At 35.0% G+C, this 268,081-nt stretch overlaps 2 protein-coding genes and 3 long non-coding RNA genes across 7 annotated transcripts; 3 read left to right on the top strand and 2 right to left on the bottom strand.

Moving 5' to 3' along the window:
• Window positions 1-13,465: 13,465 nt before the first annotated feature.
• LOC127864347 (heat shock 70 kDa protein 12B-like) lies at window positions 13,466-25,342 on the top strand. 3 transcript variants are annotated; one of them, XM_052403990.1, is made up of 8 exons: window positions 13,466-13,576; window positions 16,177-17,097; window positions 17,579-17,698; window positions 18,991-19,139; window positions 19,638-19,856; window positions 20,540-20,672; window positions 20,791-20,925; window positions 21,390-25,342. In XM_052403990.1, the coding sequence occupies exons 1-8, from the start codon at window positions 13,570-13,572 to the stop codon at window positions 21,872-21,874; spliced, it is 2,169 nt and encodes a 722-aa protein (XP_052259950.1). In that variant the 5' UTR covers window positions 13,466-13,569; the 3' UTR covers window positions 21,875-25,342. The 3 variants fall into 3 exon arrangements, with proteins under 3 accessions (XP_052259950.1, XP_052259952.1, XP_052259951.1); XM_052403991.1 differs by lacking the exon at window positions 16,177-17,097 and having other exon boundaries at window positions 13,483-13,576; XM_052403992.1 differs by lacking the exons at window positions 16,177-17,097; window positions 17,579-17,698 and having other exon boundaries at window positions 13,482-13,576.
• An 18,414-nt stretch (window positions 25,343-43,756) lies between these two features.
• LOC127864326 (gem-associated protein 5-like) lies at window positions 43,757-260,456 on the top strand. Its single transcript, XM_052403980.1, has 24 exons — window positions 43,757-44,132; window positions 49,882-50,063; window positions 51,337-51,518; window positions 55,958-56,231; window positions 58,760-58,907; window positions 59,411-59,507; window positions 61,024-61,139; window positions 63,441-63,526; window positions 66,570-66,646; window positions 69,883-70,019; window positions 70,748-70,827; window positions 73,874-74,067; window positions 76,713-76,846; window positions 78,413-78,584; window positions 79,140-79,349; window positions 79,715-79,816; window positions 80,604-80,717; window positions 92,885-92,977; window positions 183,339-183,476; window positions 200,384-200,531; window positions 225,947-226,066; window positions 233,918-234,128; window positions 245,410-245,539; window positions 259,967-260,456. The coding sequence occupies exons 1-24, from the start codon at window positions 43,836-43,838 to the stop codon at window positions 260,239-260,241; spliced, it is 3,717 nt and encodes a 1,238-aa protein (XP_052259940.1). The 5' UTR covers window positions 43,757-43,835; the 3' UTR covers window positions 260,242-260,456.
• On the bottom strand, window positions 150,068-153,709 carry LOC127864343 (uncharacterized). Its single transcript, XR_008041793.1, has 2 exons — window positions 153,549-153,709; window positions 150,068-151,635 (listed from the first exon to the last, which is right to left on the bottom strand). It is a non-coding gene; the product is annotated as an uncharacterized LOC127864343 (long non-coding RNA).
• LOC127864339 (uncharacterized) lies at window positions 153,834-163,854 on the top strand. The gene is made up of 4 exons (XR_008041789.1): window positions 153,834-154,007; window positions 154,472-154,553; window positions 155,014-155,136; window positions 155,519-163,854. It is a non-coding gene; the product is annotated as an uncharacterized LOC127864339 (long non-coding RNA).
• On the bottom strand, window positions 202,336-205,077 carry LOC127864346 (uncharacterized). Its single transcript, XR_008041797.1, has 3 exons — window positions 204,987-205,077; window positions 204,651-204,758; window positions 202,336-202,476 (listed from the first exon to the last, which is right to left on the bottom strand). It is a non-coding gene; the product is annotated as an uncharacterized LOC127864346 (long non-coding RNA).
• Window positions 260,457-268,081: the final 7,625 nt, after the last annotated feature.

Below are 268,081 nucleotides of genomic sequence, written 5' to 3'. Positions count from 1 at the left end.
GGCTTCTCCACGGACACATAATTAGCTATGAGCGGGAATAAAAACGAAACATTTGCCGAAGTATCGGCTTGAATCGCCAACTTGTTTCGATATACTTATAACATACTGAACAATATTAAACTCCCCAGTGTGTTAGCATACAATGTCCGCTACCCAGTTCCACATGCCTGTTATGGTATTAGTTATTCTTTTATGTTATGTTAAAAGATTTTACTATAGAGCAATGCAAGAATATTACCTAACATTATTACGCATTGGGTCCAAGCATGGGCTATTTAATACCTAAATCTACCTATATGTACACTATGTACAATACTGCACTAAAACCTAACTTGTATCATATTTAGGAGTCTCCTGAAACTATGCCCTCTTATTTGTCTCACTTGAATATTATGAATATGATATATAAAAATCAGGTTTAGAAAACTCACAACAAAAATGTAAAAAAATTGTCTAATAGTGTCTTCCTAGGAAAAAATAATATTTTGTAGTAATTTAATCCGATAAAAAAATACGAACACCTTTACTTACATTTGTACAATCGTTATAAAGAAGAGATAATGCACACGTGTTTAAAAAAAAAACCCATCATTTTAAACAGATAAGGATACACACAATGTAAGTAAAATGTAGTATTTTCATTATTTTTCTCCCTCGTATCATCTAAAATAAGTCTCGTCACCCTTGTCCTATTGGACTTAAGATTGACACTGTGTAACAAACCACTAAATTTTGTATTACGCATTCTTCTATCAGTGACGTTTGAAGTATAATGCATCAATATTTGTCATCGAGTAGTTGATGAAATAATCGCCAAGATCAAATGCCTTTTAGCTATGTTTATTGATATTCCGAATGCGAACAGGGCACACTAGAGATTCCAAAGCGTGCCGTCCACAAAGCGCACCTATAGAGAAGCCCATGAAACCACTAATCACATCCTCCAGTAATGAAGGAATTATCAACAATTGAAGGCCAATGTATCGGCTGACCATGCGATCATGCAAGGGACGCTGTATGGGCAGGTGAAGGCTCTTCATAACACCACCCGTTTCATTCGTGCCTACTGACTCCAAGGCTAGCGATGATCGTGAAGAAGAGAGTTTAAATTACGTCTGTGACCATAGCAATCACAATTATTATCTTACGAATAACTTGCCTATTCCCCATATGCAGTGGTTTACATCAGCTATCAAAATATGCATTAATTAATTAGAGACAAAAGTGACTGATTAATAGATAATCACGACGAAATTTTGTTTTTTAGGTTTAAGTATGAATATTTATTGTTAAGGTATGAATAATGCTTTTAGTTGTACCACGTATAATGTGCGGTTATTTACTGTGTTGTTATTCTAATACAAATTGATGAAAATACATTCTTTATGTTGTTAAAACAAAAGACAGGTTTAATGTGTGTATAACTACGAATAAACATATACGGTTGTGTGAATTTTTATATTTGCAGCTTGTCTGAAAAAAACATCCTCTTGACGTGGTAGTGACTTTTTAGTTATAGGAGTTATTATTTGTTATGCCTCTGTTTATATGTAAACAAATAATTCTTAAACATGTAAAATTAAAACGCACTGCAAATATTAAGCGATTTATAATGCGGCGAAATGTGCACATGAGAAAGCAAGATGAAGTCAACGTGGATCGATGAATAGTAATCATTGCAAAATCTTGATTAATAACGTATTAACATTCTATAAATGGACAAACAGAATATTACTTGTTGTGTGATTAAACATAACGTTACATAAATTACGTCACTAAATAAATTAACTATTGCAGGATGCAAGCTGCCGTCTATATGAACGTTACGTTGGAAAACTGTAAAATAAAAACACTACGCAAACACAAAATATGCAATATGTTGCATCCTACCTTATCACAACCAGTGGATTTCTTAGCAAATTACAAAATCGAATAATGCATTTAATATTTAAATACTGACGTTTATTCTTTAGAAAGTATGGGTGTTACACAGATGGGTGAGCTAGTGGTCAAACGTTGCATTTTTAATTTTTGTCAGGTTTGTGATGTGGATTTACGTGAATTTTAGGGGACAAACACGAAATTGAATAAAATTTTATTATACGTTTTAACACTAGTATTATCTTGCGTAACAATGACGAAATTGATCAGTGGCATGACGTGTAGATGTATTGCGAACATTGTGGGAAATCAAGGGCTGCAAGCAACGTCGTAAACATAATTAAGTAGTACAATGATTTGTGTTATTCTGTTGCAAACACAATTAAAATGAGAGGTCAACTTATTGACATTTATTAAAAATAGTGGATAAGTTTAGATAATTTTAGATTTTAAGGTAAGATATAAAAGAATGCATCTAAAGATGCACGTTATGGTTAACCTTTAACTGACAAGACGGCAATAGTTAAAATCATCCCTCATTCATATACGATTTTTAAACCTCTTGCCCAGATCAATTCTTGTCATACAAGAAATAGTTCCAAAAGGGCATTTCTTACAAAAAATATCAAATTTCAGAGAAGCGTAATCTCAAATGTAGGCGGGCATAAATTGTGTTATCGGTGGGAGCATACTCATTTTGGAAACAGGCGTAGTTAATAAGTGGTATATGTCAGAGGTATAATAACGCTTGAAATATTGGGTCAGCGTCTCCAATGACAGTGTACACTAGTGATAAAATAAAATCCTATATTCCTCTCAAATGAAACCCATAGACTAATAAATAAATCATAATGACGATATCAATTATATGATGCTGAGTAATTCCTATGAATAACTATGTACAATCAGGGACCTATACTTACAACCCAGGTACAATATATATTTATCTATAGCTTACACGACTTAATAAGTGGTTATCACGAGTTATATATCTCGTTCAACTAAAATTATTTAATAGTTTACAAGAGTAAGTTTTTTCGTTCAAATTTCTTTAACAGCACGGTGTATTACTTTCATGCGTGATAATAGAAAACCGCGCGACGATTTTTAAATGTCGAATTAAGGAAATTATTTACAGAAGTTTGGGCGATTGTTGTTTCAATTTCACGTTATAAATGTATGTTTTAAAAAATATAGCATATGTGAGCAGTTTTTATGTAACACTACACGTTTATTTTGAACTTTTTTTTGCCGTAGAGGACGTTTTAATGGTTACAGTTTGTAAAGATGCATTAAGTTAAAATAAATAATTGAATCATTGTTATGCAATGCTGACGTCGATTGTGAGCGATTGTGTTTAAATGTAAGCTTGAAAGAAAAGCGTGATGCTCGTTTAGATCACTAATGCGCAATAAACAATATTTTAAATAAAAACGTTGATGTACCGCCCAACCACCTACGTAGATTCATTTCCACATAAACTTTACTTTAAGGATGCCATTATAACAGATTTTAAGTGGCATTTTCTTACCTAACGGAGAAAAAAAACTACTCATAAGTTATGCCATAAACCAGTGGCCCCACTCTTTTTATCGTTTAACATGTTATCAAAGCATCAACGGAAACGGGAACGCACACTTTAGTTAAATTTTCAAAGATTAAATTTGTAATATTACGATTTAAAAAAATATAAATAGGAACGCAGTTTTAAAGTAATAATCAGAAAAAAGCTATCGAGAAATGTTTGGTCTTCGATATTATTTTTTTCTTGTTTGGGTTAGAAGAAAATTGGAATATAAACTAGTATGTGTTGATTTTCGTGTTCCATTTGTCGAATGGAACACAAAACCGTAAAAACGGTATCTACACGGACCTTCATTGGAATCAAAATAAATGAAAATAAATATAAAATAAATTATTGATGTGTATACATACCTTGGTTCCCAACTACGAATCGCAAAAGTAAAAAAGAGGAACATAGCTACACAAATGCACACTTTTCTTAAATAATTTGTGCGAACAACTTTATTAAACATTCCCATAACTGACCAGATATTTAATCCAGCACTTTTGCCATAATACAATATTTTCAATTTCTGTAACAGTATTCAGACGGTTTTCAAATATCCGATTTCAATATTTCCGTAACTTATACGAAAAACACTCCTCCAGTACCCGATCATAAATGATCTTTACATGTCATAAATTTCTGCTATCTCCTTCGGTCATTGATTTTCACTCAATTGATACAGTGAGCGAAAACCGGTCTGCACCGGAACACGCGACCGTGCATTCTCTCATTTTAGTGCACTTGCCTGCTGGACCCATCAATATTGAGCTCGATAAAAAAAATGTGGAATAGGAACGTTGTTCACATTTTTTATCAGACAAAAATTGTGCTTGCTATGGTTACAGAAGTAATCGAAAACTTCTACGCGATCCCCATTACCCTTGAAGTCGGGAGGCAAAAATGAAACGGATGGTATTATGAAGAGACATAACCTCCCCGTACAGCGTCTCTTGCAGATCAAATGTTCGGTTACTACATAACTCCACATTGGTTGATGATTCCTTCATCACGCTTTGGAATCTCTAGTGCATGTGGTGGATGTGTTCATTCGTATGGTGCGCTTCTCCATGGACAGTTAAAAAGCTGTAAGCGGAAATAAACAAATAGGAACAGTCGCCTTAGTATCGACTTGAATCACCAACTTGTTTAGACTTAATAATAACAGTCTAAACAAATTGTAATCTCCCTTATTTGTCAGAATACAGTGTCTGCTACTCAGTTCCTCGTGCCATTTATGACATCAGTTTTTCTTATATGCTATGTTATAAAATTTGACTTTAGAACAAGGCAAGACTATAAGCTAGCTTAAGTGAGTTCGCCGTGGCGTAGTGGATATGGTGTCCGCCTAGCTATCGGGAGATCAAGGGTTCGATCCCCGCTGTGGGAGCGTTCTTTAGATCTCCCCTAGACACCAGGGAAACGGAATCGAGAGCGTTTCATATGAGCCTTAGGCTTGTTATGCAATCGAGCTTTAATAAATAGGTTTAAAAAAAGAAGCTTACTTTATTACGCATTGAGTCCAAGCAAAGGCTATTTGATTCGCTAAAAGCGATCTACGTGTACAACACTGCAGCAAATCTTGTTGCATATTTAAGAGGCTCCTTAAAGTATGCCCTCTTATTTTTCTCACTTTAACCATGTAACTTATTACAATATTAACCTGCTGTAATATGATATATAAACATTCACGTCTAGAAAACTCACAAAAAATCTGTTAAGAATATGTCTAATTGTTACTTCCTATGAAGATAGTATTTTGCAGTAATTCAATCTTATAACAAGAGCACCGCCTTCCGGGTGCAGACCGCTCATCTATTTTTCTTTTAAAGGTGAAGGGACCCATCTCAATACTTCAATCACAAAGGAGGGAGGGGTGGGGTGGAGAGGGCTGTAAAGTGTGGGTGTGTGGTAATTTATTTCATTATATTATGTTCCAAAAATAAGGAAATAATGCAAAATATCAATCAAATATAATCATAAATAAGGAAGTTATGGCAATTTTATCAAAATTTAATAACTTGACCTTGATAGTCAATGTCATTCAAAGGTCAAGGTTAAATTCAACTTGGCAGGTGCAGTACCCTCATGATAGCAAGAAAGTATTTGAAGTTTGAAAGCAACAGCCTTAATACTTTAGAAGTAAAGTGGATCGAAACACAAAATTTAACCATATATTCAAAGTTAAAAAGGGCCATAATTCCATCAAAATGACAACCAGAGTTATGCAACTTATCCTGTACTGTCCCCTTATGATAGTTTAAGAGTGTTGCGAGTATGAAAGCAATATCTATGATACTTTAGGAGTAAAGTGGACCAAAACACAAAACTTAATCAAATTTTCAATTTCTAAGTATTATAAAGGGCACATGATTCTGTCAAAATGCCAGTCAGAGTTACATAACTTTGCCTGCACAGTCCCCTTAAGATAGTTAGAAAGTACTGCAAGTATGAAAGCAATAGCGTTGATACTTACGGAATAAAATGGACCTAAACACAAAACTTCACGAAATTTTCAATTTTCTAAGTATAAAAAGGGCACATAATTCAGTCAAAATGCACGCCAGAGTTATCTAACTTTGCCTGCCAAGTCCCCTCATAGTAGTTAGTAAGTGTACCAAGTTTGAATGCAATAGCATTGATACTTTCTGAGAAAAGTGGACCTAAACACAAAACTTAACCGGACGCCGACGCCAAGGTGATGACAATAGCTCATAATATTTAGTTTTTTTTAAATAGATGAGCTACAAATACAAACACCTTTACATTTGTACAATGTTATAAAAGAAGACACACGTGTTTTAAATATAACAAGAAATATCTTTAAAAAAGATATACGGCGTAAATAGTTTAATGAATGAGATCAAGGATAGCGAATGTCTTTTTCTGTGCAGTTCTTAGCTGCATCACACGCAGTACGGGATGTTACGGGGAGTTTTCGCGGCTTATTTTACATTATAACATATTGCTGGTCATAAACCTATAGATACAAAACAGAAAACCAAAAGAAGAATGGAAGTGAAATTTAAACATATGAGTCAACCGGCCACACGAGAACAAACCTGTTTTAGTGGTCTGTCGGGCATTGCTATTTGATTCGATTATTAACAGTATCGAGAATCATCGTGCTCATGCTTAAAGTGATATTATGGGCATTTTGCACTGTTGAATTGAGCTGAAAAGAATTAACAGGTCAAAATAGTTAGTTAAAATGTGGTTACTGATCAATTATCTGCAACTCACCTTGCTACCAGTTGTTTATAAAAATATATTTTATATTCGATATTCTTACGTGACCCACCCAGTCCTGTAAGCCGAAATGATCCGTAAAACAATATTGTGTCTTTGTGTCGTATGAACAAATCTGCACTAAAACTAAATTTAGGTTCAACTCGTAAACGCATGATCAGTTGTCAAACGAAAGTACGGTTAATATTCAAATGCATTATTTTTCTCTTTCTAGTATATTGTTTTAGTATGTTGATGCTGCATTAATTACTATAAGTGTATATGAAGTAGAAACATCAAAAATAATCAACGGTTGCGATAGACACCTATAAACTGTTACATGCTCATAATATCACTTTAGTACATTAGGCAATATGGTGGAATAATTATTGTTAAATTTATTAAAAATAATATTTATCATTGTATTGTTGAAAACACATTAAGAATCTATTATTGACATACCATAATTATATTGCTGAATATCTTCTTTTAACATATTTCTGGTCTAAAGAAAATTCCAGGTAACCTAGTTCACGGATAGCGTCTTTATTATATAACGATTATTTTACTGACCGCGAACTCCGGTGATGACCTGTATATAAACTCTGAATGTCCGCGACTTGACCCGAAACCTCGCGGGTTGAAATGCAATTCTTTAAAGTGAGGCCTCGCTTCCACTGCTTTTTATACTTTTACATGTTAACATGTTGACAGGAATATGGAAGTAAGTACTAAATATGAGAACATAGCCTTTTAAGTATAAACGCTTTTGCGCTGGTAATACTCTGAAAATAAAAGGTGTACGCACAAACTGTATTGATGTCGAGAATTGAGTGTAAAACTGTTCTATCTATTAAGCCTTTTCATTAGAGATAAAATTGTTTCATACAGTAAAACAGTGGTACAAAGACGCGGATATGTTTCCAATGTTCTGGTGGTATACTCAAATCAGCCAATGGAATAAATGAAGTGTATTCATTCGTACCTAGCCGCGGGAAATTTTATTTGAATGTTATTGGACATTTACAAAGGTCAAGTCAGGGTGAAAAGCTGGCTTATGCAGCTTACGCCGAAAAAAAGGATACACACAATGTAAGTAAAATGTAGTGTTAACAATAATTTTTTCTCCCTCTTATCATATAAACAAGTATCGTCATCTTGGTCCTTTTGGACTGAAAATAGACACTGTGTAACAAACCAATAAATAATGTTTATTACGCATTCTTCTATCAGTTACGTTTGAAGTTTTATGGATCAATATTTGTCATCGAGTATTTGATGAAATAATCGCCAAGATCAAATGCCTTTTAGCTATGTTTATTGATAGTTAGTATTGACATGTCTTTCAGTTTCCGCAAATGCATTGCTATTAAATGTTTAATATATAAAGGATTGACCTTTGTAAAACTATTCAGAAGATACATTAAGGCATCGCAATTTAATTTAATTCAGGTTTATGTGATAATTTCAATTGAAATGTTAAAATATTTAAATGTTTATTCTTATACTGATCACTACGGAATTGTTATTGTGTTTATTTTGTTAGTTGAAGTACATACTAAATACATTTTAAATTTACTTATTTTAGGAATGTTTTTTTAAAGAGAAGAAATCCTAAAAAATAGTTTCTTTTAAATGCATAATTATGTTTTTAATGCATATAACTGTTGTTTTTTATGATTACGTTTTTATGTTATGCAAACCAGTTTCGGATATGAGAGTGTAACGTCGTTTTGCATGAAAACCATATACACCACATATCTGCTGGACAAACATGATCTGCCTATTGCGATCTATATCGTAGATAGTTGCCATGTGGTTGGTATATTGGCAATTCAATACTTGAAGCGACCTTAGACCGTAAGTTTTTTTTTTATTTAATCTAGAATTGCGGGCTCGTTATAAAGCTTCCCATGCAGGTTTGAGTCTGGCTGGCGGAACCGTCCTTAGGAGCTGCTGCGTACGCCCGAATGGTTGACAACAATGACGGAACCTACCGAGTTGAATTTGTGGCCTTCAAGGAAGGAAGTAAGTAAATTAGGAACGCCATACAAATGATCAGGGAGGCAGTTTCTACAGCGCACAAATTCAGTAAAGCTTTTTTAATTGATATTGTGAATAGAAATTTTGTTCAGCGGTACATACATGTTTTGCAAAATATGTATGCTCACGACATGGTCATGAACATTTCATGCGATATAATATGTCGTTGTTAGATGTAATGACAGTGTCCGAAAAAAATCTTATTTTTCAGGTAGCCCACTGGGCTACCAATAAAAATATTTGGTAGCCCATAAAATTTACCTACAAAATGATAATAATCTTTATTTTATTTTTTCATTTACATATACATAATATGTATACATACATATACATAATACAGCAAGTATTCTGATGTACACAGTCAATATCATAAATTAATGTTTCAGTACAGCCACCGTGTACAAAAACGCCTGTCCGCGGTGTTCATTTTTTCACGATGGGTAACATTTCGCGGGAGGGAGGGGGGGGGCGGACACGCTACTGACGGCGGTGTTCGGCGAACACCCGAAATCGCCGCGATTGCACGCTATCGTTCACCGCGATGCTGCGCAGCCACTGTAAACACCTGTCTGCTTGAGTCATTCACGCGTTTTAAATGTAAATGTACAAAAGAAAATCATATACTAAATGTACCGTAATTACTCTATGTTTTCGGACACCCCTTTTATTAGCAAAAATAATTATTTTTCGTGACTCTTAATTTTTGGACACACGAGTTTTCGTCCATAATTAATGTCTCAAAGTTTTCGGACAGTATATTTTACAGCGCTATTTTACAAAATGTCGGTCCTATTTTCGATATCTAATGACACTTCGATCATGGGGTTTTACAACCAGATTAACATCATAAAACATGGCAGGTGCCTGAGGGCAACAGACCATTACATTTGCGTTATTGGGTAAATAATCTTGTAAACCGGTATTAAACAATGGTTTCGCCCGATAGCATAAGCGTTATGACAATTACCAGGGGTAGTGCCAATTAACAGTTTAATTATCTACCGCAATGGTACTACCCCTTCTCAGTAAAATAACTGTGACAAATACTAAACGCTTCAAAGTGTGATGCACCCTATTGCAAGTTTTACGATCAATGGAAGGTGTTATACAACAACTATCGGAAATAAACAATTAAAGAATTCATAGTTTGCTTTTTATTGCGTTAATTACAGGTTCATACTAGCGAGTATCGGTACATCACATGCTCATCTTTGAACTCGTTGGTCAAAGTACAAGCTTGTAGTACTTTTCTGTCAAATAAATTAGATATTTAAAATTATCTAAAATGCAATGCAAACATATATAACTGTAATTTATACTATACGGCATAGTATTTTACAAGCGCGTGCTATTACCGGTAGTCGTTGATACAATTGACGCTATTTTCGGACACTTCAATTTTCGACTCTAAGTTTTCGGACACCTGTATTTAGTGAATATAAATATATTAGATATGTTTTGTATCTGTGATAATCTTACATTGCTGTTATGTTTGATACATTTATTGTATATATTATACTTGAACTGTTACTGTTTCATGCTGTTGACGAAACATTATTTCTATGCGAAGAATACTTTTTTTTAATGTGTTGTCGTAATGAACTAACTACAAACAATTAAGATATAATAATTATCAATATTATCCATAGTTCGCAAGATCTGATTCTATGCTGTAGGATGTATGAAAAAGATGAACATCTCTTTACCGAATGCCGAACAAAACCCCTCCCGGATAAAAACCCTCCCGTAAGTTTTATAGGGGCCGGACGAAAACCCTCCCATGAATAAACGGGTACGGACAAAAACCCTCCCATGAAAAAAACGGGGGAGGTCCCGTTTTTTCATGGGAGGGTTTTTCCCTCCCATGAAAAAACGGGACCGGACAAAAACCCTCCCGTGAAATCTGAGCCACGAATTCCAAGTATCAACGATTATTTATGAATTTTTAATCCGAAATCGGTCATTTCCGAATGTCATTTCCGACATTTGTATTTTGTTGCCGTCAGCCATCAATTCACCGGGAGAAACGCCAGACCATCCAGCATCCCGCAGAAGCAAATACATTTGTCGGCGTTTAATGGCTTTTAATTGATTCTGTGATTGAAATAATTAAAAACTAAAAGCAGTTGCAGATTCACAGTTTGCTATTTTGAGTAAATTTTGCGGATTAATGAATGCAACAATGTGTGAAGCAATTACATTTGTCGGTGTTTAATTGCTTTCACGGGAGGGTTTTTGTCCGCAGTTGCAGATTCACAGTTTGCTATTTTGATATATATTATTGTATGCCATTAACTAGTTAATTGTTACGATTAGCTGATAAGTGGGCCTAAATAACCGAATCATTGACATATTTGACAATACAGTATGCTTTATATATTGTCTGCAAAAATGCAATTGAAAACGGTACAGTCAAAGATAAATTAAATAAGTGATTAAGACAAATTAGTTACATGCTAACGAATTATTAGTTGTAACAGAATTTTACTTTCATTTTCACAAAGTTTTCAGAAACTTTCCGGAAAGCACGTTTTTTGCATGAATGAGCGTATGACGTGATTAAACGTTGCACTGTATCGTATTGCATTCATTCTAAATTTAAATTCACTTGTTAATAAATGGCCTCATTTTATGTTTTAATTGATGTTGTTATTATATTGGATTATCGGATATATATGCACATTAGAAAGCGTATGTTTACAGTTAATAAATACACATTTTCTTTCAATTTCACAACCCTGAAAACACAATACACAATACACACAATGGGTAATTTGGTCGGATTAATGAATGCAACACTAAGTGTAAAATTTCTTTTACGGGAGGGTTTTTGTCCGCCTCCGTTTTTTCATGGGAGGGTTTTTGTCCTCCCCCGTTTTTTCAATGGGAGGGTTTTTGTCCGCCCATGTTTATTCATGGGAGGGTTTTCGAAAGCGGTATGTTTACATTTCATGGATACACATTTTCTTTCAATTTCACACCCCTGAAAACGCAATACACACAATGGGTAATTTTGTCGGATTAATGAATGCAACACTAAGTGTTAAATTTCTTTTACGGGAGGGTTTTTGTCCGCCTCCGTTTTTTCATGGGAGGGTTTTTGTCCTCCCCCGTTTTTTTTCAATGGGAGGGTTTTTGTCCGCCCATGTTTATTCATGGGAGGGTTTTCGTCTGCTCCCTATGAAAATGACGGGAGGGTTTGTATCCGGGAGGGGTTTTGTCCGTATTCCCTCTTTACCACAGTTCCGCTGAAAACGGGCATCTTTGGGCAGTAGATAAAATGGTGCCTTCCAAACAGAAGACATAATCTTCATGTTGCCTGTATGTGAACCATGTAATGTTAAATGAAAAAAACAAACAATTTATCATTTTCACATATTATTTTTTAACTTTCATAAGACCTTTGAAAACATTTTTACAAATTATTACGATAATTTAGAATACAATTGTCAACAATATTTTACGTAATTATTTTTTTAGAAAAAATCACTTAACATTTGACATTTGTGAAAATTAAGAGTCATGAATGATCCTTCTGTCACTTTTAAGGTATTCTAATTATTGTGATCAATTAACCTCTTAGTTACTGAGAGTAATGGATCACTGGACTGGTACATTAGACTGAGGAGGTGTAATTTATAATATATACTGATTTCATGAAGGCGTTCGACAATGTTTCACACACACGCTTAATATATAAATTTGAGAAAATATGGTATTAGCCCGCAAACGTGCAACACGTCACCAGTGGCATTCCCCAGGGCTCTAAGACCTATCCCATGTGTCGTGTTTATTAATGATGTGTGGACTTAAACGTCTCATGTTCGCACGATACAATAATATACAGTGAGATATTTACCTATGCTGACTTGTAAATGATACAAGATGATATACAAAAGTAAACTTTGTGGGTATAGTCGTCTATGGCTTTCATTGTTTCAGCCTCCAGCCTCACATACTTTGCCTTATATATTCATGTTCATACAACAACAACATGCCGGCAGGGACCGGTGTGATTATTTCTAAAGTAAATATATTTAGTAACGGCGCATAGAATTATTAAAGATAATGTTAATGGCCGGTTGTTGTTTTTTCTCATCATATAAAGTTATAAATTTTACTGCAGCTAAATCATTGTCAAATTTGACATATAAAACATGCATATTTTACACTGAACATGTGAGTAGCCTTTATGAATATTAACGCCCTATACACAATTAAAGGAGCATCCACTATAATTAATACACATAATTCGGTGGGTATTTGCATGTATACATGCTTTTATCGATGTAATATGTGAATAAACTGAGAACCTAAGCAGAATGACGACACAATCTCTTTTAACCATTAATTGGTATAGAAATATCTAAAATTATACCCACTCATTAGTACGTTAAGTTTATTAGTGTTATGTTTAATGAGGTAGTAATGTGTTAATACTCGATACAGAAACAAAAACATATGTGATTTATATATGTATCCTTAGTTTTCGAACGGATGCAACATGCACAACCATAGTCTTTATGTATAATGATGTACTATAAACATGAGCATAATACTTTAAGTCCCTTTTAAAACACTTTATTAAGGCAGTGATGCTGTAAATAACAATTGTTAAAATGACAACAAGCTTTATCATGAAATGAATAGCTTATACATGTATAAACAACTATCATTGATTTGTTTTACCAAGTTTTTTGTCGTGTTAACTCACCCCGTTATCAGCCCGTATTTGACATACTAATACTTTTGGATTGTTTGCTGGGAACCAAATACATCAACTCTTTCAGCGCTTGTGTATTTCGGCCATTTATTGTGTTTTTAATGTATAATTTGTGAATACCGGTGAAATGTCAGGTAATAATTCATTTTTCATCTTCCTTCATATCAGGTGAACGAGTGTAAAGTGAAGGGTAAATTGCTCGATTGCCTAAATGAACTTAGTTGAAAACGAAACTACACACAAAACGTAGAGGACTATAAGGACTTTTCCCGTAGTCAAACCGGTCCCAGATTAAATTGGCTAAAATGATAAAACAGTCAATAATGAGTAAAGTTTTAATCATCCGCAACACTTTAAATACAGTTTCATTCTCATTAATTAAATTAAGTACAAATTTAATGAAAACGCATTTTTGTTATGCTGTACAAAATGTATATCTCATTTTAAAAATGACCATAATTAAAAAGAAATTTATTTTATCTATGCCACTTAGAATATTTATGGTGGTTACAAGGTAGAAATCTGTCTTTTTGCGCTTTAAAACTTAAAAATAATCGCGTTTGTCGAAATGGACGTATAAGTATAGAAATCCTACTTTCGGTTTTAAAAGCGGTACCGTTTGAAAAATAATTAATTACTTGCTAACTAGGTTATAGATTTAATTTTATCTTTGCCAATTAGAATATATCTGGTGGTTACAAAGTAGAAACGCGTCTTATTTGCGCTTTAAAACTTAAAAAGAATCGCGTTTGTCGAAATGGACGTATACGAATAGAAATCCTACTTTCGGTTTTAAAAGCGGTACCGTTTGAAAAATAATAAATTACTTGCTAACTAGGCTATAGATTTTATGACAATTTAGTACACTTTCAAATTGCATCTATATGTATTGATTAACATGTATTTCATTTCAAGGTGTGTGGTTTTAAATCGTGACATGCAACTATTTTTCTAAAGATGGACACAAATATTTTGTAATAGTATTGGGGATTTAAAGAAAATATTATGAGAAATTAACATATAAACCACATATCAATCTAGAAAAATGTTGACTTACAAATGTTTATTTCCTCATTAAGCGCATTGAAAACTGATGGTACTACATTTTATATAATTATTTTAGTTCACAAAACGTTTTTTTTTCGTTTTTTAGTAGTAGGAGTAGTAGATAATTGATAATTTCCTTTGTTTTAATGACAATATGACTTCTCATATGGCATTTATATTTAAACCAGATAGACATTGTATGCAAAAAAGTTGAAAAAAGCAAACAATGAAACTCCAGAGACTATAACAGTAGAGAAATCCGTGTGCTTATCCACTACTTGTATAACAGAACACAAACTATAAACAGAACATGAGATGATCGCCTTGTAACGGTCAATACAAAGACGGTTTGAGGGCTCGTTGAAACTCAGAATAAATCGCAAACGAAATGCGCGTTTAACCAACTTTACATAGTCCGATTGAAAATAAAATCATGAATTCCACGTGAATCGAATATTATTTATTTTAGTGTCGAAGTGTCGTAATTATCGGAAATCTATTAAAACTATAAGAGTGCGTTTTTTTATAATAATTGTATTTAATTACAACGGAATATGGTCCATCTGTAAAAACTATGTAATTATCAAGCTAGCTATACCGAATTTGTCAAACAATCTAGGTCTTAGAAAGATCGTTAATATATGTTCCATTTAAGTAACAAAATAACTGCTGTTAACATTTTCAAAAAATGTCAATATGTACTTTGATGAAGGTAAAATACAAAACATTCGTTCCAACATACCGGGGTAAGACAAACGATTTTTACACAATACGTATTTTGATGACTATAAACATGAACGATTAAAAAAACAACAACAACAACAACTTACTCGTGTTTTCATTTTATTAAAACAGAAGTAGATAAAAGAATGTATACCTTAAGTGAGTTTTGCCTTAAGCAGTACGTGGGTTATAATATAAACGATAACTAACCATGTGACAATACCACATCTAGCCTTGAACATTTGGCTATTGCTATAAGAACACTCATTTTTTTATCGGTTAACTTTATTTTACGAAATATTTTGCGAAATATTCGTTGATTTTGATTTAATACATGCAACACCACATTAAAGGTTAAGACAAGATTAAGTTGAATTTTTGTCTTTAAACTGCGCAGCACACTTCCAAATGCATTCTTAAGAATCACCACAGTGGAGCAGTGCTTTTGTTTTTTGCTTACTCAAAACCTTATTTAACAATTTTGACGGTTAAGATTTGTTGTCTCGATAATGATTCATTAGTTTTATTCTTTTCTTTTTTAACACCGAAAATGCCTTTTTGTATATAAACACAGATTTTATGTATCCCGCCGTTATGTGTACTATAAAACAATTATTGGTTACGAAGTAACGAAATAAACCTCACATATATAGAACATTCGGGCTTGCTTTTATTTCGAAAACGTGTATTTATTTTTTTCACACTGTTTTTCAAGTTCAATTAAACATTTGCCTTATTGTGCTTATTAATTTATTCTTTTTCATGCATATATCAATATTTTGTTTTTTATTTCTTTCATTCAATATATCGTACAGTGTACATCCAGTTGTTCGAAACAAGCAATTTATGAAATGTTGAACAAGTTTAAGAGAATTGGGGATATCACTTTTAAGGGATATTAAGCAAGCATACTTTGTTGTTAGTCTTTAACATTATGTTTTCTTTATTGTTTATCAAAATCAAGACACTACCGAAGTGACGGAGGTATCGATGGATGCTGTGCAGAATGCGTCTGATGATGTCGATATATACTGCGAACCGTGTTCTACGGATAGAAAAAGCACTCTAGCTAAAGGGTTTTGCGTACAGTGTGAGGAATATATTTGCGATACATGTATTAAACATCATAGAAAGTTTTCGATGTCTCGTTTGCACACAGTTCTTGATCAATCCCAAATGCCGACGAACTACAAGAAACAAGAACCACAAGCTGCGGAATGCATTGAGCCTTGTATCAAACATCAGAAGGAAATCATCAAGTTTTTTTGTAAACATCATAAAGTTCTTGGCTGTTCTGTTTGTATAATGCTTGAACATCGAACATGTGATGTCGAATATATTCCAGAAGTATCTATAAACTTCCGTAACGCCAACGAGTATATCGCAACAAAGAAAAGGTTAACAGATTTGATCAGGCATGTTGAAGCGATGGTCCAGGAATCGTGCAGTAAGCTGGATTATGTTCACGAAATGTTTTCGTTAGAAATCGAAGAAATAAAATCTTTTCGTTTGGAAGTAATTTTATTTTTAGAAACCAAAGAAAGAGAATTATTGGACAACATCCATTCACTTAGACAAAAGAACATGAACATAATTAACAAGGTTAAATCAGAGGCAGAACAAATCGGAGAACGCCTGCTTGAAATGAATGGGTCACTGGATGATGAAGATGCTAACGATGTTCAGCTGTACATGGCGGCAAAAGATATTAAATCACAGTTTGATGATCTGAAAAACCTAGTTTATAATGTCGGAAGCAAGGCAAGCTTCAGTGAATTTTGTTTCAAGAAGGACGCAGCAACGGCATCTATTTTACAGTCAACAGTTGCCTTTGGAAGAATTGAGGCTAATGACCTGAGTATTTGGCATCAGTTCCGTCCGAAAGGTACGTTCTAAAAAGCTTTACCATGTATTACGTTCAAACATGTTTAACAAGCACCCGATTGATTTGTTAATGCCTTAATTGGAAGAAAACTTATAAAGAATACAGAAACCTTCAAAACTGCCGCCTTTTTACTATTGCAAAATTCGTTGTAAAAAGTATTACATGCACCAACGTTTTACATTTCAATTTGGAGGTATAAAACTTCGTGTAATAGTATGGTTAATTTTCCTCTATCATTCAGTTCATAGCATTACGACTTTCCATTTTTGCATGTATGACTTTGTAAAAGAACCTACACATCTATGTATTATACCGTTTGATTATAAGGAAAATTATAACAACGACGAATAAATTATATGCTTTCTGATATAATCTAAAGTCTTGGCTATAATTTTTATATAACTTTAAAGTTAGTATGATTAGTATTGTTAAATTTATGATTATCATTTTTATCGTAATTTATGTTTGTTCTTGTTGTCAGAGTGTCTACTCACTGCTAGTATAAACCTGGGAACTACATACACTGGCATGGTCTATATGTTGCCGGCGACATCTTTTGTTGGTACTCTGGTTTTCCACCAAAAAGGGCTTGTTGAAAACGGTATTTTTTATCTCGTATTTAATACTTCGAACTGCATATACGACGCTCAAATATTTGCAATATTCAAATTTTAAATATTACACATACTTATTGTAAAATCGACTTTAAACATTAGTTAAAGCGATATAACAATGAAACTGCTTCTGACATTATCCAAGTGTGGGATTTTTATGACCCCGAAGGAGGGCATATAGTGTTCGCACTGTCTCTCTGTCCGTCCGTCCGTCTGTCTGTCCGTCACACTGCGATAAAGTTTGGACAAATGCTCATAATTTCTATGTCGCTTCAGATGTAACCTTCATATTTGGTATGCATGTGTATATGGACAAGGCCTTTCCATACGCTATCACATTTTAACCCCTTTGACCTTGACTTTGAAATATAGGGTCCGCGTTTAGGTGTCGAAATCTGCGTTTATGTTTCGAAAAATGCTCATAACTTCTATGTCCCTTAAGATAGTATATGGACAAGGCCTTTACATACGCACACACATATTGACCACATTGACCTTGAACTTAGGGTCCGCGTTTAGGTTTCGAAATCTGCGTTTAGGTTTCGAAAAATTCTCATAACTTCTATCAAAGCATTTTTCGGGGGCATATGTCATCATATGGAGACAGCTCTTGTTATTCATGTAAATGTTGCGTAGAACTGTACATATTTGCTAGAAACGGAATTAAGCAAGTTCCACAATACACACAGAGTGTGGCTCTTGAGTAGTAATAAGTTATAAAAATACTATTGATGATAAAATACTAATTTTAACATAAGCTATATTTCTACCCCAAACCATTTAGACTAATAGAAATGTATGAAGTGAATAAAATCGCTTATGTATACACTTTATTAAATTGCACGACCATAAGTTAATAAAATGACTAAAAATTGCTTTATGCAAAGTATTATTGTGTTTGGTATGAGGTCAGGGCCCTCGAGTGGCCGTTTTTGGGGCCGAAATTCGGCCCCATTCCCCCCTCCAAATAGTATACTTTCCCCCCTAATTCAGCTAAAAATTCCCCCCTCCAAAAAAAACATTTTTTTATACTTTTATACCTATGTTGCCAGCTGGTATCGTGCTACAAACCTTTAATTAAATGTTTATTTATGTAAATTACATTAAAATAGAGCAAAATTAAGTGTTGAATGATTGGTGAAAAGATCTTTTAAAATTCCCCTTTTCGCCCAAAAGGATGTGAAATCCCCCCCCCCTCTAAGGGCCCCGGCCCCAATCCCCCAAAGTATAGCAAGGCGCCTGGAGGTATTGATGAGCCGATTGTTAACTGTTGTTACAGTTCCAGCAAGTTTACTGCTTCAGCCTGATGAACAAACAGTTGAAGCGTTTGGGTTTAATGCTGAAGATAAATACTCAGAATTGTCGGAGGAAAACAAGTGTAAATGGTATTACTTTAAACGGTTTTGGATACAGATTAATGAAAACAAGGTATTATTTCGTTTTAAATTTCGTGTACATTAACTGCTTATTTTAAAGAGACTTATTTACATATGTTGAAGGTGTGTTTGGTGTGCCATTAAACGCTTTTATTTACAATTTTAAACATAAAATAAAAATGTTAAATGTAAAAACATGTTAATGGAATACAGAGGTCAACAGAAAGACACAATTTAACCTTCCGTACGGATTTTAATTTAAAAAAGATGCATTCATCAGTTACAATATCTACATTTTAACCTGTAAGTTTATTGAAGTAATGCATTACCTTTATAGAAAATAACAGGCATATCCCACTTGCATTTGCATTATACAAATACTCGATTTTATCCACATCGACATGCATCAATTCGTCCGTATTGTTTTCGTTATATCTACTGTTAACCTTCTACTGTCATATTGATTTTTATTGTGAAATAATCAATAGCAACCAAATAAATTGCATTTCATTACGAGAAAGCAAGAATAACAGTATGCATTGATTTGCAGTGTCTATCTTTAGACACAATGATAAGAGATGAGAGAGAGAAGGGACTGAAAGCTTCGGCTGTGATTTCATCACTTCTAAAAAAAGTTCTTGAGGAATTCTTTTTATCGCCTGCGATAAGCAAAGCAGATTTGACGCCGACGGATATGCACTTGATTTTAACAGTGCCTGGTACTTGGAATAACGATGCAAAAACGCTGATGAAACGTGCAGTCCGACAGGTAAATATGTTGTTTAAAGGGGCTGTCCAACAGATAAAGCGTCGTATCGACGCGATTCGATATTTTGGGAAAATGCGAGGATTGCTTATATAGCTAAACAATACATCTACTCTGAATATGAGCGTGGATGGTCGAGTGGTCTAGGCGGGAGGCTTTTTACTCCAGGAATCCAGGGGTCAGTGGTTCGAGCCCTGTTTAGGGTTACTTTTTTCCTTTTTTTAAAATTGTATTCTTGTTTTGTTTTACTGGAGATTTTTAGTTCAAATGTTTAAATTTATCAATATAAAGCATTTAAAGCATTTAATTACAAGCTTCAATACATGCAAAAATCTGTTGGACGGCCCCTTTAAAGATGTGTTTTCCTTTTAAAAACCTACCTTTACATAAACATGCTTTTATTTTTGCGTTTAGTCCAACGAATTACATTTTACTTAAGAATGTGTTTAATACCACTCATAAACAAGTCATCCAATGAACTTATATTGTCTTTAAAATAAACGTGTTTATCCACTCAGAACTATATGCATGACATATTTTCGCCAGACATAATTTAAATTTAATGAAGAAATATATTCATGAACAGTGTATTTCATTAATATTATATTTTATAACAATATGAAATCCCTTTATAGTGTGTTGTAAGTTTTCTAGAGTCTCAAACTTTTGTTATGTTTTCGTTAAAGACTGGTGTAAACCTGGGAAACTTGAGCGTAGTTAGCGAAACCGATGCGGCATCCGTCTTTTGTTTACGTGGTGACATTTTCCAAGAGGATATTCCCAAGCCCAACACACGTTATATTCTTTGTGATTTAAAAGGTAAGAGTTAAGTTTCAGTGAAAATAATGAAAAATCGATACATGACTCCAGTTTCATTCGTTTCAAGAGTATACTTTTACTATGAAGTAAATTATATACGTTTTATTTCGTTCTCTAGACGAAAGATTGGACCTTACTTTGCACGAGGTGGACACCGAGAGGAAAACCAAGCATTTGGTTACTGAGCATGATTGTTCACTTGGCCTATCTATTGTTAATGATGCTATCGAAAAATTTATCAATTCCCTGGCTGGTACGTGAATTTATATTTTCTAATATGTTTGTTTAACTATAAAAACGGTTTGCCAGTTTATAGTCTATTTGAATTTCTTTAAATTTTCGCCAGCCTATCATGTGGTTACTAAGCTCCGCCGATATTTATACATCTATTGATTCTTTACCTTAATTAGCCTTCAATAATTAAATACTTAACGGGAACTTGTCACACTGCAGACATGTTCCTTTTATTCCTACAAAAAGAGCATTCAAAAAGTAATGAGTGGAAATACATTACATAAACATTCTGTCTTTTCGTCGGTAAGATATTGCAATGAAGACATCCTCATAATACGTAATTATTGCAAATTATGTGTTAAGGACCCGTCTTTTAATCGGTTGACCACTTTTGTTTCTGTTGAGTCAAACCGTTCTCAGCCTAATAACACCCACACTGCATGTGATTTTTTTTAACCTGTTTATATGGAAATTCTGTTTTAGGTTGTGATGTTATGACATGCCTAAGAATGGAGCATTCCGAAGATTATCGGAGTTTAATGGAAGATTTTGTGGAGACTCTTAGGCATGTTAATCTTGCATCGAGTAAATTATCGATCCGCATATCAGAATCGTTACTCAGAACCGTCGAAAAAATGACATCAAGATCTTTTCAGGATCAAATTAAATTGTCCTTGATCAATAAGGGGGTGAAACTGTTAAGCTGCTACAAATTACGGATCGACAAACTTGTGTACGATTCACTTTTTGATGCATTTATAAAAGGTACAGCTGCTCGGATACGGACATTTATAACAAAGCATGATCATAGGATTAATCAAATACTGGTGGTAAGTCAATTCGTTATACCTGAACCACTACAAGAAGGGGTTAGAACAGCTTTGTCAGACCTGAAAGTTGTAATCCCAACCGAGCATTCACATGCAGTTCTCCATGGTGCCACCATGTGGGGTCAACAGGCGCTTTGATTCGCAATATAATTTGGTGTTAAGTTTTTGGAGTATATGGTAACACTGTCGTGAACATTAACGCATGATGTATTTTTGGTTATTTTCTTGTTATGTAGGGGTAGGATGAAGTACTAATTAACAACAAAATAAAAAACAGCTTTCTAGTATGTTGTCTTAAGTACGATTGTTTGATCCGAGTTTGAATATACCTGTACTATTATATTGTTATCAGAAAAATGTACCTGTCTTAAATTTGTTTATGAATATCTGAAGTTTATAAAAGAAAATTTACATAATTTTTTTTTACATTAAGCGAATTTTTTTTTCATTTTTTCTCATTTATTGATGCAGTCTTATGAAGTCATCAATCACACAAAGTAGAAATGTAAAAACATGAGTGGTTTTACATTTTCATAAAGTACCAACTCTCTTAACCTCACACATGCACACACATATTAAAAAACACATACATAAACTTGCACACATATACAGACAAGAAAAAAATAACATATGGCAGTAAATAACACAATTCAAAAAGATAATAACATAGAAGTAGAATTTAACATTTCTCTTGTGATAAGTATACTTCCTTCCTCACATATGTTCATAATGCACACCCAATTACACACACATACACACGCACACACACCTCGCACACTCTCACACACTCAACATGTATTCTATGACATGTTTAACAGTTTGTATTATGGATAAATATAAGAGTAGTAATTTCTTTCATGCTGTGTTTCTGTAATTTACAATTAAAAATACAGTTGATAAAGAACAACACGAAAAGGCGAACAAATAAGACAACGATATTTTAGTAATTTTTTTGGGCATTGTTATATAAAAACTGTATATGAATACTAAGTTCTATTTAAAAAATATTGATTGATGTGGATCCATTTTTGTTTGTGTGTTTCAATTTTGTTTTTAAAAAGCGCAATTTCTTCTTCTGTCTGTATCCTTAACTTCAAATAATTTAAGAATATGTTAAATTTTGGAATACATTTCTTTTTTTTCATATTGAATATGAATACTTTCATCAAAATGATAATAAAATTGAGAACTTCACTATGTAATTGTATTTCTGTATTTCCAAGGAAAGCAGATATTTTATTTATTTGAACATTTATTTATATATTTATATGAACATTCCCAAAACAAATGATCGATTGTTTCAACGCTTTCTTGACAAAAATCACACAGGCTGCTATTTTTTAGTTTACATTTCATAAGAAACTTATTTGTTGGAATGATTCTTTATAAGAATTTGAATTGAAAGTTACGTAAGTAAGTATGTATTGTTGACTTAAATGGAAGTTTATATATTGTTCTCGAGTTGAGGTTTTCATTTAAATTAAGGCATGAATTCCATTTCCTTTCTATACTGTTGTCGATATTACTTTGTTTTGTATATTGTAGAGAGTTTTGTTTACCTGTTTTGAGTTTTTAATTATATCAACAAAAGTTGTCTCTGATATAGTTAATGCATTAGTTCCTTGCGTATACAATATTGATTTATATTCTTTTGGTATAGCAGAAGTTTAAAAATTCATGAGAGTCAATGTTGTATAAATATTTTTATTCATCAAATGTATAATAATGTATAATAAGTATGTTTTCGATAGTTGTACACTGACCGATAGTTTTTATACCATTGTTATACCAGTTTGTAAAAAAGAAAGAATTGTTATTTACCTTTATGCATTTATTATTCCATATTACATTTTGAAACCTTATATTGGTTCTTAACACTTTGCCAGGATGTAAGTACATCTTTTAAGAACACATTATTTTTACTTACATTTTGTATTATAGAATAATCTCGATTGCTTTCAAATATAAGACAGTTACGAATTTGTTTAGTTTTTTTTCCAATAGAGTTTTCCATTTACCTTTATTATTTTTATCCAGATATCGTTTAACCCAGCTCGCTTTAATGGCATTTAGAAAACAATCAATATCCGTAAGTTTAATGCCATCATTTTTATAATTTTGTGTTAGACTTTCTTTTTAATTTTGTCTGGCTTATTGTCCAATATGAATTCAAATATTCCTGTTTTTAATCCTTCTATTACTTTTTTTGTTGGGTTAGAAAGAACAGCTAAGGGATGAATTAATTTTGGTAGCGCAAACGTTTTTATTACTGTGACCTTCCCCATTGGAGTGAGTTTCCTATGTTGCCATTGTTTTAAACAGCATTCAAATTCTTGAATTTTTGGCATTAAATTGTTGTCTATGTTTTATTTATGTTGATTATAAAAATGTATACCTAACGTTTTTGCCTCATCAGATGTCCAAATAAATTTATTTTCTGTGCTGTATTTGATGTTTGAGTTTTTTAGTGATCCGATTCTCATGACTGTAGATTTTGATGCGTTGAGGTTTAGTCCGGATATTTTTCTGAAATTTTTAAGAGTTTGAACTAATATTTTAAATGAATTAGGCGAACCATCATTAAAAAAGTTGCATCATCTGCAAAGAAGGTCTGTTTTATTTCTGCCCCATGTATCTTTATCCCTTTAAAATTATTGTTTTTATTTATGTAGTTTGACAGTAATTCTAAACATATAATAAAGAGCGACGAAGACAGAGGACAACCTTGACGAACACCTTTTTCTATTTTAAAATTCCTAGAAAGATGGTCATTATTAATAATGACACTATTTATATCATTATAAAATACCTTAATCCACTGAATTATGTGTGGCCCGACATTTAGGTGATTAAGACATTTTATTTTAAAAAGATGGTTCAAACTATCGAATGCCTTCTCAAAGTCTGCAAAAAATAGAAGTCCATGTTTATTATAAATCTCTAGATATTCAATAACATCGAACATTAACCTAACGTTTTCACCAATAAATCTGTTTTTCATGAAACCTGTTTGATCAAACCTTATTATAAGTGGTAGAACCTTTTTTATACGGTTTGCAATTGCTTTGGTTGCGATTTTGTAATCTATATTCAACAAACTTTTTGGTCGCCAATTTGAAATATTATCAAGGTTTTTATCTTATTTAGGAATAAGAGTTATAATACATTGTTTTTGTAAGGCAGTAAGTTCACCATGTTCAAAAGAGTAATTTATTGATTTAATGTAGTGTTCTTTCAAGGTGGACTAAAATATTTTATAGACTTCAACGGTCAGTCCGTCAGAGCCTGGACTTTTATTGTTAGCCATTTCTAATAAAGCACATCCACACTCATAATCATATAATTTTCCTTCACATTGAGATTTATGTTCTTCACTGAGTTAAGTTATTGGCACCTGAAAGAAATCAGAATGGTCGTCTCGTTCATTTTATTTTTTTTGTTAAGTAATTCATAATAAGCTGTTTCTGCTACTAGTATTTCATCTTTTTCTGTTAATATTTTTCATTAACAATTAATTTATGAATCGTTTTTTTTTCTCAGCCTTCCTTTTTTCTAAGTTGGCAAAATATTTAGAATTCTTTTCATTTCCTTCTATTTTTATAGCTTTCGATCTTAAAATATATCCATTAACTTTTTTTTCATAAAGTTGTTCAGTTCTTTTATTTTTGTTTTGATTTTTTGTGTTATTTCATCAGTCAAGTCAGAAGAGTTAGTTTTCATTTAATCCTCTAAATGTTTGATTTCTGAAATTAATATTTCTTCGTTCTTTTTGTTGTTTTATTTTTTGATGAACAATAGCTTATTGTTTCATTGCGAATATTACTTTTTATAAGCTCCCACATTGTTTTTGGATTACAATTTTCGTTTAAGGATGTTATGTATCTATACATTTTTTTATTCTGTTTTGATATTCAGTGTCTAAAAGGATTGAATTGTTAATTTTGAAATAACCAGAACATTTTCCTAATATTAAGTTGTCTACACTAAATTGTACTAGAGAATGATCTGTTTTAAACGAAGGTTTAATATTACATTTTGATATTATGTTACATAGATTTTTAGATATTAAGAAAAAGTAAAATCTACACAAAATGCGTGATTTACAATTAGAGTGCCAAGTGACCTGTCTTTTTTCTGGATGCTTAATTCTCCAGATGTCACATAGATCATATGTGTAAATCAAATCGTTTAGATATTTCCTGCATTGTAAATGTGTTCTAAAATTACCATTCTTTTTTTCCAGTTCTGCATCTAAAACAGTGTTGAAATCTCCGCCTATGATACAGTTTTTATCGCTGTTCGATAACAAGTATTCGTTTAATTTTTTTAAATGTATAAATCATCTTTATTTGGCCCGTATATATTTATAAGGGTGATTGTTATGTTTAGAGTTTTGATATCGTCCGATTATGATTTATTTGAAATTTGATAGTTCTAGATCACTATTTGGGTGTATAAATATTCCTACACCCTTCGCTGTTGGTTTTGCTGCCACTATAAACAAATCGACCAGGCCATTCATGCATCCAAGGCTCAATATTTTGTTCTGTTAAATATGTCTCTTGTAACATAAAAATCGAGTAATTTAGACCTCGAAGCCATTCAAATACTTGGTTTCTTTCCTCTTTATTTCCTAAACCTCTAGCATTTAATGTTAATATTGCCGTTTCCATTTGCTCCTTAAAAAGCCCATTTTAGTTTATAGTTTCATTTGATTTTGTTCGTGAGTCGTTATTTACTGCAATGCTACGCAGAATCTTAACAATGTAGGTAATGTCATATATATGTTTTTATAGTGTTATTTAGTTTGTATTTGAAAACAATGCATGATTTCTTTTTATATGTTGTTTAAAATTTGTAGTTTTTTGTCCAGGGCGAAAAGAAATGACGAAATTTAGACAAAAAAATCTACATGGTAATGCATCAACAAGAATGTTGTATGTTTGAATACAGTTTTCCTCTTTCAATCTGTTTTATGTTTAAAATATACCAAAATATTGAAAACTGATTATAGAAGAAGGATTTGTATCGATTTTACACGCAGTTTTCTAAGAGTTTTATATTTGCCCTGGTGAATGTGTATTTTGTTTTGTTTTGTTAACCAGTATATAATGTAATATAATTTTTTTTAGAACATTAGTGATATAAACTTTATGTATCGAGAAAATTGAAAATCGACAATACTCCGACTTTCTATTTGTTAAACAAACAAAAAAAGTGTTTATTGTAGTATGTTAAAGATATTTGCTTTAGATAAAGTTACAAAAATATATTTCAATTTGATTAGTGATTGATTTACACTAAACAAAAGTCCCTATTTATTATTATCATTGAAGATTTTGATATGGTATGATTTGAAATAAAAAGTAATACAGAGGTAACCACAAAAGTATACAATAAGGCATGCACTTATTTCGCATATAAATACATTTTCTAAACGCATTATTTTTTAAATGCCTTAAATACATGAACCTGTTTCGCAAGTGAAACAAAGCATACAAAGGCATGCACTTATTTCGCATATGAAATAAGGGCTAAATAGTAATCATATATACATATATACATATCTATATTTATATAAATATAGTTTGTTTTAATGATGCCTATAAAAGCAGATAACAGCACTGACAATGAGTATATATATTTAATGTGTACTGTTGTATGCATGAGTAAACATTTACATATGAATATTGTCGTCAATGCAAAGATATTTAAAAGTTTTTTTTGTTCTGGATTTATAGTATCAAAATTAACACATAATATAAACATGTGTTTAACATTAAAACATGTATTTAACTATAAATGTAAAAGGAAGTATATGCACATAAACATATTTCGGGTTTTCTTATGGACTCATAAAGTATCCAAATAGCATAATATAAACATGCATTTAACTATTAAACATGTATTAAACTATAAATATAAAAGGACGTATAAACCTGTTCAGGTTTTCCCCTATGAACTCATACATACAACAAGTATTACTACTTTTATTACTATCGAATTCTAAGTTTATTATACAAAAAATAATTTTAAGCAAATTAATACATACATATATACATGTTTCATTTAATTTATCTAAATATATGCATATTTCATTAATATACACATGTTTTAAACTGTAACTGTATAAGGACGTATATGCACATAAACGTGTTTCAGGTTTTCCTTGTGGACTCATACAGTCACTAAATTAACACAAACTGTAAACATGCATTTAACTATAACTATAAGATTACGTGTATGCACATGTTTTTAACTATAACTATAAAAAGGACGTATATGCTTCTAAACATGTTTCAGTTTTTCCTTATGGACTCGTATATACATCAATGTTTACTACTTTTACAATACTATTATAATATAGGTATGATTATATTATTCAAAACGCGATTGTGAACAAAATGTAAACATACGTCTAAACATGTTTCATTTAACTTATCTAAGTATATGCATTTTTTGTTAAAGGAGTAGCCATTTTGATACCCGAATATATAAAACAAGGGCACGCATACATATACATAAACAACTATACATACATATACACATACATATGTATATAACCATACACATACATACATATGCAAGTTCATATATACACATACACATATATATACACGTCAATACTTACTCATTCACATATACGTATTTGCACATTATTAACACGCATGCACCTACATACATATGCACACATATACAAGTACATATATACACATACTCACATACATATATACATGTATATATACACGCCAATACTTACTCATTCACATATACGTATTTGCACATTATTAACACGCATGCACCTATATACACATCAATATTTCACCGAAAAAAACACACACAAAACAATGGACAAAAAGTATATGCTATGCTCTGATGTGTTTAAAGTAGTTTCCCATCTTAGGCAAGTTTATAAAAAGTAAAGGTCAAATTTTAGTTCGCTTGTACTTCATGTATGTAGATAGACACGCATCTGTGTGCGATTGAGTGGAGTTTATATTGATAATCAAAGTACTGAAAGTACTGGTTTGAAGATGCTTTTGAAGAGGATGGATATATAGAGGATATTTGTTGGATTCGTATGAATATCAATTTTCCCAGAAAACAGCAACAAATATCGATATTTTCACTGTTATTTTTCACTGTTTAAAACAGTGAAATACCAGTTTATTTCACTGATATTTCTGTATAAATCACCGGAAAACATATAATAAATAAGCATCCATTTAAGTTAATACACATCAATGGTGTAATTTTTATTGCTTGTCATTTATCCGCAGGTCAATAGTTAATGGTTGTGGTGCAATCGTTTTCGTTCTTGGACACTGCACTCCCTTCAATGAGATTTATTTACCTAAATATTTCATATTCGAACTTACAATTCTTTTGGGAGTAATGGTACCGGCAACTGGATAAAACAGCAACAATATGCAAACCCATTATTTTTCGAGGAACATAATTGAGAATTCCTTAGCTAGCCCCCAATCACAGTATATTGGGGTATAATAGTCAAATTTTGTTTTTCTTCTCAAAAGATTGTCGTAGATTATAAGTTGAGGAATATATCATCCAAGACTACAACTTTTAGAAAGTCATTTTTTTTCATTTATTTCTATTGATAAACAAGGTTTTGTAACAATCTATACTATACATAGATAGCTTTAACAGCACAATGTGGCTCACTTGAAACTGATTGTTTCCTAGTGGTGTTAACTAATTTTTCATGAAGATCTAAAAAAAGGCATTGTGACTATGAACAAACTATTTGCGTCTATCCGATCTAGTTGAGCCTTGTTACCGAGTTCCTTCTTTTATTTATTTGAATATTCTGATCAACTGCCATGAAGATCAGGTAAAAAATGTAAGTGTTAACATAGATTTTAATGATATTAGTTATTGATAAAAAGCTTGGAAGCACATGACCCACTTTGGAACGTGACCTGTTAATCACTGAGACTAGACCTTGTGGCCTAAATGTTGAATATGCTACTTCCAAGCTTGACTTTGAAATCATTTTAAATAATTTTCTAACAGATTTACAAGTGGATCAGAGAGAGAATGTGACCACTAAAGTATTAACAGACCTTTTCTTACATTTGACCTAGTGCCCTAATTTTTGAAAGAATATGAAACCCAAAATGACATAGAGGTGACTAGTTTCATAAGAATCTGTCAAAGAGGTGACACCCTAATTTAAAAAATTGTAAAATGATATCTTATGTGTTCAGAATAAACATTGGATACAATACAACAAACAAAGAGTGATAACAAAAGCTCACCTTGTCACATGATAACAAGTGAGCAAAATAACCAAAACTATGGCATCATATAATTGTTCAGTTACTTCCAATAACAATAAAATATGACTTTTGAAACAAATACAATACCTTTCCTTTCTTACTACAGGCTGTTCTAAAACAAGATAGCCCTGTATCGCTCACCCAAAACTCCTTCTATAGTGTCAATAACTTGTGTATTATTTGACTAAGTTGTAACCTAGCTTTAGCCTGCACATTACCAACTGGAAAATTCAGCTTTTGATTTGATTAAGATGGACATTGTAAGCAATTGTCATGAAAATCAGGAAGATAATGTGACCTTTAAAAAGGTAAAGGAAGTTTTCTATATTTTGACCTAATGACCTAGTTTTTGACAAACTACCAACTTTCAAACCGAAACATTATTTTATCGAAATGACATTCTGTCCAATTTTCATGAAGATCTGGAAGAAACTGTGACCTCTGGAGTGTTCACTAACCTTTTCTGTGATTTGGTTTGTTGACCTAGTTTGGACCACATATGACCTACTTTCAAACTTAACCTAGAATTGACCGAGATGAACATTTACCAACATAAGACAAACAAGGGCTGTTTGTAACCCACATATGGGCTGTCAGTTGTAGTGGTAGCCATTGTGTGAATACATTTTTTGTCACTGTGACCTTGACCTTTGACCTAGTGACCTGAAAATCAATAGGGATCATCTGCCAGTCATGATCAATTTACCTATGAAGTTTTCTTGATCCTAGGCCTTACTATTCTTGAGTTATCATCAGGAAACCTTTTTACTGTTATGAGTCACTGTTACCTTGACCTTTGACCAAGTGACCTGAAAATCAATATGGGTTATATACCAGTCATGGTCAATGTACCTATGAAGTTTAATGGTTCTGGGCGTAAGCATTTTTGAATTATCATCCGGATACTATTTTACTGTTATGAGTCACTTTGACCTTGACCTTTGACCTTGTGACCTAAACATCAATAGGGGTAATCTGCAAGTCATGATCAATGTACCTTTGAAGTTTCATGATGCTAGACGTAAGCATTCTTGAGTTATCATCAGGAAACCATTAAACTGTTTTGACTCACTGTGACCTTGACCTTTGACCTAATGACCCGAACATCAATAGGGGTCATATGCCAGGCATGATCAATGTACCTATGTAGTTTCATGATCCTAGGCCAAAGCATTCTAGTCACTGTGACCTTACCCTTTTATCTAGTTACCTGAAAATCAATAGGGTTCATTTGCCAGTCATGATCAATGTACCTATGAAGTTTCATTATCCTAGGCCTAAGCGTTCTTGAGTTATCATCCGACGAACCGACCGACATGTGCTAAACAATATGCCCCGAACAATCCACATAAGAAATGCAGCATAACACATTCTAAAAGTAAAAGACACATGTGCAATGAAATCTTTCTTCAATGGTAAGATGAACAAACAAGAGGACCTGAAAGGCCCAAAGTCGTTCACCTGAGATAACAAGATATTATTTGGACAAATATTGTGACCAAAATTCACAAAGATCGGAGAATAAATGTGACCTCTCGAGTGTTAACAATGTTTTACTATAGCAATATAAGGAAAAATGCCCCACTCCCTGGCAGCCATGTTTTTCAACCAATTGTAACCATTTTCGAACTGATCCAAGATATCATTGAGACTTATATTCTGGTCAAATTGTTTGAAGATTGGATTATAAACGTGGCATCCACAGAGTTAACAAGGCAAATTTTGACGGCTCACGACGGCCATAAAGCGATCACAAAAGCTCACCATGAGGACGTTGTGTGATTACACTCAATGCGTTCAAATTTTTCTCACAGGCTTTGCCATTGACCTTTATAGTATGGATGGCTTTGTTATTATGTATTGCTATCATGTACCTGCAATAGTGTGTGTATGTTTACAATACACAAAGCATATGACATAAATAGACTTATTGAGCTTATAATAATCTGATTACTATAGCCAGGTCAATTAAGGACTTAAAAAACATTTGTGTTGTCCTGATTTCATGAAGACTTGAGATATTTGTGCACATAGAGTTTCAAGATATGGGATTATCCACAAATAAAAAGTATTTTTGATCTGTGTTGTGCAGGCTCTTTTTCCATGACTGTCAAAGTGAAATTTCCATGTGAAAAGGATGTCAATTTTTGTATTCAACCATTTTGTATAAAGAACGGTTCTGCATATAATTTGCCATTTTGATAGGAGATAACCAGGGTGACAGAGAAAAGGGATATTCATCTGAGATCTGGTCAGGACTCCATATATAAGTGGTTATATTTAAAAATGTTTAATTACCACATGACCGTGGACTCTAGATCTCCGTGACATGACTAAGGTTCTAAATTAATCTAGTATGAACATTTGAAATATATTTTTTTAAACAATTAAAAAATAATATTTGATGTACAAATTTACCCTACCAATGTGTACAGATACTACTTAACATATATCTGATAAAACTTGCATTATTTATTTTTATATTTAAACTTCCATTTCATAAATGTTTTTTTTATAAACGTCGTCAATTATTAATTGTATATAGATTTCTCTATAGTTTGAAAAACATTTAGGCAAATATTTCTCATGTAAGATAAAATGCAAATAATTAATAAAATATTCACTTTTAATCAGTATGTTGGTTTATCGGTCAATAACAATATCACTTTGAACATTGAATTATTTAAAAGTTAAAACAAACATTAAATGTTCTCCGAACAAATGATTCATAACACATATAACAGATTGATAGGAAGATATGAACAAATCAAGGTTGCTAGGTTGCCCGCCTAGAATGGTCCTGTTATTATGGAAGTACTTGATATATAAATTTATTAGCCTGTCGGTGTTGTAAAGACATAAAATATTTTATGAATGTCTCAAAGTGTAGAATTATTTTGCATTTAGTAAAAAAAAGGCAACATATAACCCTTAAGTGGCTGACAAGAACTTGTGGTTGAATACAACTAAAAAGAGGCATAATGCTTCTTGAAAATAAAAGTTAACATCATTATATATGAATTTTCTGATCAAAAGTGTTATTTTTAGTGAATAAGGGAAATACATTTTCAAGAATAAACAATATAATTATAAATGTTTTGGCGAAGTGCATCATAGTATTATCATAGTACCAGTTTTGGTCTAAAAATCCAGAAACATTTTTTAAATTTCATAACCCCTTGTTGCAAAAAAAATCATGAAAAAAAGAATTTTCAGAGTAACCTATTAAAATAAAATAAAAAATGCTTTATTAGACCCTAGATATCATTTTTGAAATCATTTTTCATCAATTACAAATGTTTAAAAAAAATTATTGTTTCATGCTACTCATGGTACCAGTTTTTTGTCAGAAAATTAATTACATTGCCAAAAAATTCATAAAAAATATAATTTTTTCAAAGATATCCTTTAAAACAAAAAGAAAATGCCTTTTTAAACCTTAAATATTATTCCCTCAAGCATTTTACATCAATTATTTATGTTTGAAAAAATCATTGGTTCATGCTAAATACTGTTTGATATACTGTAAATAATGTAACTACACAAGTAGTGATCAAACTATTGCAACCAAAACACCTTGTTTGCCAAGGCACCAGCCGAAGTCAAATGCCTTCTGACTTAGTGCATTTTACTATTTATATTTGTATGAATTTGTATGTGTTTGAAAAAATGTATAATCTTAAATGACATCTTCTGACCATGCACGTCCTAGATTTCAAAATCCAGGCCCTGGTCTGACACATTGGTAACATAAACGTTAAACTGTTGCCTGGCTTCTGAATGTCATAAGCCAGGTCACGGGAAAAGGGCAGTCTAATCAGTATCCAATTAAACTATTTGTCATTGCCAGAAAACCGCTCTTAAGCAAACAGCTTTCAAGCAACTGCAGGCTTAACTGAATCTAAACTGGCCACAATCACCTTAATGTCTCTTTTACTGGGAAACAGTTCATATAATCTTGAAGGGATCTTTTCACGTTTTGGTAAATTGACAAAAATTGAAAAAAGTTGTATCGGATTCGCAAATTTTCGTTTTAGTTATGTTATTTTTAGGAAACAGTATCACTGACATTTACAATGGTCTAATAAAGCCATTATATGCATCTTTTGACAATTTAAAAATTATAAAGCGTTGCAACGCGAAACGATTGAATAATTTGGAGAGTTATGTTGTTGTTGTTTAATTGTGTGAAACTACGAAGATTGCTTATATTAGGTATAAAATACGTCAACCATTTATACTTGGCAGAATAGTCGAGCAGGCTTATGCGTTTTTACTCCAGGACTAAGGGGGTCACTGGTTCGAGCCCTGCTGCGAACTACTTTTTTTTAAAGAATTTTATTCTGGATTTTTAACTGGAGCTTTTAAGATCCAATGTTTACATTTATAAATATAAAGCATGTAATGACTAACTTCAAAACATGTCAAAATCTGTGAAAAGGCCCCTTAACATAATATCTACTCCTATAAATATGAGGTTGATATACATGGACTAAATGGTAAATTACGTCTAATTATTTGAACTATAATGTTATCAACTACTTAAATATAAAGAAGAAAGAATTCATACAAACCAGTAATTTGAGTACAGAGTTTGTAATCAATGTTGTATTTCAGGACAGCTTGGTGATATGCAAATCCCATATGACATGTTGATATCGGGCATCATAGCCATTCAATAAGTCGCAAAATGCTCGAACAAAATTTATAAAGCAAAATGTGACTTAAATTGATAACTAAAAATACCAGTATCATCAGTATGCCAGTTTTGCCTTGTCAAGCTGTCGAGACCCAGAAAGTGCTTCATTCACATTGAATATATCCTTCGAATTCCAATTATTGTTGCATTACTGAATAGCGAAACAAGCCTATTTAAGCTGTAAGAAAGTTTTGACACGAGTGTTATCAAGTCTCTCATGGGCGAAGCCATTGTTGAAGAAAGTGAACCATTCACATCGAATATATCCTTCGAATTCCATCCATTGTCGTCATTAGCAGAGATTTAGTGAATAAACAATTCATATATCATAAATGACAGCTTCTAAATAGCGAAACAAGACAATTTATGCAGTAAGAAAGTTTTGTCTCGAGACTCTCATGGGGGCGGCCATTGTTGAATGTTGAAACACGAACGACACCTCTGCTAGAAGAATGTTATCAATGAAAATCAACGAGGTCGAGGTATTTCGAATATCTCGGTCTTTTACATAGGTCGCCATTGTGAAGAATTTTTTTATGGTTATCATACCTTAGACGATACTGTTCCAGCAGCGTCAAAAAGGATATACTTGTGCGCATGTAGCGCATCTTTTTAAGGGCAAAATGCATGCTGCTGTTTTTTAGCATAACTATATTACAAAATGTTTTAGCATGGATTTATTATCAAGTAAAAGTGTCTAAGATTCACTTGGCTTTAACATTTGCCTATACTTTTATATTTCCTGAGTCATGTTAAAGACATTAAAAGATCGTTGCTTGAACAAACATTCCATATGTATTGGTTGAGTGTCTATATACCTATGATACGCATGATTACAATCAACGAATAAAAGCACGGGAGAATCATGGTCATGTCTTTATGTTAATTCGGTGATGAAAAACAAGAGGATATTGTCGTCATATGTTAATGTTTATTTGGCGTTTAAAAACACGGGGACATCATGGTGCACTGTTTTTTTTAAAGTGTACAATAAAGAAGAGGCGACCTACTTAACGTCGAAAAACCTATTGATAAGTTTAGGCCATTCCTTTCCCATCCACTGTTTGTAGTCTTCGAAATCGATTGGTCGTATTTCGCCTTTTGTTGTTTTGTGATATAATTTGCCGTACCATGACCAGACAGCTTCATTTTCAGACAGTGCCTTTTTAATTGTCATCAACACCTTCTGGTTTATGTTCGTAAGGTCTTCATTTATATGAATGTTTGAGCCCTTAAACACTTTTCTATTGTACATCACATAATAACGCTTCTGTCTCGTGACGAACTTTACGATGATCGGCCTATTATATCCTGCCTTGAACTTACCAAGCCTATGTGAAATGTCAATATCGCTCATCTGCAGATTCAGTACTTATATTTTCTGATTTAATTGCTAAATGACTTTCTGAGTTGTAGGCTCCGCAGTTTCGCCTAATGCTGCCACGTGGTTGTTTTGTGTTGAATTTGAACTTTCTTGTATTCCAAATATGCGGACATTGTTCCTACGGCTATACTGTTCATTAGAGTTGATTTTCCCCGAATGAAAATCTGCTTATTCTTGGATGTTAGCTGAATTGTGTTTGTCTTGTTCTCGATTGCTTTTAATTTGTTTCTTCAGCCTATCAACCTTCTCCTTAAGTTTGTCATTATCCTTTTCTTTCTCGAACAATTTCCCTTCGAGGACTTCAATTTTGTGTTCTACTGACTTTAAGAACTCGTCCTTAGTCTGATTCATAATTTCAACAATCATTTGCTTAAAACTTTTGTCTTGTCCTGAAAAAAGGTTTTCAAGTTTCTTACTAATATTTGCAAGTTCTTGCTTTATATCAGCCATTTCTTCTACAGATGTCTGTCCACTTTCAATTATTTCGCTTATTTTTCTTGTTTTGGGTTAGCTTTATCTTTTTTTTTCTTTTTTTTTACTGGGTCTTTACTTGTACTTGTATTTGTATTTGTAAAATTTGCATCTAATTCACTGCCATTCGAGTCACTGTGTTTTCTTTTCAACGCATCAGACATTGCATTGTAACATCAATAACTTTTTTGATGACTATACTCCCATTTGATAATTGTTGAATTTTAAAGGCTAAGCATGTTTTCGTCGTGCATAGTGTAGTTAGTAACAAGCCAACATGGCTGCCTGTTAGCCCTCTACCTCTGCAGATTCGATTTGATAAAAAGTCAATTAAATCACATGTCCTCACTCACTCATTCAACCGGAAGAGATTGTTTTCCATGGTCATTATATCTAGTGTGAAACAGTGATTTACCTATTCTAAATTATTTATATTTCCTGATTACAATCGGAAAGCATATGATACAAAATAATTGTATTTGCTATAATTTGTATAATCATTTAGTCAAAACCTATTCATTTTAGCTCGATTGCACCGGAAGCCTTAAGCTTATTGAAGCGCGGACACCATAGCTACTCGAACACAGCGGCATGACGTTAAATTTGTAATCCTCTGACATTAGCGATGTATTAGAAAGTAAAAAACATACATTTGCATGCATACATGTATCTTTACATAAAATAATATCCTAGCTTGCGTTATTTTATTACTAAAATAATAAAATCTTTTTACCCGGCAGATGTTAACAAATTTGCAAAGATGTACGAAAACATTAAATTAAGTAACTCGTATATATTGTTTAGCCTCAACCTACGCAATTTTATTTATTGTAGAATAGCAATTATTTTGATATCATGCCACTAGTTTTTAATGTACATTCGTTTGGATGAGGCAAAATGATTTTTCATGACTACATTTTTGTTAAGTTTGATAAGCTGCTAATTTTTTAATTGTAAACATATATTAAAATTAAAACTTTTCATTATCTCAATTTAAGGGGTTCTATCATCATGATCATTTCCAACGTTCGATACATTACTTTCTTTCAATTGATTCTAATAAGTCCTGATAATTTTTTATTGGCAGTAGTGTGTCTATTAAGGTAAAAAATAGTTTGAATTGTTATCTAAGAATATTTATTGCGACATTTCCAAATGTTATTTTTATTTCATTTTCAGTTTGTAATACTCTTTCACGCTGTTCCCCTTCTATAAAATGTGATAGAACGTCAATGCAGAATAAACATGAGTCGTGTTCTAAAAAAAACTGGGCATACTGCATGTGCATAAAGTGCCGTCCCAGATTAGCCTGTGTAGTCCGCACAGGCTAATCAGGGACGACACTTTCCGCTTTTATGACATTTTTCGTCTCTTCTTTTAGCAAAAATCCAATTTAGGCAGAATGAGACGTCCCTGATTAGCTGTGCGGACTGCACAAGCAAATCTGGGACGGCACTTTACGAACATGCATTATGCCCAGTTTTGTCAGAACGCGACTCAAATGAAGATTACCGGCATTCTTGACGACCACTTTGTTGAAATCCGCAAACATTCAGGGCTTATGTATTAATGTATGATTATTATATTATTTTCAAATCTTGAGTCTGATTGTACGCTAGGAATAACTGAGGGAAATAAGTTTTTTTTGCAATAGATGTGGTGAAATTATATAATTTTATTAGTATATAGTAAATATATTAATTGCTAGTTCGAGAGTGATTCAATATTTTTGTTTTCTTAATTATTATTTTTTAGAAAATCCCATATGTGAATGTTTTTGAACGCTTTTCATGTGTTAAGCCCAATTTTGTTTGTTATGTATTTTACAGTGATACGCAGGTGATATGTTTTTAACGTGTTTGCATTTGAAGAAAATTAAAACATGGATTTAATAATAATAATCTTGTGTATATCTTTTAATTGTTATTGGTTGAATTCCTCATATAATTTGTAAAATTGGACGACACATTTACGCGTAGTATTTTATGGCGCTGAGGGAAGACATATAGTAAGCACATCGTCCGTGTGTCCGTTCATCCGTCTGTTTGTCCCGCTTTTTGCACGGAGCAAAACTAAAGGAGAATTATAGTGATTTCATTAATACATAATATTACGATAGTGATGGTTGGGTGAAATCACAGGGTGCAGAGATCATAGCTATTCCTTTGTGTGAAGTACAGTAACATTATTATTGAATGGATTCAAAATAAAACCATATATATAAATAGAGGAAGTTGACATGAAATGAAGAGTACAAGAACCGTCACTCTTGTTAATGTTTTTGGATTTATTTTCCATTGATTTTTTCTTTTGTATAGAATATGGACGAGTTATGACGTCATGTGGCAAAAGGGGTTATTAGCCACTTATTAGACTAAACACTGGTAATTTGAACAGTGACGATGTCGTTCTTTACAAGGAACGAAACGAAACATGTAATTAAGTAGCACAAATAGCAATTATATGTCAGACTTGTCTATGTAGATTTTATAAAATAACATTAAGAAATAACAATACTTACATCAGATGTACATCTCAGCATTCAACTTTGAACAAGATTTACTTCTTTTTACGAAATTATCATCGATCTATATTTTCTGTATTATAGTGAATGATTAAATAAGACCATATAGGGATATTCGTAGCATCTAGTGGGACAGCAAGGTATGTAGTTGATTTTTCGTTCTTATATGATTATTTGTCATTCAAAATGATGTTTTCACTAATTAATATCATAGCCACACGCTAACCACCTGTGATGTATACATAACTTCAAGCCGAGTCAAAATATCGAGTTATTTTCCATGAGGTTATATTGCACTATCATTTTTATCACTCAGTTGTACACCGGAAAGTTACGGAATACCGTAAAGCCATCGTGGTTACACATGAAAATCCAGAGGGCGACAATGCGATAGTGCAATAGTACGATGACGACAGTGCGACAATACGGACGACAGTGCGAGAATACGATGACGACAATGCGATAGTACGATTGCGACAACGCGATAGTACGATGACGACAGTGCGACAATACAATCGCGACAGTGCGATTGTACGATGGCGACAATGCGATAGTCATATTGTGTGGCAGGCTTGATTTTGGAGTTTTATTACTTTGATTGAGTTGTTTCCCTTAGACCATACTTGTGTTTAACCAGGTGTATTACTTGACCTTAGGTCACTTCCTTTTCCCACCAAATGAGAGCCTTTTATTGGTCTAAGGAGCAGTGGAAAAGAAGTCTTGACTTGGTCAACATGTTGAGATGGTTGTTGATATTTTAAACTTAGATGTGTGTTTTTAAATGGATGGAATATTATATTTAGACTACTTGCACTGAGAGATTGGGGGTTTTGACAGAGTGTTGGTGAGCTGATGTTTAGAGTCTGAGTGTATCATTCCAGTCCACATCTGAGTAAGCTATAGCTCTGTATTATGATGTACATGTATATTTGTGTAATCTGTGTATGTGTAAGTTTACATATGTTCTAAGGTACATGTGTCTAAAGTACAGTTTTGTACATGTCTCTAATAACATAAAAGAGCCACTACACACAAGATAATGTTTTAACCTGTACTGTTATTATTATATGTGATATGTAATGTAATGTACTAAATGTTATATATATGATATTATGATATATTTGGATATGTGACTGATATTCATTACATGAGATTTAGTAGTGTTAATATATATTTTCAGAATGAGTATAAATACACTTATGAAAAGATCTTGAGCGGCTCGTTTCTTACACTTACGGTCAAGAAAGAACCTACCCCTTTATTTAACGTTTGCGGATTGCTATCCCTTCAATAATAAGGAACTATAATAGTACACCGAATAAGTAACATTGTACTGTCGCCATCGTATCATCGCATTGTCGCCATTGTACTATCGCGTTATCGTACTGTCGTCATGGTATTATCGCATTGTCGCCATCGTACTATCGCATTGTCGCCATCGTATTGTCGCACTGTCGTCATCGTATCATCGCACTGTCGTCATCGTATTGTCGCACTGTCGCCATCGTATTGTCGCACTGTCGTCATCGTATTGTCGCACTGTCGTCATCGTATTATCGCACTATCGCATTGTCGCCATCGTACTATCGCACTGTCGTCATCGTATTGTCGCACAAACGCCATCGTACTATCGCATTTTCGTCATCGTACTTTCGCATTGCCGCCGTCGTATTGTCGCACTGTCTTCATCGTATTGTCGCACTGTCGTCGTCGTACTATCGCACTATCGCATTGTCGCCCTCTCGATTTTAATCTGTTACCACGATGGCCTAACGGTATTCCGTAGAAAGTAATGCTTATTTTTAAAAGAGCTACTTTCTCTCGTCTTGTTTAAAAATCCATTTAGCTTCTGCACCCATGCTTTGTATGGTTATTTCATTTATCCTATATGTATTTGCAATATTTTGCTTCATATCATTTGGGACTACGTTGAAAAATGAACATTTGTGGTGCGTTTATTGAAGTACCGTGCTTTTGGTCGAAATCACACGGCCGTAACCTAGTTTTTCGAGGATGCTTGAATTCGAGCGTTTTTTACTTTCTTAGAGGTTAAGAGAATGTACATTTTCGTTTGCATTTACTCGAAGAGGACAGGTCCATCTTAATTTGGACTTTATACCAGTGCCCAGTTGCTTAATGCAGCTTAATTTTAGTTAAAATCAATACGGTTTGTTAAATGGTGATGGGCCTGTTAAAATCAACGTTATCGTTAGTTAGTTTAAACTTATTCATTTCACCTCGATTGCTTTAGAAGTAATTACTACCTATGTGAAACGCTCTCGATTCCGTTCCCTTTATCGTCATCGATAAGATGAGGTTGCTCAAAATAATGCTGTTTTTATAACGGGAGTTTCTGCCGTTGACTTTAATTAAGATCTTAACCACAATTAAACCGTTTAAAGTTGTTTCTAAATTGTTGCCACAGCAATTCTGCCATTTCGGAAACAGAATGAATTCTGCTTGGCACATCATGTTGCTTATTTAACTGGCGAAGACTTAATTGCACGTCCATGTTTCCGAAGAATGGAGTCTTTTTCTTAGAAAATCTCCTTAAAAACGTTTTTGAACGCTTAACAAGCAGAAATCATTCACAGAAACAATACAGCAAATCTTTATAACGTTGGGATGTTTTGGTTCAGAAGCGTTCTATTCCATCATTGGTAAAACTCTAGTGTTCCATAAATTCATAGAAAGCAGAGTTGTCAACCATTTTACCGACGCCTTCATTCAACACTTGCATGGGTTAATTGTGTGGCCATCACCAGTGGTAAATAAAAGGGGAAGGCTAAGATTATATACAGCTGTGGCATTCCCGGATGTAAATGGCTGCATAGATGATACACACATCTGCATATAGGGGCCGCACGATGATGATGCTACGTTCGTAATCCGTCAAGATTTTCACACTATATATGTCCAAGCAGTATGTGATAATCAAGGTAAACTGATAATAATAATAATAATTTTATTTGCGCACATAACATAATACTATAACTATAATCTATATGAACAGTTATTAACAATTCAAAAATATCACAGATAGTCACTATCATAGATAATAATACACACATATATATATATATATATATATAGATATATATATATATATATATATATATATATATATATAGATATATATATATATATATATATATATATATATATATATATATATATATATATATATATATATATATATATATACACACACATATATACACACTTATTGGTCAAAATTAAATTATATTGAAATATAGATATAAAAGTGCACTGGATAATCCGTAAAGTTTTTACGAAAGATCGTACAAAACTTATTTCCAACGGGGTCCAAAGCCGTCACATGTAGATCTGAGTGACGTAATATTATATCATAAATTCGTAATATGTGATGGAAAAAAGTGACAACGGTCTCACAATGTCATATTACGGTATTAATAAAATAATTCTTGTTTTTAAATACGAAAACACATCGTATGATGATGAACTTGACAGGATTGCATAAACACAGTTTAAAAATGTATTACAAAATGGTTTACAGTTTAAAAATGTATAGCAATATAGTTTACATTTTAAAAATGTTTTACAATATGGTTTACAGATCTAAAACCAAATGATAAAAAGTTAATAATACAGATACTCTTGTTTCTCAACTTTTTCCATTTCTTCTAATAAATGTTTCTTAACAAGTTTTTTGAACGTATTCATAGACTTTGTGCATCGTATGTTTTTTTGGCAAGTTATTCGAGTCTTTTATTGCATTATGGTAAAAAGATTTGGAAGTAAAAGTATCAACTGGATGTACGTGATAATCACCCTTATCATTAGATCTAGTCCCGTAATGGTGTGTGTATGTGTTTTCGGTGCACATAATGGAATATGTATAGTAGTATCATCCGAAAAATAAGAAATACATTTAGATAATTTGTTGCATCTTTTTATATACTTATATTCGACAAAACTAGCACGAATATTTACTGATTTATATGTTAAATTTCCATTCATTGATAAAGTCTTACATCACTTCAATTTTCCTGAATTATGACCAAATGGATGACTTATGCAGAACATCGACGATTTAAAAAAAGAAGTTTTCCGCTGATGCGTAAGCACACTCCCGGAAGAGCATACACTAAGATAAAGAGTACGAAAGAATTTAATTTTGATAAAACATAGTACATATGTTTAACGTGAAAACGTTAGCATAGCATGAGCATCCGACACTAGAAAAAGAGTTTCAATGTAGCATGCATATGAAATTAAATGTACTAGTGTTGTCATACAGCTCGCATTATACTTCCAAAATACCTAACAATTAAAATAAAAACATTTGTTCATTAATAAATCCGGTGGGTATGCATTTTAAAACTTTAAAGTGACACATGGTTACGTCATCCAATATAGAGTATGGTGATTTTACAAATGTTAAGTGGAGCATTTCATGCAGATGTTGTAAGAAAATGAAAAGATCACTAGATATCTTCCATGTACGACGCGTAAAGCACACATGGTAGTTGAACAACGACTCATTTGGACACAAAAGGGATCATGACGACTGAAGTAAGGAACGACGACTCTGCGTGGCGATTGGTCAAAATAGTGTAATGTATCCATTTGCGTGTTTCACGACGAAATATTTCGTCAAATAGGTAGAAACAAAAACAAACGCACATTTTTTGTTTAATTTAAAATTAAAATATTGTTTTGTTCAATATCCCGCCAAAATGACAAAAACCATTATACCAGCATCACCGAACTGGTATTGTACAAAAGTGACAGACAGTAATAAGCGAAATATACTCGTATTTGCAAGCCGGCATGATATATACATTTTCGGATATGACCAGTATCCGGCTAAGTTTTCGGGAGTGTTTGTAGGTCATAAAGAGAAAGTAACAGCGCTGTCCCTATGTAACCATGACCAATATGTCATGCTATGTTGCAGCGGCTCAGAAGATGGAAGTGTCAAGCTCTGGAACACTGTAGATTGCACAGTGAGTGTGGAGCATATTATACACAAGGTGAGTCATTAAATCACTTGCTAAGTGGTAAAGTATCCTTAGTGAAAAAGTGTGCCAAAAGTAGGAATTGATAGCCTTATCACATCTAAGCACTACCCAGTTCTTCTTGAATGCGTTTAGCTTTTATGAATTTAAACATACAGCTCAATGTTCTTTCTGATAAAGGCTTTTTTCCGGAGCTTTTTTCATGTAAAATATGTCTCACATGTCTATCAATTTGAGCTTAAACAACCTAGTGCATGGTTACAAACACAATACCTATAACCATAAATTTGTGAGGAAATACTCAAAACAAAAAAATATAAAAAACATCAACAAGAATGTGGAAGTTATGAATTGTTGATTTGATCTATTTTACAGAGGTTTCAGAGATAGTTAGGCCAAAAAAAAAAATAGTCTTGGTTCAGGGAACCCGACCGACCCTATTTTTTGCCCCCGACCCTAACGATTTTTTTGGTCCATGGAAAAAAATCTGATGGCGAAAATGCTAAAATCTCGTAAAATTTCATTGAAAACAGCCACCAATTAAACCTGGATTGGCATACATGCCATAATTTTTTAGGTCCAAAGCGGGACATTACATAAAAAATTGTCGGGACATATGACCAAAAAGCGGGACACCTAAAACGATCTATCATTTTACCTTTACTGAAGTCAGTATAGTACTAACAAATACACTTGATACTTTTATTCAAGACATAAAACATCTGATATGAAGCATGGAATCTAAAACATAACAATAGCAGTTTTATAAAATAATACAATAGCAAACAACGAGGATAATATTCATCTTTTTAGAGTACAAAATCGAGAACATTACGACAACAATACTCATTATATTAATTTCAATGGCAAACAATAACGCAGGGGAGGCTATCCAGTACACTGAAAGTACGGGTTACAGTAAACTATCTACCGAACAGTTACATCAGTTACACACGGAATGCGCGGCCGTACACATTTCCGAGGTAGGTTTTTGGTGGAAGCAAACCGTCTTTGTGTTCATTTTAACTCTCAACAACGCCTCAACCGTTTTTACACCAACAAAAACAAAAGGACAATGGCTTTACTCGAATTATTTTTCTCTAATGTTTATAATCATATTTTGTTTTCTTCTTCTATACACAGATTAAACTGAATTGTGAATTGTCAGGCGCTGTATTGGGGTAGTGTCAAACTGTCATGAATACCAACACGTTGTTTTTATTACAATAACACAAGACAAGATGGGTACCACTTTTACTGTTTGTTGCGATGTTTTTTTAAGCATGTATCCATGCGCAGTTTGTTACTTGTCAATTGTTGCAGCTTAATTGGAATAGGGTCAAACTGTCATGCATAGCACCTCGTTGTTTTTAGCCTAATTGGAGTAGGGTCAAACTGTCATGCATAGCACCTCTTTGTTTTTATAACAATTACACCCAATTACACTAGACAGGATGGGTATCACTTATTGAACTGTTTTTTGCGATTTTGGTATATTGCACATTCGGATTATCCCGCTATTTATGAACTAAACATTGAATGTGAAAGACTCATTAATGACGTAGAGTTAATTTTACAAAACAATTGTTTTGTAAACTGTTTCAAACAAATACAAAAATAAACACATTTTCAACACTTATTTCATTATAATACAACTATCGATAGCAATAAGCGACCACTATCTTGAAGACCACCATGGTGTGAATGCCTGATGAAATCAATAATTAGCCGATAAATCGCTGATAAGGTGTCAAAAACAACACTGGTACACACGATAAGTAGAATCGGATTGTTAATTGGGGGCAATAAAGGGATTAGCGGGGGTAAGTGTTAGCGAAACAGAGCTTGAATAGCGAATTTTATTGGGAACCTATAGACCATACATCGTTTTTTACGAATGTCGGGACAAATCGTCTCATATCGGGACGGCGGGACAAAGGGCCCAAAAGCGGGACTGTCCCGCCGAGATCGGGACGTATGGCATGTATGCGGATTGGTTTTCTATATTTTTCTCTTTGTTTCAATGAAAGTGTTCGCAATTTGAACAGTGAACAATAACCGGTCTGCACGTGTATACGAGACATCGCTTGACCTTATTGTTATTGAAGTGCGCATGCTAGCTGGCCAATCAACATTGAGCTCGCTTACACATGAAATGACGTTGTTAAACGAAATGTAAAAATGGGTGGAGCTATGGAATAATATTCGGTCATTCATGCGCAGACACTGTGCACTTTGAATACACAGTTAATATTGTCGTCTGCAAACAAAATAGCGGCCGGTCGCAAATGTCGTATTATTAAAGATTAAAAATGAAAAGAAGCGTGACAATATTTTAATTATTTCCAAGCTGTCTATTGATCTGAATTTAAAAGTGATAATTAAATAATTAGTTCTATGTCGATGATGTTACAACTTTCTGCCAATTTCCGATCGAAATGAAAAGATGATAATTAATTAATTTGTTTGTTTTACTCGCGCACTATGCTAACTGACAGCAGCGTATTTTAATCAAATAAAAATGTGAAAAACACGCGCGGTTTAATTTTAATTAACATTTCAAATTTTTAACACATAGGAAGAGTCATTCATCTACACTACTATAAAAATGGAAGTAACCACTTTGTCTCTAAAGTCGCTAACATGGCGTCTTTAACCTTAAAGCGTTGTTGGACGAAAAAGAGTCATAACAAAAAAAAATAATTAAAACACAAAACACTAGAACATTCAAAGAGTCATGGAAACTTGACAACAATTGGCTTCGCTTTGATAATGAATCAAAATCAATGTACTGTGACGCCCTTAGCCTGTACAAACCAATAGCAACATTCAAATTTATGTACACTGCTCACTTCCTGTGCGATGCGCTCAAACCCATTGCCATTTTATCAAAAAATGTACCAGAAGAAAGACTTGTGCTATTCTGAGGTTACCCTCCTTTTGACAGCCACTATTCAGACTCTTGAGCACCTGTCGGAGACTAGGTCAGGTCTCATGATGAAAAAAATTCTGAAGGTCACACCCCAAACACCAGAGACTGATAAAGATGGCTTGTTCACTTTTGAATATGAAGGTCACACTATCACAGACAGACAAAGAAAAAATGGTTGGCTAAAAGAAATTTTGGGCCAGCGCTAGCCCTGAAGAAGTGCATAAAGAGCTAGGAATATTGAATAATATACAACGACTAAATACCACATGTGCAATATTAATCATTTGGTCAGTGTTTAAACAATCATGGGTGCATTAACTGACCCTTTTTCACCCTGAAATCAGTCGACTGGTAAAAAAAAAAATAAAAAAAAATAATTAAAAAACCTACCTACCCTCCTACATTTTTCTGGCCATGTTCCCTGAACCAAGACTATTTTTTTTTTTGGCCTTAATATATTTCTATTGGTTGATTAGACAGATCTATCTTTCCAGTGGTCCACAATATAGACAATAGCCTATTTTAATTCAGAATACTCTGCCCTGTCCATTGTAAACCCCTCACACATTTTCATAAACCGATGACGTGTTTGGAACTTTTGTATAATCTCATTATTATGCCAGCACATTATATAATGTAAGTTGTTTTACTTTGCCCATTAGCAATATAATAATGACCTGTTTGTGTTTATGTATTCCAGATAATAGGTTATGTTGCTAATAATTAAAAAAGCCTTTATCAGTAGCAATTCACAGTAACCCACAATCTAAATAGCTGGGAGTTGAATTATTGCAACTTTAGCACTACCATATCCGACCCAGCAACATTGCAGAATGGCTTGAATGCAAATTTAAAATTAACACATTCTGTTAAATTCAAATATTGAGTTTATAAAGATGGAGAACCAAGTGTTTAAAAAGGCCAGAATGTTTCTAATCAAAATAATTAAACACATGTCTTTAGGTAAAAAACATGCAATCGTAAACTTAAATTAAGTGAGCCAGAACAAAAAAGTGCATGATTGCAGGAACTGGATACGACCCACAACAGCCAGAATACAACCATTTCAGCAACCTGGTTCTTATGTACTCAATCATCTCAATTCTGAGACTCTTCTTCCATTACCTTTAAAACATATTTTGGGAACTACAGCTATTAATGCCTGACAAATTAAGTAAACCCAGGAAGAAAAGTGTGCCTGGTTATACCCTTGAATTTAAATTTGCAAGAACACAAGCACAGCACTTCATAGCATAAACTAACCACTGATACTTACCCAAGAAAACTACACTATATACCTATGACAGCATCAGTGTTCTTGCAATTGCAACTTCAATGCATATTGTTTGCAATACAATGTAGTTGTTAAAAATGTGTATAGTAGCCAGGGGTTTTTTTTACTAAGAAAGTGACGCCGATAATCGGCGTCTTCCCCTACCAGAATTTTTCCCCTAAAACTACCATTTCCCCTCCAAAAATATACTTTTTCACCAAAATGTAATATTTTACCCTCAAAGAAATGTTTTTTTCTTTCTTTTGGGAAGTCGACACTTATCCTATTTGTAACATGTACAACGATCTCGCTCTCTCTCTCTCTCCCGACGAACACTCAAATCTGGGAATCCCAGTGATTCTATATATAGCTCTTAAATTACGTCATGGAAATCGGGCAACTAATCGTATTAATCATGTGACTATTTTACTGGATTCCGGTCTTGCGCGAGAAGGGTGATTCGTCAATTAATTACCGGAAACCAGTCCAGTTTTCATCCGGGTTATGTGAAAGCCAAGATGGGTATAAACGTTAAAACAGAAAAAAGTCTCACAATTGGCGTTCATACACGAACAAAATAAAACGTTCGGACTCGGAAAATAATAATTGCGTTGACGCATTTTTTAAGAATGAATCATCAAAAACCGTTGAAACCCAGCAGGATTCGGAGGTACATGTAATCAACATCGATTAATACTGTCGGATTATTGTGAAAGTGAAAGTAGACAATCGGCAGCGGGTGTCAGACAATTCACCCCCAAGACAATTCACCCCCTGGACAACTCACCCCCAGAATTTGCACCTTTCCCTTCCAATACTGTAGCAGATCTAGATCGTCAACCCATTCATCATGAAATTGAAATCACAATATTGAAATCGTTCCCCTGCCCCAGTTGAAAACATTTCCCATTATTAGATCTACCCCTGCAACTTTATTTAGGACTTTGACTTTAATATCATACTTGTTCATGTGTTTAAGAACAAAAAGGTCAGAGACATGTCTCTTTTTCTAAAAAAAAACCTGAAGTCTGTAGGCGAGTTATAGACATTGAAATGAACAGTTTTTGTTTTTTCCCCAAATATGTCTTTTTCGCGCTCAATTTTCCCATTTTACCCAGCGTCCAGCGTCTTCCCCTTTTTCTAGAAAAAAACCCTGGTAGCTCTTAAAGTTGCACACACAAATTTGTAACACAAATCTTCCAAAATTCAAAACAATCAATAGACAAATGTCAAATTTCTATGAGAGACAGATTACCAATATCTTCGCAAGATTACTACAACTATTCCATGCTGTTTCCTCAAACTAAATTGGGATAAACCGATATGGTTATTAAAGACCCTATTAGTAAATATTCTGGTAAACTATCTTTACAAATGTGAAAGCATCCCTACTTTTATGTATTAAAACATTATCATGGATGAATATTGTGTATTTGTCAATAAATAAAACTTACAGTTACTTGTTCAACAAAAAAATATATGGTACACGATTAAGTTCCATGGTCTTTGCTACAAACAACAGGTTCATTTTATAATACCTATATTTTACTTGTATTAAGCACAGAGTAACTGCGATAAGCTGGTCTGAAATCCAGCCAGACTTGATTGTGTCTGGGGATGACAACGGGCTGCTGGGGGTGTGGCAGGTGGAGGACAATCGGCAGGCTGCCCACAGGCTTGACAAGACTGGAATCACAGCGTTAGCAATGGCGCCCTTCAGTGCTGGACTTACTGCAGTAGGGTAAGATTAAGTCGTTTGATCATGAAATGATGCAAGGTATTGACAGATTCAAAGGACAATGTTGATAATTATTTATTTTTGTCCTCTTTTGGACGCATGGAGCTTTTCCTTTAACTTAAAAAAAAACATGCTGACGATCTGGCAATTGCAAATAGTAAATCAAGAGTGAGCATTTCAGATATCCCGCTCTCCATGTTGTGTTAAGTTTCGGGCCTTTGACTTTTTTTTTTAAATACACTTTTTCAGATTTTTTTCGGCAATGCTTTCAGTTACTGACCTGATTTTTAGTGAGTTATTCTACCTGCATGATTTACAGATTAGAATTATTTTATCGTGTTTTTCAATTTGTATTTTACAGAAAAAAAAATTAAGTTAAAAAGCAATCATTAAGAAAACAAAAATGAAAATTGAAAAATGAATTGAAATCAATTCTTATGTGTTTTTGTTTCCCTCTGTACTGAATTAGTATACTGTGACCTTAATTGTGGCCGTTAAATTTGCAGTAAGTTTACATAAACACCAAATTTACTTCTGTTGTTAAAGTTTTGAAAAAATATCGGCTGCTAAATATGAAGCAGGTAGGAAACTTCCAATTGACCACTCGCCAGCTGTCAATCAAACTCACGTAATAATCAATCAGATTTCGTTTATTGCGGACACTTGGACCGACAAACAAAGACACTCTGAGTAATGGATAAAGCGATTTATGAAAACACAACTTAGTGGGCGGAGTGATTGCGTATTTGGGGACTGGTCAATTACAGCGTGTGCGCCAAATGTTCAAAAATTTTACAAATCTTGGAAAAAGCAATGTGAAGAATATACTCTCAGATAAAAATATGTAGGTGTTGACAGCTTCTGAAATATTTGGAGGAAAACACCTTGTTAATTCCATGTCATAAAAACATATTATAGTCTGAAAAAAAAATCAACTGGCTTGTCGTTGTTTGGGAGCATTTTGTCGAATTTAACACCCCTGTATAGTTAAAGTGTGTTTGCCTTTCATTGCTTAAGAATATGTTATGTTATAAAATATATAATTAAATATGAAATTATCATTAATCTAGTTTTAGTTCAAATCGTTTAATTTCTTTCTCATATTCTCATAATTATTCATGCAATAATCTTTGTAATTAAGGATATTTTATGTGATAAAATGTAAAATAATGAAATTATCATAAATCTAGTTTTAGTTCAAATCGTTTAATGTCTTTCTCATATTCTCATAATCATTCCTGCAATAATCTTTCTAATTATTCCTGAACCTTTACAGATTCAAGTCTGGTCTAATACTCCTGCTGGATGTAAAGAAAGGCTCCCAGGTGGTGTGTAGCCTCAAAGGTCATGATGAGGAGCTTCATGCCCTGGCCTGGAGCCCTGTGCCCGGGGAGAACTTCAAGCCTGCCCCGCCCGCAGAAGCCCCAGATATTACTGACCTGGAGACATTCGGTGTTGGTAAGTGATAGCAGGAATAAGGGGAAACATATGTATTTGTATTAACTGTCAGAACTAAAAGTGAAATTTAAATGACCCATGGCTTAATTATATATATATTTTTTGTCCCCATTTCTGCAGTATTTCATATTGAAGTCTAAATAAAAAGTTTAATATTCAAAATCATGATTGCACAGAAGGTAAAGTTAAGAAAGTATATACAATGTTCATGGTCAGTTGTGTTAATTTATTTTGTTGTAAGTTTAATACTTTGCAGTTAATCACTGGCATTATTTCTTTTTGGAGATGCATAAATAAACAAACCAATACTTCCAAGGTTGCCCTAAGGACCAGAAGTTTTAAAAAAACAATCAAGAAATGTAGAGAATTGGTAGGTTTTATATGTTTTTAACCAGGTTTTTAACCAGGTTTTCCGAAGGAAAAAACTGGTTATTAGATTGGCGAATGCGGGCGGGCTGGCTGGCTGGCGGGCTGGCTGGCGGGCGGAACAAGCTTGTCCGGGCCATAACTATGTCGTTCATTGTCAGATTTTAAAATCATTTGGCACATTTGTTCACCATCATTGGATGGTGTGTCGCGCGAAATAATTACGTCTATATCTCCAAGGTCAAGGTCACACTTTGAGTTCAAAGGTCAAAAATGGCCATAAATGAGCTTGTCCTGGCCATAACTATGTCATTCATTGTGAGATTTTAAAATCATTTGGCACATTTGTTCACCATCATGGGACGGTGTGTCGCACGAAAGAATCACGTCAATATCTCCAATGTCAAGGTCGCCACGACTAAAAATAGATTATTTTTAAAAACAAACTTACAAAGGGGGTTAATTTTGTTTGTTCATTTCAAAAGTTCAGTTTGAGTTTTCTCCCTTTATCAGATTTTTTTTTCACAATGAAAACCTGGTTTTGTGACAATTTTGTCCCTTGTTTATAAATATAGTTTCCTGTAGTTTAAAAATCAGGCAATATATGTGCAATTCAGCTAAGACTATTTTATCTTCAACAGAAACATACAGTCACAACCCATTTTGCGTGTTTATTAATGCACCTCAAAACAGAGGTGGTGCCAGTGATTGAAGGCCGTGTAAGAACATTGTTAAAAGACAATATTTGTAAAAATCAAAATTATTATATATTTATAATTATGAAATTTGTTTCTATTGAAAAGAGAAGGTAAAACATTGTTTATGCAGATAAGTTTTGGTCAGAAATAGAAAAACATGAATGCATGCATCTAAAAGGCAGGATTCAACATCAATTGAAAGCTGTGGATCCCTGTTGAAAAAAATATAGATAACAAAATGTCTCATATTTATTTTACTTAAACAGAATATGATTTGAAATTTTAAATTAAAAAGAAAAATAAGTTAAAAAAAAATGAAATCCAATAAATTGAACAAATACATTTTGTATATATAATTTTGTAAATATAAATATAGCAATCAATGATGGCCAAGTATCAAGGTTTTTAACCCTTTGCATGCTGGGAAATTTGTCGTCCGCCAAAATGTTGTCTGCTGAATTTCTAAAATTAGCATTTTCTTCGATTTTTTTTAAAGAATACTATCAGAATAGCAAAAAGTTTGGATCCTGATGAGACACCACATTCTGTGGCATCTCATCTGGATCCAAACTGTTTGCAAAGATCTTCAAAATTCGGTTCCAGCACTGAAAGGGTAAAAGTTGTGTATTAAGTTAGACATAGGAGTGTTGATGACTATTAGGCCAAAAAAAAAATAGTCTTGGTTCAGGGAACCCGACCGACCCTATTTTTTGCCCCCGACCCTAACGATTTTTTGGTCCATGGAAAAAAATCTGATGGCGAAAATGCTAAAATCTCGTAAAATTTCATTGAAAACAGCCACCATTTAAACCTGGATTGGTTTTCTATATTTTTCTCTTTGTTTCAATGAAAGTGTTCGCAATTTGAACAGTGAACAAAAACCGGTCTGCACCTGTATACGAGACATTGCTTGACCTTATTGTTATTGAAGTGCGCATGCTAGCTGGCCAATCAACATTGAGCTCGCTTACACATGAAATAACGTTGTTGAATGAAATGTAAAAATGGGTGGAGCTATGGAGTAATATTCGGTAATTCATGCGCAGACACTGTGCACTTTGAATACACAGTTAAAATTGTCGTCTGCAAACAAAATAGCGGCCGGTCGCAAATGTCGTATTATTAAAGATTAAAAATGAAAAGAAGCGTGACAATAATTTAATTATTTCCAAGCTGTCTATTGATCTGAATTTAAAAGTGATAATTAAATAATTAGTTCTATGTCGATGATGTTACAACTTTCTGTCAATTTCCGATCAAATGAAAAGATGATAATTAATTAATTTGTTTGTTTTACTCGCACACTATGCTAACTGACAGCAGCGTATTTTAATCAAATGAAAATGTGAAAAACACGCGCGGTTTAATTGTAATTAAAGTGTCGTATTTTTAACACATAGGAAGAGTCATTCATCTAGTCTTCTATAAAAATGGAATTAACCACTTTGTCTCTACAGTCGCTAACATGGCGTCTTTAACCTTAAAGCGTCGTTGGACGAAATAGAGACATAAAAAAAATAAATTAAAACACAAAACACTAGAGCATTCCAAGAGTCATGGAAACTTGACAACAATTGGCTTCGCTTTGATAATGAATCAAAATCAATGTACTGTGACGCCCTTAGCCTGTACAAACCAATAGCAACATTCAAATTTATGTACACTGCTCACTTCCTGTGCGATGCGCTCAAACCCATTGCCATTTTATAAAAAAATGTACCAGAAGAAAGACTTGTGCTATTCTGAGGTTACCCTCCTTTTGACAGCCACTATTCAGACTCTTGAGCACCTGTCGGAGACTAGGTCAGGTCTCATGATGAAAAAAATTCTGAAGGTCACACCCCAAACACCAGAGACTGATAAAGATGGCTTGTTCACTTTTGAATATGAAGGTCACACTATTACAGACAGACAAACAAAAAATGGTTGGCTCAAAGAAATTTTGGGCCAGCGCTAGCCCTGAAGAAGTGCATAAAGAGCTAGGAATATTGAATAATATACAACGACTAAATACCACATGTGCAATGTTAATCATTTGGTCAGTGTTTAAACAATCATGGGTGCATTAACTGACCCTTTTTCACCCTGAAATCAGTCGACTGGTAAAAAAAAAAAAGAAAAAAAAAAAAAAAGAAAAACCTACCTACCCTCCTACATTTTTCTGGCCATGTTCCCTGAACCAAGACTATTTTTTTATTTGGCCTTATTAACCTTTATTAACCTGTTTATTTCCACCTTGGCATCATATTTGGGAGACCATTTCAATTATTCCACGTATGTAAGTTAAAATTCCTAAATCAGTTGTATTTATTTCTTAGACACAAAATTAGATGTGTCATGCCAAATTGGGTCTTATGCCAAATGCGGCCAGCGTAGCCATAGACCAACATGCATTCGTCCAAACTGGCCATGAGCTACTTTTTAACCAGGTTTTCCGAAGGAAAAAACTGGTTATTAGATTGGCGAATGCGGGCGGGCTGGCGGGCTGGCTGGCGGGCTGGCGGAATAAGCTTGTCCGGGCCATAACTATGTCGTTCATTGTCAGATTTTAAAATCATTTGGCACATTTGTTCACCATCATTGGACGGTGTGTCGCGCGAAATAATTACGTCGATATCTCCAAGGTCAAGGTCACACTTTGAGTTCAAAGGTCAAAAATGGCCATAAATGAGCTTGTCCGAGCCATAACTATGTCGTTCATCGTCAGATTTTAAAATCATTTGGCACATTTGTTCACCATCATTGGACGGTGTGTCGCGCGAAATAATTACGTCGATATCTCCAAGGTCAAGGTCACACTTTGAGTTCAAATGTCAAAAATGGCCATAAATGACCTTGTCCTGGCCATAACTATGTCATTCATTGTGAGATTTTAAAATCATTTGGCACATTTGTTCACCATCATGGGACGGTGTGTCCCACGAAAGAATCATGTCAATATCTCCAATGTCAAGGTCGCCACGACTAAAAATAGATTTAAAAAAAAAAAAAAAAACTTACAAAGGGGGTTAATTTTGTTTGTTCATTTCAAAAGTTCAGTTTGAGTTTTCTCCCTTTATCAGATTTTTTTTTCACGATGAAAACCTGGTTTTGTGACAATTTTGTCCCTTGTTCCAGTATAAAGCAACGCAAGTTTTTTTTATTTAATTAGGGGACTGGACAGCTTTTGACCAGCCTGCATGAATGTGAAAGCTGTTATGTGGCTAGGCTGTCTACATATGGCATTTTGCGGATCATAATACTTAAGTTGCAATATTCCTCAATAAATAAAGCAACAAGATTATATGTGTTGATATAAGTTGCATTGTTTTAAGTCTTTCTTTGTAAAACTGCTAATTTCTATGATGACTTATCTATGATGTAATTTCTTTTCAGACGATTCCTGGCGCAAGAAGCCTAAGGAACCATTGGTCAGCACGGAGTCTGAGGGATTCGGTGAGGATGGATGGCTGCTGGCCTCGGGCTGTCGAGACAAGACCATCCGACTGTGGAGCACCAGCAAAGGGAGACAACTGGGGATGTACAAGCTGCCAAACCCTGGGAGGCGGGACCCGAAGGCGAAGGAGGAGCGAGGGGGGCGGAGTCAGCCCTGGATCACCATCCATTGGCTAACACAGGCGCCCAATCACATCATATCTAGCTCACTGAGGTAAACCAATATTCAGGGCTGAAAAGTTTCTGTTTTCAGATGGAATTACATTTTTGAGGTAACCTAAAATTATTTTGCATTTTTGGGGGGCATGATGGGTGGGCAGTTAAGGGGTTTCCTATTTTACAAAAGCCATGTTTAAAACAATATGATTTGAAAAACAATAAGAAGACACACTTTGAAATTTGCTAAAATGCTGATATTTATTGAATGTTTTCATGGTACACAATGATTTTGAGATAAAGCTTTGCTGAAGGTGATCCTTGGATTTAGTTAAGGATGTCTGTCTGTGGTATCGGCCCTCTTAATGAATACATACTTATTTTGGAAGTGGGAAAAAAAACACGAATGTTTTATATGTCAATCTATTGTTAAATTTGTATTCTTGGACATAACAACGAAAACTGCATTTAAATCGACATTGTTTTGACAAACTACTGACCAGACTTAGCTCCCTGTAGTAATCTGTATCATGTACATTGTTCTCATAATATTGGCCCTTCTGATTGTTTGCTAAGGTTTTTAAAAATAGTATTGTAGTGGAAAAAGGAAACTCTTGCTCATGTTGTTCTTTTAATATTTTTACATTTTAAATAAGAAATAATATTTTTCGGTCATGGTTTGTTGTCGAATAACCCACAGTAAGGAGTATAGATGCGTAGGAATTAAATTGCACGAGTGATTTGATGATATGCATCTATACAACTTACTGTGTGTTATTCGAAAACTAACAATCATAGAAAAATATTATTTCGATTCTTACACGATTCTAATTGATTTGGTTCAAGTTTTAGGACGTGAACTATATTTTTCAATACTCCGCCCTTCTTAGTACAAAGTTCACTGTTTAGGGACGTCATTGAATTGTACAAACATATGACGTCGTTTTCATTTACAAATATTTTGCAAATGACGTCACTTTCATTGAAAACAACAATCGTAGATACTTAATGACGTCACGTTTATTGATGCTACTGAAAAGCTGACATGCTATAAATGTTTTCTGAATTACCTTTCCTAACAAATAACATTCTTTGTAGGCGTGGTTATGCCAATAATCACCAAATATACAATTAGTTGTTTCATTACACTTATATACATGCTATATTTATTACATTTCTTTTAGAGCGGGTTTTAGCACGTGCATTTTACTGCAATATTTTCTTTATTTATTTGGAACTATTTTCTAAACATTAAGCTCCACCCATAAGTTATTGCAGAATAACCCACGCTTGATTTCCTTCTTTGTCTATAGAAAACAAGTCACGTGCCGTGGTAGAATAAAAAATAAGCAGCATAAAAAACATTTGATAAAGCTACTATTCATCCATAAACAAACAAACATAGTTGTGTGTTGTGTAATTTAAAAATCATAGCATCATTCTGGAATAAACATGACCTATGTTCCAATGAACACTGGAAATCATAAGAATGATCATGCATGTACGATGTGAACCTAAATTTAGTTTTATAACATGACCTATGATCCAGGAGTGAAATAACGTAATGCTTAATTTTGTTTATTACACGGGTGTTATTACACTAGTTATATAACTGTGAAATGACGTCATTTTTGTGACGAAATGACGTCATTATCCCAGCAAATTTCTTCAGTTAAACTCTTTTACAATGTGAATAAAAAGGTGAAAAGAGCATAAAATTAAGAGAAAATGTGTTGGCCATGTTATAAATAGAATCTTAGATTCGTGGTCATTTTGTATTGAATTTATTAAACTCGTCATCTAAATAAAGATAAAAACTCGGCAAGCCTCGTTTTTATCTTTATTTAGATGACTCGTTTAATAAATTCAATACAAAACGACCACTCATGCAAGATCCTATATTTAGTGCAGATTCATTCATACGACAGAAAGACACACATTTGTTTTATGGATAATTTCGGCTTAGAGGACTGGGTGGGTCACGTAAGAATATTGAATATAAAATATATTTTTATTAACAACTGGTAGCAAGATGAGTTGCCGATAATTGGTCAGTAACCACATTTAAACTAACTCTGTTGACCTGTAAATTCTTTTCAGCTCAATTCAACAGTGCCAAATGCCCATAATATCACTTTAACAACCGGCTTATCGTTTATGTCTATGACCTAAGTTTTAGTTTGATCTGTGATTTTGAAATAGATGAAACATACAACTATAAGCGGATGTACACATGCGTTTTGTTAAAGCTTGATGTACACTGTTACAATAAATACAATTTGAAAATGTATGATCATTACATCTCAGTATAGTACAGGTGTTTTTTATGCTCCCATATATATATATTCATGTGATATAACTGATAGGGGACGGACATTTCTAGGTTAAAGTTACATTTCCAGAGAAAACTCCACATGCATTTAAACAAAATTTCTTTATAATTTGTGTCTTTCTTTGGCTACAGCTATAGAATGAAAAAAGCACAGATAAACTGCTTCAAAGCAAAACCCATTTCAATATATATTTTAGGCATAAATTTAGATTGCAAGTCAAGCAATCTGAAGTATATAAAATACTTTTTTACAGTGGAGATTTGCTGTTGTGGGACATCACAAAATCGGGAAAAGAGAAGAATAGCTTCTTCCACAAGAGTGGCAGAGGACATTTGCGTTCTGTGTTCAACATTTGCCCAGTGGGAGAGGACACTCTATGTACAATCTCCATGGATAGACAGGTATGTTGACCTGGTTTGCTGATGAGACATGGTCAGTGACTTAACACAGTCTTAGGCTCATACTTTATTCTGAACTCAAAATATTGACCAATGAGAATGCTTTGCCACAAATGAGCATCTGTTCCAATTGGTTAAATGTATGAGATTAGATCTCAGAACTTACCAATTAATGATTGTAGTTGTGGGTAAAAGTAAAAAGGTAAAATGAGTATAAACTGTAACATGCCTTGGTTTGTGCTCTTAGGCACATCCATTCAGTTGATTAAGTTAGTAAAAAAACAATTGATATAATAGTAATAAAACTGTTGCCCTACCCTGGTAAGACTTACTTTCTGTTTTGTATAAAAAAAAGTATCTTCCATCTGTTTTGGGTGTCATGAACAACTGTGTTGTTACTTGAAGCACTATAATTCTAATGTTTTATTAAGCAAAGATTATGTGTGTGCATGGTTGTATATGTGTTCTATGCCACTATTTTGGCCACTGTGGTCTGTTTACTGCAGATAATGTTCTGGGACATCAAGCTCAGATGTCAGCAAGCTATAATGCCTTCCCTTGGTGGATATGTGTATGCCATGAAAGTGTCACCATTTGATCCAGGTAGATACTGCACTGTTTCAGTTAGTTTTGTCCTCATTTGATTTTTGTGTCAGAATTGTTTCATGCTTCCATTTGTTCTTGTCTTAAACGTTACTATTTGTTATTGCAGTGCTATTGCAAGAAATGTTATGCCTGACCCTCGTTATACCCCCATTTCCATTGGTAATGGGGGCTATATAGGAGTCGCTTTGTCTGGCGGTCTGTCAGTCTGTCAGACCCAAAATTTTCATCCGATCTTCACCAAACTTGGTCAGAAGTTGTATCTAGATGATGTCTAGGTCAAGTTTGAATATGGGTCATGCTGGGTCAAAAACTAGGTCACAGGGTCACATAGAACAATTTAAACCGAAAGTTTGTCCGGACCATAACTATGTAATTTATCCCTAGATTTAAAAATGACTTGGTACATTTTTTCACCATCATAGGACGGTGTGTCATGCGAAAGAAGTACGTCGATATCTCCAAAGTCAAGGTCACACTTGGAGTTGCACATAAATGAGCTTGTCGGGGCGATAACTTTGTCATTTATTGTGAGACTTTAACATCATTTAGTACATTTGTTCACCATCATTGGACGGTGTGTCATGCGAAAAAATTATGTTGATATCTGCAATGTCAAGGTCACTCTTTGAGTTCAAAGGTAAAAAATGGCCATGAATGAGTTTGTCCAGGCCATTACTTTGTCATTTATTGTGAAACTTTAAAATCATTTGGCACATTTGTTCACCATCATTGTATGGTGTGTCATGCGAAAGAATTACGTTGATATCTCCAAGGTTAAGGTCACACTTGGAGTTCAAAGGTAAAAAATGGCCATAAATAAGCTTGTCCGGGCCATAACTATGTTGTTCATTGTGAGATTTTGTAAAAATCATTTAGCACATTTGTTCATCGTCATTGAACAGTGTGTCATGTGAAAGAATTACATCGATATCTGCTACGTCAAGGACACACTTTGAGTTCAAAGGTCAAAAATGGCCATAAATGATCTTGTCTGCGCCACAACTATGTCATTAATTGTGAGATTTTAAAATTACTCGGTACATTTGTTCACAATCTTTGGATGGTGTGTCATCCGAAAGAATTACATTTATGTTGAAATCTCCAAGGTCAAGGTCACACTTTGAGTTCAAAATCAAAACCATAAATGAGCTTGTCCGGGCCATGACTATGTCGTTTATATGAGAATTTAAAATGACTCTGCTCATAAATTTTGTTCACAGTCATTGTCATGCAAAAGAATTCAAGAGTTGAAAGGTCAAAATGGCCATAAATGATAATGGCATAATAATTCTTAAAAATCACCATAAATTATCTTCTCTTGTGTTGTGAAGACAGCATGCAAAATATTCTGTGTCAATGCAGCATGTGGGGGTATACGTTAAGTCTGCGACAAAGCTCTAGTTAAATTTGTTGTGTTGTTTTCACCTGGTTATTCTGTTTAGTGTTTACGCTGTATTATGATGTCCATTAAATGTACCTATAATCAATATTGCCATGATGCTGTATTCCTCAGGGAGACTGAGTCTAGGTGTTGGGGATGGCATGATCCGAGTATGGAACTTGAACTCACCGCCAGGGGTCAGCGCTATGACTCAGTACTGGCAGGGTATTAAGTCAAAGGTCACTGCAGTAAGTAGGGAGAATATTGAACATTCACGATAACTGTTCAATTGTGAAAAAGTTATTGTATTGGCCAAATGGGTTGTGTTATAAAGCATGCTGTTATGAATTCTGGTAAGGTTTTAGTGTGTAACTTTTGTATGGGATGTAGAGCTGAAACGATTCAATCCCATGCATCGAAAATTGGTTCGAAATGCGTTGGTTCGATTACAATACCAAACCTAATAAAACGATTTGATTCTTTAACATATAGACATATATGTACATAGATATGTAAAGCTCGCTGTATTCTGACTATTTGATACGGAAAGGTGTAGGTTTTATCTTAACCTGTAATTATGACGTGCGCGAATGGCTGCTTATTGCTTTAGTCATCCAATCAATAAGCGCGTTACGGTCTACTTTTGGAAGCGTCAAAATGGCTGAACAAGTTGTGGCCGACAAATTAAAATTATCAGATGCGCCTAAGAAGCTAAAATAAAAAAAGTGGCAGTATTTTGTGTTTCCGGATGTGAGCCTTCCCGATAAAGCAGTGTAAACTGTGCTTCAAGGATGCAAGCATAACGTTGATTTAGCAAGACTAAGAGGTAGCACAAGTGCAACTACTCAAGTCGCCAGCCAGAAAAGTAGTTATGTTTCTGTTGGGAATTTGTTAAGTTTATTAGAGAATGTGCTTTGTCCTACAGGTAACAGGTGATGCTGTCATGGCGCAATGGTAGACATGCTTGTAGCGGTTTTGATATAAGTATTATAGTGATAGTACTATCACTCCACTGATTCCAGATGTTCTTATGATTATTTATTTAATTTTATATTATTGTGTATTCAACACAATCTTCTAGTCAGAAGTTTTTTATATTAAAATTGAGTCCTAATTTGCTATTCTTTTTTATGTGTTTTATTGAAATATTGACATAGTTTGATAGACAATTGGCAGTTTCTTGCAAAATATTTCCTACAAATGTTAATTAAACACACTTTCAACAGTTTTTAAAACACTGTTTAACCAACCAAACTATATCAAACAAACACACAATTTGACAAATGCCCAAGATATCTAGTTATGCAACACTTTTGAACAGAAATGTTTATTTTGAGGCAGAAGAGTGAATATATGATAAAACTAGGTTTGAAGATGAATCGAATTGAAAAAATCGGTATTGGAGTGTCTGAAATCGAAATTGAATCGAGCTGTTGGTGAATCGTTGCAGCTCTAATGGGATGTAAATATGTTAAAGGGATAAATCAGTTTTGCACTCAACTTCTTGACTGTGTACAATCAATTAGTGACCATAGTTTGTTTTTTTATAGTATGACGATCCAGTCCATTATTTAGTTATTTATTGTCTGGTCAAAGCTTCAATAATAGAATTGTCCTTTGCGCTTCTTTTATCCTAAAAAATTATGCATACTTTTACGGTTGTCTAAAACGGACTTTATCTTGGTGATATTTTGTTGTCAATAGTTGGACTTAACATTAAAATTATATGTTTAGAATTTCCATTTGAGCTTATCAAAACTGGCACAATTCTAAGGAAATGAATACTCAAAGTTATCACTAAACATAATAAGAGCAGGGTCATGTGAAAACAGATCTTATGTCATATGCAGCTCCAGACTAGCTGTTTAGGGTCATGTGAAAACAGATCTTATGCCATATGCAGCTCCAGACTAGCTGTTTAGGGTCATGTGAAAACAGATCTTATGCCATATGCAGCTCCAGACTAGCTGTTTATTCATAGTCTCACAGACTGCTGCAGATGCGCAGGCTAGTCTAGGCAGGCAGGCAGACTAGAGATAAACTAACCCATATGGTATAATACTCATTTTCGCATGACATGGCTCATAATAAACTTGAGCTTGTGTGTTTGTTAGAAAATTATATCTAACTCGAGTTATCACATAGTTCATTTCCATCAAAGTGTGTTTGCCTTGTACTGTAAAAGGGATAGTCTTCACAAGTTAACTCGTAATATTAGAATAGATGCAATTACTTAAACATTATTGCACGAACATAAATGGTAATAGTCTTGATATCGAAGCATTAATGTTTAGTAGTATTCATGTACATCTCACAACACTATCTAGACTTTTACAGAGATTTATAATTATGTTTTACTGCTATACATAGCCGTATACATAGCCGTTGACATTATTTGTCAGTACATTTGAGATATTGCCATACACAGATCACTGTAATGGTTTATCATAATTTATGAATGGATGAGTAGCAAAAATAGTTTGTCTTATTGGGCAATATAATGCAAAACTTTGCATCCCTGCTATGGACATTGATTTTGTTTGTTCCAGTTGAGTTGGCACCCAGCCAAGGAGGGCTTGCTGGCATATGGGACAGAGGATGGACGAGTGGGAATATACAACACCCTGTCCAACAAGTACGTGTGCGGTCTTCAGGGCCTGGCTAAGAGTTTGTTTATTATTGGAGCGTTGCTCTGGCAATTTTGAGCCTAATGCATGTGCTTTAAGTGTCATCGCAGATAAACCAGTGCAGTCAGCACAGGCTAATCAGGGACAACACTTCCCACTTTTATGGATTTGTTTATTTAATGATAGTCTTTTTTTTAAACATATCAGTCTAGATGGAGAGTTTTGTCCCTGATTATTCTGTGCAGTCTGAGAAACCAGCTTAGCTGAGGAATGTATGTGTGGGTGCACTGAATTCTGTTATCATGACTGAAATACTGTTGAAAACGAAATGTCTCAGTAAGAAGACTCCTTACTTAAGGGCATATTTAGTATCCATTTCAACACTAGTAGTGGGCACTTTCAGAGTGGGAAGAATCTATGGCAATGAGTTAGACCAAAGTTTTAAGGTGTGTTGCAATGTTCATTTAGTCACATCGCTATAACAATTATCATGTCCCCATTCGAAGAAGAGGGGGTATATTGTTTTGCTGGATGTAGGTTGATCTGTTGGTAGTGCAGTTAGTTTCCAATCAATAACTCGTCAACAGCTTGATACTTCACTTGTGCATTGGCCTTAGATAGAAGATGACCCCTATTGAAATTAGGGTCACTATGTCAAAGGTCAAGGTCATTGTCACAATAAGTGGGAAAATCGTGTCTGATCAATAGCTCATCAACAAATTTACCAATTGGCTTGATACTTAACATGTGCATTGGCCTTGGACAGAAGATGACCCCTGAAATAAGGGTCTCTATGTCAAAGGTCAAGGTCATTGTCACAATATGTGGGAAAATCGTTTCTGATCAATAACTCAACAACAAATTTACGGATTGGCTTGATACTTCACATGTGCATTGGCCTTGGACAGTAGATTACCCCTTTTGAAATTGTGTCACTTGGTCAAAGGTCAAGGTCACTGTCACAATAATTGTGAAAATTGTTTCCAATCATTAACTCATCAATGAATTGACCGATTGGCTTGATACTTCACATGTGCATTGGCCTTGGACATCAGATGACCTTTATTGAAATTGGGGTAACATGTTCAAAGCTCAAGCTTGGTGCCATATGTCACGGAAGGCTGAACTCTTGCTTAACAATTGTTCCTACCAGTTTTTAATTAGTGTTACCCGCCCTTAAAACAACACAGCTATTTCTTTATGAACATTAATGATTTCGTTCACACAGGTTGGCAAAAAATAACATAATCAGAGTTTTTCACGGAGAGCATGTCTTCCAGGATGTTCATAAAGAGATTATTGCATTGAATATCTCAATCAATTCCTGTACTGATGATAGACAGTAGATGACCTCTATTGAAATTTGGGTCACTAGGTCAAAGGTCAAGGACACTGTCACAATAAGTGTGAAAATCATTTCAGATAAATGACTTGTAAACAAATTGACCGATGGACTTAATACTTATATTTGCATTGGACAGTAGATGACCCCAATTGAAATTGGGGTCACTAGGTCAAAGGTTGTGGTCACTGTCACAATAAGTGTGAAAATTGTTTCTGATCAATAACTGGTCAATGAATTGACTGATTGGCATGCTACTTCCCATGTGCATTTGCCTTGGACAGTAGATGACCCCTTTTGAAATTTTGGTCATGACTAGGTGAAAGGTCAAGGTCACTGTCACAATAAGTGTGAAAATTGTTGCAGATCAATAACTCGTCAAAGAATCAACTGATTGGCTTGATACTTCACATTTGCATTTGCCTTGGACAGTAGATGACCCCTATTGAAATTGGGGTTACTTTTTCATCGCCCTGTTTAAGGGGGCATATGTCCCGACCGTGGAACTCTTGTTAAATATTATTTAAATGAAGACAGTATGAGACTAATAATTTTTATGCTCCCCCAAAAAAATTTGGGGGGAGCATATAGTCGCCGCTTCGTCTGTCCGTCCTTCCTTCTGTCCTTCCGTCCGTCCGTGCACAATTTTTGTCGGAATTCAATTAAACTTTATGGGAAGCTTCACCTCCAAAAGGAGGTGTGCATATTGTCAGCAAGTTGTGGTCGGATGATTTTTCACAGAGTTATGGCCCTTTGAAATTTTCCATTAACTGTACGTGTAGTGCAATTCTTGTCCGGGCTATTTATCAGCAACTAATGACCGGAATTCAATGAAACTTTATGGGAAGCTTCACTACCAAGAGGAGATGTGCATATTGTCAGCGGGTTCATGTCAGATGATTTTTCACAGAGTTATGGCCCTTTGAAATTTTCCATTAACTGTACATATAGTGCAATTCTTGTCCGGGCTATTTCTCAGCAACTAATGACCGGAATTCAATAAAACTTTATGGGAAGCTTCACTATCAAGAGGAAATGTGCATATTATCAGCGGGTTCTGGTCGGATGATTTTACAGAGTTATGGCCCTTTGAAATTTTCCATTTACTGTACATATAGTGCAATTCTTGTCCTGGCTATTTCTCCCCAACTAATGACTGGAATTCAATGAAACTTTATGGGAAACTTCACTTCAAAGAGGAGATGTGCATATTATCAGCGGGTTCTGGTCGGATGATTTTTCACAGAGTTATGGCCCTTTGAAATTTTATATAAAAAAATTATTGTCCCCCCAACTACTGTGCCCTCAAGACGTTTCCTTATATCTGAATATATAGTGCAATATTGTGACAAAAAATACTTTTTGGGAGCATCACCCGTCTCCGACGGTTTCTTGTTACATGTTGAACTGAGCCTGTTTAACAGTTCTGGCCTGATATTATAAGTATTGATTTGTTGTTAGTTTTTATTGACTGTATGTAAATGTAAAGTAAGCTCTGTATTAACTTTACACAAATTGGACCTGACCTAATGTTTGTTTTTAAAGAAAATTCATTTTTTGAGTTATTGTTATTCAGCAATTAAAATTCCATTAATAAAAAGATGAATGAATAAATAAAAAAACATATAGTCTGTGTATTATTAAGAGAGTACATTGTACCTATATTATTGTTTCACTATGTTTGACTTCATATGTAGGCACTCTTTCAGGCCTCCCCAGATATCAACCACATATCATCGTCGCACGGTGTATGTTGTAGCTTGGGCACCCGCCTCCACTTCTACCAGTAAGTCATAATAATGGTAAAATAGACTTCTTCATGCTTTGGAAATGGCCAATTGAAAATCTGTCATACATCCCAAACTGAATGTAAATGTTTTAATCAGCTAGAAAAATCAGACTCCTGGTTAAGGTAAATATTTAAAATGTGTTTATGGCTAATCATCCATCAAAATCAGTAGAAGTATAAATTATTTATCATCTTTTCATCAATAATATCTTTAAGTGTATTTCCTTTCTGCTTATTTGCGTTTAAATATGATACAAGTTATTAAAAGTCTTAGCAGTCCAGTGGTTGCATTTTAGATTTTCTGTCTAAACGTCATTGGATTAAAGCCAGTGGAAGGCACTCATTTTTATACGCCCGTTTTAAAAAAACGGGACGTATTATAGTTTCACCTTGGCGGTGTGCGGGCCGGTGGGCTGGCGTTCGGTGTCCACAGCAGTTTCCACTCTCTAATTCAAATAGTTTTCATCCGATCTTCACCAAACTTGGTCAGAAGTTTTATCTAGAAAATATCTAGGTCAAGTTTGAATATGGGTTATGCCGGGTCAAAAACTAGGTCACCGGGTCTCTTAGTGCATTTTAAGCATTAAGCATGGTTTCCGCTCTCTTATTGAAGTAGTTTTTATCCGATCTTCACCAAACTTGGTCAGAAGTTGTATCCGGACAATATCTAAGTCAAAATCGAATATGGGTCATGCCGGGTCAAAAACTAGGTCACGGGGTCACTAAGTGCATTTCAAGCATTTAGCATGGTGTCCGCTCTGTAATAGAAATAGTTTTCATCCGATTATCACCATACTTGGTCAGAAGTTGTATCTAGACAATATCAAGGTCAAGTTCGAATATGGGTCATGCAGGGTCAAAAACTAGGTCACTTAGTGCATTTCAAGCATTTAGCATGGTGTCCGCTCTGTAATTAAAGTAGTATTCATCCGATCTTCACCATACTTGGTCAGAAGTTGTATCTAGACAATATCTAGGTCAAGTTCAAATATGGGTCATGCCGGGTCAAAAACTAGATCACGAGTTTACTTAGTGCATTTCAAGCATTTAGCATGCTGTCCGCTCTCTACTTGAAGTAGTTTTCATCTGATCTTCACCAAATTTGGTCAGAAGTTGTGTCTAGATGATATGTAGGTCAAGTTAAAATACAGGTCATGGTAAAGTTATCAAGTTGTCCAAAACCTTCAAACAGGCGTATCTTGTGACAGTTTGGCACTCTTGTTATTTGTTAGTTTTTTTATACTCCTCCAAAAAAAATTGGGGGGGAGCATATAGTCGCCACTTCGTCTGTCTGTGCGTGTGTCCGTCCGTCTGTCCGTGCACAATTTTTGTCCGGGCTATTTCTCAGCAAATAATGACTGGAATTCAAATGAACTTATGGAAAGCTTCACTACCAAGAGGAGATGTGCATATTTTCAGCCAGTTCTGGTTGGATGATTTTTATGCTCACTTAAATTTATTTTGGGGGGAGCATATAGTCGCAGCTTCGTCTGTCAGTGTGTGCATCTGTCTGTCTGTCCGTTCGTGCACAATTTTTGTCCCGGCTATTTCTCAGCAACTAATGACTGGAATTCAATGAAACTTTATGGGAAGCTTCACTACCAAGAGGAGATGTGCATATTATCAGCCGGTTCTTCTAGGATGATTTTTCACAGAGTTATGGCCCTTTGAAATTTTCCATTGTACATAAAATGCAATTCTTGTCCGAGCTATTTCTCAGCAACTTATTACGGGAATTCAATGAAACTTTATGGGAAGCTTCACTTCCAACAGGAGATGTGCATGTTATCAGCCGGTTATGGTCTGATGATTTTTCACAGAGTTATGGCCCTTTGAAATTTTCTATTAACTGTACATATAGTGCAATTCTTGTCCGGGCTATTTCTCCCCAACTACTGACTGGAATTCAATGAAGCTATTTGCAGCTTAACTACCTTCATGAGATGCGCATGTTATTTGTGGGTTCTGGTTAGATGATTTATTTAGAGAGTTATCGCCCTTTGACATTTTTAAGTTGCTAAACCATCCATCGTATTATTTTGTCCAAAGTTATGCCCCTCAAGACGTTTCCTTTTATCTGAATATATAGTGCAATATTGTGACAAAATAAACCTTTGGGGAGCATCACCCGTCTCCGACGGTTTCTTGTTTCCTATGGCAATCACGTTAGAATATTTCAAAAGTTATGTATCAGTTATAATACAAATTTCATAACACAATTTGTATTTTAATACAAAAATCTCTGAACAAGTCCATTTAATTCAATGTGATGTACAAATGTGTTATACCATATTTTTTTCTTAAATCACATCTCTCTTGTTATGAGGAGTTCCTAAAGGTCTGTAGATTTGATATACTTTTGTTGATAATTTATAATATCTTACAAACAAACAAAATCTGACACTTTGTAATATGTATTTGAGATAAGTTAATCAATCAATTAAAGTATCTAGGTATTTTAAGGCATACTCTTATACTTAGTCTTGCTCATTTTAATCAGTTGGATAAATACAGTATCTTTTATACAAAATTATGATACATGTGAAACATGTAAACAAGTGTAACTTATTTATAAAAAAGATATATTCATTGTAGAAAAATAGATTCTTGATGACGTAATATACTGATAGGATATAGTTCACAAACAGCTCTTGCCTTTAAGTGGATACACCACGAATTTTGTCTGAAATTGTGTTAACTTTGTAACAAAATATGATCTCCTTTCATTATGAAAATTATGATAGATATGGTCTGAATGACTTCCAGATGACCTGTTTATGCCATTCTCAGAGCCTAGATCCTCATGCATGGATAGTTTAAGATTTTAATTATTGGAGTTTGTGTGTGTATTTTTATTTTCTTAAGGTTCTTCCATGCCGAAGGCTGCATTATGTAAGGACTCAGAGTGTTTCCCACCACTCCCGCTTAATAAACTTGCGCAACTCACAAAATGTGGGACAAACTATAGTTGAAATTTTGTGGCTGTATGATTGTTTTACTAAAAGATGTTGAGTTTTGGTGCGGCGTTGGGCTTAGGGAGAAAACCACACCTGTCCAGTATGGTGACCGTCCAGTATGGTGTCCACCAACAAAACTGACATGCACCCTGAGTAAGGATTGAGTTGGGCACCTAGTTGAGACGCAAGTTTGCCAAGCATTGCACTAAACTAACAGTTCATTGTAGTAGTAAATCTAACCTGCATTTGTACAGATGTTTGGTTCCCCTTTTTCAGGTGATACTGGTTCCCCAGTCATGTACAATGTGTACAGCTGTGGGGATGGGAATGTTCTAGAACATCAGACCCAGTGTCTGGACAGGGAGGCAGTCAATATAGGGCAGCTCATACAGGCAAACAACCCCCAGTACAGGGTAGGTATAGTTAAATGTAAATTGAAACTGACTGAGTTGAAATTGACTTGAATATGAACCAATTTAATCAAGAATTGATTTTAGACAATCATTGTCTGTTTCATTTTGTGAACAGCATATTACTTTTGTATGCATTACTGAAAATGTACCAGTTCACATCTTGGTTATTTAACATATTGTCAGGTAAACAAAATAAGTATGTGATGTGTCATATGAAAATGGGTATTATGCCTTGTGCAGTCAGCGTAGATCTGGACAACCTGCTCATTCCTGCAGTCTGGTCAGGAGCTACCTTGTCAGCTTTAAACCTTTGCATGCTGGGTAATTTGTCGTCTGCTAAAATGTTGTCTGCTAAATTTCTAAAATTAGCATTTTCTTCGATTTTTTTTTCAAAGAATACTATCAGAATAGCAAACAGTTTGGATCCTGATGAGACGCCATGTTCTGTGGCATCTCATCTGGATCCAAACTGTTTGCACAGGCCTTCAAAATTCAGTTCCTGTTTATGTCACACAAGGTTTCATGGCCTCCTTAGCCAAAATCATGACTTTTCATCAGATTATACATATGCAGAGGCACAACTTGAGCAACACTGTTTGGATGTGTCTTAATCCACATTTTTGCATGCAGGAGCTTATGTAATGTTAAGATTGTAATAAAGAGAAGAAGAATACTTACACCACTTTATTGCACAAGTCATGGTTATTGCTGGTGTTAATTTTTTTCAGGCCACTGGTAAGATGCCAACAAGAAGTGAGATTAGTTGGAATGCAGACTTAACAGTGGTTGCCATTGGAAATGATGATGGGTAGGTATTCTTACCTAGCCGATAGAAAAGTATATTAAAGCACTTATATTACTCTATGTGCCATAAAAAACGAATGCGGAAACGTCATATAAAGTAATTGTAAGCTGAACAGACCTTTTTTAATGAGGTAAATGCTTGGCCCTTTTGTGCATGTTTGAGAGTTTTAATTAAATTGTAGAAAAATCATAAAAACAATGCTTTTTTAAAATTGATTTTAGAATTTCATGTATAAAATGGTTCTTTAGTTGTTCGAACAGCTAATGTTGGTACTGAAAATTTCAAGTCAGTTCGGCTTATCTACGAAAAGCCTACTACATGCCACACCTGCCATATTCGCGCGAGAAAGAGTTTTATAATTTATGCAAGAGGTTTGAGTATTCCAACTATATTCATTCACAAATGGAAACATTATGTGAATATCGTGTTAAATGGAATATTTTTTAACGGAGCTTATATAGAAAAGAATCAATAAACAATGTTTGTATTATACATGTAGCGGAAGAAGTTATTTATGAATGATTAAAATAGTCCACTATCTGCTGCGTCCAAATGACGTAGTACAGGTCATTCATAATCTGAGGTTATTAATAGATTCGGAAAAACAACACAATAGTATTAGGTTACGCTTGTTTATATTCTCAATTTATAAAACGTTGAACATGAGTTCAACAATAACTTCAGGGATACGATAGACAACAACAAAAATGCTTCATAATCGCTTAAATTGAATATAAAAAACAATTAAATATAACAAGAATTATCTGTTTCGTAATCTCGTTCATGTTTCTACAGCGGGGTTAAATTTGATATTTCTGGGAAACGTTCTTTTGTTCTCAACAGAAAGCGGCAATCTTTTGTATTTACGGGTGCTTATAAAGCACTAATAGAAGGTTAAGCTTGTTTATATTCACAGTTCTCAAATTAAAAACGTTGAACATGAGTTCACCAATCACTACAGGTATACTATAGAAAACCTCAAAAATGCTTTATAATCGCTTAAACCGTATATTAAAAAAGCAATTAAATATAACAAGAAATATCTTTTAAAAAGGTAGTCAGCGTAAATGCTGTCTTGTAAATAAAGTTTGGGATTTAGGTTTCTAAATAAATAAACTGAAAACAAAAGTTTAACTATTGTTTTTGTTTTTTACTTGTAAGTCGCATATTCACCGCATAAAATGTGTGTTATCATTGTCAAACCACAAATTATTGTAGGTAGATAAAAATGATACTTCGGAAGTGCACATCATTTGTGTCCTCACATGCCTTATTATGAGTATATTTCTTCACTATCGAAATGTATCGTATGTTAATATTTTATTTAAACACAGTTTTCTTTTGACACATTTAAATCACACTTTCATAGCCGTGTCATGCGAAAATGGGTCTTATGCGTTTCGGTCAGCGTATCTTAAACCCAACATGTGCATTTGCGCAGTCTGGTCAGAGGCGATGCTGTTCGCTATAAAATTACTCAATGTGTTATGGTCTCATTATGTATCTCCTGACCAGACTGAGAGATGCGCAGGCTGAATGGGCTATATATATATATATGGGCGCATATGGAATAAGACCAATTTTCGCATGATGAGGGATTAAAAATCTCATTGCGAATTGTAAATGGCACATTTAAGAACAATGCTTTTCGATACAAAATTGAATTTAAAATAGCAAACTTGTAAATAAGGGCAGCCTATCAAGGCATTCAAGAACGATTTCCAGATGTGCTGACCAATTACGGCAAACATTGTAGTTGGATAATTAAACGATTTTCATCTTATCATGACACTATAATATTTGGGAAATTTTTGTTTTCTCATCTTGAAAGCAAAACTGTGTTTATCGATAGCATCAATTATATATTCCCCGGACAATTTAGTGAACGAGTACTGACCCTGAAATTCTGCGAGATGGATTTTTACGGGTAATTGTAACTGGGCCACAATTCGTGTCGTTTGAACATACTGAGAGTAGTCCAGAATTCCTTACACTGAACAGTGCTATATCCTTTGCGCTGAGCACAGACACGGTGATGTAGCCAAAGTTTAGAGGTTTTATCTCGAATCAGCCTATGAAATATTCGAAAATATTCACGCGTGTCTGCTGGCATATGTATAAATCATTTAAGGTGAAAAGCTGGGTAAAACAGCTACGCCGAAAAAGCGCATTAGAGCTCTATACCTATGTTTAGGTCAGAGTTGCTAACACCGTGTGAACTGCTAGGGTAACAAGTAATGCATAAACAACAAAGTACGGGTCAACAGGGCTGTCTTTATGACTACCTAATTCGTGAGTAAAAAGTATTGCTAGCAGATTTATTTTTATTTATTTTCATCAATTATCTTATTGTATATTTTGAATTTGTATATGGTGTCAAAAATCAAAAGTTTTGTACAGTGAATTTTCATCATAAAATTATATTCTTAGTGAGATAGGTTTTAGATATTCCAACAATATTCATTTAATATGATGGTGATTGCAAATTGTCTTTATATTAAGTTCTCATTTCCATTTTCATCATACTTTCTATGCTTTCAGAACTTCCAAAAAGGGCCATGTTGTTGTTATTTTGTCTAAGTTATCTCTATAAAATAAATAGGATGATAAAAAGTGCACACAAATCTTGACCCGTGCGTAATGACACACTCTTTATAAATTTGAATGGCGTGTGTTCATTTCAAACTTGCAATTAATTTTGAAAAATGAGTTGCGTCTTAAATTATGCAATTGAGAACAACTTCAGTGCCTTCAGCGCTTTGATTATTAGAATTTCATGTAAAACTAATCTTAGTCTTATTTGAATTTGATTTCTTGAAAACAAGTAAACTTAGCAACAAGACTACCAGGCAGTGATTAAAATGCATGAATGTGATAAAAAATATGTTTCTAAGTAAATTTTCCTTTCTTTATTGGCAATGCCTTTATAAAACTAATGAAAAAGTCCATAAACATTACAAGGAGAATATTTTGTGTAAACATCAGCAAATCTGTGATTTAAATAATAAATAAAATTGAAATAATTGAGCTAATGCCCTCTCTGTTTCAGCTCTGTTGAGATATTCTCCAGTCCAGGGTTCCTGTTGCTAGGCATAGTTCAGACTCATCACAAGCTGGTGAACGTAATTGCCTGGCACCCAACCATTACCATGGAAACCACAACTGGGTCTGCTTACAGAAACTTCATGGCCATTGCCTCTAATGAGTTTCATATTTCGGTTGTAGACCTGAATAATCTGTTAGGTAAGTGTTATTGTTAACAGGGATCATATTTTTTTCGGTTTTGTCGGTCCTAGACCGATTGGGGCCATGATGGACCGATTGAAAAATTGAAAATCCCAAACAGTCGGTCCAATTCTGTTTGCTATTAAAATTCCCATGTCATGAAATTGGTTACACAGTGTACATGCTAACACACCCTAATTGCATTCTTATCTCGATTAGGTGTGATAAACCATTCCCTGCAGTCTCTAAACTGGTCAGGACCGGTTTATTGCACGTCAGACCAAGAATCAAAAACTTGTGAACAGCGGATTAAAGACGCATCCGAAAAGACGCGTCTGAATGCACGTGCTGTAACTAAACAAAACATGCCGATACATTTTCCACCAGCGTAATAATCCGTTAATATAATTATGAATGAAAGTCGCGGATCTGATCGACAGAACAGCCGAAAGTTATTTTTATGGGCGGAACTTCACATAAAATAGTACACAAGAAAAATAATATACATTGAATAAATCTTTATTAAAACCGTGTTAGAATCGAAATAATTTGTGTACTTTATACTTTGTTGTTGAATAACTCACGACCGGAAAATTAGATGCGTGGTTTCAAATGCTTCGCTCTCGTGATTAATCCCTACGCATCTAAACTATCGGCCGTGGGTTATTTGACAACAAATTATTTCTTAATTATTTGGTTTGTTGTTGTCAGTAGCCAACCTACGCACAGACATTTGTTTGGTTCAGTGCATGTTTGTAAGCTATTATCGAGTCGACAACAATTTAAAACATCGGTATAGACTTACACAGATTAATAATATTGACAACGATGAAAAAAGTCTGATAAAACAGCACACGAAACAACAATGAAATACCAAATGATAAAACCAGTTGAGAAAACTCGTTCCGTTTATAAAAATGCCTAAGGGAATTTTACTTGTACATGTATTATACCACCTTGAATGGCAAAACCAATGGTATACATTTTAACGTAATTTGTCATGATTTCGGATATACATTTTCGGATACTTTTCCCCATTTATATCCGGACCGATTGATGTTGCGGGAAAATAAGATCCCTGATTGTTAAGTAGTGTATGCTTATTGTCCCCTACCGGTGGTTTGGGCTCCGTGTGTCAGTCTGTCCGTCACAATTTTCTGGATCCTGCTATAAATTTAAAAGTTCCATATTTTTTTCATGAAACTTGAAACATGGATAGATGGCAATATGGAGAGTATGCACGTCATTTCATTTCGTTCCTACGTCAAGAATTTTGGTTGCTATGGCAACAATTTTTTTTTTTTTTTTTACTGACAATGGTGGAGTTTCAACTGTAGGGGACAATATTGCTTGGCAATCTCTTGTTTTAACTTATTTAAAGATTTTTGTTTGAAGATATGTTGGTTAAGTTGAATTTTCAATCTTTGGTATATGTGATGGTGTCTTCTTACTATGCCCCCCTTCGAAGAAGAGGGGGTATATTGTTTTGCACATGTCGGTCGGTCCGTCGGGCCGTCAACCAGATGGTTTCTGGATGATTACTCAAGAATGCTTAGGCCTAGGATCATTAAACTTCATAGGTACATTGATCATGACTGGCAGATGACCCCTATTGATTTTCAGGTCACTAGGTCAAAGGTCAAGGTCACAGTGACTCAAAATAGTAAAATTGTTTTCGGATGATAACTCAAAAATGCTTACACCTAGAATCATGAAACTTCATAGGTACATTGATCATGACTGGCAGATGACCCCTATTGATTTTCAGGTCACTAGGTCAAAGGTCAAGGTCACAGTGACTCGAAACAGTAAAATGGTTTCCGGATAATAACTCAAGAATGCTTACGCCTAGGATCATGAAACTTCATAGGAACATTGATCATGACTGGCAGATGACCCCTATCGATTTTCAGGTCACTAGGTCAAAGGTCAAGGTCACAGTGACTCGAAACAGTAAAATGGTTTCAGGATGATTACTCAAGAATGCTTACGCCTAGGTTTATGAAACTTCGTACATCGATAATGACTGGCAGATGACCCCTATTGATTTTTAGGTCACTAGGTCAAAGGTCAAGGTCACAGTGACTCGAAATAGTAAAATAGTTTCCTGATGATAACTCAAGAATGCTTAGGCCTAGTAGGATCATGAAATTTCATAGGTACATTGATCATGACTGGCAGATGACCCCTATTCATTTTCAGGTCACTAGGTCAAATGTCAAGTTCACAGTGACTGGTAACGGTAAAATGGTTTCCTGATGATAACTCAAGAATAATTAGGCCTAGGATCATGAAACATCATAGGTACATTGATCATGACTGGCAGATGACCCCTATTGATTTTCAGGTCGCTAGTTTAAATATTCAGCTGAACAAGACAATTAAGATTGTTGGTTCCTCAAAAGAATTCTAAATCTTTTGGACAATTCAGACAAAGTTCAATAATATTTGCATGACTTGGAGCAAACTGAAAAGTGTTTTATTTTGGTTATAAAAAATGTCACCTAAGTTCACTAACTTTAATAAAAGTAGTATTAGCCCAAGTGGACATAAATGTCTTTAAAAGTATTATAATATCCATTATTGCACTTCAGGAGAATATTTCAAACTAATCATAAATGGATAAAAAAATAAGCAGACATGCATTATTTGTCCCCATGCAGACCATAGTGACTCCCTGCAAGTGACGGAGACGTGGCGCCGTCTGGAGGGACATAGTAACAGAGTTACAGGCCTTGCTTGGAGTCCACACTCAGACATGCACCTTGTGTCAGTCTCCTATGATAAGAAGGCATTGGTTTGTACACATTTTTTTCTGCTTAGCAATAGAAATTTTGTATGCCCCTAAAGGGAATTTGATAGTTTATCTGTCAATCCATAAGTCGGTCAGTCATCTCGCAATTATTGGTTTCCACTCGTTAACTCTACCAGTTTTCTTTGGATTGTCTGTCTTTCTGTCCGCTTTCAAATATTTACCTCATTTTTGGTGTCTTAGTCGACCTGCATGACATACAGATTGAGTTTGAGTATTATCCCTGTCAATTGATTTTTGTGTGAAGAAAGCACCTTGAATTTAAATGTTTTCTCAAGATTAACAGTTTTCTGGACCTTTTCCTAAACGCTTGCAGATATTTACCTGTTTTTGGTGTGTGAGTCTACCTAAATGACTTGCACATAAAGTTACAGGTTTTTTTCCGGTCCACAGATTTTGTTACAAAGTAACTGGCCTTGGAATAACACTTTCCTGAATTTCTTTCCACAACATTTTCAGATACTGACCTGCTTTTTGTTTAGTGAGTCGACCTGAATGACTTAAAAGATCCAGTTCGAGTTTCCTTTCGGCTATTGATTTTGACGAAGTAACAGGTCTCTGGCTTAGAAATTACCCAAAATAAAAGTTTTTGTTTGTTTTTTAGCGAGGCTGTTTTTGGAGAAAACCCGAGGTATTGTCATAGCCTGCTCGACGTCCGCCGTCCGCCGGCTTCGTGCTAAAACCTTTACATTGGCTCTAAAATCTAAGTGCTTCCACCTACAACTTTGAAACTTCATATGTAGATGCACCTTGATGAGTTTTACACGCCACAACCATTTTGGGTCACTAGGTCAAAGGTCAAGGTCACTGTGACCTCGTTAAAAAAAAAAAAATTCTGACAAGCTTTCGCAGCCGAGCGTGGCACCCGTTATGCGGTGCTCTTGTTAACTATATGCTTGCAAATATTGAACTGATTTTTGGTGCTGGAGGAATCATAATATAAGGCCACACTTTTTTGTCACTATGAAAGTTGCTCAAACATTTGCACAGTTGATATGCATTTAGAACTTCGTTACACAGTATTAAAAACTAAGTCATTTAGTCAAATTAACTTATAAGCTTGTGAACACTCTAGGGGCCAGAATATTTTTGTAATTATATCTTTACTGAGTTTTTAAATGGTTATTGAAACAAAGCTAATAAACAAAGTTCAGTTCCTTTTTGTATCAGGTGAGCTACCAAAGGCCTGTCTTCTGCTTGTTTTTGACGTTACTTCGATATTGAGATCTTACAACTGTTTCTATTTTCCACATAATTTTATTACACTAAAATATAAAAATGTGCAAGTAAGCTCACAATATGCTTACTGACAAAATGCCTATACGTGTTTAATAAAATATAGTCTTTAATTACCTTGAGTTGAGGAATGTTTTACAATGTTTGTTTAATTATGGTTTATTGGTTAATTGACAAATCCTTGTCATTTGGGTAGCTTTTAAACCAATAGGGCTAATATCCTTGTGGTTGAATATCTTCAAATCAAAATAATTATTTATTTGCTGATAAATGCCAGTTGTTTTGAAACCATTTTTAAAGTACATGTCAATACAGGTATGGAATGTAGAGAAGGGCACAGTGCTGGCCTGTTATGAAGGTCACATAGGTCGCCTGCTATGCTGCCAGTGGAACGGCCTTGACCCGTCGGAGGTCATCACTGGGGGAGATGATTACAGCATCCATGTCTGGGCAGTAGGGGATCATCCCCTGGTACAGGGGCAACTGGGTAGGTGATAGGAGAGATAACTCAGCAATACATACACTCTAAACACTATAAACTTGAGTATTTTAGTGCTTTTATACATCACTATATAGCAGAGCTATTTAGATAAAAGTGAAAGGTGGAGATAGCCTGGGGACCGTTTCAAAAACGTTGTAGTACACATTTATGATACAATACATTTTTCAAAGATGCATAATTGCTCAAGTCCATATAATATGATTATAAATTTTCAGTACTCTATTAATTTCATTGGCATCTCTAACGACGTATACATTTGATGGGCATGGCGAGTTAGTTCTTCAACTAAATTATTTCGATTGCAAAATTCTCTCGTAAGTTAAAATTGTTGTACAATCGTTTATGAAACGGCCCCCAGGTCTTTAATTTATTATGGATATTCTATATTGATGTTTACTTATTCATTAGTGCCCTTGATATTTATAATTTAACCTTTTATGTAATGATATGTATACCCATATGTTTATTGGGACACTTGCCCAGATCGCGCAAATAACTGTTATTTATAAACGTTTTTGTATGTGTCATTTCCTATTTCAGATGCAAAGAAAAAGAAGAAGAAAAAGAACAAGTCAAAGACTGTGAGTGAAGAATCAGCAACCTCCATTCCCATAGAAGCAACCTTCATTCCCATAGAAACCAGTGTCCCTGACCCAGATGAACAAGATGACCTTGATGACCTTGAGAAATTGCTGGAAGAGAAAAGGCGAGAACTTCTTGGTGAAGGTCAAAGTAAAACAGCAGATAAAGGTAGCGCTATAAGCATTTATAATTGGTTCTATTACTGTTGACTCCATTATGACAATTATTTTTTATTAAGTTTTCAGCTTATTCAAAACAAGCACACCATAATTTTAGAAATGTTAAAAGTCTAAAAAAAAGGATGTTTAACCTTGCAACATGAAATTTGTAGTAAGTCAATTATGTAATTTTGAACAATTGATATTAATGGAAATGGTGTGGAATTGTGTGAAAAAAATTCCAATGAAACCTTACAATAACACCTGTGAACAATTGTTACAATAACACCTGTGAACAATTGTATTCTTTCACTTATGGAAAACAATTAATCTTTATTGATATTGAATGTTAAAAAAGAAAGTATTTTTGTTTAGTGTCTACACCATTAGCCTCTGATACTGCTGATGAGATGAGTGTGTCTCTAGTTGCTGTACAACAGACCACAATCATGAAACAGAAGAGAACTGACAAATCAGGTAGATTGAATTGATACATGCAACAAGATCAATTAGCGATTAACTTGCTTGCACATGTTGCACTGGGTATTATTTCATCCGTAGGCTCTTGCAATCAAACTTAACAGAAAGATCATATCTGATCATAGAAAATGTTGGAAATCTATAGTTTGTTTGGTTTTCCTTTGGAAACTTAATTATAATATTTTTATGTCGAACAAGTTCCACTCTTTTCTGATGTATTTCGCCTAAATAGGCTTTTTCAAAGTTTGTTTTAACAAATTAACTACATTTTCTTTCTATTTCTCAACACAATACAATATTTTGTTTGTGTTGAGAAATAGAAAGAAAATGTAGTTAATTTTTTAAAACAACTTTGAAAAAGCCTATTTAGGCGAAATATATCAGAAAAGAGTGGAACTTGTTCTGTGTAAATTTATATTTATCCCTACTGGATACAAAACTGAGTAATATTTTTATAAGTTTATATGATTAATTGTTGTTGTTTTAAAAAAAATGAGAAGAAAGGTTAGTTGGTCTGCAAATCATCACCAAACTTAAAAGGACATGATTATGTTGAAGTGAGCAAGTAACTAGTAAGTTTTGCCCTTGAATTACACATATCTATTATTTGCCTCTATCATTTTTAGCCCAATACTTTAAATGAGATCATTACCAAACATGATGCAAATGTTTACGGGCCGAATTTGTCGGCAAAGATGAAAAGTTTTCTTATGAGCATTAAAATAAAATTTCTTAAAAACATGAAGGATTAAAATAATGTCATCTTTTGATTATTAATTTGTAGATTCGAGAAAGAAGTTGAAGTCAAAGTCGATGTTCCCTGTCATGAGCAAGAGGGACAACTCTGGCAGACAGACACTTCTGGAGGATGTTATTTCCCTTGCCAAGCTGATTTATGGTGAGATTTATGGTGTCTATTTATTGGTGTTGCTAAACAAACTCTTTGTGATTCAATTAATAACTGGCAGATTCACAAGAAAGGCAGATTCACAAGAAAATGCTGTTGGGGTGGCATATAGCATTCGGACTGTCAGTCTGTCTGGCATTTTGTTTTCTGGAGTTTTGTTTACACAATGCTTGAATCTAATTGCATGACCTCCAGATGAAGTGTGAGTTTTGTTCCAGTCCATTGATTTTTGGCCAAGTAACACATGCCTTGTTTTTAAATAGAATTACTTTTTGTAAATTAATGATATCTTGTTTATTAAACAACATACATATCCTATTGTTTATTATGCCCCCCTTTGAAGAAGAGGGGGAATATTGTTTTGCACATGTCGGTCGGTCGGTCCGTCCGTCGGTCCGTCCACCAAATGGTTTCCGGATGATAACTCAAGAACGCTTAGGCCTAGGATCATGAAACTTCATAGGTACATTTATCATGACTGGCAGATGACCCTATTGATTTTCAGGTCACTAGGTCAAAGGTCAAGGTCACAGTGACTCCAACTAGTAAAATGGTTTCCGGATGATAACTCAAGAATGCTTACGCCTAGGATCATGAAACTTCATAGGTACATTGATCATGACTGGCAGATGACCCCTATCGATTTTCAGGTCACTAGGTCAAAGGTCAAGGTCACAGTGACTCGAAATAGTAAAATGGTTTCCAAATGATAACTCAAGAATGCTTACCCCTAGGATCATGAAATTCATAGGTACATTGATCAAGACTGGCAGATATGACCCCTATTAATTTTCAGGTCACTAGGTGAAAGGTCAAGGTCACAGTGACTCGAAACAGTTAAATGGTTTCCTGATAATAACTCAAGAATAATTAGGCCTAGGATCATGAAACTTAAGAGGTACTTTGATCATGACTGGCAGATGACGCCTATTGATTTTCAGGTCACTAGGTCAAAGGTCAAGGTCACAGTGACAAAAAACGTATTCACACAATGGCTGCCACTACAACTGACAGCCCATATGGGGGGCATGCATGTTTTACAAACAGCCCTTGTTCTGCGTATGCTTTTAGCAATGACTACCTTATTGATAACTAGTTCTTATGATTTCCCATGCACAAAGTTTATGTTTTAGTTTAGAAATGTTTAATAACTGTCACTTTTTGTTCCATTTAGTTAGTTTCCATGTAGTGAATATGTCATTGATTTTGTTAACAATAGGTTCAAACACATAATCTTTTAGGAATATATATATAGTATGTATGTGTCTGATCTCAAATCATGTCCATACTGACAGAATTTCAATAAGGGTAAGAGAAAGGATGCAGGCCTCAAACAATCTAATAAGAAATGCTGTATTAAATACACATAACCTAACTGTATTTAAATCTCAAATGAGTGTTTGAATGATATTGATGTTTCTGTATATAAGATAGGTTCAGCTGCGGTGAATAAGTCTTTCCTTGACATGTTGTTGACACCATTAATAGCCTTACTGCTATAATGTCTGCTTAAGGTTTAATGATATCCTGTGTGTTAGAAGCCATATACGTAAAATACAAAGCTGGAGTGTTAAATTGCTGTATTGGTTGGTATTTGATATATCAGTTACAGTAATATGCGTTTTGTACTCTCTAGTTTTGAAATATTGTATTATCTCCAGATAAATGCCTATCATTATGGATCATAATGGAATCTTGGAGGCTTATAATTAGGTTAGTGCAGAAATGTGACAACTCATATTGTGAGTGACATATAAGCACTTATATCTTGCTGGTTTTTGTCATTTGCATTACTTATGCTGTTTTCATATCAGAAGATGTGTGGACGGAAATTATGGTGTTAAACCTTAGGTCAAGTGAAGTACCAGTATCGAAATCCGTGTTAAACTTTGGTTATTATTCATTCAGCCATGTCATGCCAAAATAGGTCTTATGCCATATTCTGCCAGCATAGCTCCAAACCAGCATGCCCACATGGGATTCTTGTCTGGAGATTTTTTGTTCTCTTTGAAGCTGTAAAGCAAGGTTTTGCGTCTTGTAATCAGGAAGAGTATTTCCTCACAAGACTGCGCAGGCTGATCTTGTGCTGGCCACATATGGCATCAGAGCCTTTTTTGCATGATGCACCTTAATTATAAAGTTTGTGTTCATGCAAAACCTGATTATGTCGGTGAGGTGAATTGAGTATGTAGAGAATAATAGGTTGAAGGCGAACCCGATATGATCCTCCGACGAGCCAGATAACCATTCTCCATCTACGTCACCAACCTATTATTCTATTTATCCTGTCACGTTTACAACATTTGTTGAAATGTTTCTAAAATATCTAGTTTTCGAGTATTTTGTGTTTAAATATGTAATATGGTAAACATCATGCGCAAAAAAAACAACATTGTGACGTCACGTCAGGCAAAGCGCTTAGGCTAGCTTCCATCTTGTTAAAACACACAGAAATCGAGTAACTCATAATTAATTTAATACACAGAGACGAAATTATGCTGTTTAAATAATAATGTTTTTTACATGCATTTGGTATTTTATTAATAGAAAAAAGTATATTTTATTAATAGAAGATAGTAAATGCATGCGCATGTGCGGATAGCAACTGACGGATATTCGAGTTCACGTGGTCATCTAGCCTAATATCTTTTGGGATATGAGGTTACCTGGTTATATGGGCTGATTTAAAGGCATGTGACAGGATAAGTAAAAAACTATCATCACAATAAGCGTTGCTGGTATATATTTCATTTGCACCAAGTGCTTTCTAACACTTACATTTTTTGATGCAGTTCCTGGAAATAAAATAGTTTTTATGCCCCCGGTAGGGTGGCATATAGCAGTTGAACTGTCCGTCAGTCAGTATGTGTGTATGTCAGTATGTGTGTATGTCAGTATGTGTGTGTGTAAGTCTGTCCGTCCGTCCGGAAAAAAACTTAACGTTGGCCATAACTTTTGCATTATTGAAAATAGAAACTTGATATTTGGCATGCATGTGCATCTCACGGAGCTGCACATTTTGAGTGGTGAAAGGTCAAGGTCATCCTTAAGGCTGCAACAATACGCCAAAAAGCGTATTGCGATATATTGTCAGTTCAAAAACCTGTATTGCAATATATCGCAATATATTGCTTACTTGTACCAGAATTATAATTCGCCAATTACCCGATAATCCTGTATATTCCAGTTTTAAAGCAAATTCTGGTAAATGTTTTCTATAAAAATGCTCAAGAATAACACAAAACACAAACATTCACCACTTTTCTTAAATATCAAATACATTTTGGCATTTGTTACTATTTAAAGATGTGATGAAATAACTTCCAATCGGGCGTGTTTTTATTTCCCACTGAACACGCGTAAATCGCCTGACGTGATGTTCCCGTTTTATACAACACAAATACACCCACGCTTTGCACGCGATGTTCTACATGTCTGTATAATTTTCGGGCGCTTTTTATTGAGAAAAAGAATAAAGAACTTTTTTTATTGTCGCGTTAGCATTACATTTCGGAAGCGTAGTTTCCGAAATTCGGATTACAAATTTAATAATGCTCATTTCAGAATCGAACGAAACATTTAGTTGTGCGTAATTAATTCAACGATAATTCGTTTAAAAGCATAGAATGAATGCTCCCATAGTAACAACCCTACTCTGTATAATATACTTTTTAGAATGCCATTTTTACGTAACAATTTATTTTTACAAAATACCGCTTTGTTTTGTTTACCTTGATATCATTATTTTGGATGGCTTTTCTGAACGAAATGTAGATGCTGTTTTGTAAAATTTTCGTACCGGTATGACGAAAATCGTATCGCAATACAATATGCGGATTGCGTATTGCGATATATACCGATATACCGGTATATTGTTGCAGCACTAGTCATCCTTCAAGATCAAATGTCTAATATATGGTGTCTGTCCGTCCGTCCAAAAACTTTAACATTGGCCATACAATTTTCACTATTGAAGATAGCAACTTGATATTTGGCATGCATGTGTATCTCATGGAGCTGAACATTTTGAGTGGTGAAAGGTGAAGGTCAAGGTCATCCTTCAAGGTCAAATGTCAAATATATAGCGTCTGTCTGTCCGAAAACTTTTACATTCGTCCATAACTTGTTCAATATTGAAGATAGAAACTTGATATTTGGCATGCATGTGCATCTCACGGAGCTGCTCATTTTGAGTGGTGAAAGGTGAAGGTCAAGGTAATCCTTCAAGGTCAAATGTCTAATATATGGCTTCTGTCCGTCTGTCCAAAAACTTTAACATTTGCCATAACTTTTTCACTATTGAAGATAGCAACTTGATATTTGGCATGCATGTGTATCTCATGGAGCTTAACATTTTGAGTGGGGAAAGGTGAAGGTCAAGGTCATCATTCAAGGTAAAATGTCAAATATATGGCGTTTGTCCGTCCGAATACTTTAACATTGGCCATAACTTTTTCAATATTGAAGATAGCAACTTGATATTTGGCATGCATGTGTATCTCATTAAGCTGCACATTTTGAGTGGTGGAAGTTCAATTCAAGGTCATCCTTCAAGGTAAAAAAAAAATATATAAAAATTTCAAAGCGGAATTTTCATGAAACTGCACATTTTGAGTAGTGGAAGTTCAAGGTCAAGGTCATCCTTCAAGGTCAAAGGTCAATTTTTATTATTTCAAAGCGGCGCAATAGGGGGCATTGTGTTTCTGACGAACAAATCTCTTGTTTATTATATATTACAATTTTTATTACTTTTATTGTACCTCTTGTGATACAAAGTGAAAAGGGGATGAGGTATATTGTTATCAGATAAATGTCTGTCTGTCTGTCTGTCTGTTTGTGTTTTTGTCTGAACATAATATTTAGCAAACTTTTGCTGTATTATTAAGAGCTGGAGCACATATTGTCAAGGTCTTGCAATTGAGTTCTTATACTCCCATGAATGTAAAGCATTAAGCATTGCACTTGTCTGTCCATTCATCCAGACTTCCATTATTTCCCATAACTTCCATTATTTCCCATAAGCTTTAGTTTTAAACTCTTCTTTAACTACTTGGTGGGTCTTGCTGAGACTTTCACAGTTGAATAACCTATATGTATAGATGATCTTAAAGTGAGGAATGTTTGCAGCACTATAAAAGTAATGTTCCCAAAATGTTGTGTTTTGCATTTTCTTTTACTGAATGGTAGATCTCGTTGGTAATTTTGCAGTTGAATAATCTAACTGTGAAGATGAAAGGACTTTGGACTGCAATGAGTTTTGGTAGTATAATGGCCCTTTTTTCCACTTTATAATAATTAGTTCAAAATTTTTGTGTTTTCCACTTCTCTTAAGCTACTGGATTTTCATCAAACTTTCCAAGTTGAATGACTTTAATGGTGATTGTAAAGCTCAGAATTTTTGCTGCGACAAATTTTGCTAGAATTATGGCCCTTTGTTTTTTGGCCATTATAGAATAAATATTCCCACAAATATTTGTTTTCAACTTCTCTTTTTATGCTCCCGGTAGGGTGGCATATAGCAGTTGAACTGTCCGTCAGTCCGTCTGTCAGTCTGTGCGTCCGTCCGAAAACTTTAACATTGGCCATAACTTTTGCAATATTGAAGATAGTAACTTTATATTTGGCATGCATGTGTATCTCATGAAGCTGCACATTTTGAGTGGTGAAAGGTCAAGGTCATCCTGCAAGGTCAAAAGTCATAAAATACAATCCAAGGGAAGTAATTAGCTTTACAAGAGAGATAATTTCTAAACCTGCTAAATGATATATTGAAATTTTATTTCAAAGCAGCGCAATAGGGGGCATTGTGTTTCTGACAAACACATCTTTTGTTCTATTTTCTGATCGTACTCAAACTTTCCCAGCTGAATGATTGTTAAGAAAGGAATTCTGTCTGCCACAGGTTTCGTCACAACTATGAAACTTTATCATTTTGTCGTCTGTAGAATGTATAAAAATGAATCCAGGTAAGATGATATTGCTTGAATATTGTGTGAAAATGGGAACAAAACATACAAAAAATCAAATAAACAACACAAGATTCACACATGCTTAATAAAGGGTTGCTCTGACATTTCTGCATAAAATGTCATATTTGTCAAAGCCTCCACTTTATATAAAGAAACTTCAAGTTTCATGTCACCCTTGCTCCCTTGCAGTTCACGTTTCTGACATTTCTGACAGCAGCGGACCAATATCACCTGTTTTTGTCTCACTTAAATGATAATATGTGTTACCTAATTTTAGGGCAAATATTATTTGATAACCATGCATGGTAATACATCAATAAATATCAGGTCATTATTAGGAACAAGAACGTTATAATGCTTACAATAACAAATTAATTCAGCCAACTAATTGAATCTTATTCATTTTTTGATGAAGCAAAATGCTGTGTCATATCTTCCCATATTTTAGATGTAATAACATAAAATAGTGTGCTTTTGTGGTATTTTTAGTTAAGCCTCAGGAATTGAAAGTTGGCTAAGTCACTGTGGCTTAATGGATAATTATGATGTCTGCCTAGAGACTTTGAGGTGTCGTGTTCAATCCTCAAAGTGGGAGCGTACTTCAAGTTACCCTAAACACACCAAGAACTGGTCCTAGAAAAGGAACATGAGTAATGCAATCAAGCTTAAGTTGTTATCAACAAAAGCTTGCTTAAGCTGTTGACTATAGAATCTACTGATTTAAAATAATCAAAATAATTTTATGTGTCAAATCACTATTGATTGCAATGATTATCTATAATTTTTTTGAAGTACAACATACTTGTTTGTAATTGAAATATTTCATTCAAACAGGTATCTCACAGGGTATTAACTTTCTTTTGCCACCTATTTTTGTTAAAAATTCTGTTGCCTATCAAACACTTAGCGAATTTGTATCCACAAACACAATTCTTTTGTTACTGAAAAAGAACAATTTTGTAGCAATTCATCAATCACAATCAGCACTGCATGCACCAAGTATGAAGCTGTTTTATAGTAACCAATTGAATTGAAAAAAAGTAATGTAATATCATCAATATTTATCCCACTTTTACAGCAAATTCGTTTGATTAAAGCCCCGTTAATTAAATTTCTGCTTTAAACCCCGGCACAAAGTGACGTTATTTTTTCGACATAATGACGTCATAAATCCAGCGAAATTATCGAGTTAAATAAAAAGGTTTACTGAATAAAAAGTGGGATATGGAGCACGAAAACGAAAAAGCAATCGCCAAGGCTTATGCTTTTTGTTGCTAAGCCTTGCATGATAAACCTGATCTATAATAAAAACTTACCTATTATTCTCTATTTCTATCTTTATAAATTCCAATTACATATGAAAAAACATAAATTTATTGGTGATACAATAATAATTGTAAATATGTTTACATAATTTCAAGTACTTAACTATTTAAAAACAAAGGGGTGATGCACCATAGCCGTTCTGTTGCTGTGGTGTGCACATTCAATTGCATTTATTAAAACATCTACAATTAGCTTTTCTGAAATGATTAAGAATAAAATATAACCAGTTTATGTCAACATATTCTAAGAATAATTATTGCTTAAAAACGGAAGACCCGCTTGTTTGTTTTAACACACAATAGAGAAAGTAAACAGTCCTTTTTTTTTTGAAAAAAAACTATGAGCTATTGTCATCACCTTGGCGTCAACGTCCGGTTAAGTTTTGCGTTTAGGTCCACTTTTATCATAAAGTATCAATGCTCTTGCATTCAAACTTGGTACACTTACTTACTATCTTGAGTGGACTGGGCAGGCAAAGTTAGATAACTCTGGCTTGCATTTTGACAGAATTATGTTCCCTTTTTATACTTAAAAAATTGAAAATTTTGGTTAAGTTTTGTGTTAAATAGGTCCATTTTATTCCTTAAGTATCAAAGCTATTGCTTTCATACTTGCAACACAAACTATCATAAGGGGACTGTGCAGGCAAAGTTATGTAACTCTGACTGGCATTTTGACAGAATGATGTGCCCTTTTTATACTTAGAAAATTGAAAATTTGGTTAGGTTTTGTGTTTAGGTCCACTTTTTACCTAAAGTATCAAAGCTATTGCTTTCATACTTGCAACACTTACTAACTATAGTAAGGGGACTGTGCAGGCAAAGTTATGTAACTCTAACTGGCATTTTGATGGAATGATGGGCCCTTTATACTTGAAAATTTGGTTAAGTTTTGTGTTTTGGTCCACTTTACCCACTTTACCAATATCATAGATATTGCTTTCATACTTGGAACACTCGCAAACTATCATAAGGGGACAGTAAAGGACAAGTTGCATAACTCTGGTTGTCATTTTTACGGAATTATGGCCCTTTTTTGACTAAGAAGCTTTGAATATATGGTTACATTTTGCATTTAGATACACTTTACTTCTAAAGTATCAAGGCTATTGCTTTCAAACTTCAAATACTTTCATGCTATCATGAGGGTACTGTACCTGGCAAGTTGAATTTTACCTTGACCTTTGAATGACCTTGACTCTCAAGGTCAAATTATTAAATTTTGCTAAAATTGCCATAACTTCTTTATTTATGATAAGATTTGATTGATACTTTGACAAAACAACTCTTACCTGACCATCCCCCACGCCCCCCCCCTCGAATCCCCCCTCAGTCCCCCCCATTTTTTTTTAAGTTCACCTAATAAATGACCACCACACCCTCACACTAAAACCCCCCTTCCCCCCCCCCCCCCCCAAAAAAAAAAATGATTTTATTCCCCCGGTAGGGTGGCATATAGCAGTTGAACTGTACATCAGTATGTCAGTGTGTCAGTATGTCAATCAGTCTGTCCCAAAAAAACTTTAACGTTGGCCATAATTTTTTCACTATTGAAAATAGCAACTTGATGTTTGGCATGCATGTGTATCTCATGGAGCTGCACATTTTGAGTGGTGAAAGGTCAAGGTCAAGGTCATCCTTCAAGGTCAAATGTCAAATTTATGGCGTCTGTCTGTCCGAAAACTTTAACATTGGCCATAACTTTTTCAATATTGAAGATAGCAACTTGATATTTGGCATGCATGTGTATCTCATGGAGCTGAACATTTTGAGTTGTGAAAGGTGAAGGTCAAGGTCATCCTTCAAGGTCAAATGTCAAATATATGGCGTCTGTCCGTCCGAAAACTTTAACATTGGCCATAACTTTTTTAATATTGAAGATAGCAACTTGATATTGGCATGCATGTGTATCTCATGAAGCTGCACATTTTGAGTGGTGGAAGTTCAATTCAAGGTCATCCTTCAAGGTAAAAAAATATATATATAAATTTCAAAGCAGCATTCTCATGAGTGGTGGAAGTTCAAGGTCAAGGTCATCCTTCAAAGTCAAAGTTAAAAAAAATTTAATCAAAGCGGAGTTCTCATTAAGCTGCACATTTTGAGTGGTGGAAGTTCAAGGTTAAGGTCATTCTTCAAGGTCATGGTCATCCTTCAAGGTCAAAGGTCAAACAAAATAATTTCAAAGCGGCGTTATCATGAAGCTGCACATTTTGAGTGGTGGAAGTTCAAGGTCAAGGTCATCTTTCAAGGTAAAAACAAACAAAAATAATTTCAAAGTGGCGTTTTCATGAAGCTGCACATTTTGAGTGGTGGAAGTTCAAGGACAAGGTCATTCTTCAAGGTCATCCTTCAAGGTCAAAGTTACAAAATAAATAAATTCAAAGCCGTGTTATCATGAAGCTGCACATTTTGAGTGGTGGAAGTTCAAGGTCAAGGTCATCCTTCAAGGTCAAGGTCATCCTTTAAGGTCAAAGGTAAAAAAATAAATAATTCAAAGCGGCGTTCTCATAAAGCTGCGCATTTTGAGTGGTGGAAGTTCAAGGTCATGGTCATCCTTCAAGGTCAAAGGTAAAAAAAATATATAAAAAAATTCAAAGTGGCGCAATAGGGGGCATTGTGTTTCTGACGAACACGTCTCTTGTTTTTTTCAAATATGGTTAAAAAACACAAATATTAATTTTATTATTTTATTTTTGAAATACTGTCCAACCATCCCACCCTAGAATCCCCTCCCCCCCCCCCCCAAAAAAAAAAATAAAAATATTTTTTTGCATTTTTTTTTGCATTTTTGGAAGATAATGTAATAAATGACCACACCCCCACACTATACACCCCTCTCCACTCCACCCTCCCTCCTTTGTGATTGAAATTGAGATAGGTCCTTACACCTTTAAAAAGACAAATAGATGAGCGGTCTGCACCCGCAAGGCGGTGCTCTTGTTATGAACCATGCAGTCTACCACTGTTATTATAAATATTGCAATTATCAGTTTGAGCCCTGCTTGCATTAGAAAACAACATTAACAAGCTTACAATGGAGTGCTAACAATATCACTTATATTTAGTTTAATTAGCAATTTAAGGGGATCAGTACCAAATTGGACCAGTTGCAATCTTTAATATTCTTGGCGATCATACAAATTCAAGAAGAACCATCTTTTTTATATTTTCAGTTTCATCATTACAATAACAATATATTGTAAGAAAACATTGCTTAGATCTAACATTAACTTATTTGATTATAGTATTTTTGTTTGCCTTTTGATTGAAATGGGCCATGCTCTGTGAAAAAAGGGTTAAATGCATGTGTGTTAAGTATCATCCCAGATAAGCCTGTGAAGTATGCACAGGCTAATCAGGGACGACACTTTCCGTTGTTAGGATATTTTTCGTTTCAAGAAAGTCTCTTCTTCGCAAAATTAAGTTTAGGCAGAAAGTGTCGTCCCTAATTAGCCTGTTCAGACTGCACAGGCTTATCTGGGACGACACTTATCGCACATGCATTAAAACCCCTATTCACAGAGTCCGGCTCAAATAGATAAATCTACAAAGTAATGAATAAAGAAGTGAGATTATTAGTGCCAAAGCACCCTGTAAAGTGACCTATTTGTCTGATAACCAGTCCTTGCTGCTGCACATGTAGTGTCATATTTTAGAAATCCTATTCTTCTGTCTGGTGGAGTCTTATCGTTATATTATCATTTGTCTTAAAGGTTAGTCTTGTCTGCAGAGATCTGCAAACATTTAATGTGAAAGATGTCTTGGTGATCTTTTGTAACAAAAGCTTCAGTTATTTTGAAGAAAAAAAATCAGCAAATTGATGCCAGCATAAAAACATATTTTTTCATGAAAACATGTACCTTGCAGAAAAACAGCAACACAAGTATGGTTGGGAGGTTTGTTATTTGCTTCATTCTTTTACCCAATTTCAGTTAACCTTGCCCCTCAACTAATTGATTAAATCTGTGTTAACTTAGATCTCATCTTACTGACACCCTGAAGAATGAGGGCAATCCCAAAAGTGGATTGTGTTCTGGTAAACAAGATGACATGGCAGCCAATGTGGCGTGTGTTTGGTATTGATGTTAGACGTTTGATCTTGTTACTGAAGATTCACCCTCTTAATCATGCTTGAAGTTCATGAAATTTAGCCATGTGTTATTTGAATGGACAGAAAAAAAATACTGGCAGATGATTAAGATGAAATATATAAACAATTATGTATTTTGTGATGAATCTAGCCGTGATTATAAGGTTTGAAAATCTGTAATGTTACTTTGTGATTGTAATGTATGAACTAATATTTCTTGCCAGATATGTGATGTTGTTAAGACAAATCAAGACAGAAGCAGGTTCCAGCCCCATTAAAATATTTGTGTTTGATTCTATTGAATGTGTTTCTGTTTCCAGCTCACAGTGATCAATATAAGTGGGTCAACATAGATTATTTGTGTCTATTACAGATGTGCTTTTCATGCCTGTAAAAGAACTTAAACCTTATTTCCTTTCACCGGTGGCATGAAAAAGGGGTCTTAAGTCATATATTGCAGTGAGCATAAATCCAATAGTGCAGTCTAGTTGGGAGCTTCCGCTATTATGTTAGGCAATATTTTGGGGGTCACATTGGTGGATAGGATAGCTGTAGAATGTTCATTTCCCAGACTGGTCTGGAGCTTCACTGGGAGCATATGGTATAAGACCCATTTTTGCATTACACTGGTTATATTTCACTCTCATTCCCTTTGAATCTAATGTAAGAACTCCAATTAACAGGTGACAGTGAAGCAGACAAGATAGGATGGGTCAAGACGTGGTAACCTTCCCATTTACCCCATGTTTTTAATGTATGCACTTCTATTTTCAGGTGACGGTGAAGCAGTGAAGGCCAGTGCGGATGTGACACACCTTGGTCTGTTCCTAGACAGGAGGGCAGCATATGCTTGCTTAGATGTCGAAGGTACAAGTTCATAGGACATTTAGATCATTAAACATAAAAAAATATAAATGCATATTTATAAGCTTGTTGGTGTTGAAAGTCAGAGACTTTTTTGGTGGTCACTATATTTGCCATTTAGTCGAGCAAAGTCGGGTAATTTCGACACCTTAAGAGTAAAATTTGATTTAGTCCTGATGTGTCGAAATTACCCTTCAAGTGACCAAACTTAATGAAAAACACGGTTTTGACTTGTTGATATTTGCTAACAAACGTTATTATCGTTGCCGGCATAACTCAAAAGTTCAAGCGATTTAACTAAATGCGGCGGAGTGTAATTTCGACAGTAAGAGGCTAATTTCAACAGTTAGCAGCTAATTTCGACAGTTGTCTTTGTATTAATTTTCAACAACTGTTTTTATCAGTTATTTACATTGTATCTCTCAATAAATAGAATTTCACGATCTCTTTAATGTCTAGTGTTAATTAGGTTGCGGTAGTTTAGTGGATGCGGTGTCCGCCTAGCGATCAGGAGAGTGTCTCAATAAGTCGTAGGCTTTCCATGCAATGGAGCTTAAATAAAAAGGATTATACTAAACTAGTGTTAATTGCAAATCAGAGAATTATAAATTAATTGCATTTTAAGTTCGTATTTTGCTCCCACTTGACTCAATATACAGTGCAGACACTGTGTACTTAAACAAACGCCACTCGCCGCGGTGTTCATCTTACTGTTAGCTTACCAATATGAACCCCGCGATGGGTGTTTAGATCAAATGTCCCGGGGGCTGTTTGCCATAGACGAACGCTAAAAATAATTGAACATAAACGTATTGAATTGATCCCTTTCATTTAAAAGTGATAATGAATAAATAAAGTCTATTTTTATGTACATGGTGGTCGAACGGATGTGATAAATATTTAAAATATATTGGCGACAATAAAACGCTTTCGATACATATGTGTCAACTATATCTATCGCATACATGCTACTTCTCCCATCTTTATCCATTACTCGATAACCCCATATATGCCCGATTTCCATTTTTAAAGCAAATTATGTGAGGGTAAAAGAGACGATAAGAGTGCTAAAGAATGTCATAAACATAAACGTTTGCAATTTTTTGAAAGTATCAAATGAATTTCGGCATATGATTCTATTTAAAGATTTGATGAAATAAGCGCCCAAACAAGACAGTTGTATTCCAACATTCGAAAGTCACCTTACACGTTTGCACGCGCCGGGTACATCTATTTTCGGTAAGCAACTTCTAGATGAAATAAATGAATTTCTTTGTCCTGATAAAAAGCGCGCGAAAATTGGCATGGGTGTATTTATTTGTAAATAAAAATTTCGTAGCGGGTACAACATTGAGATCATTTGATTTCCATTAAAAGTTTCGTTGTGAATTTCAACTAAAGTTGAAATATCTCGCGAAGCATCCGCGGTGATCACAGGTGATCCAATTAACGATATAGTTAAGTAAAAAAAATACAATGTCATTAATCAATAACCTTCACAATCTTTAAATAGCTCTAATTTGATATAATCTGCTTGACAAAATATAGAGAGAGCTAAATATAATATTCAATAAGCTGCGTCAACCATTTAAAGAGTACAGTAATTATATTTAACGAATCTATCTTCCATATGCGCTGGGAATGCTTTAAAACATTTGGAGTGTCGGAATTACCCACCATCGTATAAAATCTGAGGATAATTTCGACACCCCACAAATCATAGTTTAAAAAACGCTTGGCGCAATTCAAACACAAATACAATGCCAAGTGAAACAAATTTTATACTAGAACTTGTACAAATACCAGAAATACAGCGAAATCATGAAGGGTCGTAATTGACAATAAGCTCATAATGCTATAAAGATTCGCTTAGTAATACAATGTACGTATTTTTAATGACTCGCTTACATGCAAACAGCGAGACGTTTGATATAGAGAGATGTAATATCTGTTGATGTCACAACACCAACTACGTCACATTTTATAAGGAAATCATGCAGGATGATGATGATTAAAGACAAGTCTGATAAATATTGTGAAAAGTGTCGAAATTAGATGACTGTCGGAATTACCCGACATTGCGCTAGTGCAATAAAATGCTTTAATAGCTGTATTCAAACTTTGAAACTGAAGACCAAATAACATAAATGTAGCAAAGTTCTGGTATCAATTTTAACTTTTATGCCAATATGAGAAACCTCTGTTAATGTGTTTTTAGAAAAGAATCTTGCATAAGGACATCTGTTGTTGTTTACTTTCATGTTCACATTATCCCATCTCTTGCCCTGACATTTAATAAGTGCAAATATGCATGAACCTGTCAAAAGACTTTTAGTAAGCATTAATATGTATTCTTCTCATGAGCCGTATTTAGATATTAGCACAAGTTTCAGAAACTAAAACCAGAAACACAATTTTCAGAAAAATATTAACAGGAAAGTCATGTTAAATGCAGCAAGATTTTCTGGATTATTAATTTTGTCTGAGCTAGTTTTAGAATACAATTACCTGCCATGTCGGCATGAATACTTACTACTAAGAAGAGACATTGAGTTTTTGTTTCTGGTTGATAACTTTAATAACGTTTGTCTTGTATTGTGCTCAAATATTTTTAGCCCGGCTGTTTTCGGAGAAAACCTGAGCTATTGTCATAGCCAGCTCGCCATCGGCCGTAGGCGTCGTGCTGAAACCTTAACATTGGCCATAACTTTTTAAATATTGAAGAAAGCAACTTGATATTTGGCATGCATGTGTATCTTATGGAGCTGCACATTTTGAGTGGTAAAATTTCAAGGTGAACATCATCCTTCAAGGTCTAGGGTCGAAAGAAACATCAAGGGAAGTAATAAGCTTTAAATGGACATAGTTATCTGACCTGCCCACGTATATATTTTTGTTAAATAAATCAAAGCGGCACAGTTATTATAGGCCGCATTGTGTTTCTGACAAACACATTGTGGTAAAAGGTCAACGGCAAGGTCATTTTATTTTTTTTTGCATTTTTTTTCCGCATTTTTGGAAGATAATGTAATAAATGTCCACTCCCCCACACTATACACCCCTCTTCACTCCACCCCTCCCCCCTTTGTGATTGAAAATGAGAGTCCCTTCACCTTTTAAAAGAAAATAGATGAGCGGTCTGCACCCGCAAGGCGGTGCTCTTGTTTTAAATGATATACTTATCATTTCTTTCATGTACTTAGTTGTCAATAGTATTGTTCATTACATACCTGTGGACTTATGTCCATAGATACATGATGAACTCTGGCTATGATCTCTTTGATAAACCACAGGCCTTGGTTGTCAGTGATGTCTGACTTGGTCAAATGATAAATAGACGAACACATCTATTGTTGGGTCACTAGGTCAAAGGTCACTGTGACCTCTAAACAAAACACACACAAAATTCTGACAAGCTTTCGCAGCCGAGCGTGGCATCCGTTATGCGGTGCTCTTGTTGCCTTTGCGTGTTTATATTTAAATCAATTCTTAATATATGTGTATGTTTATTAATGAATATATAGTTACATATTTCACCATTTAATCCGTATGTTATTGTACACTTGATGAGCGTGTCCTGTAGGTTATCTATGTATGTTAGGTGAAGAAATGCATTAAGATCAGGATATATGCTAGCATTTTCAGTATCATCCCGGATTATGCTGTGCGGTTCACAAATGCTTAGACAGGAATGCCTTTATGGAATTAATCCTTGGAAGGAATTATACTAATCTGAAAAAAAATTCTGTACACGGACAGAAAGTGTTGTCCCAGATGAGCTTGTGTTGACTGCATAGACTAATCTGGAACAACATGTTACAGACATGCAATAAGCCGGCTTTCTTTTAAGATCTTTCTTTAGGACTTGCATGGCTTTCATCATGTATAGATAACAAGCAAAAACTATCGAATGATCAGGGGGGGGGGGGTATATTGATTTTGGCCTGTCTGTCTGTTATTTTATGTGTGTGTTATTAGCTCACCTGATTGCTCAGGTGAGCTTTTCTGACCGGTCTTTGTCCGTCGTCTGTCCATCTAGAGGCCACATTTATTGTCCGATCTTCATGAAACATGGTCAGAAGCTTTGTCCCAATGAAATCTTGGTTGAGTTCGAAACTGGGTTGTGCCGGGTGAAAAAACTAGGTCGCTAGGTCAAAAAAAAGAAAAAACTTTTTAACACTGTAGAAGTCACATTTCATGCCTAATCTTCATGTAACTTTGTCAAAATGTTTGTCTTAATGATATGTTGGTTTAGTTCAAAAGTGGTTCCGGTCCGTTGAAAAACATGGCCGCCAGTGGTTGGGGCATATTTCCTTTTTTCGCTATAGAGAAACCTTGTAAACACACTAGAAGTCACAATTTTTGCCCAATCATCATGAAAGTTGGTCAAAACATTGATTTTATTGATATCTTGGATGAGCTCGAAAATGGTCCAAATCTATGAAAAAAACATGGCCGCCAATGGGCGGGGCATTTTTCTCTATATGTATATAGTGAAAACATGTGAACACTCTAGAATTCATATTTTTGGCCCAATTTTCATGAAATTTGGTCAGAACATTTGTTTTCTTGATATGAGAGTTGAGTTTGAAAATGGTTCCGGTCAGTTGAATAACATGGCTGCCGGGGGGGGGGGGGCAGTTTTCCTTATTTGGCTAAAGAGAAACCTTGTAAACACTCTAGAAGTCACAATTTTTGCCCAATCATCATAAAAGTTGGTCAAAACATTGGTTTTATTGATATCCGAGACGAGTTTGAAAATGGTTCAGATCCATGAAAAATCATGGTCGCCAGTGGGCGGGGCATTTTTCTCTATACAGTCAATCTTGTGGATGCGACCACTTGTATTAAGCGACCTTTGTCTTATGCGACCATTTTGAAATCCCACGGAGCTTTTTCGCTATATAATGATATTGTATTAAGCGACTTTTGTCTTACGCGACCAGCGACCGCTGATTTGTGTGTATTTTGATGTCCGAATCTTGTATTAAGCGACCACTAGGAGGTAAAAGTGGTTAATCTATCGATCTTTCAGGGACAAATCCGTGTTAATTGTTTATCTAAGCCGATAAGATGTACTGTTACACCTCTGCTTTGTTTTCACAACCATTATGATTATGCTTTGTCTCGTTGACCGGTTCTGACCGGTATTGTTGTAGACTGCGTATTAATTTATTGAGTTGAATAATAGGGGAACGTATTGCGCACAGTCTACAGCTTAAATAGTTTACTATGTGGATCGTTAAGAGACAATGCCGATTTTTCTCGAGTATATATAACAGGTGCAGAAACAATGCACTGTACGCGACAAACATTTCCTGAGAAGTGCGGAAAATAAACTATTAATCGGCAACATCTGTCGAAATCCGTACATTACCAATTTGTAATAATGCTAATTAGTAGATATTTGTAAGCCAATTACATTGTTATTTACTTAATAAATTTTCCAGCCAGGTCTGATTGTTTGTTTTCAATTGACGTGTTTTAATTTTTTCAGCTCATTATGTATCATAATCGAGTTAGATTTCCTTAAGCGTACATGCAGAAATTAAAATGTCAAAACAAAAAGTGTTAACGTTGAACGAGAAAATTCGGGTTTTGGAATTGTCAAAGAGTATAAGTGCACGTAAAATCGCAGACGAGATTGGAGTCGGAAAAACCCAAATTCAGAACATTCTTAAGCGTAAAGCCGAGGTGCTTGAAGACGTGGACAATAATGTGTCAGGTGAAAAAAAACGCGCAATATAGAAACGGAAAGAGAAATACATGTGATAATATATCATAGCTTTTGGCTTCTGACATTTATTTCTAGTTTTAGCTGTACACATGTATATGTAGACTGTTACACATTTTTAGCAAAATTCTTTGTTCTTAGGAAAAATATTTCCTTGTCTATGTTGTTTTTGCAAATAAATATGTACACACAATTGATTTATAATAAATTATAATTTATAATAAGTGAAAAATAAAACACATTATAAGTAAAATATTGTTTATGTATTGTGTTTATATTCATTTTATTATAAAAGTTAAAATCATTGTGGATAAAAGAGATAATCCTTCATATAGATTAAAATTGAGGGTAAGCATTCTTCCAGAATGGCCTTTTGTATTCAAAGACCGTTTTATTAAGAGACCACTTTTGATTACTCCCTTGAGTGGTCTCTTAATACAAGATTGACTGTATGTATATAGTGAAAACATGTGAACACTCTATCTAGAAGTCACATTTTTTATGAGAGTTCAGTTTGAAAATGGTTCCAGTCAGATGATAACATGGCTGCCGGGGGGGCAGTTTTCTCATATTTATATAGTAAAAAAAGCTTGTGAACACTCTAGAAGTCACATTTTTTGCCAATCATCATGAAACTTGGTGAAAAGATTGGTTTTATATGTATCACATAATTAATGCCATAATTATTGCCCTTAGATTGTCCAAATTTTCATTATATTATACAAAATCCTTGTAAACACTAAAGGTCACAATTATGTTTCAGAGCTCTTGTTTATGTAGTTTGGTAGGTTTACGTAGAGTTCTCTTCATCTGGAGGGCATATTTTAGACTGGTTATAACCCAGTGCCCGGTTTCTGTGGTGACAAGTATTTTAGACTGGTTATAACCTAGTGGGTTTCTGTCGTGATAAGTATTTTCGCATGTTTATGGCTATGTGGAAAACTATTGAGCAAAGACCAACAAGTCTCAAACTGTTAACATCTTAACACCAATTTAATCATTCATGTGGGAACTTTAGTGTATTCATTGATCACTGGTGTCAAAGATATTTATACATTAAGAAATCTGTAGAAGGATCATTTGGCCTTCAAAATACAGTTGAACCTGCCCAAATGACCACCTTTTAATAGCGGTCCCTGTCCATAATGAAACGACCACATTGATTTCCTCCTGAATGATTTCACTTTATATTTTAACAGCAAATAACACCCACACGCAAAACAGTGACGGCTATGTAACATTCTTCAAGGTCAATTGTGATAGCTATCAACAACCACTTCAATCATAACAATCAAAGATTTCATTACTGTCAATAAAACAATTGCTGCCATGATGTTGTGAAAGTCACGAGATAAACATCTTACCAGTGCAAGCGTCAGTTGCTATGGAGATATTGGCAAGTGGCAGTTGAACTACTGAACTAGATAGCAGTTTTTTTTTAATTTAACACACATGGCTAATTGGTAGCTGCTTGCTTTTTTTATGCATTTAACAGTTTTTGGAAAGTGTATTAAGTTGCCTATTATATCAGTGGCTCGCTATTAATGTACTAATTACTGAAATTATCATAGGAAACTTTGGGGCTTACATCAACTCATCAAGGAAATTTACAGTTTTACCATGCCCATTTATATTCTCTCCTTTCATAAATTTCTACGTGATAAGACGCGCATAGATTATAGATAAGTATATTGTCAGTTAAAGTTAATGTAATATTGTAAATTCTTGACATTGAGAGAATGTAATAAGTTGATAAGTATATGAGGCAAAGGACACAGTTGTCAAAGAGTGGAAAGTGACATTATACATGCGTCACATCTGGGTCTGCGCTGTTTGCCAAGGCCTTTTTTCTAGACGCTAGGCATAAATGGATTCAATTAATTTTGTTACTGACACCTTAGTCATATTCAACTGACACTGTTGTACTTGATACTGGGGTGCTGCAATTTGACTCTGGTACTTTGCTGTCATTCTATCCAAGCCATCAGGGACCACCCTTGTGCAGTTGATTATTTCTTTTGATATAAGTCTACAGTTGAGCTTGCTGTATCTGCTATCAAAATGTAATGAGGATACACTAGCATGCAGTGATACATCAGCCATCGTCATCAGAAATGTGCACCATTTAGTGGAAACTAAAGCCAGCTAAAACAAGGGCCATATTTTGTAATGTAACTAAGGCAATACTGGTAAAGCATCATTATTACCTTCTGCAAAGCCAATGTGTCTCCATCAGCATTGATTTGGCTTCATATTGAAGTAATTTGCTGTACAAGTTTACTTTGTTTGACTAAAGTTGTTATGTTGAAGTGCTGTGCCACTAAGGTAATCAATTAAGGTTGTGTAATATTACACATCCTAGACATTGATTGTTGTTTCTTAATACAAAGTTTAGGCTCCAAGTTATTGATTTTAGGGCAAATTGTTATTTAAGATATTTGTTGTCTGTATATAGTTCAGTGTGAATGGGTGGAAGATATATGATCTAAGTGTTGTTTACTCACTGCAAGAGATCACTGAGGGTCATGTTTTAACTCTTTGCATGCTGGGAAATTTGTCGTCTGCTAAAATGTTGTCTGCTGAATTTCTAAAATAAGCATTTTCTTCTATTTTTTTCAAAGAATACAATTAGAATAGCAAACAGTTAGGATCCTGATAAGACGCCACGTTCTGTGGCATCTCATCTGGATCCAAACTGTTTGCAAAGGCCTTCAAAATTTCGGTTCCATGGCACTGAAAGAGTTAACAAGATATAATTGGTCTCACCTCCATGAAATCTACAATTGTACATGATTTTTCTGGACAAGTAAATTCTGATGAGATCATATGGTAGAGATTACTTATTTATTAATTAACTCTCCATTTATAAATTGGGCCAGCTTTGTTTCGATGGGTTTATCCAAAATTGTTGAGATCTGGATTCAAATAAATTTCCAGAATAGGCTAGCTTTTGGAAAATCCCATTGACCAGCTGATAGAAAACAAAGCTGACCCATTTATAATCCTATAAATAAATGTAAATTGATATTATTTTGATGAAACTGGCATTGGTTGGTAAAATGAACCAGGGTTGTTTGTACCGAAGAATTTATGTATAGCGTTGTTTTTTCCAAAGTCTTGTGCAATTTTGGATAAATACTGTAAAGGAACTTTATACTTAGATACCATATATAACTAGAAATGACGCGGCAGTGGCCGACGCGTATCCCCACGCCGAATGTTTGACCTAGGTGTGCACCAGGGTTGGTAATGGGGCCATGCATAGCTGAGATTGACCGTATTGTCATAAGAGAAGTTCATCATCAATTAGAAGTGAATTGGTGTAGAAATGAAGAAGTTATAGTAAAAGGCAATTTTGGGTGGGTGCAGTGCCCCAGATAAGCTGCGTATCGGCGTTTTTCACCCTATTAAAATGATCAAAAACGCAAAGAAATTCAATATAATGCGTATTGAAAACGCAATCAATTTGACTTTTACGCTATTTCTTAAGATTTGATGCGTACAAGTCTCGATCGAAAATTCTTTGCTAAATTTTGGTAATTTTTCATTGGAATAATTATCGTACCCCGGCGAAGATTTTATTCATTCAAAAGTTAGCAAGCGCCTGGATGACAGAGAATCAGAGGAGTCGAAGTTATTCAAACACTATACGGACTTAATTTCATAGCAAATTAAGCGTCTGACTAAAATAGTTACAACGTGAATGTATTTGTAAAGCGTCTGTACTTTCAGTTTCTAAAATGGTGCGTAATAAAAATGTCTAAGCGAGGTCGAAAGACGTCCGCGATTGTTAGCTAAATATATGTCGATCGCAAACTTTTTCCAACCAAGTACAAACAACCGAATCATTTGTGTTATCAATTTGTTAGTAACTGTGTATGTAGCAGTTTAAAGTAGCGAGTTGACATCCAAAAACATGACGGAAAGTCCGTGATTAGAACCAAAAAAATGTCAACAGTGGAAAAAAATCATATCCCTGGCCTGGTTAGAAATTGTTGACGTTGATGGGACAGAAAAAAAATTAAAATTTGCATTCTACACATAGTCTGTATAACAGCAGCAATGATTTTGATGTATAAATATTAATAACTTATTTCACCCTATTTAAAAATTTAAATTACCCTATTTTTCAAAATCAATGGGTGAAAACCCTATTACCCAAATAATTATCTGGGGCACTGTGGGTGTGACATATGTGGGCAGGGCGCCCCAGGGTTGGTAATTGTGCCATGCATAGTTGAGATTGACCGTATTGTCATAAGAGAAGTTCAGTATCAATTTGAAGTGAATCGGTGTAGAAATGAAGAAATTATAGTAAAAGGCAATTTTGGGCGGGTGTGGTCTATGTGGGCGGGGCCCCAGGGTTGGTAATGGGGCCATGCATAGTTGAGATTGACCCTAATGTCATAAGAGAAGTTCAGTATCAATTTGAAGTGAATCCGTGCAGAAATGAAAAAATTATAGTAAATGGAATTTTTTGGTGGGTGTGGCCTATGTAGGCGGGCGCCCAAGGGTTGGGATTGGGGCCATGCATAGTTGAGATTGACCCTAATGTCATAACAAAAGTTCAGTATCAATTTGAAGTGAATCCGTGTAGAAATGAAAACATTATAGTAAATGGAAATTTTTGGTGGGTGTGGCCTATGTGGGCGGGGCGCCCCAGGGTTGGGAATGGGGCAATGCATGGTTGAGATTGACCGTATTGTCATAAGAGAGGTCCAGTATCAATTTGAAGTGAATCGGTGTAGAAATAAAGAAGTAAATGTAAAATAACCTAAAAAAATGAGTGATAATTTCTGACGCGGCCCCACCCCAACCGCTATAACTTTTGACCCAGGGGTCAGATCAAAATTCCAAATAGTGCAGGGTCGCACATATGCTCATAGCTACCATGTGTGTAAGTTTCAAGGTTCTAGTGCTTTTAGTGTAGGAGGAGATAGTGGCCAGGACGGACGGACAGACAGACAGACAGACAGAAGGACGGACGGACGGACGGACGGCGGAGATAACCACAATATCCCCATCTTTTTTTCAAAAAGCGTGGGGATAAAGACTTATTTGACTGTATGTAGAGGCGGGGCTCAACGTCAAAGTCACGGTTAAAAATAAAGAGCAAACACTGATACATTTTTTTTCCTAATAACTTTAAAAAAACAACACAATTCAAATAATTTGGTTTCAAAGGAATTTCCTTGTTTTGTGTAAGAAAAATAACTTAGAGCTTGTAAAAGCACAAATAAATGAAATGCTTTTGTGGTAATATTTATATTATTGGATTATTGAAATTTGTTTAGATTATAAGGATATTTGATGTCAGTGTAATACTGTTTTCCAATATCTCATAGGGAAAGTTTCTGTTTGGGGACAGAAATCTAATGCTACATCTTAATGAATAGCCAAACCATATGTTGCTTGATATTTGATCTTTTACTGACAAGTCATGCTCCTCTCAAATGGGTCATGTGATAACAAAGCAAAATGCAAAGGACATTAACGGCAGTTGAATGAATATTACAAAGAAATGCATTTAACCTTTCTCACTCAGAAGCAAAGTGAAAATGGCTATGCTATTTGCAAACAGCATAAAACCAGAATAGCCTGCGAGTAACTGGCAGTCTGTTGTTCAGGTTTTATGTAATGTTTGCTGCTCATCAGTATCTATGGGTTGGAAATGGAGCCTTAAAAACTTGAATGTGGGAAGAAAGGTCTTTAATTAAATTTAACTTTCTAAGAGACTACAAATGTGTCAAAATACGTCTCTTATACCCACGTCACACCGGACTAGCGTCCTTACTGCGTCCAGTGAGGATGCCATAGAAGCCCGAGGGACGCAGTAAGGACGCAGTGAGGATGCCGAAAATTGCTCAGGACAAGAGCCCACTGCGACCACTTTGAACATGGTCGCCGCTCAAACCCACAGAAAATGATCTTGACTGCAATGCGACTGTATGATGACCTTATTGCCACATAAGTACGTCCTTTGTATGTCTATTGCGTCCTCAGAACGACTATGGTCGCAATAAAAATGCAGTAAGAAAGCCAAGGACGCCGCTCAGACGCCGTATGGTTGGCTTTAGTCGATGTAAGGACGCAGTACGAACGCGGTAAGGTTGCGTGGGACGTATGTAGGACGCTGTGAAGAAGCGCAGAACGCCATAAACCAGGACGCTGGTGTGACCTGAAGGCTGAAAACAGCATTTTTACCGAAAAAGTCATTGGCGTTCTTACCACGACAATCAGAAATTTTCAGAAACACAGTCTTAGGTTGCTGTAAGGACGCCAGTCTGGTTTGACGGGGCTATTAAGTAGTAAAGGGTTAATATAGCCTCGATCTGGAAACAACAGGCACAAAGTAAACGTCCCCGTTCAGTTAGGGATGATACTTTATGCTTCTATGAAATGTTTAAAATGAAGTCTCTTGTAAACAGAAATCCAGTCTAGGCTGAACATTCCTGTTCCTGATTATCCTCTGCTGAGAGCACAGGCTGTTCTGGGACGTATACGTACGTATATTAAGACCAGTTTTCCCAGCGCAAGGCATAGAATTCTTTGAATCAGATCAAATGTGTACATAGGTGTTCTCTATTTTAGTTAAATATAGCACTCTAAACTCTGATGTTATAGTCATACATAAAATTTTGAGTTGCTTCCCTTACTTAGTCAATTTAAGCTGTTACTATTACTTCAGATAACTAACTCTATAAAATTTGAGACACTTGGTTCATTTGCAGATTGTGTAGAATGAGCATGTTTGGTTCAATTATTTACATAAACAATCACTGTAATAAAAGTCATATGATGCGATGTTATTTATTCTCCTAAAGAGAACATTTGAAGAAAAACATTTGTTTCTAAAGCAACAAGTATGTCATGTGCACTCTCATTTTATAGCAATTTTAATGTTTATATTAACATTATTTCGCTCATTAAGTCAACATTTGTGATTACCATATTCAAATTATGGTTAATTTCACAAAGTGCCTGGAAAAAAAATGATGTATTATGAAGTAATTGCATGATTGTTTCATTATGAAATATTTTTATGCCCCCGGATTGAAAGATGGGGGGTATATTGTTTTTGGCCTGTCTGTCTGTCTGTCTGTCTGTCTGTCTGTCTGTCTGTCTGTCTGTCTGTCTGTCTGTCTGTCTGTCTGTTCTGTCTGTCTGTCTGTCTGTCTGTCTGTCTGTCTGTCTGTCTGTCTGTCTGTCTGTCTGTCTGTCTGTCTGTCTGTCTGTCTGTCTGTCTGTCTGTCTGTCTGTCTGTCTGTCTGTCTGTCTGTCTGTCTGTCTGTCTGTCTGTCTGTCTGTCTGTCTGTCTGTCACAAAACTTTAACCTTGGTTAAACTTATATAACTTTTGCAATATTGAACATAGCAACTTCATATTTGGCATACATGTGACTCTCATGGAGCTGCACATTTTGAGTGGTGAAAAATAAAGGTCAAGGTCATTCTTCAAGGTCAAAGGTCAAATATCTTCTATTTTTTTCCTAAAACTTTAACCTTCGTTAAAGTTTGGTCATAACTTTTTTAATATTGAACATAGCAACTTGATATTTGGCATGCATGTGTATCTCATAGAGCTGCACATTTTGAGTGGTGAAAGGTCAAGGTCATCCTTCAAGGTCAAAGGTAAAAAAAAAATCAAAGCGGCACAATAGGGGGCATTGTGTTTCTGACAAAGACATCCAGTGCCCCAGATAAGCTGCGTATCTGCGTCTTTCACCCTATTAAAATGTTTAAAAACGCAAAGAAATACAATATCATTCGTATTGAAAACGCACCCGATTTGCCTTTTACGCACATTCGTCTTATTTGATGCGTACGATACAATAGCTTTGATCGAAAATACTTTGCTCATGTTCGGTATTTTTTGTGATTATTTTCGTTACGCGGCGACGCTTTTATTCAGCAAGCGCCTGGATGACAGAGCAATAAAACAGTCAAAGCTATTCAAACGCTCTGTGGACTAGATTTCATAATTACGACAACAAACATGCGTTTTCAATCTGACTTAATCCGTCGTTCATTGTGCATGTATTTGTTAAGTGTCTGTACTTTCAGTTTCTAATACGATGCGTAATAAAAATGTCTAAGAAAAAGACGTCCGCAATTGTTGCGCCAAAATATCAGTCGATCGCTAACTTTTTCGAACCAAGAAAGCAAGAGCCAATAAGTGCCGAATCATTCGTGTTATCGATTTTTTTTTTGTTTAAAGTTTATATCATTGACAGTTTCAAGGATTAAAGATGTTATGAAACATCAGTTTATTAAAGTTAATTATATTAGTTTACAGTTTTATTGAATCAATACAATTGTGTGCAGCTTCAACAGAAGTAAAGCAGTAATGGTTTTACTGTATGCATCTTATAACCCATTTCACCCTATTCCAAGAATGAAATCACCCTATTTTTCAAAATCAGTGGGTGAAAACCCTATTTCCGAAATAATTATCTGGGACACTGGACATCTCTTGTTTTAATTGTGAAGCAAAATCCATTATTAGGCCAAAAATCTTTGTTTAAAAATAGATGCTCTAAAGATCAATGCAATGTTGGCTAAAGCTCATTCACAGACCCCTAATTTGAAATTGAAACGGAAAAAATAATAATGTGTGTTATCATTTTCAATATTATTTTGAATTAAAAAGCACATATATTTTACAGTTTTTTTTATTGGATTGGGATTGTATGTTTGTATTAACTTTTGAAAGAAAAGCAAGAATATTATTTAAGCTGGTAAGTGCCATTTGCCCTTGTAATATCATGTTTATTACATAATAATGTCCATTTGTTGCAGCATGACTAATAATAACTCGCATTGATTATTCTAGCTGATCATAGTGTTAGAAAAACAAAGTTGACATAAAAACAACAGGCATGCTACCTTGATAGTATTTACCTTGATAATATTTACTTCATTGTGCTGGACTGTATAATTGGACTATTATTGGAGTCATTCTACCCACAGTAAGTCTTTTGTCTCCCAATTACTTACGCTGCATGCAGAACCAATGTAATAGTCACTGAACCAAACCTCGGTTCACCTGGCTGAGCGCTCTACTTCTATACTCCTGTTAGCCATGCTGCCCTATTATTGGCCAAGTGGCTGTGCTCTTGTTTGGATTGTAGTTCGGTAGTTTTTGGAGGGAAAACAAATATATACCTTGCAACTATATTTTATTGTATGCTTTATATGTGAACTATTGCCCGCCTAGTCAACAAAGTGTCATTTGACTTAATGATTTATTTTAGTGAAGTTTCATCTTTCTGTTGTAGGTGGCTTGCTTTTTTGGATGTTATGAAACATTAAAATAAATGTAACTGTTAACTGTTATTGATGATCAATTGTGTGGATTTTTAAAAAGTAAAGCTACAGAACTGTCATGTGCTAAGTCGTGTTTGAAAATACAGAATGAGAAAATATACAAGATACTGAAGTGTTATGTAAGAGTTTTTATTGAACATTTTTTGTACTTTGGTAATTAATTTGCAATGAAAGGCTTGTTTTGCATATAAAGGAAGTGATTAGAAAGAAAGTTACATGAAAGACTGTGGAATATGTGATTATACAAGCCGCGTCATGCGAAAATAGGTCTTACACCATTTTCAGGCTAAGGAAGCTCCACAAGAAACTGCAAAATTGCACAGTCTGGTGAGGAGCTACCGTATCCACTTATGAGACAAATAAACTTGTGTGAATTTATAGATGACAACGTACCTCCTGCAGACCGGACTGCATGATTGTGCAGGCTGTTCTGGAGCTATGCTGGCTGCATTAAGACCCATTTTCGTATGAGAAGTCTCATGTTCATTATTAATTGTGTTTATAAAATTTCAATCTTCCTACATTACCTAAGCAAAAGTCTTTCTAATGCTGTCTTTTACAGTTTGACTACAGATTAGATTACATTATTAGGGATATTTAACCCATTTATGCCCAGTGGACTCTCCCATCCTTCTAAATTGGATCAATTTATTTCCAAAAGTAGGGGTGTCTGGTATATTTATTTCTATATTTAGAATATTTCTTACAGAAATTTCTTTAAGCAAACAGCGCAGACCCAGATGAGACGCCGCATTATGCGGCGTCTCATCTGGGTCTACGCTGTTTGCAATGTCCTTTTTTCAGGACGCTAGGCATGAATGGGTTAAATTAGTATACATTTTATACCCAACAAAGAGAACAAAACATTGAAAGCAAATAAGAAGAGTTACACTTAATGAATAAGCTGTGGCCCTGTGCTTGTTTCGTTGATAATAGCTTTATAGTTGTGCGCTGTAGAATTTAAAAAAGGCTTTGAGTGAGTAAGGTGTTCAGTATTGGTATATAATCAGAACATGAGTATTTTTATGATGAACTGTTTATGGTTAAAGTAGAAATTATTGGAAAAGTGCTGACATCATGTAAAATGGTTGGATCTCTATGAAATGGTAAGTTATTTATTATTTCTTTCATAATTGCACATGTCAGCTGGTAAATAATGTTTTGTTGTCTTCTGTGTAATTAATGACTTTGGATTCAGTATCTTGTTATGATTGTGATCATGACCGTTTTTATTCAAATGAAAGAAATCCTGCTGGTATTATGACAGGAATACAAATTTCTGGGATAATGGCATTGCTAAAAGAAAAAAGATCAATTTATGTTTTATAGTTAAAGTGGAGTATTGCCTATTCAGGAATATAAGCTGAGGCCTATTAAGTATTACAAAATCTTAACCGATGTGTATGAACTTTTAAAGAAATGTTTTCTTAAACAAGGCTAGTTTTAAAATTTAATACATGACAAGTTGTAAAATTCAGTAAGGAAACTACGGTCGGATGTCAGTTCACAGCACTAATTCATTCCTACTTATTATGTGTATTATGGTTCATACCTCACAGTTGCCCTCAAGGCTGTATTTGAGAGATTTATGCTACCAGCTTGATACATATACTACAAATCTTGACCATCATATGACTGCAAAAGATGAATATCATTATGTCTTGCAGCAATATACTTGGCATGTTTAGTACCTGGACAGGTTTCTTACTGAAGTCTGGTCATGAGCTGCCCTTTCCACCATCAAGTCCAATTAGGTTTCATTGGCAGACATAATTAATTGCAATACATGTATTCCTGCCACTTTACAGTTGTTATTTTATGCACATCATCACCTTATGCGTTTTTAGCCCCATAAACACTCTAAATGAAAGAATATTGTACAAAATTTTGGCTATTTCTTTAAGGAAAACTGATTTTTCATGTGTTAACTGTATTTTTCAAAATATTTTATGAAATTTTTGTTGATTTTGAGTGTTTATGGGGCCTTTAAGGTTGATTTGTATTTTATGTAGAATCTTGAGAATTTTTAGTAAGCAACATTTTGAATAATTATACACTGTAACTCCAATATAAAGCGCTCCGTTATAACGCTGAATCCAATATAACGCGGAGGGTGCTTGGATCCCATTTTTTCTCCAACCTTCCATTTGATTTCTGATTCAAATCCGTAATTATGCAACTTCATGTATTTTCAGACAATTCAAAGATGGCGGCAATCACAGTCATGTTGATTGCTTTATTCAACCGTCCGTTGAACCGATTATAATCGCCTCGAGGTTAAACAACACCGACAGCTAATTGGTGTTAATCTGTTGTGTAATGTCAATAAAGGTGTGAAAAACTCGCGTGTCAGTGTTTATTACATGTATTCCTCATCAGAGCGGTTCAGTGCGATAATTTCCATAAGTTAAGTGCAAGCGGGATAGGATAGTTATACAATTCAAGTAATTCAAAAACGATTGAAACATTCTTACTTTGATATGGTTGCAGTTTGACTATGTTAAATGAGCGGCTGTGAAATATACTGCCTACTGTATAAAACAACTTTTTCTGTTATTTCATTATCATTCTAGTATTATGTCATTTAATCTTTCAGTTCGTGTATAAGAAATTAAATAATGCAAACGATTTATTTACATGCGAACGCAGTGTACCGGCAATTGTTAACAGAGTTTCACTTTCATTTTCGCGCGGTATCAGAAAGTCCCCGGGAAACACGTTTTTTGCATGCGTATGACGCAATAAAACATTTTTTGTACATGAGTCGTATTGCATTCAATCTAAATTTAAAGTCGCTCGTCCAATGAAATATCTGCACCATAATGCACTGTACTCTTAACACTTCTGAAAATGGCATATAGATCTATGCGTACGGTTGTGTTTACGAATTTCTTAAACATATATCGTCATTAATGTTCAACATTATTATTTTTAAGTGATGTTGCAATTTTATTGGATTATCCGATAAATGTGCACATAAGAAAAGCGGTATGTATACTGTTATCGATACGATTCGGTTTATATGCATGTATTTGTGTCAACACAGCATGGCAATATACATGACCTATATTATAGGCTATTCTATACCTGTTTTTTTTTATAGCGCCCTGCAGTTAATGAGCTAAAAACTATAACGCGGATCCGTTATAACGCTGTTTCGCGGCTTGGACCCCATTGACCGCGCTATATTGGAGTTACAGTGTAGTACGAAAACTTGAGACTTACAATGAATAGTGAAACCAAATAATGGATTGAAAGAAAAACAAAAGTTCAAGGCAGTAAAAAAATGAAAGTGAACATTGTGTCTTGGTTAATTCAAATGATTAATGTAAAAATATACTGATTTTAGACCAAGTTGACTTTTCTAATGATTAATCAGAATGACAAAAGTATGTGTCAGCAGATGTTATGGCATAAAAGTATTTTTATAACCCCAGATCGAAAGATCAGGGGTATATTGTTTTTGGCCTGTCTGTCATTGTGTGATTGTGTCATTGTGTGTGTCCCAAAACTTTAACCTTAGTTAAAGTTTGATAACTTTTTAAATATTGAAGATAGCAACTTGATATTTGGCTTGCATGTGTATCTCATGGAGCTGCACATTTTGCGAGGTGAAAAGTCAAGGTCATCCTTCAAAGTTGAAGGTCAAATATCATTGTATTTTTCTTTCCTAAAACTTTTGCCATTGTTAAAGTTTTGTCATAACCTCTTGAATTTTGAAGATAGCAACTTGATATTTGGCATGCATGTGTATCTCACGGAGCTGCACATTTTGAGTGGTGAAAGGTCAAGGTCATCCGTCAAGGTCAAGGGCATCCTTCAAGGTCAAAGTTGCCATAACTTTTGCAATATTGAAGATAGCAACTTCATATTTGGCATGCATGTGTATCTCGTGGAGCTGCACATTTTGAAAGGTGAAAAGTCAAGGTCATCTGTCAAGGTCAAAGGTCAAATATATAGCTTCAAAGCGGCACAAAAGGTGACATAGTGTTTCTGACAAACACATATCTTGTTTCAGTCTGGGTTGACAACAAAAAATGGAATTTTATCAACAAAAAATGGGGTCTTATTCAGCAAATACATATGCAAATGATGTCTGGAATTTTGAATGTACCTGATTTAGTTTTATGAATAGTTTGGAGTTACTATTGCGTGTAAAACATTATAGTAATATTTTTTTTGGTTATTATGGTGGACGCACCAGTTATCGAACACCTAAGAAATTACTTCAAAATTGAAACACTTAAATTAACAAAAACATTTTGTTTTAACTAATGACTAACAGTTCAATCATTTATTAACTTCTCTGTCAAGTTTGCCAGCAAATATCCTTCAAGAAATCATTACGATGATTCCCTAGTTATTGTCACCTCCAGCAGACAAAACAATATGGCGGCCGATGAAAACATGACTCATTACCAGACAGTGCATAAATACTACTCCAGTATATACAAAGTCACATGACTATCACATGACACGGACTCCGCGAAAAAATCTGCATCTGCTACACTCAAAATTGCAAAGGGAAATATGCTTTTTGGTGTGTAAATGCATGTTTTGATAAAAGCATTCAAAAAGTAATAGCAAAAAACACATAAAAACGTGTAAATAACAATAAATGCATTAATTTAACCTGTATTCTGCGTATTTGTTTCAAGCTAAGTAGGCAAGTAGGTCATGGACTTCATGTATGACCATTTGTTTATCGATGTGACCTCATGTACACTTTTGAGCTTGTGCATACAGAACCAAAACAAAACGTTCGATAATAGGTGCTGTTCGATAACAGGTACTTCGACGAAATGTATGTTTTCATGCTACCAATACACATTTGTTTTTGTCATTTATACAATACAATATAATACAAACCTGTTATTTGGTTATAGTTGTTATGTTGTAAAGCCTTCAGCTTAATTGCCATTATTTGGTTGTCTGCAAACTTATATCACATCATAATTGCTAAATCACTCTTAAATCACACTGAATTGTAAACTTCTTAATTTAAATACATTATTAGTAATACAGATTAAAATCAATGTTTTGCAAAGGTGTTAACCTTCAAATCTTAAGTTTATGATTTATATCCACCATTTGTTATTGGAGCTTTAATAATAACCAGACTATTTTAAACAAAATAGACAAGTATTTAAAAAAAAAAGGTCACAGGATGTTATATTATCATATTTATATTTGATTAAGGCTTTTGTTTTTAGCTCACTAATGAGCACAACGCGCTGATGGTGAGCTTTGTGATCGAATCTTTTAGTTCGTTGTTCATTGTGTTTCGTTTGTGGTGCATCATAAACATTTGCCTAATGTTAACACTCTAGAGGCTACATTTTTTTCAGATCTTCATGACTTTTGGTCAGAAGATTTGTCCTGATGATATCTTGGACCAGTTCGAAAACAGTTCAGGATGGTTGAAAAACATATCCACCAGGGGGCGGGGGAATTTTTCCTTATATGGCTATAGTAAAACCTTGTGAACACTCAAGAATTCACAATGTCAAATCTTCATTAAACTTGGTTAGAACATTTGTTCTTATGATATCTTTGACAAGTTCCAAAATGGTTCTGGTCTGTTTAAAAACATGGTGACCAAGGGGGCAGGGTGTTTTTCCTTATTTGGCTAATTAGTAAACATTGTTAACACTCTAGTGTTCTGTAGTTGTTTATTGCTTTTTCAATAACAAAAGATTAGACAGCAACTTATTAAGGTGAAAGAGGTCATATAAGCATTATGTTTAAAGCCACTTTTCTTTAATCACTATGTGTTAAAACCTGGAAGGTGACCAGGGGTTTAAACCCCTACTGACTGTTTTGCCACATAAACAAGCTGATTGTGATGGAAAACCCCATATGGTTTTGTGGCAGAATGTATATTGAATGTGCATGTCGAATAACAATTAAGTTACATACAGTGTATATTGGCTCAAATTATGTAAATGAGCTGGTTTGTTTAATAACTAAGAGCTATAAATTCAATCAGCTGGTTTATTAGACGTAAAATATGACAGCATATCACTAGAAGTTATCTTTTTGAAATGGTTTTGATGTTGCTTGTTAAAATAAGAGTTATACATTGACATTTTTACATGATCAGTAAATTAAGAAACCTGAGAAAATGTTTCATGAGCATCATTTGTTGATATTTTTCTTCAGTATAACAATTTTTGTTTTTGAAGTCCTTGCATATGTACGCATTTTTATGCTATCAATACTTATATGAATATGCACCTTCCCTGTTTGTTAAAAGAAAATCGAAAATGAAAAAAGAAATAAAAGAAACATTCATCACATTCAAGTAGAAATGTGAATATGAACAACACAGTTATGCTATTTATGACTCTATACATGGCAAATTATACTAAATTGATAGTTTTTACACGGTGCAAATATACAGCACTTAACAGTATGATTTTTTTCTGTAGAATTCAAAATCTTATGGCATTGTTTCGATTATATGTAAATTTTTTGTAAAATTTGAAAGCCAGACTGTGCTATCAGCAAACATTTGCGTGTATCGATAGCCCATTTTGCCTCAAAATTAGTGATTTATTTGCATGACATACTGAGTGATCAGTTACCCACAAAATGCTGCGCTTTCAAGTAAATGTACATATATCACAATTGCGGTGGAATCAATATTTGATAATTGACACTTTATAATATTTGAATGTGTACAAGATATTTGGTTAATGGACATCTGCATGTAAATTACGCCCCAAAACAGCAGTCGTAAATTGGTTTTACAAATGATGGAAATCCTTTTTACCTCATATAATCTGCATGTAGGCAGTTTTCTTATACACAAGAAGTACAAATTACAAATCTAAATCTGGTCATTCACTCCGTTAATTCTTCACACAAGCTACCGTTTGCAGTGAATTGCTCTGCAAGTGGCTTATATGGAATGTTCTATCTCAGAATAAAATCCAGATGTCTGTGTCTTTAATAATTCTTATCCAATCAGCTGTTAATTGGCGTCATTACAAGCATTACTGAAGTGATTTACAATTAACCCTTTGAGCGCTGGAACCGGATTTTGAAGGCCTTTGCAAACAGTTTGGATCCAGATGAGACGCCACAGAACGTGGCGTCTCATCAGGATCCAAACTGTTTGCTATTCTGATAGTATTCTTTGAAAAAAAGTGAAGAAAATGATGATTTTAGAAATTCAGCAGACGACATTTTAGCAGATGACAAATTACCCAGCATGCAAAGAATTAAACATATACGAGTCCTAGGACTGGCTAAACTAAAAATGTGTGAGTACCAAACTGAAAGTGTGCCAGTCTCAAGAATGATCAACTTTCTATAAATGAATTGGCACAAAACCCCCACACAAAAATAACATATGAGAAGCATTAACCAGGTTTTTAATTTGCTGAAACAATGCTTATGGCCAGTAACTTATGGTTGTTGTTTTTAATAATTCTATTTCATCAATTCATATATAGTCTGCTGTATCTTTGCATCCGTGCAAAATGTGCAGTATATACTCTTGGATTCATCGTCAAAGGCCACCCAGGTGACAGTTTCGCCCACTCTTTATTAAAATGTCTAGCTTTTTTTGACGAATGTCATTGTTGGAGTCTTAACTGGTAACGGTGGTTGTTGATGTAGATGCGCTAGAACATGCATTGCTTTGAAAAAAATGGAACAAATTCTTCTGGCCTTCGCTGTTGTTTCCGCTTAAGACCCATTTTTGCAGACAAAGTTTTGCTAACATAAAGAACTGTGTGCTTTTTCTGATGTAAATATTTACTCCTACACCGCTTACCCCTACACAGTTTAATAACTATGAATTTCAAAGTCCAAAGCAATTGATTTTCCGATTATTACAAGTGGTGCAAACTATTTGACAGAACAATGTGTTAACAAACATTTTACCCTGCACAGAAAGTGCAAAAATAACAAATGCGATTTCGACAGGCTTGCTACTTAAAAAAAAACATGCATCCTGTGGATGCACAATTTCTAAAACTTGTGTCAACAGCAATTGCTTTTGCGTCTAGGACACAGTACACAGAGGTAAACAAATTACTGTAATTGTTAAGTAGTTATTAATGACCATCAATTTATAATAGGCTATTTTCAGACATTAATCTTGGAGTCACTTCTCTGATGCATTAAAATCAGAAAAAAACGCATCATACCAAAGTATGAGCATCCTAGAGAATGTATACAAAATCTAGTGACGTTGATGAGTATTTTGCTGTTGTTTTTTTAATTCTCAAATGAGGATTATTTAATTTGTAATCAGAAACACATCTCTGAAAGTGAATGTTAAGGTTTAACGCGACTTGTACAAATACTACCGTATTTTACCATGCATAGCGCGCAGTTTTTTAACTTCAAATTTCAAAATAAAAATTCAGTGCGCGTAATACATTGACACAACGCTTTCCTGGTTGCTCAATTGCAAAAAATCCATTTCGTAATCGTAAATCTTCACAATTGCCGCCATTTTTTTTATTGCAGAAAACTACACCCTATAATGTTATAGACTGAAGGGGCCGTTGTCAAAACAACAAAAAGCGGAAAAGGGTAGGAATGAACGGGGTAGTAACAGTTTTGACAAAAATTAAAAGATGAAAAAATGTCTTTGTTGGTGTTTTCACACTTCTTCATTGATTGTTCATTAAAAAAATTGAGGTATATCGATCCCCGCGTCGTCGCGGTATTGTTTGTTAAAGTTTTTGTTGTCATGAAAACTTGTTGATTTACAACGCAAAACGTCTTATTTGAACTGACGCTAATTATTTCAATTTTATTTCTCAACTTCGCTTTTGCTTTATTTTGATAATTTAATCCAAAGTTTAATGTTAGCAATTCTGCATGTTTGCACTCTATGTAAATTGACAGTTTGACGTCATCAAAGGAAAGCCGCTTCCTGTCTGAAGCAATAAAGCGACAAGTTTCGCGCCGACAAAATTGGCTTCTTTTGTCTAGCAACCAACATGCCGAACCAATAGTGTGTTTGTTCCTCAATGGCAATCGTCCAATTAAATAATAGCACGTGCAAAACTCCGCCTTCGAACCTTTTGCAGAGAACGGAGGTGGAGTTAAACGGTTAATTGAGCAAGTGTTATACGTAAGTTGAGTTCCGATTTGCCGAAATTTCTCGGCCCTAAGCATTGAAACGACGAATACATTTATCAATGATTTTCCGATCTCTGCATTAATATGCTACCGTGCAAGTATACTACGTAGGTTACAAACCAACAATAGAGATATAGACTCGTTTTATTTTCTTTCAATAGAGACAAACAAATGATATTTGTCTAATGGCTTTACGCCGATAACGCCAACTGTATGGAATTGAGCGTTCGGGTGTATTGTTTGTCTCACTATGAATACTGATCAACTAGAGGCAGCGAAGGCGCGAAATACCGGGTCGAACTGGATTTAATGGGGAGCATCTCTTAATGGGGAAATATTTAAGTCGATGAAAAATAAAATGGGATCCACGGACGATTTGCGTTAAATTGGACATTGGGATGTTGCGAGTCTGCAGAAGACTATGTCATACGATGTTGTGAGCGGCAGGTAATGAAAATGTTCACTGTTCAAATGTGAGGAATAGGTAATAGTGGTTCGAATTTAACGTGCAGGGGTCTTGAAAAAACACGCGCAGTGCGTGGCAATAAGGACATATACGGTGTTCTCGAGAGAATAATCTTAAAAATTGTCGAAAATATAGTGCTTTGCAACCCATGCTCCTGATCGTATAAACGCTCCCTACTTTAAAACAAAAAATTAAGCGCCTGAATAACTCAGATTAAATGATTGTGCAATATAAGAATGGCGGCCATTTTCTGCTCAATTTTCAAGTTTTTTGTCTTGAATTCTTTTTTTTCTCCATTTTGGCTTTAAAAATCGCATGCGCGTTATACATGGGAGCGCGCTATTCATGGTAAATTACGGTAATTCAAATATGCAATGCAAATATATTTTGTGTTTCCCTTTAAAAGAGTGCAAAAATTATATTAAACATGTTCAGCGTCACGTCACATTCTAAAGATCATCGAAAGCATGGGCGTATTGATTTTTGTATAAAATCTTTTTAGCGCAGAGAACATTAGGATCTTTTAATTTTGGTTGAAAGTTGTGTAGTTCATTTTGACAAAATTATATCCGAAATGATTTAAGGGCCTAAAATGATAAATGGAAACAAGGATGTTTAATATTTTTAATTGGCTGTTTGTGAGATTAACAGTTTTTTTATTCTCTGAAAATCACTTTCACTTTCGCAAATTTTTTTATACATTTTTACATTTGATCTTAATTTAAATTCATGTGCATGATAAATGTCTGCAGCATATTATTGACAGTTCCTGCTAAAAGGAAATAACTGAATTTTATAAGAAAGTTATATTCCTCTGGGACATCTATTGTGCAAATATCTTGTTTAAATTGCAAATTGTTTCAATTCACTGTACAAAAATGTGAACCTGTAAGTGAAAAGTGTGTCATCAAGAAATCTTATACATTTTTCGCTTAACAGTACTAAATTGTTACTTTAATAATAGAAGCATATTTGGCTTTGTGTGTGCACATATGTTATGAAATACATGAGGAAGCCAAAGTATAAGTTTTCAAAACCCTCACTCCTGTGGCTGTCTGATTGTCCCCTAATCCACCACTTAAAATAATTTTAAGCTAACACCTAACTGAGCACCTTTGTATAGTTTTAACCCCCTTAAACACTAGGCGCGGGCACAAAATCTGATATGTAGAAGAAGTGCTATATCAGAAGAAGAAGAAGAAGAAGAAGAAAAAAAAGAAATGAAAGAACACAATAAGTGAAGGCCAGTGGGCTATTCTTTTGCCTTTTGAAACTTTCAATCAAGTAAAAAACTAATGTATACATCACTTAATATAATGGTTGAAAAAATTCATACATAAAGGTAACAGTGCCAAGTTAATTTTGACAAGCTACCATGTCCTATGATATCAAGAGACAAACGCCTTTATAATTTAATTAATAAATACAACAAATCAGTGTTTTTGCTCTATTTATAATGTTGAGCAATAGTCTTATCGAAAAATGCTCATAACCTCTCTGTCGCTTCAGATATATACTTCATATTTAATTGGTATGCATGTTTATATGAACAAGGCCTTTCAATACTCACACAAATTTTGACCCCTTTGACCTTTACCTTGAACTTATGGTCCGCGTTTAGGTTTCGAAATCTGCGTTGAGGTTTCGAAAAAGTGTTTTTCGGGGGCATATGTCTTCTGATAAAGACAACTCTTGTTCTTTCATGTCCATAAAATGTGCTAGTTAAGCATTTAAATAGCAATAAATGGTATTATTTTTATGTCCCCCACCACTATAGTGGAGGACATATTGTTTTTGCCCTGTCTGTTGGTTCGTTTGTGTGTTTGCATCAAACTTTAACATTTTCCATAACTTTTTTAATATTGAAGATAGCAACTTGATATTTGGCATGCATGTGTATCTCATGGAGCTGCACATTTTGAGTGGTAAAAGGTCAAGGTCATCCTTCAAGGTCAAAGGTCAAATATATAGCTTCACAGCGGCGCAGAAGGGGACATAGTGTTTCTGACAAACACATTTCTTGTTTTCCTTTATATTTTTAAGTAGATGTCTTTAGAGATATATCTGAATTTTCTGAATTAGGGAGAAACAAAATAATCTATTAAGATAATTCAGCCAATAGTCAGACAGATTTGTAAGTGTAAAAAAAGTCTGAAGATTCGTCAGAACGTTTTCAGACAAAATTTGTGTAATGCTCTGAAATGTTTCTAAAAATTTAGCAACATTTTGCTAATGAAAAGTGTACAGTAATTTTATGTAGTCCAGTTTCATTTTTGCTCTTTAGTAAAAATGGCGATTTGTATTACTTAATGAAAATGTGCCGTGCTCGGTGAAAAGGAGGTTTAATGCAGGTGCTTTAAGTGTCGTCCCAGATAAGCCTGTGCAGTCCACAAAGGCTAATCAGGGAGAACACTTTCTGCTTTTATGATTCTTTAATGTAAATAAAGTCTCTTCTTAGCAAAAATGCAGTAAAAGCAGAGTGTCGTCCCTGTTTAGCCTGTGCAGACTTCACAGGCTAATTTGGGACGACACTTTACGCATGTGCATTAAACCCCCTTTAGACAGAGCAAGGCAAAATGTAATCAAGAATAGTTTAAAAATTGAAGTAGTTCAAATTACCCTCCACCCCATGTATACTGCAAATTTCCTGTGCATTATGCACCTCTGTTGTAAGTAATACCACAGTGATAATGATCCTATTCAAGGTCAGCCCACAGTTAACTGTCCCAGGTGACACCCACTATCATATAAATGTAGCTCAATGTGACTTGTAATACTTACTTCCTGTACTCAGACCATTACCTACAAGTTCAAGCCCAGTTTTGGAACTGTTCAATGAACACATGAATTACTGGTTAGCATTTTAATAGAAAACGAAATAGTACTTAATGGATAACTGAATACACTCGTTCACAAGACTCATGAGATTTTCAGAACCTCGCTGTGTAATGTTATCAATTTCACTCGTAGTTGATTTGATATTTGATGGAAAGAATAAACATAAATGGTTCCGTAATCATAGAAGAATAGTATGCGGATAATGTATTCTTGTTATGAAATGTTCGAAAAGGTTTGAATAATGCTAATACATGTACATGTACATTTCGCGGAAACCTGGTGTAAATTATCTAATAAGAAACTTTGTGAAGAATTCATTCGTGTATAATTTGTGATTCACATACTGATGATTGTGCAGGGGATTTAGTACTTAGTGTATTATTTTGTTTATAGAAGACACTTTGCCAGCGAATGATAAATATTTGATTATGACGCTTGACATAAAAAAATATTATTTTATAGCGCAAATATCTTTACTAAAAGATGCTTAAACAAGCCTGTTTTAAAAATTTCGTCGTCTTTGAAGATGAGCAGAAAATTGAGTTTAATAAACAAAACAAAGATGGGGATACTAAATTCCGATTGAATGGTCCTTACATTTTTATTGGAGAAAACAAATCTGGAAAAAGTGCTGTTTTTGAAGGAATTCGTCGATGTCTGAAAAAAGAACTCAACACATCTGTCTCAAAACCATACAATGCAAACGAGCTTTCCTATTTCTTGTGCAAATTTGAAAAAGAAAATACAGATGAAGTAATAACTGGAACAATAAGTATTCCTTCAGAACCGAATACGACATCTGATAAAACAGTTACGGGCACATTATCGGAAAGACTCCCAGGTGACGAGTCTTTGGGTCAAACTTTTGAAACAAATACGGAGCAAGCAACAGAAGAAGAAACGAATAAGAAATTACCATTTTACTCCATTGAATACTACCGCATTGCGATTTTGTTCAAGAACAAGTGTCTTCATGAGTTTGGAATAGACCGAATTTTAATAGATAATGGTAATATCAATTTAAAAGAACTTGAAACGACAGAGGAGTATGAACTTGTTCAATTATATCAACTAATGTCAAAGGAAAACAAGGTTGTCAATATCACTATAGAATCTCTTCTGCGCCAAAATATTACAGGAATGAAGAGCAAAGATAATTCTGAACAATTTACACGTTGTGAACACATTATTGCAGATTTATCTAATGATGTAGTGTTTACATTTCCACTGAGGTCTATAGGACCATTACAGTGGTCAAAGAGCGAAAGAATTGCCCTAGAAAAGAGTCATCAAAATTACATTGAAGCAGAGTCTCGGTGCGAAATACTACGTTATTTTCTTAAAGATGATCATGGCGAATTCGATAAAGAAAAAGAATCGAAAATATTTGAAAGGATAACAAACATGTCTCAAGACTACAGGTTTACATTACAAAACGATTCCATACTTGTTAATGATGATCCTCTCAAATTGCTTAAAACACCAGAAGGTATTTTGGAAGCGAAATATGTCTCTATAATGTTATCCGGATATTTCAAAACCATAGTATTGGAAGAACCCGATAGAGGAATGCACCCGCAGTTTGTTCAACGGATGATACAAGTGATAACAGAGGAGACAAAGACAACAGGAAAAGTCGTTATATTGTCCACGCATCGTTATATTGTCCACGCACAATACGTCATTTCTCACACCTTGGACTCTTTCCAACTGTTTCCGATTTAGAAGACATGGCGACGTATGCCATGTTAAATCGGTTGGTGAAGTGGTTTATTACGATTTAAAGAAATTACGATTGATGACTGGTGATCATCTGGCTGATTTATTCTTTGCAAAACATGTACTTTTCGGCGAAGGAGTCGGCGATTGCTTGTTTTTACAAGAAACAGTAAAATTACTGTTATCAGATGGATCGGATGGCAGTTACAATAACAATGATTTCCTTAGAAAGCATAAAACAAATCTGCATAAAATTCTCCCCAATATTACCATATCAAATTTAAATGGAAAAGAAAACGTAGCTTTTTTTCGCAAAATATGCACGGGATTGGAGCTACCCTGTTTGTTTCTTCTAGATAAAGACGCACAAGAGAAAAACAAAGGTTTTGATGATTGCTTTTTTTGGTCTGAAGGGGCCATTGAAGATGCGGTCAAGACAATGCTGGACAGAGATGAAGATGATGCCCTAAAGAAGAAAATTCAAGGAAAGTTGTTTCTTCATGAAAATGTTAAAGTCCGTGATGTATCTGTTTGTGTAGATACGCTACTTCAGCGGTGCTCGCATGACAATGATTTCGGAAAGCTTTTGCAGAGAATTTTGGAAGCATTTCCTTCATAAGATATCGACTGTATTTACATTTTAAGTGTTTGAATAGACGTGCATTTAATAGCAACGTAGGCGTATTTTATAATAATATTGCATAAACGTTCGATAATAAAGGAGAAAAGTCCTGTAAAGCGGACATAACACATAATTGTTTGAGTCCTCGATGCTTATGGCTAACATTTGGTCCTCGATGTGAATAGTTTCATAATAAAGGTACTTAAATGTTAATTATTTCAAATGTTGTTTTGATTGTTATATTCTTGCATCGGTCTAAAGTTTATCAATGTCTGTTAATATTGACTCAGTCGGTGAAAAAGGCAAACGAAAGGCAAACGAACAATTTCAGTAATATACATTACAATAATGTTGCTAATTTGGCATTGTTTTATGGAACAACATCCAACATGTGTAAATCTGAAAAGGGCGGATGAGATGAACGATGCATGGTTTAGAAACAGAAGAATCATGTTCCAGAGAAGCCTAAAACTTCGCCCACGAATAATATATATTTTGTGAACAGTATAGTTTAGATCACAGTATTTATTCATCGGAGTGTAACCACGAGTTCTTCGAGGAAACGCCACGTAAAGTACTACATCCACCGATCGTCTACAACACACTGTATTGAAGTAAACACTTCTATTTATATCAATAGTACTATTCATATAAGTAGTAAAAGTTTAAATTGAAATAACATAAGTGAACGATTAATATGCGATTAAAAATGTGTGTAGTACACATTGAAAGCTATAGTGTGTGTATGTTAGAGTTTATTTACAGGTCATCGCTGAGTCTTCACGACTACCTTATGTGCTGACCTGAAAGCTAGAGAATGTACACAGTGTTTATACAAGACTTGCACATGTATTAATATAGTAATATATAGCATCCTGTCCCGAACTTTAATGGGTTTTTAGCCGGATTTTTTCGAAAAAATCTCGGCTTATAGATTGATGTTGTCGGGCGGGCGGGGGGCGGGCGGGCGGGCGGGGTGGCGGCGTGCTCGAAAATGTTAAAGTTCTTATTTCATGGTATAACTTTGGTATGCTTGGACCTAGAGTCTTCAAACTTGACATGAAGGTTGGCCAGGATTAACAGATGACCACTGGTCATTTCAAGGTCATTCATTTGAAGGTCAATGTCACTGTGACCTTCAATATAAAAAATGTTAAAGTTCTTATAACTTTGGTATGCTTGGACCTAGAGTCTTGAAACTTGACATGAAGGTTGGCCATAACTAGTTAGTAACCACTGGTCATTTCAAGGTCATTCATTTGAAGGTCAAGGTCACTGTGACCTTGAATGTAAAAATGTTAAAGTTCTTATTTCATGGTATAACTTTGGTATGCTTGGACCTAGAGTCTTCAAACTTGACATGAAGGTTGGCCAGGATTAACAGATGACCACTGGTCATTTCAAGGTCATTCATTTGAAGGTGAAGGTCACTGTGACCTTCAATATAAAAATGTTAAAGTTGTTATAACTTTGGTATGCTTGGACCTAGAGTCTTGAAACTTGACATGAAGGTTGGCCAGAACTAGTAAGTAACCACTGGACATTTCAAGGTCATTCATTTGAAGGTCAAGGTCACTGTGACCTTGAATGTAAAAATGTTAAAGTTGTTATAACTTTGGTATGCTTGGACCTAGAGTCTTGAAACTTGACATGAAGGTTGGCCAGAACTAGTAAGTAACCACTGGACATTTCAAGGTCATTCATTTGAAGGTCAAGGTCACTGTGACCTTGAATGTAAAAATGTTAAAGTTCTTATTTCATGTTATAACTTTGGTATGCTTGTACCTAGAGTCTTCAAACTTGAAATAAAGATTGGCCAGTACTAGAAGATGACCACTGGTCATTTCAATGTCATTCATTTGAAGGTCAAGGTCACTGTGACCTTAAATGTTAAAATGTTAAAATTGTTATAACTTTGGTATGCTTGGACATAGAGTCTTCAAACTTGACATGAAGGTTTGCAAGCACACTTAGATGACCACTGGTCATTTCAAGGTCATTCATTCTAAGGTCAAGGTCACTGTGACCTTGAATGTAAAAATGTTAAAGTTCTTATAACTTTGGTAGGTAAAAATGTTAAAGTTCTTATTCCATGTTATAACTTTGGTATGCTTGTACCTAGAGTCTTCAAACTTGACATAAAGGTTGGCCAGTACTAGAAGATCACCACTGCTCATTTCAATGTTATTCATTTGAAGGTCAAGGTCACTGTGACCTTCAATGTTAAAATGTTAAAATTGTTATAACTTTGGTATGCTTGGACCTAGAATCTCAAACTTGACGTAAAGGTTTGCAAGCACACTTAGATGACCACTGGTCATTTCAAGGTCATTCATTTCAATGTCATTCATTTGAAGGTCAAGGTCACTGTGAACTTAAATGTTAAAATGTTAAAATTGTTGTAACTTTGATATGCTTGGACCTAGAATCTCAAACTTGACGTAAAGGTTTGCAAGCACACTTAGATGACCACTGGTGAACAATATTTCAGTAATTTAAGTATTGCATTGACAAAAACACGAAAGGTACTTTCCTGTCATTTAAATCAAAAATCCGGCTTCAATGCGGTCATCTCCGACCGCGGAACTCTTGTCTTATAAATTGTTGCGAGAAACTATTAAAAGTTTAAATATCCAGTAAAACGAATCATTGATTTTTCCGCTTCAAGCAATTAACACGTAATCAACCTTTTCACGAGTATTTCATATCTATTAACGTTTAACATTTAAATCTGTTTTATACATGAAATGATAGCAAATGAATAAACAGAGTTGATGTAAGATATGAAATGGCTATAAAATGGCTATCATGTAATTATTAATCTCGGTATTACTATTGTGCAGGTTTTCTACTATTTTTCCATATCTAATTATAGAGAATTGAATTATTATAAATACTAAATGCACAATAAACAATGTACATATGGCTGGTTTTGTTTATAAAAATGAAAACAATTAAATACATATGCATAAAAGAGTCTGTGTAACACACTCTTCAATAACCGTTAAGAATACCACATTTACATTGTTTAGCAACATGCTTTTTTCAATGTTACGCTATTTTAACCTATCTTTCTAAAATGTTATAAGGATAAATGAAAAAGGTCTACCCAGATAAGTGGTCTTAATAGCCAACGCAAATCCTTGTATTTTGTTTCGACAAAGAAATGCTACCATAGCATGTGAATTATATAGATATGTATGTATGTCATTTAATGGTACATATGATAGAGTAGTTGTTTAAATAAAGGTGTCTATATCAAATGTACAGCTTTTACTTCACTACGCCATACTTAGTAAAAAAGTATATGTATCCCATGCTTAATATCATCGTTATAGACTTTGTTACTATTAAAATATGTACCAGATAATGATGACGATCGTAATTTGATGTAAGTATTTTGGCTATTGCCCGTGTTACTATGATCATTACATAAGTAATATGTAACAGAACATCAATACTAATACAAAAACCTTAAACATGATCATCTATCCATTATCATGTGCTTCGATTCTGATAAAAAGGAACATATGATTAATTTTCTTTCTGTTACAATTAACGTATTTGTATGACATGTACGAGTATCTTTATAGACGATCTATTTTTAATAAAGATATATGTAGCATAGACCATTGATTTTATAGCAAATAAGAAACATTAATTTCTACTACCCATGACCTGTTCAATAATGTTCGTTCAAATTCGATAAAAAATTGTTTGTACAATAGAGTCTTTATTAGGGTATCTGTATGACATGTACCTTTATTTTTGCTTTTTGTTGTTTTTATTGTCGTATAAATGTTTATTTAACTCATTTTTGATATCATCGTCATAGTCCTTATTGGTAGCATAATAAGTACTATAACATGATAATGATAATATTGATATGTTCATTTTTGTCTGTCCCACTTTTATCATAAACAGTAATATATAGCATCAACAATTAATATTAAAACAGAGGAATGAACATATTAAAATCTAGCAATAATCTCTACGATAATGTGAGATTGTTTATATTTGTGTTAAAATAAAGGTATGGCATGTTTAGGTACCTCTACTCATGATGTATTTCCTATTCAGTAAAAATATTTTATTCTCAATATTGATGAAACATGGTCAGAATGTTTATCTTACCAATATCTAATAGCCGCATTTGAATCTGTGTTATTTAGGTCTGGAAACCTCAGATCAACAGATCAAATGATCTTTAAAGAGCCCTTAAATTGTTCACACTCTAGAGGCCACACATAGGAATATACCATGATTAACCCTTATAGCGCTGGAACCGAATTTTATATGCTAATGCAGACAGTTTGAATCAAGATCAGACGCCACAAAACATGGCGTCTGATCTTGATCCAAACTCTTTGCTATTCTGATAGTGGTCTTTGAAAAAAAAGTGAAGAAAATGATGATTTTAGAAATCCAGCAGACACCAATTTAGCAGAGTCTGACGACAAATATCCCAGCATGCAATGGGTTAAACTTAGTCAGAATGTTCATCTTGTTTGTATTGAGGAAAAGTCATGTTCTTTGGATCTGGGTATTGTGTCCAAAAACAAAGTCAACTGGTCAAATCTTGGAAAAAACCGTGTTAAATCTCTTGAAATGGTATTGATGATTTTAATTTACTGGCACTTTGTTAGAAAGTTTATCTTAACAATATATCAATGCCTTGTTTGAATCTGGCTCAAGTGTGGGCAATCATATTAGATCACTTGGTAAATTTGCACCATACACTCAGGTGAGCGCTAAAGGGCCATCATGACATTCTTATTACAATTCATCTATGACAATTCATCATTTGTTGAGAATGTCTCATGTTCAATTTGAAAAGCGTAATTTTAAAATCCATGTATTGCTTTTTTTCTTTATTTAACCATGAATGTAACATGAACCGGCGTTAAAATAATCTTGTCCTCTAAAACTTAATTCAAATACTGTACCATTGATTCTTAACGATTTTCTATTTGTGCTTGTAAGTTGATCCATTTTATCGACAGCTGTTCATATTGATATAATTTTACTTAAGTATGACATGAATGTTAATCAATTGAGAAATCTTTTGTATATTACCACCGTTCTCAAAGAAGTTTATTATGCCCCCCTTCGAAGAAGAGGGGGTATATTGCTTTGCTCATGTCGGTCGGTCTGTCGGTCTGTCCGTCCACCAGGTGGTTGTCAGACAATAACTCAAGAACGCTTGTGCCTAGGATCATGAAACTTCATAGGTACATTGATCATGACTAGCAGATGACCCCTATTGATTTTGAGGTCACTAGGTCAAAGGTCAAGGTCACAGTGACGCGAAATAGTAAAATGGATTTTTGAATGATAATTTTAGAATGCATACGCGGCCAACAGGGCACACTCTGAACAATACTACTGAAGCAACTGGTCTGTAATCCTAAATCTATAATTATCAGTCCAATGAAACATCATCCTTTTAGTAAAATACAGTGGATCAGTAAAAATATTATCAGAATATGAGATTTTTTGTATATTTTGTATATTAAATATTGTGTTTATGTTTAATTTTGTTGATTAATATAAATATAAGCAGGACAGGGGAGGTAATACACTACAGGGGAAACAAATGCAATAAGTTTAAATTTATTGTTACAGATTTGCCTCCCTTGTAATATATTTAAATTTTACCAAATGTAAGGCTAACTGCATTTTTGTAATGCATACTACTACTACTACTACTACTACTACTACTACTACTACTTCTACTTCTACTACTACTACTACTGCTACTACTGCTGCTGCTGCTGCTGCTGCTGCTGCTGCTGCTGCTACTACGACTACTACTACTACTACTACTTCTACTACTACTACTACTACTACTACTACTACTACTACTACTACTTCTACTACTACTACTACTACTACTACTACTACTAGTACTACTCTACTACTACTACTACTACTACTACTACTACTACTACTACTACTACTACTACTACTACTTCTACTACTGCTCTACTACTACTACTACTACTACTACTACTGCTACTACTACTACTACTACTACTACTACTACTACTACTACTACTACTGCTACTACTACTACTACTACTACTACTACTACTACTACTACTACTACTACTACTATTTCTTTTGCTACCACCACCACAACCTACTACTACTACTACTCTATTACTACTTCTACTACTGCTACTACTACTACTACTACTACTACTACTACTACTACTACTACTACTACTACTACTACTACTACTTCTACTACTACTACTACAACTACTACTACTTCTACTACTACTCTACTACTACTACTACTACTACTACTACTACTACTACTACTACTACTACTACTACTACTACTACTACTCTACTACTACTACTACTACTACTACTACTACTACTACTACTACTACTACTATTTCTTCTGCTACCACCACCACCACCACCATCACCACCACCACCACCACCACCATTCACAGTGACAAAAAACGTATTCAGTGACAAAAAACGTATTCACACAATTGCTGCTTCTACAACTTATAGCCCATATAGGGGGGCATGCATGTTTTACAAACAGCCCTTGTTATATTATATTTTATTAGCTCACCTGAGCACAACGTGCTCATGGTGAGCTTTTGTGATCGCCCTTTGTCCGTCGTCCGTCGTGCAGGTCACATTTTGCCTTGTGAACACTCTAGAGGCCACATTTGTTGTTCGATCTTCATGAAACTTGGTCAGAACATTAATCCCATTGATACCTCGACTGAGTTCGAAACTGGGTCATGCTGGGTCAAAAACTAGGTCACTAGGTAAAAAAAAAGAAAAGCCTTGTGAACACTGTAGCAGTCACATTTGATGCCCAATCTTCATGTCACTTTGTCAAAATGTTTGTCTAAATGATATGTTGGTTGAGTTCAAAAATGGTTCCGGTCTGTTGAAAAACATGGCCAACAGGGGGCGTGGCAGTATTCCTGATATGGCTATAAAGAAACCTTGTGAACACTCTAGAAGTCACAATTTTTGCCCAATCATCATGAAACCTGGTCAAAACATTGGTTTCATTGATATCTCGGACGAGTTTAAAAGTGGTCCAGATCGGTGAAAAAACATGGCCGCCAGGGGACGGGGCAGTTTTCTCAATATTTCCTTTTATGGCTATAGTAAAACCTTGTTAACACTCTACAGGCCACATTTATTTTCCGATCTTCATGAAACTTGCTCAGAAGATTTGTCCCAATGATATCTTGGATTAGTTCAAAAATTGTAACCTTTGCTTGAAAAACATGGCTGCCAAAGGGCGGGGCATTTTTCCTTAAATGATTTTATATGGCTATAGATAAATCTTGTTAACACTCTAGAGGCCACATTTATTGTCAAATCTTCATGAAATTTGGTCAGAAGATTCATCCCAATAATATCTTGGACAAGTTCCAAAATGATGCCGGTTGGTTGAAAAACATGGCCGCCAGAGGGCGGGGCAGTTTTCTCTATATTTCCTTATATGGCTATAGTAAAACCTTGTTAACACTCTAGAGGCCACATTTATTGTCCAACCTTCATGAAATTTTGTCAGAAGATTTGTCTTGATATCTTGGATGAGTTCGAAAATGGTCAGGTTTGCTTGAAAAACATGGCTGCCAAGGGGCAGGGCATTTTTCCTTATATGGCTATATATGGCTATAGTAAAATCTTGTTAACACTCTAGAAGCCACATTTATTGTCCGATCTTCATGAAACTCAGTCAAAAGATTCAGCCCAATAATTTCTTGGAGGAGTTCAAAAATGATGCTGGTTGGTTGAAAAACATGTCCACCACGGGGGCGAGGCATTTTTCCTTATATGGCTATAGTAAAACTCTAGAGGTCACATTTATTTTCCGATCATCATGAAATTTGGTCAGAAATTTTTCCCAATGATATCTTGGATGAGTTGGAAAATGGTTTTGGTTGCTTTTAAAACAGGGCCACCCAGGGGTGGGGCATTTTTCCTTATATGGCTATAGTAAAACCTTGTTAACACTCTAGAGGCCACATTTATTTCCAATCTTCATGAAATTTGGTCAGAAGATTGGTCTCAATGATATCTTGGATGAGAGTGAAAATAATTATGTTTGCTTGAAAAACATGGCTTCCAAGGGGGGGGGGGGGGGGGGCATTTTTCCTTACATGGCTATAATAGTAAAATCTTGTTAACACTCTAGAGGCCACATTTACTGTCCAATCTTCATGAAACTTGGTCAGAAGATTCATCCCGATAATATCTTGGACGAGTTCAAAAATGATGCCGGTTGGTTGAAAAACATGGCTGCCAGGGGGGTGGGGCATTTTCCTTATATGGCTATAGTAAAACCTGGTTAACACTCTAGAGGCCACATTTATTTTCTGATTTTTATGAAACTTGGTCAGAAGATTTGTTCCAATAATATCTTGTTATTTCAGGTGAGCGACTTTGGGCCTTTCATGCCCTCTTGTTTTTCAGTACTTTTTCGCTGTAACCCTGAAACATTAAATATTTTACCATCAGCTTTTGTTCTGCCTTTAACTCTATGAGAGAAGCCATAAATTAAGCAGCTTTATGCAATTATTTCTGGGCATTTCTAAAAACCTTACTATACAGGGGTTAGATTAAAGAATGGAGGAATGCTTATAATTGGCAGGTTTTAGAATGCGAAGGATCATATTACAAGTGTTTGAGTGGTTGGATTTAACAAACACTTACTGAATAGTTAAACAGAGAAGAACAAAATATAAATGATGAGTGTCATTTTGTTCCAGATGACAACAATGTCACCTGTTGTTTGATAACATGACATGTATGACGAAAGCTTCAGGGATCAAGAAGCCATGTTATGCTCATAGTTTAAGACCTCTATTACATGAGTTACTGGACAAGCACAGAGTGTTATCTAAACAAAGAATAAGGATCATATAACAGCAGATGAACAATTTGAAAGGATAGTTCCAAAGTGGTAAAATAATAGTATATTCATTTGATATGTAGAGAATATTGTTCTGTTGTGCTTTCATAAAAATAATTGTCTTTGCATTACAGTTTTATACACTGAAACTCCAATATAGTGCGGTCCGTTATAACGCTGTGTCCAATATAACGCGGGGGGTGCTTGGATCCCGTTTTTTCTCCAACCTTCCATTTCTGATTCAAATCCATGTTATGCAACTACTTGTATTTTCAGAAAATTCAATGAAGCCGGCGATCACAGCTTGATTGCTTTATCTGTTCAATTAACTGATTTTAATCGATTAGAATTTAAACGACACTCGACAGCTAATTGGTGTTAATCTGTTGTGTAATGTCAATAAAGGTGTGAAAACTCGCGAGTCCGTGTTTATTACATGTATTCCCTATCAGAGCGGTTCGTTGGCTAATTTCCATAAGGTAAGTGCAAGCGTAATAATTATCAAATTAAAGGTATTTAAAACGATTACCTGTTTATGTTTTATATTTATCGTGTATTGTATTTCATTGTATAAACTATGGCTGTGTAAGTGTGTTGTCGTTTATTATATGCTATACAAGCTTGATACATAAAAAGATCTTTGTGTATGTTTAATGTTTCACTACGTATACGAAAAGTAAATTAAAAAATCCTGGCGATTTATTTACATGCTAACGCAGTGTAATTGTTAACAGAGATTCACTTAAATTTTTGCCCGTTATCGGAATGTCCACGGAAAGCACGTTTGTTACATGCTGCGTATGACGCAATAAAACATTACTTTGTACATGTATCGTATTGCATTCAATCTAAATTTAAATTCGCTCGTCCAATGAAAACTGTGTCCCATAATACACTGTACTATTTTTCTGAAAAATGGCGTAGGCATATGAATTTGTTTACGTAAACATATTTCTTGTAATAAATGTTTAACATTATTTTTTCTAAATTGATGTTGTAATTATATTGGATTATAGGACAAATATGCACATTAGAAAAGCGGTATATATACTGTTATCGTTCGATTCGATTTATATGCATGTATTTGCGGATGACAACACAGCATGACAATATAAATAAATAAGCTCAAAACTTATAACGCTGTCCGTTTATAGCGCTGTTGCGTGGCATGGACCCCGTCATCCGCGTTATATTGGAGTTACAGTGTACATAAATTCAAACTACATGAACTAGAAGGCCCGGATCCAATTTCAAGATCTTTGTCAAAAGTTGATATTAAAAAATGAGCACATAAAATGTGAATGTTGCAGAAAATCTTAAATGATCCTTATCCCTGATATTTTTGGTGATAATTCTTTTCTCTAATGTTTGTGATGATGATTCTTATCTCTGATATTTGTGATGATGAACCTTATCTCTGATATTTGTGATGATGACTATTATCTCTGATTTTTGTATTGATTATCATTATCTCTGATATTTTTAATGATTAACCTTATCACTGATATTTGTAATGATTAACCTTATCTATGTTGTGTGATGTTTCTTATTTTTGATTTTTATGATGATGATCCTTATCTCTTTATAATATTTTTGATAATGTTTCTTATCTCTGATATTTGTAATGATGGTCCTTTTCTCTGATATTTTAAATGGTGTCCAGCATCTCAGATATTTGTGATGATGATTCTTATCTCTGATATTTGTGATGATAACCATTATATCTGATATTTGTGATGATGAACCTTATCTCTGATATTAAGTTATGATGTTTCTTATCTTTGATATTTGTGATGATAACCATTATATCTGATATTTGTGATGGCAAGAAAATGATTTCTCTGATCACAACATCAAATAAATGATCCTAGAAACTCATTGCTCTGATTTTAATCACATAAAAGGGATAAAAGATAATTTGAGGGTGATAAATGTAACAATATACTATTTCCAATCCATATGACATTTAATATAACGCCCCCTTGGTGCAAAAAGATACCATGTGACATTGAAATTAGAAGGCAAATGGATCCTTTTTGCACCTATTGGGCAATACAACCTTCAACTTAAGTAGATGGGAACTATATAACCATACATTGTCTTAAAGAGCATTCTAAGGTGAATGCATTTAACAAATACCAAAGGTCTGTCTCGTGACATGGAAGAAATAAATGTGTCAGAAACATTTCCTAATTCATTGTTTTCTTGAGGCTACTTTTTAGTTGATTGTTAATGGCCTTGTGCAAGTTTTTCACTGTAGTCTCTTAAAACAAAGCAGTGATTTCTTAGTGAACATCAATGCTTTCCCTGCAGACAGGTTAAGAAAAGAGTGTTACCTGTGCCCTTAACTTAAAACACGTCTTCAGTATATCAAGATTTTTGTTTTAAGGAGTATAACATTGAACTTCTCAATTATTTAGTATACTGTAACCTACCATATTATAATTAGTGTTGTTTTCAATTTGCATCTGTACAAATTGTGCCTCTATATGTATCAATTTAATGATGAATATATCCTCTTTAAAAAGTTGCAATTGAAACTCATGTATAATACACAAAAATATTTCAACAGGACCCAAGTTTACAAAAGTAAGCTTCAATCAAAAGCATATAAATATACAAAAGACATGTTTAAAGCCAGGTTATTCATATCAACATACACTAATTGCATACTTTTCAAGACTGTTAGTTTTGAATTGCATTAATCAATTAAATGCATAAATGGATACAAATTAAGTCTGGAGAGTATTTGATAAATTAATAGACGCAATTAGTTGTTTATGTATAAACAATTATTTACTGATATCTAACCTTGAATCTTCTCAGTTTTGCTTGTGTTGCCTGCCAATCACATGTGCAATAAAGCCAATAACTGACATTTTATGTCATATTAATGGACTATGCCTGTTGTGTTTTGCTTAATGTAAGAAATAACATTTCTTTTGTTGTTAATTTATTTAGGCCTGTTTTGCTGATGTTTTTCTCACGGCTTTCATGCGGCGTCTCATCTGGGTCTACGCTGTTTGCCAAGGCCTTTTTTCTAGACACTAGGCATAAATGGGTTAATGACTTGGTAACACTACATGCTGACAGCAATATGACTGTCATAAATTGTGAACTACCATTCATGTACTAGACTGAATCTTGATTTTGCCAATGATTTACCATATGTTTTCCATGTGTTTGTTTCCCCTTTCCAAACTAATACAGTTTTGGTGCCTGAATATTTAGTGGCAAACAAATAATTGTTTAAAATCTAACTGCAAACATGAATTGTGCACTGTAAAAATCAGCAACACAGCCCACAAAATAATGGATGCCCTATTTAGGTCTTGGATGATGGTTGTTGTTCACTGTTAGTGGTGTGTAAATATTATCAATATATGTTTTTCAGTTTTTTGAAGCCAACTTATTATACTGCTAAACTGTAACTCCAATATAACACTCTCCGTTAAAACGCTGAATCCAATATACCACGGGTGGGTGTTGGCTCCTGGTTTTTTTCCAACCTTCTGTGTTGGTCGAGAGTGTTTTCTTAACATTCAAATATGGCGGCATCCAATGTGCTGATTGTTTAATAGCTCAATTTTAATCGATTAGAGCCTAACCATTACTGGGGACTTTGACAGTTTAACCATTTGCATGCTGGCAGATTTTTTGTCTGCTAAAATGTCGCCTCCTTTATTGCTAAAATTAGCATTTTCTTGGATTTTTTTCAAAGAATACTGTCAGAATAGCAAACAGTTTGGATCCTGATGAGACGCCATGTTCTGTGCAAATTGTTTGCAAAGGCCTTCAGAATTCGGTTCCAGCACTTGACAGTTTAAATGTGATTATCTATTGTTTGGTGCAATGCAGGTGTGAAAATTATAGCTAGTGTTTCATGTGTGTGCTATTGATCTTTTTAATAATTGACAGCTTTGACAAGTTTTACGATACAATGTTATTTGTAGACACTATAAGTCTAAGTATTGTCCGATAAAATGCAATTGAAAACGTAACAGGCAGAGAGAAATTAAATTAGCAATCAAGACGATTAGTTCCATCAAAATGTAGGGTAATTGTTTACAGAAATTCACTTGCATTTTCGCTCGATTTTCAGGAAATCCCTGGGAAACAAGTTTTTTGCATGAATAAGTTTTATAATGATGCAATAGAACATTGCTTTGTATCTTATTTCATTCAATCTTTTTAAACTCACTCATCCATTGGTTGTTACAATTATTATTAAATCTGAACAGTGCCCTATAAAACTGCTGTCCCATATTATGCACTGTTCATTTTACACTTCCAAAAATTAGCGATGTTTGTGTTTATGAAATTCTTCAAAGCATTTATGGTCATAAATGGTCAGAATATTTATTTGTTTATAATTGATGTAGTTATTTTATTGGATAATAGGATATATATGCACATTATAAAATCGGTATGTATACAGTTATTGATACGGTAGGGTTATATGCTTGTATTAGCGGATGAAAACACAACCTTGCCATAATTTATGAATCCTCAGAACTTATAACGCAAATCCATTTATAACACTGTCTTGTGACTCTGTCATTTGTTATATTGGAGTTACAGTGTATTAGGCAGGCACGGTGTAGCAAATTGCAAGACTACATCAAGAAACAAAAGATGACAATACACATTTGGGCAAATCACTCATGAATATCATTTGAAAGTACTGTTAGTGGTCAATGTAATACGCCCCCATTTATAGCACTCAACCCGTTTTTTAAATTCCAAAATGAAAAAAAAGATCACAACCCAAAACACATGCAAATTGGACCTAAAGTGGCCGCAATTATACTATTGTGCAATCAAATGATCCTGGACCTTGGAAAGCTTAATTTTGCATTGAAAGAGGAAGCGTCATTATGATCAGGAGCATAGGTTGCATGGCACTATATCCCATTCATATCTGCTGTTTCCGACTTTTGTTGTTTTGACAACGCCCCTTCAGTCTAAGATTATAAGGTGTATTTTCTGGAATAAAAAAAAGGCGAATATTATGAAATTTTATGATTACGAAATGAGTTTTTCGCGATTTAAGCATCCAGGATAGCTTTGTATTAATATATAACACCCACCAACTTTTAAATTTGATATTTGGAGGTAAGAAAGTGCAAGTTATGCATGACAAGTGACGGTAACCAATTTACATTTTCAGACATTAATATACCAATTTTTTACAAAACTGGGTCATGTGGGATCAAAAACTTGATTAGTAGGTTACATTGAAGAACAAGCTTGTAAACACTCAAGATCTTTTTCATGAAACTATAGCTCATAACATTTTGTTGATATCTTGCCTGAGTGAGATTTTCTGGTCCATTGAAAAATAGGGCCAGCATCAGGAAGCGCAGTTTTCCCAGTGAGTATTAAAGCCATGTTCTGTGAGAAAGGGGTGTAATGCATGTGCTGAAAGTGTCATCCCAGATCAGCCTGTGTAGTCCGCACAGGCTAATCAGGAATGACACTTCCCGCTTTTATGATATTTTTCGTTTACAGAAAGTCTCTTCTTAGCAATAATCCATTTCAGGTGGAAAGCGTCGTCCTGTGTATAGTTTGTGTGGACTGCACAGGCTAATCTGGGACGATACTTTAAGCACATGTATTACACCCCTTTTTCACAGATCACAGCCCATATATTAAAACCATTTGATTTCTCTAATAGACTTTGTAAAAAATAACAGAGCTTTTTTCTCTTTAAACATATCTTGACCCAATTTTCTGAAGATGTCTATGGTGAAACTTTGTGAACACTACTTTCTTAGAACAGTTGTTCCTTGGGGTCTCAGTTGAGTGCCTTTAGCCACCTAGTTTCTTTCTCCATCATCTAGTTATCCTCATGTTCTGTTAGACATCAACAAGGGGATGCATCAGTGACTTTCAGTGATCATTGATCTTACAACTCCATCCTCCCACTCCTCATGTCTCTGCTGTCATGTGGTCATGCTAAATGTCAAACGTCTTTCAGTCAGCTGGATGTGAGATGCTGTATTGCATGTTATTGTTGGAGTTGTTGTGATGGGTCAGTGCTGGAAATAAGGGGTTACAGTTAAATAGGCTGATGTTTGTGCCAATGATTGGTGCTGTTGTTTGTGCACAATATAGGTACTGATGTTGGTGTCAAGGATTAATGATGATGTTGGTTTACATGATTGGTCCTGCTGTTGGTTCAAGTTCAGTAATTTGCAGTCTCTTAGGGCTTGCCCATGGTTGGGGTCATAATTGATATGTTTGCTATGATGGATGTTTGAGGTAAGTTTATTCTTTGTTTTTATGCCCCCAGTAGGAGGGCATATAGTGATCGGACTGTCCGTCCGTCTGTCCGTCCGTCTGTCTGTCTTTCCGTCCCACTTTGTGTTTAGGTTTCGAAAAATGCTCATAACTTCTATGTCCCTTGAGATGTAACCTTCATATTTAGTATGCATGTGTATATGGGCATTATTAAGGCCTTTCCATAGTCATAACAATTTTGACCCCTGTGACCTTGATGTTGAACTTAGGGTCCGCGTTTAGGTTTCGAAATCTGTGTTTAGGTTTCGAAAAATGCTCATAACTTCTATGTCCCTTGCGATATAACCTTCATATTTGGTATGCATGTGTATGTGGACAAGGCCTTTCCAAACGCACAAAAATTTGACCCCTGTGACCTTGACCTTGAACTTAGGGTCTGTGTTTAGGTTTCGAAATCTGCGTTCAGCTTTCGAAAAAAGCTCATAACTTCTATCAAGCGTTTATAGGGGGCATAAATCATCCTATGGTGACAGCATTTGTTTTTAAGTATTTTAATTTTTATTTATCTTTTCTTTTAAAATATAATGTTGATGAGGATTTTGTGTTCTTGATAATTATTGCAACATTTATTTTTATTTTACAATCTATGATATAAAAGATAAATATGACAATTGCTATTTTGTTACATTAGGTTTTTCGGCATAAGCTGTATTAAGCCAGCTTTTCACCCTGACTTGACCTTTGTAAGTGTCCAATAATACTCAAATAAAATTTCCCGCGGCTAGGTACGAATGAATACACTTCATTTATTCCATTGGCTGATTTGAGTATAACACCATAACATTGGAAACATATCCGCGTCTTTGTAACACTGTTTTACTGCATGAAACAATTTTATCTCTAATGAAAAGGCTCAATAGATAGAACAGTTTTACAATCAATTTTCGACATAAATACAGTTTGTGCGTTCACCTTTTATTTTCAGAGAATTACCAGGGCAAAAGCGTTTATACTAGTAGCTATGTTGTCATATTTAGTACTTACTTGCATTGCATTTCAACCCGCGAGGTTTCGGGTCAACTCGCGGCCATTTGTGAAAGTAAGAGTTTATATACAGTTCATCACCGGAGTTCGCAGAAGGGGTTGCGATCATTGTGTTACACCGGTCTTACTGACAATAACGTACTGACTGTAATGCATTGCATTCCAATCCGCAAGGTATCAAGGTCAGTTTGCGGTCAGTTGCAGAAATCTTTATATAAACGCCGTCTCGTAAACTTTGTGCACTTGAAGTCTGTTTTGATCAGAAAGATACTAAATAAAGATATTCGGCGATATTATTGTGGTATGTAAATCATCGATTTTTAATATGGTTTCAACATTTGCATGATAAGGACCAATTTTGATAAAAATTATTAGAAATATTTATCCATTTAGACCAGTTTATTAAGCATGAGCACAATAATTCACTATACTATAATTATGCAATTAAATAAGATTTGAGTATTGCCGGCTGACCTATATGCAATCGTTTATTTTCATGTTTCTTGTGTTTTTCTATTCTGTAAATATAGATATCTGAGTAATAATATCACATATAGCAAAATAAGCCACGAAATCTGGCGCAACACCCCGTAATTGATTTGCTTATGATGTAGCTAAGAACTGCGCAGAAAAAAGGCATCCGCTACTTTTTATCTCATAGAGATAACTTTTGATCGTTCATAAACATCGACCACAATCAACGCCATATATCTTTTTAAAAGATATTTCTTGTTAATATTGACTAAAAAGATCATTTTTATTTGTTTTTAAGTGAAACTCATCATTTTTATGCTCCCCCTAAAAAAATTTTCGGGGGGAGCATATAGTCGCCGCTTTCTCTGTCCGTCCGTCCGTCCATCCGTCAGTGTGTCCGTCTGTGCACAATTTTTGTCCGGGCTATTTCTCAGCAACTAATGACCGGAATGCTTATAAACTTTATGGGAAGCTTCACTACCATGAGGAGATGTGCATATTATCAGCCGGTTCTGGTCCGATGATTTTTCACAGAGTTATGGCCCTTTGAAATTTTCCATTAACTGTACATATAATGCAATTCTTGTCCGGGCTATTTCTCAGCAACTAATGACCGGAATTCAATGAAACTTTATGGGAAGCTTCACTACCAAGAGGAGATTTGCATATTATCAGCGGGTTCTGGTCGGATGATTTTTCACAGAGTTATGGCCCTTTGAGATTTTCGATTAACTGTACATAGTGCAATTCTTGTCCGAGCTATTTCTCAGCATATAGTGGCCGCTTTGTCTGTCCGTGTGTGCGTTTGTCTGTCTGTCCGTCTGTGCACAATTCTTGTCCTGGCTATTTCGGATGATTTTTCACAGAGTTATGGCCCTTTGAAATTTTCCATTGTATATATAGTGCAATTCTTGTCCGAGCTATTTCTCGGCAACTTATCACGGGAATTCAATGAAACTTTATGGGAAGCTTCACTACCAACAGGAGATGTGCATATTATCAGCTGGTTATGGTTGGATGATTTTTCACAGAGTTATGGCCCTTTGAAATTTTCCATTGTACATATAGTGCAATTCTTGTCCGAGCTATTTCTCAGCAACTTATCACGGGAATTCAATGAAACTTTATGGGAAGCTTCACTACCAACAGGAGATGTGCATATTATCAGCCGGTTATGGTTGGATGATTTTTCACAGAGTTATGGCCCTTTGAAATTTTCTATAAACTGTACATATAGTGCAATTTTTGTCCGGGCTATTTCTCCCCAACTACTGACTGTACTTCAATGAAGCTTTATGGGAAGCTTAACTACCTTGAGGAGATGCGCATGTTATTAGTGGGTCCTGGTTAGATGATGTATTTAGAGAGTTATGGCCCTTTGAAATTTTAAAATTGCTAAACCATCCATCGTATTATTTTGTCCAAAGTTAAGCCCCTCAAGACGTTTTCTTTTATCTGAATATATAGTGCAATATTGTGACAAAAAAACACTTTGGGGAGCATCACCCGTCTCCGACGGTTTCTTGTTTATTTCTGACAGAATGATGTCAATTGACAAAACATGATCAAAGTAATAAATCTAAATGTTAGATACTTAAATGGTCCATGTTTAATGATTTTTATGGTAAGTGCAATAATGCTAAGGTCGTAGATGATACAGCATTTCATAAGATCAACACAATATAAAGCACTGTATTGAATTTTTTAATTTATCCCAAGTAAAGTTGATTACAATAAGTCAATAAGTTAATCACTCTGCCTAAAGGTTACATAATATAGGATCCTGGAATCAACACAAAATGTCTTGCATCTGTTTCTGAGTTACAAAATGCCCTCCTAATTAACCAACATTCTGTTTTTAGTCTGATGGATGAATCCTAAGTGTATCTAGTAAAGATGTACGGTAGTTGTACCTGTTAGGGTGGCATATACTAGTTGAACTGTCTGTCAGTCCGTCAGTCTGTCCGTCAGTCCGAAAACTTTAACATTGCCCATAACTTTTGCATTATTGAAGATAGCAACTTGATATTTGGCATGCATGTGTATCTAATGGAGCTGCACATTTTGAGTGGTGAAAGGTCAAGGTCATCATTCAAGGTCAAAGGTCAAATATGTGGCTTCAAAGCCGTGCAATAGGGGGCATTGTGTTTCTGATAAGCACATCTCTTGTTTTAATTTTAAAACATATTTTTTTTATACGCCCATTTTTAAAAATGGGACGTACTATAGTTTCACCCTTAGCGGGCGGTTGGTGGGCAGCGTCCACAGCAGTGTCTGCTCTCTAATTCAAATAGTTTTCATCCGATCTTCACCAAACTTGGTCAGAAGTTGTGTCAAGACAATATCTAGGTCAAGTTCGAATATGGGTCATGCCAGGTCAAAAACTAGGTCACGGGGTCAATTAGTGCATTTCAAGGATTAAGCATGGTGTCCGCTCTCTAATTGAAGTAGTTTTCACCCGATCTTCACCAAATTTGGTCAGAAGTTGTGTCTAGATGATATGTAGATCAAGTTCAAAAATGGTTCATGCAGGGTCAAAAACTAGGTCACTAGGTTACTTAGTGCATTTCAAGCATTCAGCATGGTGTCCGCTCTCTAATTGAAGTAGTTTTCATCTGATCCTCACCTTATTTCATCATTTCAGTACTCCCACAATCTACTAACAGCAACCAGTAGCTGACTAGAACTTAATATTTTCAGACATTTCAATTTAGTGCAATAATAAACAAATAGGTTATATAAGGAAATAACATTCTATTCTGGACCTAGGATCAAGGCGTTTCATGTCAATTTTTTTATAAGCTGCGGAAATAGATTGGAAATCCCCACAAGCTTTCCCAACATCCAGTCAACATGAACTGTGACCACAGTTCTCAGAAATACTTTCATTCCCAGATGACTGACATTCTGGGAAGGAAACAATTAAGTACATTACACCTAGGAGATATTATTTTACATTTAATAGTATAAGTGTTCTTAATCAAGATAGAGGGCATACACAAACACTTAATTTTTGAACAAGTAGTATTTGTATCTATTTTTTTCCATAGATGATATTTTTGATTCAATGAAAAATAAACATGATTTCTTTCAGGTACACAACTTGCTTTTAAGTTTCATTTAACCTAATAAAAGCAGCTAATGAAGGAGTGCAATTATGTGATCATTCAATTTTTTTTTTTGGATAATCAAATATTTGAAACTAAATTTGATTAGTTCTATTAAAAAATTATACCTATTTAATTGCATTTTACAAAATTGCTTTTATACATGAATATATATGGCTATGGAATGGCTCTTTGCAACTTATGTTTGTATAATAAGCTTAATTGTAGTCTATCTGTAAAAAAAAAGTTATGTGACAATAATTGTATGGTTGCTTAATTGCAGAATTGCGTCAGTAATTTTGCCTGAGTAATTCTTCTGCTACATTAGCATTGCATAAAGTGCATTTACAGGTGAGGTCAGCTATGATTACGATTGTGATATATAGGACATTGACAGCAAGGAAATGACTGGTACATGATTTAACCATTTGCATGCTGGGAAATTTGTTGTCTGCTAAAAATGTCGTCTGCTGAATTTCTAAAATTAGCATTTTCTTCGATTTTTTTTCAAAGAATACTATAAAAATAGCAAACAGTTTGGATCCGTGGCGTCTGATCTGGATTCAAACTGTTTGCAAAGGCCTTCAAAATTCGGTTCCAGCACTGAAAAAGTTTATGTTAGATATGTAAATATAGCTATAACATATATGCTTTTCATGATTCTTGTGCATTGGTAAGGTAGGATTTGTTCATTGTTTTTTATGTAAAATAGTAAGGAATGGTGCATGACATAGTTGCTAGGATTAAGTTAATGTTGATTGTGTTCATTATTGGTTTTGTAAATCGTTTATGGATATAAAATGTGACACCGCAACAAATGTTTTGGTTATAAAGGCTCCATTCATTGTATTATGTTATTTGTTTAATTGTTTCATGTGAACATGGGTCTTATGCCATATGCAATAGGCAGTCTGGTAAGGAGCTACACTGTCCTCTAAAAAGTCTGCAAGGTTTCAAGAAGAGATTAGCCTACAGTGTAGCTCCTGCCCAGATTGCAGGAATGCGCAGGCTGGTCTTGAGCTAGGCTGGCCGCCAGTGTAGCTCCTGCCCAGATTGCAGGAATGCGCAGGCTGGTCTTGAGCTAGGCTGGCCGCATATGGCAGTAGACCAATGTTTGCAGCATATAGCAGTAGACCAATGTTTGCAGCATATGGCAGCCCCTGCGAAATGTTGTTCTGCAGTTCACGAATAATTCGTGAACAGTTCATGAACTGTTCGTGAACTGAGTTCATGAACTGTTCATGAATAGTTCGTGAACAGAAAATGAGCCACGTCTGTGAAAAGTTCTTGAAATTTAAGTTCATGAACTGTTCATGAACACTAATGGCATGAAGTGTTCATGAAATATTCTTGAAACCTAATGGCATGAAGTGTTCATGAACTATTCTTGAACCCTTATGGCATGAAGTGTTCATGAACTATTCTTGAACCCGTGTGGCATGAAGTGTTCATGAACTATTCTTGAACCATTATGGCATGAAATGTTCATGAACTATTCATGAACATCAATGGCATGAAGTGTTCTTGAACAGTTCATGAACAACACAATTCTTGAAAAATTCTTCAGGGTGTTGCTGTTCACGAACAGTTCATGAACATTTTCCTTCTATTTTTCAATGGCTCATTTTCTGTTCACGAACTGTAAGTGAATAGTTCATGAACCATAGTTCTTCAAGAGTTCATGAACTGAGGTGGCATAAAGTGTTCATGAACTATTCATGAACAAGAATTTGTCAATTTATGCAAAGGTTATCATAAGTGTTACTAAAGCTCAACAAACAGGTCAGGGTAAGAAGAAACAAGTCTTGTATTAGCACTTAACATATTGAAAGCAACATATAACAATAATTTAAATATAACACTAATAACTGAGATACAAGTGGTTTGATAATACTCTTTAAATTTCATAATACAACTTTGCACTATATGTTCATGAATAATTCATGTATTGAAAAGATTATGAATAGTCTCATTTTCAGTTCAAGAATCATTTACTAATCAATGGTTTCCCTGAAATGGTTACACTTACAGTGCCAAAGAACTTGAAATGGAACCAATGGCTGATCAGTTCAGCCGGTAATTTATTAAAGACTTACATTTTCAAATATAACATAAACCATGTGCCTTCCGTTTCAACTTCCTGTGCACACAATATTCTTTCTTTGTAAAAACAGCAATGCAATGTACATTGAGTTCTTGATATCATCTTAAACTGTTCTTGAAATAAGATGTCCTTAAAACGTTCTTAAACTTGTCTTTTAAGTCTTCCAAGAACAATGACAGATCCTTTTAAGAACATATTGGATTCTTAAAAAGTCCATCATACTTTCAAAAACATTGTGTAGACCTGTTTAAGAACATCAGAAGGAAACATGTTGTTTAAAAAAGTTCTTAAAGTGTTCAAGAATAGTTTAAGAATAATTCAAGAACAGGAAAGGTCCTTAAAAAGTTATTGAAGTGTTCCTGAAGGCAGTTCTTGAACAGTTCTTGTACAAATGTTCTTAAAATTCTCTAGAACAGGTCAAGAACTCTAACTTACAGTGGTGAAAGTACTATGCATATTCATACTAACTTCACAGGTTTCACAAATCTACAAGATTTGTACATTTGTACATGCTAGACATTTCAATATTACTTTCAAAAATATGTATGAAACATCTAGCACAAAGGAATTCATGAATTATTCATGATGGATCCTTAAAGTCTGTCTCAGAAAAGTCATTAGAAATACTTGTGCATGAAATGTTCATCACTAAGTATTTATGGTTAGATGAAGAACTGTTCATGAACTTTGAAATGTTCAACAATAATTCATAAACAGTTCGTGAACATGTCTTAAGAACAGTTCATGTCCAAAAGTTCATGAACCAAGCTCAGGAACTTTTTCAGAACCATTCATGAACAGTCTTTGATTGGCTTGAAGTGTTCATGAAATCATGAACAACATTTCGCTGGGGAGTAGACCAATGTTTGCAGCATATGGCAGTAGACCAATGTTTGCATTGTATTGTAAAATGGACAATTCAATTCTTTTTTTTCATGTGAAGTGTGACACTATGTCACTGAAGTTTGACACTATGTCATATGAAGTATGGCATGATGTCATGTGAAGTATGGGATGATGTCATGTGAAGTATGGCACTATATCATTTGAAGTATGGCATGATGTCATGTGAAGTATGGCTATAACATTTTAAGTATGGAACTATGTCATGTGAAGTATAACAATATGCCATGTGAAGTATGCCACTATGCCATGTGAAACATGGCACTATGTCATGTGAAGCATTGCACCATGTCATGTGAAGTATTACAATATGGCATATGAAGTATGGCACTATGTCATGTAATATGACATAATGTTATGTGAAGTATGGCACTATGCCATGTGAAGAATGGCACTAAGTCATGTGAAGTATGGCACTATGTCATGTAATATGACATAATGTTATGTGAAGTATGGCACTATGTCATGTAATATGACATAATGTTATATGAAGTATGGCACTATGTCATGTAATATGACATAATGTTATGTGAAGTATGGCACTATGCCATGTGAAGAATGACACTATTTCATGTGAAATGTGACGCTTTGTCATGTGAAGTATTGCGCTTAGCCATATCAAGTTTGACACGATGTTATTTGAAGTATGTCACTATGCCATTTGAAGTATGTCACTATGCCATGTGAAGTATGTCACTATGCCATTTGAAGTATGTCACTATGCCATGTGAAGTATGGCATGATGTCATGTGAAGTATGGCACTATGGCATGTGGTACATGTGAATTAAGACACTGTGTCATGTGAGGTATAAAACTTTGTTATGTGAAGTAAGACACAATGTCATGTGAAGTATTACACTGTCTTGTGAAGTAATACACTATGCCATGTGAAGTATGACACGGTCATGAAATTAATGACACTATACCATGTGAAGTATAAAACTATGCCATTTGAAGTATGACACTGTGCAATGTGAAGCATGACATAATGCTATGTGGTGCATGTGAAACATGTAGAAGCAAATGTAACCCATCACACATTGCAGATGTGATCTAACCTCTACAGCTTTCAGTGATAAATACAGCCATCACTGGTAACATCAGCTATATCTTGTAGTAACAACAGCGCCTGTGGTCTGGCACTGCAGTGCACATGATTGCCGAGGTTGACCTTGATAACATGGTAGCTGCTATGAACTCCGGGAACTTCCTGTTTGTTGGTCTTGTTAGCATACAGACCTGAGCAGAGGGCTTGTGTTTTGTACATAGAAAGCGACACAAATGTGTTTGAAGTATAGAGTAAAAACTGACCTAGCCACTGAGAACAACAGTCAACTGCAGACACTGGTCAGTTTGGATCCCTCCTCCCCACTTGAGAATAACGAACTACTGTCCACAATGGTCAACAGCCAGTATATTTCACTACGAACTTCATTTTTGACCTGAGAACAACAGTCTTTTGGCGCAATTTTCTTTGCATGAGAACAATACAGTTATATCGTACTTTCTGTTTATGACATCCGTTTGTTATACTTGTTCTGACTTGATGTCAGTGACACGTTACATTTTCTGTATCTAAAAATATCTCCTAATGACTCTTAAGTTATCGAGTTATCGAATGAACTAAATGCGTGTGTGTCAACAACAATACTATCGTTGATAAAGTCATAAATTTAGTTTAAAACTGGTTATGAAAGTAAATCAATGTATAAGATATTATTCTGTATTATTCAATAGAAATTATTTATGTTTTGATGCTTTTTAAGTTACGACAATGTCAGCCTTTTTTTAACACTGTGTGCAAACGACTGGGTGAACAACATAGCAGTAGCAATACTACCAACTGACCAACCATCAAAAAAGTGGTGATATGAGAATAACGGTCACCTGTCTACAATGGTCACTTTGGCCATTTCCCTTGACTGACCCCTGCTCTCAATTTTGACTGTACTTCTAATTTTCTTTGACCCTTTAAAATTTACAACATTTCAAGATTCACACTGGGAGTAATTGAATCACAATTTAAATCATATTGACAGTTGTTTAGTAATTATTTCTTCTGTGTTAAAAATCTATTGAAGAAGGCATTCCAAGGATGATATTACCTTTGTGATGTAATGAATCAGTTTGGAATTGTAAATAAAAACTTTTAATGATAAACTTGTTATTTTATGAGTAAGTTCCCTAAAAATCATATTTAGATTAAGATCAAAAATAAAAATATATTTCTAAGGGTTATGTCTTTCACCTGAATTGCTTTGGCATTATTGAGAGATGATTGCATTAAAAGTTAAGCCTTTTTGTAAAAAAACAAACCTTTACATTTGTTGCTTAATGTTCTGTTATCCAATAGCACATGTTTGTTCTAGATAAATGTTTTTAGCTCGACTATTATATATGAAATATATTTAGGGGAGCTATCCTACTCACCCCGGCGTCGGCGTGAGCGTGCAAATGTTAAAGTTTGCGTACCACCCCAAATATTTCCTATGTCCCTTGACATATTGCTTTCATATTTTGCATACTTCTTTACCAACATGACCCCAACCTATAAACAAGAGCAGACAACTGTATCAAGCATTTTGTAAGAATTATGGCCCTTTTTCCACTTAGAATATGCATATTATTGATAACTCTATGTTAAAGTTTGCGTACCACCTCAAATATTTTCAATGTCCCTTGACATAATGCTTTTATATTTTGCATACTTCTTTACCAACATGACTCCAACCTATAAACAAGAGCAGACAACTGTATCAAGCATTTTGTAGGAATTATGGTCCTTTTTTGTCTTTGTAACTTTGAATATTTTGTTAAATTTTGTGTTCAGATCCACTTTACTTCTAAAGTATCAAGGCTATTGCTTTCAAACTTCAAACACTTTCTTACTATCATGATGTTACTGTACCTTGCAAGTTGAATTTGACCTTGACGTTTGAATGACCTTGACTCTCAAGGTCAAATTAATAAATTTTGCTTAAATTGCCAAAACATTTTTATTTAACATCAGATTTGATTCATACTTTGACAAAACAACACTTACCTGACATACCACAATGGACTCCAACCAAACTATCCCCCACGCCCCACCCCAGAATCCCCCCCCAAAAAAAATAATCTGTTTTTTCTTTTTTTTTTGAAAGATCACCTAATAAATAACCACACACCCACATTATACCCCCCTCTCCATGATGGCTTATGTTATACTGTCAAGCACTCTAATAGTTGAGCGCGCTGTCCTCTGACAGCTCTTGTTATAAAAAGGTTTCACCATTATAGCATGTCACAAAAACTGTTGGAAAGGAATGCTTGAAATGTTTGTTTCAGAAAGTGCTGGTTGTGAGTTCACCATTGCTGTTTTTTCATGATGTCAAATTTTATCATATAAATTACATTGAAAGTTTAATCCTGTAAACATTTGACCTGAAAAAAAGTGTTAGGTCTACTACAGTTCATCCAAAACAGTTGTTGATCCATGGTTGAGTGTAAGTTTAAGTATGATTTCATGAATCATACTAATATTTTTTAACAGGCTATACTCTTACAACATGACTTCAATTATACATAAAAATAGCTAACATTTAATTTTCCAGATAGCCAGTTTCTGCTTTTGGCCAAAAAAAAACAACATATTGTTTAAATGATGCAAGATTGATGGTTACTTTGAAGTACAACAAGTGTACTTGATTTCCATCCTGTAAAAAATATTCAAGAAGTTCTCCAGCAAACAGATGACATTTTTGTGTTATTTTTCTCCCACCAGCCACTGATAAGCTGTTACCCTTGAACTACTTTTAGTCCCAGTTTCAGGACACATCTATGTACTCAAATAGTTCAATTCCGTTTTGTTTGGACAGGCAGGATTGAGATATGACAGACAGTGTGATATTCCTCAAATACATTTGAACATGTGAACTCATTTCAAATGTGGCAGATGTTAGTGCCTCAAACTGTATTTTATTCACTCCAGCATTGTAGTCCTCAAAAAGTCTGTTTGTTAAAATATAATGCAAAAAATGCCTAAAATGTATGACAGAATGATGTTTGGTATTTCTTATTTTATAAAAAATTGTTTGCCAGAAAATGGTCAAGCTTAAGTGTTAACTGGTTTGATTTTGTCAGTTATGAAATTGCCATGTATGAAATGGTCATTATAAAGTTCAATACTTATTAGTGCATCTTAGTTTTCTTCAAATATTCCTGCAATAGACAGTATAGTAAAATGACTGAAAAACTTCTCAAGATAGAAAAGTTATACATGTAACTTGCAACTGAACTGCTTTAAATTTATCTCAACAAAACTCTCAGATAAAAGGGGCCTTGGTTAAACTCTCTGGTTTACATTGTTCATCTAGGTCACAGTAATTTATCTTCAATGCTGTAAGATTGCTCATGGGTATTGGATAGATGGAGCATGTAATAGTTTGTGCTTCCTGTGCCCAACAAAAAAACTTATTTCTGGGTCATCAGATAAGTCAAGTTAATATTTTTTAACTGGCAAAAAGTTATTGTGCCTTTTCTTAATGGTAAAGAAAAAACAAATGCAGATCAGATGGTGAGTTTCTTACAAAAATAATGCAATTTTAAGAAAACATGTATAGCTTTATGACTGAATGGATCTTTATGGAATTATGCTGATGCAATAGGTATGTATGATTAAATTACTAATCATTTGTTTATGAGAGTTGATACATAAATAACTATAAGACAGTCATAGCTAATGAATCCATAAGTCAAAGTTAATATAAGGTAAATAAGTTATGGTTCAGACAAGTGAAATTTTAGAAATAGAGCCAGAATAATAAGCAGACCATTTTTACAGTTTTATAGTAGTAAGGTAATAAACCTTGAGGCTGATTAATACATAAGGGGGTCATAATTATTTAGGTCATAGTGGCATCGTGGATATGGTATCTGCCCAGTGCCTTTCACCCCTGCGAAGATTTGTTCTAGAAATTGGAACGGTTCTGGAACTGTTCTAGAACATCAAGAACAGTTCTAGAATGTTCCATATTCGCGTTCTAGAACTTATGTTCTGGAATTGTTCCAGAACTGTTTTCTAGAATAATTCCAGACATTTGTGGAACAAGGCTTAGTTCTGAAACTGTTCCAATAATATACAAGAACATTTTTAGAACATTTCTAGAACAAAATAAGTTCAAGAAATTTCTAAAAATGTTCTAAACTGTAGTTCTAGAACACATTTAGAACTCTTTAAGAACCAGTAAGTTCTACAAACATTCTAGTGGGGAATAAGAACACATATAGAACAGGTCTAGAACCAAAGTCTACAATTGTCCTACAATTGCTCTACATATTTAAAATAAACTAGTTCAGACAATGATAATTTGACTTCTTTCAAATTATATTTCAAAACAATTTTCACATTGAAACTTTGCTTGCTGTGGTGTCTGCAAGATATTGCTGTCATATCATGAGATATATATATATATCATACACAAACAGAGGACTAATGTTAAGGAGGAGTGTTTGTTGATAGGTCTGGGATACTTTGTATTATTTCTAATCTTAAAACATTATGTGGGTACTCACTAGAAACAACGTTACGAGGCACTCCTAATGAGTATCCAAACATAAGCTTTTATGGAGAACTGGAGAAAATTATCCCTGAAATACCAAAAAGTACTTCTCCTTTAAGTCCTTACAAAATCTTCTGCTACACACATACATATACATGTATATAACTGACTATAATTTGTCACCAAATTACACATTATTTAATTTTTTTTTTACTGTATCTGTTCGGAATTCTGCATACTTAGTGTCTTCTGAATTTGCATGTAATCTTGCGTCAATTAAAACACTAGGACTTCACAGAGTTCCTCAACATTCACCATCACAAGAATCTCAGAGAACTAAACTGGAATTAGGTGACTAACTACAGGAGCTTCTGGTAACTGTAATGGGTGGATTTCATCCATCTTTTTCATAACATTATTCAGATATTTGTGTAGTTTTCTACATTAAATCTGTCTCCAATAGTGTGTAGAACGTGGCACTGGAAGTGTTTCATCATCAAAATACAGTTTCTTCACACGCTTCAGTGGACCTGGAAAAAAGACATATGAATGTATATTTTGAAACAAATATAAACTCTTTAACTCATTAACAGGTTTATAATTACAGAAACTTAATTCACAAGCAAATGATTGTGGTTTACAAAAATCAACATGTTCAAACAAAATTAAATTCTGTACAGTATCAGGTTGTTTTGCTCCCAAGTAGTTTCCTTTCCCCTAGTTGTTTTGCCTCCCAAGTAGTTACCACGACCATTCTACCTCATGTGTGAGCCACACTACCAAGTGTGTAACTACTTCTGGAAGGCAACATAATTCGGACAAAATAACACTTGTTTTTTTCGTTTTATGTAAACCAAGTGTTTTCTTCTGTAATGATGTTTTAGAAATATGCTTTTCTTAAGTTAAAATTTCAGTAATTAACCTTATTCAGTCAGGCATTCCAGAATACATGGGTATAAAGGTGACCAATATCATTTTACTCTTGCATGTTATTAATGTTAATTTCACAAATTTTTAGATTATTTAATGTTTTGCCAAGTCTCGTCTTCTTGTAGTCATCGATAGATTAAAGTCTCATAATAAACTATTCTCGGGCCTCAAGAAGTTATTTTAGTGAGCATCACAGGTCTATAATCCCAGCCTGAAGTTGCGTGCAATGAGACTTTCAATGTAAACATTGAGCATTGTTTAATACTGAAATCACTTGCCTAACTTGCAGTGTAATCTTCAAAAAAATAAGCATTGGTGTTTATGTGGTTTAAAACAATGATAACCAGTTATAAAACAGAAAAAAAAATGCGTCCATTTGCCTTATACTCGCCCTTCAGCAAATGGACCATTTATGAATTGTAATAACAGCTGTATTAAGAATAGTGTTCGACCCACAATACACGTTGACTTACTTAACCCGTGTTTCGAAGTGTATAGTTAAGTCCGGTAATCTTGCGCGTCCGGTAATCTTGCGCACTTCGCATTTGCGAATCTCGCAGACGACGAATGGTTTTCTTTAGTGATGAAAGATGGAATTTCACATTTTAAAGAATTAACGGATTCAAAAGTTACGTATTCCATGCAAAATTAAATTCGATCATTACATTGAAACACCGGTTGCGTCATCCCTATACATGGTAAACACTGGCCTTCTTACGAAAACTTCAAAATGAATCACAAATTCCCTGCAGTCTTTAGCGTTTTCATACTTTAAATTAAGAATTCATAAATCCAATGTGTAATTAAGCATTCCATTGCACAATATCCGATAAGTTATGGTATTTTTTGCCATGAAAATATATCGCATCAGACGACATAGTCATCATTTCCCGCCATTCTGTCAAACCAATTTGGTATGATCTCCGCATGCGCAATGGCCTAGTTTTGATATTTTCTGTACACTATAGAAGCATGATCGTGGTATCAAACCTGTTATGTTTTTTTTTTCACGCATACCGGTACTTTTTTATTACATTGTTGTAATTGTCCACTATTATTAGTGATTAAATATTTTTTTATTTGTAGTGAACAAAAACTGCACTAGAAATCCACATTTAATTTCAATGGTTTTGCAAACTGATTTTTAAAATATTTTTCTGGAATGTTTTTTGTCAATAATTGGACACCATATGTGTACAATTTTGCCTAAACGAGGTCATTATACAAAGTGCGCAAGATTACCGGACACTGTGATAGTTTGAAAATGAGGTGAGTCATGTTTGTTTTGAAATCAAATCGGACAATTCTTCACTGAATTAATCAGATATTTTTGTGTTAATAAACACATGAACTTATAATTTTCATAATAAATTTAGATATTATGTTGCCAATTTATAAAAGAACATGTTTTTAAAACAATTGACCCTTAACTGCGCAAGATTACCGGCCAGCATCGTAAGAACTCTCTGTCTGGTTGATTATTCTTTATCACATATCAAGCACTGGTACTTACCATTTTCCGATACATGAAGATGGTTTTCCTTTCGATGTGTCGTTTAACTTAACATGAAGATATGAATTTAGTTAGGAGGGATTAATTTTAAGTTGGAAAATTAAATTCCAAAGCTTATTTCAGCACCGCATCATACGGGTCTCTGAAAATCTACCCAGCCTAACCCCAAATGTAAGAGATAATTTCATTGGCCAAAATTCACAAAACAGAGCTGACTGGTTTTTATTTTATTTACGTAGACTGTCAGCGGAGCAGCATTAACGAAAAACAGTCGGGTGCATATAAGCGCGCTTTTTTTAAATGGCAGACGTTATTTTCTTGTTCAATCGCGTATTAGCTTTATCGAACCACAAAATGTAGTCGCACCCAAAATAGATGTTGCTCACTACCAGGAGGGAGATCTCATCAAAGCCACTTACCAAAAACAAACATACGATGCGGTGATCAGTGAAATCCATCGTAAGTAAATTCGTTTGATAGCCAAACTTTTGGTACCAATCTAAAAGGTTCTTGAATGGGGCGAACACTTTTTATGACTGAAAGCGTTAAGCCCGCCTCGTCACTAATGTTAATAAATTCCTGTCGGAGAATACCGCAAAATGATATTTCAGTTCGCTCAACGCGGACCTATTGGACGAGGCGGTGTCTCGGTTAACAATGTCCCCTAAAAATGTTCATATTTCAATCGCCGTAGAGCAAGTATATTTCACTTACTGTTTATAACACTGTGTATTGATAAAAAACACAAAGTATTGAAATAAATCAATATTAAAGTTAAGGGGTCTTCCTGATCATTGTTAAACAATTTGTTGTAAATAGTACAGGTTCGGGCAATCATATTTTCGGATAACGAAAAATAATCTTGTAAATAAATATATTGTCATAATAATAATATTAAAATTTGTATATACTGTTGATTACAGATGACGAGGTTTCTCTTGAAGCAAGCAAAGCGACCGCCTAAGCATGCTTTCAAGGCAACTTAAGATAGGAAAAAAACTCAAGGTAGGTATTATTTTCAAGGCATGTTCACAGTTCAGTGACAGGCAGGCAGTCCAAAATTACAGGCTTTAATATTTATGAATGTGAGTTGGACACTTAAATGAGACTCAAGAAATTCAATTTGCCTCCATTGAATAAGTGTTATTATAAGTATTTTTTTATCAGTTGGTCAACACTGCCTATAGATATATGATTTTTTCCCTGTTATAAATGAAACATGAACACATTGTTCACAGTTATCCAATTTCACACTCACTCACTAGCCAGGGGTGAGTGAATTTATTTGAAGAAAAAAATCTGATTAACAAACGTTCGATAACATTAGCTAATTGTTTGTATGAGTAACTACTCAGTCTAGCCAGAATTTCCAAATGTGAATTTTGATGGTCTAAAACAAAGTATTCATGATCGCATGACACAATGCTCAAGTTTGGTTTTCAACACATTTCATGAATGATTTTAGAGTTCAGTGATCAAACACCAATAGAGCCTCGTGATAAGTTGCCTGTAAAGAGGAGCATGAACCCATCAGATGCCTCCGAAGATATTGACCTGACGAACAATGCTGCAAAGCAAAATCTCAGTAGTATGTTGGTTGTCTAATACTTTTTATTTTAATCCCTTAGAAATATATAAAATCCAGTATTTAATGCGTTCAAATCATAAAAACCTGCAACAGTGTCTTGAATATATTGCGTTCGTATTTAAGTTGGTGCTGAATGTCAAATTGTGTTATCCATCACCAGTTTACTTACAAGGTTTGCTGTATTGAAGCATTCTCAATTTGAAAATACTAATGTTGTGATCAAATGTGTTATTATTTGTTTGAATACTTTGATAATAAGTACACTCAATATTGACTAAATAAAAAGACGTTATGTCTATATTTGTAATACTGTCCAGCTGGATCATTTAGACTTCTTGTTTAGTTTAAGATGTGACTACATTTGTTATCTAAATGATTTCAGAGCAAAGTGCTCAAACACCTACAGAGCCTCGTGACAAGTTTCTGTACACAGAAGAGCCTGATCCCATCAGATGCCTCCGAAGAGATTGAAAAGAACTGTTTACGGACATTTTCAGAACTGTATAAGAACTTTGTTCCAGACTTATTTGAAGCAACCCTTCGAAACTGTTCTAAACATTTCTAGAATTGTACTGGAACACACCGGCTAGAACTGTTCTGTAATCATACTGAAAATGTTCTAGAAATATTCTGGAACAGTTGCTGAACGTTAAATGAGAAAAAAATTCTAGAACAATTCTATAACAGTTCTGGAAATTTATTCAAGAAAAATTCTGGAATAGTTCTAGAACGATAGTTCAAGAATTGTTCTAGAACAGTTGTTGAACGTTAAATGAGAAAAATATCTAGAACAATTCTATAACAGTTCTGGAAATTTATTCAAGAAATATTCTGGAATAGTTCTAGAACGCTTGTTCAAGAATTGTTCTAGAACAAACCTTCAGAACTGTTTCAGAACAAATTGTTCTAGAAATTATTCTCATTTAACGTTCAACAACTGTTCTAAATCGTTCTAGAGCATTTTAAGGATGATTCCAGAACACTTCTAGTCATTAGTTCCAGTACAATTCTAGAAATGTTATAGAACAGTTCTAACAATCTTCGCAGGGGCAGGCCCTCTTGTTTTTGTAACCTCTTGCATCCCTATTTAAAATGCATTACATGTATAAATGCACTAACAAACAAACAAAGGTCATGCATGATTCCTGATGGGTTACATCCATGAGTGCAGGTTGCAAAAGATATTTGAAGATATTGCATAAATTGTCGAATCTTTGGCGTAGAAACAAATTGATTAATTATTGGAAAAGAATAGCAAAAGCGATTGAGAAATGTATTTTTATGTTGTATCATAACTTGACTCAAGACTCATCTTCCTTCCAAATCTGACTGTCTTAACCAAAATTTGCTACACTAAGTTATTTCCTTATGCCTGCCTCTCTGTTATTAAAATTGGCAGGTAATCAAAATAGTTATTTCTTGAATGTATTTTATAGTATTGATCTTAAACACAATTCTAAATGTCAATTAATTTGTCTGAACATAAGCCAATGCCAATAACTGTACAGTGTTATAGATGTGATTTATTTACTTTAGTTCTAGATAATCGATTGTGGATTAACACACACAATCACTGGTAACTTCTTATAGTTGCAATATCACTTAACTACAATATAAACAAGAAATATCTTTAAAAAAAGATATACGGCGTTGATTGTGGTTGGAGTTTATGGAAGATAAAGATTTAAATGAATGAGATCAAGGATAGCTAATATCTTTTTCTGTGCAGTTTTTAGCTGCATCAAACGCAGTACGGGATGTTACGCGGAGTTTTCGCGGCTTATTTTACATTATTACATATTGCTGGTCATAAACCTATAGATACAAAAAAGAAAACCAAAGTCAACCGGCCACACGCGAAGTCTCCGTACATATTTTAGGCCACAATTAAAATATTGTTGGTTTGCCCTTTACCGACCCTAAATTTTACAGATGGGTAGGTAGGTAGGAAAATTATTTTATTTTATTTGAGAAATTATATTTTTTATACACTAATAGTCTATAAATATTTAAAACACTGTTATTAAAGCACTGTTGCAGTGTACGAAGCCCTATGTAGCTTAACATTATCTTGTTTGCTGTTTCTTGCATATATTAATATCAAATGCATGTTTGTGTGTTATGACATTAAATATTTGTTCATCATATGATGTTAATTGCTCAAATGCATTTGTAATTATTTAACAGCCAGACAGCTTTTATTTTTAACTTAAACCTTTCCCTTAAATTGCGCTTAATTAGCATGCAACAAGCATTGAAGGAGTGTAGAAAGACAGCCCTAAGCCTTTAATGGAAAAATTCAGACATGGCGAAAGACCGTCACATTTTACAGGCCAGACTTGCCTACCAGGAGAAACAATTCACAGGCCAGTTGAAATTTGTACAGGCCTCAATTTTAAGTGTTTGACCGGTTAGTGCATAGTCTCGGCATGGCAAAGTAAATTCATAAAAGGGCAAACTGAACATTATTATAAAGCATGATTTCTTCTTGAATGCTCTGAGCTTTTATGAGTACATACGTACAGCTCAGAGGGTCAATAGCTGGGAGTTGTATTATTGCAACTAACATAAGCATGAAAACTTGATCTGGGGAAATAAATTAAGGGTGTTAGATTCAGTTTTTGGATATATTAACGCTTTAAACATATATACTTGAGTGTTGTCGATGTATTTAGCTAAGAGACATTAATATATTAAATAAGTTTACCTTTACATATCCATTTCACTAACATGCCATTACAGTAAACTGTTTAGTGTGGCAAACATAATAAAGCAGAATATGCACATGAATCTGATTAAACACAGATCCACTTGCATATAAATCAAATCATGTTTGTCTTTTATTTTGCATTTTCGAACGATAATCCTGTAACTGTTAAATGTATTTTTCCTTGCGAGTAGACTGCATTCCAATTTTCAAACACTTGTGCTGTGCATTCAGTTCATACATTTCCAAAAAAAAGAGTTTTATTTGTATCTAAAACGTATGCTCCATCGTAGAATGACACGCTCTTTTCATTAATCCATACTAATTATATGATGTCCGTCGTAAATTCAATAGTTATTTGTCCTCGCTGAGCATCGTTATTTCTTTTAATTGTCCGCCGTCTTGGATCACGTTAACAGCATGTGTACAACAAACGTAAACTCGTATATGTCCGACTACTTTCGCGTACACCGCCGATCGCCATGCTGGTTATAGACGCTTGCATTACTGTCTATATTGGGGCGTATGAAATTCCAACCATCGGAGCGACCTTGATCGGTCAGGGGCGATAATAATAGACAGGGATATAAATACGCGCATGAATAAATATTGCTGTCGGCTCTTATATGATCGTCGAAAAAAAACGAAAATAAAAAAAATACGTTTTCAGAAATCGCAATAAAAATTTTTGGGTCGGGGGGTAAAAAGTGGGTCGGTCGGTAAAGGGCAAACAAACTCAATTTTAATTTAGGCCTTAAATATGTATACGCGCGTTCTTCGAACAAACTTGTTTGAGTGGTTTATCGGGAATTGCTATGTGTATTTGATTCGATTATTAACAGTATCGAGAATCATCGCGCTCATACTTAATACATTAGTCAATATGCTGCAATAATACATTAGTAAATATGATGGAATAATTCTTGTTAATTAATTAAAAATAATATTTATCATGGTATTGTTGAAAACACATTAAGAATCTATTATTGACATGCCATAAAATAATATCGCTGGATATCTTCATTTCACATCTTTCTGGTGGTAAAGAAAATTCAGGTTCACCTAGTTCACGCTATAGCGTCTTTATTATATAACTATTATATAACTGACCGCGAACTCCGAACAGCACAGAAGGTCTGACCTGTATATAAACTCTGACATTCAAACACACTAACCGCGAACTGACCCCTTATACCTCGCGGGTTGAAATGCAACACATTAAAGTGAGGCATCGCTTCCACTGCTCTTTATACTTTTACATATAACATGTTGACAGGAATATGGAAGTCAGTACTAAATATGAGAACATGGCCTTTAAGTACACAACGTTCTCGCGCTGAAAATCCTCTGAAAATAAAAGATGTACGCACAAACTATATTGAGGTCGAGATTGAGTGTAAAACTGTTCTATCTATAAAGCCTTTTTATTAGAGATAAAACTGTTTCATGCTGAACACGCAGTAAAACAGTGTTACAAAGACGCGGACATGTTTCCAATGTTCTAGTGGTATTATCAAATCAGCCAATGCAGTCAATGAAGTGTATTCATCTGTACTTGGCCGCGGGAAGTTTTATTTGAATTCTATTGGACGCTAACAAAGGTCAGGCTAAGGTGAAAAGCTGGCGTATTCAGCTGACGCCGAAAAAAACAAAGAAGGAATTGGGATTTTTACAACAAAATGTTTGTTAAAACATTTATATGAGTCGTGCTCTGTGAAAAGTGGGTTTAATGCATGTGCGTAAAGTGTCGTACCAGATTAGCCTGTGCAGTCCGCACAGGCTTATCAGGGACGATACTTTCCGCCTTAACTTGATTTTTGCTAAGAAGAGACTTTCTTGAAACAAAAAATATCATAAAAGCGGAAAGTGTCGTCCCTTCAGATGAGCCTGTGCGGACAGCACATGCACTAAACCCCCTTTACACAGAGCACGGTCTATATAGATGGTGCACACCTAAATATCTGTTTCTAATCTGCCCATGACCTTAACATAGTTACTAAAGAAATAAATTTACTGGGTGCTGATTTATTTATTTAATGAATTATAACCATTTGCATCCATGTAGTGACTAGATGAAGCTGAAATGTGACCCATAAGAGGCAAGGTGGGATTACAGACTTGCATGTCTTAGATTTAATTGATATTGCATCTTTAAGTGTTAAATAACAACAAAATAATTGAATCATTTTTTTGGTAACTTAAGGGCACTGCATGTGCTAAAAGTGATCGATGAATCAGCAATTATACAAATCTGATCAAATGAAAGAATTTAACTTAAAATTTTGCATCATACATGTTGAGTGTTCTTATAATTGTTTGATAATTCTTCTTTTTTTTGTGTGTATGATAACTCAAGAAGATCTTATACAAGTTGTTTTTTAATTATTTATTTTAAACAAGTTCAGAATTTTCTTTAGTTAGCAAATGTTTAGGGAGCATACAAACAAGTAACCTGCTCGTATGTCATATATTAAGATATGAAATTACAACGAGTGTCAGATCTTTTTATCACATGCTTTAAAATTAGTGAAAAAATAATAATTAGGTAAACATTGTGGTAAGTCCAGAAAGTTATTTAGATTAGATGATGTCAGTTTGAGTTGCAACGTCATTTCAGCAAAATAATGTAATGTGGCTGGTAAGGCAAACAAAAAGTAGCTATGAAAATTTTCAAACAATTGTATAAATCATGGATAAGATAAAAAAATGTGTAATTGGATTTACATAGAAAACAAGAAATAGTATGTTCAGATACATTTGATAAGTCAGATTTTGCTGATGACAAGCATTTATTCTACATTTTTTGTTCAAAAGAAGTTGAATAACATAGAATAAATTGTATTTCAAAAATAAAATATAAAACCACAGGGAATAGTCATATTATTAGCTAAACAAAATAATAAACCTTTCAAATGTTGGATTTTATTGCTCTGTCCTTTCGCCTGAATCATATTTTATTTCCATCATTATTAGTGCTAAGGGGGTATATGTATTGTTGTTGCTTTTAATGTAAATTTATTACCCCCTTGAAGAAGCAGCATATTCACTCAATCAAACTCAGTCTCTCTGTTCTCTCTATCAGCCTGTGGGAAGATTCCTACATCAGCCATAAGTTTGCCATATATATGGATTGCAAAATAACTTGCTTCAAATGTCCACTTTCATAAGATGACATGTCATGTGCTAACAACACCTGTTTCCCAATCTCAAAGGTCAAGGTCACACTCAGATGACCATTCAATGTAGTGATGCGTTCATTTTTTGGTTGATAGCTCAAACTGTTCACTTATATTTAATATTTTCTCACTGCATTGCCATTGGTTACAAGAAAATTGGTCTAGGTCTTTATTTATTTTAATAACTGCTCAAAGTTTCGCAATAACTATCAACTAAAATAGTTTAAGTCTTGTACGTAGATTTTATTCTTTACTTATTGCTGATCTAAATTCAAATGAAACTTTTTTATGTCCCCCACTATAGTAGTGGGGGACATATTTTTTTTTGCCCTGTCTGTTGGTGACAGGTCTGTCTGTTGGTCTGTCTGTTTGCGCCAACTTTAACATTTTGCAATAACTTTTGCTATATTGAAGATAGCAACTTCATATTTGGCATGCACGTTTATCTCATGAAGCTGCACATTTTGAGTGGTGAAAGGTCAAAGTCAAGGTCATCCTTCAAGGTCAGAGGTCAAATATATGTGGCCAAAATCCAGGCTTTTTCCGCTCCATTTTGGGAAAACGCCACACTGGAATTTTGGGAATTTCGCGTCGTGAAAACCCCCATTTTGAGAAAAAAATTAATCGCAAAATTGGCTCAATTGGGAAAAATTATCGCATGTAAATAGTGTTTCTTATATTTCAAAGAAGCCGTTAACTGGTAAACAACGACTATTTTGATAACTTATTATTAAAATTTTACAAAATATTATGAACATGTGTGATAAGTGCAGGGTTTTAAATCTGAATTTGGGGAAAAGGCCTGGCCTTTTTTGATGTGAAAAAAATCGCGCGAAGGGCTGGATTTTGAGGAAAATAAGGAATGTCTTAAATAATCATTAACATATTTTACATTTTTTAAAACAAATTCAAGGCAACAGAATATTTAATTATGCAATACTTTCTATTTTCTACACCGGATTAGGTAAACTTATATATTTTAAAGTTAAAAAAAAAAAAAAAAAAATTTTTTGTTTTTGGAATTGGAAATATTTTTTTCAATTGGGAAAAAAACAACCAGATTTGCATTGGGAATGGGGCCGAATTTCGGACCCGTGGCATAGGGCGGAAAAAGCCTGAAATCGCTCATTTTATGAATACTTTTGCAATATTGAAGATAGCAACTTGATATTTGGCATGCATGTGTATCTCATGGAGCTGCACATTTTGAGTGGTGAAAGGTCAAGGTCAAGGTCATCCTTCAAGGTCAGAAGTCAAATATATGTGGCCCAAATTGCTTATTTTATGAATACTTTTGCAATATTGAAGATAGAAACTTGATATTTGGCATGCATGTGTATCTCATGGAGCTGCACATTTTGAGTTGTGAAAGGTCAAGGTCATCCTACACAAGGTCAAGGTCAAACGTCATATAGGGGGATATTGTGTTTCACAAACGCATCTTGTATTTGTCATGTTAAAGCACTGACATTTCAGTTTTTAGTGTCCTTATTACAGAGCCTGACAAAGTAAACATTGAAAACAGGAAAATAAGTTGATAGAACCCATTTGACATTTTAAACACAACACCAGCACGAGCAGAGAGGTAGATTTATAACATTTCTTTCAAGAGATGAAGATGATCAAATTTGGTTATTAAAAAGAAAATTCTTGTTAGCCACTGTTCATGAACAGTTCCTGGACACGTTTATGCATAGTTGTTGAACAAGTTCAAAAATGACATTTTGTTCTTGAAGGGTCATTTATTGTTCATGGACGTTCTTGAACTGGTTTGTGAACTGTTCTTGAAATCTTTCCCAGGGGATTTTAAAATAACTTGGGACTAATGACCTTCATGAGGAGACAGCATTTAACCCATTTATGCCTAGCGTCTAGAAAAATGCCTTGGCAAACAGCGTACCCAGATGAGATGCCGCATAATGCGGCGTCTCATCAGGGCCTGCGCTCTTTGCTTAAAGGAATTTCTGTAAGAAATATTCTAAATGTAGAAATAAATATACTAGGCATCCCTAATTTTGGAAATAAACTGATCCAATTTAGAAGGATGGGAGAGTCTACTCAGCATAAATGGGTTAATATATGAAACCTGTCTCACAGGCTCAGAGATCAAAGTAACACTTAGAGATTTAAGAATTGTCTCAGATTAGTCTGTGATTTCTGCAAAGGTTTGCGGACTTCAGAAGGTAATCTGTCAAATATTTAATGCACATGCATTAAGCCTAATGTTTTACTCAAGGCTTTGTTATTTAACGCCCACCAGGAAATAATTAAGACACGCTATTTTTAGTATGCTTAATTGATTGGGAATGTTGAGATGCCAAATGGAGCCATCATTTACATCCCTGTTTCACAATATATTCAGATGCCTCTCAAAAATATTTTCACAAAAGTCTAAATGATAGAGCCCATGTATGCAATTAAGAATCAAGCAAGCCTGTGGTGGGCTTCACTGTTTGTGATCATTGTGAACACTGCAGCATTGTTATAAACCTTTAGCTGACCCCAATGTCTTGGTGCCCACCACAAACTTAGGGACCATGGGGTTGTGGAATCACTTCCTGGCCAGATGCTAAGGTTCTCAAGAATGTTTCATTGAAACTGTTTTGTTTTCTTATAACATTTATCTAAGTTATGATTGTTTTGCAACATCTGGGAAGTAATTGCTTTATGACACTATGTTACAACACTTCTTCTTTAGTCACATGTGTGATATATCTAATTTATGCAGATCATACAATAGAACAGTGTCATTCAATATTTAATGTTTTCTAGCAAAAAACAAAAGACATTATATGCACATGGAGAAAACCCTTGTTATTAAAGACTAAAAAACAATATTCCTGTCCTTATTTTCAGACAATACATATTTATATGCCTGTTAAAAAAACAACAGGGCGTATAATGGGAACACCATTTGCAGGTGGCAGACACTGGTCATTAATGATCCATCCATGACAACAATATCTGATTAATAATTCAGACAGTTTTTATCATTATGAAATGTTTATGGGCAGTTTGAAAACCAGAAAGATTGCTTCATGGCAATATTATGGCCCTTGAATTATAAACAAGAAATATCTTTTAAAAAGATATACGGCGTTGATAGTTCAATGAATGAGATCAAGGATAGCGAATGTCTTTTTTTCTGTGCAGTTCTTAGCTGCATCACACGCAGTACGGGATGTTACGCGGAGTTTTCGCGGCTTATTTGACATTATTACATATTGCTGGTCATAAACCTATAGATACAAAACAGAAAACCAAAAGAAGAATGGAAGTGAAATTAATACATACGAGTCAACCGGCCACACGAGAAGTATCCGTATTTATAGGCGCGTTCTTCGAACAAACCTATTTTAGTGGTTTGTCGGGCATTGCTATTTGATTCGATTATTAACAGTATCGATAATCATCGCGCTCATGCTTAATACATTGGTCAATATGGTGGAATAATTATTGTTAAATTAATCAAAAATAATATTTATCATTGTATTGTTGAAAACCCATTAAGAATCTACATATTTCTGGTCTAAAGAAAATTCCAGGTCACCTAGTTCACGGATAGCGTATTTATTATATAACTATTATTTTACTGGCCGCGAACTCCGGTGATGACCTGTATATAAACTCTGACATCCATACACTGGCCGCGAATTGACCCGGGTTGAAATGCAATGTATTAAAGTTAGGCCTCGCTTCCACTGCTCTTTATACTTTTACATGTTAACATGTTGACAAGAATATGGAAGTAAGTACTAAATATGAGAACATAGCCTTTAAATATAAAAGCGTTGCGCTGGTAATTCTCTGAAAATAAAAGGTGTACGCACAAACTGTATTGATGTCGAGAATTGAGTGTAAAACTGTTCTATCTATTAAGCCTTTTCATTAGAAATAAAATTGTTTCATGCAGTTAAACAGTGTTACAAAGACGCGGATATGTTTCCAATGTTCTGGTGGAATACTCAAATCAGCCAATGGAATAAATGAAGTGTATTCATTCGTACCTAGCCGCGGGAAATTTTATTTGAATTTTATTGGACACTTACAAAGGTCAGGAGAGGTGAAAAGCTGGCTTAATACAGCTTACGCCGAAAAAATTGGCAAAATTAGAATTGTCTGCTTTTTAACACTCCCCCTGCGAAATGTTGTTCTGCAGTTCACGAATAATTCGTGAACAGTTCATGAACTGTTCGTGAACTGAGTTCATGAACTGTTCACGAATAGTTCGTGAACAGAAAATGAGCCACGTCTGTGAAAAGTTCTTGAAATTTTAGTTCATGAACTGTTCATGAACACTAATGGCATGAAGTGTTCATGAAATATTCTTGAACCCTTATGGCATGAAGTGTTCATGAACTATTCTTGAACCCGTGTGGCATGAAGTGTTCATGAACTATTATTGAACCATTATGGGATGAAATGTTCATGAACTATTCATGAACATCAATGGCATGAAGTGTTCTTGAACAGTTCATGAACAACATAATTCTTGAAAAATTCTTCAGGGTTTTGCTGTTCACGAACAGTTCATGAACATTTTCCTTCTATTTTTCAATGGCTCATTTTCTGTTCACGAACTGTAAGTGAATAGTTCATGAACCATAGTTCTTCAAGAGTTCATGAACTGAGGTGGCATGAAGTGTTCATGAACTATTCATGAACAAGAATTTGTCAATTTTGCAAAGGTTATCATAAGTGTTACTAAAGCTCAACAAACAGGTCAGGGTAAGAAGAAACAAGTCTTGTATTAGCACTTAACATATTGATAGCAACATATAACAATAATTTAAATATAACACTAATAACTGAGATACAAGTGGTTTGATAATACTCTTTAAATTTCATAATACAACTTTGCACTATATGTTCATGAATAATTCATGTATTGAAAAGATTATGAATAGTCTCATTTTCAGTTCAAGAATCATTTACTAATCAATGGTTTCCCTGAAATGGTTACACTTACAGTGCCAAAGAACCAATGGCTGATCAGTTCAGCCGGTAATTTATTAAAGACTTACATTTTCAAATATAACATAAACCATGTGCCTTCCGTTTCAACTTCCTGTGCACACAATATTCTTTCTTTGTAAAAACAGCAATGCAATGTACATTGAGTTCTTGATATCATCTTAAACTGTTCTTGAAATAAGATGTCCTTAAAACGTTCTTAAACTTGTCTTTTAAGTCTTCCAAGAACAATGACAGATCCTTTTAAGAACATATTGGATTCTTAAAAAGTCCATCATACGTTCACAAACATTGTGTAGACCTGTTTAAGAACATCAGAAGGAAACATGTTGTTCAAAAAAGTTCTTAAAGTGTTCAAGAATAGTTTAAGAATAATTCAAGAACAGGAAAGGTCCTTAAAAAGTTATTGAAGTGTTCCTGAAGGCAGTTCTTGAACAGTTCTTGTACAAATGTTCTTAAAATTCTCTAGAACAGGTCAAGAACTCTAACTTACAGTGGTGAAAGTACTATGCATATTCATACTAACTTCACAGGTTTTACAAATCTACAAGATTTGTATGCTAGACATTTCAATATTACTTTCAAAAATATGTATGAAACATCTAGCACAAAGGAATTCATGAATTATTCATGATGGATCCTTAAAGTCTGTCTCAGAAAAGTCATTAGAAATACTTGTGCATGAAATGTTCATCACTAAGTATTTATGGTTAGATGAAGAACTGTTCATGAACTTTGAAATGTTCAACAATAATTCATAAACAGTTCATGAACATGTCTTAAGAACAGTTCATGTCCAAAAGTTCATGAACCAAGCTCAGGAACTTTTTCAGAACCGTTCATGAACAGTTCTTGATTGGCTTGAAGTGTTCATGAAATCATGAACAACATTTCGCCGGGGTCTTTAACACAAACATTTTATATTGGATCAAAATGAAAATTGGTTATAATGTTTTGGGGGATTTATCTCTGCCAAGTTCGATAACCTACCAGATTTCATGATACACTTCTGAATAATTATTTTTTTGTCCCTTGAATTACTAAAAAAAAGTTATAGAAAACTTGTCCAGTCTCCAAATAAAGCAGTTTAAATCAGATCATCATTAAACTTAGTGATAATGTTCGTCATGAGGGCACATTATTTCAGCCAAGTTCAACTCCCAGCCTCTGATCACATGAAGCACTCATAAATTATGACCCTTAAACTATTAAAAAGGGCCTTATTATCCCCTGCCATAGGCCGAGGGATATTGTTTCGGCGTTGCCCGTCCGTCCGTCTTTCCAATTCCGTCTTTCCGTCAGTCCGGCCGGCCGGCCGGCACTTCTGTGTCCAGAGCCATATCTTGGAAGTGCTTTGGCGGATTTCAATGAAACTTGGTATGGTATGAGTATATTATATGGATAAGAGGATGATGCACACCTAATGGCATTGTACACCATCTGTTAATAACAGAGTTATGACCCTTTGTATCTTGGAAAAATGCTTTTTTGTGTCCAGAGCCATATGTTGGAAGTGCTTTGGCAGATTTCATTGAAACTTGGTATGAGTATATATATGGATAAGAGGATGATGCACGCCAAATGGCATTGTACACCATTGGATAATAAAGGAGTTATGGCCCTTTGTATCTTGAAAAAATGCTTTTTTTGAGTGTCAAATATAACACTTTTGTGTCCAGAAGCATATTGGCAGGGGATATCAATTCAATGAATTTGCTTGTTAACCTTGTCATCCCTTCAACTCAACTGTATGGTCAACAAACTTGGTCAAACTTGAGGCCAGAAAAGCAAGACAAGAAATTTCTGCAAATAAGCACATTGGTGCACCTTCTCCAAGCTATTTGGGTAATTCTGAAGATAAAATTATTACGAGGAGAAATTTTCAGTGCCATTTTTTTAAACACAAATGCATCCAAGACCAATAAATCTAACTTTGACCTTTGATTGCGAATATTTATTGTGACCAGTTGGCACTCTTGTTAATCAACACATTGAAGTATGTATTTGTGATGCACATGCATAATTGTTTGTCTTTAATCAAGTAAACTTTTGAATTATTAAAAGAAACATATACAAACCTTTAACTTACTGGTTTTTAATTATTATTATTTTATTAGCATGTTAAACTGTCAAGATTTCAATTGCTGTCTTGAGATGAATGTGTCATTCTGTCAATTTGCTTTGCTGATCATGTTCTTCTAGTTTTTAGTCCAGAATTTACTTACATTGTTACACATATAGACAAGCAGATACTAAGCAATTAATTTGTCATTGGAATAAGCAGGCTATAAATTTGTCATTAAAATTCTGTCTGGCATAAATGATATATGTACTGATCATAGAGAAGTCATATGCACAACGGGAAAATAATAATAAACAATAATATATGCATTTTCATATATAAAGTATTTTTATTTTTTTTTTTTATTTGAGTGTTAGATGACAAAACTTTCCTATGAAATGGCAGAATGATGCAAAGACAAAACTATGTCACAGATGAGCAACAAGTTGTATAATTATTTAGGTACACACACAGGGAGTCACATAAGTGTGTTATGAGTGTTATTGTATTATATATATATGTATATATATTATGTAGTTACTTTTATACATAAAGCCTAACACATTGACCAAATGGCAAAAAGGTAACAGTGATGGCCCTGTAACAATTACTTAAAGTATTGGGACCTTTAAATTTCCAAACCATTGTTTACTGCTATGAGGGCGATCAAATGGTCCCCTCTAAAATTTGGTTATTAGTATGTCAACAACTTAAAAATAACTATCAAAATTGTATAAATCAGGGCTCGGCCGTGAGGGCGACGTGGGCGACATCTTCCCCCGGGACATAACAATGTCGCCCTTAAATTACATGAAGGAGAAGTTGACTTCGCCTTCTTTTTTTACAACATTGAGGTTTTTTTCTCTCAACTTTTTCATCTAAAAATTCTCTATTTTCACATGTCATAAAGTCACCGATGACGCTTGTTATGTTATCAGTTTATTATCACAGCAAAAGATCGACTGCTGTGAAAGCTAATCCAGGCAACTAGCATACATGGGCATTCACTCCAAACAATAACGGTTTAGATCAAAAGATCATACCGAGTGTCATTTCGCCGACAGTTTGGATAGTTCTCTGTTCTGCAAGCCCAATTAGTACACGCCTTGCAGGCGGAGTTAAGCGGTACATTAACATCGATAGTTACCAATGAGAACGCGCGCATTGTATATACATATGCAATAGTTTACCTGAGCGATGAAATGACGTCGTTATAGACATGTATTTACGCTCAAAAAAGTTTACACGCGCAACACATTCCCAACAGTAAATATGAATACGATTTATTCTAGTATGTTCTACTGTTTACTTGTTTCGTGTTTCAAAACTCTTTAACACTAATTATCCAGTCGATGTGCAATTTATTTGGTCAGACATTAATTCATAACCATATAAACGAAAACTAACAACCCACCCGTGCAAATTGTAGTGCTAATTACCATAATTGTATCTACCGTATCCATACGTAAACGACTTTATTTTATATCCCGCAACCTCTTTGCGCGTGCTGTAAGTTGTCTAATGATTACGTGATAATCACGGACTCTAGATTACATTCGATAATTACATGTTTTTGGCAGACGGCATGGTTAAAGAAAGTGGGAAAAATTATTAAAGAAAAACAAAATTGATCAAAGGTCTATTAATTACGTAGATCCACTACTGTAAAAGTCTAACGAGCTTTGTCAGTTTGTTAATCCACCGATAATTACGAGTAACACCCATCTTATATAAACTGGAATCACAGCTCATTTTTATACTAACAAGTCCTAATACTACACAATAGACATTGAGAAAACACATTTCCTCGATTAGATATAAATTATCCGAGTAGAATAAAATTGCTACATCATGACTCACGACCTTCGACATTGCACATGGCAGATGTATTGTAACATTAAACCCGCGTTCAATTCAAAGCTGGCGATTCAAATTACAAGTAGACTAATGGTGATTCAATAATAGAGAAAGCAAAATTGGATTTAACAAACATGTAAGTGTAATAAGGTTTGTTAAACCAGATAACAACAAGGAAAATTTGGATTATTAAATGAAACAGGTAAGGCATTCTCAAGTGTACATATTTCGGATATGTATACAATTCGGATAAACAGTAATAGATATACTATATGTAATCTATAGGTCTTTGGTCCCATGCATTAAGATTGTGTTTTGTTAAGACTCGTTTTGACCACAATTTGGTGATTTCATGAAGCGAAGAATTCCCAATGGCATTGGTACCGGGCCTTTTCCCAAATGGGTGAAAAAAATAACTGACTAATTATCATGTATTGATACATTATGATGTAAATTGGGTTTGGATTGTCATTGCATTATTAAAGTACTGTTTATTTTTATGATGCACATGGAAATCACAAGTTCTATTTGTATGAATTGATTTATGTGACTTAATATGTAAGGATTTATTGACTTTGTCAATAGTATTTGTTTGTCATTGATGATGATACTAATGAGTGTAATGCTTGGTGTAATGAGGGGTATAAAACAAGCACAGATTTTATTAAACGCCAAACAGAAATCACTTCTCCTTCTAGTGGCCTCATTTCTCCCTAAATTCAGCTCAGGGAGAAGTCACTTCTCCCTCAAGTTTGAACCTAGGCTGAGCCCTGATAAATGGTATCAGATTTCATTTGTCTATTACATAGAAAGTAATTATCTGCAGTTTAGATTTAATAGGATCAAAAGACAAGTTGTAGAATAATGTATATAGGAGATTTATGTTGCTGATACAATTGAAGTTTTGTGTGACTGATTACAGAAAAGAGCTATCAGTTTGAACTTAAAACATTAACACAATTGTTAACAATTTGTTATGGTGTGAGGACATGATTTTTTAAAACAATTGTTTTCTATATTTTTCATAGTGTTTTATCAGTGGGTAAAGTAAGTTTTATTAGTCAGTGGTGTAAATCATTCATGCATTTTATTAACATATAAGTAGTTATGTATCAATAAGTATCAAAATCTTATCTAATGAAAAATTTATACATGTTAACAGTATTTTTCTTAAAATCCTACATGATAATAACGCCTCCAAGGTTACTTAACACCAACATGTCATTGATAAGAAATGCAATTAATGTAGATGGAGCATGTTATTGTGCTTCCTGTGCCCAACAAAAAAACTTATTTCTGGGCCATCAGATAAGTCAAGTTAATATTTTTTAACTGGCAAAACGTTCTTGTGCCTTTTCTTAATGGTAAAGAAAAAACAAATGCAGATCAGATGGTGAGTTTCTTACAAAAATAATGCAATTTTAAGAAAACATGTATAGCTTTATGACTGAATGGATCTTTATGGAATAATGCTGATGCAATAGGTATGTATGATTAAATTACTAATAATTTGTTTATGAGAGTTGATACATAAATAACTATAAGACAGTCATAGCTTATGAATCCATAAGTCAAAGTAAATATAAGGTAAATAAGTTATGGTTCAGACAAGTGAAATTTTAGAAACTGAGCCAGAATAATAGCAGACCATTTTTACAGTTTTATAGTAGTAAGGTAATAAACCTTGAGGCTGAGTAATACATCAGGGGATCATATTTAGGTCATAGTGGCATCGTGGATATGGTATCTGCCCAGTGCCTTTCGACAGGCCCCCTTGTTTTTGTAACCTCTTGCATCCCTATTTAAAATGCATTACATGTATAAATGCACTGACAAACAAACAAAGGTCATGCATGATTCCTGATGGGTTACATCCATGAGTGCAGGTTGCAAAAGATTTTTGAAGATATTGCATAAATTGTTGAATCTTTGGCGTAGAAACAAATTGATTTATTATTGGAAAAGACTAGCAAAAGCGATTGAGACATGTATAATTTTATGTTGTATCATAACTTGACTAAAGACTCCTCTACCTTCCAAATCTGACTGTCTTAACCAAAATTTGCTACACTAAGCTATTTCCTTATGCCTGCCTCTCTGTTATTAAAATTGGCAGGTAATCAAAATAGTTATTTCTTGAATGTATTTTATAGTATTGATCTTTAACACAATTCTAAATGTCAATTAATTTGTCTGAACATAAGCCAATGCCAATAACTGAACAGTGTTATAGATGTGATTTATTTACTTAAGTTCTAGATATAGATAGTCGATTAACACGCACAATCACAGGTAACTTCTTAAAGTTGCAATATCAATGACATAACTATAATATAACAAAAACAAAGAAGGAACTGGGAAAGTTAAAATTAAATGATATAAGACTGTCTACCTTTACTTAATTTTTCTTAAAACATTAAGATGAGCCGTGCTGTGTGAAAAGGGGGTTTAATGCATGTGCGTAAAGTGTTGTCCCAGATTAGCCTGTGCAGTCCGCACCGGCTTATCAGGGACGATAGTTTCCGCCTAAACATGATTTTTGCTAAGGAGAGACTTTCTTGAAACGAAAAATATCAGAAAAGCGGAAAGTGACGTTCCTGATTAGCCTGTGCGGACAGCAGTGCACAGTAATCCCCCTTTACACTGAGCACCGTCTATGTAGATGGTGAACACCTAAACATCTGTTTCTAATCTGCACATGACCTTACCAAAGAAATAAATTTACTGGGTGCTTATTTATTTATTTAATGAATTATAACCATTTGCATCCATGTAGTACTAGATGAAGCTGAAATGTGACCCATAAGACAGATGACCAGATGGGATTACAAACTTGCATGTCTAATGCCTCAGTCACAAATAATCCGGTCGCCGGCCGATGTGTCCGATCTCCAGGCATCGGGGAGACTAGACACGTCGGAGCCGTCCGCCGTCCGATGAGTGACAAAGTTTAAAACCTCAGTCACAAATAGACACTGATCACCGTCCGATCAGCGGCCGACGTTTTTTTCCGCTCATCGGGCTGGCGCCGGCCGATGATCGCACGCACATCGGGTCATTTTGTAGCATTGGGCGGCGTCCGGTTTAATTTTTTTATATCACTTGTTTTACCCGACATCGGGCCCGGAAAGGAATGGAGTTGAGATCCAAAAAAAAGATCGGACGATCAACGAACGGTTATCGCCCGGCGTGCGCACGACATAGGATTCATCGTACGTGTATCATAACGAACATCGTCCGGCGTCCGTCGGGCATTGTGCGGAGGCCCTCCGGCAATCAGACGGTCGCCGGCCGATTTATATGCCTCTGGGAAATACCTTTACTTTTGCCGATACACGTTCAATGAATCCGATGTCGGGCGATCGCCGGGCGATACCTGTGCGTTGATCGTCCGATCTTGTTTCGATCTCGTCTCGATTCCTATCCGGGCCCGACGTCGGGTAAAATTTTAAGTGAGACTTAAAATTAATCCGGACGCCGCCCGATGCTACAAATTGGCCCAGTTTCCGTGCGATCATCGGCCGGTCGCCAGCCAGATGAGCGGAAAAATACGTCGGCCGCTGATCGGACGGTGATCGGTGTCTATTTGTGACTGAGGTATTAGATTTAATTGATATTACATTTTTAATTTTTGACACAGTGTAAAACAACAACAAAATAATTGGATCATTATTTTGGTAACTCAAGGGCAATGCATGTGCTAATTATATATAGAGTGATAGATGAATCGGCAATCATTCAAATCTGTTTACATGAAAGCATTGAACTAATAATAAATCATGATACATGGGTAGGGTTCTTATAATTATTTGACAATTTGTTTTGTTTTGTGTAATTACGAGGATCGTACACAAATCATTTTAAACGAGCTCCGGAATTGTGTTAGTAAGCAAACGTTTGGGGAGCTAACTAACAAGTTACGTATTTAATATATTAACATATGAAATTACGAGTGACAGATCTTTTTATCACATGCTTTTAAATTAGTGAAAAAATAATAAGTATGTGAACATTGCGGTAAATCCAGAAAGTTATTTACATTGTGTGATGTCAGTTGGCGTTGCAACATTATTTCAGCAAATTAGCTAAATGAAAAACAGCTAAAGAGTAGTGAATGAAAAGGTTCAAATAGCTATATAACTCAATTTTTACATGTTTATGATAAAAATGATTGTAAAATTGATTTACATAGAAAATAATATATAGTATAATGTGATCTTCTTGATGTCAGATTTTGCTGATGACATGCATTTAATCTCCATTTATTTATTTTTTAAGTTGAGTAACATAGCATAAAATGTAATTCAAAAATAGAAATAGCAGGGAATTAAAGTCATAATATTACCCCAAAAAAAATTAAACTTCTCAAATGTTCAATTTTATTGCTATGACCTTTCATCTGAATAATATTTTATTCCATCATTATTAGTCCTAAGGGGATATGTATTGTTGTTTCTTTTAATGTAAATTTATTACCCCCTTGAAGAAGGCGGCATACAGCATATTCACTCGATCAGACTGTCTTTCTGTTCTCTCATCAGCCTGTGGAAAGATTCCTTTACCAGCCATAAGTTTGCCATATATTGATGGATTGCAAAATAACTTGCTTCAAATGTCCACTTTCATAAGACGACATGTCATGTGTTTGACAGCTGTTTCCCAACCTCAAAGATCAAGGTCACACTCAGATGACCATTCAATGTAGTAATGCGCTCATTTTTAGCTCCATTGGCCAGAGGCCAGCGGTGCTTATGTCATGGTTCTGTGTGCGTCCGTGCTTCCGTGCGTTTACTTTTTCTTTAAACATCTTCTCCTTAAGTACTGGTCCAATTCTGATGATATTTCTCAGGAATGTTCCTTGGGTGAACTCTTTCAAGTTTGTTCAAATTATGCTCCTGGGGTCAAATTTGACCCCGCCATGGGGGTAACAAAATTGGAAATTTGCTTATATAAGGCCTATTTTGTGAAAACTTTCAAAATCTTGTCCATAACCATTGGGCCTAGGGTTATCAAATTGGGTATGTAGAGACATCTAATAGTCCTTTACAAAATTTCTTTAAATTATGCCCCTGGGGTAAAATTTAACCCTGCCCTGGGGGGTCACAAAATTGAACATATGCTTATATAAAGCCTATTTTGTGCAAACTTTAAAAATTCACGTCCATAACCGTAGGGCCTAGAGCTGCCAAATTCGGTATGTAGTTACATCTAATAGTTCTCTACTTAGTTTGTTCAAATTATGCCCCTGGGGTCAAATTTGACCCTGCCTAGGGGGTCACAAAAATCAACATATGCTTAATATATCCGCGGCCCGCGAAATCTCTCCGCATTTTACACTGGTAGATTCTGCCTAAGCATTTTTATGCCCCCCTTCGAAGAAGAGGGGGTATATTGCTTTGCACATGTCGGTCGGTCGGTCTGTCGGTCGGTCAACTTCATAGGAAGATTGATCATGACTCGCAGATGACATCTATTGATTTTAAGGTCACTAGGTCAAAGGTCAAGGTCACGGTGACCCGAAATAGTAAAATGGTTTCCGGATGATAACTCAAGAACGCTTATGCCTAGAATCATGAAACTTTATAGGTAGATTGATAATGACTGGCAGATGACCCCTATTGATTTTCAGGTCACTAGGTCAAAGGTCAAGGTCACGGTGACCCGAAATAGTAAAATGGTTTCCGGATGATAACTCAAGAACGCTTATGCCTAGGATCATGAAACTTGATAGGTAGATTTCGGCACTTCATGAACCTGAAAAACTCGTAACTTTATGTTTCCTCAGGCAAATATCTTCTTTGTAAAATAAACAATTTCTTCACCACGTTAACAATCCTGCTACACTCACTATAATGCCTCAAGAATGAAGTAATGTTCAGGTGATCTACGTCATTAGTTATTTTGCATATGTCATTAACTGTATAAGTAACAGAAACTTTGAAACCTACAAACACTTTTTGGAATTTTGGAAAAAGATTCATGATTGAATGAAGGAACTTTCATTAATCTTGTAGAACATGCGTAGATTTGATCTTCAGCATCTAAAAATATGTGCAATAGAAAGAACGACAATATCTTTTGGAGAGATAAATGTACCTACGTTATAAGCAAAGGACCTGTGCTACAATTCCCAGACTTTTTAGTGTGTTTAGTTAACACCGTAGTAACGTTTTCCCTATATAAAAAATGCTCACCGTTCCAACTTTAAGCGCCCAGTGGGATGAGGCATAGAAAGAGAAAGTCACATGCTTGAGTACATTTCAACCCATGCGCATTGCACGCTTTTTTCGCATAAAAACAGTGGAGCGATACAGGGCCACCATGGCCCTCTTAGTTGTTTGATAGCTCAAACTGTTAACTTATTTTCTCACTGCATTGCCATTGGTTACAAGAAAATTGATCTAGGGCTTTATTGTCCCCTACCAGTTTCACCGGAGATGACCCTGACAGATGACCCCTAATGATTTTCAGGTCACTAGGTCAAAGGTCAAGGTCACGGTGACCCAAAATAGTAAAATGGTTTCCGGATGATAACTCAAGAACGCTTATGCCTAGGATCATGAAACTTAAAAGGTGGATTGATAATGACTGGCAGATGACCCCTATTGATTTTCAGGTCACTAGGTCAAAGGTCAAGGTCATGGTGACCCGAAATAGTAAAATGGTTTCCGGATGATAACTCAAGAACGCTTATGCCTGGGATCATGAAACTTGATAGGTAGATTGATCATGACTCGCAGTTGACCCCTATTGATTTTCAGGTCACTAGGTCAAAGGTCAAGGTCACAGTGACAAAAAACATATTCACACAATGGCTGTCAATACAACGGAGAGCCCATATGGGGGGCATGCATGTTTTACAAACAGCCCTTGTTAAAATTAGCGATATAATTGGCTGTTGTTTCCCAATCTTCCAATTAAAATCGGTTTCATAAAATGTGTTTGGTATTTCTTATGCAAATGGTGCGGTTGTGAAGCGAAAATTAAGATTATTGAAATGACAAATATCAATCGAATTAACGACTGACATCATATGGTTTGATAGGAATAATGAAATGTGTTTGTCAACGAAAAAGACTACATTTAAGATACAAGAAAGACTTATTTTGTTTAGAAATGTGCACAGTGAATTTGTGTCACGGAAACCAGTGTTTCTGTTTACAAATTGGGAGTTCAGTCGACTTGCGAAGTAAAACATTTAGAAGAGGATCTTTCGAACATGGAAATAGACAAACAAGATTTGATTTATATGATAGTGGATCTGTGTATAATCAGATTCATATGCATATTCTGCTTTATTATGTTTGTCACGCTGTTCAGTTACTTGAAATAGCATGGAACTAAAGATGTGAAATGCAAGATATTGAAAGGTAAACAAATTATATATATTAATTTAACTCAGTTTAATACATCATTAACACAAGAAGAACACTCAAGTGACTGTTTGTTTATATTTAGTCCATTAACCTTGTTTGTACATAACATTTTATAAAAAAATTGTATTGTTTTGTTTGTTTTCACCAAATGGTTAGTATTATTCTTTTATGTTAACATTCTCAAAATTCTTGTTTTATTATAGGCCCTATTTATCAAAAAAAAAATGTTTGAATGACATCATTTTATTTTTTATAAACAGATTGCAAAAAATATTTGTTCACGATAAACTTAACAACAAATTGTTACATTGAAATTATGTGATAAGTGATTTTAATATTCAGTAGCAAAAAAGTAAGGAGAATCCAACTTAAGAAAGATGTATCTATTAAAAGAATATTCTACCAATGCCGTGAACAATCCCCTCATGTTTATAACATGACTGCCGCTTAGTCTATTACTAGGCTATATAAGCAACCTATCAGAGAATAGGTCAGATACCTTATTTCAATATATGGCAATCCTAGTATTTTTCAAAAACAAACATGACAGGTAACCAATGTCAGATGGAAAAAGTTAAGGAAAGTTAGGTGAAGCTAATTGTTTGTCATGATATCTCTTTAAACCTCACGCCATATGCAAGTAGTGTTGCCATAATGATCGCAACATCTTGATGAATTATGATTCAATTTTTTGTCTCATAAACATTTACTTTGTTTAACAAACAACCTCTACAAAGTTATCATTCCTACTGCCTTTCGGCACCTCATGAACCTGAAAAACTCGTAACTTTATGTTTCCTCAGGCAAATATCTTCTTTGTAAAATAAACAATTTCTTCACCACGTTAACAATCCTGCTACACTCACTATAATGCCTCAAGAATGAAGTAATGTTCAGGTGATCTACGTCATTAGTTATTTTGCATATGTCATTAACTATATAAGTAACAGAAACTTTGAAACCTACAAACACTTTTTGGAATTTTGGAAAAAGATTCATGATTGAATGAAGGAACTTTCATTAATCTTGTAGAACATGCGTAGATTTGATCTTCAGCATCTAAAAATATGTGCAATAGAAAGAACGACAATATCTTTTGGAGAGATAAATGTACCTACGTTATAAGCAAAGGACCTGTGCTACAATTCCCAGACTTTTTAGTGTGTTTAGTTAACACCGTAGTAACGTTTTCCCTATATAAAAAATGCTCACCCTTCCAACTTTAAGCGCCCAGTGGGATGAGGCATAGAAAGAGAAAGTCACATGCTTGAGTACATTTCAACCCATGCGCATTGCACGTTTTTTTCGCATAAAAACAGTGGAGCGATACAGGGCCACCATGGCCCTCTTAGTTGTTTGATAGCTCAAACTGTTAACTTATTTTCTCACTGCATTGCCATTGGTTACAAGAAAATTGATCTAGGTCTTTATTGTCCCCTACCAGTTTCACCGGAGGGGTCACTTATGGTTTGCGCTCTGTGAGTCTGTCTGTCTGTCACACTTTTCTGGATCCTGCGATAACTTTAAAAGTTCTTCATATTTTTTCATGAAACTTTAAACATGGATAGATGGCAAGTTGGACATTATGCATGTCATTTCATTTTGTTCCTACGTCAAAAATTATGGTTGCTATGGCAACAAACAGACTAGAAATACTGCTGAAAATGGTGGTTTTCTGGATCCTGTGATAACTTAAAAAGTTCTTCATATTTTTTCATGAAACTTGAAACATGGATAGATGGTAATATGGACATTATGCACATCATTTCATGTTGTTCTTACGTAAAAAATTCTGGTTGCTATGGCAACAAATTATTCTGACAATGGTGGAATTTCTGACAATGGTGGAGCTGGTAGGGGACATATATTGCTTGGCAATAGTCTTGTTTATTTTAATAACTGCTCAAAGTTTTGCAATAACTATCAACTAAAATAGTTAAAGTCTTGTACATAGATTTTATTCTTTACTAATTGCTGATCTAAATTCAAATGAAACTTTTTATTTGTCATGTTAACCCATTTATGCCTAACGTCTAGAAAAAAGGCCTTTGCAAGCAGCGTAGGTTAAATATATGGCTATAAAGCGGCGCAATAGGGCCGGGGATTGTGTATCTGACAAACACATTACTTGTTTAATAATATTTATCTTAGTTATGATTGTCTTGCAACATCTGGGAAGTAATTGTTTTATGACACTATGTAACAACTCGTACTCTTTAGTCAGATGTGTGATATATCTAAATTATGCAGATCATACATTAAAACAGTGACAATTTGTCATCAATATTTAATGTTTTCTAGCAAAAAACAATGGACATACCTGTAATTTGCACAGGGGAAAGACCTTGTTATTTAAGGCTAAAAAAACAATATTCCTGTCCTTATTTTCAGACAGTACATATTTATATGCCTGTTAAAAAAAACAACAGGGCATATAATGGGAACACCATTGGCAGGTGGCAGACACTGGTCACTGCTCCATCCATGAGAACAATATCTGATTAATAATTCAGATAGTTTTTTATCATTGTGAAGTGTTTATGGGCATAATATCTCAAACCTGTTTGATAACCAGAAAGATTGCCTCATGCAGTACTAAATTATGGCCCTTGAATTAAAAAAAAATGGCACAATTAGAATTGTCTGCTCTTTAACACAAACATTTTATATTGGATCAAAATGAAAATTGGTTATAATGTTTGTGGGGATTTATCTCTGCCAAGTCTGATAATCTACCAGATTTCATGATGCACTTCTGAATTATGTCCCTTGAATTACAAAAAAAAAGTTATTGAAAACTTGTCCGAACTCCAAATAAAACAGTTTAAATCAGATCATCATTAAACTTGGTGATTATATGTTTGTGGGCACATTATTTCAGCCAAGTGCAACTACCATGACATGAAGCACTCATGAATTATGACCCGTAAATATAAAAAAAGGCCATATTTACCTTGTCATCCCTTAAACTCAACTGTATGGTCAACAAACTTGGTCAAATGTTTGAGGCCAGAGAAGCAAGACGAGAAATTTCTGCGAATAAGCAGATTTCACCTTTTCCAAGCTACTTGGGTTATTCTTAAGATAAAATTATTGCAAGGACAAATTTTCAGTGCCATTATTTATTTTACCACAAATAAATGCATCCAAGGCCGATAAATCTAACTTTGACCTTTGATTGTGAGTATTTTGTGACCAGTTGACACTCATGTTAATCAACACGTTGAAGTATGTATTTGTGATGCACATGCATAATTGTTTGTCTTTAATCAAATATGCTTTTGAATTATTAAAAGAAACATATACAAACCTTTAACTTACTGGTTTTTAATTATTAGCTAGGCGTTTTTGGAGAAAACCCGAGGTATTGTCATAGCCAGCTTGTCGTCCGCTGTCTGACGTCTGCTGTCCGCGTCGTGCTAAAACCTTTATATTGGCTCTAAAATCAAAGTGCTAAATCCACCAACAACTTTGAAACTTCATATGTAGATGCACCTTGATGAGTTCTACACCCCACACCCATTTTGGGGTCACTAGGTCAAAGGTCAAGGTCACTGTGACCTCTAAAAAAAAAAAAAATCTGACAAGCTTTCATTTATTCAAAACTGCACCCGTAGCTTTTTTATTAGCATTTTAAACTGTCCAGATTTCAATTGCTGTCTTGAGATGAATGTGTCATTCTGTCAATTTGCTTTGCTGATCATGTTCTTCTAGTTTTTAGTCCAGAATTAACTTAAATTGTTACACATATAGACAAGCAGATGCTAAGCAATTAATTTGTCATTGGTATATGCAGGCTATAAATTTGCCATTAAAATTATGTCTGGCATAAATGATCTACTGATCATAGAAAAGTCATTTGAACAATGGGAAAATAATAATATACAATAATATATATGCACTTGCCAAACACATTGACCGAACGGCAAAAATGTAACATGGCCCTGTAACAACTAATTAAAGTATTGGTACCTTTAAATTTCCAACCCATTGTTTACTGCTATGAGGGTGATCAAATGTTCCCCTCTAAAATTTGGTTATTTATGACAACAACTTAAAAATAACTATCAAAATTGTATAAATGGTATCAGATTTCATTTGTCTATTACATAGAAAGACATTATCTGCAGTTTGGATTTAATAGGATCAAAAGACAAGTTGTAGAATAATGTATATAGGAGATTTATGTTGCTGATACGGTTGAAGTTTTGTGTGACTGATTACAGAAAAGAGCTATCAGTTTGAACTTTACACATTAACACAATTGTTAACAATTTGTTATGATTTGAGGACATGATTTTTTAAAACATGTCTTCTATATTTTTGATAGTGTTTTATCAGTGGGTTAAGTAAGTTTTATTAGTCAGTGGTGTGAATCATTCATGCATTTTATTAACATATAAGTAGTTATGTATCAATAAGTATCAAAATCTTATCAAATGAAAAAATAATGCATGTTGACAGTATTTTTCCTTGAGCTATTGTGATCACCTTTGTCCATGGTCAATTGTGCATCTTGCGTCATCAACATCTTCCATGTTAACACTCTAGAGGCTACATTTATTGTCCAATCTTCATGAGTCCAGCTCTGAAGCTTTGTCCCAATGATATCTTGGATGAGTTGGAAAACAGTTACGGTTGGTTAAAAAACATGGTTACAAGGTGGCTGAGTATTTTCTTTATATGGCAATTGTAAAACCTTGTTCACCCTTTAGAGGCCATATTTATTGTCAGATCATCGTGAAATTTTGCCAGAAGATTTGTCCCAATAATATCTTGGATAGGTTCAAAAATGGTTACGGTTGGTTAAAAACATGGCTGCCTGAGGGGGCGTAGCAATTTTTCCTTATTATTTCTTTATATGGCTATAGTAAAACACTCAAGAGGCCGCATTTATTGTCCGAGCTTCATGAAGCTTGGTCAAAAGATTTGTCCCAATAAAATCTTGGATGAGTTCGAAAATGTTTCCTATTGGTTGAAAAACATGGCCACCAGGGTGCGGGGCATTTTTCATTATGGCTATATATTAAAAAATTGTTGACACTCTAAAAGTCACATTTTTTATCACAATCTTCATGAAAATTGGTCACATTCGTTCTAATGATATCTTGAATGACGATTGTAAACCCTTGTTAACACTCTAAAAACCACAGATATAGTCCATATAGTTGGGCTTCACAGAACAAGTCAGTTCCTTTGTATTTCAGGTGAGCTACATTGGGCCTGTCAGGCCCTCTTGTTTTAATTCACCCCCATGTTCAAACAATTTTGTTGGTTCCAGTTATTATCAGTATTTTGGATATCACGATTGCCCTCACAAAAGCTAAGTTACCGGTTGGAGCTTGCAGTTGCTAGAATATGTAAAAGGAAGGACATTAAGAAGGCCTGAAGTGTAAATGCCCACTTGCAAGATGTCAATAAAAGTATTGGATCAACCAATCGGATACCAATATTGCATCCACAAAATAAATATTATTATAGAATTACAGAATAAGCATCTGTTGTGGAAGTGGGAGGCTTTCAGCACATCACTTGCTGTTCAGTCCGCATGTACATCCCTAAGCTTGTGTTTTGGACCTCTCTGATAGTTGAATGGGCTAAATATGTAGATAATTGGTGAGATAGAACTTTTTACTGTAACATGGTTTGTCAAAATTATGTGGGTTGATTTCTTCTGAAGAATATATAGTGTTTGTATTTTTAACTGCTCACATATGTCTGGTCTTTACATACCTTGTCATAAATTACAAACTCTTGACTGTTGAGGTAATACATTTTGCATGACAACTTAACAAAATAGCAATTAATATGGTTGGCTTGGCAAATAGTGTAATTAATGTGTCATTGACCTGCCAACAAATAGACAAAGTTGGTTATTTATATCTTAATTGGAGAATAGATCATCATTGTTGGGTGTCTATAACTTAATGATATTTGTGTTAGTGTGAACCCTACTTAGAAATTAAAGTTCATTATTTCTCTTCTCTATAATAGTAATATGAATACTTTTATACAAACATTAAAAATATTTTGTAAATATCTGTTTTCAGGCCAGTACCACCGAAACAATGAGAACATGGATTATTTCTACCAGCTAGAGGTCTGGAAGGGGAATATCAGTGGTGCTCTAAGGGTTGCTAGGCAAAGAGATGAACTCTCTGATTGGCTAGTGGCTATGGCCCCCATGGGTAAGTCTCTAAGGGTGGCTATGCTATGTGATGATTTCTTTGATTGGCTAGTGATGATGGCCCTCAAGCGTTAGTCACTAAGGTTGCTAGGCAAAGAGATGAACTCTCTGATTGGCTAGTGACTATGGTCCCCATGGGTAATTCTCTAAGGGTAGCTATGCTATGTGATGATTTCTTTGATTTGCTTGTGATGATGGCCCTCATGGGCTAGTCACTAAGGGTTGCAAGGCAACGAGATGAACTCTCTGATTGGCTAGTGACTATGGCCCCCATGGGTAAGTCTCTAAGGGTGGCTATGCTATGTGATGATTTCTTTGATTGGCTTGTGACCCTGGCTCCCATTAGTAAGTCTCTAAGGGTTGCTAGGCAAAGAGATGAAGTCTCTGATTGGCAAGTGACAATATAACCCCCATGGGTCAGTCTCTAAGGGTTGCTAGGCAAAGAGATGAAGTCTCTGATTGGCTAGTGACAATATAACCCCCATGGGTCAGTCTCTAAGGGTTGCTAGGCAAAGAGATGAACTCTCTGTTTGGCTAGTGACAATATAACCCCCATGGGTCAGTCTCTAAGGGTTGTGAGGCAAAGAGATGAACTCTCTGATTGGCTAGTGATGATGGCCCCCATGGTCTCTAAGGGTGGCTAGGCTATGTGATGAACTCTCTGATTGGCTTGTGGCTATGGCCCCAATGGGTAGTCTCTAAGGGTTGCTAGGCAAAGAGATGAACTCTCTGATTGGCTAGTGGCTATGGCCCCAATGGGTAGTCTCTAAGCGTCCCAAAGCAAGGAGATAAACTCTCTGATTGGCTAGTGGCTATGCAGGCCCCATGGGTAAGTCTCAGGATGGCTAGGTTATGTGATGAAGTTTCTGATATGCTAGTGGCTATGACCCCATGGGTAAGTCTCTAAGGGTTGCTATGCAATGCGTTGAACTCTCTGATTGGCTAGTGACTACGGCCCACATGGTTAAGTCTCTAGGGTTGCTATGCTATGTGATGATCTCTCTGATTGGCTTGTGACTATGACCCCATGGTGAGTCTCTGAGGGTTGCTAGGCAATGTGATGAACTCTCTGATTGGCTTGTGACTATGACCCCATGGTGAGTCTCTGAGGGTTGCTAGGCAATGTGATGAACTCTCTGATTGGCTAGTGGCTATGCCTCCCATGGGTAAGCCTAGTATCTAGTTGGTGTGCCCCTGTTAGTTTGTTAGATTTGGAAGTCAATAAAATGAACTCTGATTGGCTATTTTCAATGACCCACAGAGTCAAGTCTCTGAGGGTTACTAGGCAATCACATGGATTAATTGATTATTCTTTGATTTTCCTTTTTGTTATTCCAATAGATGAACTCTCTGATTGGCCAGTTGCTATGACTCCCATGGAATTATATGCCCTTGGATAAATTAATATTATCCTATAATGTGCCCAAACAGTCTGTTGTCATAAATGTTACTTTATTGGTACATGTACAGCAATCAGATGGATAATCTGATTGTTCTTTGATTTTCCTTTTGGCTATTCCAATAGATGAACTCTCTGATTGGCCAGTTGCTATGACTCCCATGGAATTATATGCCCTTGGATAAATTAATATTATCCTATTATGTGCCCAAACTGTCTGTTGTCATAAATGTTACTTTATTGGTACACAGTATAAGCATTCATATAACTATCTAACTATAGCATTAATCTTTTGAGATCTTAGGAGTTAATCTTTATTTTGGTCTACAACCTCCAATGCCAAATGCAACCTTACAGAAAAGGTCTATTTATTATAGTGTGTTCCATGCTTGATATCATGCTTCATCCATTGCTGAAATTACATACCACCTAACATTGACAAGAAAACATAATTCTTCTGGTCCGTTTATTACATAGATAATGTAATATTCTATAATATAAGGACCTGTCAAATGTTATTACCATTATGTTGTGATGTATGGTGAAAACATGGTACAGAACTCCTTAAAAAGCATATTGGAATAGACAATAGTCAATATCTTCTGGTTTGCTCAATATGGCATAGTGCATGTTTTTGTTTATCAACAAAAAGCTGTCAAATCCAATAACTGTATGTTTCTTCTTTTCTTTGTTTTCTTTGTTTGTTTTACTGTTTACTGACCAATTCTCATGTTTGTGTTGAGAGTCATCTGTAGACATCTCTGCATTGTGAGCAACTTCAACACTGAAATTATCTTCAAAGTGTCAGCAACTAGACTCTAATTATTTCCATTTCGTAATGTATTGTTTAAACTTTATACAGTTTAGCCTTGTTATTACACAAAAACATTCAAATTAATCATGTCTATTGAGAAATAAGCATTTACTTGAAAATGGGATGCATATTAATTAATGCACTGGGATTTGTTATCAGACCAAAAAATGCCAATGAAGTATTTTGTTTGCAGTGGTCAGAATCTGGTTGATGTTTTTGGTATCTGTTTGGAAGTATTATATTGGAAGAATAATTGTACTGTTTGTCTATGAATATCATGTTAGAATATGTAATGAGGGGCAGTTCCATGATACAAAGTGCTAGACTGTTTGCACGCTTGACTTGTTGAATGTCTTGTCCTTACTGCATAAACTGTGTTTGTTTCTATGAAATCATTAACATAATTTTCCCAAAGTCACTATTTGAGCCCCTTCATGATAAAAATGGGTCATATGCCATTTGAAGCCAGTTTAGTTAACGACTATCCTGCCCATTTGCACAGTCTGCTCAAGAGATACACTGTCCGCTAGTGAGACCATCATACATTGCATGACTATGGCACACATTGTAGCTCCTTACCAAACTAAAATTTCACAGGATTATTGGGAGCTATGCCGGGGTCATTTTGCATAAAACCAATTTTTGCATCAAACTCGTTTTCAGACGAGTTTATTATTCCTTTTTATCTCACCTGAGCTCAACGTGCTCATGGTGAGCTTTTGTGATCGCCTTTTGTCCGTCGTGTGTTGTCCGTTGTGCGACGTCAACATTTGCCTTGTTCACTCTCTAGAGGCCACATTTATTGTCCAATGTTTATGAAATTTGGTCAGAAGATTGGTTTCAATGATATCTTGGATGAGTTCGAAAATGGTTACGTTTGCTTGAAAAACATGGCTGCTAAGGGGCGGGGCATTTTTCCGTATATGGCTATATATGGCTATAGTAAAATCTTGTTAACACTCTAGAGGCCACATTTATTGTCTGATCTTCATGAAACTTGGTCAGAAGATTCATCCCAATAATATCTTGGACGAGTTGGAAAATGATGCAGGTCGGTTGAAAAACATGGCCGCCAGGGGGCAGGGCATTTTTCCTGATATGGCTATAGTAAAACCTTGTTAACACTCTCGAGGCCACAATTATTTTTCGATCTTCATGAAACTTGCTCAGAAGATTTGTCCTACTGATATCTTTGATTAGTTAAAAAATGGTAACCTTTGCTTGAAAAACATGGCTGCCAAGGGGCGGGGCATTTTTCCTTATACGGCTTTATATGACTATAGTAAAATCTTGTTAACACTCTAGAGGCCACATTTATTGTCCGATCTTCATGAAACTTGGTCAGAAGATTCATCCCGATAATATCTTGGATGTGTTCAAAAATGTTGCCGGTTGGTTGAAAAACATGGCTGCCAGGGGGCGGGACATTTTTCCTCATATGGCTATAGTAAAACCTTGTTAACACTCTAGAGGCCACATTTATTTTCCGATCTTCGTGAAACTTGGTCAGAAGATTTGTCCCAATAATATCTTGTTATCTCAGGTGAGCGACTTTGGGACTTTCAGGCCATCTTGTATTTAATGACATGCTGTCAATCTTACTTTCCTGGAACAACAATGTTAGCAGCTAGATTACATTCATTATGCAATCGTTTAAACAGTTAATACATGTGGTCCATGCATAATTAGTCCATAATCCTCAGGCAATTTATTGTAACCATGAATTATTAGTCAATAATCCACAGGCAATTTCTTCTGTTATTATTGAACAAGAGATTTTCTAAAAACATCCTTGTTAATTAATGTGGCATGTGAGATTATAGATTCGCAATAGGAAGTTCTTACTCTAATGTATTACCAGCTTTTGTTTTAGACTGTTAATTTTTTGAAGGCTTGTAGTGAAACACGTTGGTGCATAGAACTATTATTGAGTATGTCTTGTGGGTAGAACTAGAACTTTCTGAAGAACCTGCCCCTGCGAAATGTTGTTCTGCAGTTCACGAATAATTCGTGAACAGTTCATGAACTTTTCGTGAACTGAGTTCATGAACTGTTCACGAATAGTTCGTGAACAGAAAATGAGCCATGTCTGTGAAAAGTTCTTGATATTTTAGTTCATGAACTGTTCATGAACACTAATGGCATGAAGTGTTCATAAAATATTCTTGAAACCTAATAGCATGAAGTGTTCATGAACTATTCTTGAACCCTTATGGCATGAAGTGTTCATGAACTATTCTTGAACCCGTGTGGCATGAAGTGTTCATGAACTATTCTTGAACCATTATGGCATGAAATGTTCATGAACTATTCATGAACATCAATGGCATGAAGTGTTCTTGAACAGTTCATGAACAACACAATTATTGAAAAATTCTTCAGGGTTTTGCTGTTCACGAACAGTTCATGAACATTTTCCTTCTATTTTTCAATGGCTCATTTTCTGTTCACGAACTGTAAGTGAATAGTTCATGAACCATAGTTCTTCAAGAGTTCATGAACTGAGGTGGCATGAAGTGTTCATGGACTATTCATGAACAAGAATTTGTCAATTTATGCAAAGGTTATCATAAGTTACATTGTTACTAAAGCTCAACAAACAGGTCAGGGTAAGAAGAAACAAGTCTTGTATTAGCACTTAACATATTGATAGCAACATATAACAATAATTTAAATATAACACTAATAACTGAGATACAAGTGGTTTGATTATACTCTTTAAATTTCATAATACAAATTTGCACTATATGTTCATGAATAATTCATGTATTGAAAAGATTATGAATAGTCTCATTTTCAGTTCAAGAATCATTTACTGATCAATGGTTTCCCTGAAATGGTTACACTTACAGTGCCAAAGAACTTGAAATGGAACCAATGGCTGATCAGTTCAGCCGGTAATTTATTAAAGACTTACATTTTCAAATATAACATAAACCATGTGCCTTCCGTTTCAACTTCCTGTGCACACAATATTTTCTTTGTAAAAACAGCAATGCAATGTACATTGAGTACTTGATATCATCTTAAACTGTTCTTGAAATAAGTTTTCCTTAAAACGTTCTTAAACTTGTCTTTTAAGTCTTCCAAGAACAATGACAGATCCTTTTAAGAACATATTGGATTCTTAAAAGTCCATCATACGTTCAAAAACATTGTGTAGACCTGTTTAAGAACATCAGAAGGAAACTTGTTGTTCAAAAAAGTTCTTAAAGTGTTCAAGAATAGTTTAAGAATAATTCAAGAACAGGAAAGGTCCTTAAAAAGTGATTGAAGTGTTCCTGAAGGAAGTTCTTGAACAGTTCTTGTACAAATGTTCTTAAAATTCTCTAGAACAGGTCAAGAACTCTAACTTACAGTGGTGAAAGTACTATGCATATTCATACTAACTTCACAGGTTTCACAAATCTACAAGATTTGTATGCTAGACATTTCAATATTACTTTCAAAAATATGTATGAAACATCTAGCACAAAGGAATTCATGAATTATTCATGATGGATCCTTAAAGTCTGTCTCAGAAAAGTCATTAGAAATACTTGTGCATGAAATGTTCATCACTAAGTATTTATGGTTAGATGAAGAACTGTTCATGAACTTTGAAATGTTCAACAATAATTCATAAACAGTTCATGAACATGTCTTAAGAACAGTTCATGTCCAAAAGTTCATGAACCAAGCTCAGGAACTTTTTCAGAACCGTTCATGAACAGTTCTTGATTGGCTTGAAGTGTTCATGAAATCATGAACAACATTTCGCCGGGGTGAGAACCCTTCTTGATAGGGAAATATCTTTGACCTTGTTATTGCCAGATTGATATTAAATGCCACACCATTTATACTGTGTACAATTTATTTTAAAGATTTTATGTTAAACTGTTATCAAAACAGGAAAACATAGTAGGAATTAGTTAACAGATAATAATAGTATAGCATGAAAATCAAAATTTATAATTCCCTAATAACTTTTTAAAATGCACATTATAACAAATTTAATATTACTTCATGGACTATTTTCATGTTTGTGTAAAATATAGACATTCAGTAGCTCACAATCATCATTTGATTTTGTTGGATTTTTTTCAGTTCTGTAATACTCCCTTATCATGTTCTGCTTGATAACACATAAGAGTGCTTGGTTACTTTACCTCTTTCAGTGATTTTGAAAGAATTTTGAAGGCCTTTTCAAACAGTTTGGATCCAGATGAGATGCCACAGAACGTGGCATCTCATCAGGATCCAAACTGTTTGCTATTCGATAGTATTCTTTGAAACAAATCGAAGAAAATGCTCATTTTAAAAATTCTACAGACGACATTTAAGCAGACGACAAATTTCCCAGAATGCAAAGTGTTACAGTTTATAACCATCTCAACCCATATGCATCCCAAGGTCTGCATCTGCATCTTTATTGCTCGTCATGAATTCCAACAATATCTACAGTTCTTGCTCTTGCAAACAGTTTCTGTAATACATTTTATGGAATGTAGTCCATGGCACTTTAGACACATGCAAATATGTGTCAGGTTACAAGAAGGTGAATCAATCAAGATTGCTTAAGATTAAATTTAGTTTGTTTCTTGGAGAACTGGGCTTAAAGCATTTGCATAAAACATGCTCCAAAATTAGCCTGTGCAGTCCACACAGACTTGTCAGGAAAATACTTTCTGCCTAATTGCCAATGTTTAGAAAAGCCTTTCTTGAAATGAAAAAAAAATCATCAAAGCAGAAATTATTATACCCCCATTACCATTGGTAATGGGGGCTATATAGGAGTCACTTTGTCGGTCAGTTTGTCGGTCTGTCCCGAAATTTCATCCGATCTTCACCAAACTTGGTCACAAGTTGTATCTTGATGATGTATAGGTCAAGTTTGAATATGGGTCATGCCGGGTCAAAAGCTAGGTCACGGGGTCACTTAGTGTGTTTTAAACCGAAAGTTTGTCCGGACCATAACTATGTCATTTATCATTAGATTTTAAAATAACTTGGTACATTTGTTCATCCCCATGGGACGGTGTGTTGCGTGAAAAAAAGTACGTCAATATCTCCAAGGTCAAGGTCACACTAGGAGTTCAAGGGTCAAATGCTTGTCCGGGCCATAACTTTATCATTTATTGTGAGATTTTTAAATCATATGGCAAATTTGTTCACCATCATGGGACGGTGTGTTGCGCGAAAGAATTACATCAATATTTCCAAGGTCAAGGTCACACTTTGAGTTCAAAGGTCAAAAATGGCCGTAAATGAGCTTGTCCGGGCCATAACTATGTCGTTCATTGTGAGATTTTAAAATCATTTGGCATATTTGTTCACCATCATTGGACGGTGTGTCACGCGAAAGAATTACGTCGATAACTCCAAGGCCAAGGTCACACTTTGAGTTCAAAGGTCAAAAATGGCCATAAATGAGCTTGTCTGGGCCATAACTATGCCATTCATTGTAAGATTTTAAAATCATTTGGCACATTGGTTCACCATTATTGGACGGTGAGTGGCGCGAAAGTATTACGTTGATATTTGCAAAGTCAAGGTCACACTGTGAGTTCAAAGGTCAAAAATGGCCATAAATGATCTTGTCCCGGCCATAACAATGTCATTTATTGTGAGATTTTAAAAATACCTGGTACATTTGTTCACAATCATTGGACGATGTGTCATGCGAAAGGATTATGTCGATAACTCCAAGGTCTAGGTCACACTTGGAGTTCAAAAGTAAAAAAATGGCCATAAATTTGGACGGCATGTCATGCGAAAGAATTCAAGAGTTCAAAGGTCGAAATGGCCATAAATGATAATGGCATTATAATTCTTAAAAACCGCTATAAATTTTATTCTCTTGTTTTGTGAAGACAGCATGCAAAATAGTCTGTGTCAATGCGGCACGTGGGGGTATACATCACGTCTGTGACAAAGGTCTAGTTTTTCTTGAAAGCGTGTGATCACTGCACCGGTTAATCTGGGACAATTCTTTAAATTAAACACAATTATTGAAAAAGGAAATACAACTCTCCTGTTCAAATTGTCTGCAATTGGTGTTGTTGGAGTTGGTATTGTTGTAATGGGACAACAATCACTCTTTGGGATTCCAATCAATATAATAATATGATATATAAATGGTAATCAGTCTTTGATTTACTTTATGACAATGTTTCATCAATAAAAAAGAGCCAATAACAGTGTTAAACACATCAGAAAAAGGACGTTTATTGTAAATATTAATCAAAGTATTTGACAGGGGGTAATATGAAAAAGTATTAACCTAATATTATATAAATCACATACTATTTCCATGAACAAGCTTATTATTTTCAAGGCACCCATAATCATGCTGCAAACATCATTTTATAGCAAGGTCATGGTCATACATTTAATTCAATACATTAACCTCAGCTCTACAATAACAAACCAGTTCCTGTTTTAATTTTACAATCTTTTAATTAAGAAAACTCGTTCAAGGCCTAGCTATCTTTTTCAGAATCCGTTGCTTTATTGCTGTGTTGCGTCAGTCTCTGAAGATTAATGTATTTTGGCCATGCTCTGTGAAAAAGGGGTTTAATGCATGTGTGTAAAGTATTGTACCTGATTAGCCTGTGTATTCTACACAGACTGATCAGGGACGACACTTTCCGACTAAACTTTTAGTTATTTTGCAAAGAAGGGACTTTATTTGAACGAAAAATATCATAAAAGCGGAAAGTGTTGTCCCTGATAAGCCTGCGCCAACTGCACAGGCTTATCTGGGATGACACTTTATGCACATGCATTAAGCCTCCTTTTCATAAAGCCTATTAAGTTGACATTGTTACAGACATGAAAGCAGGGCTATTTCTGTAGTGAATGCCAGTCAGCTTTTAACAAATTTAAAATTTAATAGCAGACCAAATTCTTTAGGGAAAATGGATAATGAATGTTTTTAGAGGTAGATCGCAATTTGCCTGTCGGTTTGTTTTTCTGTCTATTTATACCTATGTATGTACACACCCCCCCCCCCCCCCCCCCCGCATCAACTGACCTCATTTTGAACTTGAAATTTCCGAGGTAATACCTATTGCTTCATTACTTTGATACTTGCATGGATGTTATCTATAAACACTCTAATACAACCATCTCACCAGTGACGTCATTTTTACCTGGACTTTCTGTTGCAGTTAGACTACTCCAGAAAGTCTGAACTCTCCATAACCTGAAAATAAAGTTTTTTGTCTATCATCAATACTGCTTGCTACAGGCTATATTTGATACTTTGATACTTGCTTTGAACATTATCAAAACACCATCATCACTAGAACTCATTTTGACCTCCACAGATTATATCTAATTTTTAAAGTAGACTAATTTGGAAGTTTGAAGGTTAAGAAGGTTGAAATCATGGTTAACTCAGATTGACCTTTCTCTTATTATCAATATTACTTTGTAACAAAAAATATCTTTTAAAAAAGATATACAGCGTTGATTGTGGTTGGAGTTTATGAAAGGTAAAGAGTTCAATGAATGAGATCAAGGATAGCGAATGTCTTTTTATGTGCAGTTCTTAGCTGCATCACACGCAGTTCGGGATGTTACGCGGAGTTTTTGCGGCTTATTTTACATTATTACATATTGCTGGTCATAAACCTATAGATACAAAACAGAAAACCAAAAGAATAATGGAAGTCAAATTAAAACATATGAGTCAACCAGCCACACGCAAAGTATCTGTACATATTTTAAATATTTATACGTGCGTTCTTCGAACAAACCTGTTTTAGTGGTTTGACAGGCATTGCTATTTGATTTGAGTATTAACAGTATCGAGAATCATTACGCTCATGCTTAATACATTAGTCAATATGGTGGAATAATTCTTGTTAAATTAATTAAAAATAATATTCATTATTGTATTGTTGAAAACACATTAAGAATCTATTATTAACATACCATAATTATATCGCTGGATATCTTCATTTAACATCTTTCTGGTCTAAAAAAAATTCCAGTTCACATAGTTCACGTCTTTATTATATAACGCAGCGATGACCTGTATATAAACTCTGACATTCACACACACTTACCGTGAACTGACGAAGGTGTAGAATCTACGCACAAATTGTATTGATGTGAAGAGTTGAGTGTAAAACTGTTCTATATATCATGCCTTTTCATAAGAGATAAAATTGTTTCATGCTGAACACGCAGTAAAACAGTATTAGAATGACGTGGCCATGTTTCCAATGTTCTGGTGGTATTCTCAAATCAGCCAATGGACTAAATGAAGTGTATTCATTCGTGGGTAGCCGCAGGCATTTTTATGAATGTAATCTAAAGGTCACCTAAGGTCAAAAGTGACGTTATAAACAGCTACGCCGAAAAAGCTATGATACTTAATTTCAGTACTAAGCAATACACAACATCTTAATCTGTAAATATTAAGGTTACACACTAGTATTACAAGAAGCTCTTGTATCACAGTGATTTTTTAGCTCATCTTTTTTTTGAAAAAAAATTATGAGCTATTGTCATCACCTTGGCGTCGGCGTCGGCGTTGGCGTCGGCGTCCGGTTAAGTTTTGCGTTTAGGTCCACTTTTCTCAGAAAGTATCAATGCTATTGCATTCAAACTTGGCACATTTACTTACTATCATGAGGGGACTGGGCAGGCAAAGTTAGATAACTCTGGCGTGCATTTTGACAGAATTATGTGCCCTTTTTATACTTCGAAAATTGAAAATTTTGGTAAAGTTTTGTGTTTAGGTCCACTTTTCTCAGAAAGTATCAATGCTATTGCATTCAAACTTGGTACACTTACTTACTATCATGAGGGGACTGGGCAGGCAAAGTTAGATAACTCTGGCGTGCATTTTGAGAGAATTATGTGCCCTTTTTACTCTTAGAAAATTGAAAATTTTGGTTAAGTTTTATGTTTAGGTCCATTTTATACCTTAAGTATCAATGCTATTGCTTTCATACTTGCAACACTTACTATCATAAGGGGACTGTGCACTCAAAGTAATGTAACTCTGACTGGCATTTTGACAGAATTATGTGCCCTTTTTATACTTAGAAAATGGAAAATATTGTTAAGTTTTGTGTTTAGGTCCACTTTATTCCTACAGTATCAAAGCTATTGCTTTCATACTTGCAACACTTATTAACTATCATAAGGGGACAGTGCGGGCAAAGTTATGTAACTCTGACTGGCATTTGGACGGAATTATGGGCCCTTTATACTTAGAAAATTGAAAATATTGTTAAGATTTGTGTTTTGGTCCACTTTACCCCTAAAGTATCATAGATATTGCTTTCATACTTGGAACACTCACAAACTATCATAAGGGTACAGTAAAAGGACAAGTTGCAAAACTCTGGTTGTCATTGTTACGGAATTATGGCCCTTTTTTGACTTAGTAACTTTGAATATATGGTTAAATTTTGTGTTTCGATCCACTTTACTTCTTAAGTATCAAGGCTATTGCTTTCAAACTTCAAATACTTTCATGCTATCATGAGGTTACTGTACCTGGCAAGTTGAATTTTACCTTGACCTTTGAATGACCTTGACTCTCAAGGTCAAATTATTAAATTTTGCTAAAATTGCCATAACTTCTTTATTTATGATTAGATTTGATTGATACTTTGACAAAACTACTCTTACCTGACATACCACAATAGACTCAACCCAAACTATCCCCCGTGCCCTCCCCCCCCAACCCCCCCTAATTTTTTTTTTTTTTTTAAGATCATCTCACAAATGACCACCACACCCTCACTCTATACCCCCACCCCTCCCCCCCCCACCCCACCCCCACCCAAAGTTTTTTTTTATTTTTGTATTTTTTTTATAATTTTTTTTTTTTTTAAGATCATCTCACAAATTACCACCACACCCTCACACTATACCCCACCCCCCCCCCCCAATTTTTTTTTTTAACGGTTATGTTTGAAATACCGTCCAACCATCACACCCAAAAAATCCCCCATCCCCAACACCCCCACCCCCCCCCCCCCCCCCCCCCGATTTCTTTGTTTTGTTTTGTTTTTCGCTTTTTTAATGTAATGATAATGTAATAAATGTCCACAACCCCACACTATACACCCCTCTTCACTCCACCCCTCCCTCCTTTGTGATTGAAAATGAGAGTCCCTTCACCTTTAAAAAGAAAATAGATGAGCGGTCTGCACCCGCAAGGCGGTGCTCTTGTTTCAAGAAGTATCTCCTTAATTACTGGACAGGACTGCAAAGATATAGCTTCATTTTCTGTCTTCATTGTATGAGTACTACAATTTTTACAATTTGTCTGTCATTTTATGTGTGAGTCTGTATGTCTGTGTGTCTGTCACTAAACTTTAACCATGGCCAAAACTTTTGCAATATTGAAGATAGCAACTTGACATTTGGCATGCATGTGTATCTCATGGAGCTGCTCATTTTGAGTGGTGAAAGGTCAAGTTCTAGGTCATCCTCAAAGGTCAAATATGTGTCTTCAAAGCGGCGCAATAGGGGGCATTGTGTTTCTGACGAACACATCTCTTGTTTTTCAACGTTCTCATCCAAAATTTAATAACTAACTAATTTAATTGCTAGTAATGTTAAATATTTATAAAAATATTATTAACCAGGTTTTCCGAAAGAAAAAACTGGTTATTAGATTTGCGAAAGCTGGCTGGCTGGCGGGCGGAAAAAGCTTGTCCGGGCCATAACTATGTCGTTCATTGTCAGATTTTAAAATCATTTGGCACATGTGTTCACCATGATTGGACAGTGTGTCGCGTGAAAGAATTACGTTGATATCTCCAAGGTCAAGGTCACACTTTGAGTTCAAAGGTCAAAAATGGCCATAAATAAGCTTGTCCGGGCCATAACTATGTCATTCATTGTGAGATTTTAAAATCATTTGGCATATTTGTTCACCATCATTGGACAGTGTGTGGCGTGAAAGAATTACGTCGATAACTAAAAGGTCAAGGTCACACTTTGAGTTCAAAGGTCAAAAATGGCCATAAATGAGATTGTCCGGGCCATAACTATGTTGTTCATGGTGAAATTTTAAGATCATTTGGCACATTTGTTCACCATTATTGGACGGTGTGTCGCGCGAAAGAATTACGTCGATATCTGTAACGTCAAGGTCACAATGTAAGTTCAAAGGTCAAAAATGACCATAAATGATCTTGTCCGGGCCATAACTATGTCATTTATTTTGAGATTTTAAAAATACCTGGTACGTTTGTTCACAATCATTGGACAATGTGTCATCAGGGTTCGCACAGGGCTTGAAAAGTGCTTGAAAACGAGTCCAAGGCTTGAAAAGCCCTTGAACAAAGGTTGGCCTTGAAAAAGTGCTTGAAAAGTGCTTATTTCATGTAAAAAAGCCTTGAAAATGTTTATTTATGCTCAAATTACTTTTATCATGGCTTTAATTATTTTACTTAAATCGTTCTTAAGGGAAATATTATGAAAATTTATCATAAATTCCTTTGCGCCAAAAAAGTTGAATACGAAATATAAGTTTCGTACACTATTTAGTACGAAACGTTGTGTACATGTCACAGATTATGTGTACTACGTCAGAGATTCTCCATTGTGATCAATTTTTGCTAGTGAAAACGCAGGGATGGGGAAGTGTCGTTTCAAACCAGGGTGGTTAACTGAATAAGAGGAGAGAGCTGGAAGAACTGGAAAAGGAAATCAATTCTGTTAAAGACAAAATGTTATAGTAACTGACTGCTGTTCAAATGTAATGAACTAGTCTGTTTGATGTGAGCATAGAAAGAGACAATGTGTTTGTTTGTAATAACTTTTAAAAGTAAATACAGTACAGCCAATGCGGAACAAACGTATTTCGCAATCCGCGGCGGCAAGGGAAACAAGTGGATGCCGCGTCAGTAGGCGGCGGCAAGTCGCATTTCGCCGCGAAACTTCGCATCTGTCCGCCGAGGCATGCCGCGATCCGCGACATGATGCCGAGTCGATGCGCATCATGAAATAAAAAATCTTTTTAAATTTTTTAGTTACATGTAGTTAACAAATTTTGAAAGAACAATTAGAATAATAATTAAAATTATAATAAATGTATTGTGCGCGGATTGTATTAGCATATACATGTAAACATAGTTAATGTGTCTGGCCAATTAAGTTTGTTTCCCGCCCGTAGTGTATGTATTTCACACATAAACAATGTCACATAATTATGTTTTTGCACATACAAGTGGTCAAGGCTCCAGCATATGGTGGATTTATAAATTAATTGCATGTTGATTTTGCTATTATATTTAAGCTGAGAAAATTAGCAGTTTGAAGCCACATCAATAATCAAGACGGTGACGACGTATTTGTTGTTTTGTTAATTATCAGCTTATTATAACTATTGTTTGAATATGTGTATGTAAACACGTTTGATTTTGTTCATATTATACAGTTAATATCGCTACTAATTACCCGATAATTCTGTATATTCCAGTTTAAAAGCAAATGCTGGTAAATATTTACGATACACAAACATTCTCGATATTTCCTTAAGTATCAAATACATTTTGGCATGTGTTACTATTCATAGAGATGATGAAATAACGTCTAATCGGGGCTTTTTTTTCAACTGAACACGCGATTTACGCTTGACGTGATGTTCATGTATTTATACAACACAAAATACACCCAAACTTTCCAAACAACGTTCTACATGTCTGCATAATTTTCGCGCGCTTTTTATGAAACAAAGGATATTTTAGCACTGTTTATTTGACGCTAGAATTTGCCAAAGGTCGCGTTAGCATTAAAATTCTGAAGTGTGTTTCGGATTATAAATTTAATAATGATAATCGAACGAAACATTAACAGTTGCGCGTAATTAATTCTACGATTCACATACATGTATGTACATGTAGGTGGATATCTTTTCACTCGCTCTGACGCGTACGTATGCGGCGGATTTACTCCGCTAAATTACGCGAGGTTAATACAGACTCTGCGTCGTTGCGCGGATCGATGCTGATTGCCACGGCGATACGCCGCGTGAACACACGATTCGGCGGCCGCATACTAATAATCTGGCCGTGGCGTAGCCGCGGATTATGTTTGTGCCGCGTTGGCTGTACTGTACATATGTGAGACTCATTGAGTTAAGGATGGATAACATGTATGAGTTATTGTGGAATAAGTGTAATGTGTTTGAGCAAATAAAAAACGATATTTACTATGTTAATCTGGTTTGAAAATGCAGTTTTTAAAGGAAACTAACGTACAGTTCTCGGCCTTGAAAATGAAAATTTGGCCTTGAAAAGTCCTTGAAAAGTGCTTGAATTTAGGTTTGAGATTTCTGTTTGAACCATGGTCATGTGAAAGAATTATGTCAATAACTCCAAGGTCTAGGTCACACTTGGAGTTCAAAAGTAAAAAAATGGCCATAAATTTGGACGGCATGTCATGCAAAAGAATTCAAGAGTTCAAAGGTCGAAACGGCCATAAATGATAATGGCATTATAATTCTTAAAAATCATCTTAAAGGGGCCTTTTCACAGATTTTGGCCTTTTTTAACTTATTCATTTAATGCTTTATATTGATAAATGTAAACATTGGATCGTAAAAGCTTAAGTAAAAAATCAAGAATACAATTTAAAAAAGGAAAAGAACATTGCCCGGAGCAGGTTTCGAACCCGTGACCCCTGGAGTCCTGCCAGAGTCCTGAAGTAAAAACGCTTTAGCCTACTGAGCTATTCCCCCATACACATTAGAGTCGTATTTTATACCTTAAATAAGCAATCTTCGTAGTTTCACAAAATTTAACGACAAAAACAGAACTCTCCAAATTATTCAATCGTTTCACGTTGCAACGCTTTATAATTTTTAAGTTTTAAAATCGTCAAAAGATACATATAATGGCTATATTAGACCATGGTAAATGTTCAGTATTACTGTTTCCTCACAAATATCATAACTAAAACGAAAATTTGCGAATCTGATACAACTTTTTTCAATTTTGTCAATTTACCAAAGCGTGAAAAGATCCCTTTAAATTTGATTCTCTTGTTTTATGAAGACAGCATGCAAAATAGTCTGTGTCCATGCGGCACGTGGGGGTATACGTCACGTCTGTGACAAAGCTCTAGTTATTCGTAGACACGTCCAATTTCTACTTTCATTTTCAAGGTATTCAACTCAAAATGACACGAAAACAGGGTGCATCACTTTGAACAGCCATAACTTCATCAATTGTGCAGCAATTTTCACACACTCGGTCTTATTCAACGTAAAAATGAATGAACTTTGATCAGAAATTCAGTAAATGTTTGTTGTTATGTACAGGTACCTTTTTGAATTCCATTTGTATAAATAATATAGTAACCTTAGTAGATTATTATATTAGATATGTCATTCCCTAAATTATCCAATTGAGTTAAAAAAACGGCGGTGAAAACCCCAATTAAGCTCAAAAGAAGGGGGTGAAAATTTGTGTTAAAACTCTATTGAATTTACAAAAACCCTATTGTTGTCAAAAACAGAGGTTGATAACCCAATATACCCCAAAAGTTATCTATAGCCCTGATAAGGATTTAACATGTTGCCATTATTGCATTACTCTCAATTTGACCTGTGGTTTCATTTGAAATGTGGACATTTGTGTGCAAAGCTCCATATCTATGAATATTACTACAAGGTCATTTCAAAATTATGTGATCATTGTTTAATGGCTATTATTAATACTCGTTGTTTTTTCAGCGTCATTTGAGACCTGGACGTCAGTGTGTGAGGACTATGCCATACAGCTGGAGACAGACGGACAGTACCACAAGGCTGCCAGCTACTTCCTAGCCTGCCACAAGGTTTATGAGGCCATTCGGCTCTTCAAGAGACACAAACTCTTCAAGTAAGCAGCCATCTTGTAACAAGTAGTTTGGATTATGAAGCTACAATAGAATGCTCTGAGAGTCTTCTTGTTTACGGGTGTTCGTTCATTGGTGTCTGTCCAAGTTTGTTCGACTATTAGGGATTTTGTCTAAGATAATGTAAGTTTATTATGCTCCCCCCCCCCCCCCCAATTTATAAAATAAATTGGGGGGAGCATAATTATAGTCGCCGCTTCGTCTGTCCGTGTGTCCATCCGTGCACAATTTTAGTCCGGGCTATTTCTCAGCAACTAATGACCGGAATTCAATTAAACTTTATGGGAGGATTCACTACCAAGAGGAGATGTGCATATTATCAGCCGGTTCTGGTCGGATGATTTTTCACAGAGTTATGGCCCTTTGAAATTTCTATTTACTGTACATATAGTGCAATTCTTGTCCGGGCTATTTCTCAGCAACTAATGACCGGATTTCAATTAAACTTTATGGGAAGCTTCACTACCAAGAGGAGATGTGCATATCATCAGGGCGTTCTGATCGGATGATTTTTCACAGAGTTATGGCCCTTTGAAATTTTCCATTAACTGTACATATAGTGCAATTCTTGTCCGGGCTATTTCTCAGCAACTAATGACCGGAATTCAATTAACTTTATGGGAAGCTTCACTACCAAGAGGAGATGTGCTTATTATCAGCCGGTTCTGGTCGGATGATTTTTCCCAGAGTTATGGCCCTTTGAAATTTTCCATTGTACATATAGTGCAATTCTTGTTCCGGGCTATTTCTCAGCAACTTATCACGGGAATTCAATGAAACTTTATGGGAAGCTTCACTACCAACAGGTGATGTGCATATTATCAGCCGGTTATGGTCGGATGATTTTTCACAGAGTTATGGCCCTTTGAAATTTTCTTTAAACTGTACATATTGTGCAATTCTTGTCCGGGCTATTTCTCCCCAACTACTGACTGGACTTCAATGAAGCTTTATGGGAAGCTTAACTACCTTGAGGAGATGCGCATGTTATTAGTGTGTTCTCGTTTGATGAGTTATGGCCCTTTGAAATTTTTAAGTTGCTAAACCATCCATCGTATTATTTTGTCCAAAGTTATGCCCTTCAAGACGTTTCCTTTAATCTGAATATATAGTGCAATATTGTGACAAAAAAAACTTTGGGGAGCATCACCCGTCTCCGACGGTTTCTTGTTTATAGGACTGTTTACCTCAGATATATAAATGCACAATTGGTGAACTAAAATCTTCAAATAAGCCTATGGCTAGAATCTTTCATAATTTTGTCAAGAAAGATCTATATGAAAGTGGTAACCTGTACGAAAATGTTTGGGCAGACTGCAACCAGATTATGTGCAGAATAAAATACACAAAATCTGTGTAGAATATGTGCAGAAAATATTTGGTGTCCATTTTAAATGAGTTGAACCAGATTTCTATTTATAGATTTTTTCAATATAAACAAAGAACGAATTCTGTACAGATTTTACGAATTATTTAAATTAAGCAGAATTTGTTCGAGGCAGAAAAAAATCTGGCAGAATTAAATCTGGGGAGAACCAAAATGTGAGAATAGAATTCTGTGCAGAATAAAATCTGTTTAATATTAAATTCTGTACAGAAAATTTTCTGTACAAAAAATGTATGCAGGAAGAAAAAGCAAAATAAACAGACCATCAATAAATAACATTTTTTTTATGAGATTATAAAATGTAAACAATAAACTGTACACAATGAAATATACTGACAGTACCAATATTTTTATTGTTGTTGAATTGATCACATTATGACAGGGTAAAAATAAAAAAAACACCCCCTATTTTTAGTCTCAATTTAAACAAGATGATTTCATTTATTTCCTGGAGTAGTCTATTTGGAGTGTCACTGCCTTGTTGAAGGAGGTGTCATCTGGCACTGTTTTGCTGTGGTCTTTGCACCACATCCAGACATAACCTATCGAAAAAAAATAAATGTTTACACATTTACATATTTATATCATTCCTCAACAAGGGCACCGCATAACAGGTGCCAACGCTCGGCTGCGGGTGCAGTTTTGAATAAATAAAAGCTTGTCAGATATATTTATTTTTTTTAGAGGCCACAGTGACCTTGACATTTGACCTAGTGACCCAAAAATAAGTGTGCGTGTAGAACTCATCAAGGTGCATCTACATATGAAGTTTCAAAGTTGTAGGTGGAAGCACTTTGATTTTAGAGCAAAATGTCAAGGTTTAATCACGTCGGAAAGGCTGACGCCGGACGGCGAGCTGGCTATGACAATACCTCGGGTTTTCTCCGAAAACAGCCGAGCTAAAAAACTGATACATTTTGAAACCAATTTATTCTAACTACTCAGTTTCAAACAGTAATGCCATACCTGTACTAAAGACATCATACATCAAGTGCCAGCCCAACAAAATTCACTTATAGCACAAACATCCAATTGAATTTCAAACCATTGTTTGATTCTAGTATTAATTAGACCCAAAGTTAAAATGCGATCCCAATAGTTTTTTGGTATTTAGTAAATGTTACTTTGACCTTGATCCGACTTAAACTGCAAACAACTAAATTTTCTACGTTTGCATTATTGTTTGATTTTGTTGGATTATTGGCTGTTGTCAACAGCATATCAACAATATGCCTGTCATATCATTAAGTTAACCAACTCAAAGTATCCTGGAATAGCTGGTTTACCAGGACCAAGTGCTTATTATACCAAACAGTTAAACTAATGTCAGTAAGTTGAGTAACAGACAACTGCACTACTTCATTCAGAGGAAGGGTGAGAATGGCTGTAAAAAGGATAAAGCTAACACACAATTTGTGTCCAATACCTCCATCCAAGCTAAAGTTAACCTTTTTATGTTCCCCCAAAATTTATTTTGGGGGGAGCACATAGTCGCCCCTTCGTCTGTCCGTCCGTGTGTCCGTCCGTGCACAATTTTTGTCCGGGCTATTTCTCAGCAACTAATGACCGGAATTCAATGAAACTTTATGAGAAGCTTCACTACCAAGAGGAGATGTGTATATTATCAGCGGGTTCTGGTCGGATGATTTTTCACAGAGTTATGGCCCTTTGAAATTTTCCATTAACTGTACATATAGTGCAATTCTTGTCCGGGCTATTTCTCAGCAACTAATGACCAGAATTCAATGAAACTTAATGGGAAGCTTCACTACCAAGAGGACATGTGCATTTTATCAGCGGGTTCTGGTCGGATGATTTTTCACAGACTTATGGCTCTTTGAAATTTTCCATTAACTATACATATAGTGCAATTCCTGTCCGGGCTATTTCTCAGCAACTAATGACCGGAATTCAATGAAACTTTATGGGAAGCTTCATTACCAAGAGGAGATGTGCATATTATCAGCGGGTTCTGGTCGGATGATTTTTCACAGAGGCATGGCCCTTTGAAATTTTCCATTAACTGTACATATAGTGCAATTCTTGTCCGGACTATTTCTCAGCAACTAATGACCGAAATTCAATGAAACTTTATGGGAAGCTTCACTGCCAAGAGGAGATGTGCATATTATCAGCGGGTTCTGGCCGAATGATTTTTCACAGAGTTATGGCCCTTTGAAATTTTCCATTAACTGTACATATAGTGCAATTCTTGTCCGGGCTATTTCTCAGCAACTAATGACGGAATTCAATGAAACTTTATGGGAAGCTTCACTACCAAGAAGAGATGTGCATATTATCAGCGGGTTCTGGCTGGATGATTTTTCACAGAGTTATGGCCTTTTGAAATTTTCTATAAAAAAAAAATTTGTCCCCCCAACTACTGTGCCCTCAAGACGTTTCCTTTTATCTGAATATATAGTGCAATATTGTGACAAAAAAAACCTTTGGGGAGCATCACCCGTCTCCGACGGTTTCTTGTTTATTTTTAGTGACACATTTGGGCTCTGTATGCAATCCCTATCTTGGCCTCAATGCAAGGTCATCAATTGAGTCTAGACAAACTTAAGGTTACATGTGACCAGATACGCCCTACCCGCATTTAATAATCTCATTTTTTATCTTCTTTGAAAACCTGGTCATAAATTTAAAAAAAATTCCTACCACTGTTTCATTATGTTAAATACCTAGCAAAAAAACCCAAGACAAAATGTACCTTTGCAGGCAGAAATGATGACGGCATCAAGCACAGGCTTTATGTCATGCTTGTTCCCCGCCAGAACCTGACCTCTTGACCGTTCTTGTGTCTCCCTCGGATTTATGGCTGTTTAAAAATAAATGAAAGCACTTCATTCCACTTAACTAAAAAATATATTTTAAGACAGAAGTTGATCTAAATCAAAATCTGTGAACATTGCTAATCAAACGTTAAATTGAAGCATTTGTCGAAGTTATGTATGCTTTATGATGATACAATCAATGTTTATTTCTCGAAAAGACTAATAAAAAAAGACTTATATGAAAAAAACTTTAACTTTAATACCTTACATACCCGGAACTAAGTTTCACCATCAGGTAAAAAGCAGCACTGCAAAACTTGCGCATTCCAAATCTTTTTATTGTCGTTGGATAATGTTCCATCAGTTGAACCATCTGGAAAATAATAATCATTAATGTTTTTTAACTTGCCTGCTAATGCAAAAAAAATGAGGGTCAAAGGAAAATATTGAGCTTACCAGTACCAAAGACCCAAAGTTAAACTCAATTGATTTGTGCAGTTTGTCACTTGTGTTCAGAAGATTTCATTATAGCAATACAAGGAAGAATTACCTTGGTGTCTATGTTTTTGTATGTAAAGGAACCATTTCCTAACTTGGCTTATTACCATTAAAACAAATGTTGTTGTTTTTTTAAGATTAGCAAAAGTGCTATTATTTGAAAAAAATGTTCAAAACAAGTTTCATAAAGATTTGACATTAAATATTTCCACAACAGTGTTTACATGGTAAATGTTTGAGGCACAATGGATAAAAGGCAATCACAAAAGCTTACAATAAGAACAACCTTGTGTTCAGGTGATCTAAAAGCCTCCTTAAAAGATCTTATATATACATACATAGACTGACATCATATAGCTCACCATGATCATTTAGTGCTAAGGTGACTTAAAAAAAAAGTTCTGCTCAATAACTTGAGTTTGGATGGCGATACTGCATATATCATTTGTATGCAGATTCATTGCTTACATACAGACCTAGCATAGGAATTCATTAGGGGACCAGTCGTTTCAAGGTCAAGGTCATTGTTACAAAAACTAGGAAACTATGATTTATGCATTATAAGTTGAATATGCACAACCAAAGTTTCAATTTTAAACAAATTTACAAACAAAGCCAAACACTGTCAACATATTAAATACATATTTTGATGAAAGAAAAAGCAAATTTTAACATACCTCTGGTAATAATAATTCTTTCCTAATAGTCTTCTGCGCCCCATTTTATGGAACATTTTGATTCTCGCTTGAAAACTTCGAATGTCAAGTCTCTGAGATTTTGTTGCACACTTAAAAGTGTACTATCCTTTTCAAAGTAGACTAAAGTCCAACATTCTGCCTCATTTTTCTACCAAGTACAGAAATTCTGCCTGGCTAAAATGCAAAGTGCTAAAAATCTGTCTTGTAAAAATTACAAGTGTTAAAATTCTGTCTTGTGTAATAATCTTTACAGATAAAATTCTGCTTCATTGTAATTCTGCTTAGAAAATCTGTACAGATTGCAAGGTATATTCTGTGTCTGTGTCCTCTTTGTACAGAAAAAATGAATTCTGTCTTGATTCTGGGCAGATTTTGTACAGACTCTATACAGAATTTGCATAGGATTTTCGTACAGGAAGTACTAGTAGTAATTATTGCACAAAGGATATCAATTTAAGATTTTTTTTACAAATAAATTGATTTTTGTAATTGCTATACCTTCTTCTTTTGTGAACAAATTGGATTTGATGATAATTTCATTAAATGTGTACAGATAAAAGGCTCTATGAAGATAATTCACATTTTAAAATTGATACGCCCGGCTTTCAAAAATATGAGTCTTCTGTACTGTTTGCAATACTGGCAATACTCTGTGGTTGCCATTTAACCGTTTACCACTTAGATATGAATTTTGATGCATTTGTAGTCCCATAGAAAGATAAATTTATTTAAAGACTTTTCTTACTAGATTCAAGTTGTAAAGGCTTCATTTCTAACACTTTGATACTGATGAGCAGCAAACAGCATAAAACTTGAACAGACTGCTAGTCTCTTGAAGGCTGTTCTGGTTTTATGCTGTTTGCACAGAGCCATTTCACTTTGCTTCTGAGACCGGAAAGTGTTAATAAAAACTGACTAAAGGTATTGTTTAATGATTAATGCTTTAGCTGGAAAAACCAAGTAAGAGAAATTATAGACTCTTAACCTTTGGTTTTTAAGTAATTATTGTTGCCATTTAGAAACATGAATCTGCCACAGCCTTAGGTGTAAAACTCATGTTAACCCTTTGCATGCTGGGAAATTTGTAGTCTGCTAAAATGTCGTCTGCTGAATTTCTTAAATTAGCATTTTCTTCATTTTTTTCAAAGAATACTATCAGAATAGCAAACAGTTTGGATCCTGATGAGACGCCACGTTTTGTGGCTTCTCATCTGAATCCAAACAGTTTGCAAAGGCCTTCAAAATTTTGTTCCAGCACTGAAAGAGTTAAGCAGCATTTAGTAGCATGTCACTGAGAAGAGTAAGGTTTCAGGGTTTGTAAGTGAATTGATCGTTGTGATGAAATATTTATCAAATTGTATGAAGATTTTGACACAGAAGTTTCAAGGTCATTCAGTGTTTATGTAAATTGAACACTTTTTGCCATCTGCGCATATAAATCAACTCTTTATTGTCCTTTACCGGTTTCACCGGAGGGGACTTATGGTTTTCGCTCTGTGCGTCTGTGAGTCTGTCTGATTGTCACACTTTTCTGGATCCTGTGATAACTTTAAAAGTTCTTCATATTTTTTCATGAAACTTGAAACATGGATAGATGGCAATATGGACATTATGCATGTCATTTTATTTTGTTCCTACGTCAAAAATTCTGGTTGCTATGGAAACAAATATATTTTTTTTAAATTTTATTACAATGGTGGAATTTCTGACAATGGTGGAGCCGGTAGGGGACATATATTGCTTGGCAATAATCTTGTTCTAAATAAAATATGTCTTTGCCTTGAAGCAGTACAGCAGAAATAGTAAGGTGATGTTGACACGAATTTCGCCTTATGCTTTGTTTGTGCTTCATTGATCGCCGTGGCATGGTGGATATGGTGTCCACCTTGCGACAGGGAGGTCACAGGGTTTGATCCCCACTTGATATTTGGCATGCATTTGTATCTCATGGAGCTGCACATTTTGAGTGGTGAAAAGTCAAGGTCAAGGTCATCCTTCAAGGTAAAAGGTCAAATATCATTGTATTTTTCTTTCCTAAAACTTAACCCTTTGTTAAAGTTTGGTCATAATTTTTTGAATATTGAAGATAGCAACTTGATATTTGGCATGCATGTGTATCTCATGAAGCTGCACATTTGCAGAGTGGTGAAAGGTCAAGGTCATTCTTCAAGGTCAAAAGATAAAAAATACCATCCCAGGGAAGTAATAAGCTTTAAAAAGGGAGATAATTTCTAAACCTGCCAAATGATGTATTGAAATTTTATTTCAAAGCAGCGCAATAGGGGGCATTGCGTTTCTGACAAACACATCTCTTGTTTCAACTTTGTAAACAGTTTTGTAGCGTCAGAAGAATTAATGGCAATAGAAAATGTCTGTATTTGTTGAAATAACAATTGTATATCCCTTATTTATGTTCAAATTTATCAATATTGTTAACAGACACTGTATAAATGTTATGCAATTGAATCCAGGTATTTTGAAATACAACTCAATACATTGCAAGCACAATCATTCCAAGTAAGTAGTAGTTGAAAGATTGAACAAAATATTACATTTCAGTCACACACAAATATTATCATTTCAGTCACACATTGAAATTTAAAGATGTACTTAAGCCTCCAAGCTGTTTCAAGTGAATCATACAAATGTAATTTAAATAGAAAACAGATACCTAAGGCCAGAATCAATATGTTTATAGCATTTTTAAATAAAACACACAGTTTGTTAATATATTTTACAATGTAACAACATATGAGACAAATATATTTCATATTTACAATAAAATAGTTAAGAATACTACTGACAATGTTCATATAAACCCTTTGGATAGCCGAATATTTGGGCATTACAAATGCCTGCAATGTGTAATGTGGGTCAGTCAGATTGTCGGTATGTAGACCACGTGTTTCATCTCGCTTTCACATATTTCATCAGATTAACAGCAAACTAAATGAAAGTTATATCTGCCAATGTCCAATAAGCAATTCACATCAGATAAGCCGATCACATCACTAATAAACCAATCAATTCAGATTAGCCAATCACATCAGATTAATCAATCAAATCAGAGTAACCAATCACATCATAGTAACCAATCACAGCAGATAAGCCAATCACATCAGATTAACCAATTACATCAGATTAGCCAATCCTAGCAGATTAACCAATCAAATCAGAGTAACCAACCACATCATAGTAACCAATCACAGCAGATAAGCCAATCACATCAGATACACCAATTGCATCAGATAAGCCAATCCTAGCAGATTAACCAATCACATCAGATTAGCCAATCCTAGCAGATTAACCAATCACAGAAGATTAACCAATCACAGCAGATTAGCCAATGAAAGCCGATTAATCAATAACAGCAGATTAGCCAATCACAGCAGATTAACCAATCTCAGCAGATTTTTGTTAGTTTTAGTATACCCTAGCATGTTTATACACTTTACCAAACAGAACAGTAGCACCTTGGGTTTTGTTAGTTTATGTAAGATCATGTGAGGATTTTATTATAACATTTTGCAGAAGGTTGATCTGGTTTCAGATTGATTGACAGCTTTACTGCTTTTGCACATGTTCAGAAATGGTCTTAGCATAAATAACATTCTGTGTCGCTTTGGAACAGGTGGGTTTGTGTGTGTTTTATTACCGGTCTGATTTATTGAGGTATTAATTTAATGATGGATCTTTCATGTCTGTTATTAAAAATGTGTGTGTACATACTGACCAATTTACACCTTTTGATCAATTTTATAACAACATTTTATATTTTGCTTTACCACAATGCACATGTCTTTTATGTGTTTCTGATGCCACCTTATTATTAAGTAATTGAAACATCAATTACTTAATTGCGTATTAAGCGTATTAAGCAGAGATAGATTTTACTGGTTTTGTGCTGGGAAATATTTGGCTTGTTATGAGTAGAGCTTTTTCTGCTCTCTTTGAGCAGAGCTACATTTGTTCTCAGCAAAGCTAAATTCGACTTGTTCTGAGCTGAGCTTGATTAAACTTTTTCGGAGAAGATATAGATATGACTTTTTTGAATCAGAGCTAATTTTGACTTGTTCTGAATAGAGCTACATTCAACTGGATCTGAGCTACTGGTCATGTACGTAATTCCGGCCTGTACGTAAAAAATCGGCCACCTATGTAAAATCATTTTCATGATCTTAACGCACATATTTTGTTTTTATTTAGAAAAATCAACATGAAAACCATCCCTACTCTCAATATTTTGCAAATGTAAGAACCACATCACTGTAAACTTTTGTGTTAAAATGTCACAAATATAGCGGGAAATATTTGGCTCGTGGGGAAAGTGATGTCATCATTTGTTTCAACAATTATATTCATATAAGAAACAAATATATTTGATAAAATTATTTTTATTTTATCTAATAAACTTAAATTAAAGTTTTACCAATTAATTGTACAAAAAATTATATTCAAAACATAAAAATCAGAACCTAAATATATTTTTTAATATATGAATTACCTCCCTTTATAAGAATATTACTAGATTACATGTTTTAATATTATATATAAGCGTTTACTAATAATCAACACTGAAGTCAACTTTTCAAACAAAATGTGTTTACTTTTTTAGCTATGTTTGTAAAGAATTATTAAACACATTAAAAACAATTTTTTTTAATGAATTAGCAGTTTCCCATTGCTTATATTTATTAAAATAGGTAGGGGGAGTAACTGGTATAATAATTTCGCATTTATTTTAAATTTCAAGTCAAAAATTTTAATAGCATAAACATTGATTAATACTCTGAATTTGAGGACATTTGTCAAAAGATAATGCTTTGTAATTTTATCTGCAGATCAAACTGAAAAGTGGCCGATTTTTTAGGTACATTTAACCTACGAAAATGGATAGTTTACATGTCATCATTTTCTGTTAATTAAGTAACATTCACCGATCTAATTCTATTTAAATTTTCATGCTAGGTTAGTTTTGAACCCAGGATTATATATGTGAAGTTTAGTTTCAACCAGTTGCCTAACACTAAAGATTTTTCTTAAATAGTCCCAAAAGTGGCCGGAATTACGTACATGACCAGTAAGTTGGATTTAACTGTTTTTAAGAAGATATGACACATTCAAAGCAGACCTTATTTGACTTGTTCTGATCAGAGCTACATTAAACTTTTTCTGAGCATTTCTAGATTTGACATGTTCTGAGCAAAGCAGGTTTCATTTGTGACTGCAAATGATACACACAAGTCTAATCATTTACTATTGTTTCATTAATGTAGTTAAAGTTTCAACCCTGTAATCATTTGAGATCATAAATAATTTTACTTATTATGGCAGCGCTAATATTAACCTGGAAGAGAGGTAACTCTACTGCAAAGGTTTTAACTTTCTCAAGAATCTACAAGTATTAATGACGTTCCTCAACCTACCACCTGGAACTTAATAGTCTCCAACCACAACAATCTTTCACCAAAGAAATGTATAACAGTTACATAATTGAGCTTGTAAAAATTACTAAATATTACTCCTTGTAATGCCCTTTGTTTAAAAGATTTTATCAATTATAACATTAAAAATACTAAAAACTCAAACTTATTGGCTAAGATTTTGCAGCAAAGTGCACATGTACACATGTCATTTGCGCTTAAGAAGTTTTGTAACATTCGAGCTGGCCTGTTAAACACAGGGCTAAATGAATGTGCACAAAGTTACATTATTGTCCCAGATAGGCCTGATACTTTCCACAGACTGGATTTTTGCTTAAAAGAGTTTAACCCTTTCAGTGCTGGAACCGAATTTTAAAAGCTTTTGCAAACAGTTTGGATCCAGATGAGACGCCACAGAGCGCGGCGTCTCATCTGTATCCAAACTGTTTGCTATTCTGATAGTATTCTTTGAAAAAAAATCGAAGAAAATGCTAATTATAGAAATTCAGCAGACTACATTTTAGCAGACGACAAATTTCCCAGCATGCAAAGGGTTAAAAGTCAGTCTTATTTTTATTACACCAATTTCCATAAGAGCAGAAAGAGTAGTCCCTGATTAGCCTATGAACAATACTTTATGAATATGCCTTTAGCCCATAATACTTTATGAATATGCCTTTAGCCCATAATACTTTATGAATATGCCTTTAGCCCATAATACTTCATGAATATGCCTTTAGCCCATAATACTTTATGAATATGCCTTTAGCCCATAATACTTTATGAATATGCCTTTAGCCCATAATACTTTATGAATATGCCTTTAGCCCATAATACTTTATGAATATGCCTTTAGCCCATAATACTTTATGAATATGCCTTTAGCCCATAATACTTTATGAATAAGCCTTTAGCCCATAATACTTTATGAATATGCCTTTAGCCCATAATACTTTATGAATATGCCTTTAGCCCATAATACTTTATGAATATGCCTTTAGCCCATAATACTTTATGAATATGCCTTCAGCCCATAATACTTTATGAATATGCCTTTAGCCCATAATACTTTATGAATATGCCTTTAGCCCATTATACTTTATGAATATGCCTTTAGCCCATAATACTTTATGAATATGCCTTTAGCCCATAATTCCCAGAGTAAGGCAATATTGTTATACTGTCTGGGAAACAGGTCCTTGTGCAATTAGCCTTTAACCCTTTGCATGCTGAGAAATTTGTCATCTGCTAAAATGTCGTCTGCTGAATTTCTAAATTTAGCATTTTCTTCCATTTTTTTCACAGAATACTATCAGAATAGCAAACAGTTTGGATCCTGATGAGACGCCACATTCTGTGGCGTCTCATCTGGATCCAAACTGTTTGCAAAGTCCTTGAAAATTCGGTTCATGCACTGAAAGAGTTAACATTCATGGTTCTTTTCAACTTGATCATTAGTTTAAAGCAGTTACATTATTATAGTTTAGACCATTGTATTGATTTAAATAATCGAACATCAGTGTGCCATTAGTGCTTTTGCTGCCTGTGATCAGAAAAAAAGTTTGCAAATCCAGCTGAGATTTTTTAGGAAATTCCTACAAATTTGAAATACAGAATTATTTTTCCCATTTTTGCATCATAAAAACAATTTCAAATGGAAGAAAGGATGATTAATAGAAAGAAGAACGATACTTTATAGATCACTTTTTGGTATTTGAACATGCATTTTCAAGTCAATCTCCAATAAACATAGTTTACAGAAAACAAATGTGTCTACAGGCCATCTGGATCAAATAAGTCCAGGTTTTATCAATGGCTTCAAACAATCTCTATCAAAGAAAGTTGATCTTTCAGTTATTGATTAGTCACAGCCTCCATGTTTCATTCTTATTGTTAGCCCATGTTGCATTTATTTAATGCACTATTTTAACAATTCCAACCATTTATTTAAACTACATTAGAGTTTGTCCAAATACCGAGTATAACATAGGTTTTTATAAGAAATTTATTACTTCTAATCTGTGTATTTAAATGCGTAACTAAAACTGCATCTTTTCATGTATTACATATATAATGATACAATTTTTTTTTGTCAAGACAGTGATTTTAAAGATTGTTGAATTGTATACACTTTATTTGCATAGATGCATACAAATTAAGGATTCTACAACATTTATCCTTCCAGATGCAATCCATTTGCATACAATGCATCAATCATGTTAAATAAGGAAACATATGAAACTGTTTATAATTTTATCAAATATATTTTTGAAAATCGTGGCATGAAAAATGCTCTAATATAAATGCTAGTCAATTGATGAATATAATTTAAGATGTAGTACACTTGGCCAAGTAGAGAGAACACTTTCCGCTTTTAAAGAATTGTTCATATGAAAGAAGTCTATCCTTAACGAAAAACCAGTCTAGGTAGAAAGCATCATCTCTGATAAGACCAGTTTCCAGTGAGTGCGGCTCCAATATTTAGAAAAATATTTCTAATGTATGCACACAAGTCTTTGGATGAACTGCATGCATGTGTAAATATTGTCCACATTACATGTATTTCATAAGAAAATTATATAAATAAAACATGTAAAAAATCTAGAAAAAAATAAGGACATATTTTGTTTGAATGTGAAGGAAATAAAACGTTGTCTGATACTAATGTTGCCATAATGAATCTGTAAGAAATAGGTTAAATAATATAATATGTAAATATAACTGTTAAAAATCATGGTTTCAAAACCATTATGTAATTCAATTCATGCTCATATTATATTTGTCTTGAGTCGTTATGAAATGTTTGATATCCAGCACAGATCTTGGAGAGTCATTGAACTCTGTTAGGTTAAGAATTTAAGGTCCTGAAAGCTTTTTGAAATGAAACTGATCACATGCTACTAAAAACTGCTAAGGACATAAACCATAATGAAGATTTGTAAGGCCTTCGAATGTGCACTGTTGGAATGGTCTCAAACCAAACCTACACTGGGCTTTGTGATGGCAAATTGAAATGTGTTACTGTCAGGTAAAGTTATCTTGTATGGTGCATTATTTAACAATTCTGAACAATGTTAAAAGGGTAACATTTGAAGAACTTTCTTCTGCTTGTAACTTCATTGTAATATAAAAAGTCCCAAGGGGCCGTCCATAAAGTATGTGACGTTTTTTTATGTCCTCCACTATAGTAGTGGGGGACATATTGTTTTTGCCCTGTCTGTTGGTCTGTTGGTTGGTCTGTTGGTTGGTTGGTTGGTTGGTTGGTTGGTTTGCGCCAACTTTAACATTTGCAATAACTTTTGCAATATTGAAGATAGCAACTTGATATTTGGCATGCATATGTATCTCATGGAGCTGCACATTTTGAGTGGTGAAAGGTCAAGGTCATCCTTCAAGGTCAAAGGTCAAATATATGGGTCAAAATCGCTCATTTAATGTACACTTTTGCAGTATTTCAATATTCAAGATAGCAACTTGATATTTCGCAATGCATGTGTATCTCATGGAGCTGCACATTTTGAGTGGTGAAAGGTCAAGGTCATCCTTCAAGGTCAAATATATGGGTCAAAATTGCTCATGTAATGTCACTTCTGCGATATTGAAGCTAGCAATTTTATATTTGAAATGCATGTGTATCTCATGGAGCTGCGCATTTTGAGTGGTAAAGGGTCAAGGTCAAGGTCATCCTTCAAGGTCAAAGGTCATATAGGGGGACATTGTGTTTCACAAACACATCTTGTCACAAAATCTTGGACCCCTCCCCCCTCCTAAAGAAGGCCACAAACTCATACTTGTGAACAATTTTTTTTTAAATTAATATCTATTTCAAATTTAATCTAAAGCGCAATTCACTATTAAACTGTATTAAAATTTCACTTAAAACAATTTTCACATTATTAAAATGACTTTCAAATACCAGAATAGTTAATTGTCAACAGTTGTCACAGTTTTTCATTGAAAAGTTCAATAAATTATTTCATCATTTACTTATGAAATCTGTGTGGAGGTTATGCCTATTGAATAAGCCGGCCCAGCCAAGGTGCCTATTAAAAATTCGAACAAAACATTCGGGACGTACGTTATTCGTCTTATTTTTACATGAAATTAATTCAAATTTTCACTTTTGTTATGAAAATAATTTTTATATTCTACTAAAGAAATAATAAATAAATTAGAAATATTTTTTTTTAATAAATGTGTGACATCACACATGGCCTGACCCCCCCCCCTCCCTCCCCCATGTCACAAACTGTCACACTTTCTTACACCCCCTCCCTCAACCTGGAGCGTGACATACTTTAGGGACGGCCCCCAAGTACAATGTAGTAGCTGTAGAATAAGTATGAATTGAATTTGTATGCTGGACCCCTTGTTGTTGAATTATAAGCATAGCAAAGTTAAACCATTTATTGTCATCATGAGACTGCTAAATTAGGAGGGAGATGAACTCACCTCTCACACACCTTTTGACTTTCTTAATGAAAATATATATTGAATAAAATGAAATAACAATAATGAAACAAGTTTACTACGAAATTGTGCATTAATGGTGATTATGTTATTACACTTACATGTATACACATATCATACATGCCAGACGTCCCGATCTTGACGGGACAGTCCTGCTTTTGGGGTGTTTGTCCCGATGTGACACAATTTGTCCTGACATTTGTAAAAATCGACCGACGTTCTAAAAGTTCACAATAAAATTCGCTTGAATCAAGCTCTGTCTGGCTTAAATTACCATCGCTAATCCCTTTATTGCCCCCTATTAACAAAAACCATATACTAGCTGATTGATCCAATGTTATTTTTGACATCTTATCAGCAATCTATTGGCAAATTATTGTTTTTATCTGGCATTCACACCATGGTGTTTTTAGATCACCTGATTGCTCCGGTTAGCTTTTGTGACCAGTCTCTGTCCGTCGTCCGTCGTCTGTCCAACTTTGTTTGTAAACACTAGAGGCCACATTTATTTCCGATCTTCATAAAACTTGGTCAAAAGCTTTGTCCCAATGAAATCTTGGTCCAGTTCGAAACTGGGTCGTGCCGGGTCAAAAACTAGGTCACTAGGTCAAAAAAAAAGAAAAAACTTGTAAACACTGTAGAAGTCACATTTCATGCCCAATCTTCATGTAACTTTGTCAAAATGTTTGTCTTAATGATATGTTGGTTGAGTTCAAAAGTGGCTCCAGTCCGTTGAATAACATGGCCACCAGTGGGCGGGGCAGTTTTCCTTATTTGGCTATATAGAGACCTTGTAAACACTCTAGAAGTCACAATTTTAGCCCAATCATCATGAAAGTTGGTCAAAACATTGGTTTTATTGATATCTCAGTCGAGTTCGAAAATGGACCAGATCGGTGTAAAAACATGGCCGCCAGTGGGCGGGGCATTTTCTCTATATGTATATAGTGAAAACATGTGAACACTCTAGAAGTCACATTTTTGGCCCAATTTACATGAAATTTGGTCAGAACATTTGTTTCCTTGATATGAGAGTTGAGTTCGAAAATGGTTCCGGTCAGTTGAATAACATGTCTGCGGGGGGGGGGGGGGGCAGTTTTCCTTATTTGGCTTTAGAGAAACCTTGTAAACTCTCAAGAAGTCACAATTTTTGCCCAATCACCATGAAAGTTGGTCAAAACATTGGTTTTATTGATTTCTCTGAGGAGTTCGAAAATGATCCAGATCGGTGAAAAAAAATGGCCGCCAGTGGGCGGGGCATTTTTCTCTAAATGTATATAGTGTAAACATGTGAACACTCTAGAAGTCACATTTTTGGCCCAATTTTCATGAAATTTGGTCAGAACATTTGTTTTCTTGATATGAGAGTTGAGTTCGAAAATGGTTCCGGTCAGTTGAATAACATGGCTGCCGGGGGGGGGGCAATTTTCCTTATTTGGCTATAGAGAAACCTTGTAAACACTCTAGAAGTCACAATTTTTGCCCAATCATCATGAAAGTTGGTCAAAACATTGGTTTTATTGATATCTCTGACGAGTTCGAAAATGGTCCAGATCGGTGAAAAAACATGGCCGTCAGTGGGCGGGGCATTTTTCTCTATAATGTATATAGTGAAAACATGTGAACACTCTAGAAATCACTTTTTTGGCCCAATTTTCATTAAATTTGGTCAGAACATTTGTTTCCTTGATATGAGAGTTGAGTTAGAAAATGGTTCCGGTCAGTTGAATAATATGGCTGCCGGGGGGGGGGGGGGGGGCAGTTTCCCTTATTTGGCTATAGAGAAACCTTGTAAACACTCTAGAAGTCACAATTTTTGCCCAATCATCATGAAATTTGGTCAAAACATTGGTTTTATTGATATCGCGGACGAATTTGAAAATTGTCCAGATCGGTGAAAAAACATGGCAGCCAGTAGGTGGGGCATTTTTCTCTATATGTATATAGTGTAAACATGTGAACACTCTAGAAGTCACATTTTTGGCCCAATTTTCATGAAATTTGGTCAGAACATTTGTTTTCTCGATATGAGAGTTGAGTTTGAAAATGGTTCCGGTCAGTTGAATAACATGGCTGCTGGGGGGGGGGGGCAGTTTTCTCATATTTGTATAGTAAAAAAAGCTTGTGAACACTCTAGCAGTCACATATTTTGCCCAATCATCATGAAACTTGGTGAAAGATTGGTTTTTATATATATCACATAATTAATGCCATAATTATTGCCTTTAGATTGTCCAAATTTTCATTATATTATACAAAATCCTTGTAAACACTCTAGAGGTCACAATTTTGTTTCAGATTTTAGGAATCTTGGTCATAATAATTATTTTTGTAAGCAAAGTTTGATGTTTGGTAATGGGGGGTCAACTCAAAATAAGGTCACCAGGTCAAATCTTACAAAAACAAAATCACTCCATATGCCAGAGTTTTGGTTTAATAATGATGAAACTTGACCAGGATGTTTGTCTGGACAATATCTAGTTTAAGTTTGATGTTTGGTAAAGATTGAATGAACCAACTTCTCTCAGGTATGCGAACTAGGGCCATCTTGGCCCTCTTGATATGATAGGGGTCGCTAATTGCTAGCGATAGATGCATCGTAGTGAATTTAAAGCGGAGCAAGTCCAACGATATTATTACCCAGTATTCTGTGTATTATACCATCGAGGTTAAAAAACCTTGCAAAACACCAATTTTGTATATCAAACAAATTGAGCGCTGACCAGTGCACATCGATGTTTCGCATGGATTTACTTTCGTTTTCGACTGATTTTCAGAAAATAGTATGTACATATTGCATCAATATAAATTTAGAGTTAATTAATGATTGGTTGAATAAAAACACCGCTCGATGAGCGCACATCGCGTTGAACGAATTTACATGGATTCATCCGCATAGTGAACATGTGTGTACTTCTGGAAAAAGGAGAACTCTGTGTTCATGAAATTCTTAAACACATTGTCATTTTTTGCGAGAAATAATGAGGTTTTGTAAGTTATATACTGATTACTGACTACAGTAAAGGTGGCATGATTGATCGTTTTAGGTGTCCCGCATTTTTGTCAAATGTCCTGACACTTTTAATGGAATGTCCCAATTCAAACCTGAAAATTTCTGGCATGTATGACACATATTGACAGTTCATGAACAACTGTCTGTGCACCATTTTAACAGGTCATGAAATGTTTATGAACTCAAGAAATGGTATTTGGGAAGTTCACAAATAGTTCATGGCATATTTCATAAACATGATATTCCGAAGATGTGAGTTTGTGAACTGTCCTTGAATCCTTTGCAAGAGGGAAATTTCTTTTTTTTAATTTATGAACTTTCAGTTTTAAGTGTGTGTATACTTGATAATTACAACAGATATTCATCATCAAATATATTTTTGTGGTCATTACATCAGGTGACAGACAGAAACATTATTAGTCCCCTACCGGTTTCACCGGAGGGGACTTATGGTTTTGTCTCCGTCAGTCCGTCGGTCACACTTTTCTGGATCCTGCGATAACTTTGAAAGTTCCTTAATATTTTTTGATGAAACTTGGAATATGGATAGATTGCAATGTGGACATTATGCACGTCATTTCATTTTGTTCCTACGTCAAAAATTGTGGTTGCTATGGCAACAAATGGACTAGAAATAGTGCTGAAAATGGTGTGTTTTTCTGGATCCTGCAATAACTTTTAAAGTTCTTAATATTTTTTCATAAAACTTGGAACATGGATAGATGGCAATATGGACATTATGCATGTCATTTCATTTTGTTCCTACGTCAAAAATTGTGGTTGCTATGGCAACAAATAGACGAGAAATACTGCTGAAAATGGTGTTTTTTTCTGTATCCTGCGATAACTTTAGAAGTTCTTAATATTTTTTCATGAAACTTGCAACATGGAGAGATGGCAATATGGACAGTATGCACGTCATTTCATTTTGTTCCTACGTCAAAAATTGTGGTTGCTATGGCAACAAATAGACTAGAAACAGTGCTGAAAATGGTGTTTTTTTTCTGGATCCTGCGATAACTTTAATAAAAGTTCTTAATATTTTTTCATGAAACTTTAAACATGGATAGATGGCAATATGGACATTATGCACGTCATTTCATTTTGTTCCTACATCAAAAATTGTGGTTGCTATGGCAACAAATAGACTAGAAATAGTGCTGAAAATGGTGTGTTTTTCTGGATCCTGCGATAACTTTAAAAGTTCTTAATATTTTTTCATGAAACTTGGAACATGGATAGATGGCAATATGGACATTATGCACGTCATTTCATTTTGTTCCTAAGTCAAAAATTGTGGTTGCTATGGAAACAAATTTAAAAAATATTCTGACAATAGTGAAATTTCTGACAATGGTAGAGCCGGTAGGGGACTTTTATTGCTTGGCAATTATTGTCTTGTTTTATCAAAGCCAGTTAGTATAGCAATTAAGCTTTTTAAGGGACAGCTCTCATTAGCTAACTTGTGTGTTCACTTTTTACAATGGCTTGCCCTTCCATAGTCTTTCTGTCTGGACTTACTTGAAGAGCATTAAGGTAATTGTGTTATCATGCTACTTTTGTGTCACAGTTTCTGATTGAAGTTCATGTAATAAATGTGTGGTGTTAGACAAGAGTCTGGATGATGGATTTCCCTTCAAAAGTTAACACTTACCAGCTTTTGTTAAAGATTCTGTTTTCATTCATATGAAATCAATTGTGGGAACCCATGAACTTCACTCAAAAAAGCTATGGATCTAATCGTTCCTGGGAATTTAAGTTTATGAATTAGTTTTAATTTATGAGGAAATATCCTAATGACTTGGGTGTCCAATTTGCATGGACATTAAACAAATTAAACAACACTTTATTAAGCAACTGCATGCAGTCGGTTATCGCTTTGTTGTATTTATTTTTTCATTAACTTTTGACATATTTACCCTTACTCAATCATATGATTGTTTCTATCTAGGCTATCCAGCATTTAAAAGTTAAGTGCAATTTAATTGGTCATCTGTTTGCTGATGAATATTCTTTAAATTACAATGTTTTTAGCATCAAACAGTATATTACAGTGACAATAGAATATATATAATGGATTTCGACATAAGAAAACCATAAATATCAAAATTCTCAACAACATTAATTGTGCCTATATTTATGAAGTTTTAATAGCTAATTAACATGTGGTATTTGCAAACATTATTGGCTTTAATTGCAACTTAATTAAAACATGATTGACGTAAATTGAAACATCAATTAATTTTCATGCCATCCGGACATACTGTTCCTGAAATACACGATGAATTTTATAATCTTCATTCTAGAATAACCTAGGGCTGTTTAATAAAACATGGAACATTAATTTGAACTGAAATGACAGACATGGCTTTTTCATGATGATTTATTTCAGATAATTTCTTATTTTACATCTTGAATTGTTCCTGTATGAGACTAATGAAACGTTAAGTGCAGAAGAGTATCTTTTTATTGATTGGTAGATTGTTATGTACGAAACCTTAAAAGGAAGCGATGTTCTGCTGAGGAACTTAAAGTGTATTGCAATAATGGATGGGTGAACTGACTTCTCATTAAGTTACAAGTGATAACCAATTCTATAATTCTGTGAAGAATCTATAATTGAGCTGGTTAAAAGCACAAGTTTCTGACAAATCCCAGATCGGTGCCAATAATCAGCTAAGTGTTTGTATACTCCAAAACCTTCATAGTCTATTAAATAATAGTATTTTTTTTGTAAACACTTTGAATTTCTGAATTCCAGTTTGTAAGCTGCTTACTGGTAAATTAGTGGAAATAGTCTACAATTACCTTGAAACTCATCATTTTGAAAGCAAATAACTTTTTTTTTTAAGCGCAAATATATTTCAAGGGAATTTGATGTGTTTAGATCCATCCACAGTATCGAGCCAGTATATTAACACACTTTAAAGACATTTTTTTTTTCCCCAAAACTTTTCGGGCATAGTGGCAAGTTTGTCCTTCCTTCCTTACTTCCGTCACACTTTTGTAACAGTTTCTCATAGCGCCTTCAATATTTTACTGATCTCTTACATATTTGGCATGTAGGTACCTTGCATGGACCTCTACTTTTTGATGAGGTTTGAGGTCACTGGGGTCAAGGTTTAGGTCACTGAGGCTAATAATAGATTTTCCGTTAACTTTTGTTACAGTATCTCATAGTGCCTTCAATTTTTTACCGATCTGTTACATATTTGGCATGTAGGTACCTTGCATGGACCTCTACTTTTTGATGAGGTTTGAGGTCACTGGGGTAAAGGTCGAGGTCACCGAGGCTAATAACAGATTTTCCTCACACTTTTGTTACAGTTTCTCATAGCGCCTTCAATATTTTACCGATCTCATACATATTTGGCATGTAGGTACCTTGCATGGACCTCTACTTTTTGATGAGGTTTGAGGTCACTGTAGTCAAGGTCGAGGTCACCAAGGCTTATAATAGATTTTCCTCACACTTGTTACAGTTTCTCATAGCGCCTTCAATATTTTACCAATCTTTTACATAATTATTTGGCATGTAGGTACCTTGCATGAACCTCTACTCTTTGATGAGGTTTGAGGTCAATGGGGTCAACAGGTCAAGGTCACTGAGGCTAATAATAGATTTTCTCAAGGTCACACTTTGGTTACAGTTTCTCATAGCGAACATAAGGGGAGCATCCATCGTTTTCAACGATTCTTGTTTTTATGCTCCCCCAAAATTTTTGGGGGCAGCATATAGTCGCCGCTTCGTCTGTCAGTGTGTGTGTTCGTCCGTCCGTGCAAAATTTTTGTCCGAGCTATTTCTCAGCAATTGATGACCGGAATTAAATAAAAATGTATGGGAAGCTTCACTACCAACAGTAGATGTGCAAATTATCCGCCGTTTATGGTCGGATGATTTTTTACAGAGTTATCACCCTTTAAAATTTTCTATAAACTGTACATATAGTGCAATTCTTGTCCCCCCAACTACTGACTGGAATTCAATGAAGCTTTATGGGAAGCTTAACTACCTTGAGATGTGCATGTTATTTTGTTATTTGTGGGTTCTGGTTAGATGATTTATTTAGAGAGTTATGGCCCTTTGAAATGTTTAAGTTGCTAAACCATCATAATTTTGTCCAAAGTTATGCCCCTCAAGACGTTTCTTTTTATCTAAATATATAGTGCAATATTGTGACCAAAAAAAACCTTTGGGGAGCATCACCTGTCTCCGTCGGTTTCTTGTTTAAGTTGGTTGTGCAGAAGTTATTTAGATACTGAAAGAGCTGTTGAGAAGTCATACAAATGTCTTCTAATTTTGGGTTCCTGGTTAGGGTATATAACATACATATGCAAAAAAAACATTAGGGGGGGGGGGGGGGGGGGTATGAATGTATGAAACAATCAATGTCTTAAGTGCTTTGACTGGTCAATCAAAAAAAGGCTTCTCAAGTTTTTATTTTAAAATAACACATTGAGATTCAGCTTCGTGGATCATTTACATATGGTAACATAGATTTAATTTGTGCCAAAATATTCACACAGCAGGCAACACATTAAATTCTCTTTGAACACTACCGTAAATACTCTATGTTTTTGGACACTAAGTTTTCGGACACCCCTTATTTTAGCAAAAATAATTATTTTTCGTGACTCTTAGTTTTCGGACACACGATTTTTCGTCCATAATTAATGTCTCTAAGTTTTTGGACAGTATATTTTACAGGGCTATTTTACAGAATTTCGGTCCTGTTTCCGATATTTAATGACACTTCCTTCATGGGATTTTACAACCAGATTAACATCATAAAACATGGCAGGTGCATGCCTGAGGGCATCGGACCATTACATTTTCGTTATTGGGTAAATAACCTTGTAAACTGGTATTAAACAATGGTTTTGCCCAATAAGCATAAGCGTTTTGACAATAACCAGGGGTAGTGCCAATTAACAGTTCAATTATCTACTGCAATGGTACTAACCCTTCTCAGTAAAATAACTGGGACAAATACTAAACGCTTCAAAGTGTGATGCACCCTGTTGCAAGTTTTACGAACAATAGAAGGTGTTAGACAACAACTTTCGGAAATGAACAAATAATTCATAGTTTGCTTTTTTTAATGCGTTAATTACAGGTTCATACTAGCGAGTATCGGTACATCACATGCTCATCTTTGAACTTGTTGGTCAAAGTACAACCTTGTTGTAACTTTCTGTCAAATAAATTAAGCATTTAAAATTATTTAAATTGCAGTGCAAACATATATAACTGTAATTTATACTATACGGCATGGTATTTTACAAGCTCATGCTATTACCGGTAGTCATTGATACAATTGACGTTATTTTTGGGCACTTCAATTTTCGACTCTAAGTTTTCGGACACCTGTATTTTGTGAATATTTTTCGTATCTAAGTTTTCGGACACGAATTTTTTATATATTTTTAAGTGTCTGAACACATAGAGTAATTACGGTATATGCTGCTTGCACCTTGGGAACATTTGTCATGCCCACAGTAACTCAAACCTCACATCTACTTGATACTACGCAATATACAAAATGCAACCATCCCATCTTCTTGCTTCAAAAACTAATACTGAGTTTATGTTTATGTTTTATAAAGACCATTTATGATTCTATATTTATTGCTCTGGGGGACCTTACAATAAATGATGGATGGCAACCACAAGCTTCAGCTATTCCAAATCTGAGACAGTAAATGTCTTTTTTCTTAGCAATTAACAACTTGTATGATCCCAAGGGTTTCTACTATTCTTAAGGTCTTGTCGTTATTGTGTACATAATTGATCAGTTGTTTGCATTATTGAGATTTCTCTGAAGAAAGGCAAGTGCCAACACTTTGTAGGCCTGTTGAACCATTAAGGATTCTCTCAAAACTGGGACACCATAGCTACAACTGAGTTGTCATATCACATGGCCTGTCATCTCTGGTGCCATTCTCTTGGAATTAAGAAAGTCATATTTTCTAAATCATACTTCATTGTAAAATTTAAAAGGAGTAATAAGCAACTCGCCTAAAAAATGCATTACCAATTAGAGGTGGCATCAGTGCTTACAGGGCTTGTAATAGGAAATCTGCAACTTGTATTTGACACAGTGTGTCAAATAAAAACAAATTCCGTTTGTTCTTTAGTTTAAACTGTACTTTATATATTTTTTTATCATGAACATCTTATGACATTGTTTGGCAAATGTCAGTTAAAGTAGATCATTATTTGTATTTTTATCCCCCGAAAAAGGCGATGTTGTCCGTCCGTCAGTTAGTCCGTTTGTCCCAAAACTTTTTAGGGCTTTATTTCATAAACTAAAGATATCAGCATAAAACTTAAGGGATGTATAGATATCAATGAGCAGAAGTACCACGCACAAGAACAATAATCCTTAACTTTCTTTAGTAAGTGACCTAACAGCGGACAGGGTAGCTCCTTACTAGAGAGGTAAGGCTGGTCTGGAGCCCTAACAGCGGACAGGGTAGCTCCTTACTAGACAGGTAAGGCTGGTCTGGAGCTACATTTAGTCTTGCTGCATAGTGGCACATGACCCGGCTCACATGGTTGTAAGGCCATTATGTAAGGCTATGGCAAGGTTTGGCCAATTCTAGGCTGATAAATATTATGGAGCTGGGAATCTGTGAACTGGTTCTATAGTAACTCATGCTGGTCTGATCAATGTTTAAAGGAGAAACAGTAACTGTACCAATTATGTACAAACATCTGCTTTTATTTGCTCACTTGAACACAAAAGTGCTTATTGTGAGCTTTTGGTGTCACCCTATATCTGATGTCTGTCGTGGTCTTATACGCCAGCAACCAAAAGTTAACTCAGAGTTTAGTGCCCCTTTACCACATGGGTTATTATTTACAAATTCCTGTCTTGATTTTATTTAATGTTAAATGTCCAACTTCAGCCAAAATTTGAGTCAACATTTTACATTAGAATTGGTTCCAAGCTGAATCGATTTATGCAAGAAAAAATATATGTAAAGTGATATGTAAGAAAAAAGTATACCTTTAATGAGTGTCATAACGAAAATAAAGGGCCTTAAGTCAATCACATTGATTTATTTAGAGGCTATGCAATTGCATATCTCAAATAATGAGTGTGACTTAATCTGTATAATTGCAGGGAGGCGATTGCACTAGCTAAGGTTCGGTTGTCTCCTCTGGACCCAGCCCTGGAGGAGTTGTACACCCTGTGGGCCCAGCAACTCACCAAGGATGGCAACCTGGAGCAGGCAGCTAAATGGTACAGTGAAGATTTTTAGGAAAATCACAAGTATTACTTAGGTTGTAGTATTGTGAGCAACTCCCGATTAGAATGGGAACTGCAAGCAGTTTAGCGATGCAGCCCGTTTGAGAGTGTGTGAGTAGTAGAGTTGGGGGTTGTAGTCAGGGGCATCTTTTGGGAAATGTCACCAATCTGATATCAAAGCGCTGAAGGCACTGAATTTGTACGCTATTGCATAATCTTAGACGCGACTCAGTTTTCAAAACTATGTTACAGTTTTTTGTATCGCACGTTTGAAATGAACAAAACCCATTCAAATTTATAAAGAGTGTGTCTTAAAGCAGGGGTCGAATTGTGAGTGCACTGTTTATCCTAATAGTTATGTTATAGAGATAACTTAGACAAAATAACAACAATGTGTCTCTTTTTCTTTCACAATTGGTTCCTGCAATGGCAACCATCTTTAGAATGTTGGTTTCCTTGCTAGATAATAACTAGCCTAGAATCATGTACATGTTGTGTTATGTGTATCTAATATTTTAATTATTTTCTTTAAATTATTGAGCAACAATTTTGCTGACATGACAAATTACATAACATAGAAAGATGAGCCCCCTCTGTACGTTACTTATGACGTTATTTTTGTCCGTTATGACTCTTTAAGAAAAAAACTATAAAGTCATGGATAACGACATTTATTTTATTGCTGAGCACTTTTTCTCAACTGGATCGCAACTGGATCGATTCCCCAATGCATCCCAAAGACCTATAGATTACACAGATTGGAATCTCTCGTCTCCGCTATAGCGATATGCGATAATATCTATCGGCGGACGCGGGTCACGTGACATTGATTTTGGAGATGCCGGTGTACCTGTAGATTATTCCCTGTTCCAGCTGCTGTCGGCCATTTTCTTATAAAGCAAACAATTATTCTTCGTAATTAGTCGTTAATATTTGATGTCGTAGGGTATTCTGAGCATGATCTGGTTAGTTTATATTATTTTGATATTGTTATTAACAATATTAATGTGTTAATTAGTGTTTTTAGCGCTCGGTTGTCAGTTTGCAGAGCAATGAATGCCTGAAAGCGCAACGTTACGAACTTTACGTAGTGAGCAAAGTCGGTCTCCGAAAAAAGACATATTGAATATTTTTTGTGTGATAAGAAATAAGTATTTATTTTCTGTCTTGATAATTCTTTAGGTTTTGGTAGTTATTATTCTAATTAATTATTAATTTATCGGAATTTGAAAGAGAACACTGGATTCGTTCATTTTCGATAATTTTTGAAAAATTGAAAGGCCCGAAGCATTTTTCTATAAACTTCTTCATTAAGCATCACATATTGATAACGTAAGATTTTTATGCTAGGTGAGATGTTAATCTATGTATGATTTATAAAAAGTAGACGAAAATGAGGTATTTTAAAGGATTTTGCCTTTGTACTATTTATACTGTTATTTCATTCAATCAAGTGGTTTGTATTTTGTTGAAACACTTTTCTATTTTATTTCTCATCCCATATATTTGAAGTAAGATTTTTATGCTAGGCAAGATGTTAATCTAAGTATAGATTTAAACAAACTACAAGAAAATATTCAATTTAAAGGATTTGGCCTTATACAATGTTGGTACAATTTTAAGCTCTTTTCTTCTGTTGTACAATATTGCTGTCAAACGTGTTTTTGTTCTTATTGATAAACTTTTTCATTTTTCATCCCAAATCGATAAAGTCAGATTGTTATGCTTGGTGATATGTAATTCTAGGTATGATTAATAAAAAGTAGACGAAAATAAGTCATTTTAAAGGATTTTGCCTTTGTACATTTTGTACAATTTTATACTGTTATTTCATTCAATAATTTTTCACACCTGTCGCCAAAGTGGTTTGTTTCTTTGTGAAAACTTTTCCATTTCTCATCCCATATCGTTGAAGTAAGATTTTTATGCAATATGTTAATCTAAGTATAGATTTAAACAAACTACAAGAAAATATTCAATGTAAAGGATTTGGCCTTATACAATGTTGGTACAATTTTAAGCTCTTTTCTTCTGTTGTACAAGATAGCTGTCAAACGTGTTTTTGTTCTTTTTGATAAACTTTTTCATTTTTCATCACAAATAGATTAAGTCAGATTTTTATGCTTGGTGATATGTTAATCTTGGTATGAATTAATTAAACTGTAGGATAATGTTCATTTTAAAGGATTTTGGCCTTGTACAAAGATGGTACAATTTTAAGCTCTTTTACCCTATTATACACACATGTTGTCAAACGTGCTTTGGTTCATTGTGAAAAACTTTGTCATTATTCACCTCAAATTGAAGAAATAAGATTTTTAGATTTTTATTCTGGGTAATATGTTTATCTTGGTATGAATAAAAGAACTAGATGAAAGTACAATGTATGGGTTTAGATTCTCATTTAATATCTTATTTTATTAGTATTACCAGTTTTCCTGTCAATGTTACACATGCAAGTTAATATACAAACATATTTTAACAGATAGCTGTGAGCTTACTATTAAAACACAAAAGCTGTGAGATGACTATAAAAACCAAAAATTGTCATTGTTAAAAGCGTAAGCAATAGCAGAGCACACGTTATTAGTTTCAATATTCCCATACTGATAGTCCTGATGTTAAACTTCTGGTACAGACCTATAGTCCCAGTTTATTTCAAATTACCGGTATTCAGTGACTTTAAAGCATCTCTCAGGCTGGCGGATGTTTTCTTTTCATTTTTTGCACTTTTCTCAGTTTTCTTATTTATTAGTTTTGTAATTGCAAAACCTCTTACAGTAAGAAATATATATAGTCTTGTATTCTCGTGAACAAATTGGACACACATATATATCTTTCTTATCAACACTAACACTATGTTTATCAGTACAAACAGAGTCATTGTCAGTATAGTCCCCTTCAAAAAGCTCATCAAGGTCTAAATCACTATCACTCCAAGCGAAAAAATTAGGGTCTCTGTTACGCGACATGATTGCACAAATGATACAGAATTTAAAAATGTAAAATCCAAAATATGTACTAGTATGTCCAACTTATAAGATACACAATCGAGAACAGCCTTTTTTTAAACAGTTTTATACAGCATTTCATTGTGTTTATAACGTACTATTATAAACAAGTATATTAAAATCTAACACATTCACAACAAAGACTTACCTTAATTGGACATCACAATGACATATAAAGAATGAATTCGCCGGCCGCGGCCACTGATCACACAATTAAAATCAATCAACAACGCAAACTGATAATTGAAGTAAGAATCCCTTCCTTTAATTAATTCTCAAGAGTAAAGAAAAAACACACAAAGCATCTTCAGTTCGCTAATTGATCCGACGATTAACACGCGCGTGAAATGTTTTTGTTTTTTTCTTTTCGCGAAATCCTAGCCCACGATACTGAAAGCTTAATTTAATTACCAAAAGAAAAAAACTGGATTACAAACAAAACTTTAATAACCTATAACTCATGAATTAAATCTCAATAAAAAGAGAATTAAACAATTGAAAAAAATCTACACAATCAATATTGAAATAAGTCGAACTAAAACCGTTTTTAAATCGAACGATCATAGCATTTATTATACTGTAATGTTGTTTTAATCAGAGACCTAGATCTATGTGTCCACATATATCTATCCTTTTTGAAATAATAATATTTTATAAGGTTTTAACTGTCTGAAATACCAAATTATACAAGAATATTTTATCAGCAAAAGCCTTTCAAATAAACTATTCAACAGCATTCTCGCCGCGATTTGGAAGTTCTTAGCGCAATTGCTTCAATGATCGCGGCATTATGAATTCTTATTGTAGGTAAATAAAATCGAGATTTTATAAAAACATAATTACTCATGTTTCTATGAAACTTAATTTTATGAAAATCGGATCATTTTTTACCAAGTTACAGCCGCCTTTCTACAGCGCCGTAACATTTTCGCATAACTTTTCTCGATAATCGTAGCCGTTGCTACTGACGCGTCGCTATCTTATCGCAATCGTGATACACCGGCTATCTCCGGACTACTCCGATTGATTCATGGAATAAATCGTCTGCTGATCCCAAGTGTTCTTATCAGTTTCTCGACCACGTGACCCCGCCGAGAGATAGCCCGATAAGGCGCGAAGTTTCCAATCTGTGTAATCTATAGGTCTTTGTGCATCCGTATCAGCGCAACTCTTATCAATTACTGCATACTAACTTCTTTTCTCGTCGCTGTTCAATGCCAGATTATCCCATACATTCCATTTTAAATAGTAAACTCAAGAATTTCATAAACATAAACATTCGCCTTTTTTCAGTACCAAATTAATTTTTGGCATATGTGACAATTAAAAGATGTGATGAAATAATGTCCAATCTTTACGGGGTTTTCCAACTGAACACAGGTATGTCGCCTGACTTGCTGTTCAATAAATACACCAAATACTGTATTATGTGAATTGGGAATAAGACATCAAACTGGGAATGGACATCATTTTGGTGATTTTCTCTAACAAAACTATTCATTTCATGATCTACATTTATTTTTGTAATATATTATCTATAATTTAAGCTTAATAAGCAATTTTCCATGACTTTTTCATTAACAGTGATTGTATTTTTATCATTTAAAGTGTATTTTTAAACCATGTCCATGCGCGGCATGGACACAGTTTCATTTCATGAGTTTTTTTTGTTAAATTAATAAAAAATCCAGTTTTGAAGTAAAATCAATTTAAATGATACTCTTATATATGCAAGTATCTGTTTTAATTATAAATTGTCAAAGTAGATAAATACAACATATAAAACTGCATATTATGCACTTTTGATAAAACACAATTTATTCCCAAATTGATGTCTTATTCCCAATTCACATAATACAGTGTTACCAACACATTTCACGTGACGTTGTACATGTCTTCATAGTTTTCGCGCGCTTTTTACTGAGACAAAGAAACCGCAAAAATACATGAAGCACTGTTTATTTGAAGCTACAATTTGTCAATGTGGCGTTGACAATAAAATTCAGAAGCGCGTTTCGGATTACAAATTTATTTATGCCAATTTGAGAATTCGACAAAACAATTTAGTGGTATGTAATGAATTCAACTTTAAGTTATTAAAAATCTTTACGTCAAATATATGATTTAATTGTATTTTGCATGTAATATGCAATTTCCACGAGAAGAGCAAATGTGGAATACATTTCTTGCTCAGAAAAATTCCATTGGTCAGGGCGGGATTTGAACCAGGGCCCTCTCGTTCACTACGCCAGCGATCTACCATTACACCACTGTTCCGACTCATTTATCGACTGCATAATTTTACTGCAGGTAATGCAGGCCTACGAGTGCTGTCGCTCATGCAAAGCGTGCACTCTCATTGGCCAATATCGATTGTTTACAACGACGCTCCGCCCAGCGTACTTAAGCTCATACTGGCTTGCAAAACTCGCTACATTATTTGTACGCTATCGCGTCCAAATAAAAATCCTAAGTCCCAAGACTGAATTGGGGTCCAATGCATGATCTCTTGGAGGTGCGTGTGTGGATGGGTGTGATTATAGATCCTTGAGTACAGATTATCCATAAAGGGTAAATCTAAAACATCTCAAATCTTTGACTAAATTTTTAGCTCGGCTATTTTCGGAGAAAACACGAGGTATTGTCATAGCCAGCTCGACGTCCGCCGTCAGCCATCCGCCGGCGTCGTGCTAAAACATTGACATTTTGCTCTAGAATCAAAGTGCTTTCTGATACTACTTCGAAACTTCATATGTGGATGCACCTTGATGAGTTCTACACGCCACACCTATTTTGGGGTCACTAGGTCAAAGGCCAAGGTCACAGACTGACAAGCGACAAGTTTCATTTATTCAAAAATGCACCCGCAGCCGAGCGTTGGCACCTGTTATGCGGTGCTCTTGTTAACAAAGTATTCAATGTCTTTTATGTTATAAAAACCATTTTCAGACTTTGGGATGATTTATGAGGGATCTGGATTGTAAAACACAACATAAACCATTTGTCTCATGCTTATTTTGCCATTAAAATGTATAAGGTTTCTAGGTTTCCAAGGAAAATATTGACAGGTTATCTATTTGTTTAAGAAATTTGAGAGATAAATTGGACCATTCTGTCTGGCATTGATGTAAGCTTAGATGGAATGCTAATTATTTGTGTAGGATGCACAGTAAATGTGGTAAAAGCTTTGAAATTATATGGATGGATTACTTATGTAAAGCTGTCAAGCCAAGATTTTTCCCTTGCTTGACCTCTTTCAAAGGCATTGAAATGTAGGAATATTAAAAAACTTACATGCAAAAAAGATTTATTGCTGAGACAGATTTTTCGGCGTAACTGTTTAACGTCACTTTTGACCTTACCTGACCTTTGTAAGTGTCCAATAAAATTCAAATAAAATTTCCCGCGGCTAGACACGAATAATTACACTTCATTTATTCCATTGGCTGATTTGAGCATACCACAAGAACATTGGAAACATGACCGCATCTTTGTAACACTGCTTTACTGCGTGTTCAGCATGAAACAATTTTATCTCTTTTGAAAAGGCTTGATAGATAGAACAGTTTTACACTCAACTCTTGACATCAATACGGTTTGTGCGTGCACCTTTTATTTTCAGAGGATTTCCAGCGCCAGAGCGTTTGTACTTAAAGGCTATGTTCTCATATTTAGTAATTACTTCCATATTCCTGTCTGTGTACTAGTATATTTAAATATAGAGTTCATAAAAGTATCGTTTTTCCCTATCCTGATATTCGTTTTGGTCAAACCATTTTAAATTGTTTTCGAAATTTAAAATTAAACATGTAAAAGTATAAAGTTTTTAACAAGCCGTTGTTCCAGCAGTGGAAGCGTGGCCTCACTTTAATGCATTGCATTCCAACCTGCAAGGTATCAGGGACAGTTCGCGGCCAGTAAAATAATCGTTATATAATATAGACCTATCACGTGAACTAGGTGAACTGGAATTTTCTTCAGACCAGAAATATGTTAAATGAATATATTTTGCGATATAATTATGGTATGTCAATAATAGATTCTTAATGTGTTTTCAACAATACCATGATAAATATTATTTTTAATTAATTTAACAAGAATTATTCCACCATATTGACTAATGTATTAAGCATGAGCCCGATGATTCTCGATACTGTTAATACTCAAATCAAATAGCAATGCCTGAAAAACCACTAAAACAGGTTGTTCGAAGAACGCGCGTATAAATATTAAAAAATATGTACGAATACTTCGTGTGTACTTGGCCAGTTGACTCATTATTTAATTTCACTTCCATTCTTCCTTTGGTTTCTGTTTTGTATCTTTAGATTTATGACCAGCATTATGTAATAATGTAAAATAAGCAGCAAAAACTCTGTGTAACATCCCGTACTGTGTGTGATGCAGCTAAGAGCTGCACAGGAAAAGACATTTGCTATCTTTGATCTCATTCATTGAACTCTTTACCTTTCACCAACTCCAACCTCAATCAACGCCGTATATCTTTTTAAAAGATATTTCTAGTTTTTCTTAACAAAACTTTAAATCCAGTTGCACTTACAGTCCTTGAAAACTGGATTTATACTGAGAAAAATAGATTAAACCATATAAGTGGAAAAAATGTGTTACAAAACAGCCTGTGTTGAGTTTACACAGTTGCATGATGGCCAATTTAAAAATTAAGATAGATGTTTTCATTAAACCAAACTTTTAAGCAAACTTAGGCACAATTTTAGCTTTAAGCCCAATTTTACATTAAGCCAATTTTTGCATTTAGCCTGATATTTTCCTAAGGCACACTTAAGGAATGTAAATTTCTAATTTCCATTTACAGCCACCTGGCAATGCGTCAGGTTCAGGATGCAGCAAAGCTCCTGGCTCGACGGTATGACCAGTCCAGCCTGCGCACTGCGGCCCACATTTCAATTATAGCCAATGACAAGCAGCAGGGGCTAATGTACACACAGCGCGTGGTACAGCAACACCTCCTGCAGAACGAGTGGGGTCTGGCCTATCAGTTCCTGGAGAAGAACAAGGAGTGGCAGGTGAGAATGGGGGTGGGCTAATGCAAATTAGCCTGGAGTTTCATCCAATCATGGGCAAGAACCCTTTTTAGCTGGCCACAAAGGGAATGTTGGGGGGGGCATATGTAAATATGGTTATTGTTTCATCCGCTCATTGCAGTACTTGGTCAAGAACAAGCATTGTCAGGTGGGGGCATTTGCAAATAAGGTTACTGTTTCATCCAATCAATGTAGTACTTGATCAAGAACAATGATTGGCTGGTGAGATGGGGGGGGTGGTGTCATATGCAAATTAGCTTGGTTAATCATGCAATCATTGTAGTTCTTGGTCAAGAACAACGAGTGGCAGGTGATAATGAGGGGCAGTCATATTCAAGTGTTCATGTGCATTCCCGCTGTCTGGTCAGGAGCTACTTTGTCCGCTTATGTAACCACAAAACTTTGATTGACAATGTAGCGTCTGACCAGACTGTGAAATGCATATATTAAAGACCAATTATGGCATGATGAAGCTCAAATTCTTCAATTTAAAGATTCTTTTTTCTCCTCATTGTCTACTGTATGACATTTTATCATCGCCATAAACCACTCCCTGGAAATTGCTGTCTGATTAGAAGGGATCCTATGAACTGCTCTTTTATGTGAAAAGAACATTACAGGCTTAATTTGCGATACAAGTGCATTGATTGGTTACATAACTCAATTTATTTGCATGTAGCTGCCATAGATATGTCTGCTATTGCAAAATAGTCCTCACAAAATCCAATCCATTAGTTACTCAATACACCCTTGTCAAAAAAGTGAGCAAAATCCGGTTATAACCCAGATTTAAACTGGGTTTAACCCTGCGGTATTGGCACCGAGCTAAAAGCGAGTCTTTTAAACACGCTTAAAGCCAACATAGTGGGTTTTTTAACCGTCTTAAGTGGGTTTAAAGTGAGTTTTCTTCAGCTGTGTTTAACTCTGTGGTATTTGCACTGTGCTAAAAGCAGGTTTTTTCAGACACGCTTTTAGCTTACCGACTGGGTTTTTTAGCTTACCGACTTGATTTTTTAGCTTACCGACTTGGTTTTTTCTGAGTTAAATCTTTGTTTAACTCCCTTTAAACCAACATAGTGGGTTTTTTAACCATCTTAAGTGGGTTTAAAGTGAGTATGATTTTCTACAAGTTGGGTTTTTGAGGTTTGTTAAACATGCTTAGACCAACTTCTGTCTGTGGAGTTGGTTTTAAGTGGGTAAATAGTGTGTTTAAAATGTGAGCTATAAGCAGGCTTAACACGGTTTTTAAGTGAGCGAAAAGTGAGCTGAAAGCAAGCCTTTCTTAGTTTTTTACAAAGTGAAAACATGCTTTTAACTCACTTTAGACCTAGTTATTAACAGTATTTTATCTGTGAAGAAAACATTTGTGGGTTTGGGTTAGTTGGTTTTTTGTGGGTTTTAACAGTGAGTTTTTTTTTTAGAAAGTAGGTTTTTTGTGAGCCATTTGTGGGATTTTGCAGTGTGAAAAAAAATAATTTTGGACTGATATGTTCTAGAAAAAATGTTTTTTTGTGAAGCAATTACAACAGTTCATTATAAGCCCCGTGTGGTTTAAAGGAAAAAAAAGACAATGTGTACGATATTATGTTTATATGACAAAAATAGTACACCGCAAAATAATACAAACATATAATTTTTACAGTACATTATACAATAATAGACATTTATGGAAGATTTAAAAGCAAAAGGTTAACCGCAGTGGACCTCTGCAGGGGAAGTATTTAGACCGCAGCTGCTGCAGAGACCTGGATCTCAGCTGTTGGAGGTACCTGAAGCGCAGCGGAATGAGGAACCTGGATTTCAGCGTATGGAGGGACCTTGACAGCATACGGTGGTGGGACCTGCACAGCAGCCACTGGCGAGACCTTGACTGCTAGGGGACCTGGACGGCAGCCAGTGCAGGGACCTAGACCTGATCTTGGCGGGTGGAGGGACCTGGAAAGCAGCTGGTAGAGAGACCTGGAAAGCAGGTGCTGGAGCGACATGTACCATTAATGCTGCTTGTGTCCTTCTCCTCTTGAGGATCTCTTACGCCAGTTGATCTGCAAAGGATTAATACCAAAACACTTTCAAAAGGGCAAGGCATTCTTCAAACATGTTAATTGGTTATGTTTTCTTTCCACTTAACTATGAAATATTGCTGTTATGGTAATCTTGTTGCTTTCATAATAATACATTTAAGTTATTTGCTTGTTGTTTTTGTTTGTTTATTTTTTAAATTTTAATCCCGTGATCATATGTGACTAAGCACTTTTCATCAATTTTTTAAAGAAATTGCGTTTGGTAGAAAATGCAGTTTTAAAATGTACCAAGATGCGTGGTCTCATTTGGCTGTGTGGACTGGTTGCATTTTAAATGCAATAACCTGTATAGTTTACCTCTTAACAAATCCAGCTTTTTGGTCAAGGACAGGGCGAGGTTTACCCACTCTTGTTCCCCTCAAGTTTGCCAGCTCGTGCAGGGTAAAAACCAGGTATAAAAGTCCATACATCAGGCAGGCGATGATGCACATTCTTTCCAAAGGATCTTTCCATCAATGTATATTTTGCCTCGTTGAAAGAGTTTAACCTTCAAAATTAAAATATATAAGTTCTAATTAAGTATGAGGGAAAGGAATCTGTTCAGTAATACCAGAAATAGCTATAAATAAAATTTAAGATGACAATAACCATGAAACACAACCAAAATTATTCACTGTACACAACATTTACGCTTTTTCATGTGTAAGTTTATCTATTTTTTGCTTCAAATTGTGTTGTTTTTCCTGTAAATTGCAAAACAATAACTTATCCATTTACATTTCCCAGTGACAATACATAAATATGATAATGATCATAATTAATTCAATAAACTTAATAAAAAAAGGGATAAAGAAATGACAATACAAACCTGTTAAAACTGTTCTTCAGTATTCCAAAAAAAAATAACAGGCAGTTCAACCTCCTTTCCCACCAACTTATTGTTGATTTCCACATTGTAGTAAAAAACACAATGTTTTCATCACACAATACCTCATGCTGACAGAATTTCAAGACATTTTACACTACCATTATAAGTCTTTCACTTCTTTATATTAATGTTGCTGAATTAAATTTAGCTCAATATTCAATTGCTGACACCAGCTTGTTTTTCAAAAGTTGTTGTTTTCAAAAAGATAACTCCTTGTGCAATAGCCAATCAAAAGCCTGTATTAAGCCAGCTTTTCACCCTGACTTGACCTTTGTAAGTCTCCAATAATACTCAAATAAAATTTCCCGCGGCTAGGTACAAATGAATACACTTCATTTATTCCATTGGCTGATTTGAGTATAACACCAGAACATTGGAAACATATCCGCGTCTTTGTAACACTGTTTTACTGCATGAAACAATTTTATCTCTAATGAAAAGGCTCAATAGATAGAACAGTTTTACAATCAATTTTCGACATAAATACTGTTTGTGCGTTCACCTTTTATTTTCAGAGAATTACCAGCGCAAAAGCGTTTATACTAAAGGCTATGTTGTCATATTTAGAACTTACTTGCATTGCATTTCAACCCGCGAGGTTTCTGGTCAATTCGCGGCCATTTGTGAAAGTCAGAGTTTATATACAGTTCATCGGCGGAGTTCGCAGAAGGGGTTGCGATCATTCAACACCGGTCTTACTGACAATACCGTAGTGACTGTAATGCATTGCATTCTAATCCGCAAGGTATCAAGGTCAGTTTGCGGTCAGTTGCAGAAATCTTTATATAAACGCCGTCTCGTAAACTTTGTGCACTTGAAGTCTGTTTTGATCAGAAAGATACTAAATAAAGATATTCGGCGATATTATTGTGGTATGTCAATCATCGATTTTTAATATGGTTTCAACATTTGCATAATAAGGACCAATTTTGATAAAATTAATTAGAAATTTTTATCCATTTAGACCAGTTTATTAAGCATGAGCACAATAATTCACTATACTATAATTATGCAATTAAATAAGATTCGAGTATTGCCGGCTGACCTATATGCACTCGTTTATTTTCATGTTTCTTGTGTTTTTCTATTCTGTAAATATAGATATCTGAGTAATAATATCACATAAAGCAAAATAAGACACGAAATCTGGCGCAACACCCCGTAATTGATTTGCTTATGATGTAGCTAAGAACTGCGCAGAAAAAAGGCATCCGCTACTTTTTATCTCATAGAGATAACTTTTGATCGTTCATAAACATCGACCACAATCAACGCCGTATATCTTTTTTAAAGATATTTCTTGTTAGGTATTGTCTTGTTATATAGATGACAGTTAATGTAACACAGGTCATGTTTGGCTTTTTATTATTTTATTTCAAATTAAGAAAATGGATATGATGGTATCATATGAAAATATCAAAATCTTGCATAACTTATATACAAAAATAAATAGATCATTTCCAAAATAATGTTTCCAATACCATAATTATTTAAATATGCAGATTTAACAAGTAAATACTTTTTTAAATAAATATAAACAATCATATAAGATTATTTTAAAATTTAAAAAAATAAAATAATTTTAAGACATAAAACAATCATAAGATATTGTTTATAATAAAAACAAACATAAAGAAAAAAATCAAAGTAAAACACAAACTCTTTCATGTATTATGTATAAAACTAAGCTTGACCATTGTTATAGTTTTTGTCAGTGATACTTGTTGTCCATCTGTGAACCTGTGATGTTCTGAAAGTGCCATTTTCATCCAATATTCCTTAAAAATTATGGGGAGCCCACAAATGTACAATAGGGACAAACAAGCTGTAAAAAAAGCCCCTTTACAATTGACTTGTATTATATATGGCTATAAACATCAAACAAAGACCTATTTGAAGAATTATTGTTTCATTGATGAGTTATATTAAGGAACAAAAGCCCAACTTAAAGACCAACTTATTGAAAAGTGTGTTAAAGTGAGTCTTTAAGCCTCGTTGCAGCTCTCAACTTATTTACAAAAAGACCAATTTAAACTCACTTAAACCTACTTCTGTTTAAAAAAAGAACAACTTCTGTTGTAAAAGACTCGCTTATAAAACAAAAAGACACACTTAAACACACATAAACCAACTCATAAATAAAAAGGCTCACTTTTGACACACAAAAAACCAACTTCTTACAGACAAAACTCGCTTAAACACACATCTTCTTAAAATAACCAACTTTAAACTCAGTTAAGCACAGTTTAGCGCACATAAAACTCGCTTTTAATATCAAAAACCAACTTCTGCTAAGTAAGACTCAGAAAAAACATAGTTTTATGTTGGTTTAAATGTGTTTTGGTATGAAAGTGGGTTATTTTTTGACAAGGGCAGAACCCTTCAAGCATAAAACAATTGTTGTGCTGAAAATGATGGCGCTTCAGAGAAATAACGACCTTACCACTTTATACTATGTGGGATTTCCATCCACAAAATAGGGAATTTTGTAATTAATTAAATGTCTTTAGTTTAAACCTATTTATATTTGTTAAACATTAATATTAGCTGGATTGCTTTAAAAGCTCAAAGCTTATTGAGAGCCTCTTGAGTGCATTTCCTGGCTTGGTGATGTCTTAAAACTATTTCCTTGTGGGAATCAAATTTGTGAATCTACCTGTCTATTTGGACACCATATTAACTTATCCATTTGAGCTGCATCACATGAAAATGGGCATCATGCCATATTTGGCCTGCATAGATCCTGACCATGATAGGTTTCATTGTCTTATTTGTGGTTGCAGAGGAATAAATGGAGCTACACTTTTCCTATATGTAATAAGGCCCATTTTTGCACTATGCCTTAATTGTCCTCTATTCTATCTTTCAAACTTTATCTTGGGTCTTCACAGTGAAATGTTTTAAACTAGAGCACTACAATGTTGTTGTTTGTAAATGACTCACATCATGCAAAAATGGATCTTAAGCCATATGTGGCCGTCATATCTCCAGACCAGGTGCTAATGAGACAATAAAACCTTGCAGACTATAATAGCAAACAGTGTAGCTACTGACCAGACTGTGCAAATGTGCATGCTTGTTTTGCCCCATATGTCATAAGACCCATTTTTGCATGATGTTGCTCATATAGAGATAAGTAGTTTAGCCTTAGAAAAAAATAATGCCCAGTTCCCATTTTTACAAAGCTCCTAAACTTTTGAAAATTCTTTTTTAGCTCAGCTGTTTTCGGGAAAAAAACAACAAGGTATTGTCATAGCCAGCTCGTCCACCGTCCGCGTTGTGAAAAACCTTAATATTGGCTCTAAAATCAATATGCTTTCACCTAAAACTTTGAAACTTCATATTTAGCTGCACCTTGATGAGTTCTACATGCCACACCCATTTTTGGGTCACTAGGTCAAAGGTCAAGGCCACTGTATCTCTAAAAATAAGAAAAATAAACACTTACCTTTCTTCCTTTTCTTCTGACAAGCTTTCATTTATTCAAAACTGCACCCACAGCCGAGCGTTGGCACCCGCTATGATGTGCTCTTGTTACATTTAAATGTTTCAAAGAAATAAATATTTAAATCATTTAGATTGTATCATTTTGTAAGAAGAAAACATTGAATGTTTAATAGAAAATTAGATCGTCGTAAATTTTCACTTCAATACAATTATATCTAAGATCTCTTAGGGCCATTATGAATAGTAACCACCCCTGATTTTACAAAGTTATTTATTTTGGAAACATATTGCTTTATGGAGTTCATTAATGAGTTCTAGCAATAAGCTGCTGAAATACAGAGGTCAATGCTTTCCATAGATTATTTAAACTGAGATATTGTATATGAAAGGATGAATATTTCAAAGAAAATTGCTTTTCAGTTAATGATAAGAATTTCTTCTTTTAAATTTCAGTTTATAATTTAGTTCCTGCTTTAATCATTACCAATACAAAATATATCAAACACTAAATATATGGCCTATAAATAACAGGGAAATGCATGTCTATTATGAGTGGAAAAGATAGGAGAAATTCTATGGCATCCTTTAACCCATTCTGTTAATGGATTTGCTAAAACTGGCACTGTAAATTAAATGCTAAATCTTAGTGTTCAGACTTTTAAAGCCCTTATTTTCACATAAATGTTTTTTTACTAAACACATTTTCATTATAAAAATTAAATTCAGATTGGTTCACCTGACTACACATGCTGAGTCTTGTCTGATTATAAGTGCATTTACATAATAAAAAAATATCTTGCTATTTTAAGTTCAAAATATGTTCGGTATTTGTTCGCAGTGGAAATTCTTATGGCAGTCAAGATTCCTTTATTCTGAATTGTTATTATAAATTTATTGTATTTCATAATTAAATTAAATTTGTGCAATTAATAGACAAAAATCAAATTTAATCAAAGGTCCTTAATGTGAAAAGGTCTTTTTTTCAATTGATATGTCCAAAATTAAATCCTTGAACAAAATGACATTACAGCTTTAATAAAGAAAAATAAAGCTTAACTCTTTCAGTGCTGGAACCGAATTTTGAAGGCCTTTGCAAACAGTTTGGATCCAGATGAGACACCACAGAATGTGGCATCTCATCAGAATCCAAACTGTTTGCTATTCTGATAGTATTCTTTGAAAAAATTCAAAGAAAATGCTAATTTTAGAAATTCAGCAGACAACATTTTAGCAGACGACAAATTTCCCAGCATGCAAAGGGTTAAAAGAAAAAATAGACTAAAACTAAGTCGATTGTACACAAGAGTAAAATATCTCAGAAGGTGAACATGCATAAAAATGTTGCTGGCATTGAAGCCCTCTTAGCCTAATGGCTGCTGGCACTTGACGGATCACCCAGCTATCTAGGTGGTAGACAGAGCTGATAAGTGAGTGATGATTCCATCCTTGACCCATTTTTGACTTGCAAGAGCACAATCTTGAATATCAGTATACCAGTTTATTTGATGGCATCTGAGTTATCAAGTATTTTATGAACAGGAATGCTAGAAAAGTAGAGAGATGGCAAAAGGAATGTGTTAAAGACATGAAAAACATTCTTGTCTGTGGATACAAATAAAGCTTACCCATAGAAATAGTTTTAATATTACATGCCATTTCAACTGTTATTTTTAGCTCACCTGTCACGAAGTGACACGGTGAGCTTATGTGATCGTACGATGTCCGTCATGCGTGCGTGTGTCCATCAACAATTAGTTTGTGTAGACAGTAGAGGTCACAGTTTTCATCCAATCTTGATGAAATTTGGTCAGAATGTTTATCTTGATGAAATCTGGGTCATCTGGGGTAAAAACTAGGTCACTAGGTCAAATAATAGAAAAACCTTGTGTAGACAATAGAGGTCGCAGTTTTCATTCAATCTTTATAAAATTTTGTCAGAATGTTTATCTTTATCAAAGCTGGATTGGGATTGTATTTGATTCATCTGGGGTCAGAAACTAGGTCACTAGGTCAAATCATAGTAAAACCTTCTGTAGACAAAAGAGGTCACAGTTTTCATCAGATCTTAATGAAATATGGTCAGAATGTTTGTCTTGTTAAAATCTGGGTTGGGATGGAATTTGGATCATCTAGGGTCAAAAACTAGGTCATTAGGTCAAAGTTTAAAAAAATAAATTGTGTAGACAGTAGAGGTCACAGTTTTTATTGTGGCAATGTTCAACCACTTTGTGATCTGGAAAACCCTCAAGTATTATTATTTTGTTAATCAAACATATTACACATATGTGTATCCCTTTTTCTATAAGAGTTATATTAAAATAATCCTATTTGGATTCTAACATTTAAAACACAGATCACAAAGTCTAAAGACTCCAACAAACCCATTGCAGTATATACTGAACAGTGGGTCTGGTAATGATGATGCCACATACAACAGTATGTGTGTTTTCACCATCTTTACTTATAAAATTTGGGCTATTCTTTCTCTCTCTCCTCCTTAAAAAACAAAGCAAACAATAGCATACAATAACAACATCATATTAATGATAATAATTAATAATAAGTACAGAAACATAATATAAACATAGTAATCTATAACTATAAAACAACTCAAGTTCTTTTGGATTAATTCATCCTTTTCTTTAATTTATATTTTTTGCATATAAACTATTATTGTTTACTTTTTGTTAAAGTGCAACGTCAGCCGTGGGAAAATTCTATTTATAAACGGATTGACCTACTTGCAATCCTTAATAAGAAATTTCGGCCAATCAGCACCATCGTTTTAAAAGTGCATCAACCAATAAAAACGCCGCTTTTTAACAGCGTAAGGCCCATCCATTGTAAAGTACTGCGTCTTTTTAACGCTTCTTATAAAGGTTAGATATTTTTAAACCAATAGATTTTTATTAAGGCACCGCACCAACACTGCAAAGTTTTCTATTTATATCAATGGTACAGCCCAGTAAAATCGGGCTGTCCATTTTATGGCTGTTTTCGACCTTTTTATGCAGAGTTTTATGTTAAGCAGTGTGCTGGGGCAATGGTTTTTAACCGAAGTCCCGAGGGTAAACAATCCCATTAGTTGGTCACAGTTTTCATCCAATCTTAATAAAATTTGGCCAGAATATTAATCTTGATGAAATCTGGGTTGAGATTGTAATTGGGTCATCTGGGGTCAAAAACTAGGTCACTAGGTCAAATCATAACAAAACCTTAAAAAATCATAACAATAGAGGTCATAGTTTTCATCTGATCTTAATGAAATATGGTCAGAATGTTTATCTTGATAATATCTGATTTTGGATCTTATATGGGTCATCTGGGGTCAAAAATTAGGTCACTGGGCCAATTCTAGTAAAACCTTGTGTAGATGGAAGAGGTCACAGCTTTCATCATGTCTTAGTTCAATTTTATCTGAATGTATTAATTGATGAAATCTGGCTTGGGATTGTATATCCTGGGTCATCTGAGGTCATAAAGTAGGTCATCTGGTCAAATCATAGTTAAACTTCATGTAGACAATAGAGGTCACAGTTTATCAGGTGAGCGATTCAGGGCCATCATGGTCCTCTTGTTTAGTGAAACTTCCATTTGTGAATGACCTGAGTCAGCATTGTTTTAGGTTATGATAAGTGAGTGTCCACATAGTAGAAGACAATTCTGTATGTCTAGTTAAATTAAGAAAGATTTGTCTGTTCTGTAGTCTATTACTGTTTAATTAAATTAATAACTATGCTGAGTCTTGTGGAGCATTTAAGCTGTATATCTGAGCAATAATGCATTTTCAGTCCTCATCTGACTTTGTTCTTCAAGGCATTCAATGTATGATTAGAGTCCTATCTGAAAGAGACTATGACAATCCAAAACTGATCATGTACTGCTGTTTGTAACGGGGTTTACATCAGAAACTAAACATTTAGCCTTATATAAGCTTAGTTTCAACCATTTTATTTAAGATTGATAGTGAACGTCTGGGCCTATGTAGACACTCTTCAGGCAATATCCAGGTGAAAACCAGTACTTGACTTCTGTGGTAAGGTTTTTAAGAACACTTTTGAGTGGTGTACAAACTGGGGACCATCCTGTTTGTAAGCTATACACTGTATCCCTTACACCAGTGTAACATCAAAGTTATATAAGCTTAGAAATGTTTGTTCATAGCCAATCAAAGACATGTGGTTTAACATTGCATCCATGTTTACAATTGTTGGATATTTAATTAAAAAAAACACAAATGAAGGCCATGTTGTAAAGGTTATCTTCATCATGCTGTAAAAAGCAACAGTTTTATGGGCAATTAACATTGTCCTGAAAGGCTCTTAACGGATTTAAATCAATGCAACTGCATTAAAATGTTATCATGCTAATTGATGGCCTTCATTATAGCTGAATGCCCTTGAAGCATTGTTAAAAAATGAGCTGTTATATGCAAATGCATAATTTAATTACAACCAGTGTTTCCTGTAAACATTGTCAGCATAAGGTTCATTTAATATTGTGTTTTTAGTGGTATTCCTATCTTGATAATGTCAATGTTTGAACATACATTTAATAAGAAATATTAATTGAGGTGCATCATGCAAAAAATGGGTCTTATGCATTATGCCCCCCAGCATAGCAATCCCACAGTGAGATCAAGTACTACTTCTGTTTCCTATTAAGTGACATCATGTTTCATGGTCTTATAAGGGGACATTATAGCTCCGGACTGGACTTTTCTTCAAACAAAACAAGAGAAACATTTTTTGTTCCATCTCTCCATAATGGCTCACCTAATAAGTAAGAAACCATGACAGGAGTGGTGTACAATAGCAGACAGCTGTCAATCCAGTGTATTTATGTCTGAATGCCCCAACTATTTCAGGTGTACCTGGCCACAAGCAGCATGCATGAGATGGTGAGCTGTGAGCTCACATCCCTGGGGCTTCTGCAAATTGAGCCTGCGCACTTCTCACACTGGGACCAGCGACCCAGCAACAAGAGTGCCCTGCCAGGTAAACAACCCCGTACTCTCTCATGTAGTTTAGGTTGCAGTCCATGAGGGGATTGATAATTATGCTGGTTGCTAAGTGGTGAATATTTAAGAGACCAGTATACAATCAGCAAGGGTATAGAGATGAGCTGCATTCTGGAAAAACTTGGTTAAATGCTTGTGGCACAGGCTTATCGGGGACAGGGACGACAGTTTTTGCCTAGACTGGATTTTCATATCGAAGAGGCTTCCTTAACATTAAAAATATCATAAAAACAGAAATTGTCATCCCTGATTTGCCTGTTCGAATTGCACAGGCTAATCTGGTTCCACACTTTTGGCACATGAATTAAGCTCCTGTTTTGCCGGAGTGCTGCTAAAATAGATTAGTTTGAATGTACTAGCTATAGTCAACAAATACACGTGTACAGTGTTGATACATTTTTCAGCCAGTGTATATCATTACATGTTTGTCTGTAATGACCAAATCTAAAAAAGATAGATCTATATCAGTATAAGTCTAGGTAGGAAAGAAGAAAAAAACTGCGCTTTAAAACGTATTTATTTTATTTATGTTGTGCGTAATTTATTATTTAGAAATGTAGTCTTTGAATGAAATTAGATTTTTTTTCTGAAAAATTACAGACCTAACTAATTTTAGTGGACACAATATCTCTCAGTTTAATAATCAGCCAAATCCACAGAAGTTGTTTGGTCCTTGCATAATCCAAACTGACATTCTAAACTTTTGCTTTGTCTAAGTGGAACTTTTTCCATCAATTAATCTCTCTGCACTTGCTGAAAATGTTTAGATTAAAAGGCAGTGGTAATGGATTAATTGCTGTTTAGTGGCCCTTGTAGAAAAAAAAATTCATTGTGTTGCAGGCTTTATGTGTTCTTTCAGGTTTGATAATTAGCTTTAGCCTAGAGGTGACATAACTGTTTTACAAATAGCTCTTGTTTCTTACAAGTTGGTTCATCAAGTTTTGATTAACAGGTCACATGGACAAAGTATCCAATCAGAATGCAGCTTTGAAATAGAAATGCCAATCGTTCATTTCTTTCCATTTGAAATAAAAATAAGCTACCATATTATATTTTACTGTAAGTTTTGAGACAATTATGGTTTTCATGTCCCAAAATTTAGATACCAAAAATATTCAAACAATACAGGTGACTGAAAATTTAGAGACAGGTATTTTATGTTTGTTTGTGAATTATTTTATTGTAATAAAAGCAATAAATCAAAGTGCAATAATTTTATGTTGTACTTTTCTTAATCTGCTTTGAAATAAATGCAACTTCTCACTTTTGCAATCTTTTACCTGAAAGGGTATAATCAAAGTGAAAACATAAGTCTTCCTTAAAACAATATCATTTGAAATGCTGTTGGGTGAAACCTTTGTTTATTACCAGTATACATTTTGCCCTATAACACAAATGTAATTATCCTTTTCCCCCAGGCATTCATCTGACAGGTTTTATGACCTTAATCCGGTTGTAAAAACCCCTGATGGGAGGGTCACCAGATAAGTGAAAACATGGACAGAAATCTGTGTGTTCGAAAATTTACAGTCACAAAAAAATAATTATACCCCCACAAACGAAGTTTAGGGGGGTATATAGGAGTGTGCTTGTCTGTCGGTCGTTCAGTATTAAGTGTCCACTCTCTATTTCAAGTTGTTTTCATCCGATCTTCACCAAACTTGGTTAGAAGTTGTATCTAGATGATGTCTAGGTCAAGTTTGAGTATGGGTCATTCCTGGTCAAAAACTAGCTCACGGGGTCACTAAGTGCGTTTTAAACATTCAGCATGTTGTCTGCTGTCTAATTCAAGTAGTCATCCAATCTGCGCCAAACTTGGTCAGAAGTTGTATCTAGATGATGTGTAGGTAGAGTTCGAACATGGGCCATGGCGGGTCAAAAACTAGGTCACGGGGTCACTTAGTGCGTTTTGAACATTGAGCATGGTGTCCGCTGTTTTATGTAAAGACAACATGCAAAATATTCTGTGTGGCATGTAAGGGGTATTCGTCACGTCTGTGACAAAGCTCTAGTTATTCTGGCTAAAAAATTGGCTGCCCGAAAACTTGAGTAATTACGGTATTAACTTTTGTCTGCTAATGATTTCTTTTATGGTTAAGAATATGTGCTTTTTTGAGTTCAAAAAAAAACATTTGGATAAAATCTTGATGAAATGTCTGGCTTTTAAATTGCTTTTGGTTGGAAATAGACACATGGTAGCTATTCAATGGCTTTGCTAATTAGAATGTTCCTGTTTTATAGGTTTAAGAACAGATATGGTTAATTTCCTGTTTGGAAACCACAACAACCGTTCACTAATTTGTTTATTAAAATGCCATACAATTTGAATTATAAAAAGTTCAAATTAAGTTATTTTTGCATTTAAGGTCTCTGTATAGCATTCCCAGAAGTGTCTCTTGTGTACGATTGATATGTTTAACCCATTTATGCCTAGCATCTAGAAAAAAGGCCTTTGCAAACAGCGTAGACCCAAATGAGACGCCGCATGATGCGTCTCATCAGGGTCTGCGCTGTTTGCTTAAAGGAATTTCTGTAAGAAATATTCTTAATATAGAAATAAATTTACTAGACATCTCTAGTTTTGTAAATGAATTGATCCAATTTAGAAGGATGAGAGAGTCCACTAGGCATAAATGTGTTAAACAATCGCAGACACGTTAGGCAAGGGTGTGGCAATAGCACTTGGAAATCTTGTCACATGGATGCAGTTCTAGATTTCAAGAACCTTACAAAACTATAAAACCCTTAAATATTTTTGCTCACTAGGTTAACCCTTTACCACTTAGAAAAGTATTTTGACACATTTTTAGTCTTTTAGAAATTTACATTTTATTAAAGACCTTTCTTACTAGATTCAAATTTTAAAGGCTTCATTTCCAACCCTTAGATACTGATGAGAAACAAACAGCATAAAACCTGAACAGACTGTGAGTTACTCGCAGGCTGTTCTGGTTTTATGCTGTTCGCACATAGCTATTATCACTTTGCCTCTGAGATGGAAAGGGTTAACAAACTGTGAAGATTTGTGGTTATTGTCAGACATCATAATATCAATATAAGGGAATGCATGGTGTAACAAAAATAACCAAAAGAAAATTACAACACCTGACTTGGTAGCCATGTGTTATAAAGTTCATGAAATCCTTGCCATGAACAAACAAGTCTGGTACTTTAATAATCAAAGTGCTGAAGGCACTGAAGTTGTTCGCTATTGCATAATTTAAGACGCAAGTCATTTTTATGCCCCCGGATCAAATGATCGGGGGTATATTGTTTTTGGCCTGTCTGTCTGTCTGTCTTTCTGTCTGTCTGTATGTCTGTCATTCCGTCGTTCTGTCCCAAAACTTTAACCTTACAGTAAAGTTTTGCAATAACTTTTGACATATTGAACATAGCAACTTGATATTTGGCATGCATGTGTATCTCATGGAGCTGCACATTTTGAGTGGTGAAAGGTCAAGGTCATCCTTCAAGGTCAACAACTCTGACCTAATCATAGGTATAGAGCACTATAATGCGCTTTTTTGGCGTAGCTATTTTACCCAGCTTTTCACCTAAAATGACTTTTACATAACGCCAGCAGACACACGTGAATATTTCATAGGCTGATTCGAGATAAAACCTCTGAATTTTGGCTACATCACCATGTCTGTGCTCAGCGCAAAGGATGTAGCACTGTTCAGTGTAAGGAATTCCGGACTACTCTCTGTATGTTCAAACGACACAAATTGTGGCCCAGTTACAATTACGTGTTAAAACCCATCTCGCAGAATTTCAGGGTCAGTACTCGTTCACTAAATCGTCCGGGGAATATATAATTTACTATCGATAAACCCAGTTTTGCTTTCAAGATGAGAAAACAAATATTACCAAAATAGTATAGTTGCACAATAAGAGGAAAATCGTTTAATTATCCAACCACAATGTTTGCCCTACTCAGTCAGCACGTCTGGAAATTGTTCCTGGACGCCTTGACAGGCTGCCCTTATTAACAAGTTTGCTATTTTGAATTTTGTATCGAAAAGCATTGTTCTAAAATGTGCCATTTACAATTCGCAATGAGATTTTTAATGACCCTCATCATGCGAAAATGGGTCTTATTCGATATGTGTCCATCATATATATAGCCCATTCAGCCTGCACATCTCTTAGTCTGGTCAGGAGATACATAATGAGACCATAACACATAGAGTAATTTTATAGCGAACAGCATCGCCTCTTTCCAGACTGCGTAAATGCACATGTTGGGTTTCAGATATGCTGGCTGAAACGCGTAAGAACCCATTTTCGCATGACACGGCTATGAAAGTGTGATTTAAATGTGTCGAAAGAAAACTGCGTTTAAATCAAATATTCGCATACATTATATTTCTATAGTGAAGAAATATACTCATAATAAGGCATGTGGGGACACATATGATGTGCACTTCCGTAGTATAATTTTTATCTACTTACACTAATTTGTGTTTTGACAATAATACACATTTCATGCTGTGAATATGCGACTTACAAGTGAAAAAAAACAATAGTTAAACTTTTGTGAAACCATTTATTTTCGTCGGCACAAAATTTCGACCTTTTCATAAAAATGACTATTTCGTCCGCTCTTAAATTCGTCCATTTCTGGTTTTGAAAAAAAAACAAAAAACGTCCGATCTGTTTGTAATACATGTAATACGCGGTTGCGAAAAAATCGTGCTGGGGAAAGAGAGGTGACACTTGGTAGTCACTTGCAGGAGGTGGGCCTTGTTTGGCATATGCCAATTAACAAGCTTGTATTTTAGGTGATAGTAACTGTCCCTTATTATTTAATGTCATTGACACGTTCTTTGTAATGATTAGTGGATAAGTGGGACTGAATAATCGTTGACGAGTGTTTTAAACAACGAAGCCAATTAGTCTTTTTCCATTACTATCACGGTCAAACTGATAACAATCTTACCTTTATCGGCATCAATAAGAGAAGGTGCGAACATTATGGGTTATAATTAGCGTAAGCAAATTATTTTGGTCATATTTCATTAAAGTTTCAAGCGTTTTGCATTGTAAATATTTGATCATTTTAAGTACAATAGTTTGTCTGAAATGTCACTGTTAATGTGACAAATAAAACAAAATTAACATTTGTGCATTTTTCATGAGTATGGTATTTAGTCTTAATGACCTTAGTTTCATTAAAATTTGGTCAATGCAGTTATCAAACTTGTTCTATTATACAAAAGAGGATCTAGTTTGTTAAGTGTTTTTTTTTCTGAATGGAACGCTGCATTTATTGATAAGGCCACGACTTTTATATTTCTTGGTTTACAAAACCGCCGACCCTAATTTTTGGAAAATGGGAAAAAAAATAAAATCGGAAAATCGTCTTTTTTTTATATATTTTATTCCCGACCGCACTGAAAAACGAGCGAAACGAGAAAAAAAAAAACGATCCGGTTTGAGTACGGTTGCGATTAAAATCAAGTAAGTACAATCAACGATTGGTTCACATATATTACAGAGATCGGGATATTTTTCAATGTGACACAGTATGTACAAGTCCTTTTATGGGCACTTCTCAAAATTTATTTAATTACAGACAATAGGAAAATCAGCGTCAGTAAAATGTCGACCGCTTCAAAATTTATTTCCGAGTCTGTGACGCAACTATATTGCTTAACATGTTTATTATATTAAACAAACCCGATATTATAATAGATAAAAAAGTATTACCTTGCAATTTGATAATTAGTATAAATAATCCAATAAAACACTGCCATTATTTACGATATATGTGTTTATGAATTTTGTAAACACGTCCGCCATAGTTTATAGGAACTGTACAGAAAGTTTGGAAATCGGAACAAATCGGTATATCTCGGAAAATCATTGATAAATGTATTTGTCGTTTTAATGCTTAGGGCCGAGTAATTTCGGCAAAGCGGAACTCAACTTGCGTAAAATACTAGCTCAATTAACCGTTAAACTCCGCCTCCGTTCTCTGCAAAAGATTCGAAGGCGGAGCTTTGCACGTGCTATTATTAAATTGGAGGATTGCAATTGAGAAACAAACGCACGATTGGTTCGGCATGTTGATTGCTAGACAAAGGAAGCCAATTTTGTCGGCGCGAAATTTGTCGCTTTATTGCTTCAGACAGCAAGCGGCTTTCCTTTGATGACGTCAAACTGTCAATTCACAAAGACTGCACATTTTCGGAAGACTTTAACTGGCTTCTTGTTTACAATTCCAGTAAAAACACTTGCTAACATTAAACTTTGGATTAAAGGGGCCTTTTCACAGATTTTGGCATTTTTTTAACTTATTCATTAAATGCTTTATATTGATAAATGTAAACATTGGATCATAAAAGCTCCAGTAAAAAATCAAGAAAAAAATTAAAAAAAGGAAAAGAACATTGCCCGGAGCAGGTTTCGAACCAGTGACCCCTGGAGTCCTGAAGTAAAAACGCTTTAGCCTACTGAGCTATTCCGCCGAGTACACATTCGTGACGTATTTTATACCTTATATAAGCAATCTTCGTAGTTTCACAAAATTTAACGACAAAAACAGAACTCTCCAAATTATTCAATCGTTTCGCGTTGCAACGCTTTATAATTTTTAGGTTTTAAAATCGTCAAAAGATGTCTATAATGGCTATATTAGAGCATGGTTAATGTTCAGTATTACTGTTTCCTCACAAATATCATAACTAAAACGAAAACTTACGAATCTGAATCAACTTTTTTCAATGTTGTCAATTTACCAAAGCGTGAAAAGATCCCTTTAAATTATCAAAATAAAGCAAAAGTCAAGTTGACAAATATGATTGTATTAATTCGCGTCAGTTCAAATAAGACGTTTTGCGTTGTAAATCAAAGAGTTTTCATGACAACAACAACTTTAACAAACATTACCGCGACGACGCGGGGATCGATCTACCTCGATTTTTTTTCATGGACGATGTCATAAGTCCAATAAGAGCAAACACATACATATATAGATGTGTTTCATTGCATAATTTTGATTTTTCGTCTCTGTGTTAAGGTTATAAAAGATATGATGTCTTTGTTCTGATGTTATTAGTATTAACTTATTTTTCCAATAATTTTTTTTTTTTTTTTTTTTCGACCGCCCGATGGACCATTTTCCAAATAATTTTTGTAAACCAATAAAAAAAAAAGTCGTGGCCTAAACAACAGTATTAAATCTATAAAAAAAATGTTTTTGTTATAAAAAAAACAAAGGTACGGGTTTTTATGTATATGTACAAAAATAGTAGATGCAGTTAAAAGCAAACACAAATCAAAATGTTCTTTATTAATTTGTAACAAAGCGCAGAATATATTTCAGTCAGGTGTTGATCACACATCGTCATATTTTAATTGCGTTTAATAGTATTGTCTTTAATCCGGATTCGCCGCGTGTAGGCTGTATAATCTGCAACACCCCTGAAAAACACAATACACACAATGGGTAATAAAGTTGTTAACAATTAGCGCTTATCAACACTATTATACCTAAACGAAGTCGACGCATTCGATACAGCCTTATTGCATTCGCGTTTTACAGGAAATGTCAGTTGTCAGTACACTCTATAATAAACACCCCTTTGTGTCAAAACCGGATTTAACTTGAGTATGAATAGTCGACTGTTTCATGTTCTGCGTATCAATACCATCTGTGTATCTGTATTATAAGTATACCGGTCAACAAACAAGGTGTTTCCGCATATGGGTATTCGGACGTTCAAAAAATTGACCTACGGTTTAGCGTTCATGCCGTCGAACGCATTAAGAAATATATCTCGTTTTTTTTTCCCTATTTCTTTATTTGCAAAAAATACTAGTGGCTTATAACTTACCTTGCAATCTTTTTTTCTCGCATTTTGCGAGTGTGCGAGTGTTAATTTCGAGCCCTGTGTATATGCGTGGATTACGCTGGATTTAAATGCCTCATGCCTATGGTAAATCATTCTTATTTGTTTCAAATATGGGACATGATTGTTCGTTAGGATCTTGAATTCGTCCATCGGTCGAAGGACACAAAAAGGCGAAAATTAATGTCGGACGAATAATAATGGTTTCACAGTATTTAGAAGCGTAAATTGCAAACTTGATTTCAAAGTCAGCATTTACGCCGACTACCTTTTTATGCCCCCTTTCGAAGAAAAGTGGGTATATAGTTTTCGCACTGTCCGTCAGTCTGTCACACTGTTCGTGTCCCCTCTCTAATTCAAATAGTTTTCATCCGATCTTTACAGAACTTGGTCAGAAGTTGTATCTAGACAATATCTAGGTCAAGTTCGAATATGGGTTATGCCGGGTCAAAAACTAGGTCATGGGGTCGCTTAGTGCATTTCAAGGATATAGCATGGTGTCCGCTCTCTAATTGAAGTAGTTTTCATCTGATCTTTTCCAAACTTGGTCAGAAGTTGTATCAAGACAATGTCTAGGTCAAGTTCGAATATGGGTCATGCCGGGTCAAAAACTAGGTCATGAGGTCACTTTGTGCATTTCAATAACTTCTATCAAAGCGTTTATTGGGGACATATGTCATCCTATGGAGACAGCTCTTATTAAAAGATATTTCTTGTTATATTTAGTTGTTTTTTAATATTCGGTTTTAGCGATTATAAAGCATTTTTGAGGTTGTCTATAGTATACCTGTAGTAATTGGTGAACTCATGTTCAACGTTTTATAAATTGAGAATATAAACAAGTGTAACTTTATACTATTGCGTTGTTTTCCCGAATCTATTAATAGCCTCAGATTATGAATGACCTGTACTACGTCATTAAGACACAGCAGATAGTGGACTATTTTAATCATTCATAAATAATTTCTTCCGCGACAAGTATAATACAAACATTGTTTTTTTATTATTTTCTATATAAGCTCCGTTCAAAAATATTCCATTTAACACTATATTCACATAATGTTTCAATTTGTGAATGAATATAGTTGGAAAACTCAAACCTCTTGCATAAATTATACAACTCTTTTTCGCGCGGATATGGCAGGTGTGGTGGGTAGTAGGCTTTCCGTAAATAAGCCAAACTAACTTGAAATTCTCAGTAACAACATTAGCTGTTCGCTACGCAAACAACTAAAAACCACCATAGAATCTGCCTCTGAGCTATGATATTTCCGAGAAACTTCAGCCATTTGTAAAATAAAAAAGGAAATCAGTTTATTGTCTGTGTACTTTAAAAAAATGATGTATCACTTTAATAAGAAACATATTGTATGTGAATTGTGTAAGCTTTATAATATATTTTATTGCCAAATACATGTGCAGTTACCTGATGTGTGGTTATGGATGACAACTGAAAACTACATTTAGTGCTAAATTGATGGGCTTTGAAGGTCAGGTCCTGAAACCTAAGTGTGATTGTCACAGTATAAGTATAAAGTTCACTTAATGTATGCTTCATTAACAAAATTTTGTGGTAAACATTTTCCTGAGGCAACTAGAGTGTGAAAAGGTTTGTTAGTCTATTGGCTTTAGCCAATGTACTTTATAACTGCAAATGGAAAGGATGTCTTGTCCTTTGAGTGTAAAAATACAGTAAAAATGCAAGAGTGTATTAGGATGTTGGCAGACAAAATAGATAAGATAATTAGCATGGAATTTTCTAAATCTTACATTTTTTCACTTAGAAACTTTTTTTTTCAAAGATTTTCTTTAGAGAATTTTTCTAACACCATTTTATGTGAATTTTTCTAAGAACATTTTTAGTGTAAAAATGTTCTTAGAAAATTAAAAAAATCTTTTGTAAAAACAATTCTTTTGTTGGCAAAAGCTAGATAAGTTTTCTATACAGAAGGGGTAATCATGTTTTATATCCTTTATTAATTGTAATTATATTTTAAATGCTGCTCACCATGCCATGTCAGCAAAAAAGTTACTAGCATTGATTTCATATTAATATTTGCTCAATATTTCAACTTTACTGGCTGTGAAATTTCTTGGCAGGATGAACTAATAACTAAGAACATTTGCAAGGAGTAAAGTTGAGATATAAAGCATATTTTTATAGGAAATAAACACTCATCACCTTTTTTACTGACATGGCTGGAATTCGAGCGTCATTTTAAAATTAAACAACAGTAATAAAGGATATAAAACGTTGGAAAACATCTGACTCAGCATGAAAGTCCAACTTGACTATCACATGATATATAGTCTCTAGGTTTGGCTTGGGAATATAAAAGTTTGGGTGGTACTGTGGAAGCACTTCCCCTTACAGATCAAGAAGACACGGGTTTGAATACCAGCGACGTCAATTTTTTTCAAACTTGTTTTCTTTCTAGAAAAATTATATAAGTCTATTAAAAACATTAAAGGTTTATAATATCTAATGACATTTGAAAAAGAGGCCAAAATCTGTTAACAATTCCATTAAAAACATGGATAAGAACAAGATTTGGATTATATTATCGTAGTTCCACAACTTAATTCATATATGCCATCATTCAAATGAATCTAATAAAGAAGTTTCTTACATTTTTTGATAACTTTGTTCATACTGAGTTAGTTATGTGTTTTTAACGAGTGAATCTTGTTGTATTTGATTTTGAGATCACAATCATATTTTTTCAATGTATTTATTAATGGGGTACGTTACTTTTAAAAGTTTAAAAGGATAAATAATTATCTTGTTTCTTGCAGAAGACTTCAAGGTTTTTAAGCGCTGTAATATCGTTAAACTTGGAGATGGCAAACATTTACCTTGCGATTTTTGGCGGCAAGAGAGGGGTTCAAACTATAGTATTTTGATATTAACCCATTTATGCCTAGCGTCTAGAAAAAAGGCATTGGCAAACAGCGTAGACCAGATGAGACGCTGCATCATGTGGCGTCTCATCAGGGTCTTTGCTGTTTGCTTAAAGGAATTTCTGTAAGAAATATTCTTAATATAGAAATAAATATACTAGACATCCTTAATTTGGAAATAAATTGATCCAATTTAGAAGGACGGAAGAGTCCACTAGGCTTAAATGGGTTAATCTGCTGATTATTTGAAATTATTTAAATAAGGATTGAAAACTTCAGAATGTGTGCTCCAAAAAACAGAATGCGTGTAATATTTTGTATATTTTTGTGTATCAAAGTCTATACATATAACACAACAACAACAGAATTGTTCATTTCTGCTTAAATGAAATTGAAGCGATCGTAACAGTATAATGAATAGTGACAATCAAGACAAGAATCTTGTAATTTACTTGCTCTCAAAATACCAAGCTCCCTTAATACAAATATATTATTTTCCTATTGATAAAGGATGGTATGCAATATTTCACCACTTCATGTTTCATTTATTTGTACCTATCATAAAAATAATTATTAGATTTTCATTCAGTCAACTGTTCTTTAAACATTTTCTTCAGCAGAAACTTTCCTGTATCTTGCCAATGAACTGTCAACGCTGTTGGTGCTCTTGTCTTAATCTAGAATGTTAACCTGCAGCTGATTCAATTTGAGATGTTTTGAACATCATGTCATGTTCCTTTATCAGTTATCCTTTATTGGCACAAATTTATCACACTGTTATCTGAACACGCATCCTGATTTGCCTTTGATTTCAAGGTCTTTCCTCTGGTATTGATTGTGATATATTGGAACGATTAATTACAATTACAATAAATTACAATTTTTGTAGAAAGAAAACAAGTAATTTATTAAGATGTCTTTACAACAACACAACAATCAATCAAAGTATTGAACATTAAGTGTACATAGAGTTGCTTTTAAAGTTGCATACTATATGAAATGGAATCAATATAACAATTCTTAATTGGCTAATGTTAAATAAATATGTGATTGTCAAATTATTTGTTTATTCAATTATATAGAATAGTTATTTATTGAAAAGAAGCATACAATTAAAAATGCATTCAATTTGATATGTTTAAAGGATTACTGAGGTCCCTTAGCGAATGGTTTATATTAAGTGCTATTGTAGGGTTTAACTTTTCTGGTCATTAGTTTTGCAATACTGTTAACTCTTTAAGTGCTGGAATCAAATTTTGAAGGCCTTTGCAAACAGTTTGGATCCAGATGAGACGCCACAGAATGTGGCGTCTCATCAGGATCCAAACTGCTTGCTATTCTGATAGTATTCTTTGATTTTTTTTAAAGAAAATGCTAATTTTAGAAATTCAGCAGACGACATTTAAGCAGACAACAAATTTCCCAGCATGCAAAGGGTTTACTGTTTCCAGTGGTCTGATTTCTATGAAAGCTGAACTTTCCATAAGAATAAAACCATGTTAAACAAACAAGTTTAATGTTACATGAACTATACTGGGATTTCACTTTGTGTCAAGCCTCATTGTATTACAAAACATCCAAAGAAATTAAAATTGTGTCTGTAGAGAACAACACATCAATGTCTGGTTGTAGTCAGTTTGTCTAGGTTAAGCATTAAAACTAAGCAAACGTTAAAAAGAGACCTTTGAAAAGTGTTATTCTATTAGAGCATTGTTTTTATGGCTCCCTTCGAAGAAGAGGGGGTATATTGCTTTGCACATGAAGGTCTGTTGGTCGGTCTGTCGGTCGGTCCGTCCACCAGGTGGTTTCCAGATGATAACTCAAGAACGCTTGGGCCTAGGATCATGAAACTTCATAGGTACATTGATCATGACTCCCAGATGACCCCTATTGATTTTGAGGTCACTAGGTCAAAGGTCAAGGTCACGGTGACCCAAAATAGTAAAATGGTTTTTGGATGATAACTTAAGAACGCATACGCGGCCAACAGGGCGAACTCTGAACAATATAACTGAAGCAACTGGTCTGTAATCCTAACTCTATAATTATGAGTCCAATGAAACATCATCATTTGAGTAAAATAAAGTGGATCAGTAAAAATATCAGAATACCAGATTTTTTTGTATATTTTGTATATTAAATATTGTGTTAATGTTTGATTTTGTTGATTAATATAAATATAAGCAGGACAGGGGAGGTAATACACTATTATATCTTTCTTATATACAGGGGAAACAAATGCAATAAGTTTAAATTTCATGTTTAATAAATAGAGGATATTTGTTCATGTCAGTGTGAGATCATTTGTTATTTTTTCATTGTCCCTTGACATATTGCTTTTATATTTTGCATACTTGTTTACCAACATCACCCCAACCTATATTACCCCCCCCCAACCTCACCCCCCCAATTTTTTTTTAAACATCTAATAAATTACCACACCCCACATTATACCCCCCTCTCACCCCTCCTACCCCCCCCCCCCCAAACCCCCTCCCCCCCCAAAAAAAAACAAAAAATAAATAATTTTCAAACATAAATTACCACACCCCACATTATACCCTCTCTCACCCCCACCCCCCCACCCCATCCCCCACCCCCCAAAATTTAGTTTTTTTGTTTTTTAAACATCTAATTAATTACCACACCCCACATTATACCCCCCTCTCACTCCCCCCTACCCCCCACCAATTTTTTTTTTAAACACCTTATAAATTACCACACCCCACATTATACCCCCCTCTCACCCCCCTACCTCCCCCTCCCAACCCCCCCCCCCCCCCCAAAAAAAAATTTTTTTTTTATTTTTTTTATTTTTTTAAAAGATCGTCTAATAAATTATTGAATATGAACAATTTCCCCATGATGGCTTAGGTTATACTGTCAAGCACTCGAATAGTCGAGCGCGCTGTCCTCTGACAGCTCTTGTTAGGTCACAAAGTCAAAGGTCAAGGTCACAGTGACTCGAAATAGTTAAATGGTTTCCGGATGATAACTCAAGAATGCTTACACCTAGGATCATGAAACTTCATAGGTACATTGATTATGACTGGCAGATGACCCCTATTGATTTTCAGGTCATTAGGTCAAAGGTCAAGGTCACAGTGACTTGAAAGAGTACAATGGTTTCTGGATGATATCTTACATTAGGTCAAAGGTCAAGGTCACAGTGACAAAAAACGTATTCACACAATGACTGCCACTACAACTGACAGCCCATATGGGGGGGCATGCATGTTTTACAAACAGCCCTTGTTTCTTAATTAATTGGGTATCCTGTATATTCATAAGTATTTAGAAATCTTACCACCGAATAGAAAATAATAATGATCATGATAATTGAAACCATTGTTGTCATTATTAATGGAGTTATTATTCTTTGCATAATTATAGTTCATTAGAAATTATTCTTTGTTTGGATGGATGCATAATTTTATGTTCTTCCAAGTTTTTAAATGTGACTGTTGTGATCATTATAATAATGAATGGGGCAAACGCCTGTACAAATTATAAGAGCGATATTTACTGATATATTTGCATTTTGCATGTCTGTTTAGAAAAAGACAATAACACCGATGTTTGTATATATTGAATAAATGTGTAAGCTATTATTATGCAATATACGATTTACATTGATCTATTAATAGATCTCATCCTGGATCCTGGTGATGTGGACAGCATGTCGCCATGGCAACTGCACTTGATTGAAGGTCACACATTCCCACACCACATTCTGCGCACCTGGTACCGCCACTTTGATGTCTGCATGGACACCACAAGTGTAGAGGACATGTACAAGACACTGTGTCTGCTGCATGCTGGGAGACAGGCACAGGTGGAGCAGGCACAGGTAAGGGGCTGGGAAGATGACCCTGACATTAAGGCCTGGAGGATGACCTTGTCATTTGGGCCAGGAGGATGATCTTGACATTGGGGCCTGGAGGATGACCTTGACATTGGGGTCATGAGGATGACGTTGTAATTGGGGCCAGGAGGATGATCTTAACAAAGGTACCAGGAAGATTACCTTGACATTGGGGCCAGAAGCATGACCTTGACATTAGGACCAGGAGGATGATCTTGGAGTTTGGGCAAGGAGGATGCCCTTGACTTGGGGACACATATAGTTAAGGGGGGAATAGAGGATGGCATTGACATTGAAGCTCATAATCTCTACTCTATGAAATGCTGTGTTACATGCTCATACCATGTGGCTACCTTGACAATCAAGGTCATGTTTTGATGTTAAAATAAGGACTTAACTGCAAAATATGGCTTTTTAGCTCCATTACTTTACAATGCAAAGTCATTAAGGAGGGGGGTGGGGGGGGGCAATTAATCACATACAGTGAAAGCTGTAGTTTCTTCTGAAATTATCCCCTTGAAAATTGAAACCTGTCTTTATGGAAGATTGTCAGAATCTGGCAGATCATTCGTTTTTAGCTCTACTGGCCTAAGGCCTGAAGAGCTTATGTCATGGCGTGGTTTCCATCGTCCATGAGTGCGTGCGTTAGACTTTTTCTTTGTTTACGCGATAAAGTCCACAGTTTTCATCCAATTCTTTTCAAACTTGTTCAGTGTCTTTATATTAATGAGGAATCGAACTCTATTGAAAATGGGTTACATAAGAGTAAAAAGTCCAGAATTATCTTCCTTTGAATTTGAGAAAATTGTGAAATAAGGCTTGTTTACGCAATGAAGTCCACAGTTTTCATCTAATCATTTCCCAACTTGCATAGTGTCTTTATCTGAATGATGACTCAAACCCTATTGAAAATGAGCAATACTGGAGTTATAAGTCCAGAATTATCTCCCCTTGAATTTGAAAAAAAAAATGAAAATTCATTTTTTTATGTGATAAAGTCCATAACTTTCATCCAATTCTTGGCAAACTTGCACAATGTCTTTGTATCAATGAGGACTCAAACCCTTTTTATGCCTCCCTTCGAAGAAGAGGGGGTACATTGTTTTGCACATGTTGGTCGGTCCGTCGGTAGGTCCACCAGATGGTTTCCGCATGATAACTCAAGAATGCTTAGGCCTAGGATCATGAAACTTCAAAGGTACATTGATCATGACTGGCAGATGACCCCTATAGATTTTCAGGTCACTAGGTCAAAGGTCAAGGTCACAGTGACTGGAAATAGTAAAATGTTTTCCGGATGATAACTCAAGAATGCTTAGGCCTAGGATCACGAAACTTCATAGGTACATTGATCATAACTGGCAGATGACCCCTATTGATTATCAGGTCACTTGGTCAAAGGTCAAGGTCACAGTGACTCCAAACAGTAAAATGGTTTCTGGATGATAACTCAAGAATGCTTACGCCTTGGATCATGTTACTTCATAGGTACATTGGTCATGACTGGCAGATAATCCCTTTTGATTTTCAGGTCACTAGGTCAAAGGTCAAGGTCACAGTGACTTTAAACAGTAAAATAGTTTTAATAGCTTAATTACGTTACCTGATATCATATGCTATTTACTCCGATAGGATCGTAATTTATCCGGAATTTTTCGCCCGAGGAATCCCACACTTTTTGAGAAACCCGTCAGGTAGGTCAGAGCGGTCATATTAGTGCCGCGTAGCCGCATAACAAAAACGGGACAATACCCATAATTCACTCTTATTCCGGATGGCGATATACAAAGGCCGACATTTTGTTATTAACTTAATTGTTGCTTCTGTTTCGCTGGATTCTTCTGCTTAACAGAATAGAGAAGTTTTTGTATTGCGTTAAAACATTCTCCGTATATATATCCGTGTATTTCTGTATCGTTTTGTGTATTTGTTTGTTTGTTCAAGGCAAAGTATGCCTCAAACACGTGGCTCATGTGGACACACAAAGGCAGCATGGGACAACCATGGTAGCTGCCTGTCGTGTGCAGGATGTACCCAGGATAACTGCTGCCCTTCCTGTGAGCATTGGTCTGCAGATACCTGGGCCATTAAGCGTCGACCCTTCAAGAGTCGTGGAAGCAACAAGAATAGTTCAGATCAAAGTAGGGAAAGTTCCGTGTGTCGGGACTTTTCACCACACGATCTTGACCATACTACACCAGTAGCTGCTAGGCATCGGTCCCTACCCCGTGACGAAACCGGACAAAATTTGCCCGGTCCGTTCATCGGGAATGACCAGTTGAATGACTCGGCATTAGATCAACGTAGGAAAAGTTCCGTGTGTCGGGACTTTTCACCACTCGATCTTGACCATATGCCACCAGTAGCTGCCAGGCATCAGTCCCTACCCCGTGACGACACCGGACAAAATTTTCATTGGGAATGACCAGTTGACTGGTCCGGAGACTTCACTGGTCACCGGTCAACATTGACCGGTCCGGTCACCGGTCATGCTATGACCGGTCACTGACCGGTCTGGTCACCGGTCATGCTATGACCGGTCTGGTAAACCGGTCATTGACCAGTCCGGTCACTGGTTATGCTGTGACCCTTCCGGTCAACCGGTCATTGACCGGTCCGGTCACCGGTCATGTAATGACCGATCCGGTCACCGGGTTTCGGTCTGTGCCACAGACCGTTCCGGTCACCGTAGATGTTGACACTACCTTGTCAGTACTCCACAAAGGTAGACGCAGCCGCGTTTCTACTGTGAGTCACAGACGTAAACGTGTAGTGTCTAATGTTTCCGACTACTCCTCCAACTCGGGCTCTTCGTCGTATGACTCATCGTCTACTTCAAATAGCCCTCATCATTACCGGAGGGGACGTCGTTCACGCTCACCGAGTGTTTCTCGGCGTAGAATGCCGCGTAAAGAGCGATCACGCGAGCGCTCGGGGAGACGTTCGCTCAGGAAACATCATTCCCAGCGCCGCCGAACAGTGTCTCGGCGTCGCAGGGATAAGGGACATAGACCTTCCTCTATTAGGCGCTCTAGGTCTCCTAGTCGATCCTTCTCTGAGGAATCTATTGACACCCTTCCACGTGTGTCTGCCTCTTTTTTGGCCTCAACACACACTTCAGCCGTTCCTACAACCACTGAGCATAATTTGTATTCAAACAATAGTTTGCATACATACCAGGCTCAAGGTACAGGGGTTAATCTAACCACTTCGGCTGCGTTTTCAGCCCCACGGGTCTCTTCCACATTGCATAGAAGTATACCCCGGGCTGCCGCTACACTATCAAATCCCAATACTTTGTGGATCCAACAGTCGCCGGGAATCTTTTTCCCTTTTTCGACTGATCCTTTACCAGCGACCTTTGGTATTCAAAGTGAGTCTGCCTACTTGATCTCTGAGAGACCTAACTCACCAGCTATATCTTTGATGGTGCTGGAAAACGATTCTCTCATGATAGAAGCGAATGAATCTATTATTCCTTCTCCTATATCCACCGGTTTCAATCAATCCAATGCTCCCGCAGATGGTTCGATTGAGGCGGGTTCAGAGTCTAATGAGGCCGAACTTTATTATTTGGCCTCCATCAATCAGGTATACGAACTTATGTTCAATACCTTAGATGAGGACTTCTGCCCCCGCCCTTCCTTGTCTCTCACAGGATCTGCAGTTACCGTTACAGAACAGGTAGCACGCAGACGAGAGCCCGGCAGGATAAGTAAGGCTACTTCCCGAGTGGATCTACGCCTTCCTATTGGCTCTTCCACAATGGCTGTTTTCCAGTCACTTGAACCAGCCAATAAGCCTTCGCCATCTCCATGGAAAGCCCCTAAGGAGCTGACGGAGCCTAAACAGATGGACGGCGGGAAAAGTTATAAGGCCCCGGTACCCGACCCTGCTACCAGTTTGGACCTTTCCAAACTTCCGGTTCCTGATGCTGACATTAGTAAGCTGTCACTTACAATGCCTTCATCATCTACCCATACATCAGTCCCTCTTTCCTTGTTGGAAAATTGGGAGCTGAGAGAATGCTGTTCCATAGGTCTGGCTAACCAGCTAGATCTCATGGCAGCCACAGCCTTAGACTTGGTTTGGGAGCTCTCTGATTCAATCCCAGAGGAGCTCCGGGCCTTGTTGATACATCTTTCACGTACTACGCAGTGTTTATCTCACAATGCTGCGTCTTCTATGTCTGAGATGTTAAGGCTTCGGAGAGACCTCATCCTCTCTTCCTTGCCTAATAATTTCCTTTTGGAAACAGGCGTAAACTCCCTTCGAACTACTCCACTAACAGCAGAGTCTCTTTTCGGAGGGAGGATACAGTCGGCACTTACTGCTGATCGTGAAGATCAGATACATGCCTCCCTAGCTAGGAGCAACTCTGGCCAGCGCCCTGTGGTTTTTAGGCGCCCTGCTTCTAAGCCCCCAGGAGCCCCACCGGCCAAGAACGCTAAAAGGGACAGTTTCCCTACTAAGCGTCCGTCTGCTCCACGTCAGCCTCCTTTTCAGAACAGAACAACTTCCAATCGGAAGCCTTCTGTAAAACAAAATTGGAGTAAGGGCAAACCCAATGCGGACAAGAAGTCATTTAATCCTTCTTCCGGCAAGGGTGGACCTCCTAAAGGTCAGCCCTAGGTCATACCCCTTTCTACCGCCACAACCTCTGATGCCGGAGGTACCAGTCGGGGCCAGACTTATGCACTTCGCAAATCGATGGCTCCAAATAACTTCGGACGCGTGGGTTCAATCTCGTCACACAAGGCCTCACTTTTCAATTCGTGAAAAGGCCCCCACTCTCTCGCGTCCCAATAGATCTGGTATCTCCGCATCCACAACTTCCAGACTCCATTCTCGGACTCCTGGAAAAACAGGCGGTAGAAAGGGTTCACTACCATTGTTCTCCGGGATTTTACAGTCGCCTTTTCCTTGTTCAAAAGAAAAGCGGCTCCTGGAGACCAGTCATAGACTTAAAAGTGTTCAACACGTTTCTAGTCAAACCTGCTTTCAAGATGGAGACTCCTGCCTTCATTGGGCGCTCCATCAAACCCATGCAATGGGGGGTTTCCTTGGACCTGGAAGATGCATACTTCCATGTTCCTATCCATCCCAACTACCGGAAGTACCTGCGCTTCTCCTTTCGAGGCCAGGTCTACCAGTTTCGGGCGATGCCCTTTGGATTGGCCACGGCTCCACGAGTTTTCACCAAACTCATGGCCGCAGTGAGTGCACACACACACACTCTTACACCAGCTCGATCGTCAACTGCTTCTGCTACACCTAGAGTTCTCTTGGAAGGAGCTCCTCTCTTTAGGACTCTTTCTCAATGTAGCCAAGTCAGACCTCATTCCCTCTCAGGATTTCATATTCGTGGGAATGAATTTTCTGACCCACATCAATCGGGTCAGGGTCTCACCGCAACGTATATCAGACCTCCTTTTGAAGGTCAGATGGGTGCTGTCCCAATCTCATATCACAGCTCAAGATTTCCTCTCACTCAATGGTATCCTGAGCTCTGTAGCAGACTTCGTGCAGTTGGGACGTCTCTTCCTACATCCTCTTCAGCACTATCTCTCAGCTCGATGGAAATGGTCTCCAGACAATCTGCTAACACAGATTCCCATCCTTCCGTCCTTAGTCCCCCACCTTCTATGGTGGCTAGACGAGGAGACCCTGTTGGCAGGAGTACCGCTTCTTCCCCCGCAACCGTCTTTACATCTCATAACGAATGCGAGCATGGAAGGTTAGGGCACTCACCTGGAACCCCGCAGCATGACATTATCAGGATTGTGGTCTCCTCAGGAGTCTCTCCTGCACATAAACAATCTCGAAATGCGAGCAGTCTTTCTAGCTGTTTCTCAATTCCAATCACATCTTCGGGACTCCTGTGTGATGGTATCGACAGACAACACATCAGTCGTGGCTTACATCCAGAAACAGGGCGGGACACACTCTCACTCCCTGTATCTGGAAACAATGAAATTACTTGTTCTTTGCAAGAGCCTAAACGTCTCTCTCTTGTCCAAACACATACCAGGTCGTCTCAACGCCCTGGCGGACGGTTTGTCTCGCAAACACCAGTTACTTCCATCGGAGTGGACACTTCATCAGGAAGTGGCCAATCAGATATTCCTCAGATTCGGTTATCCACTGGTCGACCTGTTTGCGACCAGAGACAACCACAGATTTCCTCTGTATGTGAGTCCAGTGTACGAACCAGCAGCGTGGGCGGTAGACGCGCTTTTGTTCGATTGGGATCAACTGGACGCTTACGCTTATCCCCCACCCATTCTAATTCCCCAAATCTTAGGGAAAATCAGGATGAGCTCTTGCCGGATCCTCCTGATAGCCCCTTGGTGGCCCAGGAGATCCTGGTTCAACGACCTTCTCGGTCTCCTGTGCGAATTTCCCAGGGAACTCCCGCACAGGTCAGATCTCCTATCTCAGAGAGGCAGACTTCACATGGATCCAGACCTGTTTCACTTACACGTCTGGCCGTTATCAGGCAATCTCTGCAGAAGAAACGCTTTTCTGTCAGGGCTTCAACGCTCGTTGCCTCTGCAAGGAGAAAGTCCACCAGAGCAGTCTATGATGCTCGCTGGAAACTCTTCTCTAATTGGTGTGTTCGAGGGAAAATTGATTCCCTCAATCCCTCTGCTAGACGCATAGCGGATTTTCTAATCTATCTCTTTGATGATAAGAAACTTTCTCTTAGCTCCATCAAAGGATACAGATCTGTGCTTTCGCATACCTTGGCTTTTCGTAAGTCATCAAAAGTCTGTGCTGACCCAGCCATTTCGGAACTGATCCGAGCCATGGAACTTAAACGTCCTGTGTCTCGTTCTCTTACCCCCAAATGGGATTTGGCTTGTGTTCTTGGATCGCTTATTAAAGCTCCCTATGAACCCCTTAATCAGGCTTCTTTACAGTTCCTAACTTGGAAGACCGTTTTCCTTCTTACCATGGCTTCATCCAAACGTAGAAGTGAAATTCATGCTCTTTCTATCGAAGAAAGCCATCTTCGTTTTGATTCCTCCGATGGCTCTGTCACCTTGTTGTGTCAGCCAGCATTCCTTGCAAAAAATCAACTCCCCTCAATGGCTTCTAAACCCTTCAAGGTCCCAAGTCTTTCTAGAACTTGTGGTAATGAAGATGAAGATAGACTCCTCTGCCCTGTCAGGTCTTTGAAGTTCTATCTTAGTAGAGTTAAGTCTATTCGAGGTTCTCGCAAGAGACTCTTCATTCCCTTAAAAGGGGGGGCGATGTGTCTGCGGCTTCTATTTCCCGTTGGGTAGCCGCGACTATAAAAAGGGCTTACTCTTCTCTTTCTTCAAGGGATTCATCCCTTTTTAAGATTAGACCGCATGAATTACGAGCAATGTCGGCTTCGTGGGCATATATTAATCATACCCCACTCTCTGACGTGCTTCAAGCTGCTTTCTGGAGGAATCAGACTACTTTTTCATCTTTTTATCTTCGTTCTCTGGAGTGCCAACAGGACAACTTGTATTTGTTGGGCCCCCTTGTGGTTGCACAAACGGTAGTATCTTCTACGGCATAGGTATAATACGCTTATCCGTGAATTAAGTTAATACCGTAATAACGAAGATTAGCTGAGAACCCGATATATGGGTTCCTCTGTGATGGGGAGATTTTCGCGAACCTTCCCGCCTCAGCTGCAAATTCAGCATATGATATAAGGTAACGTAATTAAGCTATTAAAACAAATTTTTCTAGTAAAATTCGTTTTAATTAGTAATTACTTACCTGATATCGGTAAGTCCCACCTCCAACCCCGCTCTTCGTCTAATATTTCATATTTTTTATTGGAATAAGAGTGGATTATGGGTATTGTCCCGTTTTGGTTATGCGGCTACCCGGCACTGATATAACCGCTCTGACC

The sequence above is a fragment of the Dreissena polymorpha genome, chromosome 1 (genome assembly GCF_020536995.1).
Source record: "Dreissena polymorpha isolate Duluth1 chromosome 1, UMN_Dpol_1.0, whole genome shotgun sequence".
In the NCBI taxonomy this organism is placed as follows: Eukaryota; Metazoa; Mollusca; class Bivalvia; order Myida; family Dreissenidae; genus Dreissena; species Dreissena polymorpha.
This window is presented reverse-complemented; position numbering and strand designations above follow the sequence as displayed.

What these genes read in the sequence shown, in the direction of transcription:
- LOC127864347 (XM_052403990.1), top strand. An exon ending in GCATCAGTTCCGTCCGAAAG is followed by an intron (nt 17,098 to 17,578) that starts GTACGTTCTAAA and finishes TCTTGTTGTCAG; the next exon opens with AGTGTCTACTCACTGCTAGT. An exon ending in TACAGATTAATGAAAACAAG is followed by an intron (nt 19,140 to 19,637) that starts GTATTATTTCGT and finishes ATTGATTTGCAG; the next exon opens with TGTCTATCTTTAGACACAAT.
- LOC127864326 (XM_052403980.1), top strand. Translation starts at nt 43,836, where the DNA reads ATGACAAAAACCATTATACCAGCATCACCGAACTGGTATTGTACAAAA. An exon ending in ATCATATCTAGCTCACTGAG is followed by an intron (nt 56,232 to 58,759) that starts GTAAACCAATAT and finishes ACTTTTTTACAG; the next exon opens with TGGAGATTTGCTGTTGTGGG. An exon ending in AAGTAAAACAGCAGATAAAG is followed by an intron (nt 79,350 to 79,714) that starts GTAGCGCTATAA and finishes ATTTTTGTTTAG; the next exon opens with TGTCTACACCATTAGCCTCT.